General features: G+C 41.3%; 5 protein-coding genes across 5 annotated transcripts; 3 read left to right on the forward strand and 2 right to left on the reverse strand.

Moving 5' to 3' along the window:
- Positions 1-16,837: 16,837 nt before the first annotated feature.
- Positions 16,838-30,864, reverse strand: PERP (p53 apoptosis effector related to PMP22). Its single transcript, XM_054568952.1, has 3 exons — positions 30,562-30,864; positions 22,011-22,151; positions 16,838-18,221 (listed from the first exon to the last, which is right to left on the reverse strand). Exons 1-3 carry the CDS (start codon positions 30,773-30,775, stop codon positions 17,995-17,997), a joined length of 582 nt encoding a protein of 193 aa, XP_054424927.1. The 5' UTR covers positions 30,776-30,864; the 3' UTR covers positions 16,838-17,994.
- Positions 30,865-55,096: 24,232 nt separating this feature from the next.
- ARFGEF3 (ARFGEF family member 3) lies at positions 55,097-215,349 on the forward strand. Its single transcript, XM_054570026.1, has 34 exons — positions 55,097-55,225; positions 61,580-61,631; positions 95,214-95,295; positions 98,701-98,832; positions 116,150-116,218; positions 127,998-128,120; positions 131,360-131,402; positions 133,585-133,663; positions 141,166-141,270; positions 142,112-142,442; positions 146,637-146,749; positions 147,552-148,462; positions 152,991-153,157; positions 154,143-154,308; positions 156,341-156,448; positions 156,777-156,992; positions 157,146-157,256; positions 159,004-159,154; positions 160,873-161,193; positions 163,409-163,542; positions 165,628-165,773; positions 167,363-167,542; positions 175,302-175,446; positions 177,012-177,134; positions 181,430-181,533; positions 183,237-183,381; positions 190,952-191,080; positions 192,606-192,782; positions 194,302-194,416; positions 195,198-195,300; positions 195,546-195,677; positions 197,082-197,203; positions 205,768-206,989; positions 208,443-215,349. Exons 1-34 carry the CDS (start codon positions 55,141-55,143, stop codon positions 208,632-208,634), a joined length of 6,534 nt encoding a protein of 2,177 aa, XP_054426001.1. The 5' UTR covers positions 55,097-55,140; the 3' UTR covers positions 208,635-215,349.
- Positions 106,127-107,577, reverse strand: PBOV1 (prostate and breast cancer overexpressed 1). Its single transcript, XM_054570110.1, is given in 6 exon segments — positions 106,127-106,188; positions 106,191-106,243; positions 106,320-106,465; positions 106,467-106,490; positions 106,492-106,544; positions 107,520-107,577. Coding segments are annotated over 6 exon segments (396 nt in total).
- A 22,905-nt stretch (positions 215,350-238,254) lies between the features above and the next one.
- Positions 238,255-242,095, forward strand: SMIM28 (small integral membrane protein 28). The gene is made up of 2 exons (XM_054568953.1): positions 238,255-238,365; positions 241,712-242,095. Exons 1-2 carry the CDS (start codon positions 238,255-238,257, stop codon positions 242,093-242,095), a joined length of 495 nt encoding a protein of 164 aa, XP_054424928.1.
- A 15,267-nt stretch (positions 242,096-257,362) lies between these two features.
- On the forward strand, positions 257,363-264,675 carry HEBP2 (heme binding protein 2). Its single transcript, XM_054568954.1, has 4 exons — positions 257,363-257,723; positions 258,355-258,490; positions 259,330-259,510; positions 263,784-264,675. The coding sequence occupies exons 1-4, from the start codon at positions 257,622-257,624 to the stop codon at positions 263,980-263,982; spliced, it is 618 nt and encodes a 205-aa protein (XP_054424929.1). The 5' UTR covers positions 257,363-257,621; the 3' UTR covers positions 263,983-264,675.
- The last annotated feature ends 8,542 nt before the right edge of the window (positions 264,676-273,217 follow it).

Here is a 273,217-nt window from a genome sequence, read left to right on the forward strand (position 1 = left end):
TAAAAGACCAGATAATAAGATGGAATCTGCCAAAGGCACACAGACTGGGAGCTGAAAAGGCAGGGTGCAACCCAGAAGCCGTTTTTCCTCCTCATTTTTCCACAAGAAAGGGCATGTTTTCACACCAAAGACAGGTTGATTTTAATAAGCCAGCTTTTCTAGGCCCATAGACCCATCTGTGTCTAATTCCCACATCTGTGTCAGTAAAGCTTTATTGGAATGTGTCCAGCCAAGCTTCAGGGACTGGAGTGCAGACAGATGTGCGGTGGGTCCGGGAGGAAGGACTTCTTCAGAGGAGGGGCTGTGGTAAATTGCAGCTTGAGGGGAGAGTAGCTCTCAGGATACAGAGCAGAAGTGGGAAGGTCCAACTGTGTCTCCTCATCAGAAAATTCTTCATTCAAGGAAACCAACCAATTTGGAGGTTTGACATTTTTTTCCTTATTAGGTGAAGTTGATTATCTTACCAAGATCACCATCTTAGACTAGAAATAACTGAGGCCCAGGAGAGTTAGGTTTCCTTCCCCAAAACAACACAGCTACAAGTGGTGGGACAAGAAGTGAGAAGTGGACCTCTTAGTGTTTCCCATCACTGATTTTCAGACTTTAGGGGATTATAACAGGTTTTTTACTCTTTTTTTTTTTTTAATGTAGTAATAGGGGAATGTTAAGAATAGTATAGGAAATAGAGTAGCCAAAGAACTTATCCACATGATCCATAGACATGAACAAAGGGAGGGGATTGTTGGAGGGAATGGGGGTACCAGGTGGAAGGGGGCAAAACGGGAAAAATTGAGACAACAGTGATAGCATAATCAATAAAATATTTTTTTAAATGTAGTAAAATACATAACATGAAATTGACAGCTTAATCATTTTTTAAAAATCTTCACCTGAGGCTATTTTTTTTAAAATTAATTTTAGAGAGAGAGAGGAAGGGAGAGAGAAGAGAGAGAGAAACATCTATCAGTTGTCTCCTGTTCGCATCCCAGTCTGGGATCAAACCTTCAACCTTTTGGTGTATGGGACAATGCTCCAACCAACTGAGCCACCTGGCCAGAGCAACAAATTTAACTATTTTTAAGCATACATTTCAGTGGTATTAAGTATATCCACATTGTCGTGCAACAGATCTTCAGGACTTTTTTTTATCTTGCAAAACTAAAACTCTATACCCATTAAAAAACTCCCTATTTTCCCCTCCCCTATGGCAACCGCCATTCTAGTTTGTTTTTATGAATTTGACTACATTAGATACATCGTATAAGTAGAAGTATACAGTATTCATCTTTATTTGACTGCCTTATTTCACTTAGCATAATATCCTTAAGTTTTATCCATGTTGTAGCATGTGACAGGATTTTGCTCCTTTTTAAGACTAAAAAGATTTCATTATGTGTCTGTGTGTGTGTATTGGGTTGGCCAAAAAGTCCTTTTGGTTTTTTCTGTAGGATGGCTCTAGTAGCACTTAGTTATCTTTAACTTCATTCAAAACAATTTTTTTAAACGGTATTGTAACAGCTGTCATAGCAGCGTGCATTTTTTAAAAAACATCAAAATTGGTGAGTTTTTTGTAGACATTTTATTATTAAAGATGAAAGAAAATACACAACATTTCCAGCATATTATGCTTTATTATTTAAAGAAAGGTAAAACCACAACTGAAGCACACAAAAAAAAATTTGTTCAGTGTATGGAGAAGGTTCTGTGACTGATCAAACATGTCAAAGAGGGTTTGCAAAATTTCGTGCTGGCAATTTCTGCTGGATGATGCTCCACAGTCAGGTGGGCCAGCTGAAGTTGATAGGGATCAAATAGAGACTCTGAGGGTGATCAACATTGTTCTATGTGGGAGATAGCTGACATACTCAAAACATCCAAATCAATAAAGTTATTGGAGAAAATGAAAAATGTGTCTTTTATTTTACGGAAAAAACCACATGGACTTTTTTGCAAACCCAATATATCACATATTTTTTCATCCAGTCTTTGTTCTGGAACACTAGAATTGCTTCATCCTTTTGAATATTACAAATAATGCTATAAATGTGATAATGCAAATTTCATTTTGAGATCCTGCTTTCAATTATTTGGGGTATATATCCAGTAGTGGAATTGCTAGATCATATGGTAATCCTATTTTCAGTTTTTTGAGAAACTGTCATACTGTTGTCCATAGTAGCTGTATCATTTCATTCCCATCAACAGTATACAAGGGTTCCAATTTCTCCACATCCTTACTAACACTTGTTGTTTTGTTTTGTTTTGTTTTGTTTTGTTTTGTTTTGTTTTTAGCCACCCTAATAGGTATGAGGTGATATTCCACTGTGGTTCTGATTTACATTTCCCTAATGATTAGTGACATTGAGTATCTTTTCGCATGCTTATTGTATATTATCTTAGGAGAAATGTCCATTTTTAATTGGTTTATTTGACTTTTGTTATTGATTTGTAGGACTTCATTATATATGCTGGATATTAACCCTTTATCAGAGATATGATTGGCAAATATTCTCTACCATTCTTTAGATTGTCTTTTTACCCTGTTAATTGTATCCTTGATACACAAAAGTATTTTTTGATACACCATAGTCACATTAATCTATTTTTGTTTTTGTTGATTGCACCAAACCTAATGTCGTGAAGCTTCCTCCCTATGTTTCCTCCTAGGAGCTTTATAATTTCAGCTCTTGCATTTGAGTTTTTAATCCATTTTGAGTTAATTTTTGTATGTAGTATAAGGTAAGGGTCCAATTTCATTCTTTTGCATGTGTATATCCAATTTTCTAAACACCATATGTTGAGGAGACTTGCCTTTCCCCCTTGCATGGTCTTTGTACCCTTATTGAAAGTGCTCACTACCCCAATGATGCTCACTTAAAAACTTAAAGCTCACACATGTTTTAGTAAACATCAGATCTCTCTCTGATGTAAATTACTTTGTTATTCCTTCACCTCATGGGTATGCATTTTAATGCCATTAATTATAGCAAACCAACAACAACTCATGCATTTATCAATATTTGGTTGCAAGCCAGTGGCAGGACTGAGGTACATTGACGTACCTCAGCATGCCAGTTGAGCACCACAATGCCATAGTGTATGTAGTCTCTCAGGGAAGGTGTTTCTTGGAACCCATAGAATAAATTTACATAAATTTTCCCTGACCAGTGTGGCTCTGTTGGTTGAGCATTGTCCCATAAAGTCAAAGTTTCGATTCCCGGTCCGGGCACAGTCCTGGGTTGTACCCCTGGTCCCCACCAGTCAGAGTGCATGAGAGAAGCAATCAATCGATGTTTCTCTCTCGCCCGCACACACACGTGCACATATACACACACACAATATTATATAACATAGCATATGTGTATGCATGTGTAATTATATATGTAAATATGAAAAAACATGATCACAGAAATCAAACTTGCCTCTTTTTAATTTGCGAATTTGTTGAGATCCTCCCATGTCAGAACATGCTATTTTTAAGGACATTTTTAATCTTTAAAATAGCTGCAGGGTGGGGAGAGAGGTAAGCCAACAAGAAGCAAGCTGATTCCTGCTTCAGAGAAGTGCAGGAATTAAAAACAAAGAGTATCTCTGAAGACAAGGATTTGGGGAGGGGTTGAATACAGGAGGATAGATTCCAAGTCTTTACCGGAAGCATAAAAAGCCCAGTTCCCCTTCTCGACTACACAGTTAAATCACTACATCTCCTCAGCCTTGGCAGAAGACTAGAAACATGCCCAGAGAGTATTGAGGACAAATTGCAGCTGAGGGCAAAGTAAGGCACATGCTGAAAACATGTGGGTTCTGGTAGTATGCATATTCAAGGTGGAAGTTCTGGCTCATTCTCCCACTGGTTCTGAGAATAATAGCAACCAGGCTCTACTTTTTAGGCAAGAAATAGAAAAATTCACTTCAGGAAAACTGACCAGCCCAAGAGAAAAGAGAAAAGACTTACATTGGGAATGTGGAGTCCTCCAAGGCAACAACCAGATTTACTTTCTGAACCTGTGGTTATGCCCAGTAGGGGAGCCCAATCAACATATGTGGAGCTTCCAAACTAGAATTTTTTGTATCTCTCTCTGAAATATAACTGAATAACCACGGATCATCAAACATCCAAGAAAATTGTAGACGAGAGTCCAAAACATACACAAACAACCCAAAAATGGAGTTTAAAGAAAAAAGGTACATGGATGGGACAGGAACAAACTTCAAAAATTATTAACATTTTATGGGAAGTGAGAGAAGAATTTGCCCCTACAAAATAAAACAGGTTAATAATTTTCCATAAAAAGAGGAATAATTAGAGAATAAGAAAAAGCTCTTGGAAATTAAATATATGATAGAAGAACAGTTGTTAGTTTTAGCAAAAGAGTGAAAGATTAATACTTAGAAAATCACTGCAAAGGAAGCATAAAAAGACAAAAGAGTGAAAAAATGGAAGAGAAAGTAAAACAAAAAAGAGGTACAATAATAGAGAGAAAAAGACAGAAAATTAGAAGATGTAACTAATGAGGTCTAATATACGACTGATAGGAGTTATAGAAAGAGAGAAAAAAAGAAGTAAAGTACTATACATCCATAAAAACCAGCACTCAGGTGCACCACAAATTTAAAAGTTGGGAATAAATAGAAAGTACTAAAATCTTCCAGGGATGAAGAAGTACATTACAAGCAAAGGATTAGACATCAGAATTGTATCTGGCTTCTCAAGGACACTATGGAATCCGGAAGGAATACCTTCAAAATTCTGTGATAAGTAGTACCTTATCACAGGGGGTTGTGGGAAGAGAGAAGGGAAACATAAATGTGAGAGAGAAACATCGATTGGCTGCATCTGCACGTGTCCCAACCAGGGATTGAGCCGCAACCTGGGTATGTGTCCTGACCAGGGATCAAACCCGCAACGTTTTTCGGTGTATGGGATAATGCTCCAACCAAATGAGCCATCTGACCAGGGCTGACGTTCTTTAAAGGACACAAAAACTTGGAAAAAAATATTTGCACTGTGAAATATATTAGTAGGCATTAAGTTTTCTTTTTTTAAAAAATGGTACTGATATGTTTGCATCTACCATGGTGTCAGAAACTTTCCTAATTTTTTAAAAGTGAGAATGGTTGCAAACTGTAGCAAAGTTTTAGTGTTGTCTATTAACACATTTTTTACTTGGAAGCATTTTAAATATTTAGAGAAGTATAAGAATACAATACATATATTTCCATGTACATCAACCACAAGTTAAAAAAAAGAAACCTAACATGTTGTCATTTTTGTTCCAGCTTTCTTTTTTATACATAAAGAAATAGAATGTTATAGACAAATTTGAAGTCTCTTTTATTATCCGCAGTCTCATTCCCTTTCACCTTTCCTAAAGGCAACCACATCATAAATCTGGTGAGCATATTCGCCATCCATGTTTTATGCTTCATTATATACAATAATATTAAGAATCCAGTATGTGCTTGGGGTGTTAATTTTTTGTAAATACTTTAATCTGTATGAATTAGTCTGCCACTGCATTTTCCACAGGTAATTTCTTACATTTATTTATTGTATGTTGATACACCTAAATCAAGAGAAAGAGATACATGTATGGACATGTATACATATAAAGAGAGTAATAGACAGACAGAGGTTTAATATAAGGAGTTGGCTCAAATGGCTATGGAGGCTGAGAAGGCCCAAGATCTGCACTGGTAAACTGGAGACCAAGGAGAGCCCATGGTATAGATCCAGTCTGATCCAAAGGCCTGAGAATCTGGAGAGCCAGTGGTGTTATTCCAGCCTGAGTCTGAGTCCAGGTCCAGAGGCAGGAGAAGACTAATGTCTCAGCTTGAAGACAGGCAGGGAGAGACAGAATTTCTCTCTTACTCAGCCTTTTTTTGTGCTGGTCAGGCCTTTCATGGACTGTGTAAGGCCCACTACTTTGGGAAAGGCAATCTGCTTAACTGTGTCAACGAATTTAAATGTCATCTTATCCAGAAACACCCTCGCAGACACACCCAGGGCCCAGACAAGTTGACACATAAAATTAAACTTCACAGGCAGAAAACCCCTAGATGGTATCTGTCTCAAAGATAAGATGTAGAAATAGGAAGAGTCCATTCATTTAGGGGAGGTGGTTTCCTCGGAATTGTGCTGCTTTATCTAAATAATAACAGATGGGAATGGGTGGGGAAGCACACTTATTTTTATTTTTTAAATACATTTTATTGTGGTAGAGTATCCATAATATAAATTTACCATTTGAACTATTTTTACGTGTGTAATCTGGGGCGTTAAGTCAGTCACAGTATTGGGCAACCACCACCATCCTGGAATGTCTTTACTAGGCAGAAATAGAGTGTGCAAAGTCAGTTTTGGCAGAGAAAAAGAGTAGCTAGCATAGAGAAATGAAATCCCAGGAAAGTGCAAGAAGCTGGCTATGGCTAGAGCGTAGAAGGCAGCGATGGTTGTGTGCGTGTGTGGCGGGGCGGGGGTCTGGTGGGTAAGACAGTGGCTGAGAGAGGAATGACTTTCAAGATATGAATCTAGAAAAGCACACAGAGCCAGACCATGGAAAATTTTGTAAGCTATGCTACTGAGTTGCAATTTAATCCTATAGACTATGAGAAGCCATGGGAGTAAATAGGGTGGATAATTGAGAGAAGTGTTTTCCAACCAGACTCCTGTTATTGAACATAGGTCTGTGTAGCAGATGCTGTTCATGCCCGCCTTGAATGCCCCTTGGCCCACTTCCGAGCACCCCAGCAACTGTGATGGATGGTTCCAAGCACATCCTAAGCGACTGTGTCTCTCTGCCTCGTTGTCGGAGGGATTTGGCCAACCTGCTCAGCCCATGCACAGGACTCCTCTGAAATGCTAAGGATTTATTGCCACAAGAGAAACTTCAACCATTAAGAGACAGAGGTCAGTTAGATGCTCCAGCTTCTGCATCTCTCACAGGACGGTTCCACATGGTTGCTCAAAGGGCCGGTGGCAGGACAGAGCCCCAGTTGCCCATAGTAGCAGCAGTTGTAGTAACAATAACATACACGTTATTGGCTTTTCTCCCTTCCCTATATTGCTTTCCTCTCTTCTTCATTTGGGATTCCTGGGATCACCTCCCAAATACTACCTACACCCAAATCTTTTGGGGAAACCAATCTAAGACAGGCAGGTCTGGAAGGGGTCTCAGAATGGAGCCTGCAAGCGGCTCACTCCAGTCCTAGGGCAGCCAGAACTGCACTGCTGGGGGGGAGGGCAGCTGTGACAACCGCTGACAGCCTGCAGCATCGTAGTTATGAAAATGCTCCCCTGTGGTGGGTTGGGATGGAAGAGGTATTGCTGGCTTATATGATCTCTATAGCACTTGATAGATACGGGGACACTGGTAAGGACGAGGATTGTGGGATCATGAATTGGAGAAAGTGAATAAAAGGCTCAGGTTAACCAACCACTGACTCACCGTGGCACATTGTGAAAGCCAGGGGTCCCCCATGGATGCAGGCCCCCATTATCCCCTGCAAGCCCCATTATCCAAGGGTTTATGTTGTTCTCAATTAGTTGACATGAGATCCTTTATAACATTTCCTTAAACTAAGGGAGCTAAGGCGAGACAATGGGTGCATGACTTTCTGTGCACTGCATATCCAAGAGGCTACCAGACTGACAAGATATTAAAACAGCTTCTTACAGGCTCAGCTAAGGTATCAGCTCATAGACGACCCCTTTCAAGGCTGAGATCAGCCCTTCGTAACATTCATCCCAGTGTCTTATTTGGGGGAATTTGTGCTCTCTCTAGAAAATCTGGGCTCTGCAGCATTGGAAGTCTAAATTTCCAAGGTGGGTCAAATGGTTCACAGTGGACATAGATGGGTTCCACTGAGCCTAAAGCTACTGTCACCAGTCATTTTGGGTTCCTCATGCAGCTAGACCAACAGGCCAACAATAATGAGCATTAATATACCTGTGGGGTTTATTGACCTTGGTTATCACAAGGGGATACAGTAGCTCTTACAAAATCCATAGTTCCCCCTCTTATCCACAGCTTTGCTTTCCACAGTTTTACTTCCCCAGGGCAACATGATATGAAATATTAATGGAAAAAAACTCAGGAATAAACAAGGAGTCTGAAATTACATGCCATTCTGAGTAGCATGCTGAAATCTTGAGCTGTCTCGCTCTGTCCCATCTGGGATGTGACTCACCCCTTTCAGCAAACCCACACTGTAGATGCTACCCTCCCTTTCGTCACTTAGTGGCCATCTCCATTATCAGATCGACTGTCTCGTACCCGGTGCTGTCGCAAAGCGCACGTCATTCACCCCCCTTCATCTCATCACACAGACCCTGTAATATCTCACATCACAAGAAGCGTACATGCAGCACAATAAGATATTTTGAGAGAAAAGGGGAGCCCGCATGCACGTAACTTTTATTACAGTATGTTGTTATAATTGTTCTATTCTATTATTATTGTTGTTAATCTCTTACTGTGCCTAATTTAGAAAGTAAACTTTATCATACCTACGTGTGTATAGGAAAAAACAGTGCATACAGGGTTGGGGACTAGCCACAGCTTCAGGCATCCACTGAAGGTCTTGAAAGGTATCCCTGGCCGATAAGGTGGGGGTGGGGGGGGGAGGTTGCAACTGTATTAATTATGGCCTCGCCCTGACAGGTGGGGCTCAGTTCGTAGGGTGTTGTCCTGCAAAACCGAAGGTCGCCAGTTGATTCCCAGTCAGGGCACATGCCTGGGCTGCAGGTTCTGTCCCCGGTTGGTTGTGTGTATGAGAGGCAACCAATTGATGTTTCTCTCTTACATTGATGGTTCTGTCCCTCTCTTTCTCCCTCCCTTCTCCCCTTTCTTAAAAATAATAATAATAATGGTCTCAGTGACAGCTACGGGGATTGCAATACATTCACTAATCCTTCCATTTTTAAATTCAACTTTAGAGACTATAGCCCATAATTACCTTAAAGCATCAGCATCAGAGCCTACTTAATGTGGGGCGGGGATGATGTAAGCAAAGACAGGCATCGGGGACTATGGCACACAATGGAGATGTCCCACCCACATGTCCTTGGCCCACCTCTGATTTAGCCTGCAGTTAGTGGGCAGTTGCCTTACACACTGAAAGCTTCCCACCCCAAGCATCTGTCTGTCTGCCTCTTGGAATGAGAGCTTTACCTGGCACCGTGGGAGCCTGCCCAGCCTGCACAAAGGGCAGCCCAGACGTGCTGGGATTTAAACCCCAGGAGCAAATCTCAACAGTGAAGGACAACAGTCAGTGGACCAATAGCCCAGCTTCCCTGCCCTTCAGTAGAACCATTTTGAGATTCATTCTGCACAGCTCCTCAGTGGATCCCCAGAAATACTGAGCTCTAGTTGTGTTGATCTGACTAAAAACACATGCTTTGTTATCTTTTTTCCCTAAGCTGTCCTTCTCCTCATTCTTCACTTGTGCTTCCTGGGGTCACTTGCCCAATAAACTGTCTGCCTTCAAGACATTGTCTCAGGAATCCAAATTAAGTCAGTGTGCCATGAAAAAAAGGGAAGTGTTCTAATGTTAAAACCTCCTCTTGGTGATGGATAATTAATTTAGCACAATAATAGTTCTGAAACTTATGTAGTAATTTTAAAAATGTAAAAAACAAAATCCTTTAAAGCATATTTACTTCTGTGTTTATCAACTATATATGGATACAGTGCTATGAAATATGGTGTTGGAGGAGAATCTACAGATACCCTGGACCACAAAATGGACAAACGAGTGGGTCCTAGAGCTAACTGAGCATGAAACAGCACTGGAAACAGAATGACAAAACTGAAGCTGTCCTGCCGTAGGCCCATCATGAGAAGGCAGGGTTCTTTGCAAAAGAATTATTTGCAAAGAACCCTTCTTTGGAAGGGTTCTTTGGAAAAATAGGCAGCAGAGAAAAAGAAAGACAATCTATGATATGGGTTGACTCCATGAAAGAAACCACAGGCAGGAGTCTACAGAGCTGAGCAGGGCTGCAGGGGGCAGGACACATAGACACCACTCACTCACAGCGTGGCTGGGAGGCAGAGCAGATGCAACACACGCACAGTTAAGGGAAAGAATTTTGGAATTAAACCAATCTGTTTGATGGCTCCATTATTTACTCTGGAAGTCACTAAACTCTCTAAGCTTCAGTAACCCTAACTTTAAAATAGAGGTAATAATGTATTTACCTAATGGGATTGTTGTTAAAGTCAAATGAAATAAAGCCTGGCACATGGTAAGGGAGAAATAAATGGCACATAATATTGTAATTATTTGACCGTAGAATCTTTTTAGTAACATCTATTAATATCTGGAATGTGAATATTTTTGGAACTTTTCACAAGCACTCCTTTAAAGAAAATCTGACCTCTTGTTCATAATTCTATACAATGACTTTTTCTTTTTACAAAAGTCTTAAAGGCATTGTAGAACTCAAAAGAAAAAACTATTCTATCAGTCGATTCTTGCAAATGAGAAACTTATGTTTAACATGTCAGCTTGGCACAGAATAAAAGCCTTCTGAAGCTTCTTTGAGGATCCTCATTTTGTCTGTTTTTCCAAACTTTGTTCAACCTAAAATGTGTTCCAGGAAGAAGTGCTGTGTTTCAGCATGCAGAAGTTGTCTACACTTTGTCTGCCAGTCCTAACTCAGCTGTAATGACTCATTCACCTCCAGGCTGAAGGAAGTATTGGACTGCTGTTACAGAAACAAACCTGAGGACCCAACAGTGCTTTCCTCATTAACCACCTGAGTAAAAGAAAGACCACAGAAACAGGGTGGCTTGTGTCTAATATTCTCCCATTCCTTGTTTATTTCCAAGAACAGCCCTAGGATTTCACAGCTATAAATTCTGAAAACTTTCCTAACCTCTTCTTAGGATAAAAAAAATAAAATAACTGTCATGTAAAAGAAGGTGAACAACTGGGCATGTTTTATATGTAAGCTGAACTGACAAGACTTAGGTGAAGGGCCGGAAGCAGGCACTCTGTTGGAAATGGCTTTCCTAAATTTAACAACTCAGCTTTAACATGGTCTGAGGACAGCGCCCCGCACACAAGCATAAAGGAGACAACTCACCCAGTGACTCACAGAACCCCACTCTGAGTCTCGGAGGCTGAGAATTAGCCAGTTGGAACTGGAAGCTTACTGTTAATGCGCTCAGTCAGGAAGTTCAGAAGTAGCATTGTAAGTGGAGGAACTTCAAGATGGCTTTTTTTTTTTTTTTTAATCCTCACCCGGTGACACCCTTTCATTGCTTTTAGAGAGTGGGAGAAAGAGAAACATCAAGGTGAGAGAAGCATGAATTTGTTGCCTCCCACACGTGCCTGGACCAGGGATCACGTGCACCTGGACCGGGACCGAACCTGCAGCCCAGGCATGTGCCCTGACTGGGAACCCAACCCACGACCTTTTAGTTAGGGGATGACATTCCAACCAACTGAGCCACACTGGCCAGCGTACATTTTAAAAATTATTTTATTTTATTTATTCTGTATTAATGACTTATTTGTTTATGCTATTACAGTTGTTCCAAATTTTTCCCCCTTCCCCCTCCTCCACCCAGCCCGACCCCAGTTTCATAGTCAATCCCCACACTGGTGTCCATGTCCATGGGTCCTTCATGTATGTTCTTTGACTAATGCCCCCACCCTCTTTCAATCAGTCCCCACCTCCCTCCCTTCTTACTGCTGTCAGTCTATTCCAAGACTCTATGCCTCTGATTCTATTTTGCTCATTGGTTTGTTCTGTTCATTAGATTCTTCTTATAAGTGAGATCATGTGGTATTTGGGGCTGGGTGTTAGCAGCATGCAAGAACAGGAAAAGACAAATATGATTTGACTCAGCTTTGACTTTAATTGGCAATGCTTCTGAATATTGACTTTACTCTCTGAACACATAAATTGAAGAATGGGGAGTCTGTTCACTCAAGCCCTAAATTCTTGGTACTGATATAAAAGCTGCCTCTATGTTTCTGAGCCTTATAGAGGAAAACCTGGGGAGACAAGGATAGGAGTGTGTGCAGTGGGGATGGAAGGCCTGAAGTCCTTAAAACAGTCCCAGGGCTCCTCTTGGGGGCCGGGCTGTGCCACATGGAGCCTGTGTGTCCTGATCCCACTGGGCAGCTGTGCCTGCACAAGGGCAGCCACCCAGGTGCTCCTGGCAGAAGGTGCATCCCTACTGGGAAGATCTCTCCAGAATGAGGGCCAGGGGGCATCCTGCATGGCTAGTGTTTCTGAGACAAAGGAATTTGTATTTGGTTGTGGTTGGTCAGGAATTTGTTTTATCATGTTGATGTCAACTTCTGACCACCAAGACATCTTCAGAAGAGATTATTCCAATGGTAAATTCTACCAGCATGAAATTAACCATGGCAAATGCCAGCTTCCTATGCACACTGCAGTTCATGTATCTTCAACATCTGCACTGAAACTAGTTTTCCTTGAAAAAACGTTAGGCATTGAGGTGTTGCTTGACTAGGAGTTGGGTGGGGTAGAATTTGAAAACATGAATTTCCTGTGAAGCATTCCAAATTAAGACTCTCTATTGGGTAACCAGAAGAGAAAGTATAGAACAGAGAAATAGGATTCGAATATGGGACTTCCTCTCAAAGTCTGACCAGGCAATTTTTTAGTGATTAAATTCAGAGTTTCTATTTCAAATCTGTGCGTTCCTCTTAAAAGTAACTTACTCAAAAACAGTTGATAATAGCAAGTTAATTACCTTGAGTCTTCCTACTGGCCAAACTGGCTGGGCAAACCATTTTACAGCCATCTATTATAATTAATTGATGACTCATTATCACTAAGACGATCTTATGCTATTTACATCAACAGGGTTCCAATTTTTCACCAGGTAACTATCTTTAAACACACATACGCACACACTACACACACACTCTCACACACACACACTTCATACTTCTGAGTTTTCCTTTATTTCTACAACTAAGGAGAATAAGCTGTTGCGATGAACAATGAAGCACAGTTAGTACAAGTAGAACATCATGAATGTGGCAGGATCCGAACCTTTTTTAGGTTTCCCTTTTGGACTGTCTCTTCCCACACCTGAGGTATGTTCTCACCTCTGCCACACCCAGATACTTAGCAGAATTGCAAAATCTAAGAACAAAGGATTGTGTGTGACAAAACAAGCCCAGCTTAGGGAAGAATTACCTCAAAAATGAAAGGACTCTGACCATCCACTGGCGGGTCCCAACCCCAGTGTGTCTTCACGAAGTTTAAAACCTGAAACCACTCTGCAGAGACTAAGATAAAGCAATCTACTGACCCCAAAGAACTGTTTTTAAAACTCCACCACTGAAATAACTGTTGCAGAAAGAGCAAGGAAAAGAAAGAGCTCAAAAGAGGTAGCCAGCATTGAAGCTCTTCACCCAACTTTCCTAAGCTCTGCTCTTGCCCAGTAGGGGAATCGGCAGGATTTCCAACTATATCCTTGTTGCACACGTGTACGAAATTTCCCTGTTCAGAGTCATTCTTCTCAATAGGAATTTAGATCCCAAAATTCTTTGAATTCCTGTTATGGTTTTACTGGTAAGCCTTTGAATTCCTTTCTATAGAAGGGAATTAGAAATTAGAGGGCTATTAAAAGTGTTTACCTGTATTTTCCACCTAAATTAAAATCAAGGCGTTGGAGTTCAGACACTATGGAGAAGTCTCCCCAAAGGTGATAAGCTTCATTTATATCTGCTCTATATTATTTGAAGATTTGTTGACATAGAGGTGGAGGGTTAAATAATAAACTTGTGATTTTAAACCTATTTATCTTAAAACAAGCATGGCCATCTTTCAGATTAAACATTTACATATATAAAAATTAAGGTAAAATATAGAGGGTTATGCATTCACTTTCCTCTGTCTAGAGTATTTGGGTGAAGATCTAGACCCATGATGCATAAAAATGAAAAGGAGCCTTTTTCCATGAATTTCTATTTCTGATCAGGAATATTCTATAGTATAACAAACGCCAAAAGGATGGCTTATGATGTATTTCTATCTGAGTACTCTGTTCTATCTATGTGAAGGAATATGTTTACCATGTTTTTGCCCCCCGTAATATCTATTTCAAAATACCCTATAAACAATAATAAACACATTTTATACATTATATGAATGATTGTAATGCCTAAAAAAAACAAAACAAAACTGTACTTCTGTCAGGACCCATCACCTGTACTATCAAAAACTGAAAAACAAGTGCTTCCGAAAGATGCTCCTAGGCTGTTACTTACCAGGCCGTCCCCGTCAGCTCAGCAAACTAAGACCAGGACCTTTGATTTCAACCACACCCCTGGGTGATTGGGAAAACAGCTTATACCTGTGATGCTTATAAGTAATTACTCACATGGTCCAATGACAGAGAAGTGTTCCAAAAGACAGTTTAATCCTGACAACTCAAAACAATGGAAACTGTTTTCAAACAATATGCATGCAATGAGATATATAAATCCTAGGTTTTTTCAGTCACTCCCCGCCTTGTTTCTCTTTCTCACTCCCTTCAGCTGCTTCTCTCATTCCCACTCTCTCTGAAGAACTAGCCCCCACCCAGACCTAATCCTTCCCACTCCCAGCCCTTCACCTTCCCCACTCCAATACAATGCACCCCAGACACACTGGGAAGGCACTACCTTCCCTGCAGCATGGATAGCTGGAAGAGGTTGAGGGACCTCCACCCATGCAAGGGGGAAAGCCTAAGAATGCTCAGATGGGAATAACATCTTCTGTACTATGCTCTCGTCCACCAAATAATACCGCAACACTACCTCATTTCCGTTTTTACTGTTTTTATTTACTGGCATTATGACCTTGAGAAAATGACTTCACATTCCTGCGCATCCATTTCTTCTCTGAATCCTCAAATCCGTATCAGAATGTCTAGGTGAAGTTCACATGAATTTGTAATGGTGAAGCACTTAGAAGAGTGTGGTCTTTATAAACCATGATCATGTGTGGGTTTTAGTCATTGACACTAGATTTTAGTTATTGTTTCTAGTTATGAAAATCAATTTGAAAACACATACACAAAAAGCATCATGTTACTCCTTTTCTTTTTCCCAAGAATACTTGAGTAACTTAAGAAATGCATACAAGCACACTGAATCAGAGAACTTTGAGGGATCACTTGCAATCCCTTTACAGATAAGATTACGAGATGGGGGCGGAGGGATGGGCGGTGCAAACTACATGTCTGCATGGCTAGCCAGAGCCAACATTGGATGAGACCCAAATATGCTCATTTCAGATATGCCTAGAAAAAAATAAGTCAATTCAGGATTCATGTACATTATATGAATAGGATTGACTTTCAGCAGGAGTTTGTACAAAAATCAGTCTAAGTTATTATTCCTATATTCTTCCACTGTTTTCATTTCCTTAAAAAAGGAAAGCCTATCAAACTTTATAGTCAATCCAGCAGTATATAGTTTTGAAGCTAAAAATAATTACACTCCATAGTTACCTTGTGTGACAACTCAAAGACCTTGACATATTAGTTCTTTGTTACATTAAGCAGTAAATGGCACTTAGCATATCTGACTACTTTTAATGTGGGCAAGAGGTAATTGCTTGGGAACCTAGAACTGCTTATTTAGAGGGTGGGGACTCTTAATATAATTACAGAGCCGAAAACCACCTCAGCTTTACCATGGGAAATGTCATACAATGCATTGTTAGTTTTCATATGGCTTCTCAAAGTCTTCATTACTGTCTAGAATTCTCAGGAATTCTCCCGCTGTTTATGACATAAAGATGTCTGTCTTGGTGAATGTGAACCAAGGAATGGAGGATCTCTACACTTGAACAAAGCTGAAAGAAGTGGAACATTTTAGCCAATGGAATGATAGCATGTCTTTGTCCGAAATATTTCAGGTTGAAATGCTTCTGTTACATCAACTCATTGGTCCCAGGAAGTTGTATTTTTCCTAAATGTGCACCATTCAGGCACAGATGATTATTAATTGAAGAGGGGAAAAAAACAGTTGCATGAGAAAAAACTCAAAAACAAGACTACGTGTCTTAGAGAATCTTGTATCTGAGAATCATTTTCATGTACAAGGGGAGACCCAGTTTCTTAATCTCTAGATAGCCATCATCTTCATGAATTAGTTACGCTATTTATTTTTAAAATTGTTTTATTTACTGATTTGAGAGAGAAATGCTGATTTGTTGTTCCACTTATTTCTGCATCCATTGGATGATGGTGTCATGTGCCCGGACTGGTGATCGAACCTGCAACCCTGGTATATTGGGACGACGCTCCAACCAATTGAACTACCCGGACAGGGTCCTGTGTTATTATTTCAGAAGATGACACTTTTAACACTGTTAGTTACCACTTCAAATCCTCCAGCAGTCATGGAATTAGAAAAAAATTTCCTTCGGTATCAATAATCACCCAGACCACATTCTTCTAAATTTATGATGAGAAACATTCACCTCAAATTTTGAGAAGCACAGAAGAAAAATTTTGCTGCCAAAGACCAAATGGCTAACAGCACTAAGAAGAAATATCTCCCTTGTCCCACCACGCCTCTGTAACTTTTCCTCACATTAGATACACCAGAGGAGAACAACCCATGGTAGAAAATAAACAGGAAGGTGGACGGGGGCAGAGAAGAAAAGAGACTTCTTGCTGTCCCACCACTTGCTTGAAGATCCCGTCTCAAGGAAGAAGCAACGTTTCATTTTATCCAATATACTTACCACCCCACCCAAAGCACTTTAATTCCCTTCTTCAGATTTGAAGTAAAAAAAAAAGCCACACACACAAAAATACCAATTAGAAACAAGATTAGAAAACCTGGTTTACTTGGAAAAATTCATAATAAAAACCGCAGTTGCTTACTCTGCAACTTACAAAATAATTTGATATATCAAATGAACTGGCTTTCATTGTGTAAGTACAAATGGTAAAAAAAAAATAATAATAATCCATCTCACATTGCTGAATTCTCCTGTTGCATGTTTTACAATGGATATTTTAAATAGGTGAACCAAGCAAGACCAGGTTTTTAACTATATTTAAGTTTTTGCTTATAGTAGCAATCTATCAGAAGCCGTGTCTATATGATTAGAGCCTGGTCAACTGAGATGAAAAATTCAAGCCGTCTCCTCTCCTAAGGCTGTTTTAGTGTTACTTTTGTGACAGGAATGGCCTTTCTCATGCTTTGCAGCACAACCAAATCATACCAGTCAGGCACAATGAACTGGACCCAGCCCATCTTTCAACTCAATCTACTCTGGACCTGAACATATACACACAAAACAGTATGTCATTTTCCCACACCCCAACCCCACATACCACTTTAAAAGAGAAATTTTCATCTTAGCATTTCCCTACATAAGAAGGCCTTACTATTGCAACAGGTTTGGGCCATGAAGGAATTCTTTCCTAAACGACATATCGAGTTAACGCAAAGCTTAGCAGAGAATCAATTATGCAGGATATTAATGAGAAATTCTCACAAATGATATGCATTTAGGAAATGATTTTGCTTCTTTAAGTAGATAACAGATGAAAACATATTTATTTTTTACATTTCTTTTAGAATATTTAGTGGCTGACAATTTTTACCACTATTTCCCTCTTCTCCTTTTCCCAGTCCATTTAACCTGAGAAAAACAGACACTCGATCAGATGACTTAAATCTTTGAAGCCTTCTCATTTTTACCTTATAAAAATGTAAATTTCATAATCATATTCTTTTACACATGCAGTATAAAATGTATGGGCAGATAATAAGGAAATACTGGTATATTACAGGTACTTAGTTAAAAAAGTTTTGTTTAACTCTATAAAGCATCTGTAAAAGCTGAGTATGAAACTATAACCGCCTTGAAGAAATATTTTCTCCCAAATTGTTTTAACCGTTTGAAAAATGCCCCCCACAATAGGTCCCAAGAATTCTGGAGAAAACAGTCTCTTCCTCTGGAATCCATCCTGGCGGCGGGAATCCCTCCGCACCTTAGGCAGATGTGTAGAAGTACCTGGGCTTGGCATTGCCCAGAAGGTCGTCTTCATAGTTGGGCAGGCAACAGAAGAAGAAGGAACAGCCGATCAGGATAATCGTGGCTGCCCACCCAAAGCCGTAGGCCCAGTTATAGATGTAATTGACAGCAGGGTTGGCATGAAGGGAGAAGGTCTGGGTGTACTTCACGGGGTAAATTACCAGGGAGATGATCTGGAACACAGCTGAAGGAAAGAAAAAAATCCCAAAGTATGAATGCATGCACGTATGAATGAATCAATGCAAGGGAACAATAGATGAACGCCCTCTCCCGGTGTTTTTGTGTTTAAGTAAGTGTTAAGTCCATCTAAATAATGCTAATGAAAGGGGCTAGGGTATCTAGTTAATCAGGAGTCAAAAAAGCTTACTAAATGTTTTGTGTCTGAGGTACCTGGCATTGAGTCGAATACCGAATATTGGAAATAGGGACAAAAGACAAGTAGAGAATCACTCTACAGTCCATCTGCAAGTATTATATGTACAGAAATAAAAAATGCAAAACTGTGGTGTGTAATAGAAAGCAGGATGGCGGTGCAGATTCTATATTTTCATCTTTGAATGTCCTGTTCCAAAGACATGGTTAGTATTTTCAGTGTTAGCAAAAATAATAGAAACATACACATAAGTGCATGCACACACACATCACTCCATTCAAAATACACCACTGGAATATTCGTTCAATGAATGAATGTCTAAATGAAATGACGAACCAATGATACAAATGATCGGTGATGAGAATCATCACAAAAGCCTGCAAAGGATGGGAGAATCTGAAGAATGCACAGAAATGGAAAAGGAGATGGAGGGCAGGGCGGAGGGCGTTCCGGGCTCAGGGAACGGAAGTGAAAGAGGGTTGTGGGGAAGTGGGAGAGAGGGTGCAAGAAAGAAAACAATGTGTCAGGATTTCTAAACTTCTTGGTATCAGAGTCACACTATTACAGTTAGTTTTAAGCAGCGTTTATTTTCACGTTGATTGAAAGAACTTAATCTTCTTTTATTGTCTTTTTCCATGACCATGCATAATTCTATAAAGCTACAATGAGTATATACATGCTGTGCTATGTTCTGTGGGGTTTTTTCCTATTTTACTTAATATTTCCTGTGCATGTTGCCACATCAGAGGATCAGAGCAGACTGTAGTTCTGTAACATTACTTTTTACAGAGAGGGGTCAGCTGGCTGTGCTCCCGGGAATGTGTCCGGGAGCTTATGGTCCTCACTTTTTCTCTCACCTGAATTTTCTTCTACTGGCTCCCACAGATAAAATTCCTAAAGGTGTTTCTTTTTCCTTTTTTTAATTGCTAGAAAGTCCGCAGATGTTTTTACATCTTGGTTTGTTGCTTCTATTTCTCAACTTCTCTCAACTCAAAATGTTCATTTCTATTTTAAGTATTTCTCTGTTCTTGTATACCTTAAGTGGCAAATTCTTACTACTCAAGTTTGTCAGTTACTGCAAAATTCTGTGTAAGTGAAAGTAATCCCCTATAACATTCTCTATGTTATTCTCTAATTTGCCTAGCCATAAATGTTAAATATTGTGATTTACTCATTTTGGTTCATCATACATGAAGTCCTTGTAATGGTATGGGTCAATTTCTGCAAAATCCAAGTATTTTCTAAAATTTTCTAATTTTAACATAATATAAATACAATTATTTTAAAATAATTGTTGTGAAATATATCTTAAACATCAAGTAGGCCTTATTCAGTATTATTTCTAAAAATGTATTGAGATTTCTAGGCTTATTTTCTTTACAATCATTTCCTATTTAAACTCTAACGAAGGTGAGCTTTAAATTGTAAAATGAGAATACAGGAGGATCGTTCAGCGGTTCACCTATGGAAGCTCACTACAACTAGTGTCTTTTACAACTTCTGCTACTCTATGAGCGCACGATGGCCATTGTTAGATCTTTTTAAAAAATTTTTTTAATTTATTGATTTTAGAGGAAGAGAAAGGGGGGTGGGGAGAGATTGGTTGTTCCATGTATCTATGCATTCACTGGTTCTATGTGCCCTGGCCAGAGATCGGATCTGCAACCTTGACGCATGGGGATTGATGCTCTAACCGACTGACCTACCCAGCCAGGGCCTGTTATTAGATCTTAATGTTTTAATGCTCAGATGGACAAAAGAGCTTTCCTAGAATTTTTTTTAATTGTCGCAAAATATACACAACATGATATTTATCATTTTAACCATCTGTTAAGTGTGCAATTCAGTGGCATTAAACACATTCACAATATTGTGTAACCGTCATCCCTATATGTAACTAAAACCTCTTCGACATCCCTAACGTAAACTCTAGCTGCATTACCCCTTCCCCTCAGGCCCCAGTAACCTCTAATCTACTTTTTGTCTCTGGGAATTTGTCTATTTCAGGTACTTTATATAAGTGAAATAATAAAATATTTGTCCTTTTGTGTTGACCTTATTCCTCTTAGCATAATGTTTCCAAGGCCCATCTACATTATATAGCATGTAACAACACTTTATTCCATTTTATGGCCGAATAATATTTTATTTTATGTGGATATACATACCACATTTTGTTTTTTCATGTATCTGTTGAAGGAGACAACTTGGGTTGTTTCCACCTTTTGGCTACTGTGAATAATGCTACTATAAACATGGGTGTACAAATGTCTGTTCAAGTCCCTGCTTTCAGTTCCTATGGATACACTTGAGGTGGAATTGCTGAGTCATGGGGTATTTATTAGGATTTTTCAATGAACGTTCACGTCCTGCTATGTTATTTCCAAAGGTGATGTAAACAGGCATCCATCTAGTCTTCCAACTCATGTCAAAGCAAGATATATCAAATGTATTTCTTTGATAAGGCCTTACAAATTTCAATTACAAAAAGCCAAATAGAAGCAGAGGTAGGAATGAACAAGGTTCCTCATATCTTTTGTGATTTTATGTAATTTCTGACTTTAAGATATTATTCCAAAAGCAAACTTTCAAACATGAGGAACACTGGAGTAAGCTTTATTTTTAATCAAGAGGGATTTTAAATGTACAGGCGAGGGCAGGGCGAGGCCTGCGAACGCCCTTCCTAAGCTCAGGGAACCCAGCGCCAACGGCTCTCCCCCTGGGCTCCCACCTGATCTTATGGACCCCATTCAGTCACAAGCTTCTGACCTGTTTCCAAGACCTTCTGCTCCCTTTGTGTTTGTTCTCCAGGTCTGGAGCTGGATTTCTGCTTTGCTCTGGTGAGCCTAAATTATCTTGAGAAATGACCTGTGGCCTCGCCTGCCCTGTCAGCTCCTCCTCCTTTCCCCTCCTCAGGGAATCCAGTTTTGCCTCTAAATCCAGCTCTGTGGCTGTAGTCCTGCCTCTTTGACAGAGTTCCACAGGGCCAGGCAGGTGACTTTCTAAAATTCCAAATTATGTTTGCTCCTAGAGTCCGAGTTCTTGTATTCATGAATAAATATTTACCCTGGGCCCCATCCACCTGCACAGCTACATTTCCGGTTCCCCTGCACCAATGAGGAGGCAATTCCAGAGCTGGCCTCTGCCGGGTCCCCCACCTGTTGCAGAAAACCCTTCCAGGACGCTCGACATCATAAGACCACGAAACTCCTTCAGTAAGTAAAATGGCTCAGGCACATTCCCACCCCGCAGCATGGGGCTCCCAGGAGGCCAGCCCTGGGCCCACTATAGAGTCTCTGCATTTCCGGGGCTGACTCAGCCCTATCCCTCGGGGTAGGGGTGTCACTGGATAAGGGGATCACCTACAACACACAATATACAGGATGACAGCCTTCCTCACTTGGATGGGGAGCAGAGTACCGCCTGAGACACAGGAGGAAAGAATCTAGATCCCCTGAGACTTCTGCCCTTGGTGACACATTTTCTGAGAGCAGGTCAGGAAGTGTAACTGTGTCAGGGATCTTCCTTCCGGATTGGATCCTCCTACCCTGATGTCTGCTGAAGTTATGCATGAGGAATTGCTGACACAGTCTTTCTTACCAGCCAGGGCCAGGAGGCCTCCAATCACTCTCAGGAAGACAAGCATCTGGGGTCCACAGAGGGCGAAGAAGGAGAGGATGAAGCAGATCACCAGGAGGATAAAGCCGCAGAAGAGCGTGGCGGCGGCGGCCCTTCCCCACGCTGCGAGGAAAAGGAAACAGTGATTAATGAGACAGGCGTGCCAAATTTAAAAACCACTTCTCAAAGAACCGACAGGAGTTTTTTTCTGTCTACTAATTAATTATATTTGGGCGGAAGAACAGTTTTTCTTTTGGTAATACATAAGCATCTCCATATTTCAGGGGGGAAATTAGGCCATTCATGTGCAGGACATTAATATACTGATACACGGTAATGCCTTGTACCCTGGGTTTTGGGACAAATGTTTACTTTATTAAGCTTGTTTTGCATTTAATAAATTGGCCATATAAACTGGTATATTTAAAACTGGCATATTCAAGTTTTAACACAACATGACCATTAAATAAAAAATCTCATTTTGGTACTGAACAATCCAAATTACAATCTCTTTAGGAAATGTTTCAAACGCCTCTACAAGGATCTTTGTTTCGTATCAATATTTGGTTCTGTGCAAAAATAATCTTTGAAAACATAAACCTAGGACTAGGTAGAGATGTGAACTAAAACAATTGAGTTGTAAAGTAGCTTCTTTTTTCATTTTTATAACACAGGCACAGTCTTTCTAGATTTCTGTCTAGATTTTAACTTATGAAGTATTGAGAATTTATTGCACAAGAGTTCTTAATTACCGATGTTGGCCCTAGAACTGAGCTCTAACTTTAGTGACCCACGGGGGCGCCTCAGCCCTGGGTTATGCTGCCCGAAACCCGTGCAAACGAAGGACCGTGAACCCAGGCCAATGATTCCAGCCAATCACTCTGTTGTTCGGTCTGCTCTGGTTTTTAAGGTTTCTTCACACACACCTTCTCTCTAGAGGTGATTACTGTCACTTAAGAAGTACTTGCTCTGCGCCAGGCACTGGGCTAAGAACTTGACACATTTCGCTTCCAGAATTTTCACAATAACTTTTTAAGATTCATACCAATATCATGTCTTTAGAAACGAGGCTATCCAGTAAGGCTTTGAGAGTTCCAATAGCCTGCCATAGCCTCACAGCTACTAAGTGATTTGGGCAGAGTTTGATTTAGAGCCTGCCTGAATCCAAAACATGATCTTTTTTCAGATATAATTTACATACCATAAACCTCACTCTTTTCAAGTATACAATTTAGTGGTTTCGCTATTCACAGTGTTGCGCAGCCTTCACCACTTAACAATCACAACCTTTTTCTCACCCAAAAAAGAAACCCCACGTCCTTCCTTCCTCCCTCCCCCCTCCTCCAGCTTCTGGCAACCACTAATCTACCTTCTGTCTATAAATTTGCCTATTTTGGACATTTCATATAAATAGAATCATACACTGGGCGGCTTTTTTGACTGTCTTCTATCATGTAGTGTAATATATTCAAGGTACATCTCTGTTGCAGCGCGCGGCAGCGCTCCACTCCTGTTTAGAGCCAGAATATATCCTATTGTATGGATACCCCACTTGTTGTTTATGCATTCACTCATTAGTGGATGAACATGCACTCTTAACCTGTTATTCTTTATTTCATTTGAAAAGGTGAGTCCTGTCTCCTCTGCCCTGGTTTGGCTCCAATGCTAACACGGCTTGGCTGACAAGTTCGTCCTCAATTCTAGGTCATAACACTGGTTGAAGTGAAAGACATGGGAGAGCAGAAAGGCAAGGACGTTGGAGGCGGAGCTGGGCCTCATGGATACCCTGCCTCTGCCACCTATAAGCCACTGTCAGTCTGCGCATCTGTTGACCAAGCCAAGAATACCTTATTTCAATATTTTGTAAGGATGAGAGTTTTTGTGTGAAAAGTCACAGAACTCAAAGTTTCTCCTGTATTCCTAGGGTTTTTCTCCAGTAACTCGAGTTTTCATTTTATTCTGCATTCACAAGGTTCTGCACAGTCACATAAAGGCTGTTCCTCAGTTACCCACTGCATTTTCTTATCTTCATCTGTGACAGACAAGCCCAGACTAAGTTCCCCTGTTACCTTTACCAGCTCCCACAGTCCCTCCAGATCTTTGGATTCATTAATGACTGGCGCATAATAGGTCATTACAGAGACAATTACTTCTTAGTGGCAGTGGTCTGGATGGGGCTAAGTGGACGTAGTTTCACATTTATAATTTTTATTACTTCCCTTCGAATCTTCTCCCTCTTCCTGTAAGATCCGTACGTGATTTTAGAGACAAGGTAAAATAAATGTTTCCTTTAAAATAGAAATGAATAAAGTCAAAATAGGAGATTAACTAAGTCTCTTATCTCACTTTTGCCTTGTCCTTCAAGTAAGGTAATTTTCAACAGAAGAGGAACCATGCATTGAAAAGAACATTAATGAATCGGGTCCTCTCAAAGTTCAGTCCATACACCACTGAGTCAAAATCATCCGTGGAGCTGATGAGAAATAGAGATTTCTGTGCCTCCCTCCAGACCCACTGAATCATGGCTGGAGCAATAGTGCCCAGGAATCTGCATGTAGTCTGCGAACATAAATATAAACACAGGCCATCTTGAGAACTTAGGTTAAGTTAAACCCACTCAGTTAACGTCTTGCTTATTTACAATGCTGACTCATCAAAATGGAAAATTAAAGACATTTTGTCTTGACAAAGACTGCCCTGGAAGGAGACTGGTAAAACCTGCTCCTGCAGCGTGGGAACACTCACCCTGACTCATTTAACTATCATTGAAGGCAGAAATCTTGGCATGGTCTTAATGATTCTATTTCGACTGATGAATGACAAGTAAGGCAAAGTGCCTTCCCATGCCAATGACTATTTTGTTGTAAAATGATGAGAGATCCTCATCAGCAGGATCTCCTCAGCCCAATATTCTGTCCAACAAAGTGACGACAGCCATGTAGACTAGGACGTGGCAATCCTCCAAAGACATGCATTTCAAAAAGTTAAGTCTGTACCCTAAGTACCTTTGGTCTCGATTACCCAGAATGAGCCTAATATCTACAAATTTACCCAACTCCTTTGAGAACTATTTATATCTTTATAGTGTATCATGGTCTACACTGTACCATACTTGTCAACCCTAATGGAAAATGTCAACTGTAAAACTTGTCCAAAAGCTACTTCTGTGATTCAACAAATGGTTCTCAGTTCTTCAAATGTAGGCTGTTCGTCTTGAAGATGAGTCTGTACTTTATTATTGTTTTATGCACTTTGAATTTTATTGCCTTATTCCTAATTGTGTCTGTTGTGTGTGCACGGAAGCAAGCAGGATTCTCATTGCCAATTATCCTTTTCTGAATGGGCATCCAGTTCTCCAGGTAAAGAGAGTTTAGGGAAGCTTTTTGTTTGTTTTGTTTCCTGAAGGAAAGATAAACTTGGTGTTTTAATACATTATCTATTAGGTATATAATCTATTATGTATATAAGTTTACTTTCTAAATACCACTTGGAGAAGTTCATGCTATCAAAGGAACCAGCAGCATTATAAATCCACTTTTAAATGAGATTCATTAAAGATCCGTGTAGAAGAATAACTTATCAGGTTTTGCTCTGGCTTGCAAAGATTCAACATTAAATCAATGTGGAAACCATTCAGTGGTCACTAAAGAAATCACAAGCTTTTCCTAAGAAATGCTTTTAAGTTTTCTGCATGAAAATGAATGCTATATCTTTTTTCAGAAGTTGCATTTGAAAACAATGTAACACAGCAAATACAGATAGGGAAAGACCAGTAAGGTTAATTGGTAAGAAAAGAGCAAACAAAAAGTAAAAATAAGTAACTTGAATGTCAAGCTAGAAACCATAAATCAAACTGAAGTTTGTGAAAAGAAAAAAGCTTTTATTTGAAGACAAAGAGAGCACTGTTGATATTTTTAACATTGTTGATATTGTTGGTAATATGTTAGAGACTATCGCTAATTCTTCCCTTAAAGTTAGTATTTCTGTTAATGGTTTTGTTGCATCTTCAGTAGTTCTACACGTGAGCAGCAAATGTTAACCAAAACAGTCTGTGGCCTAGCCCCTTGTTCAGTGCCCTGCAGACAACAGCCAGTTACCCAGCTAGAGTAAGGTCCCTTTCCAGAACAAAGGATTCATCTATTAACCATACCACAGGCCCTACCTAGTGAATCTGAGATTCTGTCAGACCTCTTCATATCATTTCTGTAGGATTCTTTATATGATAATACAGGTACAACTGACAAGTGAAGAGAGTCATAATTGAAAAAATAAAAAAGATCCTGTCTCCAAATAAATATAAGCATGGATGGATGATACACAAAAAGACTGTTGCATGTTCAACAAGGAAGTAATCTGCAGGAATATAGGCCAGCGCTTCTGAAACTTAGAAGTGCTCGCAAATCACTTGGGGATCTTGTTCCAATGCAGATTCCAATCCATCGGGTGGGGCGTGAGACACCGAACGTCCAAACCTCTGACAAAACACTGGCACTGCTGCTCTGTGACAATTTGAATAGCAAATATCAACAGGACAACTCCTAACAGGCCTCCAAAAAAAAAAAAATCTACATACGAAGAAGCAACTTTGCAGAAGTTTTGGAAGGCAGGACACACAGCTTTACAGGAGGAATGGCAAGGTCTCTCAGGGGAATTCCAGAGTTGGTGTGAAATTCCTTCCATGCTCTGCATTTTCTCCTGACCCAGAGCCAGATGGTAAGCCATCCTGCCCAGGAAGATGTGAAAACAGGAAACTGCATCCTGAATTCACACAAAATAAATGGCGAATTTAGGATCTACCCTTAAATATTTACAAGTCTGCCAGAGGGAAGGCGGCTGCAAAGTAGAATTTACAGGGAAGCACATTTCAGCCCCATCAGTAGAAGAGGGTATAAGAGAAGGGCTTTTAAACAAAGAGCATCATCAAGAGAACTGAATTAAGTTGCTGAACAAAGGGAAGAAGCTCAGATCAGTCATGGGTGGTGTTGATGAGGGCACCTGGCAAAGGCTTAAATAGGTTCGCTCTGACTCCCTTCTAATTCTGATTGTCTGGGAGACTGTCTACAGGAAGAAGACAAGTTAGGACACTAACAAGAGATGGAGGCTCTCGGGTGGTCAAGGTGAAGTGCAGCTAATGTGGAGTGCGCTGGGCTAGGTCACTGGTTCCTAGATTTCTGGATTTACATATATATTTTTTTAAACTATGAAAATCAATTGAGAGTGGCCAATTTTTTATCTTGCTATGGAAGGACGTGAACACATGCCCGCAAAGAGTAATCTATTTCTACCAATGCCCAATTTCATAAAATAAGAATATTTTAATACCTCTCCAAAGCCACAAGAGCATCATCTCAAAATGAAATCCCTTAAATTGAATTTAGCCTAATGTAAACCTATTAATTTCATGTTTATTTTTCTCATTTCCTGTACATTTCAGAAACACGGGGCTGAATGATCTAAAGATATTTCCCATAATACTCTGATTATTTCATTTATCCAAGAAAGATGTCATGTAAAAAAATAAAAGAATATTCAACTTATTCTGCAGTATCAAACGGTGTCTTTGGTAAAAAACTCTGCAACTGCAGCTCTGCAACTGTTCAGGTACAAGGCAAACGCCCCTCAACACTGACTCCCCACTTTTTCCTGATGCATATCCATTATTGAGAATCATCTCCATTATTCTCCGCCCTGACAAACCGGGGCTTGCTTGGGATTTGAAATATACATCACTGGTCTTACAATGGCCTCCTGATGTATTTTTTTCTTAAAACTGAAAAAGAAGGCCTAACTAATGTGGCCCAGTTAGTTGGGCATCATCCAGCAAACCGAAAGGTCTCTGGTTCGATTCTTGTCAGGGCGCAGCCCGGGTTGTGGGTTCAGTCCACAGTTAGGGTACCTATGCAAGACGGCCAATCGATGTTTCTCCCTCTCATCAATGTTCCTCTCTCTCTCCCTCCCTTTCTCTCTCTCTCTGAAAGCAATGGAAAAAAAAACAAAAAAAAAACCCTGAAAAAGAAGGTACCAGTAATATAAAAATCGCATGTGTAAACATGCATTCAAATTTAATTTTGGCATTTTATGTATACGTGAAATTGAAACAATCACTTCAATGTTTAAATCTAGATTTTTTTTCCCTGTTGTGGGAAATATAAATCACAATTTTTAAAAAATTCAAACAGGTATCTGTAAAGCTGGGTATTTATTTAGTTGTTACTATCATGAAAAGAACATTCTCAGTATGTAATTTGGTTCATTCATAGAAAAAAAATTAGGTGATATGGTAAACTGTAAATAATGGTGAAGAATATAATATTCTGCTTTTTACCTCATATTAAGGAACTTTATCTTTATTTAAAAAGTCTATATTAGTTAGCATTAATGCCAATACTTGCCAGAATTAACCTGTGGCTTTAATATTGAAATTAATGTATTAATAATGATGAATATCAATTAATAAAAGAGATGGTCAAGCACTTTGTAATTAAAAGGTAAGCTTATTAGTTACAGTGGTAAATCACAATATTTATTTCCTAGCACATATGAAGAAGTTTTAAAAACATGGACATACCCACTCGATTCTCTACCTTGAGATATCATTCTAATTAGCGCCATCAACCTTAGTCCTTGTTGCATTTACACATACGTGGGAGTGTATGTAAACTGCTTATTACATTTCAGATAAAGTCATGTAAACATATTGTTTTCAGCAAGCCTTTATGAGGCTATCTCAAATGCCTAAATCATGGTCCTGCAGTGTCGGAATACACAATTGCTACACTTGTGTGGGAAAGACTAGCTAACAGTCCAGGTCAAGAGGAAGAGGAGGAGTATAATAAACACTCCCACTCATTTTTTACTATAATAGCTTGAGACTGGACCTCTCCTGGTAAATTTTTTAAAAAAAATTAGACTGAGAAACAAAACCTGCTTACTCCCTTCCAAATACAAAGCACTGTATCAGTCTGAGGTTGGTAGAACCACTCCCTAGCAAGGTGAGCTCATCCTACAAGAAAAAGAAAAGTGCATTGTGCAGGTTTCACAAGAGAGTTGTGATCACAGCCAGAGCCTTGCCAGCCAGGTCACGTCGCAGCACCCCAGTCCCTACAGGGCACTAACTTCTTATTTCATATGTGAAGTATTCCTGTGTATTCTCAGGGTCTGTATGAGTCTTTGGAGTAAGGTATGATTATCAGTCTATTTAAAAGCACATCTATTTAAGCAGACCTTTAAGTCCCTTAAAAGATAGTGAGTTCAAATGCATTTTAACTACAAGATACAGATATATGATTTCAAAGAAATATATTCTCTTTTAAAAACCTAAAAGATGCTCAATAATACAAACCCTGGAAGGCGTCCTGTTTGTGTTTTAAGAGAGGAAAAACAGACTTTAAGGAAAGCAGAAATTCCATTCAGTAGTCTTCACCTTAATTTATGACCTTCTAATGAGGACTATGCCTCCTTTCAGAGAAAAGTTCACATGGGAACTTCCAAACAATTCCACAGTCCATAAGAATCAGCACCAAGCCTCTGATAGAGGATCCCAGAAATAAACAGTTTGGTGAGAAGCCCTGGGCCACTTGGGGTGGGGGGTGGGAAAGCCAAGTCAACAGTCCCAGCAGGAAATGAAAAAAGGCAAGGTGACCTTTCTCTTTCTCAGTTAAAATTATTAAACTCGGTTGGTAAGGTCCCAGTGAGTAGTATTTGGCTTTAAGCTTCTGATTATGTTCATAGTTAAACCCAGCTGTTCTTCACCTCTACTAGTTAGCAGGGGGTGGCATCAGACAAAAAAACCACACTGCTCTCTGCTCAGGACTATCAACAAGTTAAGCACTGTGGCTTCCTCCATGCTGGGAGAATAAAATACTCCATCTGCAATACATTATATTTGTCAACTTTCCTTCATTTCGCTGGTGTGGAAAATGTGTTTGTTTTTTCGATTTCAAATCACATTCAGATCAAGATTTCTAAACAGCAAGGCCACACTTAAACCAGAAAGACCTCCCCCACCCCAAGACATAAACTAACAAGAGTTAGCCTGAAGTTTTAAACAGTGCAGGATCGACTAAAATCTTAGCTGCTGAAATTTTGAGAGCTGTTTTAATGGAAGAGGAGCTGCTTTCACTTAGTTCAAGTTAAACGAATAATAAAACATTAGGGAAGGACGAAGCAGAGGCAGAATGGGAAGAAATGTCAGTTGGTCTCCAAAAAATATATACTTTGTTCATTATAGTTACTCATCAAACCTTTTCAAATGGCTGAAATCATTTTTTGCCCGGAACCGACAAACCCTATGGTAATTTTCTTCCAGTGCTGAGCCTGGCTACGGCCACTCAAATGTGCTACTGCTTTGTTTTGTTCGAGTAGGAAGCAGAAAGCTAATAGACAGATTTTTTTTTAATCGCCCATCAACCCTGACTATTCAGCCGCTCCGCAAAGGGCGGCCTCTGAAGGCCGCGCACTCCATTGCGCCAGAGCGTGCACGCCAGTCCGAGGTCCAGGGGACTTCCCGGAGGCGGCGGCGAGCAGTACTCACCGTAGTCCATGAGGCTCTCGCAGCCATCCGAGGTGGACCCGGTGCCGCCCCCCTCGTGGAAGCATCGCCACCACAGCGAGGACGTCTGGATGTGGGTGCTAGACTGCACCCAGCCGCGGCCGGACAGAGCGATGATATCGAAGGCGATGGCGCTGAGCAAGAGCAGGGGCAGGATCCACCTGCAGCGCTCGCAGGCCAGGCCGCAGCGCAGCATCTCTACGGTGGCGGCTCGAAGGAGAAGAGCGCAGGGGCACGGTCACGGGCGGAGAGTGGCCTGCTAGTGCGAGCAGAGCGACAAAATTGAAGAGACGCCCCGACCCCACCTATGTTCCGGTGACTCAGAGCGCGCCGCCTGGACCTGCCCCTGCCGGGCGGGCGGGCCGGGCTCAGGTTACACCCGGTGTGGGTGTGGTTTCCCCGCCCAGGCGGACCTAGAGGCGCCCGGCCGAGGCGGCTGAGGCTGGGGCTCCTCAGTCTGCAACCTGGCGCACCTCCGATCTTCCCCACGACCTTATTTCCCTCTTACACAGGATCCAATCACTTAAATGTTTTTTCCCCCTCAGTGCTTCAACGTGTGCACGTTTTAATCTGCGCAACACCAGCTAAATATTTAACCCCCAATGTCGGATAATGGCCTGATTTTCAACAATACCGTCTTTAAGTTTCAAACAGTTTGAAATGGGTGTTCAAATTGTACCTGTGGGTCATCGCTGCACTCCGTGTAAATGCTTGTGGCAAACTCAGGAGCAGGCCCCCCGATCCTCCCAGGCAGAGGTGGGCCCTTCTTCCTGGGCTCCACCTTTGTACCTTGTACCGTGGCTCTCCTTCGTACTCTTACCTGCTTACATGCTGCCTTTCCCACTGGGTTGCCAGCTCTTAGAGAGCAGAGGTCGTGTTTTATTTGTCTGGGTATCCCTGGTATCCAGCACCGTATCTGGATGCGTAAACACACTGAATCGAACTAATGTTCCCTTCAGTTTCACCAGCGCTTCATCTGCCTTCCCCCGAAACCTTCATGTCCTGTCTGCCGCGGTCCCCTTGCTATCACAAATCTGCACCTATTTAAACCCCACTTTATCTACTCTTTTCATTTACTATTGAAGTTTTTCCAAATAGAAACCATAGGTCAGTGTGCATCCAGAACCTAAAATCCCACCTCCAGTGTCCCGTCCCTGCTTCTGTCACCACCTGGCTCCTCAGGTGTGGCCGGGCGGGTGGGTGGGGTGGCAGCTGGGCGTGGCACTAAGGAGAAACAAGTTCTCAGTCTCGGTGTCAAGTTCTCGGTGGCCTCAGGCAAAACCTGAAAAACATCCAGTGAGGGTCGGAGCTAACCTTGTACCTCCAAAGATTTCTTCTAAATCCCTTACTTTTTTCCCTATTAATTTTATATGAAAGAAGTGGGAAGTAATAGCGAATTTAACATTTAGTCCTCTGTATTGCAGTGTGGAGTTCTCAATAGAAACGGTACTCTTTTGTTTAACTCAGTTCTCTGGTAATTTTGGAGTATGAATGGAAAAAAAAGTACCGAGAAAATATCTAAAATCACATGAAATAATTTCCTGAGCCTTCATTTACACAAACCAAGTTCATATATTTTCATTAGAGGCAAATATTTTCACTTTTAAACAGGGTATTTTGGTGAGAGTTAACTGCGTAGGGTGGAGATTGTGTAAAGAAAATAGGCTCTTAGAGTTTTCAAAAGTAATGAAAATATTTGTTTATTTAGCTGTGTATAATATATGTTTATGAGAAAAATTATATTCTTACAAAATAGAGTACTGTTTTTGAGAAAAGTGGTTTGAGACAAAAAGAGAGTTCTGTTAGTATCTTAATATCTGAATAATTTTGCATAGATATGACTTCTTTTTCTTACTCCAGCGGATTTGAGGGAAAGAACTTGTTAATGCTGAGATGAAAACAAGGAAAGTATTTCTTTAGAATTTCTGGAAGAGACTAAACCAACTGTGGTTAGGTTCCAACAATAATGTACCTAACTAACACATGACTCACAGACTGTAGGACCAGGTAGTTAGCTCTGGTTCCGATCGTTTCTCATACAAGCTGTGAAACACTAGTCCACTTAATTTATTTGTTCCTCAGTTTTCTTACCTTTAAGTGGATAGTGCCCACCCTATAGTGTTGTACTGAGTATTAAAAGAACTAATATACGTAAACTGCTCAGGATAATGCCTACACAAGGTAAGCCACAACATGACGGTTGACAATGATGATGATAATTTTCACATGGGTTCCTCACTTTAATAAGGTCGGAAAGAGGCGTTTTCATGTTTATAAGGAGCAAATTCTATGTATGAATACCACTGTAAATCATCGAATTATATTAGACAATGAAATCATTCGTCCTAACCATATTCATGAAATGATAGATTATGGTAGAAAATAGTTAAATAGCTCCCCCTGCCGGATAATATAGGGATTGCAGAGCACTTGACAACAAATTATAACTGCAAAAAGTTTCTGCTTTTATTGATTTGGGGGGTTTGTGGTTACAAAACCAATGAATAGTACAAAAAAAATACATAAATATGTAATTTTAGAATAAAAAATTTGTAGTTGGCCCTGGCTGGTGTGCCTCAGTGGATTGAGTGCTGGCCTGAGGACCAAGGGTTGCTAGTTCTATTCCCAGTCAGTGGAGAAGAGAAACACAGCACATACCTGGGTTGCAGGCCAGGCCCCCAGTAGAGGGTGCCCAAGAGGCAACTCCTGCTCATGTTTTTCTCCCTCTTCTCCCTCCTTTCCCCCACTTCTCTAAAAATAAATAAATAAAATCTTTAAAAATCTTGTAGCTGTTTTACTCTCCCATCCAGAGAAAGAAATAGTAATAATAGTAACATGTGCTATGAGTTTACTATGTGCCAGTAAGTGTTTCACACCCACCTTATGAGGTGTGCACTACTATCACCTTCATATGGACAAGAAGGGCTGGGGCACAAAGAAATTAAGCAGCTTGCTAAAGACTGCACAGTCCCTGACTAAAGCCACACTCCGCCTTAGGCAGTTTGACACCAGAGACAGCACTATTTACAATAACTCCTCATAAGAGTTTGAGATATATTTCTCCAAGTTCCTTCTTTCTCTCCTTCTTTCCTTCACAAACATTCAACCCACTACAATTTCTCTCCCAAGCTGTAATGAAATGACCACCCCCCCCAACCCCCGCCCCCACCCCGCCACACACACAAGTTGCTGCTGTGCTCTTACTAGTAAACCAAAGTGATAGGCATGCAGTAGAATAAGCCCTGAACAGAGCTGGGGCAATCTGAGTTCTAGTTCTCACTGACACTGTGTTTGTTTCCCCTGCTCATGCAAACTTTTAACTATCTCTACTCTCCCCTTTTTCCTTCCCCAGCCGACTGCAATCTCTCTTGTACCAGTGATGTGATGGTAAAAGCTTAACAACCAACTTGCTGGAAAAAAAATCCTTAATTTTTAGCAATCACCAATTTCCATAATGTAAATACTCCCCCATGGCTGATTTCCAGCCACCGACTTGATGTCACTGAATACAGAATTAGGAAGAAATATACATAGTCATCTGTTGAAGCTAGTAGGAGCACTCCACTGCATCTACCCCCATATCCTACAAAAAGTGCTCTATTTTTCAAAGGTCACCAGTAAGCTCATATTTGCCAAATCCAATGGGTGTTATTAGCCTCTTTGTTGCACCAGATATTTTGATGTCTCTCTTCATGAAACTTTCTATAAAGACGTTAAAGCCCAGTGCCCAAAGACCACCTGAAACAGCTGTAGTCAAAATTAGATTTATTAAGTCTCTGCAGAAATGGACACTGAAAACCAAGTGGCACTCTGGGGATGTGTCAGTGAAAGGGCATTAGGCGAGCCTAGTAATAAGATTTAGGCTTATGTTTGGTGATTTTGGAGAGAGTTCAAGGAAGTGGATGTTTTGTTCTGAGTTATTGGGTCGGCCAAAAAGTCCGTTTAGTTTCTTCCTTAAAATAAAAGACATTTTTCATTTTCACCAATAACTATCAATTTAGATATTTTGAGTATATTGGCTCTTTCCAGCATGTTATACAGTTGATTATTCTCAATTAACACCTCAGTTTGATCGCTATTAAATCAACTTGTCTACCCAACCATGGAGCATCATCTAGAGAGAAGTCCCCAATATGAAACTCTGCAAACATGTTTGATCAGTCACAGCACCTTCTCCATACACTGAACAAATCTTTTTTTGCATTTCATTTATGTTTTTGCCTTTCTTGAAATAATAAAGCATAATAGGCTGAAATGTTCCATCTTCAATATTAAAATGGCTACACAAAAATTCACCAACTTTGATCATTTTTTTAAATGCACACTGATATGACAGCTGTCACAATACAATCTAACAAAATTGTTTCAAATGAAGTTAAAGACAACTAAGTGCTACTAGAGCCATCTTATGGGAAAAACCAAATGAACTTTTTGGCCAACTCAATACAGTATGTTCTGAAAATTGCTGTCTTATTTTATGATTGCATGTGGTTTTTGTTTGTTTTGTTTTCTCTGTTTACACCTGATTGTGGAATGGTCTTGTTTTTGTCTGGTTCTATCACAGTTACAGAGTGACTTTGTCTGGTTTTCATATTCTGTGAAATTATTTATCCTCAGTATTGAATCATTATGGCCTAGCTATTGGTTGCCAAAGCAACTACCAACTGTAAGGGATTTTTTTTTCCTTCCTTCCTTCCCTCCTTCCCTCCTTCTTTCCTTCCTTCCTTCCTTCCTTCCTTCCTTCCTTCCTTCCTTCCTTCCTTCCTTCCCTCCTTCCTTTCTTCCTCCCTCCCTCCCTCCCTCTCTCCCTCCTTTCCTCCTTCCCTCCCTCCCTTCTTTTCTTCCTTCTTACTGGTCCTGTATTGAATTTCTCCATCCATATTTCCCCTTTCTCCTGAATTTGCTTGACTTCCTCTTCACCTCCCCACCCCCAGCCCCAGCTCTCACCCAGTGTTGGGTTTCTATGCTTGTACAACTTTTCTGTTCATTCTATACATGTTCTTTGTGTTACACCATCCACTTTCATGATTTTAACTCCTGCTCATATACCCATGACTTGCCGAAACATGTGTCTTTAACCTATACTTTTTCTCTATGCTTCAAACTTTTATATTCAATATCCAGCAAGATGGCAGTCTTTAGATTCTCCCTCAAACACTTTAACATCAACCAGCACAGAGTTCAAATTGCTCTCTTTTCTGCTAAACCAAAACCATTATGTTCTTTCTGAGCTCTCTATTGCACCTCCAGAATCTTATTCACCAAAAGTGACTCTAAGATCGTCTTTGACTCTTTCTCTTATATCCGGTTTAAACGCAGTAGTGGAGAGTTTTGCCAACTACCCTACGTTTCTGCAGTGCAGACTCTCTGCTCCATCCCTGCTACTCCTGCCCTGCTTCATTTGCTCTAACTGCCCAGCTGCCTTCCGACTGCCCCCCTTTTCTGCGGTTCCGAACACTCTCCCTCCCCCAAGTCCATCCACAAGACGACTAGTGATCCAGCTAAGTGCGCGTCGACCCCAACACTCTCCTCATGCACCTCGCTGATTCTCCCCCACTTCTACCATCAGGAATGAAATTCTAAAAGAGGCACACAAATTCTCCCCGTTACCCTCTCTCGTCTCATCTGTCCCTTTTGCTTACCTTACACTTTCCAGCCTTTCCCCCCACCTCACATACATGCTACTATTTTTGCCTTTATTCCTCAGGTTATTTCTGGAATACCTTTCTTTTCAGTGCCTGCCCTATTTACCTAGTTACTTCTACTGATATTTTAAGATCTGCTTCAGACCCCCATGTCTCCCAAGAAAACTTCCCTGAATGTTGGCATGTTCCCTATAGTCCTACCTCCAATCTAAGGTAATTATGTGTTCTTTTACTATACTCCCAGAACTCCTGAAACATATGCACCAATCACTTTGTTATATGATAATCTTTTTTATGTCCTTGTTAGACTATGAGATCCTTGAAGAAAAGCTTATTCGTCTTTGTATCCTGAGGGCCCTTTCTAATGCAGCGTTAAGTAATTGTTTGCTAAATATATGAATGCATGAATGAAGGCCATGCCAGTAGCTACTCACCTATGAGATTTGGCCTCTCTGAACTTCAGTGTGTGCACTGATCTGTTGAGGTGGTTAAAAATGAACTGTAAGAAAGTTCTAAGAATCAAAATTGAAAAACATAAATTTAATCATAACAGTAGATGGCAGCAGAAGGTTGTTTTTCAGCATATCATGTGCAAGATTCAAAGTTGACCAAATATTCATAGAAAAGCCCATATTCACATAGTATGACTTTTTAAACACCTCTATACTTCAGTTAACAACACTGTGTTCTTATTGGTTCACTAACTGTGGGAAATGTACCACGTTAGTGTAAGATGTTAGCAATATGGGAAACTGGGTGCAGCATGGGACTCCACAGCCACGAGTTTTCTGTAAATCTGAAACTATTCTAAAAAAATGGTTAAACTTTTAAAAAATGATTCTATATTGTTAGGCATGTAATTTTCTCATATGAAAAACTCCAATAGCAATCATTTTCTTTGTATAAAATTAAATATGAAAACCTCAAAATCAATAACATTCAAGTTTTTAAAAGGTTTTAGATTTTTGGAAATAAAGGTTATTTATTTAAGTATATAAACAAATAATGCCATTTAAATATTTTATTCTATTGTTGTTGTAAATGTATTATGTACTCATTTTAGAAAATTGGAAGAAGACAGAGAGTATAAAGAATAAGAGGCACCCATAGAGGATCACTTTTTTTTTCTTCTCAACCAGAGAACATTGCTGCTAACACTTTGACATGCTTTAAAGACCTTTTCCTTCCTGCGTTCTAATAGCTGGGATCCTTCTGGCTCCTAGCAACACCCGTCCTTCCGGCTCCCTCCCACCCTTCTGCAGGCTCCCTCCATCAGCTCTGCACGGAGTGTGTCAGGGCTTGGCCTGGCGCCCCTTTGTCCCGCCCACATTTTCCCTCTCGGTGACCTTAACTATTTCCGTGGCTTAGATCCCATGCTGGAAACTTTTGAGTTTGTTTCCACTCCAGACTTCTCATATTCACCAAACTGAATGTCTCACAGGCATCTGAAACTTAAAACAGCCCAAACTTAGCGCTTTCACCGTAAAAGCTATTCCTCTTTCCTCTTCAGTGTCTTTTCCGTATTCATAAATGGTACCGGCATCTACCAGCTTCTTAGAAACCACCCTCTACCCACGTCTAACCCATCAGAAAATCTTTACCTACCACCTGAAGAAATATATCTCAAATCCATGCAACCTTCCCAAGTTCATTATCACCACTCTTCTCCAAACCACTAACCTTTCTCACTTGGCCTACTGTAGTAGCTTCCTGAATGATGTCAGAACTCTCACTCTTACCCTGTTAGAGCAGCCAGAGAGATGCTGAAAGATATAAATCACTTGCCTCCTTAAGGTTTCACCAAAACAACAGTGGTCATGCCTCCTGGATCGAAGCTCCCACTGCTGGCTGCGGCCGCTGCCTAACCTGTTGATCTGTTAAAAGAATTGGTGTGGCTTTTGTCTCCTGGCAGAACTCAGACTGATGCGATATTTAATTATTGAAGAGCATTGGAAAGAAATAAAAACCCTCATAATCCCATCACCTACTCAAAGATAAGCACAGTTAATATTTTGATATATTCTTTCCTACTTCTGCAGAAGGTATTACATATACTTTTGTTTTTACAAAATCAGGATTAAACTCTAAATATAACTTTGTATCCTGTTTTTCTTTCACTTGATAAGTAATATATGAATCTTTTTAATTCCTTGGTACACACTGCCAAGTAATTTTTCCAGTTACATTTACCACCAACAGAATTTAATACCTGACTTCTCATACCTTTGCCACCTTTGCCACCTTTGCTACCTTTGATTATTTTCCCTGTTTGGATCTTTACATTTTTGTGCCATACCACTGACAAGCTTCAGTTCCCCTCATACGCACAGCACTGCGCCAGCAAATAGTCTGGGAACCCAGAGAGGACCGCATAGCCACCCCTCAGCGCTCAGGGTGCTGGGAAGGTACTGCCACCCCACGATGCTGATGACCATGCAGAGCCGCCGGGGAGGGGCTGTGCCTGGGGCCAGAGAGGAGGGCACGTCACTGGTGGCCGTGGAGCAATCAGCACAGTTGAAGACAAGACGGTTTCAGGCCCCATCTGTTCTCTGCCACCTAACTCTAACTCAATTCAGTTCTTAACCCCTCCCTAGGACGAGCAGAGCAACATTACCAAAGGACAGTCAGTGGGAACAATGATCATTTGTTTAAAATCGCTACGTTCCAGGAACTCCACAAAGTCATACTGCAAGTAATATCTCTTCTAATTCTCCAAACTGTGTGTTGGATGCTGTTAGGCCCATTTTACAGATGAAAAAAAAAAACTGAGCAATTATGTCACCTTAGTGACCCCCAGTCACCTTGTGGCAATGTTCCTGCTATGTTTACTCCATCATATTGATGTCACAATCTCTGAGTAGAGATAAAAGGTTTCTTAGGTAAGCACAACATTTGGAACAAACAAGGAAACAGAGTTCATGAAGAGCTAGTATAGACATATAAATACCAGGTATGGATAATGATTATATCTCAACATCAAATCCAAGCTTTGAAAGTCACGAGGTAAACAGAGAGTGAAATAGTGAGCTTAAATAATGTCTTCTGGAACTCAAAAGTTTAATTAGAGATCATAAACACTAGCATTTATTGAATGCTCTAAGTTATATGTGACACAATTCTTAGTATTCAGTTTTTTTATTCTCAGAACAACCCTCTGAGGTAGGTGCGATTACTATATGTACTTTGCAGGCAGGGATACTGAGACAGAGATCATCTAAGTTACTTGATAAGGTCACTCAGCAAGTTGGTGTTACAGCCACGACCAGAGCCCAGACCAACCTTCTTGGTCCATGGCCTCAGCACCTGACTGCTAGGTAAATAATAATAATAATAGCAGCTACCCCTTATATAGCACTTAGTAAGTGTCAGTCCCTGTTTTAAGCACACATAGTTTTTCTTATCCTCACAGTATCATGAGCATTGTACAACTATTGCTTCTATATTACTGACGAGGAAACTGAGGCACAGAGAAGCAGTCTGCCTTCCTAGATAACACAGCAGTAAGCAGCAGAGCTGGGCCTCAGACCCAGACGCCTTGGCTGCAGAGTTTGTACAATGGCCTCCTAAAACTCAGTTTTAGTGTGCATATTTTTAAATTCCTTGGAGTCCATTCCAAATGCATAGAGCAAACCCATTTGTCAGTGTATATTTTAAGGCTGCTTATCTCTCCTGGCCAGTTCCAGCGTGGGCTTGCTCCCTCACTCCCCACTCTAGAGATGATGACTCTACTTTTTTCTCTGTGCTCCTGGGAGCGTCACTGATGTCCAGGTTGTATATTCTAGGGGTATTTCAGCCTGGAAAATGTTCAATAAATATTCAGCTAAGACCTAAATGTGTAAATGTATATGTATTTTAAGGCCATATATTTACACATTTAGGTCTTAAAAATATATTCCCAAGCTAGGGAAAGGGATAAGAAAGCACAGGTTCAAGATGAACAGAGTTATATTATAAATTATAGAAACTTGTTTTGTTAGTGAATTAAGAGAGACCATCAATGTTAAGGACACTTTTGTATGTAAAATTCACACATTTCAGTCTGTTTCTGATATAGACGTTTTGCTCTATTTGGTGCTTTCTGTGTGTTCTTCCCTGCTTACATCTGAAACGCTGTGGGAGGCCCCCCAGCTTAGCCCATAACGACCTCTCCGAGACCACTTGGTGTCGCCTCCTCCCTCTGTGCTGATCTCCATGATATCTTCCAAGCTGACCATAAACACCTGCAGAGAACGGAGACTCTCGGTGTTCCTCCAGCGTCCACTTAACCTGCCGGTCTCCATGTCCCTCGATTTCAGAAAACGCAACTGCCAAGTATTAGATTGGACTGCCAGCTAGGCAGAGAGGAGGACGGAAAAAATCTTCTTAAATATGTGAATGTTATGTAATATTTCGCATCTCTATTGAGGAAAAAACCGTCAGTCCTAAACTCAGGAACTCTGTACTTGGGTCTGCTCTCGTCGTGCGGAGCGAGACAGCAGGGAGCACCGGTCCAGAAGTTTATTAAATAATGACCGATGAGAGGGCCCTGAAAGAAGTGTGTTGGCTCTTCGTGCTCATATAGAATATTAAATAGAATGCAAGGATATCTCCAAGTCTTTTCAACACATTTTCGGGTTCATTGTTCTTGGAGATGACCTTAGCTGAACGTGCCCTTTCCTGTCCTTTATTGTATCGCTGTCACTGTTCCCATTCCTTGGACTCCAAGGAAGATTTCCCTAATCTAACTGAAACGGAAGCTCTAAGTCATTCTCCTGTCCCAGGGTCCTGCACACACACGTGCACGTATTCATACGTATACAACGAGTGACAAAAAATGCTTTGCTTTAGCAGAGATAAATTTCTGCTTTGAGACATTTAATAAATTTATGAATACATCATTTATTAAATGTAAAGGAATGTTCATTTATCTCATGATTTTGGCATATAGTTAGAGAATACTAGTGGGCTTAAGAAAAATAGAAACCCGTGAAATCTCAAATGGTGAAACAAATGAATCATGGTTATTTTGGAGGGGGGTTTTTTATGCCTTTATTTCTTTTAATGTTTACAAATCACTTTATGAATCACAAAATACTTTATAATTGATGCAGTTTGATTATAGTTATTTTATGAGGATTTTTTTTTTTTTACTTTTTGAAAGATTTAAAGTGATGTTTCTTTTAAAATAACCGTGAGTTAATCGAGCACTTTATTAGTTGGATTTGCAGAAACCAGAAAGGAATAGAGACACCCTCTCCCCATCCCCCCGCGGCCCCACCACCAGTTCCTTTGAGTTTGCAAGTTAATATGGAGAGCAGCTCATGCTGGAATATACATGGAAACAAGTAGCATTAAAAAATATTTATGACTCAGGGCTCAGTGGAAATGAATTAAGTAGATATTCAGAGGGCAGCTGGAGGCGGAATTATGCAGTAGGCAGATGTGTTAGTTTTCCACTGCTATGTAACAAATTACCACAAACTTAGAGACCTAAAAGGGCACCCAGTTTAGGTAAGTAAATGTACTCAAAAGTTTATCCCAGAGCAAGAAACAGTTTATGCATTCAACAGATATTTATATATTGACTTCTGATTATGGGATTAAAATGATGAGCCAAGGAGACATGAATCCTTCCCTGATTAAGCTTCCAGAGTGGCCACAGGCAGAACTGCACGAGCTGTGTTCAGGGACAGTGGGTGGTCCACAGTTTGGGGGACAGAAACAATTCCTCTAAACAGATGATCCGTGGTACAGTGTAGGGTCACGTGGGTGTGTTCATCAGAGAAAAGGTAGATTAGTGACCTCTGAAGGTGTTTAAGAGGAGGCAGGGAATTTTAGGTAAGCAGCCCAGGGGCCTCTGGAAGAAAGAAACAGAGACACTTAACCTTTCTTCTAGAGGCTTAGGGTTGTTAAAATTTGCCCGGGTGAGCTTTAAAGTTAAGCACCACTGCCTCTTGAGATCATGCTTTTAAAAAGGAGGAAACATGCTTTTTCTAATTTCTGATTTTTCAGAATATCTAAAAACCTATGAAACAGCCCTGATGGCGTGGTTGTCCACTCACTGATCAAAGCGTTATATAAATAACATTGGGCAGAAAGGACAATTCCTACTGAATGTCATAGAGATGTCACCAAGGAAATTCTGGGCTTGGACCATATTGTGTCTCGTAAACACTAAGACCGAAGCATTGGGCCACTTACATTATCTGGGATAGAGCCCAGTTGGGTTTCTAGCACACTGGCTGTCGGCTTTCTCGGCCAGAACATTTGGAAAGTTCTGGGACCTGAACAACAGCTACTCCATGGTGTGTGAGGACTAGGGTGGTCTCAGGCCAGAGGTCTTCTGAGAAAGCTGCCCAGCACCCAGCCTGACTCTCTAATCACCACTGACATTCCAGGGCATCTCTCTGGAGAGGAGAGAACTATAAACAAAGGGAAAAGAGACTGGAGAACAGAGATAAGCCTAGAGGAGAAAGCCGTGGGGGGGAGGAGGCTCTCTCAGAGTGCTTGGTCAGTAAGGTAGAATGGATATAAAGTTCTCCTCTAAGATACTAGATGACGCTGTCCCCCTTGAAACGCAGATTGTGCACCACGATTAGTTCCGTCCCGCAGTCTTGGAGCAGAAGCCCAGATCTCAACCTTCTCTGTTTATCTCTGAGCCAGCGTGATGGTGGCAGAGTCGGACCAGGGGAGACCTGGAGTCTCAGGCCTCGTTTTGCAACTGGTCCTATGACTTTGGAGACGACTCTAAGTCTCTCTGAAATTCATTTCTTCAATCCGTAAGATGCCAGAGTTGGACGGGCTGACAAGAGCCATGCAAAAGTAGTGTAAATCAATTATCCTGATAATCTGAACCTGAGAAGCACTTCCCCTGAGATATCAAGAAAACCAGGGTAAACGTGTTAGAGATGATTCCTGAGGCTTTTCATAAATTTCCGTCTTTATCCTGATATGTTTATATACAACCAATATAAAGTTTTTAATTGATGGAAAAATAAACATAATATCCAACAGACCTGTCTCTGAATATTTGGAGGCCTGGGGTAAGAATAGGAATGGAAGCCAAATACCATATGTCTAAATATTTCAAAGTTATAAATCGAGGTAACGAACTTGGAAATGAAATTTGTTCTATCCTCTTGTCTTGACAAATGTACCTTTCTAACAACCTGGAGGAGGGGCAGGTAGGAATTTAGAAATCATGGAAAGTTGACTCCCAGCCCATCCTCAACCTTTTCCCACCTCTAGCTCCTGCCTGTCCTGCTCCAACCTCGTGTACCCCAGTGGGCACACCCCTTCTCAGAGGCCAAGCTCTGGCCCAACCCTCTGCAGACAGCTGCCGGTGGCAACCACACGGGCCTGGAAGGACACACACCAGCAGTGCCTTTGGACCTTGGGAGGATGGATTTAGGCTTCGGTTGATAAACAGGGAAACTGTGGGATGTGGATACCCAGAGCAGGGCACTGAATGGTCATGTCCCCTTGACCTTGTGGATTCTTTGTCCCATGGGGAGGGCACAAAGGCCACCTAGTATGGGACCCTTGAAAGCCAGGGACTGCAAAACTTTGCAGCAGACCTGACAGGTCTCTCCATGAGGACTGATGTCTAAACAGCTATTCTTCCTGTGGACGTGGTGGATACACACCCTGTGGAGCCCCCTGCGCTCAAGGGAAATGTGGTCTAAGAGGCTGATGACGCCGACGCTGCTTGCACCCTCTGTGCCTCTGTCCTTCTTCCCTGCTCAGGCACATGGGGACAGCCTTACTACCTTCCCCTACTCTTGTTTTAGGAAGTCTGTTCTGCCATCATTACTTAATTGTACGTTTTGATTTGGCCTGGGGAAGTTTTCAGAATTTTGTTTAAAATTTAAAGCAATATTTTTATATGTGAGAGAAAGGGTTGAGAGGATATAGAATATATGAGGTCTGTCCAGAAGGTATCTGGCCATGTGATATGAATATTAGAGACATTTATTGAAGAAGATGCAAGATACAAGAAACATTGTACATAGGACAATGATGCCTCAGTCTCCTTCAAAGTAGATACCTTGGGACCTGACACAGTTCTCCCAGTCTCCATCAGTTGCCCCATTGTATTTTCTGAATCTCATCAATGATCTGAAATCTCTTCCCTTTCAAAGGTGATTTTAGTTTTGGGTAAAGCCAGAAGTCACAGGGTGCCAAATCTAGGCCGGGGGCGGGGGTCAGTCACCTGGGTGATTTGACATTTCACCAGAAAACTCTGCATGAGATGTGAGGCATGAGCAGGTGCATTGTTGTGATGAAGCTGCCAATCACCAGTTGCCCATAGCTGCAGCCTTCTGAATCATGTGAATAGTTTCCATCAGAGAATGTTCAAGCTTAATGCAAAATTTGATGCAGATTAGTTGCTCTACTCGCTCAGTCATTTTGAATATGACGGCCACACAGTACACATGCTCACTCAACAGTGTCTACCACCCCCACTGACTAGTACAGCGAAGTCATCATGGTTCACACATGCACATTCTGGTCTACTTTCCTTGGCTGCCAGGTTACATCGATGTCATGTAACCATTCACATTACATTAACTATGGCTGAAGTCTTTCTGGACAGACCTTGTATGTTAACAACGGTTATATGCAGGTAGCAAATTCCAAGTGCTTTTTACTTTTACTTTTAAATTGATCTATATTTTCTACAATGAATATATTAATTAAGAGAAATAATCACAAGTTATGTGGCTTCTCCTAAAGATTATTTAAGCATGTACAAGTATGCAACACAAGAACGATGTGACCTGGTACATAATGTTTTGCTTTTGTGACTTAATCTTTCTTGATTCTTGTAGACACAGTTCTACCTCATGCTCTTGTCATTATGGATCAGAATTCCAAGATATAAGATAGCCATAATTACATCAACCATTCTCCTACCAATGGGTATTTAGGTTGTTACCAGCTTTTTGGCTATTATTGGCCATGTGTCAATAACCATCTTCGTGTATATTTCTGCAAGTATATCCTTGGGTAAATCTCCAGCAATAGAAATAATGGATCAAAGATGATATGTGAACAGACGGATATTAAGAAATTCCCCTCCAAAATGGTGGCACCCATTTTCATTTCCTCTAAAAGGGTATGGCAGTTCTAACAAATGCTTGCCAACATTACATTTTACAAATGCTGTCATTTTTGCCAGTTTGATAATCGGTGGAAAGATACGGCGTCACTCTGATTTGATTTTCAGCCCATTGGGCATTTTTATTTCTTAACAATTTAAAATTAAGTCTCTGTTCAGAGCTGAATTTAGGGTTACAGCTACTCAGAGCAGAAAATATGGAGACGTAACCTCTCCCTTCTCTGAGTTTGTATCCAGTGTTATTTGGTGGTTGTTTCTTGTGAGATTTACATGTCTTTCAACCTGACTATGAGCCCCTTCATAAAACTGATTTCATATGCCTCAAGTTTATGGATGTAGTAAAAAACTCACAAAAATAGAACTGGGTATAACCTTACCCAGGCGAGACTTATTTGTTTATAATGAAATCCAAAATCCTTTCTCAGGTCCAGAAGCCTCTTGTAATCTGGCCTCTGCTAATCTTGCCAATCTTGCCAGCCCCATTTGGAGCTACATGGCCTTCCTCACCAGGCCCCCCTGCCCTTATTGTCCCTCCAGCACACCACGCACTTCACTGTCAAAAAGGCTTTGCAGTTACTGTTCCCTCTGCCTGGAACACACGTCCCGAAGCTCTTCATACACTCAGCACAGCCTTACCCTTCAGGCACCCATTCATTCCCCATTTTAACTAGGCATCTCCCATGCAGTTACTCTACTACATCAGCCTGTTATTTTATGTCTCATGGTCTTTGTGTCAAGGGTCCCCAAGACCACCCACTCAGACTCCATGATTCACTGGGAGGAATCATGGAGCTTAAGTGGTTGTTCTATTTATGGTCATGGTTTACTGCAGTGAACGGACACAGATTAAAATCTGCCAAGGGAAAAGGTGCCTGGGTGAGGTCTAGGAGAAGCCAGGCGCATGCTTCCAGGCGTCCCTCCCAGAGGAGTCACACTGAGATGCCTTTCATTCTCCCAGCAACAACGTGTGACAACACTTTTGAAGTATGGCCAGCCAGGCAAGAGCACCAAGCTTTGGTGTCCAGGGTTTTTATTGTGGGTCAGTCTCATAGGCTTGCAATGTCTATGCGACTGACCTTACTATTTCATTTCGAGAACCCTGTCCTCCCTCTAGAAGTCACACTGACACAGCATGGGTGACGGCCTCAGGGATCTAAAGATGCTCTTATAGGAAGGATATCCTATGGGCTCAGGAGCTGGTCCAGGACGAGCTCTCCCGAAGACAGGCCTTTCTTTGGAATGTGCAGCATTGAACAGCCTGGGCCTGCTAAGCTAGCCCTTTACTGTGCAGTCTGAAATGTCCCTGTTGCTTACTCATTGCTTGTTGACTGAGCATCTCCTCCAGCAGAAGGTGGTTCCAAAGGCAGAAAGACCTTGGCTGCGTCCTCCAGTGCTGCACACGTAGAAAGTAGCCCAATGCCAGGCCCAGGCAAAGACTTGATGGATATTTGCTGAAGAGATAAATGGATGAACAAATGGAACATTTGGATAAATATTAACAGTAACGTCCTCCACCGGTCAAGAGAAGTTCCTCTTAGCTCACTTCTCATAGAAATTTTGTCACACTTATACACCCTGAGAGCTTGGAAGGAAATTATAAAACGTAACATTTTTATAGAGAAAAACAATCCTCTAAAGTTAGGTTTTTATTAGCATAAAATTCCAAGCATTCCTTTAAGCAGTATTTAAATTTTATAATTATTTGACTTGGCATGATAATTCTATCTAAATATGTCAGAGGTATGAAAAGTAATCTTGGCTTTGTAATGAATTTCACTTTATTGCAAAGCCTGACTTTCTCTAATTATAGTAATATTTCTGCTATAATGTTTTCTGAAACATTTATGAATTCCTTTAACTTACATTTCAGCAGCATCTTAATTTCTTGAACTTCCTGATATGGAAATACCTTTTTATCTAATGTCATAATTTTTGGCAATGTATTCCAGTGGAGCAAAAAAAATCTTTCAGTAAATATAATGTTGCCAATATAGAACATTTCTGCTTTTGGGGGGTGAGGTGTTTTATGATCACACTACCTGATACTTAGCTTTTGCCATCTGCTCTAACCACTAATTATAAATGACAGGAGAAGAACTCACAAACATATAAAATAAAAATGATTTAAAAATCCCCATATCTGTTTCTTTCATTAAAAAAAAATGCTGCCAAGGAGACATTATTATTCATAATTATTCATGATTCAGGCACAAACTATAAAGTGAACTAGTTATACATTCAGAACAATTTGTTTCCTGGACTAAAGATTTCCTGAAGCTAATATGATGCTGCGATATGACTACATCGAAAATTTCATAGCATTTTCAGCATTACGGCACAACAAAGAATAAATTATTTAAGGGATGATGTTTATGGTACGGGTGACCGCAGAGAGATAAATAGTTCCAGCTGCATTCACATTGTTTGAGACAAAAGGGATTTTTAGGAAAAACAAGAACAAGGTTAGAGGATATACATATACATATATAAATAGCAGATTTGCATAATCATAATAATAAATCCTGCTGTAGTAGGATAAATCTTACTGTGGACAATGAATTTAAGCTCTAATTAAAGCCATAGTTTCATGATGGTCATACTGTCCCTATTTTAAAAAGCATAGGACCCTTGCTTTTGGAAAAATCATTGCCCTGGTAAGTCAAATACTGATAGTGGACTCTGTAGTAACCATATACTTTGGTATAATAATCAACACCTGGGTGCTTATTAAAATCACAACTTTTTAGGCTCCATGCCTGTAGAATAAGTTTCTATAGTAAGGGAGGAGAGTATACATTTTATCTTCTAAATGGTAGTCTGGTCTAACAGGAAATGCCTAGACAAACCAGACCATATGGTTGTTGTCAATAGGTCAGGGTGCATAGTCCCAAAAATAAGATTTGGAAATTTTGCAGAATTGGGACTGCTTCCTAAATGTTCATAAACAGGGAACTGCTTTGACCCTCAACACTTCAAGGAAGCCTTCTGGGTATTCTTAGTCACCTCTCTTTCCCATTTCCAAACTTTGGGTCCTCTTTCTATTCTTTCCCCTACACTCAGCAAATGCTTTCCTGCTTCACAAGGAAAACGGAAGCCATCAGGTGTAGCTCCCACAAATTCCTCTTCCCACCTCAACAAATTCAACATTATAAGACCCAGCCTTCTATCTTCCCCTCCTTGTCTGCAGATTGGCCTTCATCCCCTAACTAGGCCACTGATTCTACTGGTTCTCTAAATATCATCTTTCTCGTGTCCTAAGGATACTTGTTTCACTCACTAGCCTGGCTGCCTTCTGCCTCTTCAACCTCTGCCTTTATATCTCATTTCTTTCATAAAAACATACTTCCTACCGATAGGCTCTTTAATCTCAAATCTGCCACCGGTCCAGTGTTTTTTCAGTTCTCTGCCCATTAGTGCATTGTGACACCAATGAATCTCTTTTACCAGAGAATACCCATGGTGGAAATGAAGTGGTGTGGAACTTCCAATATCGGAATGCAGTGCGTATATTCTAAGTTCAAGCTGCCTCCATTGCAGCAAAGACTGGGGACAACGAAGTCCAGTGACGGCTGGGGAAGGGATGTAATAATGACTGTGCATTGGCTAGGAGCCAGCCATTCATTCTTCCGTTCAATGGTTTCTCATTCGATTTACTGGATTTGATCATAATTGTATCAGGAGAGCTAATGTTTTACAGTTTAATTGATGCCAATGTAATTAACAGTTAATTATGAAGTGAAGTTTGAACAATTTTATCCACTCTTGGCAAAGGCAGCAAGATTTCAAACATCAAGTTTTGGTTATAAATTAATAACTTTCAGTGTGCTTTTGAATTAGGCATAACTGTTAGGCATTTTTGACTTTGTAATAATTTTAATCAAACTTCTATAAATTATCCTTAAAATAGCTCACTTAATTATTAGCAGAAATAAGAATACTGATGTGAAAAACACAGAAGCATGTTCTGATGGAAATGCTAGATCTGGACCCATAATAATAACAACATTGGGGAAGATGTTCCTTCTAATCAATACGTTTATAAATTTGAGCTATTATCCAAAAAATAAATGCAAGTCTTTTAATAAAGATTAATTATACCTTTTCATATGCTCAAAGCCACTGAAAATGTATTATTTGCAATGATATCCTTGCAAGCGAAAACTTAAATCTTACACAAACACATGCAAAATAAAAAGACCCTTGGGTATATAGCAAGTCAACTTGTTGATAAGGCCCTCAAGTATTTTCAAAGAAAAAAACTATAAATTTGTCGACACTATATCGTGTTGGTTAGTGAGAAAGTATGACTATCATGTTTAGTTGCATATATGTGGCAAATGACAAAATTACTCACATGGTTGCTGGAAAAAATTATTGTCCGCATATATGGGTACAATGAATATGATTCTGGATGATAAATCAGCTGAGAAATTGTAAACTATACCTCTAAGTGATACATTCTTTTAACAAATTTTAGTTCTATAGAAGATACAAAATAGAATTAGGTAGATATGAACAGACACACGTTGTTGATTTTACTTAATGAGAGCCCTAATAACTTGTAGTATTTATTCATAAGTTACTAACTCTTTCAGTTTTTGCCAAATATATGAGATGATAATTTTTATAAGGAGATTTATTGTTGTTTAATTTAACCTAATATATAACTGGTTCCAGTAACCTGGTAGAACTGGGAAAAAACATAAATTGAACTGTAAATTGTAATGGAATTGCAAGTGATTCAGAAGTAGATAAGACCAGGAAACATAGCAGAGTAATTTAAAACATTGTTAGAAACTATCATCTACACTACCACTTGGAATCACTGTTTCATACATTGTAAAGATTTGGAATCCTAAGACTTCTGCCAAAGCTCTAGTACTTGAAAATAAAAGTAGTGATAGTTGTTTAATTTCATGAAAACATTTACTTTTTGGTATGTTTTGTTAAGAAATTGGAACTGCGGCTGAGATGGGTGGTCACCCACCAAATCCTCCTCCCTCTGCACAGGAGCAGAGCTGTGCGGGCCTGGGGCCCAGGTGGCCTCTACCACACAGTTATGTCTCTGTGACTGTCTTCACCAACAGAGTAAGAGAAGGGGTTTGTGTGATTTCTATTGTACAGCTGAGGCCTGGGCTCATCTACGCTCTTCTTCTTATGAACTAGAACTTAGCCTACCTAGGACCCACCTTCAATGACACAATTGGGAACAAATTTCTCAGGGATGATGATCTCCTGGAACTGCTGTACCAACATGGACTACTCACTCGGCACTGCATTTAAAGGAGAAATAAGTCTATGTTCTATATAGTACTATATCTATCGTTGAGTCTTTGTTAAAGCAGCTTAGCCTTTCCATTACCTAACACACATACGTTGTATCATATTGGAGTTATTGGTTGTCAGGAGGAAATGGTAATTAAGCTTTATGAATGCAAGAACGGGAGCTACATTTTTCTGTTTAAAAGAAATCTCACTTAGTTAACATTTCTGAGATGATATTTCAGCAAGAAAATTGACATATATAGCTCACATTTTTTTACATTTTTAATTAACTGAATTTGGATCTACAGGGAAAGAATAACAGTATATTTCAAGATGCTGAATATCTCCAACAGTTACAAAAAACATTTTAAGTAATTGCCTTGGTATTGTATGTCCTCACCATTTTGCAACACAGGAAGAAAACATTCTTGATGAAGACACTTTGAAAGGAATAAAATTAAAGATATTAATGTTGTTGCAAGTTTGTTTTAAACTTGAAATGAGAAATTTGAAATAGCAAGGAAAAGCATTTGTATAAAAGATCCATTTGTTTTTCAAGATCCTAAATCCACCTATGATGCCCAAAGAGGGAAACTAATTATTAATGCTTCTTTATTAAAATACATTGAAGAATGATTGTAAACTTATTACCATTTCAAATTAGGATTAAAGAAGAATTTGCTGAAATTTGCAATTTCAATTGCTCAGTAGAGTATGTTGTTATTAATAGCATCCACAGAAACTTATTTGTGTGAACCAGAATTTTTAACGAACGTAACTAAAAACAGTGGGAAGAAATAGACATCAAAGCACAAAAGCACCTAGGTTGTGCATGTAGCATTGTTCTCACATCTCCAGCCTTGAATGAATTTAATAACAGCCAAGCGTGCCTGCAACGATGAATAAAATCATAGCTCATAGGAACTCTATCATATGTAACAGTAAGTATTGTTTTACAAATTTCTGTTTCCATTTTTAATCTATTTATACATTATCTATGTGTATTAGTAGGGATGATAAAAAGGTTATTTTCTACTGTGAGCTGATGTTTTAAAAAAAGATGTGTTAATGATTCTTTCACTTTTCTTCCTAGCCAGCATCTTGAATAGGGTGTTCATACATATGTTTCTACCTGTTCTCAATCCTCTGCAACAGGCTCTCTGCCCTCCTTGTTATTCTGGGGCAGGCTTTATAACTAAAGTCTCACTTGTATTAGATCCTTTTCTGTGTTTATTTTGGTCTTTTCTGCTGCTATTGACCTTGTTGCCTGATTATTTTTATTTCATTTTTCCACTACCTTAAAAAATCACTTTGCAATTATAAAAGTAAAAATGATTAAGGGAAAAATAAACTCACTGATAACCCCAACAGATATAAGCACTATTAATATTTCATGTTTGTTTTCCAGTCATGTATGTACATATTTTTGACTTATGTATACATCTACATCAAATATTTAAATAATAAAATTGAAATCATTTAGTACATAGCATTTTACAATCTTCTTATTTAAATACATAGAAACCACATTTCATGTCATTCAAAATTCCTCTCCCACATTATTTTTTGTTAATTTTATTTTAAATTTGTTTACATTCAATATTATTTTGTTTTGGTTTCAGGTGATCCACAGTATTCTCCAAGGCTAGATAGTATTCTGCTTTAAGTATACATGCATCATAGATTATTTATCCCTTTCTCTAATATTGGACATTTATTTAAATAGTTTTCAGTTTAAAAAAAATTATTGAACGACACATTGAAATCCTTGTAGAAAAATTTTACCCACTTCCATAATCAGTCACTCAGGACAACTTCTGGAGGTGAGATGGCCGGTCAGAGCCCCGTGGATGCTGTGAACACAGCCAGACCCCTGCAGGGTTGTGGACCAAGTTACTCTCCCCCCAGCACAGTGACAAGAGGGCCTAATTGGCCAGCTTCTTACTAACTAGGCAATAGCACTTAATTTGATTGATTAAAAAAATTTTATTTTATTTAAAAGTTTGTGCTTTTTATTAATTAATAGGTGCTTGAACACTTTTTATAAATTATAAGTCAATTGTATTTCTTCCTCTCGGAACTGACTTCATAGTCATTGCTTTTTTAAGAGTGTTGCATGTCTTTTAATACTTCGTAAAAACAATTTTTACAAAGGTATTAAAACTTTATATCTGTGAAATGGGTATATTTTTTCTAGTTTGTATCTTAAGAAAATTTGTTTTTAATTATAAACATTCTTAAAGAGTAAAAAATATAAGTACACAGAAAATTAAAAGGTAATTTACTCTTTCCTCCTTTGATCTACCCATCAGAGTGTCATTTGCCTTTTAATTTCATATGAAACATTTGAAATTAACAGGTTCTACATATGGAAATAAGCAGATCTATTTACCTTTCTTCTTTTTTGTCAGTTTCTGCCTTAGTTGGTTGTTAGAAATAATCTTAATGCAGTCAAATAAGTATACCCACATTTTCATCTAAACCTTTTATGGTTCAGTTATTAAATTTAACTTTTTAACACATTTGAAATTTATTTTTCTATATTGGATGAAGTTGTGAACTCTATTTTCCCAGCTAACAGTGTAATCTGACATAATTATATTATCTACTACAATGTTTATAATAATAATAGGGTTTTTTGTTGTCGTTTTGGTTTTCTGTAGCACTGGAAAGAAACCTTTTTTTAAAGCCATGGTTTCCTTGTGATGTGCATGGTGAGCAGGACACTTGGGGGCTGGCATTTTGCAAGTTTTGCCTCCTTAGTACCAAGGGGGCTTAAGAAGAACTCTGAAACAACACCCCTCCCCCAGCGCTCTTGGACACCCCGCGGTGACACTCCCTTTCCTGGCTGCCCTCCCACACCCCAGGTTTCTGATGGCTCCTCCTCAACCTCCTCTTCAGGCATTTGCTCCTCTGCCCATCGTTTGAGGTTGAGAGGTCCCCAACCTTCTCCCTGGCTTCCAGCTCTTCCCATTCCATCCTCTGCCTCCCAGGAAACTTTGCCAAACCCTAGGCATCAAAAATTCTTAATACTTGATGGCATCCAAATCCTCACTGCTACCACAGAGCCCTATTCTGAGTTCCTACCGACAGGTAACACGCCCTATGGTTATCTCATTATCATTTCAACGTGAACATATTTAAAACGCACCCCTAAAATCCCGGATTCCGAACTCTTCTCTCCCTCTCTTTAACTCGGAGGACGGGTCACCATCCTCCCATTTTCCCAAACAAGAAATTTGGAAGTCATTCCCTATGCTACCACACCAGGGGTTAATCCTACTGCCCCTACTCCCTAAATACGTCCTGTTGTATTTTCCTGACTGCCTTTCCACCCCTCTCATTGGCTTAACTCATTTCGAGGTAACTGCAGACTCTTCTTCCCGTCCTCCCAGCAGCCAGTCCCTTGCTCTGCAGTTTATTTGCCTCCCTATCGCTACATCTGCATTTTTAAAGCAAAAGCATTACACTTCGAATCGTTTCTTAGTTCCCACTCACAGCTTTCAAAGCAGGGGGAAAAGGAGATTTCCAATGAGATTTCTGCTTTTCTCCCCCTTTCCTTAAACAACCATCCCAGGGCCTCCATGCGTGAACGACTTGAAGTGACTGAAACACGGGGTGCTCTCTAAAGATTTGGGGCCTCAGCTGGCCACCCCGGTCGCTCCCAAGTTCAGCCTAAGGGTTCTTCATTGGGGAAGCTTTCCTGGTCCACCCTTTCCCACCCACTCCCGAGTCAGATGGCCCTTTGCTGCTTGGGCCCCAGTGCGCCCCCTTCCCTTTTCTCAGAGGATAGCAGTTTAGCACAAGAAAGGAAAGGAAAGGGAAGGAAGGGAAGATTTTATAAAAGGGTTTTGGATTCAAGATGTTTTGAGTCCAACTCTCTTTGGTTTGGGAAGTAACTTATCCTCTCTGGGCTAGGTTTCTTCGTGTGTATAATGGGGATCTTAACCCCTGTGCACACACACGAGAGAGAGAATGCTGCATACGTGTTGGGCAGAATCAGTCTAATCACAGGTAGCACTTCGGCCAAGCACCGAGAGTGGTACCGAGAGTGGCCCAGAGGGGCTGATCATTAAATAGGTAAAGGACAGAGCAGGGGGTGGGACGGGGAGGACAGCGGAGAGGCCCCTCCCCGCTGGCTGCCCGCCGTGATCAGACGCTTCTTAGGGCCGAGCCCTGCCAACGCCCGGCAGCAAGCCAACTCAGGACATCCGCCTCCACCTTTCCGCGAAGGCTCCCTGCCCCAGGGGCCGTTCTCTGTGGCTCGGTCTGGCGAGCGCCATTCCTGCCCCTAACCCCGAGCCCACCGTCGCCGCCGCCGCGCGCGCGGAGCGCACCTGACCCGGAGAGCGGACGGGGCGGGGCGACGGGACTGACGTGGCCCGCGGCTTGGAGCGGGCGTGATTCATCAGCCGCCGCACCGGGGCCGGATGCTGGCGAGCGCTGCGGCCGCCTAGGCGCATAGGGCCAGGCAGCAGCGGCGGCGGCTTTCACCGTCCGGCCTCGCGCGCTTCTCTCGCTGTCGGCTGCCGAGCCCCTGCGAAGGTCAAGATGGAAGAGATCTTGAGGAAGCTGCAGAAGGAAGCGTCCGGGAGCAAGTACAAAGCCATCAAAGAGAGCTGCACCTGGGCCCTGGGTAAGCGCACGGAGCGGGGCGCGGGGCGCCAGGCACCTGCTGGCGGGTCGGGCACCCCTGCTGGCCGCCCCCGGAGGGCCGCGCGGGCTGAGGCTGAAACGGCCCTGTGCGTTGGGGGCTTTTGCTGAGCATCTGTTATGCATGCATTTCGCGCAATTGCGAGAGTTGCCTCCGTGAACTCCTGTGTGATACGAGAATCTTGGTTCAGGTGTTGACAGACGCCCACCACCCCTCTGGTCCGCGTATCTTCTCGCAAACCTTAGTGGGGAACCTCTGTCCTCCACGCCGGGCGGGTCCCTTCTCCAGATCCCTAGCACAGTGGACCGTGGTCAGCCGTCTCTGAGGGAGACAGGACCACAAGCCGGTGCGAATCCAGGGGCCCAGTTCTGAATCGCCTGTTGGGGAGACGGAAGTTGGACCATCAACCCTGATCTCGACACACTGTCGAGTGTAACCAGGAAGGGATGGCTGTTTAATTTGATTTTCCTGATAGAGGCCAGCTTGTTAAGTATCAGCTTTCATTTTTATTGTACATGAAAAATAACATACGGGTGGGATTGTGTTGCCTCTGCAATTCTATTGTGGTCTGCCCTTCAGACAGGTGGGATGGAGATTTGTGAGCTGTGCAGGTATTGAAATAAGTTCCAGGTAGCAAATTGGTGTTTCCCATCAGACTCAGGCTGCAGAGCAACCTCGGAGAAAGGGGAAACACATTGCAATCAGGCAGTGATGTGGGCAATCAAGATTGGATGGGAATGCAAAGAGATCAGGAACGTACTTCAGGTGACAGCGATGCTTTTGTAAAAGGAAAGGCCAAGGAGAAACCGGGGCAGCTCTGTGGGCCCTGGGCTTTGCCCAAGTCTGCATGCGATGCCTCATTTGCCACTCAAAACATAAAATTGAAATCCTTTCTCTCTCAACCTAAAAATAATCAGTGCTTGTCACATTATACTGTGATACAGCCTGAAAAGAGAGAGAAGTGTAGAATTCTTACGGTGTTTTAGATGACTCTGTTAATATTTAAGACTGAATTCACATATGTTTAGGGCTGTGTGTACAGACAATCATAGTGACATGTTTTTTGTTTTGTTTTGTTTTTTTTACAGCTGCATATTTTCACTTTATTTTCTAGAATATTATCTAGGAAGTTGATCTTGTAGGCAGAACCAGAACTTGACCATTTGTTTAAAGAAAAACGGACCAAATACATGTGTGAGCAGCAAGGCTCTTAAAGCCACAGTACTGTTTTTGTATTGCCATTGTCGTTCAGAAGAGTGATTCAGAACTAGATCTCCAAACGCCTGTACTGAAAGGTCACAGATGGCTGGGTAACATAATAAAGCAGGGCCCGACTGCACGCTAAACATGTCATTCCTTGTAGTCATTATTATTTTGCTGTAAGTTAAGCAGATTTTGATAAAAGGGAAGAGAAGAGTATTCTAGTATTTTTAATGTTTGAACTTTGATGTTCAGCATCCTGCTAATTTAAACAGCAGTGTTGCTGAGTTTTGGTCCTTGGAGCTACCTGGCAAGACCAGAGCTGAGGCAGGTAGCTTGTGTAAGTCAAGAGCCTAGAGTCCAGCCTGACTAAAAAGTAGAGAGATTTTCTTTCTCTAGTTAGCAAGATGAGATGTGTGTATATGAAAGGGTTAAATAACAGCGCAGGGCATTCATTGTGTAGGCTGGAAGGAGTAAACTGGGAAAACAGATCAAAGAAGTGGGGTAGACTTTGAGGTTAAGGGGGTGGGGGACAGGAAGAGGGGGTGAGCTGGTGGGACTTTTGAAGTAGATTTGATTTGAAGAATGGATAAGCTCTGGGAACCTTCTTTTCCTTAGGTATTTATTTAGTATACATTTATTTATTAAGACCTCCCCTGTCCTGGGCAGTGATATATAAGGATAAATAAAATACTTCCGTGTAGAATGTTTTTAGAAGGCCATATTAGGGGGAGAATGCAGCATAAACAAAAGCATGGAGCTACGGTTTTCTGTTCTTTTTCCTACTCCAGTCCATGTTCCACTGTTCCATCTCTTTTTTAAAATAAATTTTATTTTGATTTACATGTATTTTTAGAGAGAGGGAAAAGGAGGGCCAAAGAGAGGGAGAGAAAAAGAAACATTAATGAGAGAGAGAAACATTGATCGGTTGCCTCTGATATGGACCCCCACCCGGACCAAACCCTCAACCCAGGCGTGTACCCTGAGTGGGAATGAACTTTTGCTTTGCAGGAGGGCGCCCAGCCAACTGAGCCACACCAGTCAGGGCCATCTTTTTTTTTTTTTTTTTTTTAAATTATAAAATACTTTTCACTCTTCAGCCCTATAATTTCTTTACAGATTAAAATATAAGTTCCTTAAGAACTCTCTTCAGAATCTGGCCCCAGCCTCCTTTCTTATTGTTCCCCCGCCAAGGGTTCAACAGTCTACAGGAAGCTGCAACACTTTCTTGAACACACCGTGCACTGCACACTCCTCTGTCATTGCTCATGCTAGTGCTTCTGCCAGGAATTCCCTTTCCCTCCTCCCAAGACCCAGCTCACACAGGGCATTCCCTGAGCTCCTCAGCTGAATCAGTTGGTCGTCTGGGGTCAGAGCCCTGCCCTCACGACTTTTCTGAAGTACCTGCTCCTTTGGATTATAGTCAGTTATGTGCACAGCTACCATTCCAGGGGCAAGATAATTGAGAAATACATTGTGTTCAAGAAACCAAACCAAAACAAAAAAACCTAATTCAAACTGACTTAAGCAACACAGAATTTATTCACTCTGTTAACTAAATATCCCTTGGAAGGCTGAAGGTTCGGTTTGGTTCAGGAATTAGACACCATTTCAAGGACCTTGCTCTGCTCTTTTTGAGGTATCTGATGTGCTCTGTGTGAGTCTCTAAAGCTTCAGGCTCACAGATCATCACATTAGACCATTTCATGAAAAAGGGATATCAGCACACTTGGACCATCTAAGGAAACAAGGATCATCTTCCACTTCCAAGGGGTGTCCAACCTTTTGAGGTCTCTGGGCCACGCTGGAAGAAGAAGCGTTGCCTTGGGCCACGCTGGAAGAAGAAGCGTTGCCTTGGGCCACACATTAAATACATCACAACATATAATCACACAAAAAAATCTCATAATGTTTTAAGTAAATAAACAATTTTGTGTTGGGCCACATTCATAGCTATCCTGAGCCGCATGCAGCGCGCGGGCCACAGGTTGGACACTCCTGTGTCTTAGACCATCTGAAGGGAAAGCGGCCATCTCTCCCTTGGACCATTATAAGGGACAGGGGTCATAACTTTTAGACTGTCACAGGAGAGAGGAGTCACCTCCCACTAAAACCATTGCAGGAGAATGGGGCCGTCTCTCACTCAGCCCATCATGGGACCCCCTCAAGGGAGCAGAGCTCCTCCAGCCCCTCCTGCCTGACCCTTGGTTTCACTTGATCTCTGCTGGTGCCACTGAGTTGTATGTGTGTCCTTGGACCAGCCCTCTAGTGAAGGCCTGTAATGGGCTAACTGGCCTAGACCTGGGCTACAAGGCTCAGTGAAATCCCAGGGTCAGGAAAGCATGGGATCCTCAAAACAAAAGTAGGTGCCACTTCCGAAGGTGGGGAGTGCATGCTGGTCAACCAGAACGACAAATGGCAACAGTGTGGATGTGAGCTTCATGAGAACAGGGACTATTGCTTATGGTTCTTTGTAGTTTCTATACCTACAGTGTGAGAGGCAGGTGTTCAATAAATAAATCAACAGGTTGATGACTTGAGGTTTAAGTGATATTCATCTTTTTCTACTTATAAGACTTATATGTGTTCATTTTAGAATACTGAAAAATATTTGAACAGTGTAAATGAAAAATTAAAATCACCTATAATCTCACAACCCAGCAATAATACCATATTTTGGAGTATTTTCCTTCTGCAAAGTGTGGTATCATATATGCTGGATTGCCATTTGTATTTTAACTATTTTAACTTTAGCACTTTTTTTAATGTTGTTAATACTTCTCTGAGAATTGGTATTTTTAATAGTGGCATAATAACTGGGAAGGCATATATATGTATCCTCTATTTTGAGCTACCTGGTTTGTTAGATTCTGGAGGCTTGTGAGCTGGGAACGGTAGAGTGAAATAGAATGGCACAGTAGAACTAGAAGGTACTATGCCTTCATTTTAGATGTTTTTTACACTTGTATCAGGGACTTATGAAGAATGAACTGGAAAAATGGAGGCGAGGAGAAAGTTAAGAGACTAGAACACCAAGTAGCAGAAGAAGGATAGTCTATCTACCCACCACTCTCCCTTCCATCTTCCCTCCCAGTTTTCCTTCCAGGCACAGTTTCTGTTCCCTTTACAACCAAACTTCTAAGAGTGTCCGCAGCAAATGTGTCCACATCCTTTACTCACTCTTCAGCTCTCTCCAATCTGACTTTCTCCTCCTTCCTTCTACTGACTCTCAGAGAAGAATACACAGACCTCAATCGAGCACACCATCCCCACACCCACCTTACAGGTCTTCTTGGCCATGAGCATACCAGACACCCGCTTTACCTTGGCCTGCATGACCGTGCCCTGCCAGCCTATCGTACCTCTGGAGCTGCTCTCTTCTTTGCCAGTTCCAGCTCCTTTTCCCAGCTGAATGAAGTGTTTGAGTTTCGCAAGAGTTAGCCCTGAGCGCTTTTTTCTTACTCCCAGCCCAGCTGGAGCTGAACATGTCCATAACCTCAGGATCAGTTTGGTTTCTGAGAATGTGATGCTCAGGTTTGTATCACCAGCCCACACCTGCGCTCTCAGCTCCAAACCCCAATGCAGCTACCTACTCAGCATCTCTACCTGAATGGATGGGCTCACTCTGGCTGCTCTGTGACTTCCATTTCTCTCTTCCTCTTCTTCTGACTCTTTTAGCATTTGTAGAGTTGGGCACGGGGCACTGTTGGAATTTTTGAATTGTGTATAAATCCTTCTGATGGGGAAAATCATGACAATTTGTTTGTTGGGTGCCCGAACCTCCCTGTGGGGAAGTGTCAGGTTGTCCTGGATGCTGGCCCCGCCGTGCTGACCACAGGGCTGTGCTGACCCACATGGCCTTGGAGCTCTTCACTGCCCCTGAAGCTCAGGACTTCGTTTTCTTGTTCTCCTGTCTCATCTTAAGGACTGACCTCAGGCCTTGCTCTGCCTCCCTTGGCCTAGCGGCCACAGCAGCGTGGATCTGACTGGTTCCATCTTTCTGTTTTGTGGATTGCTTTGCTTGCACCAGTGTTTTGCCCGGTTGACCACAACAGGCCCAGGCGCTACCATGATATTTTGGCTGTTCTTGCTGCTGAGTCTTAGGGAGACATCTCGTGTCCATTGTTCCCTCTGTCCTCTGAGCAGGGTTGGGAGAGATGGTCCTCCTCCCCCCGTGAAAATGGCTCAGATCAACAGGGCTTGCTACCTCTAAGCAGTGAAGAGAGGAGTCAATGCAGTTTGAGCTGCAAAACTGGTGACAAATTAGAACTATGGAAATAGAAGAGTTTTTTGTTTTTTTCTTGGAAGAGAATAGTGACCTTTTCATTATCTCCACAATTGGAGACATCAATAGTGTGAGGAATCCACAACAATAGTAAAGTACTGAACATCCAAGTTGAATTAATGAGATTTGGGGAGAGCTTCCCATAATCTAATTATGGTGTGATTTAAAAAAGTTTAATCCACCATGTCATAAATGTGTGCAAGAATAATGAGATGTCACATAAAATACTTTGTGAACTTGAAAGTCCCTCACATATAAACTATTTAAGGGTATTGAAACCATAGTTTCAAGGAAAGAATTTTTCTTTCTCTGTTTTTATTGTAAGAATATATTTTAGTCAGTTGTAACTAGATCAAATTGAAATTCTGGTTTAGGTTAGGAATTTAACTATTCATTCTGTGTCTCCATAGGGAAATACGTCCTAATTTTTAACCTTCCCCAGAGAAGTCTCTGAGGCTATCAGGGGAGAAGTATTTTTAAGTATGAATGATTTACAATCAGAGAATTGAGAATTGACTACTTTATAATTATAGAAATTTATGTTTTTTAAAAAGATTTTATTTATTTTTAGAGAGAAGGGAAGGGAGGGAGAGAGGGAAGCATCAATGTGTGAGTGCCTCTAGCATGCCCCCTACTGGGGACCTGGCCCACAACCCAGGCATGTGCCCTGACTGGGAATTGAACTGGCAACACTTTGGTTTGCAGGCCAGCACTCAATCCACTGAGCCACACGAGGCAGGGCATTTATTGAAATTTCTGGGGGAAAAAAGAAACTAACAGTAAAATTATGTACAATGCAGATTCTAACTTTGTACGTATTTGTTTTTGACCTTGTGATTTTCCTTTTCCAGAAACCCTGGGCAGTGTGGATACCATTGTCAAGATCCCGCCACACTTGCTGAGGTAAGGAGACTGGAGGTGTCCAACAGTGGGAGAAAAATTGCCCACTGTCTTTTCCTGAAAGCCCAGATAACCTCGTTGGTTTGTAGCATGATACTTGCTGACGGATGGCTTTTTTGCATACGTGAACTGGGATAGTTTATGAGGTTGGCATGGTAGGAACCTGATTGCACTGATTTCTGCCTGTCTGTGGAGTAAGGGGAGTCTGTGAGCCAAAGGAACCAGCTGTGGAAGTCAGGGATGAAAGGGTAATGGTCAAGGGGAGAAATGACTATCACCTAAGTGAGGATGTGGACAATGGACAGGGTCTTCTACTGTGGATTAAGGCATGGCGCCCCCTTTGGGAGGGGGATGCGGTCCTACGTGTGTGGTATGGACTCAGTCTCTCACCGGCTCCATGGCTGGGCACACCAAACTTTGCAGCCACACGCAGCAGCCCTGAGACAGTGGACGCATTCCCCTGCCTTCCTCACTGCCCTCATTTTTTCATTCCCCCTCGTCGCGAGAAATGCATGCCCTCTGTGGAAAAGAAAGAACAAATAAGAAAACGGTCCATATTTACACCACCTAAGGATAACCACTGGAAATAGTTTAATAACTTTTGTAACAGACTTTTTTTCTACCTACACACATCTTTACAAATTAATGTGAAATTTTATTTATAAGTTTGTTTCCTCTGTGTGTGTGTGTGTTTTTAAGTCAACATTATATGGAGAATACTTTCTAATGTCAAATGTAAATATATGTTCTTCAAATTAAAATATTACATATTCTTCCATTATATGGCTGCTATCCCATAATTGTATAGTAGCTTTCTTATTATTGGACATTTGGATTGTTTCCAGATTTTCTTTGAGATTATTAAAAATATTGATTTTGCAGTCTTTTGTTGAGTATAATTTCAATACTGTCAGGACACTTATTAGTTTTTTCTCCTCTTTTCACGTAGATTGAACAAGAATTATGTTTCTGTCTTTTTAAAAAATTGATCACTTCTTGTGTAGATCTGAGATCTGCTACAGGCTGATATGTTGTAAGGGAATTCATGTGTTAATCACTTTGCACTTTGGTGTGCATAATGCTTCTGAAGGGACAGCCTGTGTGGCAGCAACATCCTTGCCTAGAGCGGGAGAGTGCCGGCTGGATGAGGTCCCTGCACGCAGGAGAATGCGGAGACTCTCCAGGGCTCACAAAGCGTGGGTAGTTTCGGGAAATGATTCCTGGTCCTCAGCTTCTGTAGGGACCAAAAGGACTTGGCCACATCTTCTTTCCCATTCTCACCGCTTACAGCCACCCTTCCCTGCTTGATAAAGAGAGGCACAGCTGCCAACCACCTCTTCCTGAACCCACAGCGTGTTGTCCTGGACTGCAAAACCCTCTTCCCACCAACAAAGGGCTGTGAAAATACCGGTGTCTCTGTTGGTAAAGGGGATGGACATAATGGCCAGGGCACATGTCTTTTTGTAGGTTAGATTTTACTTCTTGACCTTCAGCAAAATTGAAGGAGGACTTAATCTGGTTGTAAGATCATAGGTAAAAAGACTTTTTGATAAGTCTCCATTTAGTCCTTACTTATGCAAACAAGGTGTCTTACTGCTTACATATGTAAAAGTGAAAAAAAAAGTATGGAATTGATGGTAAACCCTGCTTTATGATAGCAATAAGGAATACTCGCCCATAGGTATATGAACTAATTGAGGAGAACAATAAACTAGCTCTACCCGTTTCTTTAGAGATGCATTTCCAATTAAGTTGTACTTTCCATGTTAACTACATTAAGATTCTTATAAGTAATTATTAATGTCGTTTGGATCAGTTGTGAGTGTTAGTAAGATAGCTCAAACCAGAAGAAAAGTGAACACTTTTAGCCCTGTGGCCACAGGAAATTTTTAAAAAATCACTCTATACACATTGTTGTTGTAGAAATATAATGGGAAGATTAATGAAAGCCTCTCAAACATTAAAATATAATATTGAGAGAAAATTCTGTGGGGAAGTGAAATGGAAATATGAGTTTCAAGAAAAAAAGATAACCATGCGGCCTCTTTTTATTGTTAACAGGGGGCTCGTTCATGTATTTTTTTGATGAATGAAGGTAGTTTTAAAATGGGTGTGGTATTTAGATTTCATTACACACATTTAAATGAGTGATATGTTTTAATTAAAATTTTTAATAATTTCAAGATGCCGGAATTATAGCCTCTGCAATAATTAAAATTATAATTAAAAATTTAAATGTTAATTTAAAATGTGTGAAAACCAGAATTCTAAAATTTTCTTAGAGGCTACAAAAGCAAAAATGTTTGATGCTACTGCTTTATAGCTTGGTTCCCAGCTGAGCCTTGGTGAACCTACATGAGTCTCCTGGTCCCCTGGCTGGGGATGGTCATCAAAAGACAACTGGCATTTTCAAAGCCTTGGTGTGTGTGGCCCGATGAGTTGGATAAAATACAGTGTTAACGGGCCTAAGGACATATGTTTTGTCCTGTTTAGATGTTTAGCTTTATTTCTATCCATGGTTTTGAGGTGTACACAGGAGCCAGCTAGCTACCTTTTTTTTTTTTAAATCTCACCTGAGGATATTTTATTACTGATTTTTTGAGAGAGAGAGAGAGAGAGAAAGAAAGGGAGAGAGAGAGAGAAACATTGACGTGAGAGAGAAACATTTATCGGTTGCCTCCCATATGCACCCTGACTGTGGATCAAACCCTCAGCCGAGGTATGTGCCCTGACCAGAATCAAACCCACAGCCTTTTGGTGCACGGGAGGGCACTCCGACTGCGCCATCTGGCCAGGGCACCAGCTAGCTATAGGAGAGGGTCACAGATGGGTGGGAAGGATGCGGATGAGGAACTGTGGATAAATGAATGTAGGTGTCTTTACTTACCTTCACCGTTAGTGGAGATATAATTCAGAGTTTTTATTCTATGATAAAGAGCAGGTGATTCCATTGTTGTATACGGAGGAACATGCATTATTGTATTTCAGCTGTGCAGTGAGGTCCGTCAAGCATTCTTTTTCAGAGAATGGAATCTTATGAACGAAACTACAGATGTGAGCCTTGTACTCAGAGATTTTGTATTCTCAGGGAGGAGAATGAAGACACACACAGCTGGAAAACACTGTTATAAGTTTGCGGGTATAAATTTATTGTAGAATTTTATCCATATATGGAAATTTCAGTTTGACCATGATATAGTTGGGAGCCTTTTAAAAACTCATTTAGGGTATGGGAATAAGCCATAATTAAAAGAAAAAAAGAGTTATTGAATCAGTAATGGTCTGATTTACTATTTTACTTTATTATGAGGGAAGTGGTATAATGAGAAAGTATATAGTAATGGGCTATTTTACCTCTTGCAAATCAGTCCTTTACCTTTGATTCATCTTTCAGGTACTTAAAAAAATTTTTTTTAATTGGTTTTAGAGAGAAAGAGTAGGGGAGAGAAAGAGATTGTTTGTGCCCTGACCTGGGATTGAACCTGCAAATTTGGAATATCGGGACGATGCTCCAACCAACTGAGCTACCCAGCCAAGGCTTCCCAGTACTTTTAAACCCAGAGAGAACTTACTCTGTCCAGTCATGTTTTTTTAAATTAAATTTATTGGACAGACATTATGTTTAATATTCCAACTTATTTGAACATCTGCTCAAAAAAATCTAGTCACGAGAAAGAATTTGGATGTGTTAAATATTTAAAATTTTTTTCTTCAATTATGTTTAGTATATGAGAAATAACCCAGGTTCATAAACTATTTCTTATATTCTCCTGATTTTATATTTAGATTGTTTCCATTTCCATTGTGTAATCATCTAGATGTGATTATTTACAGATTTTGTTGTTGTTGCAGGTTTTGGAAAGGGATATAGGGAATAATTCAAATCACACATACTTTTGTTCTGCTGTTTTTCTTAGTTTTTTTCTCTTGCCATGGATTTGACTACTTTTCATGTTCAATTAACATTCTGCTAAATAATTACTGATACTGTTTTAATCGGTTGTGTCCATTATTAGTGATAGCTCAAGTCAGAAGAAAATTGAAACCTGAGAGACCTATGGTTATAGCATCTTCTCTTTTTCTTTTACCATCAACTGCTCTGAGGACTTTGTACAAACCAAAGTCCAGATGTCACAGGAATAATTTTAGTGACTCTGGCATCAGGTCTCCAGCATGCATGGAGCATTATAGAGGAGAAACTCAGGATCAAACATTTAGAGGGAATTAAAGAGTGGTCAGGCACAGCTGGTTTCTGCCCCAGGCCTTTTCACTGAGTCAGCGGCCACCCTCCTTGCTGGAACAGTGAGCTGCTTTAGCAACAGGTATGTAGTTCAGACCATGCCGGTAAGGTTTGGTGTCTGTGTCAGGGCTGGAGGAAGGCCCAAGGAACCTGTCCTGTGGAAATTGCTAGTCGACAGTTGTATGCACATCTTTCCACGTGCCAGCCCTTAGTCTTGCTTTAGATTTTGGACTGAGTTTTAAGAATCTGTATCTTCCTCCATGAGGAGCCTATACCCTCAATGCTATTACTCCTTTTTTTTTTCCCTTCTCTTTTAACTTTAGGTGTTCAGGGGGTTGAATAAAACCTGCGAATGAGTGGGCCATAGCAATGTTCCTACACTCCAGAGTATACTTGTTATGAGTCCTCTTCTTCCTGCGTGCGAAAGCTTAGACCAAAGCAACAGGTCTGGAGGAGCTGGGTTAGCAAACCAACGCTCCCCTGCATGAGGGGCTTCCAAATGCTCGGGGGACCTTGCCCAAGCTGCTGTCTTCTTCAAGATTGTCTACTGTGTGTCTCATAGCATGCAACCTTTCTCCCTTTCTCGTCCTACTTATCCTTGAAGACTGGGCTGCGATGAATAGAAGTGACCCTTCCCTCCTTTGTGGCCTCGCTAGACTCTTCTCTTTACATAATTCTGTCATGGCATGCATGTCAGGTTGGCAGCTGTTATGGGTTCTGTTCTTTGGCTTTACCTTCAAGGAGCTCAGGCACGTAAGTTATTCATCTTTGCACCCCCTTGTACCAGGCCTTATAAATATCTGTAGGATGAAAGTGCTTCTCTCAGTTCTGCATCCTGCATCCCAGGGAACCAGTGTCCTCATCTAGGTTCTTGGAAAGCATAGTATTGGGAAGGATCCATGCTAGAATGGAATCTCAACTCTCACAAAAGAACCTCTAATATCTCAATGACTAGAAAGGTTAGGTCCCAGGAAGTAGACTCAGAAGCCTAGCACCCAATCCATTGACCTCAGCTAGTATATTCTTAAATCCCATACTCTATACTCAACCAAAGACCCCAAAGGGCAAATGTATATTAGATCAGGGTGGAGAGGTGGTAGCAGTTATGGGGACCCTGATTGATGTTCTGTGCCAAAGGACATTGAGTCCTTGGCTCACCTGGAAGGGGCATGCTGCCTGCCCTCCCCCACTCCTCAACATGAATTTGACTTGGAGTACTGTATTTCTGTTTTTAAAAATGAAAGAAACTTCACCCCCATCCTGCATCAGTCTGGGATTTCCCCTTTCTCCTAGCCTGGGTTCCTTACTTACAATATAACTGGTCCAGATGAGATGAAATTCTCCAGGGAACCCTTGAGCTATCTTGTTAAAAGGCAGCCATTGGCAGAGAATCTCTTTTTGGGATTTCTGAGTGCCCTTTGGGAACAATTCTAGCCGTTACGCGACCATGGCTTGGCTGCCATTTTGCTTACCTTCCACATGATTCTTCAGAGCCAAACTCAGCCTAATTACTTTTCTTCCACCAGTTATAGTTCTGAGAAAGACTCTAACAGCCCTTCTTCCCGTTTGTCTCTGTGTCCCCCAGCCCCTTCCTGTTCCCTCCCTGCTGGGCCCCTGCCCAGCCCTCTGCTTCATTTTGCCTGCCTGGTACAGGTACTTCCTTCAGCCCAGATGCTGACTTGTTCCTCCTCGTCTTGATTTGGGGACCTACGGATCTTTCCTGCAGGGTAGGAGCACATTCATCAGCATTTATCCTGAGAGAGAACCATCCCTAAGAGCTTCCCATTTTTTTGGTATGGTTTTATTTTCATTGCTTTTCTGTTGCTTTTTATGTGTTTCAGTGCTTTAGTTCTGTGCTTTGAACTTGGGAGCAACCTCTATGGGATGTCCAATTTTTTGTTTGGTTTTTAATTGAAAAAAATATATACTACGTCAATTGTGAAGGGTTCTATGTGATATAAAAATGGATAAGGACAGCAAATACCTCAGTACGAGTTTGGGGTAGGCAGCTTTGATTTCATCATTGTTATTTCTGCCTTTCTTGTGTCATGGAGAATTGGGCTCCCCTTGATACCCCCTCACTGTCCAGCGGAGGAAGTGCAGGAGGCCAGGGAGAACGTCTTCAGCTTGAGCTAGCTGAATGGAGGGTGTGAACACGAAGACCGCACCTGCTCCTAGGGAAGCTTCTGCATGATTCCAGGTGAACTGCAAACATCAGTGTTTCTCTCGGATGTGGACTCATCTTGAGGTCCCCTCTCTTGCTGGTTTCTGCCTTTCCTCCCACCACAGCTGACTTCTCTTTGCAGAGGGACACAAATGTAACTTTAGCTCTGTTGCCCTTTTGCTGGTTCTGCACCAGGAAAAAAAAAAAAAAAAGGCAGCCTAGGAGGTTTCAGACACTTGATGAATCTAAGCCTGGCTCATTTTCAGCATTAGAGAATTTTTTATCTCTGCAAACTTGCTGCGGGTCCAGGGGACCATTTACATGAACAAGGGCTTGTTCTGGAGTCACCTGAACTGTTCCAGCTTCTTGAGATCAGGCTCAGCCTAAACAGGCGAGCAGAGTTGTCATTTTTGTGTTTGACACAAAAACCAGTCAGCAAGGACAGTGTGGAGCAGCCTTCAGCAGTAGGGGTGCTGAGGTCCACGTTAGAAACCAGGGTGCTCTGAAGTTCTAGTTTCTCTTCTTTCTTTTTCTACTGCTATGGATGACAAAGAGTATTCCTGTCACCCTTTAACATAGTATAAGTGACAATACTATTTCCTAACTTACAAACAGCTGCTTCTGTGTGTTATCTGCCAGGCTGTAAGCCAGTCTTAATGGTTTTCATGTTCTATTCCCTTCGATAAGAAAGGCCTACAATTAGTTCTCAATTATAAAGCTTCTCCTTGTTAATAGCCCCTGACCTAAAAACAAATCTAAATGACACAGTCAATTAAAGAAGTGTGTGACCCACCCAAACTAGGATGTAGGGGCTTGGACTTCAGTGATATTTGGTGATGTGAGCAAGATACTAATGTTCAAAAGAACAGCCATTGGCCACCTATCCTTCCTTTATGACAAGTAGTAGATGTCTTTATTTTATAGCACTTGGCTCTAAAGGAAAGTGTTAGAAGGAAACTTAACTCCATTTTGAAAAAGCACAACAATCCAGTCATGAATTTCTTTCTTAGGTCTCTTCATTCCTTTCGAATGGAACGAAGGTAGCATTTTTGATGTGCAGGTTATTCTATGCATGGTTTTCATAATTTAACTGTGCTTTAAGGCAGTATCGGTCTGGATTTCCTTCTTTTATTCCAAACGATGCCTCTGAAATACTGTTAATACTGATGAGTTAGACAGTGGATTCCAAGAGATGGATGGGACCTGAGCTCATCGATTCAGCGCTGCAGATGGCAGGCTGAGGTGTTGGCATCTCTCTCTTTCACCCTCTAGGGCTGACTACTGGGGAAGGCATGGTGCAGAGACTAGCATCATATTTAGGTGCTTTGGACACCTTTGTTTTTTAAATATTTCACATTTTATTGTATTTTTATTTTACTGCCTATTTATGTGTACTTGAACTGTTTATAAATCAGTAACATTACGTCACTGAACAATACCTGGTGTATCTTTTTCAAGTCTAGGTCAATAAATTTGACACAAGAGATCTCCCTTTACCCATTCTGTAGTCCAGTACTCTGTTAGTACAATGCTTCTTAGCATGTCTAACAGCCTGAGGATTCATGTTTTCCCAGCTAAATTTGGGACACATTAGAATATAGCCATCCTTTTCTAAACCTTTACTGTGCACCAGGGACTCTTAGGTGCTATACATGCTGGTCTCAATCCTGACAGCACTTCTGTGAGGCTGGGGAAACACCAGGGCTTGCAGAAACCCCTCATGCCAGCCCTGGATAGATGCAGAACTCTTGGACTCCAAAGTTCACCTTCCTAACCCATTTCAGAGTATTAGCTTTCCCAATATGAATTTAACACAGAAGTTTATTTTTTCTTCTTTGCAATTTATGTGAAAACCTGAGCTATATAAAGCTAAATCTCATGCAGTAAATTATTCGATGAAGCACCATTATTAAAAAGAACTCTTGAGAAATCTGCTATATTTAGCCACCACTCATTCGTGAGTGCAACTTACTAACGTAGGAATATGAATAAGATCACCTCGTATTGGAATAACGCTAAATAGAAGTGTCAAGGAGCCAGTGCTTCTAAAATGTATAATGTAGGGGATATGTGCCTTGCGTTCAGATTTAGGGGAGAGCCATGGATTAGTAGAGCTGTCAAGATTAGTGTGTATACATGGCTTTGCCAAGAAATGACCTAAATTGACTTTTCCTCTCTGTAAGGTATAAGGAGACCTTAAGGTAAAAGAGACACAAGTCTATAATTGGTGTGAATTTCCAGTGGGGAAGCCTGAACAATTGTGTAATTAAATAACTAACTCCATCCTCTCCAAGCTTCTGACTGAAGGAAAAAGCCAAGTGGCAGCTACGGCGGTTTCTTTAGGAAGGGCTACAGTGAATGAACTTGCAGATTTTCCAAGAGGAGATTTCATGTAGGACTCATCTTTAGGCCTAAACTAAAGCACTGCTTCTAGAATTGATCATATCCTGAGTAGGAGCAAACCTAGTCTAATTTTTAATTTACTGAAGTCCAGGGAGAACAGTTGAATTTCAAAGATTTTTTTTCTTCCCTCTGAAACTGAGATTTCCCCATATGCTTGCTTTATTTTGTTTCTCTGTATTTACCAGCTGGGAGAAAAGCCCTTCAAAGACAAGAGGGGTTTTGTATGCTCATTTCAGGGACTGCTTGTAGAGAAGAAAGCAGGAAACTGTTTACTGTGCCTGGGTTGCAGGGGAAAGGGAAGAGGGAGGGGCGGGACACAGAGACCCCCAGGGATGGAGCTGTGGGGAGGCTGCCGAATCCCACCACAGGATTCTCACTCCAACTCCGAAAGAAGCCTGGATGTGGCAAACAAAACCAGTAGCATGGCGTTTGTTGAAAAGGCAGAGGGAGGCACTTCTGTGTTTCAGAGATAGTGGAAATATAGATGTAATTTAAACTCAGTTGGATATTTGATTATGAAAGAACACGACTGTTAGTTTAAGGTGTGTGCCAGGCATGCAGTATGGTGGACGCCTTTATAAATATTTGCTCACAATGATCGCCTTGAATGTTGACATCTTGAATGTTCAGTCTTGAATGCTGACATCTCTATTGCAGATATACGTCCAGAGGGGGAGCTGGGCTCTCATGGAGGAGGCAGTGGCAAGTGGGGGGCGAGTACCTTGGGTTTGCAGTCAGAACCAAGCGAGCACATTCTGCATGCTGGGGACACAGTGAGGAACACAAACTCTTCCTCCAAGAGCCTGCCACTTGCTGGGGGGAAGTAAACAGATAATTGAAATATGCCAAGTCTTGGTTCTCCCATATGACCGTTGGGACCCTGAGCTACTCAGTATGCTTGTCAGCCTCTATAAATAGAGATGAACGCTGGCGATGTGCCTGTGTATCTCCAGGAGACAATAGGTGCAGAGGAGATAGATCTAAAGAGGCCACAGAGGCACACTGGGTCTCCTGTGCAGGGCTCAGTGCACCAGCAGGCTGCCTCCTGTCCAGGAGGTTTTACCTCTTCCGTCAACTTTATCGAGATATAATTGACACACGACATTTTGTAAGTTTAAGGTGTACAATGTGGTGATTTAAGTGTATATTGTGAAGTGATCACCACAATAAGGTTAGTAAACACATTCATCAGCTCACATAGTTACCATTTTGTGTGTGGTAAGAAATTTTAAGATTTACTCTCTTAGGTACTTTTAGGTATACAATGCACTGTTACTAACTAGAATCACAATGCTGTACGTGAGATTGCCAGAACTTACTCATGTTATAACCGGAAGTTTATACCTCCTTCACCCATCTCCTGCCCCCCACCCCCCTCATCTGTGACAACCACCCATCTGCTCTCTGTTTCTACCTGCTCGGTTTTTTAAAAATTCCACATATAAGTTGGATCATGCCGTATTGGTTTTTCTCTGACTTCCTTCATTTAGCATAGTACCTTCAAGGCTGATCCATGTTGTTGTAAATGGCAGGATCTCCCTCTTTTTATAGTGGGAGTAATAGTTCATTGTTTGTATGTATTGGTATATATATATATATACACACATATATAGCAATGTGATATTGTGATTTATGATAAGAAACACATATTTGGCCTTTGTCTCTGTTGCTAGCACAGAGCCCCTAAAAGTGTTGGAATTTTCTGAGAGTGATGAAGTTGTGTTTTGTTATGTTAATGAGGTGGCATTTGGAAAGCCCATTGGATAGGGGCTGGGTCAGTGGAGCCAATCATGTGATAGAGGGCTGGGAATTTCGCTCCTGCCGCTCCCACCCCCAGCCCCCCCCTTCCTCGCCCCCCCCCCTTGGGAGTTCCTGGTCAGTGATTTAATCAATCTTACCTGTGTAATGCAGCCTATGTAAAACCCCAAAGGCCAGGGTTTGAAGGGTTTCTGAGTTGGTGAACTAGCGCAGTGCTGGGAGAGTGGTCGCCTTAGAGAGAGCATGGAAGCTTCGTGCCACCTTCCCACCTGTCTCACCTTGTGCATCTCTTCTGCCTGGCTGTTCCTGAGTTTTATCCTTTTATAATAAACCAGTAATCTAGTAAGTAAAATGTTTCTCTGAGTTCTGTGAGCCGCTATAGCAAATTAACCTAAGGGTGAGGAGGTTCATTGGAATCGACAACCTGTAGCCCATAGGTCAGAAACAGGTGATAACCTGGACCTAGAAGTCTAGTCTGAAGTGGTGATAGCGGGACAGTCTTCTGGAACTGAGCCCTTAACCTGTGGACTCTGATGCTACGTCCAGCTGGGTGGTATTTTGAGTTCAATTATATAGGACAACTGAGCTGGTGTTGGGGGATTGCTTGGTGGTGGAGAACCCATCCCCCATGTTGGAAGTGGTTGCTCAACCCCTTTAATCATGCATTTTCTTTGTTCATTGGTCACGTCTATGCTGCAGTTCTCAGACATTTTTGTCTCAAGGCCTTTTATACTTTTAAAAATTACTGAGGACCCCAAAGAGCTTTTTAAAAAAATTTCAGATTATAGTTACCATATTGGACATTAAAATAGACATTTAAAAATATTTGCCCTGGCCCTGTAGCTCCATTGGTCAGAGCGTCATCCAGATATGCCGATGTTGTGAGTTCGAACCCCCATCATGGTACATACAAGAAACAACCAATGAATGCATATATAAGTGAAACAACAAATTGACCTCTCTCTCTACCCCCCTTCTCTTCCTCTCTTCCTTCCTCTCTCTAAAATAAATAAATAAAAAATTAATTCATTAAAAACAAACCTATTATATGTTAATATAAATGCCTTTTTAATGAAATGCAGCTACCTTCAAAAGAAAAAAAAATTAGAAGAAGAATTTTACTTTTTTTTTTTTTTTTTTTTGCAAATCTCCATGATCTGGCTTATAGAAAACAGCCGGATTCTCAGCTCTCCTTCTCCATTCATTCTGTTAAAATCTGCTGCTTTGGTTGAAGTAGGCAGAGAAAATCCACTACAGATTCAGTGGTTTAAAATGGGAGGGGAATTTTTATTGCCTTGTGAAATCATAGTGGATATTCTTTTTTAATAAACTCCACTGTATACTCCTGAGAGATTGAGAAGTTTTGACTTCTTGGACCCTCTGAAAGGGTCTCAGGTGTTTAGGTTGTACTTTGAGGATCATTTTGTTGCCATTTAAATGCCAGAATCTCACATTGTTCTTTCTTGAGAGTCACCAGGTCTTCCTCTCACCTGATAACAGGAGCCACTCTCAGCCCGCCTTCTCCACACCTTGCCTTGGGCTCCCTAACCCCGAGGCCCACGCAGCAGCCCTGCTTTGGAGGCAACAGGCTCTCTGTCCACCCTCTCGCAGTCTTTATGGAACTGGGTCATGTGGAACTTCAACCATTCCCCTCACGATGGAAATAGCACTATAATTGCTCTGCAAATAATGTGCTCCTTACTGGGGTCTTAGGGTATTAAATAAGATGGTACTTTGCAGAATGAGCAACAAATCGTAAGTGAAATCCCAGTGAATTCCCTGTGTTTTGGTAGTTTGCATCCTGGGTAAGGGTAATTTTTCCCCCTTCCGTGCTGCATTTCAAAGTGTGAGTTTAGATAGAACAAGGTTCTGAGAATAAAGTTCTGAGAACAAAGGAGCAGATAAGTATCTGTTAAGTAGTGTTATCTCTGATTCTTAAGAATACAAAGATGCCTAATTGATCCTTGGGAATTAGAAGCAAATCAGCCTGAGCAGGCAAGATGTGGAAAATGTCACCTCGGCAGTTTTAAACGTCCTTTAAAAATAGATTCTGGCATCTGAAGTAACGGAACTGGAATCGAATGCTACTCTATCAGTGAATTCCTCCGTTTTTACTCACAGACTCAAAACTTTTCCTAAGCTGGCCTCTTTCGTGGCAGTTCATAAGAGTGGCATGGGGTTGGGGAGGACACCAGATTTAGGGAGGTACTGCCACAGGTACCCCCCTAAAAGTAACGCTTTTGTTTTGTTGTTAACCAGAAGTGGAGGGGCTTTCTTTAAGTTTAGAAGGTCACTGTTGGTCCATGTAACTTTTGGGGGCCTTTGATCATTTTCCTCTGGAGCAGAAACCTTTGGTGTTCTACTCAACATCCGTCCACCCACTAACCCCGACAGGACCAGCCTGGGTATCAGCACTGCCTCTCTTGGCAGCCCTGCGCCTCAGGGGAGGCTGCCCCGTTGCAGGCGCGGCTGTCTGGCCTGGCAGGGCTTGTCCTGTGCCAGGTGCACTCAGGACGTATCCGAATGGAACGTAAGAGGGATGCTCTCTCTACTGTGTGCAAGTCAAGTTCTTTTTCTGAAACTTAACACATTCAAATGCTGGTTAGGGGGGCTATTACTGGTTTTTGCTGTGAGGGGAGCCAGCCAGGGGGTAACGCTGAGAGGGTGGGTCCGCAGAAAGACAGGAAGAACGTGGGTCCTTGGCTGAGTCAGGGGAACCCTGCATGGCCTAAACCTGGAGCCAGCCTGCCTCCTTGTTTAAGCCACTTCGAGAGTTGGATTTCCTGTCCCTTGCAGCTGAAAGCACCTGCACTGATACACCTTTCCTGAAGGAATCCACGTGACCCTCAGAGATCCTGGGGAAGGAAGGCACCCAGGTGAATGAGGCAGTCACGACAAACCTGAAGATTCGTTAGCGGGATCCTGTTCTTCCTGTCAGTTGTCATTTGGCCATTTCTGTCATCTTTATTTCTTGTGCAGGATAAGTATTTGGTAACTCCGGTGAAACAGTAAGCGAGGAGAGCGGAGACATACGTGACATTTACCAGGCATGGGCTCCCGGCAGTGGGGCTTCGGCATTCTCTCCCACGCCCTAAGCACACAGACGCATGCTGTGGCCTTGTGCCGCTGTCATAAATAATTGATTTGCTTGTGTGCTTGACCCCACCCCCAAACCTACACTCCATCACTCCATGGCTGGGCCCCTGCTATATTGCGCCTGCCCCACCATGCTGAGGGCTACCAATTACAGAGCATCGGTCTGTGCCAGGAATTGTACTAATGACTTCATGCATTGTCTTACTAAATTTTACAGTAAGTACAACAGGGTTCTAATGTAATCTATATTTTGATGATAAGAAAACTGAGACTGGAGTGATAGAATCATTTGCCTGACGTTACACAGCTAATCTATGATACAGTTTGAAACACAGGTCTGACTTGAAAATTGTTTTTGACTAATGTAACTCTATGTCTTCAATGCTTATTTGCGGAATATGCAGTCTTTCAGATGTGTTAGGACAGGACCTATTGTTGTCCCTATTCCTTCATTTTGCTTTTCACTTTTGGGAACTGTATTGGGACAGAAGGTACATGTGTCATTATTTGAATATTGGGTCTTTTCTAGAAATAGGCTTCAGTAGAGTGTATAAGTCGAGAATGTATTCAGCTGTAAGTAATGGAAAGCCTAACAGTGGTTTAAACAAAATGAGGCTTAATTTTCTCGTTAGTAGGCCATCTGGAGGTAGGCTGTCAGCACTGGTGTGTCCAGGATTCCGCTGGCCTTCCACTGCATTTGGCTCTTCGTACCACAAAATGGCTGTTTCCGCTCCAGTCATCCCATCCCCATCCAAGACAAAAGGCAGAAGGGCCATGCCACCTAAACTGGTCTGGTCCTTTATATCAGGAAAGCAAAAGCTTTTCCAGAGCTACACGGTAGGTTGGAAAAGCAGGAAACAGGATCGTTGGCAAAGACTTAGACCAATCTTGATCTACCACTTGGGGCTGAGCATGCTCTCAGCTAAAACGAAGCTGGAATTTAATTGCTGAGAAGAAGGCTGCTAAGACTGCTGGCTCCCGTGTCACAGAAGTAGAAGCTCTTATAATTGGAAGAGGTGATAGATCCCCACCTTGCAGGTAGGACAGCTGAGACTTCTAGAAAACACAAGTGTCTGAGCCAGGACAAAAGAAGAGGGCTCATTTCCTTAGACCAGCAATTTCAACTGGTGCGCCGCAAGGATTTTTAAAACATGCAGTGCCTGACTGTTTAATCACAGGCACTGACCTCTTTTCCTTTACACTGTCAAATAAAAAACAACAGCCAGTACAGCAACAGTCATCTGGTATGAAGGCCCTATCTTGAACCATAAACCTATACTACATATAGGTCATGTAGTAGAGTTGCATCTTGTGGGTGGTGTTGCATAATAAGGTGGCATCTCATTGGTTAATTCTTGGTACCAGAAATCCTTATATATAAGTATAGACACCTGATTTTTTAAAAAACGTCACTTTGGAGCAAAAAGGGTAGGTAGTTACTATTATTTTTTGTAAATCACTCAAATTGTACCTATTTTTGTCAGATTGGCAAAAAATAACATTTTTTGGTATGCGGCAAAACTTTACTGATTAGTTTATGTGTGCTGTGAGATGAACAAGGTTGAAAATTGCTTCCTTATACTCGTCCCGCTGCTCTTTTCACTGCGCCTGCCTCATATTTCTATAAACTGTTTGCTTTCAAAGCTCTTTTATATGCCTACTCCGTTTCTCCTTCTCATCCTTTTGAGGAAGTCTAGGAAGGGCAGAACCTCCCTATTGTAGTGCCATGTGAATAGAAATTACACCCCAGAGAGAGTTAAGTAAGAGGCTCAGGATTGCACCCCCCACTTATTGACCAAAACAAACCCACAGACCTCTAAGTTGGGCCAGGGTTTTCCTAACAGACCCCATTGGCTTTGGTGATACTGATCTTCTTCTGCTGTCACGCTTCAATCAGAGCAGAGGTCTTGGCTCTCAGACACCCTGAGCCTTCTGTTGGTCAGACCCAGCCTCCTTGGCACCCAGCAAGGACGGCTCTGGCTTTCCAGGGATGACTGGGTGGAGCCCACCCTGCTTAGCGATATTGGGTCCCTCTGTGTCTCCAGAGAGAGGACAGCCAGCTAGTGTGTCTGTGAACAGTGGTGATGAGTAGGCCCCCATAAACTTGAGTATGAACGTTCATTCCCCAGGGTGATTGGACACTGTCTTTTAGGCTTTGAGCAGCAGGGTTCCTGGTCATTCTGATCCTGCACAGTGTGTTCCTGCCTCCCCAGGCTGGAACTGAGAGTGCCTCGGTGCTGTCTCACATGCTGGGAAAAACACCAGGGTGTGAATAGTGTGTCGAGTCACCCTGGTAACAAGGCATCCGTTCAGCTGAAAGAGCATTCAGGTGGTGGAGTGAATTACTCCATTTTCTGCAGTTTAGGAATCTCCCCCGTGGATATTAGAATAGAAAAAGGGTGGGGTTCCTTTTTTCGCTTTGGAGAAGGACAGACATTTTCTTAGTCTATGTAGTTGGATTTTACCCATAAAGATAATTATAGCAAAATAATAATTATAGTGTTTCGGCTACTTGAATGCTTTATAAATTTATTAACAAATTTTCCTTTCTTCCATGTGAACATTTTTATCTGCCTTCAGGATCTTAGCTCGTTGTCACTGACTTTAGTGGGCCCCCTACGTGCACTTTTGCCAACTCACCATGTCTCTGGATGTAGGGCACTTACAGCTACGCCTGCTGCAGAGTGGCTGTGTTGCATTTGCTCTTTGTCGTCTCGGATGGATATGAATGCAGAGAATAATACCACTAGGCTGCCTTGTGATAACACCCTCCATGAGAAGGAGGATCTACACAGCCCTCCTGGTCTAGTCGGAGTCCTTTATTGTCCCATTTTCATGCCCTTTACTAGCCTATTGTCAAGCAGCTTTTACTTGTCTTGTGTTTTACCACCTTTTGGTCTTGAATCATTTCACAAAGAGAGCAGTCTACTACTGTTGGGGTTTTTTTTTTCCTCCAGTGCAAAAAAAAAAAAAAAAAAATACTGGGCATATTTGTTTTTCTTCCAGACCATGTTTCATTTAGGAAGGTCATGTGGTTATGTAATAGATTTGCCATTACCTTGAATGAAATAAAGCAGTATGTTGCTGATATATTGTTACAAATACAACTGCCTTCAGCATGACTGGGTTCCAAGGCAGTTGCATGCAGGCTGGAGGGTAACTGTAGTGCTCAGTCACATACCCAACCTTTAAAACTCAACTTACCCTGAGAAACAGTGCCAGACTGAGACTGTTAAGTAGGAGATTAATGTAGCTCTTATTCAGCTGACTCTTCAGGCTGGCAGAGAGAAATAGAGAGTCTATAATATGTAGCAGACAGCAAATAAGGAACCAAACCAACCTTTTTGGCTTTCACCCAAGGTGTATTTTTAAAATGTGCTTGGAGTGCACAATCTATGGGGATATTTAGTCGATGAAACACCTCAGACATGTTTCTGCTGGGAAAAGTTGCTATTTATGGGAAAATAAAATTTTATATCATTGTTCTCTATCTGATGTTTATTGCCAAAATGAATTGCCGAAGGAGAGTGAGCTCTATACGTGGATGGCTGAAAGTGATTTTCAGTGCCTATGGAGAAAGAATTCCAGAGCTCTTAAGTGAGACAGAGACTGACTGTAACTTCAAGATATGAAAAGGTGTCTTCTTTTTCCCAGCTTCATTGAGGTATAATTGACAAATAAAATTGTACATATTTAAGGTGTGCAATGTGATAAGTCATTGCACACCTTAATTTCACTATACGTATATATTGTGAAATGATTACCACCATCAATTTAACACATCCATCACTTCACATAGTTACATTTGTGTGTCTGTGGTGAGAACACTTAAGGTCTACTCCCGTAGCAAGCTTCATGTGTGCCCTACAGTATTAATTAACTATAGTCACCATGTGATACAATATGCCCTCAGAATTTATTCATCATATAATTGAGAGTCTGTTCGCAGAGTACACATGTTTCTTTCTCCCCTGCACACCACCCTCTGGCAACCATTATCCTATTCTCTCTTTCCATGGGTTTGACTTTTATAGATTGCACATGCAAGTGAGGCTATGCAGACTGTCTTTCTGCCTCTGGTTTATTTCATGTAGCATGTCTTCTGGGTTCATCCATGTTGTTGTAAATGACAGTGTTTCCTTTTTATGGCTGAAATTATATTCCATTTTGTGTCTGTCTTATTTATCTGAATGTCTAGGTGATAGGTAGATAGATGTCACATTTTCTTTATCCATTGATCTTTTGATGGATACCTAGGTTGTTTCCATAACTTGGCTATTGTGAATACTGCTGTAATAAACATGGGAATGTAGATATTTCCTTAAGAGACTGATTTCATTTCCTTTGTGTATATACCCAGAAATGAGATTGCTATATTTAATTTTTTGAGGAAACTCCATACTGTTTATCATAATGGCTATACCAGTTTACATTTCCCATCAACAATGCACAGGGGTTTCCTTTTCTCTACATCCTTGCCAAAACTTATCTCTTGTTTTTTGAGAATAGCCACCCAGACAGGTGTGAGTTGATATCTCACTGTAGTTTTTATTTGAATTTTTCTGATTAGTGATGTCGAATACTTTTTTATCGACCTGTTGGCCATTCATATGCCTTCTTTGGAAGAGTATCTACTCAGGTTCTTTGTCCATTTTTAATTAGATTGTTTGTTTGTTTTTTTGGCTATTGAGTTTTATGAGTTCCTTATATATTTTGAATATTAACCTCTATTAGATATGTGGTTTATAAATAATTTCTCCCATTCTGTAGGTTGCTTTTTCATTTTGCTGATTATTTACCTTTTCGAAAAAGGCTGTGCAGAGCCTTTTTAGTTTGATGTAGTCACAACTTGTTTATTTTTGCTTTTGCTGCCTGTGCTGTGTTGTAACATTCAAAAAATCGTTACAAAGGCCGATATCAAGGAGGTTCTTCCCTATGTTTTCTTCTAGGAGTTTTATAGTGTCAGGTCTTTATAGTTTCAGGTCTTATGTTTAAGTCTCTAATCAATTTCAAGCTAATTTTTGTGAGTGGTGTAAGATAGGGATCTAAAAAATATAATTTTGACCTGTGATATAAAGTACAATTTAAAAAAATTATTTAGAAAGGAAGAGAATACACAAATGATACACTCTGAGAAACAAAGTAATGTTTTTACATTGTGACCAGAGTATATCTTCCTATAGAAAATTCAAAAGTCTCAAAAAATATCATTACCGAGACACAATGCCATGTTACTTGAACTATGCAGTAGGTTTCATTACATCCCTACTTTGTAGATGAGGAAATTGAGGCCTAAGAAGGGTAAGGCCTAGTAATAACTGGTAAAATCTGAACTCTCAACTGCTGGCTATAGAAGTCAGATCACCTGGAGATAATAAATCCTAATATTTGGTTTATTTTCTTCTGAGTGCATGTAATGAAAATTAGGTCACAAGGTATACAAGGTCTGTCCAGAAGGTGTCCAGCCATGTAATATGAAAAATAGAGACATTTATCAAAGAAGATACAAGGTACAAGAGACATTGTACATAGAAAAATGATGCCTCAGTCCCCTTCTAAGTAGGCACCTTGGGACCTCACACAACTCTCCCAGGTGCCATCAGCAACCGCATCATATTTTGCTAAATCTCATCAAGGGTCTGAAATCTCTTCCCTTTCAAAGGTGATTTTAGTTTTGGGAAAAGCCAGAAGTTTCAGGGCACCAAATCTGGGCTGTAGGAAGGCTGAGTCACCTGGATGGTTTGATGTTTCACAAAAAGAACTCTGCACAAGACATGATGGATGAATGGGCATGTTGTTGTGATGAAGCAGCCAATCACCAGTTGCCCATAGCCGCAGCCTCCTGCATCATCTGAATAGTTTCCATGAAGGAATGTTCATGCTTAATGCAAAATTTGATGCAGATTTGTTGTTCTACTCACTCAGTCATTTTGAGTGTGATAGCCGCACAGTACACATGCTCACTCAATGGTGTCTGCCACCCCCACTGACTCGTACAGTGAAGTCATCATTGGTTACGCATGTGCATTCCAGTCCACTCTCCTTGGCTGTCAGGTTACATTGGTGTTGAGCAACCATTCTTGTTATATGAACAATGGCTGGACTTTTTCTGGACAGACCTTGTATGATACTTTGTAACTTACTACTTTCACTTACTATGATTTAAATTTTTTTTTCCTATGCCATTAAAAGTTCTTTAAGAGCATTTTAAGGGCCATTAAAATGCCATCACATTGATGTACCACAGTGGGGGAAAAAGCCATGTTAATATTTTCCACATTACAGTTATGATTCTACCGGATTGTCAGAAATTGACATAAAATCCTGGTGATCTCTTTGAAGGTATGGTCTAAGTTTTTAAATTTAGTATGCCATTGTAATACTAGTAAGGTAGTTTGCATACTTAGCAGAGGATTGCACAAGGACATTGATTACCAGTTGATTGTGAGCCAAGGAGGGTTAATAAAAATTCCTCCATGGTTATTTATCGATATTCTTAACCATCTATGTAACCAGCCACTGTCTCCTGTGTAATGGGGATGGGGAAGGCACTACTCTATGAGGAGGTGGTCTAGGAATGCTAGTAGGGTCAAGCATAAGCATGAGGGAGGGTGGTGTTCGTGTAAAATGGGCATGATGGATGTGTAAATAGGACATGAGCATGTGTTTGGATGTGTAAATAGTACGTGGCATGTGTTTGATGAACGATTGTTAGCCTTGAATGACACAGTCTACCTTGGCAGTGAGGATTAAGCTTAAAGGTAGTGTCCTTCGCGTTTCCGTGTATTTTCTAACTAGCCTGATGCTTAGCTTTTCTACCTTGGGCTGAATTTGACAATTTAATGCTTGATGCTTTTTTGCTGTAGATAAAAAGTCTATGAAAGAGTGAAGGATACAGACTCTCTTATTTTCTGGGATCTCTGGGCCTGCACATTTTATATCTGAATTACTATTCGGACAGAAACAGGCCTTGATTATACTTGTCCTGAGAGAAGTGGGGGTTTTGCACTGGTTTTCATGTGCTGGATTGTTTTTGGGGAGAACATAAGACAGATGGAAATTAAAATTTTGTGTTAATTTGCAAGGATGCCTGTGCTTATTTGCATGTTGTAGATGCCTTTCCCTTCCCCTTTTAGCTTTTTGTGATGAAAAGGTAACATTTTGCTATGGAAAAAGTGTGGGCTTTGTATCATATAGTCTTTGCATTTGGATCTGAACCCATCCAGTTACCAGCTCTGTCCATGGGTACATGACTCTGGGAGCCTCTTGTATTTCAAAGTAGAACTGTTAATGTCAACTGCCTCAGTTCTTGTGAGGATTAGGTGAAATAAAATAATGAGAAAGTTCCTGGCTCACAGCCTCCTCTCCTCATGGGCTCATCACTTCTCTTCATATCCTTACCTCCTCCTCTAGAACAGTGAACAAAGCATCCCTAGTTCTTCCTAAGGGTTAACAGTAGGGTTAAGCTTCTAACAGGATCTAAGGCTTTATAGTAATTCGATCACATAGGAAAAGTAGTTGCCACTGGTTAGCTTATTAGCTCATTGATGACATCAAAAAATTACCTGTCACATAGAGTTGTAAGTACTAAATGAAATGATTGTATATGTATGTTCATTCTAGTGATGATCAAGTTCTAGTGCCTGGAACAGAGTAGCCCTCGTGACTGGTGGACATTACTACTGAATACACATGTCTTTGAAGGAGAGCCTTCCTCCTGCCGTCTTCCTGAGTATTGCAGTCCCCTCTGACTTTTCCTTCGCTGGTGTCCTTTCTTCTCTGTACTCACCTGCTGGAGGATTTTTCTAAGCTCTGTCCTTCTGTTTTGAACCTGTACTTTTCCTTGGAAGTTCCATCCATTTCCAAGGTTTTAGCTCTCACTTTTACAAAGATAATGTCTAAATTTTTCCTGAGCTCCAGACCACTCCCTCTAATTTTCTACCTGTTAGCACTTGGATGCCAAAATATATAAAAATATAGTTATTAACCTTCCCATTTCGTTCCTCAAAACCGTTCCCCCGTAGGTCCTCTATTCTACTTCTGTGCTATCTCCAGTTTTGTTTCATTCTTTCTGTTCCTGAATACAGGCCTAACTGCTGTTTTTTCAGCTCTAGGCCCTCACAACAGAATGTAGTCCCTTCTTCCAGGCTTTCCTGCTGCCAGTAAATAATGATGACAACAACAAAACTGTAATAACAAGACAGTGGCAACAGTAAAAAAAAAAAGTACGATGACAACAGTCATTTGTGGAGTGTGTACAACATGGTAGGCACTATCACACTACTCTAAGTCCTGGACAAGGTGGGGTCCTGCCTGGGCACATGTTATAAAGATCCCAACATCCCCACTTAGAGACCATCCAGCACCCTAAGTTTATGCTTTGGCTACTTGAAGCCTCAGAGTTCCCGACATTGATTATGCTGAGCCTCCTTCCAGAAACTGCAGATGGTACCACATGTGTGTGCATCTCTAGGCCCAAGGTCAGGCCACAGGGTAGTTATTTGCGTGGGTTGTGGCCTGAGAGTGGTCTGCACAATGGGGTGTCCACACCTGTGCCCATAAGATTCCCAATGAAGCAGGACAGAACCAGAGTTGGGAAGATAAGGGGGTTGGGCCAAGGGTCTTCTAAAAAAACTATAAATGTTAGAATGGCCATGGGCAATCAATTAGAAATGTTTCTAATGTAGCTTCTTATCTAGTCATTGTACTACTTCTCAAGATAGGTAATATTCCATATTTTTAAGTGAATAAAAGTGAGAGTTGAGGAGCTTAAATACTTAGTGCACAGGTTGTAATTGGCAGAGCCTGAATTTGGCCCAGATTAGTTTCACTCCAAAATTTTTTCCGTATATTCTTTTTTATCCATTCTCTACATTGTAGCCAGAGTTCCATTTTGTAGAAAATTATTCCCCTGATTAGATTCTTCCATTAGCTCCTTATTTTCAGAAACTGAAGGCCAGTTTCTCTGGCATGTATACAAGACCTTTCAAAACCTGGCTTGAATCTACCCGGTCAAACTTATTTCTCACCAGTCTTTCCACTGTGGCTTATCGGGTAACATTGGCATTTTGGTTGTTCCATGAACCCACTCTATACCTTTGCACTCACAACTTCAGCTGTGTGTCCTTTTCCTCTTCTTTACCTGGCTGACCCAGTCCTACACTGTCCTCTCCATTTTAGGAAGCAAATGTTACCTTGTATGAAGATGCTTGCATTTTTCCAGACAGGATCCCTCCCACCCCCGTGACACTTTTGTGGTTGGTTGTGTATAACTTAATCCAAGCGCTTATTATCTTGTATTTATGTTTGCATATTATCCTTTGTCTGTTACCTTCCTTAGACTACAGGGTCCATGTGTCTTGTTCATCATTATATGCCTACCATTTCATGCACAGCCTGGACACATAGTAGGCTAGATCAATCTTTATTTTAAAAAAATTAAAGATCTTTTTATTATTAAAAGTCTTAGTACATCTCACAAATAGATTATTAGCCATTCAGGAATACAAATTTTAGTTCTGAGAGTTATATTGATCTAACTCTCGATAATGGACTGTTTTTACAAAGCATTTTTGACATCATTACTGCAAATTTCTGTTTCACAGAAAAATTTTACTTTATATTCATTCCTATCATTTAGATGTCATGGCATTTAACTGGTGAGAAATTCGTATGATAAATGTGTATGTGTATTATTTTTGAGCTTTAATAAGCCAGTGAGTTCTGAATAGAACATAAAAAAATTATAGTTATTTTCTCAAAGGGTTCAGTTTTGCTTTTTAAGCTACCTGCCTTTGGTTATGTAGACTTTCCTGAAAGATATTTATGTGTTGCTATTTTTTAAGGTGTAGATATATATTTGCATAAAAGGTAACAGCACACAAAAAAGATTATATTATGGTATTGTCTAGCTAATTTTCCCTCCCCTAAGATTTGAGTATTTGAATTAGAAATCTTTTTAGTTTTGGTGGTTTATTTCTACTTGCTTCTCCGTGGCAGAGATTCAGAGCCAAGTCCTACTCCTTGATTGCCAGATGGAGCATTTTCATCATGAAAAAAAATCATTAAGTAGCAAAATGCATGCATTTCTGCGTTACAGGGCAGGGCAGAGCAATTCCCACAGGCACGTTTCTTGCTGTTAGTATATCCACACTCTAAGCAGAAAAGCTCAGTTGTAGGAAAACATATCACAGAAAGAAGCAAATTTAAATTAAGCATGCTGATTTTAGATTATATATATGACTGAGGTAATTATGTTTTAGGGTCAAAAGCAAGCCTGTTTCTGGTCCAAAAGGCTTTCAAGAGAAGAATGAATTCAGGAAGAATTTGAAAGATGGTAAGGAAATGTTTTAGGAAAAAGGAAAGGGGAAACCATTCCAGGAGCATGGCCCTGTTTTCGATAAAGAGGGGGAGGGGCGGTGACTTGTTCATGGAGGTGAGGTGAGCACTGAGGAAGTACAGGAAGGGCTAGATGGAAGCCATTACTGGAAAACAGCCATTCAGGGCTCCAGGGCAAACGCTTTGAAGGACAGGGAGAGCGTGTTTGTGCCTATGTAGTGTAGGGCTAATGTCCCTATTTCTAAAGGTATTATACTTTGTTCTTGAAAAAAAATTTAAATGTAGAAATATAAATAATAAAACCATAATCATCCATATTCCAAAAAGGCAGAGATTACATTTTGGAGGTGTTTTGAGGAATTACCTTCCTGTCTCTCTCCCACCTCCACTCACTCTGTATGTATATGTAATTTTTTTTTTTAATTAAAGAGTGGGATCATGTTATGGTATATATTCTACATTGTTTTCTCATTTTTTTATTTTTTGACATCACATTTTCAAAGCTTTTTCCTGAGTTAATGAAAACTTTTCAGAATACTTTTAATTATTGTATATTATTCCGTTCTATAGGTATACCACAATTTAACTTTGTTTACATTATAAATAAAACGTCAATAAAAATCTTTGCATCTGAAACTTTGGTATATCTGCGATGGTTTCTTTAGAAAAGGGTCATACAATAGAAAATCCTAGGTCAAAGCATATTAATGTTTTTAAGCTCTTGACATTATTATTGGAAAATGGTTTTTTATGAGTCTTAAAGACCAAAAACTTTCCATGGTGCCACAGGAAGTGGTTATTTGAGAAATTAAGTGTGTTGGTGGAGGTGAGGAGTGGTTTACAGTGTTTTGAATTGGAAAAACATAAAAGTCAATGTGTAAATTATCAGCAAAAATCATGTAAGAAAAATGTAAGGCTCGATTGACAATGGTCAGAAAAAAAAAAGATTAGTTTATGAAAGGTCCTTCACAATCTTAAATGCTTAACCCAGTTCTTGGAACATGGTTTGAGAATTAAAAACAGTGACCATGCCCTGGCTGGAATGGCTCAGTGGATTGAGCACTGGCCTGTGAGTCAAAGGGTCGTGGGTTTGATTCCCAGTCAGGGCACATGCCTGGATTGCGAGCCAGGTCCCGGGTAGGGGGCACTCGAGAGGCAGCCACACATTGATGTTTCTCTCCCTCTCTTTCTCTCTCCCTTCTCCTCTCTAAAAATAAATAAATAAAAATCTTTTTTAAAAAAATGGTAATCATTAAAGTCACATGCTGCCAAGGAGCTTGAGTTAAGGGACAAGCTGCTGCTTCACCTCTTGTCCAGAAGTAAATTTTCTTCTCTTCCCCTCACTTCTCTCTCAGAAAATGCCAGTGACATTTGTCCCTTGTCATTGGGATTGGGTGAGAATGAGACGCTATCATGTTTGCAAGTCCTTGGCGTGGCGTATGACTCTTGCTGCCACTCTCCCTTCTATCAGTTAGGAATCCTTTCAGGGTGTCCAAACTTTTGGCATCTCTGTGCCACAATGGAAGAAGAGTTGTCTTGGGTGACACATTAAATACATTGTGACACATAATCACACACACACACACAAAACTCAGTGTTTTAAGTAAATTTATGATTTTGTGTTTGGCCACATTCATAGCCATCCTGGGCTGCATGTGGCCTGTGGTCCACCCCTGCAAGGTGAAAGTACTAGAACATGCCATCCAAAGAAAAAGGCCAATATATGTTGTATCCAACACAAAGCATTGTTTCCAAAGCATTGGAATGAGAAGGCTATTTGCTTCGGTCTCTTTTTTATTGAGCTTGTTCATCTTATAGTTTGAGCCAATCTTCAGGTGGCCTTGATGTTAACACTTCTCATGCATTTTCCAGTTTTTTGATGATCAGAATATAAATTCACACTTGCCCCTATCTTAGAAATAATGTCTGTTTTCCTCTGTTTTGTACCCTGTGCGAAGTGCAGTACCCTGAACATAATAGATGCTCAGTAGTTGCAGAAAAAAAGTGAAATCCAGGACAATCTCCTTTATGATTTTTATGAATTTCATATATTTTTTTCCCTCTAGAAATAAGAAAAATGTATAGTGTTTTCCCCAATTATAGAATTTATAGCTTACATTTGCAGGTAAAATATCAAGTTGCAATCCATCTTTAACTTTTTTCAAAGATAAATAGATTCTGGGGATCTAATGTACTACCTGGTAACTATAGTTAACAATACTATGTTGTATGTTTGAAAGTTACTAAGAGTTGATCTTAAAAGTTCTCATCACAAGAAAAATAATTATAACTCTGTGAGGTGGTAGATATTCACTAAGCTTACTGTAGTACTCATTTTGCAATATATACATATATGGAATCATTATGTCATTATGTTTTACACCTTAAACTTATACAATGTTTATGTCAATTATATCACTAGAAACATTTTTTTTTTTACAAAACAAGTAAAAATTTACTCTCTTTTATAAATTTTCTTGACCAATAGCATTTTGTATTTTTGAAATACTGCAAGAATATTAGGTGAAAACTTTAAATTAAAAAAACCATTCTCCTATGATAATGTTTTTGTTTGTTACTTTCAATTCTTTTGCAGTGTAATTTTTTAATTAGACATATCAAATATAAAAGAAAATCTAGGTAGTATTAAAAAATTTTCAAATGACTGGTAAGCCTACTTAGTTGCCAGCAACTGTCCTCTTGCTACAAAAACAAATTATTAGAATAGTGAGATCCATAAAGTAATTGAAGGTTGGTTTTCTTAATGGACAAATCAGTGGGTATAATAGATATAAAGAATACATGGATTGTCAGTGTAAGTACCAGAAAGAAATGGAAGAAATGAGTTCCATATTTAATATTTTGTCTGGATGCATGAAAATTTATTCACCTTTTTGAGCTGAGCAGGAGAAGGTAACACAACTGATGGCTGTTTTTGTGAAGAGTCAATGGCTTTGTAGCTTTAAAGTGTATTTTCTTTGTATTAGGCTAGTATACTCTAGAGTTATATAAAAATTGATTCAAATAGGAAGGATAAAGCAGGAAAATAAAAGCTCTCTTGTGCCACTGTCTGGAAATATCCATCGTCAACATTCAGCCCAGCTCTTTCTCAGCGCCCTCATTGATTTTCATTGCTGTGTATCCCTGTGCTGTTTGGATTTTTTAATGTATACATAGGCCTTTTATAATAAAATGATAGATAATAAGTTTGTATTTTGAGGGAAAATGTGCGCATAACCAACATTTTATTATTTAGGATTCTTTTTAATAGATTGAATCATATAAAATTGCCAACATGCAACTCTTTCCAATCTACGAAAATGGCAATTTCATTCACTCAACTTAAGATTTCTTAGCAAGCCTATTGCAATTATTAAAGACCTGCGGGAGAGAAGGGATTTTATGCTGTTCACAGCTGTATCTCCAGGGTCTAAAACAGTTCCTGAAGGATGGCTCTAATCTTCATTGTGAACTATAGGAGGATTGATACTGATAAAAATAATTTTATTAAATTAGAAATGGTAATAGAAATGAAATCAAAACATTTTAACTGTACTGCAGAGAAAATCAATTAAGGAACCAATTCAGTTGAATTGCCTCAGTGGAATGGCTTTGACAAAGCTTAGTCAATGAAAATCCATTCATGTGGACACAAAGCAGGGGTGTACAAACTTTTGGCATCTCTGGGGCACACTGCAAAAAGAGTTGTCTTGGGCCACACATTAAATACACACACACTAATGAAAACTGATGAGCAAAAAAAAAAAAAAGAAGGCTTTAAGTAAATTTATGATTTTTGTGTTGGACCACATTCATAGCCATCCCGAGCCGCAGGCAGCCCATGGGCCATGGGTTGGACACCCCTGGAAGTTTAAAGTTTCAGTACTCAGAAACACGCATAATAACATCTGCAGTGTCATAACAAGGGGGTGAAAAACCTGTACTCAAAGTAGGAAAGGTCATGACTACTAGGAAAAGGGACGGCTTTAGCTTGAACCCAGCCCCTGGCTCCAGAGCTGCGTTTTTTTCACCCACCTAACCTGCCTATAGATTCTCCGCTGCATGCCCACCGACAAATGTAGTGCATTGCTTCATGAAGGACCACTCAAAATAAGATAACTTACATGACTTGTTTGATGCCTGTCCCCAGTCTTTTCACCTTGTGGACATTTGGGTTGCTATTATTTACATATTTTTAAAATTTTCAATTACAGCTGACATACAGTATTATATTAGTTTCAGGTGTACAACATAGTCATTAGACATTTATATACCTTGTGAAGTGGTCACTCCGCTAAGGCTAGTACCCATCTGGCATAATTACACAGTTATTAGAGCATTATTGACTATATTCCCTACACTGCACTTTGCATTGCTATTTTTAAAGCAGTGTGCTATAGACCAGAGGGCGGGGTCAAGGGGCAGCTATCTGCTGGTATAGGCATTGTGGCGGAGGCCTAAGAACATGGGTTTTAAAGACAGGTGGTCTAAATTCAGATCACAGCTTTGTCTTTTACAAACATGTGACCTTGGACAGGTAAATCTAATCTCTGTTTATTTTGTTAACAAGCCTCTATTTTAAAAGCTATAATTAAATAAAATCGTAAATACAGCTGTGTGTAGCATGGTACTTTACACATAGAAACCACTGACTTTCAACCGGAGTCATGGTGATTGTGTAAAGGAATCCAGTTATTGAATAAATGGGCTAGGTTACCGAACCCTAGAATCAGAGAGTATGAGCAGACCTCAGAAATCTAAAGGACCTTTGTGCTCCTTCCCATGAGGCACAGCAAAGGGGAATCAGCCTAACATTCAGGAATGCATTTAGTTTCACTTGAAGTTCATGTTTGTGCACATATTGAAAGGTAATTTTTGGAAAATTCTAACTTTTTCCCTTTTCAGCTATTTTAATTTCCCCTTTTCTGTTATCTTCCAGTCCAATAAAGCTGGCCTGTGAACCTGACAATGCAGTTAAGGAAATAGACTCAGCCTCCTGGCCATGACCAGCCTCTGTGTCACAGGATGATGTCTCCCTCATGCACAAGCATCACTGCTCATTGTTCTGCCTTAAGAACTAATGGCATGTCAGGACACGAAACCGGGGGCCACTGCCTTTATTTAATTAGGCAAGAGTGAGTTTGCACGTGCCTGTGCATAAAAAATAATCACTTAATATAATTGAATATTGGTTCTTGGTATTCCCTCATCCCAATGAGGCAACATCTAGAAAGATGATAAATGGTTCATTCTAACACAGCATGTGCGAAAAGGGCACAGAGCGTGTGCTATGTTGCATCCATATTATAAATTTCATTCTGAGACCCAGTTCACAGGCCCTGTTATCCTCTTCTATTAAAATCACCTTTAAAAAACTAGGCAGCAGGATTTTTATGGCATCACAGAGCATGCAGTGAAATCACTTGCGCCCCGTGAGCTTCATTCATTTCCTGCATGTCTTCCTCCCCTATCGAAGTCAGGATCTGAGGTTTATGATGCTGATCTAGGACCTCTGGGTCTGAGGGGATGAGAGGCCTTGAGTACTAAAGAAAGTGTGTCATCTCCCTCACCACACGCGCGCGCACGTGTGCACAGCTACCACCCATCCTAGTGGAACGCTAAGCCCAACCAGGGGACATCATGGCCTTCTTCTCTAAGGCAGCACTGAAATTTCTGCTGTGTTGGGCAGGGTCCTTTCCCCTGAGAGCAGGGGATACTAACATGGGATCCCTGTTGAGCTGGGGTTTGGGAGAGGGGGCTGGGAATCCCCTGAAATTATTTTCTAGGAAGAGGATCTTTTGCCGGATTTTTGTGTTTATGATCCAAAAACAGGTTAAGAAACCCATCTGTTCCAGCTGTGCTCTGGTCTTTTGAAACCAAAGAGTGGTGGAAGGAATTTGGTCCTGGGAGTCAGGTGGAATTGGGTTTGAATTGTCTCCAACAGATTTTTAGCTATGTGGCCTGGACATGACCAGACAGGCTATGAAACGTTTCTGAACCCCCATTTTCTCAAATGTAAAACAAGGTTAAGGATGCCTATTTTAAGGTTGTAGGGTAGATGAAAAAGAGAAATGATAAATGTTAGTTTTCTTTTTTCTCTCTTTCATCTCATGAATAAAATGAAAGCAACTATCTGTTCTATCTTACTCATTGCCAGACCTTCCTGAGCACCCATCATGCATTGCACACTGTAGGCACTCAAATGTTGGTTGAATGGCTGGCTGGATGGGTGGAGTGAGTGCCTTGGTGCAGTGCCCAGATGAAATCTCTCAGCCTGCTTCCTCAAAGCACTTTTTTTTCTAAGAGAGATCTTGGTGCTACAATTGGTTTTACTAAGACCACCCTGTCAGGACAGTTAGCCCCATGTCCCATCCAAAATCTTCCTGGATACTATGGCAGAAGTACACCTGTGTGTCTGGTGCTGAAAATTTTCATCTCTGCTGGGCCTTTGTCTGTAAGAGGTCTGGGCAAACTACAGCCAGTAGGCCAAATCTGGGCAGTTGTCTATTCTTGCAAACAAAGTTTTATTGGAACATAGCGACGCTCAATGATTTACGAATCCTCAATGACTGCTTTTGTTCCATGGCAGACTTGAGTTGTTAGGACAGAAGCCATATGGACTGCAAAGCCTGTAATATTGGGTTGGGCAAAAAGTTTGTTTAGTTTTTTCCATTAAATAAAAGACACATTTTTCATTTTCACCAATACCTTTATTGATTTGGATATTTTGAGTATATCTCCTGCATGGTATAACATTGATTATTCTCAATTAATATCTGGATTTGATCGCTATAAACTTCAATTGGTCTACCCAACTGTGGAGAATTGTCCAGTGAGAAATCTCTAGCATGAAACTTCGCAAACCACTTTTGACATGTTCCATCAGTCACTGCACCCCCTCCATATACTACACAAAAATTTTTTTGTGTGTTTCAGTTGCATTTTTACCTGTCTTGAAATAATAAAGCATAATATGAAAAAAAAGTTGGATATTTTCTTCCACCTTCAATATTAAAATGGCCACACAAAAATTCACCAATTTTGATAAATTTTTTAAAGTGCATGTTGATATGATAGCTGTCACAGTACAATCTAACGGTTGTTTCAAATGAAGTTAAAGACAACTAAGCGCTACTAGAGTCATCTTATGGAAAAAACCAAGCAAACTTTTTGGCCAACCCAGTATTTATTATCTGCCTCTTTGTGGAAAAAGTTTGCCAACCCTGGATATATATTATCCATACTTCTTACTGTAACTGCAGGATTATTTTTAAGATGCCCTTTTTATGGATTGAAAAGCTAAGACCAATAGAGTTAGCCATCATGACTGAGATTGCACAACTTATAAATGGTTACGGTTTGAATCCAGGACTGTGTGATTCTGCAGCTCCTTTTTTCCCCCACTAAATACTGATACTTTTCAACTCAGCCAATACCTGGATGAACCCAATACATCTTCCAGTCCTGCCTGGTGACCATGACTGGCATGGAGAGCAACTCAGTGAGGTACCCTGGATTCGTGGTACAACCTGGCAGTCCTGGCATTTGTCCACAACCTGGCTCAGGTCTGCAGTATAAACCGTGTGAGTGTATAAATAAATAGGTGAGAGAGTGGAGTGAGGATTTCGAGGACTAACAGTGCAGATGGCAGTAACACGAGTGTGCACCTGTTTATGTGCAGACATAACACTGCTTCCCAAGGGTTAGCACACTTGCCATTTCCAGGGCGTTCTTGCTGCTGCTGAACATGGCTTCTGTTCTTGTTGGATGGTCTAATGAGTAATATGTAATACTCCTGCGTTTTCAGCACATGGCCACTCAACAGAGGCTTTCCCTGCTCCTGGCTATGAGACTACAGGAGGTTTGGACCTCCACACTTGCCCGCTGGTACTGGGCCCACATTGACAGGTGCGACTCTGAATTTGAGATGGAAGTTCTCTCACAGTGAATTAGCCCAGGTGGAAATTTGTTTCAAGTGTTTACAGATGAAGTTCTGTGGTTCTTCTGTTAATACTCCATCTGCCCACTATTCCTACTTCTCACTCCATTTTCCCTTCCAGTTAATTTTTCCAAGCTTATAAACTGATTATGATCAAATAAAAGAAACAACGCTGGAAAAATCAGTTATTCCTGCTTTAATTGACTGCAGCATAGCGTTTGCCTTGTAATTGTTACAAGCCGATGATGATAGCTGCCCAACTGGAAGTAACACAGTTGAGTAATTCATCTGTCAAAGGAGGTAGCTAATAAAAAAATGGCGTTAGTGTTAATCAGTTGTCATAGAACAGTGGACGTTGTAACAGCCAGTTAGGGAGGGGAGAGGTGAGAAGGATTAGGAAGGTGAATGCTCTTTGTGATAGAGCCTGTTTTGTCCTCTCTTTGTGACCAGTATTAGGGAGTGTCTGTGACTCTCACTTCATCTCTTGTGAGCTGCTGACAGAGGAGTCCATAGAGAAACGGCAGAGCTGCAGGGTGGACGGGAAGGACGCAGAGCTATAATTAACTTCTGTTTCATTGTGTTCTACAGCGGTGACCCTTATTTCCCCGAAGACGAAATCCTGTAGTCTTACCCTGTGGCTTTCGTGCTCTCTAAAGTCGATGACTCTTTCAGTTTATGGTGAAAATATAAGACAGACAACAATGGGGCTGCTCTGGTTTCAATGGGGATGGAAGAACCCTGCAGAATTAAGTAACATTTCATTTGTTGTGCCAGTGTAACTCCATGGGGAAATAATGGGGTGATTAAAATTCTTGGTCTGTTGTTTAATTATTTAGAGTGAATACTTCCAACAGATATGTTTCTCTTCATAGTCCTTTCAGTTTATTGCTCACGTTTTAGTGTCCAGTTACTTTCTTTAAGCTTTAAAATATCCAAATAGCTCTCTACGTATTTTGTTTGTTTCTTCCATGACTCCAGTTACATCTCCTTGGTCAAAGCTATTGATGATTCATTTGTATTTCTGTCTTGAAAATATGTTTATTAAGAATCCATCCAAAGATTCATATATACTGTTACTGGAGACTGAAGAAAACATTTTAAAAATTATAAATGATTATTGAGCACATTGACTTGGGGAGAAATGGACAAGTAAATAGAATATCAGTTTATACTGATGAGGCAAGGTAGTGGTGGAGATGCCGTCACCTCCTAAGGGAGGGAGAGGAATGAGCAAGACATAGAAATCCATGTAAACGGCGCTCCCTGGAGTTGTATATCCCGGGTGGGTGGGTACAAGCAGTCCTGTTCATCTGGGAAAGAGAAGGGCATGTTCGTGAACCGGTGAGGTTCCCATCCTGTGATCACTGGTGCACTGAAACAGTCGTTTGGGAGCCCTTGTGTTTGCTGATCCTGGAGCCATGCTAAGAAGGCAGGCTGCTGCTACACTGTCATTTCAGCACAACTTTTTTTTGTGTGTGTGCCATGTCTTTTTTTTTTTAAAGCTCATGTGCATTTTTATAATTGGTTATAGTTTGTGTGGGTGTGGGGGGGAGCAGCACTTGGGGGGGAGGGTGTGCATAAGGCTTCTATCACTTGACTGCCAACTTTGCTGAGCTCACATGTTGTCCTTATTTATGTGTTTGCCAGGGAGAAATGCCTGCTGCCTCTCCAGTTGGCCTTGGAATCCAAGAATATGAAGCTGGCCCAACATGCCTTGGCAGGGATACAGGTATGGCTCTCACTGACTGCGTTGGCAGGGGCGGGGAAGTTGCAATAGAAGTTGACAGGCCACTTTGGCATGGGAAGAGCAAATAGTTAATATTTTAAATGCGAGCTGTTTAAAGACACACAATTTCAGTCGAACTAGGTAATAACCACAGAGGATAATAAGATTTTTAAAAATATTTATCAGCATTTCTCTGTGCACAGCATTATCTTGTTGAGCATTTGTCCTCACACGGTGATTCATTGGAACCCAACTAAGCCTACACAGAAATGAAATATTGTATGTGATGTCCAGCTTCCGGGAGAATAAAGAATTTCAAGAGAGATGCCTCAAGCTCCATACCAACTCCAATCTTCTATACACTCAACATCTATGGTTCAGTGTCATGAAAATTGATGGTACACCTGAAAGATTTTTTGTTTTCTACTCTACAGTTAGGTTGGCAAATGGATCAGTGTGTTTTGCTTCCAGAGCAAGATTGGGGAGAAAAAAAGAAATCTGTCCTAATAAGAAAAGTCAGGTTGCTTGAACACATTTCCTTCTCTGAGCATTTGTTCATTTGTGTTTTACACATTACATAATAGATCTGATCCCAGCAGTGCAAAGGAGATGACTATGTAAATGCATTGACTTTTTTAAGTGGTTTGGTTTCTAAGTGACAAGCGCTGTGCAGTTCAAGCCTGCGGCGGTTTTTTCAGCAGGGCCGTGGACTCACAGCAGCGTTGTAGGATGTCTTTTCACATCAGTGTTCACGATTTCATTGTAAGCCTGCTAGGTTCAGAGAGGTCCCTAATACCTTTTGAGTTAACACATTTGAAAAAGTAAGAGAAGTAGGACTCTTTTTTCCCCCCACTGGATTGGAATTTGATAGTGTTTTATATGCAAGAGCATTAGAAATTTTTCAATTATTGTCCATAATGTTATTAAAACCCTTTGCTTGTCTGCAAGATAATTGGGCCAACCATAAAAATGAATGGGAAGTTGTTTTGAGCTGCCACTGATTCTCTTTTTCTCTAGCGTGGTATAGATTTTGCATTTAGTTCCTTTTTTTTAACCCTCCGACACTCTAAGTTAAAGTACTGAGACTTCAAGGGCTTGCTTCATTATGATAACATCCATGACCTGGAGGACAATGAGCTTTCTCTTCCCATTTCTTGTTACCTCCCATTAACTTCAGAAGCTTTTTTTTTTTTTAGGGCTTCCCAGTCTTTATTGCCGTAATTATTAAGAGGTTTGTCTATTAACTTTAACTCTGAGCCGCCCTGCATGCGCTAGATGATAGTGAGAAAGCTCTTTGGAGAGAATATAGGCAAAATGCCAGCAAGTCCTGAGAGGGAGGTTTGCCTTACTTGTCCTGATCTGCAGCGGTGTTCAACTAAAAGAGGGAGTCATTACTCTGGATGAATCAGAATCCAAAAGTTCTTCACAGCTGTGACTGTGCACTGCATTGGCCAAGGTCAGATTGAACAGAGATTCATAGGAAGGCGTTCACTGGGTCTCACAGATCCAGCTGTCCAGGACAGACTGAGGGGAGAAGAGCTTAATTTCAGCCCTCATGAATGGGAATTAGGAGTTACTGGGTAAGGCAATGCATCATGTGCCATGACTTACAACTAAGCTAATTTGATCTGAGAATGTGATTAAAGCTATGAATTACTATTTGTTTGATTTTAGGCAATAAACACATTTAATTACTTTACGTAACCAGAATCCTAGAGGTGGGCAGTTATACGTTTGGTGCTGTAGCTCAGTTGTGCCACCAAAGACCCCATTCCTTTCTTATTATTTCTCTCTGCCATCTTTTAATTTGTTTATCATTTTATTTTGTTTTCTTAAAGATTTTATTTGTTTATTATTTTTAGACAGAGGGGAAGGGAGGGAGAGAAACAATTGTGTGCGGTTGTATCTCTTGCAGCCCCCTGACTGGGGACCTGGCCCACAACCCAGGCATGTGCCCTGACTGGGAATCAAACCAGCAACCCTTTGGTTTGCAGGCCAGCACTCAATCCACAGAGCCACACCAGCCTGGGTATTTTTTTTAATCATTTTAAAAAAGACTTGATTATTTTAGAGCAGTTTTAGGTTTATAATAAAATTGAGAGGAAGGTGCAGAGATTTCCCACATACCTCTGCCCCCGCACATGCACAGCCTCCTCGTCATCAACATCACTCACCAGAATGGTACATGGTGTTTCTCTCCCCTCCCCCTCCCTTCCCTCCTCTCCTCCTCTCCTCTAATCAAGGAGGAGCACATTGACATGTCATACTCACCTACAGCCCAAAGTTTACCTCAGGGCACACTACTCTTTAATGTCAGACCGCCCTTGAAGTATTACATTCACTCTGGAGGCCACATGCTGAGCAGGAGAGCATCTGTGAAACTGTGTCAGTGAAAGTGCCCAAGGAGGTTTAAGATGGAGAAGAAAAGACTTGGGCGGACTTCATAGCTGACTTCAAATATTTTAGAAGCTTAATCCATGTGGCTCGAGGGAAGGATGAGGGAGCAGAAGTTGTAGGCAGGCAGGTTGGGTACAATCTTAAGAATTTTATGAAAAGCAGGAGTGGTCCTGAAAGAGGAAAGGGCTGTCCTGTGAGGTGTAATGACTCATGGGAAACCTGATGAAAGTGAATATCATCATCATCTTCTTTTTTAAAAATTTTATCTACTTATTTTTAGAGAGAAGGCAAGGGAGGGAGAAAGAGAGGGACAGAAACATCGATGTGAGAGAGAAATATTGATTGGTTTCCTCTCATACACAACCTGACCAAGGACCAGGCCGCAACCCAGGCATGCGCCCTGACTGGGAATCGAACCGGCAACCTTTCATTTTGTGAAACAACGCCCAATCAACTAAGCCACACCAGTCAAGGCGTGACTGTCTTCTCGGATAGGTTTTTGTAAGATTCATTTGTTAATGAAAATACATTAAGAATTGTGGATTCATGAAAAATTCCTGGGTAAATGACAGTTCACAGTAGTAAGTAAAAAAGTAAACATCTGAGAAAAGGAACTTGTCTACAAGACTTCTCCTTTCCTGTGACGGAGCTCCATTCAAGAAGAGTGTGCGTGAGCATGACTGTTGTGAGGGGTGGGTTCACCTTGCCACATTCGTCCTCCACGTCCATCACCCAAATAACCTTTATGCCTACCACTTAGAATTTCTCTTGTTAAAATTTATAATGAATTAGCTAATACCAGGAAAAAGACTTTGCCAACAAAAACCATTTACCAAAGGTCTGACGTGTGTTTTTTTTCTCTTTTCAATGGCACATAGCAGGAGTTCTTCCCTAATGGCCTCCAGCTACATGTCTCCTAAGAAAAATTATCCTCAGTACATACTAAGATACAACAGAATCAGGCAGCAGGGAAAGGCCTATCTGTGATCACTGCCTTGTGCCTCTTTACAGAAGCTTCTGTCAGAAGAGAGGTTTGTATCCATGGAAACGGACTCTGACGAGAAGCAGCTGCTCAATCAGATCCTGAATGCTGTGAAAGTGACGCCGTCCCTCAACGAAGACCTGCAGGTGGAAGTGATGAAGGTCAGTTTGACGTGGCTACCAGTTTGCGTCATTAGCATAGGAACAAAGTCTGGCTCCCCGCCCCACAGCTGTCATTGTTTTCTGGAAAATGCCTATGCCTAGTGGTCATGCTAGTTCATCTTTTGTTATTATCCTTGCTTGTGGTCCCCCAGAGTAACGTTGGTTATTGAACAGAAAGGACAGCTAAGTAAAAAGACACTATTTCAGTACATCTGTAAGATTTTTGGCCCAATCATGCATATCAAATATTGGAAAAAGTATTGATTGCTTTTTGAGAGAATGTATGTGGGTAGTCCTAGCTTGGGATAGAGCTGATCATTCTGGGTATTCTGCCTGCGTGTGTGTGTTAAAACAAAGCAAAGAGCTAATGATATTTCAACATACACTAAGGTTTTAGAATAGTCGGTTTAGGGGACTATTCTAAGGGGACTAAGTCTTTAGGGGACTTAGGAAGACTGTAATTGGGGACCATATCAGAATCACATCTTTTTTTTCCCCCTGCTCAAATTATGTGACCCTGACCTCCCACATTCGAGTTGCTGCTCCCCTTTCAGGGATGGCATCTCTCCGTCCCCTTTCCCTTTTCCCTCCCTTGAGAATCACCATGGTTGGGAGCCTCTTACTCTGACTCTGAAGTGTCATATCCTGTGAGTGAAGAATGAACTGGGCAGAAAAGGATGGAAAGCCTACTCAGAACAGCACCTGGGTCAGAGTAACAGCGCTAGGATCAGCAGGCTGGCTTTTACTAATGCCATATGCTCATTTTCTACCTGGAGGAAGGTTAAGAACAGCTGATGTTGCCCTGACCATTGTGGCTCAGTTGGTTGGATCATAGTCCCAGTTGCAGATTCAATTCCCAGTCAGGGCACATATCTAGGTTGCAGGTTCCATTCCCCGCATCGGGGCATGTACAAGAAGGCAGCCAATGGATGCTTCTCTCTCACATCGCTGTTTCTCTCTCCCCATCTCTAAAAAGCAATGAAAAAAAAATGTCCTCACGTGAGGATAAAAAAAAAAGTACAGCTGGTGTCATAAAATGGTGGATTTCTTCCTGGAAGCGCACTGAAGGACTTTTGTCTTGGATAAGAGACTTCCCTTCTCTGGGTTTCAGTGTCTCCATTCAAGAAAGAGAAGATTGATTTCAGTCATGACATTATCTTTATGTCCTGGGACCACGCTGAGCCTGTTGGTGAGCAGTGTAGGGTAGGGATTAATGAAGAGCTCAGACTCTGAAGCCAACCCATCTAGGTTTGAATCCTTATTCATTTCCTAGCAGACTCATTTCCTTGGACAGATTCCTTAACCTTTCTGGCTTGATCTTCTTATCTGTAAAATGGGGGTAGTAGCATCTACCCAATAGGATTGTTGTGAGGATTAAATAAGGTGGTATTTGTAAAGAACTCAGCACCCTATTTGGTACAAAGCAGGTGCTTTCAAAATGTTATATATTACCCAGTACTCTTCCTACTTCTGCAACTGCAACCCCTGTTGCCGAGTCAGAACCTCAGGGGTGGGACTAGGACGATTCCTATACACGGTAAACATCAAGCCTCCCTGAACGGGCAGATCTTGAAGATCTCATTTGCCTTTAACTCTCTTTGATTCTGGAATATACAGGTTTGCTCTGTCCTTTGGCATATGTTTTTAGCAGTAGTATAATTATAGGAACCAAAGAATAACCACCTCTAGACTTGTTCTACTTCCCCACTACCTCCTGGCCACTATTGCGAGAGAGGCAAGCCCAGCTCCCATGTTAATTGTGTTTGCAGCTTCCAGGTCTAGTCTGCTGAGTCCTTCTGCTAGTAAGTCTCCAAATAATGGGGGGGGGGGGTGAGCTCTGGTGTCATACTGAGAGGCACACCTTCCAGATTTCCTATTATTCGGGAAATTCCCCCAGGCATACGACTATTTGTAGGATACAGGAATTTATATTAAAAATTAAAATGAGAAAAGAGAAAGTACCTGTTTTTCTAGGAGCTGTGGAGAAGCAGGATATTTAATGGTCATGTCAACAGTAACACCTGTTTTGAAAACATATACTCGCTTTAAAAAATAACAGCCCAGCAGTCCCTTCTGCTAGCTTTGCTGAAGACAGTAGTTGACACATGTTAACTCTACTGGAAATCTTGAAAAGCCATCTTAATAGGCTTTTTAATGACAGCATACTAGACCATGGTACTTGTGGTTAATGTCTACAAAGAAATCAGACATTGTCAGAAAGAAAAACAACAATCTGGGCTGCCATTCTTTACAATTAGATTTCCAAAATGCTTAAAAATATAAGGGCTTTTTTGGCATGCTATTGTTTTTAACTAGTTCAACGTTGGAATTGGAAAAAATATTTTTTTATTTAAGTATAGTTGGTGTACAATAACAACTATATTAGTTATCTTAGTTTCAGGTGTACAAGATAGTGATTAGACATTTTTATACCTTACAATGTGATCTCCCCACAAATTCTAGTTCTCATCTGTCACCGTGCAAACTTATCACAATATTATTGATTATATTCCCTTTCATGTTTTTCACCCATTCCCCTCTGTTCTGGCAACCATCATTTTGGTCTCTATTTCTATTTCTGTTTTTGTTTTGTTCCTTTTTTTTTAAGATTCCATGTAAGAGTGAAATCATACAGTATTTGTCTTTCTCTGTCTGACTGACTTTATCTAGCATAATATGCTTTTGGTCAATCCATGTTGTCGCAATGGCAAGATTTCGTGTTTTTTGTTGCTGAGTAATATTCCATTGTGTGTGTGTGTGTGTGTGTGTGTGTGTGTGTGTGTGAGAGAAACACATCTTTATCCATTCATCTGTTGATAGGCACCAAGGCTGCTTACATATCTTGGCTACTATAAATAATGCTGCAGTGTACATAGGGGTGAATATATCTTTTCAAATTAGTGTTTTCCTTATCTTTGGATAAATACTCAGAAGTGGAATTGCTGGGTCATATAGTACATCTATTTTTAGATTTTTGAGGAATATTCATGCTGTTTTCCATACTGGCTGCACCAATTTGCAGTCCTGTGAATAGTGCACAAGGTCAATTCACAACAAATCTAGCCTTAAGCTGATTTTTTTTTGTACGATACCTTTATTTTAGGTAAACATTTTTAGCCAAGAGCTAGAAAATTAATGCTGAGATACCTGGACTTTAGAGTGATATGAGTATTAGCATCAAATGAAACTGTGGAGGTGGTGGTCTGGTTGTGATTGCCTGCAAGTGAGTGCTCCATGATCTTTCCAATTTCGGAGATTTAGATTACTTGGTTGGGTAAGAAGATATATCCAGAGTAGAGCATTTTTGGCTTAAAAATGATAAGTTACACCCTCTGTCTCTACAGGAGGCATTTCCATAGTTACTATAGTCCTCTGCAGAAGTGTGCACTCCTTTGCCTTGCAATTCTGTAATACTTTTAATGACCTAGGTAAAAACTCTTTAAGTAGGTACTTGTTCTGCTAATATCGTTACCACATTAAAATGTTTTTGTCACTTGTTCTCCAAAAAATTATATTTAAAAAAGAATTGCATAAGTCCTCTGAGGAAAGACTGGATTCCCATTACATATGAAGGGTATATTAATTTATTCTTGGTGCTTCTACATAACTCATTCTCATGATACATTATTGAGACTAGATATTTCCTGTAAAAATCCTCCACTCATTTTAAATAAATATTTTGGAGGAAAAGTAATTCCCCCTTATCCATGGTTTCACTTTCTGCGGTTTCAGTACCCACAGTCAACCACAGTCCAAAAATATTAAATGGAAAAATTCCAGAAATAAAAAATTCATTAAGTTTCAAATTGGGTGCTACTCTCAGTAGCATGATGACATCTCAGAACATCCCACTGTCTCTTCTGGGATGTGAATCATCCCTTTGTCCAGTAAATTCACTCGGTATACGTGGCCTGCCCATCACTTAAGTAGCCATCTCAGTTAACTGATGGACTGTCGTGGTATCACATGCTTGTGTTCAGTATCCCTTATTTTATTTAATAATGGCCCAAAGCACAAGAGTAGTGATGCTGGCAATTCATATATGCCAAAGAAGCCAGTAAGTGCCTCCTTTAAGTGAAAAGGTATGTATGCACAGGAAAGAAAACAATTATATATAGGGTGTGGTACTACTGGCAGTTTCAGGTCTCCCCTGGGGGTCTTGGAACATAGCCCATGCAGATAAAGGGAGACTACAGTGTAGAAATTCTTTTAAAATGAGACATAATAAGCATTTTCAAATGTTGCTCTGAGTATACTACTCAGGAGAGAGAGCCACACTGTGTATGTCTTGTGTATGTCTGTTTAACCACAGCATTGTACACTTTTATAACAAATCCTAGGTGCTATTTTTTTTTAAAAAAAAAAAAGCTCTATCATGCATTTTACTCATCTATTGTTATCTACTCATGTTTATAAACATGAGAAATTGAACCATGTCCCACTCTCAAGAGTGCATAGCAATTGTATTAAATTCCTGGGGAGAAAATAATATGGTTTCCTCTTTTAGAGGTTTCCATAAGATTAAACAGAAGCTAACTAATAATGAAACCCAAGATTCTGACGGTGGTGTTTTCATTTAGAACGAAGGCCCTGGGCTTTCAATGGTAGGGTTAAAAAAATCAAAGATGCTTGCTTCTGACAAATTTAATGGGAATGAAATTAGATCACTTAGACTAGGCACGGTTCTCCATGGTTTTACTATCCAACATGAGGGGAGAGAGGGCAACCCTGATTTATTAAAATAGCCATGGAATCCCAATAAATATTTTATAGCTTGAGCAAATAAAGTGTCAAAATTGTAGGTTCCTCTGAAGATAGATTACCTTTGAAATGAATTAGTAGACAGCAGGGAGCTACTTAATAGTTAGGTTAAATACTTGTCTGCTTTGGTAATATCTTCCCATGGTGTGTGCCATTTTCAGGAATGCCAGGCAGACTTAACAGACGTCAGGTACATGACGAATGATGTCTCCAACTAGAGCGACTGGGACTTTTCCCCCCTTCTTTCTGATGGGTAACCTTCAGTGAGGTTATTAATTAATACAGCTATCTGAGTCTTCAAAGACTACGGGGAATAAAGGCTGGCCTTCTGCCTCTGTCAGGGTGTCAGAGATGAGAGCACTCTATCCGGGAAGGGCAGGCCAGCTTTGTAGATAAGGCAGGATATGATACTGGATACTGAGAAAGCATTTGATGTGTGTTCTTTATCGGACATCTTATTTTATGCACATCTTTGGGTAATAGAAATGTGTATCAGTGGAGGGCTTTACAGTTTTCAAAGGAGAAATGACAGGAGCTGATTATTTAACATTTATTATGCATCAGACACTCTGGTAAGTAGTTGACTTTCATACTTAGATCGCACACCTACTTAAATGGTGGGGCCAGTATTTGAACTGTAATTCAGCCTGGAGCCAAACCTGTATTATTAAACAGTGGGTTATGTTGCCTTCTAAGTCTGTGAAAGACAATTTAAAGACGACTGAACAGAAAATTTAAGTCACAGTCTAACAAGGAGCAGAGCTGGAAGTGGTTTGAAGTCCTGTGTGTTTTCTATACTCTCCCATGACATTGTATTTCTTTGTTAGTTTATTTACATAGATTCAAATATGAAGAAAGACTCAGAGTCATTTTCCTACCAAATTAGCTGTTAGCTCTGAGTGTGTGTGTGTGTGTGTGTGTGTGTGTGAGAGAGAGAGAGAGAGAGAGAGAGAGAGAGAGAGAGAGCAATATTAAAAGTTGGGGGAAGGGAAAATCATTTACTGTTGAAATATTTTATATTTCATAACAAAAGCCAACCGAATGTCTATAAAAAATACAAAAGTGAATGACTCACAGGAAAAGGGCTTACCGTGTGCAGAGCTGGTAGACCCAAGCAAGCTTCAGGATATTCATTTAGAACTCTGGGCATACAGTGGAGACGAGAGTGTGCTGTTAAATTATGTACCAGTATTGCAGCCCATGCCTTGATCTGGGAGTCAGAAATAGGCCAAATGGAAGGACTGTTTCTAAATCCCTTCTCAACAGTATTTTAATGGCAGAGTCTCATATTTTGGCCACTGATTAATGAATGATCATTAGCAAAGTTTGAGGGTGAAATGGCTAAATTGTCTTGCGTTCTCATAAGATGGAATCCCAGCTTAGTCTAAAGCTACCGAGACATGTTAAAGATTTGCAGCAATCTTTAGTATTAAGGAAAAATCCAGTGTTTGAAAAATGTTTAATTTCATATGTACAGTTGTTGGAGGTTGATCTGCCATGATTACAAACATACTATTTCAGCAGATAATGCAGGAAGTATCTAAAATATGCGATTCCATTAAGAAAATGGTTCTCATAGAGCCCTCCCTCTTGTCGCTGTGAAGACTGAAGATAGTTTTTTTTTCACTTCGTATACACACTGATAAAACTTTTACTGTTTTGTTCCAAGCTGCATTATCCTTTGGTGTGACTCTATTAGATAATAAAAATATATGAAAAAGTGAGAAGAAAACAATAAAAACTTAAAAGTATGATTTTCCTTTAAATTATTTATACATTACTTTGAAATGAAGATATTTTCACATTATCTATTAATACCTTTTTTTAATAGACCACCATTTCCAAGTGCCATACCACTTGAACACATTTGAGAACAACTCTGCTAAATGTTTTAAAACTTTTTCCCGTGGTTTCTGTTAAGCATGTATAGATGTAGAGGCCTTCAACATTTACTGTGAATGTTTTAGAGTTCTTAGTAGAGCAGGGAGAGCCCCCAATTTATTCAACCGTTTAATCCACAAATATCTATTGCGATGGCCTCTTTGGGGGAACCACATTATAATCTCTCCAACGAGTTAGTCCTAAACTCTTGATTCAGGCTTGGCTACAAAATTTCTTTAGGTAGTAAGTGAAAACCAATTACATGCTGTTAGTACTGTTTATGCCTTTGGTGCCTGGCACAGCATCTGGCATATGGCTTAATAATTGCTTGCTAATTCCGTTATTGACTAATGGAGAGGAGAGGAAAACATGCGATAGTTTTCAGTGGCCCAACAGGGTAAATGGCAAACAAAAGAAACTCAAGTTTTGATCATAGGTAAAAATCTGCATGAATTCAAAACTGAGAAAGACCAACATGGTTTGGACTTTAGAACTGAAGCAACCTTATACATCATCAGATCCTTCTTTTTACAGGAAAATGGAAGTTGGAATGGTTCGGTTATTTGGCGGGACTTACACAGTTGTTGGTAGCAGAATTGCTTTTTCAACTATTTAAATGTCTCTGGAAAGGCTTTGTGGCAAAGCTAGGAGTTTATCTGGTCTTTGGAAGTGTAGTCTTGGATAGGTGGAGAAGAAAACAGTCTAGATGTGTATTTGAGTTAACTGCAAGGTCAAAGTGAGTAATATGGTTTGTGAAAAATAATGAAACCTAATGAGAGAGTAGAAATGTCTTATAGGAGATAGGAATTCATTGAGGAAACTTTTAAGTGGCCAAGTGTGCCTACAACAGTGGCCGAGTGATATGGTGGAGCTGTCCTAAGAAACAATCACTGGACTCTATCATTTTAAAGTTTCTTTTTCCTTTTTCTTCTTTTTAAAGTATCTGGTAGCAGAGTGGTAAAAGCACAGCTTCTGGAGCTAGAATGCTTGCTGACTGTAGGGAAGTTACTTAATTTAGCTGTGCCTCAATTGTCTGATCTGTAAAATGTGAATAATAATGATGCATACCTCTTAGCATTGTAGGGATTTTTATATGAGTTAATATAGTAGAAGTGCTTACAACAATGGTCCGTGTTAACTCTTGTTTTTGTTACGGTTATTAGAAAAGAATATATGTAGCATAATAATAAAAGGGATATTTTTGGCTTCAAAATAAGAACCAGAATATTAGAAATACCATTGCTTTATGAGTTTCTTCATCTTATCTTTGTATTCCCCTATTGCCTCCCTCTGTACAGCCCATAACAGGGTTATTTTCTTTTATAGTAATAGAAGAGTATGTATTTCACCATTTTTCTAATTTCTAAAAAAGGACCTCATCGTATTTACTACTGTTGAATTGTAGCTTAAAGGAAGCTTGAGAATTATTATATATCAGTTATCCACCCAGATTTCCTAACCATTAGTCGTGATTCCACAGCCTACAGAAAACCCCCCTTATTTTTCTGTGCCAGGAAGTTTCTGTTCCATCCTACTAAGCTGAATTAATATTCAAATACTCTAGAAGAGCTTTTTAATTATTGAATGTTTAACATATAGAGAATCAGGTTGGCTTTAGCTCTTTCAAAACTTGATCTTGAGGGCTTGATAGGTCATGTCTATAAGCACTGACTATAAAATCATCAAAAGCTTCATGTATATATGAGTAGAGACTGTCTGAGATAAGGTGACCATTCTGGGGAAGGTCTGAGGGAGGGAAAGAGAAAGGAGGAGTAAAAGAGTTACCTGAGACATATTTGTGACATTTTCTTCTTAAAAATTCAGCTATGAGATTAGGTCAATATAAATTTGTTACATATTAAACTAGAAAAGATCATTAATTGAACTTCTAAGTTTGTTTTCTTTTAGACTTTATTTTCATTGGTTTGTTCGGTGAATATATTTTTATTACCAACCATATATAAAACTGTGTAGAATTAAAAGCAAAATGTTCAAAGACAAGGGTTTATAATCTAATAGAAAGAGACAAAGATGTACACATTTACCATAATTCAAGGTAATTGTATAATAATTCCATAGTTCAAAGATGCGCACATGTACCATACTTCAAGGCAGCAGAAGGAGTTTAATGAGAAAATTCTGAAGGAGAAACCATGTTCACTGGGGCAGATCAGCATTTCAAGGAGGGGATACTATTTGAGTTGGACTTTGAAAGGTGTGTGGAATTCAGATAATTATGTTGAGAGGGAAAGCATTCTTGGCAGAGAAGGAAAGTGTTGGAAATGGAGGAGCTTGGGGTGTAAACTGGGATTCGTGATGGACAGCGAGCAGTGTCCTGGAGGGGAGGGGGAAGCCGATGCGAGAGGCCCTTCAGAATAAGCAGGAAAGTGGCATGTCCAGAGCTGGGTGTTAGACAGTGAGGTGGGAAGAAGAGGGGAGGGTTTTGCAGGACGGCATGGACATCATCAGCACCAAGTCACAGGCCCTGGTGAAATGTCTTATTGTAAGGGCCCGAGCGAGAGATCCCGAGGACGTAAATCAGGTTGGTGGTGATGGGAAGGGTCCCTTGCAGCTGAGGGCAGAGAAGTGCAGCTGACTGCGCCAAGCTGCTTTGCAGAGAGAGCAGGAGCCCTGGTGACTGGCAGTGACGTGGGTAGGCTCAGGGAAAGGGAAGAGCCACGATTACAGGACTTGGAGCTAGAGTTTCTGACTGAATCATGGGTTTCAAAAGGCCAGCTTAGGAGAGAGAGTGTGTGAGTTCATAGGGTCAAATATTAAAGAGATGTAATATTTTAAAAGAATAATGCAAAGAAATACAACAGTTTAACATTATGGGCTTTCCAAAGTAGAAAAAATTAATCATAAATCCCATCAACATGACTTTTTTTGTATATTCATTCTAATCATATTTTATATAGTCATTTCTAATCATATCCATTCATGTGTTTACAGTTATATCATTGTGTACATATTATTTTTTGCTTTTCACTTATCTTTAGAGTATAAGCTTTTCTCACATGGCTATATGTATTTCTTTAAGTATAATTTTAATGGTTGCATGATGAAGGATTAGATAAGGAAGAAGCTTTAGTTATTTATGATGTTATAGACATGGCAAAGTTCTTGTGATTTTCATGAAATTGTATATATTTGTGATATTTAGAAACTGAAATTAAGGACTGAAACTTGGGGGAAACTTAGAAATACATTCGTGAGACCTCTAGTCAGAAATAACTTTAGAGGGAAGAATAAGAAAGGTTGATTTGTTCAAGTGAATAGCTCAGTTCATTATAATTTAATATCTATATATTTTTTTCTACAGATACTACTGGTACAGTGTATCCTGGAATTAGGTGCTAAGGGCACATCTGATGAGTCAATGAATGTCAGACTTATTGCTAGTGGCAACTAATAAAGGCCAGAAGACAACCTGAGACATGGCCATAAACCAATGAGTAATTTGAAATGTTTTCCAAACTTGGTACTCAGGAACTCTAGCAAAATCTCCTATTGACTAAGACTATCCCTCAGAAGAGCTGTTTGCCAGAATTTGGGCAATTTGAGCCAGATGAAATGATTTTCCTAACTACTTGTTACCACAGCCTAAGGTAAATCCGTTTAAGTGATGAGTGATGGAAGTTTCAGGCAGTACCATAATTTGGCGTATTGTTTTTGGATCTAAATAAAGATTGGGGCTGTAGCTTAACCACCTGCTGCTACCATTAGCCCAAGATCTCTGGAGCTCAGTGAGGGACGAGTGGTCCCTTGCAGGTCCCCCCGCCCCCTCGGCCACCCGGAGGCCTGGGTTGTAGCTCTGGGGCTTCTGGAAGCAGAGTAATGTTGCAGAGATTCTCAGCTACATCTGCAAGGCTTGGGGGGGATATAAAACGACCTGAAACAGTAGTTCTCAACAGAGGACCACTTTGTCTCCCCAAGGACACTTGGCAATCTTGCAGACATTTTTGGTTGTCCCTGCTGGGGGAAGGGCTGCCACTGCCATCTAGAGGGTGGAGGCTGGAGATGCTGCTAAGCATCCTAGGATGCATGGGATCGTCCCCCACGGAAAGAATTATTTGACCCAAAGTGTCTGTCTGTAATGTTGAGGCAGAGGGAGTTTGATGGAAACCATGCTTATCTTGGGCTTCTGCATTTTAAAAATAGATGATAAGAAAATGTTCTTTGGAACTGTAGGTGTGTGCCTCCCCGCCCCTACTCTAAAAATATACGTTCTGCCATTCTGCAGAAGATGGAGCCTGCTTTGTTGCTTGTTTGTGGACTGGGAGGGAAGGAAACTGTCTCTATTTCATGGCCCAGGTACACTTTGAGCCGCTGTCTCTGTAAGGCTGCACGTGCAAAAGTTGGCCATGCCTGGCACCTAAGAGAAAGGCTTGTCACTGCATTTTTGTCCTGGTTTCTGCTGAATTTGACAAAGTAAAAAAAGAACCAGAATTTTTCTAAAGAGAAGGAATTATGCAATTACTTTTCATTTAATGAAGTTTCCAGCCAATATACATGAGAGACCAGAAGGAAATATGCATTAAGTAACGAAGCTAAACTTCCAACCAGAACTACAGCTGGGGTTTGAAATGTGCCTGGCATTAAGGATGACAAGAGACTCTGCTCTTCTCTTTGCAAGGAAAGACAAGGCCTTCTGTGGGCTGTACTCTAATTTTTAGATACTTTTCTGAGCTCTAGTAGATGATTTTATTTGGTTTGACTTATAAATAACATCTGATATTTAGAAAAATGGAACTACAATCACCTCAGGAGCACTCATCTATAAATTAAGATAATTTTAATCTTTTAAAAAAGAGGAAAAAAATCCCTTATTCCTTCACTGTGCCCCCATATCCTCGATGTGTCTTTGGTAGGTTGACTCTCCCAAATCAACTTGCTTCTTGATGGAACCCTTGTCCTCTTTCCTAAGTTTAATTTACTAATTACATGTGTTACAAAGTATTAAATTTAGACCTCCAGGAAAAGATAAAAAACTGCATGACAACTAGTATACTATGTGCTGGACCCTGACAAGCTTTCCCAGAGCACAGGTTGCTTTATCAATTATAATGCTCATAACAACTTATTATAATCCCATATTTTATGACTATCTTCAAAACCATGTTAGCCCTGCAAGATCAGGGATCGGGGTCTTTTGTGTTCACTATATGCCCAACTCCTAGTGCCAGATCTGACCCCTGGTAACACCTCTAGTAAATATCTGTTGCATAAATAAATGGGAGCCTGAGTAATGCAGCACACAGATAGAGATACAAAGTGGACACGCAGTTGCTGTCCAATAAGTTCAAGAATCACCTCTTTACTCCCTGGGAAAGGTCCTGTTAAGGACTCATTTGGAACTTTGGCATAAATGAAATATTTGAAACATGTTAAGCAAGTTACCATTTACTATGTTAAGTGGCAAAGATAGGTTCTCAGCAGAGCATAGAAGATGTCCAGCAGAGAGAACGTTCCATAAGTCTCATGGGAGATGCCTTGTGGTTAGTGGAGGTGGTTTTCTTGCTGTCCAGACTGAGGTCCCACCAGATGGCTGGACGTCCTGAAAGGAGGCTTACCAAATCCTGATTGCTCTTACCAGGTCATCTGAAAACATCAGTACATGGTTGCAAAAATGGCCTTTAGCCAATCAGATCACCTAGATTTGACATTCAGGTTCCCAGGGCAATTTTCTTCAACCGTGCTGTCTTATCACGTTGTCTACACATTTTACAACAATAACTACGTACATAGGTGCACAGTCCCACTGACGACCGACACTCCCTGAAGCGGATTAGTCGTGTGGACAGTGGGTAGGAGGGATGGAGCCTGGGCCAGGACTCGCCAGGCTTCCCAGGGCCAGCAAGGCGCTGTAAACATGGTGGGCATCAAAAAGTCAGACCTAACTAGAATACTGAGGAGCTTATGAATCTAAAGGGATGGAGAGGGCACACAAATTTAAGTATTATGTCTACACAACTCCAAGTAAATGCTGTAGAAAAAGGCTTTTACATTTTCTGTCCATTCTGTGATTGTCACATCTGTAGCGGTAATATCGGTATTATGCATTTTGAACAAGGGATATCATTGTTCTTCAAAATATGTCACTTTATTAATATGTAATATAAAGCGTTGTGAAGCACATGGGATGGAGGAGGTAGGAGAGATTTTAGCCAGGCTGACCGGAACATCAGAGTGAGTGAGGAGAACAGTGGTAGGAGGAATCCCAGGTGTCAAATGCAGTGGCCATTGCCTTCTGCTCAGGCAATTCCTTGCATCCCTTTGCCAGATGCATCCCAGTCAGTCCATTTACACAGGAATGACTGGAATCTGTATTCAACTTCATCGACACCTTACAAAGTGTCTGCTTTATCACTTCGATTTCCAATTTGCCTCAGTACAATTAGTTTTAGTTGAGATTTGTTGGCCTGACCAGCCCGAAGATAATGCATGCAAAACACTTAACGTAGGGCATTTAAATTGATGTGCAATAAGGTTTCAACCTGCTTTTTAGCTTTACTCATATGTCATCTCATGGCAAAGTCTCTCTTCTCCAGTCATGTGTCTTCTAACCTTCAAAGTTATTACATACAGTAGTCCCCACCACCACTGGTATGTGGGAAATACATCCCAAAATCCCTGGTGGATGCCTGGAACCTTGGATAGTACCAAATCCTGTATATATACTATGGGTTGTTTTTTTTTCCTATACATAAAAACGTTTTCACTGAGATGAAGCAGTGTATGGCTTTTCTCTGGCATGGCTGAATTGCCAGATTTCTTTTCACTTGTACCAACTCTTAAAATAAATCAGCTTCATTTTCTCCTTTCCAGTCTCATTTTTTTTAATCCAGGTTTCTTGTACACATTTTAAATTGTGCGGTTGCTTCTTACACATAGTAGCTCTTCGATTATTGGGGGTTTTTTAGTGATTTTTGTAGGCTTTGTAATGATTTTTCCCTTTAATGGAAGACTTTGGGCCTTCCCCCACCCCCCATCCTCTTAGCTCATTTATAGAGGCAGTGCCACCCAGCTGGACTGCAAGATGCTGCTTATCTCTCCCTCACGTTCCTTTTGTTCAGTGGTAATGTAGTCAGTATGATTTCAGGACCCCATGAGGGGTGTATTTTTAATAGAACTACCCTTGATATTGAGATGTTCTTGTTTGCCTTGAGGCCAACGTGCTCAGAATGTGAATTTAAAATTTTTGCCCTCTCAATATGCAGTGAAAGTCAGACACTGTAAATTAATTTGTTGTCACTCTAAGTTTCCCTTCATCCAGGCTGTGCTTTAATGCAGTGAATTAATGCTTGCTAGGTGTTGGGCACATTAACTGTTTTCCCGTTGAGCCTTTCTGATAAGTCATTTCTGTCTGCTGCATCATCCTTGCTAGACACTGTGTGCCCTTTATATATCTTGTGAGTCACAGGGGACCGTGGGCATTGTCAGCCCTGTAATTAAAACCTGCTGTGCTTCCAACACAACAAACTGTGCGAGCCTCTGGATCTCGCTTTGTTACTGTGCTTCACTTTCCTTCCGTCGTCGTCGTGCTTAGTTTTTGCATAGAGCTCAGTGAGTCTCTAGGTATTGGTGGCCAGGCATCAGGTGTGGAAAGACTTTCTTCAAAGATCTTTTGAACAAAATCAGCCTTGGGTGGGTGCAGGGAGCCTGTCTGCTGCAGATCTTGCTTCAAGGCCTCCTTGTACACTTCCCAGCTTCCCTGTGGCTGAGGGAAGAGAGCTTCCCCTGTTCCCCGAGGATCTTGATTACTAAATGCTGCCCACTCAGAGCCTTTCCTGAAGACTTCACCATAGGCACTGCTCCCACTTCCTCCAGCCACTGCCTCCAAAAAGCAGCTCTTGCTCACAGAAAGCTGGGTTGGGTTTTTTATTGTTTCTTTTCAAACCTACTTTTGTGCACTTGGTATGAATGTACACCGGATGGAAGGCAGAAAGTCAATCCCGTCAGTCCTCTGGGGAACACTATTAACCATCATTATTTTATATTGTACAGAATTGCCAGTTGCCAGTCTTTGTTGTGAATACCTATAAATCCAAGAACCCAAATGGACGCATGCACCTCCCCACACCCACAGACCACCGCCTCCAATGACCCTCCCATTCGCCTGCCATAAACATGGGGGTGGGGGGGAGAAATACCACTCAAGAAAGGGAAAGTGTGGGAAGCAGCAAAAACCTAAAGAAAGCATCATATGATGAAGACTGAGGACCTTTCAGATGCTCGATGGATGTTGTAGTCTATTAGGAAGATTGTAAATAAGTAAACAAATCCTTAGTTTATGAGGCTGGTACATGCTCTGAAGTAAATGAAATGAAGAGATGTGATAGAGGCCATGATAGAGAGCATGGCTGCCTCGGTGGTGGGGACATTTTAGTTGAGACCTGAAAGAAGCCAGCTAAATGAGAGATGTGAGGAACAAGCAGAGGAGGAGTCCAGGACAGGAGGGTTTCCGGCAAAGGTGCAACTAACACAGAGGCATTAGAAGACGCGATCTCTCCCCAGGCCAGTCCTGGCGACTCTGCTCCCCACAGTTTTCTCGCCTACCAAACCCCAACCCCACAAAGACAGTCATTAAGCAGAAGAAGGCCTTTTCCTATGAGGCCATAGAGCAGTTGCCCCCACCGTCCTTGTCTTCCAGCCAGCATGGCATTGGAACGATTTTTATCAGGTGTTGATTCTTGGATATCAGGCACCTTAAACTGAGGAGCAGACCCACAACTAATGTGTGTAACCTTGGCAAACCCTCCCCCCACTTTCCTTTTTTAATTTCATACCTACAAGGTCTGTCTGGAAAAAGTCCAGCTGTTAATATAATGAGAACAGTTCGCCCAACATTGATGTAACCTGGAAGCCAAGGAGAGTGGACTGGAATCCACATGCGTGAACAATTATGCCTTCACTGTACTACTCCGTGGGGGCAGTAGACACTGTTGAGTGAGCAGGTGTACTCCATGGCCATCACATTCAAAATGACTGAGTGAGTAGAGCGATGGAGCTGCATCAGATTTTCCATTGAGCTTGGGCTCCACGGAAACTATTCAGGTGGTTCAGAAGGCTTTTGGGGATGATGCAATGAGTGCAGAGAGGCAAAACGACAAAAAACGGCTGCAGCTATGGGCAACTAGTGATTGGCAGGCTCCATCACGACAGTGCACCTGCTCATGCCTCACATCTCGTGCAGAGTTTTTTGGTAAAACATCATATCGCCCAGGTGACTCAGCCCTGCTATGTCCCAGATTTGGCACCCTGTGACTTCTGACTTTTCCCAAAACTAAAAATCACCTTTGAAAGGGAGTAGATTTCAGACTGTCAATGAGATTCAGCCAGATACGATGGGGCAGCTGATGACAACTGGGAGAACTGTATGAGGTCCCAAGGTGCCTACTTGGAAGGGGACTGAAGTGTCATTGTCCTGTGTACAATGTTTTTTGTATCTCGTATCTTCTTCAATAAATGTCTCTACTTTTCATATTATGTGGCTGGATACCTTCTGGACCGACCTTGTATTTGCTTTTCTAGGATTGGCCTGGTTGGTGACTCAGAAGGAGATATTAGGAGAGATTCCTTGTCCCATCCACAATTGCACTTTTTGGTGTGCCAATGAGGTGTATAACCTGTGTCGAGTAAATTTGCTAGGCTTCAGTGCTCTTGCATGAATTGAGCAGGACCCAATGGGAGACATTCTTGGAAAGCTGCCACCAACAGGCCAAGGGGCAGGCAGGACATGGCTGTTGGGTTTGGGACTAAGGAGCAGCAACTGGCACCTTGATGTCTCAGGCTACCAGCGAGCAAAGTCGCAGCGTCAGAAATCAAATGGACAGGGGAGAGCCTGACGTTTTATCTCTGAAATTAGAAGCAATTCTTAAAATGCCACAGGCTTTCATCGATCTGTTCTCTAATAGCTCTACAAGTAGAAAGTGAGATTTTTAATGGTCATTAAACATCTTGCAAATGTCACCGAATTGCTGTCTATATATCTTGGGGAATAAAGGGAACCTGGGACTAATAAGTAAATCCTGGAGCATTTGGAGGGAAATTACAGGAGGGAAGAGAAAAGTGCCCACTAAACAATTTCTAATCCCCTGTGGGAAGGGGACAGGAACAGGAAAGTACAGTAAGGCTTGATCTAGGAAGAAGAAGCAACAGTACAGCAAAGGGGTTCAAGGCGTGGAGTCGGATGACTTGGGTCAAAGCTTAGCTCCACAACTTGTTGCCTGAGTGATCCTGGGCAGCTGATTTAATTGTTCTGAGCATCAGTTTCCTTATCAGTAAAATAAGGACAATAATCATGACACATACTTAAAAAACAATCTAGGTCATTCGTGTATAGCGCCCAGCACTGAGGCTGGCCACTTAGTTTTCATTATTATTAAACAGACCTCCTGGAGTTGTTGGGGAATGCTGTTGCTGGCCTGTCTTGCAGTGGTCCTTCCCTGGGGGTGAGGGTAGCAGCCTTTACTTTTACAGTATCTCTCTATTTTATTGGACAATGTGTGACCACTAATTAGAGAGCAGTGGGTGGAATAGCAACACAGTCAATAAAGCGAAGAGCAAAGCAATCATAAGCAGGACTGCACAGAGACCATGTGGAATTACCAGTACTTTCTACATTTTTAACCCCTTCTCTCTTCCTTCTTCCCTCACCTCCTTGTTGGTAAAGGTTTTACTCTGCATTACCTACACCCCGACATTTGACCTGAACGGGAGTGCTGTGCTGAAGATTGCGGAGGTGAGTGCCCGCAGCTCCCCAGCTCTACGTGCGCCCGCGTTTGTGCTGCTTGCTTACAGCCGCTTTCCCCAGCTGGCATAAATAGTGGGGTGAAGCAGAGCCCAGCAGTGGGGTGAGCCTTTCCCTGGTCATAACTGTGGGGAATTCCCACTAAGGGCTGGACCTGCGGGAAGTAGGCTGTGTGGCCCGTCATCCTGAGTCATGGCGCTCTGCATGCTTTGTGTTGCTTCACTTCAGGCTTTTACCCTGGAAATAACAGTACTGGTTCTCCCGACTTTGCCACACTTAGGTATTGCATCTCACCTTACGTCTTGGTCTGTTTTCCCTAAGTTTTAATTGAAAAAGATTTGATTTTTTTTTTAAGTTTTTAAGAAAGCAAGTATGGATTTAGAGAGATGTTTATTGATTAAATTCCATTCCTGTCTCCTAAACCCTGAGGAATGTGTTTTGTAGCTGTCGTGGAAAGCCCTCCCTTTTCCACCTGTACTGCAGCCTAGAGCAATGGTACCTTCCAGCACTCCATGGGTGTGTCCAGCAGAAAACTTGGCTTCCTGGCTGCCTGGCATAAGCCTTTGGTTTTTGGAAAGCTCATCATTCCAAAGCTGTACTTTAGTATGCTTAGAGTAATTTTTCTTCCACTTCTTTAAAAGAATATCTTTAGGATTTGTATATTTTGACAAGCATACACATTCAGACCTTAACGAGGCAATGGTATTCTGCATTCTGAAATTACAGAGGAAAAGAAAGCCTATTGGTGCTCACAAGTTTTTGTTTTTATAATAATGATTACTGTTTATTGAGGATGCCAGGTAGATTCTAAGGACTTCGGACAGGTTTTCTTTTTTCATCATTATTGAGGTATAATTGACAAATAAATATATATGTTTAAGCCGTACAACTCAGTGTTCTGATATATGTGTCCATTGTGAAATAGTCACCGCACTCAAGCTAATTAACATACCCATCAGCTCACTTAGGTAATATTGTAGTGAGTAGGATTTATGTTGGCCGATCCATGGGCTTTTACAGTATTATGTACCATTAAATGGTGAAAATTAAGAGAGAATTATTTGAGCACACATAACATTTTTATGTGTACATCAAAAAGAGAAGAAGCAGGTAATTAGCTGACCTCTCACTACAATATAAATCAGCTCTCAAATGTGTATTTATATACATGGAAAGGACACTTTTCTTTAACACATTTATATGTTTTACTCCATATAGGTAAAGAAAGAGAATAGCTAGCAGTGTATTTTAAACTGAACTCTAAGTTCTACCTATGAGCACTCATATTATTTGTAAGTTCCCTTTTTTCTTGTGGTAAAAACACTTAGAATGAGATCTACCTTCTTAACAAAATTTTAAGTGTACAAGATGGTAATGTTAACTATAGGCACAGTGTTGTAGAGCAGATCTAGAACTTATTTGTCTCATATAATTGAAACTTCACACCCATTGAATAGTACCTCTATTTACCCTTCCGGCCCTTGGCAACCATGATTCTACTCTCTGTTTCTCCAAATTTGACTATTTTAGATGCCCCATTGCTTTTAAAAATGACACTGCATTTTTCGATTACAGCAAGAAACAGGGATGGCACATAAGAGGCAGGCCCGTCAGTCCTTTGCCATGTGAAGGACAAGAAGGGAAAAGCAGCGTGTCACTGTCCAGCAGGTCCCCCTGGGGGCGGGGGTGGAAGGCCCAGGTTGTTGCAGAACCTAAGTTGCAGGGAGGGCCACCAGGAAGCCCTCACTGTCCCTCAAGAGGAGGAGTAGGTTGCCTTTATCACCCTCACAGGAATCAGTTTTTGGATTGGAATCTGAAAGATTTGGCATGTAATTCCTGGACAGTGGACACGCAGTACTGTGGACCACCCAAGTCGAGGGTGTTCCCTGAGGGTTTCGGGAAGCGAGAGTAAGGACTTGGTAGGGCTGTCCAGATAGAGTGAAACAACAAAGCACAGTCGCCTCTACCAAAACCTAGAAAGGAAAAAGGAAATTTTTGGGGGGTGGGGGGAAATTGCAGCCTGAGAAAGACGAAACGGTAAAGGCCTGGAGCTTGAAGGTAAAAGCAGGGGCTCTGGAGTGCTGTGTTCAGGTGGGAACCGGGCTCAGCCACACCGCCCCCCGCCCCCCAGCTTGTTGCCTTGGATACCACCCTGGCTCCTGCCGGTTCTCTGTAAAAGCAGTACTGACAGAACGATCCCACCGTGTGGTTGTGCCAATTGGATAAGAAAAATAGAATCCACGTAAACAGTTTTCAGCACAGGTCTGGCCACGCAGCAAATGCCAGTCAGTGCTATTAGGGACCCGCAGATTGACGATCTGCGTTACCAAGTTACCACTAAGTAACGTTATGACCATGACCCTAAAAGGATGGGTCATCAGTAGGCCAGCTTCCGGAGGGAACAGCAACACCCTGCCTGTAGCCCTCTGAGGTTTCCTAGTTGGGAAAGGGTTTGCCCATGAGCAGGTCATGGAGCAGGGGCCAGACCGTCATGGGAAAACCTGTTACTTCCGATGCAAGCTTGGACTCATTGTTCATGATAAAGGCCCTGGGACTCTGTTTTTCTGAAAGAAGAACTTGGTAAATATCTTAAATAGCAGCTTTTCATCCTGTGCTACCGATAGTCGTGGCCTTTCCCTTGCAACACGCAGGCTCCCAGAAGATACTTTTTAAGCTCACAAGAAGATTCTTCCACCTCCCTGTTTGTGGCAGGATGTAGGCTTAAGGCTGCCCCTCTCCCAGGCCTCTCTGAGATCCACTGCTTGGCTCTGGTGGCAGCTCCTTCTGGAAGATTGCCCAGCACAGCGGGGATAGGGAGGCTGCTTTGTAATGACCACAAGAGTCACCACTTCAAAGCACTTTTGACAAATGGCGATGTGCAGCATGGCCCATCTGGCCCTGGCACGGACAGCACCTTCAGAAGAGGAAGAATCCCGCTCTCCTGCCTGGCCAGTCTGTGGATACGGACATTCACATGCCAATCAGCTGAGGGAGGCTGAGTGCTCCTTGAGCGTGATAAGCACTACAGGTGCCCGGGCCAGAGGGTCACTCCATCCAGCACCAGTCAAAAAGCCACCAAGAGAAACACCCTGGAGAGTTCCTCCTGCTGAGAAGAACAGTGGGCCTTTATTCATCACGCGTGGCTACAGCTCCACACAGTTCTACCAGGACTCTCTGGGCTCTCCGCGGCCATTCCCTGTCAGAGTCAGTAATTCTCAGGAGGCTTGAAATCAAACATCATCGCTTGTTCTGGCAAGAGACAAGTATATGCACTTAGAGACTCTTCTATAGCTACACCTGATACGTAATTAGCATTTACTCTCTGCCAGGCACTGTTCTAAGAATGTTACTGATATTAAATCCTATAACCCACATAACCACACTGTGAAGCAGGAACATTGTTATCCACATTTTACAGATAAGGAGGGTGACACGGAGAGAGGTTCACCAACTTTCCAAAAGTCAGGCAGCTAGGAAGTAGTAGCACCACGATGCAAGACCGGTGGGTGACCAAGCTTTCTGTCTGGACACCTGCCACACGTGCTGTCATCAGCTCACTGTGGCCAGCCCACCCCTCATCCCAAACCATGTTCAGGCATGAATACACTGCAGTCACAATGTTGAAATTCAGCTCATCTTGCCTTTTATCTTTAAAATGTATCTTTTGCCCTGGCTGGTGTGGCTCAGTGGATTGAGTACCAGGCTGCAAAGCAAAGGGTCGCCAGTTCAATTCCCAGGCAGGGCACGTGCCTGGGTTGCAGACCATGTCCCTAGTAGGGGGTGTGCAAGAGGCAACCACACATCGATGTTTCTCTCCCTCTCTTTCTCCCTCCCTCCCCCTCTCTCTAAAAATAAATCAATAAAATCTTTTAAAAATAAAATATAAAATAAATCTTTTTATTGAAAGAGTAGTATGCATCAGTTCACAACTGACAGTGATTAAAGATCAGAACAGGAGACAGGCTTAAACAAAGGTTGCTTAGGTTCCTGTACAAGGTTGACTATTTTTAGTAGTAACCTGATTAAACTTTGACTTTTCCTCTGTGCTCTCCTGACATGTACTCTCTGGTGTGTGGGGTACTCCCAGTGGCAAAGCTTTGGAGGCCTTACCCCTAGGTCAGTGGTTCTCACCGAAGTCTGCACATTAGAATCACCTAGGAAGTGTTAGCATGAGTAAGAAGCCTAGGGTTGCCCCACAATTTCTGAGTTTTTGTTCTTGGAGGGATTTAGGCATGCAAATTTTGTAAAAAGTCCCCTGAGCCCCCTACAATTCTACGGCAGTGGTCAAGTTGAGAATCACTCTTCTGGTAGCTATTATTCCCTGCAACCACGCTTTGTTGTAACCATGTCAAAATTAGCTGTTGTGCTCTAAAACCTCAAGTGTGGTCCACCCACCAAATGCGTGGGCAGCCCCTCAGGCCCTGACCCAGATCCATGAATAAGAACCTGCCCTCTTATCAGATTCCCTCTATTCATATTCATATGCATATTCATATGCATATTAAAGTTTGAGAAGCAGTGCCACAAGTAAATATGGTATGATCTCTAAGATGACATGTGGCTAACACCCAGGTGTCCGCTGCCTTGCCTTTGCCATGACTAAGCAGGCCACCCCAGGAAGTATGGAGCCCCACCTGGCAGCAGCATCCTCTCAATGGGGACCCCCCAATAAGTATAAGCTTTTGATTCTTCCAATTCCCCTTGCCTTTCACCTTTTTCTCCTGCCAAGTCATCTCCACACTTTCTCCTTCTCATTTGTCACTACTCGATATGTATCAAATGTATTTCTTAAATGCTTTAACAGTTGATTCTGCTACAGAGTTATCTCACTCTTTCTTCTGAGTGCATGTTTGCACCAATAAGACACATGGTCAGCCTTTAAAAAAGAGGAGGAATACCCCCACTCAATCCATATTTGTGTACTCTGGCATAAGAAAAGTATGGAGTAGGTATATTTGTATGGAAGGCATAACAACAATTTATAAATGTAAGTATATGGGTTAGTAGTTATGAATATTAGATTATTAAAGGAATAATATATAGGTAATTTAAGAAAGGATAATAGTAGAATCATCTGAAATCATTGCTTACTTTGGATACATGAGATAGGAATGAACATCTTTCTTACAGCTCTTCATTTTATATATTTTTTTGAATTTGCAAAATAACTTACAGCCTTTGGGTTTTCACCATAGAAATCACTTAAGAAATGCTCTTTAATCACCAAAAAGTATGAACTACGAAAATACTGCCACACAAAAAAATTAGTGTTCTGTAGACTTACTGAAACAAAATAATTTTTGCAGGTTCTCAATTGCTTTTCACCTGCTAAGTTAGCCTTTGAAAATCTGCATCTCTATGTTTAAAGCAGGACATTTCAGCCTCATACTACCATTAGCTCCAGGAAGCCTTCTTGGTTATATCTGAACTTTTCATAAAGATAAGTCTTGAACTTATTTAAAAAAAATGACCTTTTCTCCTTTTGTCACTTTTAATAGAGCTAGGGAAATAACTTATTAAGAAAAACACCTTAAAATAAACCATCTAAGACTGCTGTGGAAATGTTAGGAAAGAATCCAGGCGCTCTTTTCTTTCATACTCTGGTCTGACCATTACCCAAGAACAGTGCTTAGCCTGAAATCTGTTGATCAGGAAATGGGATGTGTACTTAAGTATGAAAAATGAGGCTATTTCCCCAAGGTACTGCTGAAACTATACAAGGATCATTAAGCATTTACAATGTAAATAAGAGGGCAGCAGGCTTCATTTGTGTATGTCTAACTTAACTTGCTTAATTAAACTGCAATAATGAAAGTTTTTTCAGTACACAGTCTTCCATGATACAACAGGAAGAATTAGAAATGTCACCAAATTTAGAAATGAGGAATTATGAAATATTCAACATGTTTTTGTCCAGTTTTAGGAATTATCATTTCTAAAACTCCATTATGGGTGCGTAATCCTTCTCTTCATTGATTGAAAGCTGAGCCCAAGATTTCTCTTCCTACTAAGTCCAAATAGGCAGATACGTTGAGTTTTCCAAGGTTAGCTATCTTAATAGAGGAAAAGCTGTGGGAATAACAATTGTCCAGGTCTTGGTGTTAAGGAAGAGGTGGCATGATAACCAGAAGCTCTATGAAGCTAATTTGAAGATGGTTAATGATGCTGTCTCATTAGAAAGATTTGGGGCGTATCCTTAGGCCTGCTAAAGATTCCTTTATGGGATTTTCTCAAAGTGAGAAAGTCTAGTACATAAATGTGTATTTTCTGGTTTGATCTTTTTGACTTATGGGAAACTTCTAGTCTTTGACTCGGTGGCATGCTGTCAGCTGTAAGCAAAGTCACTCTCAAAGACCATTGTTTCATTCTTTAAGACTCTTAGTTTCAGGGACCTTCTTCTTTCTCATCATCAGTCCACCCACCCCTCAATTCCACTGGTTAATAATGGTAGCCACTAATAGTTGAGTCCTTAGGGCATGTCAGGAGTAGCATTTTTCATACAACCTCTTTTCATCTTTGTCACAACCAAACTAGATAAAAGAATCCCAAGGAAAGTGAGGTTAATTTGCTTATCAAGGTTCTGTAGATAGACATTCAAGTCCAGACTCTTGATATCTCAAATATGTACTGCTGAACACAGTGCTATACTGCTTCCTGGTAACCTCCATCTCAGAAAATGACAGTAGAATCTTGTAGTAACAATGTTGGCAACTGGCTGAAATTCTTAGGAGTCTTACCCACCTGGACCTTTACCAAGGCATTTAATTTGATAATGACACTATGGTGTTTTTACATGTGAGGCAGGAGTATTGATGAATTTTACCTTTTTTTTGTGATCATTAGGCATATACCACTTTCTGGGGTATCTTTATATATTGATACCCAGTGTACCTTTTCTGAGCATTATGTTACCATCAGGGGATCTCGAGTTTAGTTTTGTTTAGTTCCACTTGTTACCGCAGGGAGCTTCAAAAACATTGAGCCTCAAGACCTTTTGCCAAAGATTTCAATTTAATGATTCTAAGTTTTCATTGAAGTATTTTTAATATTGAGCTGACTTACAATTCTTGAAATGTTCGATGGTACCTTTTTTTCTTAGTCTAATTATTTCTGAGACATACCTCATATAAAGTATTCTACAGTTAAGGAACAGAGGGTCTCCAGATATACTCCAGAAGAAATGTCCACAGACGGCCTGAGCCATTTTTCTTGGAAGCATCTTATTTGTTATGTTCTCTGTAAGACCCGGAGGAGTCACCCTATCTCCTGGCAAGAGAAGTGGCCAGAGGAGCCCAGACCATGGTCCCAAACCAGCCAAGGCCACTGGAGTAAGGAAATCCCATTTTCAGGGACTGCTTTCTCCACTTTTCCTTCTGGAAACCCTTTTCTTCTTTGTGGACCAGTCTCTTGACTGACTCTGGGTTGACCCCTCTGAGGTTTCTTTTCTTTGACTGCTTACTGCCAGATGGGTTTTGAGCAAACGAGCTGTTTTGCAAAAAATTTTCACACTTCCCTTTAATCTCTGATTTATATGGCTCTGAAGAACCTATTTGGAATTAGAAGATGCACAGAGCCATGCAGAGGTTTTCTCTGCTCCCTTTGGGGCTGGTTCGGAGGGCAGAGGCTAGAGTTCAGCAGACCCTGTGTAGACCTTGCAGAAGGTTCTGCCTGAGAAAGTGCAGGAATTGATGGACTGAGGTGTCTTAATCCATTTTAGTATGTCAGCTAAGCCAAGGAGAACATGGATGAGGAAGAGGGAATTGGCAATTGGAGTTTTCCATGTATGCCCGGGTGCTTTATGACTTTCGAATGAGAGCCAAAAAAGAAAACCAGCAAATTTCCCTACCCGAGCATGGTGCTCAGACTTTCAGTTCACCCTGTGTGTGCGCGCTCCTGTGTGTTTGCATCAGCAGGACCCATTTCATGAAGTGCCTCCTGTGACACCCCTACCTGCTATTGCTGTTCACCTGGAAATAGCCTGGTCACTGCATTGTCGTTGTGACTCAACATATTGTTCAGACTTGTAGTGTTAATCAAAATGTTCTTTGGTTCTAATGTGATCAGTAAGCCTTCATAGTTGTCCCTGTAGAAAAGACAGTTCTGCTTTCTTGTAGCTTAATCTCTAATCCTTTTTATTTTTATCACCGTAAGTTATTTTTATCTCCATAAAAATTTTCCAATTGGAAACTTGCTAGCTCTTCTTTTTATGGAACGTATTACTCAGTCTCATGCTCTGTTTTGACAAAGCTGTGCCACTAACCCCATTCAGAGAGGAAAGAAGGTAAACGCACAGTTCAACAAAGTGAAGCGAAGCTCCTGCTCATTTTGCAAAGTTAAGCAAATTGCTCTTGTGGAAGCTATTTTAAAATTTATCCCTTTGACCAGTATTGACTGTCTGCTACATTTCACTTTGCTGCTTCATATGTAATAACAGTGATTCCACTCTGGGTATAACCTAGTACTGTTATTTATCAGTCTACTTACTCGAGGACATAAAGCTTTTATTGCTATGAATGGCTTGCAGATTTGGGTTTTTTTGTTCTTTTCCTTCTGCTGTTGGGATTTGTCTTGCCTCACTAACAGTTTGTTTTTGCTCTCAGTTGTGTTTAGCATGCCGTAAAGCTGGATGTCCACAAATGCATGAAATGATCAAAATGTCCGTTACGAAACTCCTCACTGCCCTGTGTCTTCGTGCGTTCCCTGGTGATCAGGGGCCTGTGGCTTTTCACAAGGTATTTTACTTGGTCCTTTGAGCCTCTGGCAGAGATCCAGGACTGAGGTTTTTTGGTGTCAGTTCTACACTACGAAGGCAAAGGGCATGGGGTGTAGAAGTGACCTTGGAGATTTGTAAAGAAGAAATTGATGAGCCCTTTCCCAGAAACTCAGCCTGCATTTGGAGTTGGTGTTCAATTGGTGTTCTCTTAGCTTCTCTAATTAAATGTGCTCATTTTAGCACTGCCCCATAGTAGGAAAAGAAAAACATTCACAAAGTAAAAAAAGCATTGGCCTTTAGTATAATAGTCAGGTTTATCATTGAAACACTAGTTCTATGAACCTTACCATTTTAAAGACATTTATTATTATTATAGTAAGTGTAAGAAACATTTCTTTAGAAGATGTCGGGACAGCTGAAATCATTTCTTACTGGGTATCTAAAGATGGTAAGATTATTACACACATGCTCATTTTTATATTTAAAAAGATACCCCTTTTTCACATGCAGCATTTATACTCCCAACTTTCACAGGATGAGCTTCTTAGAGTGATCATTTTTTTAAAAGCAGAGTAAACAGATTTACCTTTTCCCTTAATAAAATGTCTCCTGCACGAAGTTGTTTCCACTGTTTACCTCTAAACACTGAAAATGGTGGGGACATTAAAAGTTGAAGAAATCTGTTTGGCATTTGGGAAGTTGTCCGTATACAGCACTGTTTGTGTTACTTAAAATCCAAGTCCCTCATGTGTGCTTTCTTTCATTGGTGTAAAGTGACGGATGTAATTTTTAAAGGAAGGTTTTATAGAAGGTATGGCTCTTAGTATGCAGTAGAATTGTTTATATTAATATCAAGTATGTAGCTCAGTTCTCAAAATAGCTACTCTTTCATCTTTAATGCTTCTCAACTTCAAATTTCTCCTGAAATTTAAGCTTAATGATTTAAAAGATCAACAGTTATAAAGACTTACTGGGAAAATGTAAGAGTTAAAGAAAACTTGAATTCTGATGTATAAATAGTACTAGAGTGCCTAATTAAACTGCAGAGAATTTGGTTTCATCAAAGTGAAACAATGCACTCATCTAGACGTATTTTCAAGGCTTTTAAAACCATTTTATCACATGCAAAAGTAAAGGCCTTTCCAGATTAAAACACTTTTTCTTCTAAGTATGTGTAAATGGTACCTCAAGTACATAACAATCCATGATCATTTGAGAAAATGAATTTGAAATTAACATGCCCTAAATGGTAGTTTGAAAAATAAGTATTTTGGAACTTGCTCTTACTTTTTTCACTTAAAATGAATAAATTCAAACCAACTTCCAAATACACTTTTAAGTTTTAAAAACACATTTGGAATATTAAACATTCAATGGGAGATAAATTAAACTGTAAGAAAATATTTACTTTTACCTAGTTAATTTTACCAAAAAGGTAATTAGAGTGAGTCCTGGTGGAAAACTCTAGCTTAAGCATTAGCAACAACAAAGGTTAACATTTAGTCTCCCATCTCAGCTATCAACTGTCAGATTAACTTTACCGTTTAGGCGAGGACCCAGTATTTTCAATGCAGATATTCCTGGAGATATTCCTAGAAAAATAATTTAGGTACCCTGCATCCCTTCTTTTTCTTTTCGTAGGTCTAAATATGCTTGGTACAATGCAAAAGCAGCACACCTTATGGAAAGAAAAAAGTCGACCAATTTAAAGCATGTATTTGTTGGCATGCCCATCCCTATTTCTTTCAGAGGAACTGGAGGCAATAAAATCTTAAGAGTCATGATATTGAGCATCGTCATCTTCAAGTGAGGGCTTTTTTTTTTTTTTTTCCAGTTGGGATTTCTCCAGGCTGCAGCCAACAGGGAGCCTCCTCAGGTTCCACTGGACACTCAGACTCACGAGACCAGAGAGGCCACAGCTGGCATTGTATTCCCTCAGCAGGACATAGGACAGGGAGCAGACACAGGTCAATGGCAGGCATTTGTCTTCCAGAGGAGGCCTTACACCAGTATGGAGGGTAGTGTCTGGCTCTCAGATGTCAGCTTAGGAGCAAGAAGATGAGAGCGGTCACCTTGGTTTAGGAGCCCTATGTTTCACCAATGGTTGACCCTAGATCAACGCAAAAGTCAGGGGCTCTGCCCCCTCACGCAATAGGAAATCCACACAGAACTTTTGACTACCCCCAAACTTCTAATAGCCTACTAGTGTTCGGAAGCCTTACCAATAGTGTGAACACATATTTTCTGTAATTTGTATTATATACTATATTCTTAAAATAAAGTAAGCTAGAGAAAAGAAAATGTTAATAAAAATCATAAGGAAGAGAAAATACACTTACAGTACTGTACTATATTTATCAATACCATAAGTTTTAAAAAAAGCCACATGTAAGTGTACCCAAGAAATTCAGACCTACGTTCTTCAAGGGTCTCTGATATGGGAACCGGTATCTCTGTAATTCCACAAACAGAGCTTGCAGAGCTCCCTCAGAAGACGTGATCAATGACAAGAGTCACTCGGAACCTCAAACTCCTCACCAGATTTTTAAAGTTCATTCACATCTTTCCCAGTTCAGATACAGCTTAGTAACCAGGGGATGTTTTCCCATAAGCCATGCTGCCTAGTAACGCAGCTGACAGCCACCTTTATCAAGTTTACAGGGGAGACCTGTGTGAGACAGGGTTAATCCAGGGCCAAACTTGTTTACAGAGCAGAAGACAGGGTTTCTCTAACCCTCGCCCCACGCCTCAGAACTCAGCAGTGAATAAATTATTTGCCATATCTAAAAACCACCAAGCTGCATTCTCCTCCAGTGCTCAGAAGAATAAACTTCTAAGAGGGATAATCTTTAGGGAAATAATACTTTCCCTACATGCTCAAAGCATAAATGCCCAGGGATTTTAAATACATGTAGTTACTCATGAATAACTAGTTCTAAATCAGGCTGACTTTCTACTTCAGGGGGATTTCATATCCTCTCTGGTTAATTCCAAAGCATGTCGGTAATAAACTGGTATCTATGGAGTGTGTATGTTGCTGTCTTATCTCTTTACCAGGTGTGCATTGAGACATACACATGTAGCTGTCACCAGCGTAGTATAAACACTGCTGTGCGGGCAACTCTCAGTCAAATGCTGAGTGACTTGACTTTACAGTTGCGACAAAGGCAGGAGAATACGGTGAGCCTTGCGATATCCACATGTTCATCACAGTCTTGCCATCGTCTCTGTGTGTCACTGCATGTTGCGTGTCCCACACCCTACATGTCCCCCCACCCCCACCCCCCGCCAGGGCTGCTCCCTTCTGAAACAATAGGAAGGGCTGGCTTGGTTTGGAAGAACATTTATTTATATAAGTTAAGCTCCTCAAATATATATTTGCCTGTTTCACTCCAAAGCTTTGAGAGTTGTTTTTCCTTGCAGTTTCTGTAATTTTTTTAGTCGTTACTTTAAAATTCTTTGTAAGTCATTTTTTAAAGAAAATTATCAGATTAAAAATTATATTCAAGTATTGTGACATATTACCAAATACCAGAAGTAAATTCAAAATTAATAGCAGTCCACTCCATGCCTTGAGGTTTGGTATATGTGGGGTGTTTTGTTAACTAAAAGATTGTGGCTAAAGCTCTCCTTCCCCTGCTGCTGCTGCCAGGGTAAAGCCGGATTTGTCTTCTTTCCGGCATCAAAGCCTATAGGAGGTTTTGCTCTAAACTTGAACAGATTGTCTAAAATGAGCGTTCCCGGGAAAATGTAAATGTAATTGATTTCTTGTATAAATTATCTTCTGGGAATGTTAATGAGGAGATGATTCCTCTTCAAAATTGGTGTGTTTTTTTTAAATCTCCCTCTGTAAAAATGCAGTTTAAAGTTCTTCTAAACTCAGCAAGAAGTATTCTGAAGTGAGCACTTTATTATTTTTTAGAATAGGAAATCTCAGTGGCAGTCTGAAATATCTTAGAAATTAATTTTACAGAAATCAAGATTCCATGTTTAACTTCAAACATTTCTAATTTTTAACTGTAATAATTATGTAATATTTAGAAAATTAAGGAGATGAGTGGAACTTTTGAGTTTATCTGGTCAAATTCTTTTATTCCTCATAAAAGCAAATCAGGAAGATGAAGCCCAGAGAGATGAAATTGAAACCTGAAACTATGAGCTTGTCCATGAAAGAGCCAGAACTTAAGCCTCTGGTCTCCTGACTGACTTGCAGCCTCGGTTATTACTATGAGCTCTGGCAGCTGGTGTTGAAAAACCTACAACACTGATCAGATAAAAATTAATACTGATTTTTTCTTTTGTGTTTGCTATATCCAAAGCCCACCTTTCTATTTAAAAAATAATTATTTTAATTTTGGGTATTATATTGGCGTAACCCTTCTGCTAGCATTTGAATATGGTGGTGTGGCAATATTAATTTAAAAGAAAGTCTAATCTATAAGTAGAAAACATGTAAGAGGAAAAAAGTATTCTTAATGGAAATGAATGTAAGATGTTGAGAATCTTCATGTTTAATACACAGTCCTATTTAATCTTTGCTAAATGGCAACATGATGAAATACTGTAATGGTAATGATATCTTAATGTTTTGAGATGAAATGTTTAAATAAAACTTTGTAGTTTCAAAGTGATTTCAATTATATTAGTCATTTAATCTTGTTTTTAAATTTTTAAGTGGGAGAGTGTTAGGTTTCAAATGGCACGGCCTTTCAGTTGCTGCTGCCCTTTTGCAAGAGTGGCAACAAACAAGAGTAGTAGAGGGCAGGGTCAAACCCAGGGGTTACCTGCCTCCGTCCTGTGTGCTCTGTAGCTCATCAGCCTTCTGGTCCTGCTCATCACTGACCTTCTGGACTCATCCAGCCGGAGGCAAGATCTCACACTAGGTAGAAAATTAATGTTTCCTGTTATTCCCTTCCTATTACTCATGCGGTCCCTGGAGATGTTTCCATGTCCCAGAAAGACACAGTTCTCAGGATGCTAATATTTGAGTATTTGTGATGTCCACTAGATAGACTAAGTTTTGCCACCTAAGAATGACTATTTTTAAAAAGCTGTTAAAGGGGAATGGTCCATAGGAACGTGAGGTTCCCTCCAAGGAGGCTATGTGTTCTCCCATGGGACACTTACCATTAAGTGGGGAAGATGTGTGGTGTGTAGCACCGGCATGACATTGCAGCCGTCTCAGCATTAGGAACACTTACATACAGTGGAAAGAAAATCAATCTAGAATGCCAAAAGTGTCCGCATGAACAGGAGCTTCAACCTACTATCTATTTGCCTCCCACTCCACTTCCCAGTACAGATTATGCAATTGGATATTGCATCCTCAGAAACCCCAAGGTATTTTCAAGCTTTATCATTGAATTATTTAAATACAAAAGCCGTTGTCAAATTGTAATTCACTCTCTTGGAAAAGAAAAAATGCTACTTGTATATAATTGGGGGTGGGGCAGGTAGGTGGTGTTGGTTCTCCAGTCCTTGAAAATGATTCAGATGTGTTTTTTCCAGAAAATGTTGTATTTAACTGTGTACTGAGCTCTAGACACTGACATAGCATTTCACAAAGAATGTATGGAAGCAGCTAAGCTTGCAAATTAATAACCAGAGAATAGTAGAAATATGTGCCTATAAACAATTTAAAAAAAAAAAAACAGTGCTGTGGGATGATTTATAAACCTGATAGGAGATTAGCATGAAAATGCTCTCTCACTACCTCCCAGTACTAAGAGGTGGGAGGCTGTAGAGTCTCCTTCCTGCTCTCTGCTCAGAAGTCACTGAATTCTCCCTGCTGGGAGGTCAATCTAACTATTGGTAAATATCTTTCCCTCCCTATTCCTCCTTCCTTCAAGGTTTCATCTTTTCCTTGACAGTTCTGGATCTACCAAGCAACAAACAGCCTAGAGTGGTTGGTCTGATCAGACAGTTGAAAGTTAATACGTTGCCCCAGTCAAACAGGAAACTGGTGCTTCTGACCAGCAGTCATCCTTGCACCTGGATGTAAACCTGATCATTCTATGACTAAGAGGCTGTATTCTCTAGGTGCCCATCAGAGCATAGTCCGTGACCCTGGGAAACATCCTTATCTGTGCACAGGTAACTCAGCTATTTAGGTGGGTGTTTGCCCCAGTCACAGCTCAGCACCCTGGAATGATAAAGTGTACCATAGGGCTTAACTCCCAGGAAGCTTATGGACTCTTGAATGAGTCATTTTTGCAACTGATGAGCTCAGTTCCAAACATCTTTTCATAAATACCATGAATAATGAAATACTATCAAGACCTGGAGGGTGAGCTTAGGTGAGTTAGCTAGGCCCAGAGCACGCAAGATGACATTTTGTTTCTGAGAATTTTCCATTGTTTAAGAGTTGGGATTTTTCTTGCCTGAAGCCACTAATTGTCCTGTGTGTGTCTCCTTACTAGATCATTGAAAACCCAGATGTCCCTCAGGAATTCAGGAATCAAGGTATTGACTTTGATTTTTGCTAGCTCAGTTTAAAAAGCAGGTATTGGAATTCCTCCTATGTGCCTGGTATTGGGGATGGAGAGATGAGGATGCTCTCAGGGTAGTTCACCACTTCCTTGGAGCTTCTGCTTGGCTTCGCCTTATGGGGTGTGATTGACCCACGTGTGTTGTCTTCCTTCTGTTCCCATGCTCTCATGCCAACCATAGCTATTCCTGTTCCAACTGTGTGAGGGAAATGAGCTCTTCCTAGACCTTCCTGTTGGAAGCAGAATTTTTTAGTTAATTTTGTTCTTTGTGAAATCAGGTTTATTATTTGTTAAAATGAGAATGGAAAAAGGGTTGTGGAAACCTGATCGGTACAAAGTGCTATTGTACCCGAAGTATGTTTATGAAGTACCTGTGTTTTAATATGAAAAATGAGCTATCTTGCAAGGAATCTTTCAGGAGGTCAGAAACCAAGGTAAGGAACTTTCATTCTGACCCACAGGAAAAGAAAAACTAGAAGTCCATGTATAATTGATAAGCAGTCAGATTTTTAAAAAAATGTTTGGTATTATTGTTTTCTGAAAGAGATATGAAAAATTCAAATCATCTGGTTAAAAATGGAAATGTAAGTTTTGTTTCAGACTTTATTCAGTAATTTTAAAAACTATTGGAAAAACTGGGGTGTTTTGGGGTTTTTTTAAATTTTTTTTTATTTTTGCCAGTTAACAATAGGGTGAAGGGATGGAGTAGAGAGATGAAAAAGAGAAGGAGAGAGAGCTAAACAGCCACAATTAGAAGAAGAGGAGTACATGAAAGATATAAGAAAAATATCTTAAGTCATTTTCCAGAGCATTGCTTGAGTGTGTTGTTTTAGTCATATCTCACTGTATTCTTAGGCCATGGACCAGAAGTGCTACAGAACTTTTTCACCTTTTAATTAATGGTCCCAATGATATGTTCCAACATCTTCTGCCCCTCTCTTCTTCTGTCAATTGCAGTTCCCAGAAAACCTTCATTTTAATGTAGGATGATTTTATAAACCAAAAAGGATGTCAAAGTCCTCTTGGTCACAGATATATCTTTAACATCTGTGTTAGTAGAAAATTGATGGACTCATTTGAAATTTATCTTAAATTGAGGTTAAGGACTATTTATGGCTTTTATTTATTTTAAACTATGTTTTCTCATTGTACCTTACCATATCTCATTTTTTTCCCCTTAATTTAAGATCATACATTCTGAAGGTCAGCGATTTCTCATTCCCCTGCCCTCTTCCAACTTTTATTTTCTCTCTCACACTCTTGCCACTCTTTCTTTCCTTTTCCTTGACATCATGGTCATTCATGCATTCGTTTATACACTCATCAAATAATTAGCCACATTTGTATAGATCTTTACAGGTTTTTATTGATAAAGAGACAAATGCTTCCACTTGTTACTTCACTTGGCCCATTCATCTATGTCACTGGTATATTTACCTCATTTTCCCAAAAGGAAAACTGAAGCCGACCCAAGCTTGTGCCATCCCGCATGCTGTGCACCAGGACTTAAGCAGATTCCAGATTTCAGTCTTTTCCCAGTATACGCCAGTGCTCCTGTGGAAGTTTTGTTGCTAGTTTCTGGACATGAACATGCCTTTGTTTTTCTTTCTTTCTTTCTGACATTGGCCATTGCTCCATTAAGATCCCGTGCTCTGAGGATGCTGGACAGATAGTTAACGTGGGTGAAGATGGTGGCCAAAGTGTTTTGCTGCCTTTGTCTAGCTTCCTGGCTTGAAAAGCCTGCCTTTCTCCCACACTGCCCTATTTTATCTCTTTGGGTTACAATTCTCAGAAAACCCAGGAAATCAAGAATTCAGAATAAGGGATACATGTATAGTCCACTGGGCTAAATATTGAGAAAAATAGTATCAAAACAATTGTGTTGTTTTTTAACCAAATATCCTTTCATTAAGTATGAACGAATTTTATAAGAAACGATCTATTTTCTTTCTGGACTATCTTTTGAGTGTTTTACTTTAGAAAGGAATTATTATTATTTTTAAAATACATTACATTTTGGTGGCCTAAGGAAGGCTCAGCGTCTGATAATCGTCTTTTCAGTCCTGAAAACATCAACAGTGGAGGATGGGAAACACTGTTGGGGGAGTCCCAGTCCCCTGCCAACGTCTAATGCCTATGACCTCCTCTGTTCGAAGGGTCGACGGTTGAGGCCCTCTGTGATGACCTTGTCTCTGTGCTCACTGTTCTGTGTGAGAAGCTACAAGCTGCCATCAAGTAAGTACCTTCTGCATTGGTACTCCTATTCACTGGCGGTCAGTCACCCAAGGAACCTTTGTCTGTGACATCATATAAAATGGCAAGCTAGAGGGACAGCAGTTCCTGCCATTGGTGTTCATTTCTGAGAAAAATATTCAGTGGCCTTGGGCAAGCCTGCATTATCCAATACTATTCCTGATGGATATAATTTTCTAATGAGAAAATGGGAAAACACTATCTTGCAAAGAAGAGTTAAATTCTCTTAAACAGGGATCTGAATCGAAAGAATGTTGGCTAAGAGCTAGTGGATGTGAAGGCTCGTCCTAATCAGGACATGTCTCAGCCGTGACTCTGAGTCTTCTCATCCAAGTGTTGCACCTTTCTACACTGTTTGGACTGTGGAGTCTTTTTCTACTTTTTCTCACATTTTCTGAGCCTCTGAGCTCCCATATATATTTTAAAAGAGGACATATTACTCTGACTTTTATATACTTGTCATTTTTTATGCCATTTTAATCCGTAATGCTGCTGGTCCAACTCTCCGTGCAACAAGTTAGTAAGAGAACTTATGCATCTATAGTGAAGCCAAATATAAAAAGGACAGACTTTTCAAGGTGAGATGAAAAGTCTCTTCTAACTACATATGTAGTTATTTGCAAAATTCTACAACACAGTGAGATTGTGAAGTGCCCCTTGAGTTATGAAAGACATTAAATTACTATTTACTGGCAACTAGAACATTTGATAAATCAGAAAACTTCTACTTACAGGATTTTATATGCAGTAATGGGAAAAGTGCTGTAGTTGCAAATGTAAGTGAGGTCTCTCACTTTGCTAGAAACATTGCAAAAAGTTGCTTTTGTTATTGTTTGGTTTTGGTTTTGGTTTTTTAATAAACTCAGGACTGTTTTTAAGCTTAGCTTAGAATTAGTCTTAAAAGTTGTTGCCGAATGATTTCTTTATCAGTCAATCTACCATTGCTCTAGATCACCTGTATATTTTAACCAAATTAAGCTCTCTTAATGTCAGTCACTTGAAAAATGAAGAGACCTATTTGGTATGTAGCTGGGATAAACCAAAAAGAAATAACACTTAACTTCCTTCACACCCCTGCCCTCAAGTAGCTCCCACCCCTGGATCCTAGGCAGGCCATGGGTCTGGGCATGGTTTTCCCTTGAGAGGAATGAATCTAATGTAGATGGGACATAAATGGACCCTCCTGTACCCTGCTCAGGTTCCTATCTTTTCTGACCATAGAGAGTTGGAGCAATAGATTGAGACTCAGATTATTATCCTAATGTTAAGGCTCAAATACCAACCGTAGTGACCCTATCTATAGGGTCCCCACGTGACCTAATTTTCTTGGAACAGCCCCAAGTTATGCCTATTGACTATGATTATAATCACCTTCCTTCATTCAACAGAGCCCTGGCTGGGATAGGTGTATATTCACTTTATCCATTGGTGACCAGGGCTTGGATCTCTTCTAATGCTACTTCCTTCCCACCCCTGCTCAGTTCCTTTCCATCAAAGCAGAGCCAGCTGCTATACCAGAGCTAGAATGTATTCTCACTGGCTTGTTTTCTCCTAAGATATAATCAGGTGTGGTGTTAATACTGTTGGCTCAATTGTATCATCTTTGTTGGATTAGTTGGGCAAAACCCCTTTTCTGCCCTTTATTCGTTCTTGACCTTGGGGGAAGAGCTCAACTACCCTAAGCTTATGTTTTCTATAAAATAATGTTATTATAATTATTATGCAATGTTTTATGTAATATAATTTAGTCATATAAAACACATTATGGTTTTTGTAAAGATCAGATGAGAAAATTCGCTGGAAAGGCTCCTGATGTCACCAGCAGCCAGCGATCACCAGGAGCACCCAAGGCTAACAGATCTGGGTTCATCACCTTATAGTGACAGAGCCTGTACACCACAGAGAGCCAGGGAGCCTCCCATGAAAGAGAGCTGGGGGGTATTCTAGGACTTGAACCTGAGTTAGGTGACCTGGGGTGGGTTAAAGCCACGAGGGTCCGGCCAAGGATTACTTGCTGTCAGAAAGCGGAGGCCATCCTGGCATTGGGCATCTTAGTTTTTTTTCTAGCCAATGGAGGAAGAGAGGGGAGATAGAGTTGTCCTTGGAGAACAAGCAGGAGTCACTCACAGGGGAGGATGATATTTGGTCATTTTTGTGGCCATACAGAATTTTTTAAAATCTCTGTTCAGATATGATTATTGATCGGCTTTCATCTTGTCCCATCCCCATCGTGGAAAATCCTAACATGACATTAACATCCTCTGAAACGGTGTATGTTCACCAGTGGGGCGCCTCTGTTGGCTGAAGCCCCAGGCAGCTGGCAGCGGTCAAGGATGCTTCTTCCCCGGCCTACCTCACCCCTCCGGTCTTCGCATTAGGAGGGAATAAAACACTAAACAAAGTTTTAGACCACTAAAACTTTGGAAAATATAAAGTCTATGTTCATGACTTTGTAGGCAAAGGGAAACCAATATGCTAAACGTTTTTTTCTTTTTTCCTGAGTAGTTTATTAAGGGAAAACTTTCAAGTTTTTAAGTGCTAGAAATTTGGAGAGCTCATGGTAACTATGCCATTAATAATTCAAAATCATCAGGCTAGGTCAGAATGAGTCTATGGGTCTACAGATGATATATTGAAAATGTATCTTTGTTGGTTGCTTAGGAAAAAGTCTTCAGCTAGATCCAGTAAAGGCTTTAATTTCATGATTCTTTAAAACCTGGATGGCTCTAATATCAGCTACAGGGACCCCCATCTGTACAGTGACCATATGACCTGGTTTACTCGGGACAGTCCAAGTTTATGCCTGTTGTAATTATTATAAATGTTTAGTGTTGATATCTTCTAAAAAGTACTGGTATAAGTGGAATTTTTTTTTAACTGCACAGTACCTAGCATGTAATAATGACTTGGTAAATATTAGCCCTAAAATGGTTTGTTTACTTTCAACATGGCCAGTGCTAATTCTAGTTTACGATGTAGTTGGGAACAGTGAGCTTCTTACGTCAGAACTTTGACTGTAGATTGATAGGAAAATGCATTGCACAAATACTCATTGTAATGAGTATTTATTACACATACACAGATTAGAAACTAAATACACATACACAGATTAGAAACTAAGAGTCATATATTTGTATCAGTTACTAAAAAAAAAAGAAAGGAAATATTTCTGAACCATATGACCCAACAATTGGCTTTCAGTGGGGAAAATAGCTCATGTAACATGCATATGTGTTTCTAGGGTGTCTGATTAGACATTGGACTGAAGAGACTTAAAGCATATTGTTATACACAGCTTAGTAGTTTTTATAGGAGTCTCATCATCTTGCTTGGTTTTTCAATGCACTCCTCCAGTAATCCTGCTTCTGGATACTCTTCACCTTCTTTGAATCTGGTCTTTTCCATCACGATTCCACTACCCTAAGGTGGGTTCTATTGCTGAAGAAGCTGGGGGCGCAGCACACTTAGTGCAGCTTCAACAGGAGACCTCTAAGTTCACCTGGTCAGGTAGTGCCGTGTTCTTGACGGCGGTCACTCCGGTGGTTCTGTTAGTTCTCCTTGCTAAGTTTTCACACCCATTACAATTTCTTTTGATTTTTACTTCCTCAGTTAGCTACTAGCTAAACTTGACGGCTCTCTTACCATTTAAATATCTTCTTCCTCTGAAATCACACTACAATCAGCACTTCCCTTGACCAACCATCTCCAGAATTGAAGCTCAAATACCTCATAGGGCTTTAGCTCTGTAGGGGCGTGTATTCATGATGTGTTCAGTCTCTCAGGAGGGTGCACAAAAATGCATTCAAGTACTTGGAATAACTCACATGCCTTACAGGTATGGTATTAATAGAATTCTATATTAAGCAAGGTGAGTTACATGAGGTTTAAACTCGAGAATTTTAGGGAGGATAATTTGGCTCAGGAAGATATTTATTTATTTTCTCCCTGTTCGCCCCCCTCTCTTCTCCCCTCCCAGTATAGAATGTCAGAGAGGGATCTGTACCCAACCAGTCTTGGATTCAACGAGTCAAGGTTAAGTGTTCATCTCACGTGTTCTCACTCTATCCTTCTGCTTATACAGTTACTTCATTCCCTCTCTCCTTTTTCTACCTAAATTTGAACTGTTTTTAAGGGAAGCAAAGTCAAAATGGTTCAAGATGAAACAAAACTCTTAAGAACTCCAGAGATCCAGGACGTCCTCCCGATTGCCTGGCAGAAGCCTGGCAGGACAGATGGCTGCTCTGCCCTCATGCCCCCTGGTCCACTCATGAGAGTTGTTCTCCATGGTCTGTGTGCCTGGAAGGAAGTTCAGAGATGAGCAGAAAACGAGACCAGCAGATACTCACTCAGCCTGCCAGCCATGAAATGCTCAAGCAAAAGACCAGGCAATGTGACTCACGCCCCTCCTAAGTAGACAGATTTTTCCCTAGTGTGTTTTGAAAGAGTTGGCTGGTTTCTAGTTTCCTTTCTGCCTTGTGCACCCCACATATTTGTCTGTCTACAGGCAGACAAATATGAAACACACATGCACACACTGTGCTCATGCCTGTGTATGTTTAGTGAGGGCAGCGTGGACGGTGCTTACATTTCCAACAGCTCCTCTAATGACATGACTCATATAAGGTCATAAGCACCCATTTTTCCAAACTGCTGCAACCCACAGAAAAGCTGCCACATTCAGTCTCCAAGGAGACTCCCGGGCCAGTTACCCTGGCAATGCATTCTCCCTGTCATCCAGCCTGATGCCTGGGGTTTGCTGCATCACACTTTGTAGATACTCATAAGAACCTTGACTGCTCACGGAGTTTCTATAGGTTTACTTCTAGTGATTCCAGAAATTGAGAATCTTTATTGTCTATAATTATTTTAGTTTCGTGATGCTACTCTGACAGTAAAGAGATAAAGAGACCCTTTTGAGTTGGGACATTTAATAATTATTTTCTTAATACTGAAGGGGGTGGGTAGGGCAGGAAAATGGAGACCACTGGACTTGAACAGCAATTTAAAAAAAGTTGCCTAGGCCTCTTCTAAAAAAAATACTGAGTCAGGTGATGGGCCAGAAAGATTAGCCTGGGCCTATAGCAGAGGCAGTCCTTTCAGAACTGATTTTTCAAAATGTGACTTATCATCAATGATATGGCCCTTCTATGTTTCCACCTTCAATCTGTCCATTTGCACAGCATCCCGAATGATTATTCTGCAACAGGAATCTGATCATATTGCTCTTCTACTTGCAGAATAAAGTCCAAACATCTTAGCACAGCCTACAAAAGCCTTTCTGAGCCGTCCCCCACCCACTTCTCCAGCCTCACATCCCACTGGTAACATCCTCACATACTGTGCTCCAACCACAGCCACCTCTTCCCACCCCACACTTTGCTAAAACCCTCTCCCCAACACCTCCATGAACTGTCGGTCTCTACTGAGATACAGTTCCTTTGGAAGTTCTTTTTGGATCTTTCTAAGGAGGATCTGGTACCACTCTTACAGCCCTCATAGAACCTTATGTTCCTTCAATCATTCATTTATGGCACTTCCTGCACAGTGCCTTATGTACTTTTCTCTCTAGTCCCCCAAGAATGAAGAATGTGCAGTTTTCTGTCGGGAACTGTTTTGTTCAAAAGTGTAAGGAAACTTGTGGTGTAGGTGTATAGATATGCAAAGTCCATACCTGGCCCAAGAGTGGCTAATCATGTCTTGTCTTTCTTCCTCTTCCCTAGCCACCGCCTTTCTCTTGCCAAAGAAGAATAATTTTTATGGAGATTCAGCCTTAACCCCTCTCTTCTTCCAGGTTGTTGTAGAGGACATCCAAATTGAAGTGGAATTCTATTTTACAAAATAATGGCATTGTTTTAATCATTGTGGAGTTCTCTCTGGACAAGGGAGATATGAGAGTTGGCAAACATTTTCTGTAAAGGACCACACGATGTCTGTTTCCTGTTCATGTTTGGTTTGGTTTGGTTTGGTTTTATAATTCTTTAAAAACATAAAAATCTTTAGTCCACAGGCCATGGCAGGATTTTGCCCTGGGGCTATAGCTTGTCAACTGGTTTTGAAGTGTAATGCCAATTTTACAAAGCCATATCACCGAGGTGTTTAAGATATCACTTAACTGAGGGGTCCCCAGCCCCTATTTGATGATCATTTGTCTGACAGCTGCACAGCCTTTCCCAGTTTGGCAGCTGTATGGATGGAATCTTCTGGGCTTTGGAATGGCCTGGTATAAACTTTTCTCCCTTCCTGTCTCCTTAAGTTTCTAGTCCGCCTGTCACTGGTTTTGCCTTTCCCTTCTGCCCCCTTCTCTTGGGACTTACTTGAACTGTTAAGGGCATTAAGCTTCCTTTTGGCATTTATTTACTTTAAATCAGGAGAAAGGAGAAACAATCAAAATTATTTTTAAAAATAAGTTTCTCCTTTTTTTGAACATTTCCATTCTATTTAAGATTTCTGAATGAATTCTCTTAAAAGTGTTTATTATATATTTGTAGTAAATATGTCCTTGAACATTAAATTTTTCCTTAATTCTGGTTGGTTAGGCAGCAAATTTAATTTGGGTGTAAGAATCTGCATCTCATAGAGTTGTCTGTTTTTTTTATGTGGACTTATTAAGTAGACCCATAATAGTAATTCTGAGAATAATTTGTCCATTGAAAAACCATGTTGCCTTCAAAAATAAAGTCAAATGCAAGTTAGTAAAGCATTGACTATTGGAATATTTACATAATTGAACATACTAAGAATTAACATTTCTGAAATAAGCTATGGAACTTAGTTAATAACATACCAATATTTGTTCATTACTGGTAACAAATGTGCAATACAAATGTAAGATGTTAATAACTGGATGAATTGTGTGCAGGGGTGAGCAAAATATGGTAACTTTGTTTCATGCTCAATGTTTCTGTAAATCTAAAACTGTTCTAAAAAGTAAAGGTCATTAATAATAAAAAAAGTCACCCTGACTGTATTAGTTTGCTAGGGCTGCCATAACCAAGTACCAGAAACTGGGTGGCTTAAGAAAACAGATATTTATTGTCTCACAGTTCTGGAGACTAGAAATCTGAGATCAAGATATCAGCAGAGTTGGTTCCATCTGGGGGCGGAAGGAAGGATCTATTCCAAGCCTCTCCTCTTGGCTTGTAGATGGCCGCCTTCTTCCTGTGTCTCTACACATTATATTCCTCTGTCTCTGAATTTCTTCCTTTTATAAGGATTCCAGTCCCATTGGATTTGGATCCACTCTGATAACTTTGTTTTAACTCGATTACCTATGTAAAGACCCTTTCTCCAAATAAGGTCAGATTCTGAAATACCAGGGGTTAGGACTTCCACATACAAATTTGGGAGGGGGGCATAATTCAACCCATAGCATTAACCCACCCCCCTAAAAAAATGAACATTTCCGTAATGCCTGATATTTGCCAAGTGCTTTTCACACATCGCCTCTGTAATCTTGCCTTTGTGTGTCGGTTTCATTTCTGCAGTGACAACCAGCAGCTGCAGCTCCTGTACCTGGAGTGCGTTCTCTCCGTGCTCAGCAGCTCCTCCTCCTCCATGCACCTGCACAGAGGCTTCACCGACCTGATCTGGTGAGCGCCCACCCTGATGCCCCCCATGCCAACCCAGGGGGCTCTCTCCTTCCAGCTGAGTCTGTGGGCCCCTTCCCACAGTGTCCATGACCCTCTGGCCATTTAATCTGTGGGTAAATGTTTTCAAGGGAAAGCAGGGAAGTGGCTTTGTTTACATGAACCAGAGAGAAACTGATGGTTACTGTAACAAAATAGGCCTCCAAGGCCCTCTTGCATTTTGTTTACATCATAGGAGCATAAGACTCAGAAACTAGGAAATGGTTTTTTAGGTCATTTATTTGTTCTGAAAGCATATTGAGGCTCCAGAAAGTTATGTAGTGGGGAGCAGCAAGAGAGATTATTCTTGGCACATTCTCCATTTCAACATGAATACCAGTCACTCAGTCATAGCCAGAGATTCACGCGAGTGACAGGGCCTGCAGGCAGCCAGCTAGTGGCTCCGGCTTCCTGGGCTTATCTACAGGGAGGAATATGAATGACATGTGTCAGAATTTTAAATTAACTTCTCAAAATAATTTTGTTACAGTAAAATGAAACTTTATAAATGAGCCGTTTCACATTTTGAGTCTACTTCTTTATGCAAGATGATTTCTTGATGCTTCTCTCAATATTTTATTTAGTTAACCCTAGCTTGGCTTATGAGAAGAAGTATTTTGTTCATATAGCCAGAGTGATGGAGAGACAAGGAAAACTGGGGCAGGACATAGCCAATAAAAGGATCAGTAAAGAACACAATTTTCATAGCAATTTGTGTGGCATCTGGTATTTGCACTCAGGATAATATTCACATTTGATCCTTTGGCTTGCAGTGAAACTTATTTTTCTCCCCATCTCTTCCAAGGAAAAACCTTTGCCCCGCTCTCATCGTGATCCTGGGGAATCCAATTCATGACAAAACCATCACCTCCGCTCATAGCAGCGTGAGTGCGGGCGTGGACTCAGACTCTGCGTCTCCAGGAGTTTCCGACCATGGCCGGGGCTCGGGATGCTCCTCCACCGCGCCTGCGCTGAGTGGACCCGTGGCTCGGACCATCTATTACATTGCAGCCGAGCTGGTCCGGCTGGTGGGGTCGGTGGATTCCATGAAGCCCGTGCTCCAGTCCCTCTATCACCGCGTGCTGCTCTATCCCCCACCCCAGCACCGGGTGGAAGCCATCAAAGTAATGAAGGAGGTAGGGATGCACTGAAGAATGCCACGGCGCCTGCCCAGGCATCTGAGCACAGTGTTCTGCAAGCAGGAAGCACTCAGAAAATGTTTGCCATTCACCTGCTAGAACTTAATTGCTACCACACTGTCTCCAGTAACAGTCTTTCCGCGGAGTGGGGGATGGGGGGGCAGTGGGCGCACACACGCACATCTGTTGGGAGCCAGCATCAGGAGATGGTAAGTGCTCACTGATGCAAAGCCATTTGATAATATAAGCTGCATGCATCCGACTGAGCCCTGGGTTAGATTTCATCCTGCTCCCTTAAGTGCTGTTTGTGCAGATACATTTATTTATTCACCTTTGCCAAAACTGGATTTCAAAATCTTATACTCAAGTTGTACATTGTCCAAAAGAGCATTACTGATCTCTGATTAGTAAAAGGAAGCCCTTTGCCCCATCCCTCCTTAGGCCTCATATCTCCCAAACATCATGACCCCCACGAGAATGTAAAGGTTGTCCAGCCTATGCTAATCATCCCAGTGTGCTTCCTCATGGCTTTGAAGAGGATATCGGTACTTTAAACAAGGATTTCTCTGCTTTCTCTCAACTAACCAAAAAGAAAAGTCATCAACATTTCTGCATTGGCAAACTTGTTTGTGAAAGTCAAATTGCATTTGCTTTTGGTACCTAACACCAAAAACAGCGTAGTAACAAAATTCTCTTGATGATTCATTTATTTTAAGCAGTATTTGCTACTTACCATTTTTAGAAAGCTTAATAATAGCTAATTTATTTAACTCTGACCTTACAATTTTTTCATCTGTACATAGTAGTAATATTCCAAAGGGTGCAAGTTCAAAATGTAATGAAGTATGTATAAGTACATTGTAAGTATAAAATGCTAAACAAATATTTGATGCACTTATTGCTACCCTAAGGAAGAGAAAAACAAAACATGGAGACTGGAAATAGCTGGTCCTCATTACCACCTGCCCAGGGTAGTGTACCAAATCTAGCTTGTCTGTCTCCTGTTCGTTGTCTTCCTTTTTTCTTTCCGGATTTAGGTTCAGAAATCACTGCTTTCGACATTTTTCCCACTCTCTAATGGCTCCTTCTTGTCTCTAAAGTCTGAATTACTCTACTCAGTTTCTAGACTGTTCTGTCTTCTTCTCATTCCCCGTCTTTTCCCAGGGTCATTCTTATTCCATCCGGCCAACCCTGCTCTACTCAATTCCCACCATCCCACCTCTAGTCAGGCTCCCCTGCCCCTGGTCCTCTTGGCCACTTCCACTTACCAGAGCCAAGTGGTAGGTTACAGTAGGCTAGACATGGCTGGCTCCTCACAGGAGCTAATTTCCAGTCTCCCTTAGGAAAGTAATATGCCCAGTTTCCAGATGGAGAACTAAGGCTCCATGAGAGGTTGTTACTTGAGCTAGATCCTTGTGAGTAGTAGAGTTAAAACAGGAACTCAGGTGTTCTAAATACCACTTCCTCTGCTGTCAAAATCCTCCTCCTTCATCGCTCTGCTGCCCCAGACCACTGATTTTGCTCTGCTTAAAATCCCATCCACCCACTGACAATTGATTATATGTGGCAACACATTGACTATTTCACAGTTCAATGGGGAACAAACATCTTGTCTCCTAAATATATTATTGTATATGTTGCTTTTGTATGTTTCCCCTGGTACCTGAAACGGCAGTACTTGAAACAGAATAAGCCTTTAATATATTTTGACTCTGACAGAGCTGAGGACAGCCTATCTGCAGAGAGGGTATTTTATAAGCAGCAGTGACCCTTCCCCCTTGGAGTGGACGGCACTGGAGTTGTTGCTGCTCATGCCCACGGTAGAGCCACTTGATACCTGAATGCTAAGTAAACACTTTGCCCACAGGGAATGTAGGTGTCTAAGTCCATTTTAAATAGCTTCTTTACTACAGCAAAAGAAATGAGCTGTGTTTTCCCTGCCTTCATGTATGTTCTAGCTCCCCAAGGTTACTTTGCAGAGCAAGGCTAGAATTAGACACCAGCCCCGAGTAGTGTGTCAGGCAGTGCTACCCTGTGAGCACAGCAGGCTTACGCGGGCCAGGTCATTCTGAAACGCAGTGCCTCCACTAACCATGACAGCAGCAGCGATTCAGGAAGGTTGGTAACCTAGAAACCAAAACGGGCTGGGTTTCTGCGCACAAAGAAAACCACTGGGCACCCAGGATGTTTGTTTAATCTTTCAGATGCTTGGTGTGTTACTTCCTGTTCTCTCTGTAATCTGTCCCTCTGTCACATGTACTATGTGCCTGTTAATTGAAGGCATGCAGGGCAGGTTTTTTTCCAAAGGATATATTTTTTTTTCTGTTTTCACTTTCCCAAAACAATGAACAGTAATCCAAAAGCACAGCTTGCTCCCTTTCCTTTCTTCCATGGTTCAGCTTTAGAAGGAGCTTTCTAATCTTTATCAGACCTGTGACACCCAACCACTGATTTCATATCCATCATTCCTACCCGAAGAAGTTGACATTATACATGTCTTCCTTTAAGTATTTGTTGAAGGTTCTTCGGAAGCCCAACAATGCAGTCCCCTTTCCTTCCAGATTTGGAAACAATGGAGTAATAAACACAAGATTAATATGGGAATTAATATATAATCTAAGTTATTACTGGTAAAGCTAGATTAGAGAATGAAATGGATCCCAAGAAAAAACAATCTTTCCCACTTCATTCCCTCTGAAATGCACTTACCCTTCTAGCAAGAGCTGGGGCAGCTAGAGGCCCATAGGCCTGGCCACTTCACTTGGATGGACGCCAGGCAGAGAGAGAGAGAGAGAGAGAGAGAGTGTGTGTGTTTCAATGTCAAAGAGATAGAATGTGGAGAAAAAAGTGGAAGCTTCACTTCTGTGCCTCCAAGAGAACAGAAGTTCCCAATTTCTGGGGTAAAAAGAAATATGGAAAGAGGAGAAGAAGAGTGCCCTTTAACATATAACTTTTTGACTTAATATACTTTTTCCTGCCAATATAATTCACTTTGAAAATAATGGACATAGGGATAAGATGTCTGTTCCCATACACTTAATTAACCAGTCTTTTCTTGAATTAATTTAGCCTTAAATAGAAATCTTCCATAAAGACTTCTATCAGATAGGAATAAAAATTAATACTGAACAATTATGAAAATTGTATACATGAGAACTTGTGGGATACAGCCAAAGCAGTGCATAGAAGGGTATTTATAGCTTCAATTGCTTATATTTTAAAAATAGCCTTAAATTAATGTCCTAATTCTCCAACTCAGGTAGTTGGATAAAAAGAACAGAATAAATTAAAAGAAAGCAGAAAAGAGTAAAAATAAGGATAAACAGCAGAAAGTTATGTGATAAAAAACAAATATAATGTTATAAATCAGTAAAGTAAAAAATATGAGGACTCTGAAAAGAATAAGCAAATTAAAAAAACTCCTGGCAAAAGCAGTCAAATATTCTAGAATCAATAAAAACAAAATAAAAATGAAAAAAATGTATATAACTATGAGTGTTATAAACATTAAAGAAAGTATTGAGTCAACTTTAGGCCAGTAATTTGATAATTTAGATAAAATTGATAAATCCCTAAGAAACAACACAATCTTTAAAAGTTGGCTTATGAAGAAATTGAGGACCTAAACAGTCCCATAATCTTTAAAGAAATTGTAAAGAAATTGTAAAAGAAATCAGTAGTTAAAAATCTTTCCTTTAGAAAACAGTTACTCCATACAGCTTTAGAAACCAGTTATACCAACATTCAAGGAATGGGTATTTCTAATACATGAACTTCTCCAGAGTAGGAAGAGGGAACACTTCTCAACCCAGTTTTTAAAGCTAGCCAACAGGACAGTAAAATAAGACCATGAGAGTATAGGACAGTTAAATTACTGGCCAATCTCAGTAAAGAATGTTGATGCAAGTGCTTTCTTATCCTGTGCTATAAAAAATTTTGAAACCATCCTCAGGGTATTTTCTTGGTCTAAGCTAGTCTTGAAATGAGGAGCTGGGAGCCCTGTGTGTATTCTGCCTCAAGAAGAACACACAGATCAGTTTCACTAAGATTTTACTTTCTACTACTGGGGTTTCTCCTTAGACTGTGTCACTCTAGAGAAAGTACATGTTCATTTGATCGCACACTTTTAAAACCTTGTGCCCGTTTTTGTGATACTTACTTTTCTGTTATTTCCTCTCGTTTTTACTATAGCTGCTCGGGAGTCCACAGCGTCTCTGCGATTTGGCAGGACCCAGCTCCACTGAACCGGAAACCAGAAAGAGATCAATTTCAAAAAGAAAGTCTCATCTGGATCTTCTCAAACTGTATGATGCATTCTCATTTTTTAGGTCTATATTGCTTGGCAAAAACTGCTTGTCTGAATACTCTTAACCTTGTTTTTAAATCCCTGAAATTTTATGAATCTACACTGTATGAAATGTGACTATTTAATAACATACCCACAGGCCATATGGGAAGTCTTATCCCAATTTATTATACTCATATCTTTTCATATTTTTATGTTGGCTTAAAAACCCCAATGTATAAAATGAAATATACAAAAATTATTTATTGGGGTTATTTTAGGGAAAAACTTTCTAAGTTAATTACAGTAGCTATAGGATTCCTTCTTTAGTTATAGGATACCACTTAGCTCTAGGATTTCCTTTTCCCCCTAGAAAATTAAATATTATCTGATTTGTGATAGCTGTATTCCCATGCATCTATTCAGGAATGTGTTTATCGTATGGAAGATGTGCACATTACCATAATCATAGCCATTAACTATTTTCTGTTTGAAAACTGAACATAATACAATGGTGAGGTTATCTATTACCTGTCCTTGTAAAGAAGCTAAATTCCTATCTGGAATTTTTTTTGTACCCTAATAAAGCAACCAGCCTGGAGCGTGTGATCCAGGGTGGGCTACTTTACATGGAGGTTTTCCTCTGCCAACCTGAGTGTGTTTGTTTCAGTTATTTTCTACCCAGACCATTTAACTGCAGGTAAAACAGAGTATATATTTTGAATACTGTGCTGTTCACCAGTCTAACAATTCTTGTTCATTTTGGAGCATCTTTCTATGTCTTGTGCCTCAATGCCATTTTCTTCTGTGAATGCTTTCAGCATCATGGATGGAATGACTGAAGCGTGCATCAAGGGTGGCATCGAAGCTTGTTATGCCTCCGTGTCCTGCGTCTGCACCCTGCTTGGGGCCTTAGACGAGCTCCGCCAGGGCAAGGGCTTGAGTGAAGGTCAGGTGCAGCTGCTGCTTCTGCGCCTGGAAGAGCTGAAGGATGGGGCTGAGTCGAGCAGAGACTCCATGGAGATCAATGAGGCCGACTTCCGCTGGCAGCGGCGGGTCCTGTCCTCGGAGCACACGCCGTGGGAGTCGGGGAACGAGAGGAGCCCTGACATCAGCATTAGTGTGACCACGGATACAGGCCAGACCACTTTGGAGGGAGAGTTGGGTCAGACCACACCTGAGGACCACTGTGAAAGCCACAAGAATGGCCTCAAGTCCCCAGCCATCCAGGAGAGCAAGGAGATGCTGAGCAAAGTGTCAGAACCAGAAGCGGTAGACCAGCCAGATGTGGTTCAGAGAAGCCACACGGTTGCTTACCCTGACATAACTAACTTCCTGTCGGTGGACTGCAGGATGAGGTCCTATGGATCCAGGTACAGCGAGAGCAACTTTAGCGTAGATGACCAGGACCTCTCTAGGACGGAATTTGATTCCTGTGATCAGTACTCGATGGCAGCAGAGAAGGACTCGGGGAGGTCTGACGTGTCGGACATTGGGTCGGACAACTGTTCGCTAGCTGATGAGGAGCAGACGCCTCGGGACTGCCTGGGCCACAGGTCCCTGCGAACTGCGGCTCTGTCTCTCAAACTGTTGAAGAACCAGGAGGCCGACCAGCACAGCGCCAGGCTCTTTGTGCAGTCCCTCGAAAGCCTCCTCCCCCGCCTCCTGGCCCTGCCCAGTGTGGAAGAGGTGGACTCCGCCCTCCAGAACTTTGCCTCTACTTTCTGCTCAGGTTGGTAAACAATTTTTCCTACATAGTCAGCAAGGATAATCAGAGCATTTTGCCTTAATGGGCAATGACTACCATGCTTGTTTGAAGTGCTCCAAGCATCTTAACGAATCTTTAGGTTTCTTATATTTAAAGTGAGTGAAAGAATGTAAGACTTACTGTGGTCCTTAGAATTGTTTGTTTGAATTGTAGGCTGCTGATGGCTGGAATATATACTCTGAGGGTGATAGATATACCCTGTATGAAGTAAAGAATAAGAGGTAACTGCATTTTAGAAAGTTGCTGCTGACTGAAACAAAATGGAAATCTGTGATTCTCAGAACACTGAATTCTTAATATGCTTCTAGGCCTTGGTATCTAAAAATGATGCCAAACACACTTTTGGCATATCCATATGCAAACTATTTTGAATAAGGTCTTGGGTCAGGTGGAGTTTGGACCAGATGCAAGCTGTTCTCCCAGCAGGTTCTGAGTTCCCCAATATGTTCTGAACTTCCAAACTGTGGGATCCTCCAGTGTACTTTGGTAACATCGCCCTCTCCAATCTCAGACCCTTTCTTTCTGTCAAATGTGAACATTACGACCCAGACCATATTTAAACAGGAGAGCTGTAGGGATATTGGCCAGTGTACTGGACCGTTATGCTAGTTTTAGTGAAGGGCAGAGGACAGCCTCCTAGAATTTTGGTGGAGGAAGGAGGACAGTAGTACAGGGAAATAGCCTTTCGTACTGTGAGTGATGAATTTAAAGATAATTTTCTTGCAAGGTACTTATAAAGGGAAAACCCAGCCTTTTCCTTTTAATGTAGGGAAAAACCCAGTTCTTTCCTACTGTGTGTTTCTTCCCTGTAGGTCTCCTTTACTAGTCACACCAAACACTTCACTTTGGACACTTCCGGTCACCACATATGTGGAGGTTTTTTCCTGTAACAACAAGCACATCTCTGGCACCAGCTGGGTGTCCCGTTTAATTGACTTCCGTCCCTCATTTCCTATGAGAATTAGGAAACATAATCCTATCAAAGCTTTTTATAAAATTTGAAGCTAAAATAAATCTTTACATTTGTGTTCTTGCACCTTTCAGATCAATACTTATAGTATTGAGAGAATGTTTTATGTGGCTAGAATGTGGCCCCATAATTGTGGCAACTGCTCATATTTCAGAGGCCTATAAAATGTCCCATTAGACCCAATATATTGTGACATTAATTTTACATGTAGAAATCAATATGTTGAGAAGTGATGTCAGAATCTTTTGGTTGTTTCCAAATACAGTTTTTAGCGATTGTCTGTAACTATGTTAGTATTTTGTCTTTTAATTGTAGTCACCTCCACCATGCTTTTACCAGTTGGGAGTTGGTCTGTTTCCAAATTACAGCCCCATCACTCTGTGGTCCTCTTATAATGGGCTGATTCTCCTCAGTTCCCGCTGTGGTTTAATGGATCACATTGGCTGTCACTGTGGTTCAGCCAAAGCCACCGGATGCCGGCCCAGTCCCCCTCTGCACGGAGGCGGTGCTCTCCCTCCCCCTGCAAGTGTCGCCTCCAAGACGAAAGATTAGTAAATAGATCTGTAGCCATCTGAGACGAGGGAGATGACAGATTTTCTTTGTTCACTCAAGAGAAAGTTACAAAGGTGAAAACAGGAGAAGGGGAGAAGGCAAAGGGTCTCCTTTAGTCATAATCTAGATATTTTACTCATTACTTACTCTGTGTCAAAAGCATTAAACCTCGTTTTGCCAAAAGCTCCCATTGAGCATTTGTCCCTGGCTTGTCACCAGGGTTTGCTCTCGGGGCTGAGATCAGACTCGTTCAGCATTTCCCAGCGACCCCTGTGCTCAGACAGCTAACATACAGCTGAAACGAGCCTCCTTATTTCTGTGCAATTCAGGGGAGCCTTTTCTTTGAAAGCAATTAAAGTTTCTTATGGTGGGGGAGTTTGACAACATTCAGACAAATGTGGGTTTCATAAAGATGATCGTGGATGTGAGCTGTGACAGCTGCTGAAATTCCTCCCTGATTCTGCATAGAACAAATTGGCATCAGTGTATGGTGGCTCCTTGGGGACTAAAAACAAGAGCTAACCTCACACAGCAATCTGTGGAGGGGCACAAGCACTTGGCTTCGAGATTGCAGTCCCTTAGATTAGTGGTGCCTCAAAGGACGAGGGTTTGTATGTTTGCCTTAATAAAGGAAGAGAGTATTTTGTATGTTAGGGAATAAGTAGTCTAACAAAATTTTCCTCCAACACCCTGGCATTTGTGAAATGTGAAGTTTGCAGAATATGATAATAGAAAGACAAAATAAAAACCAAAAGAAATACACACCCAGAAATGTCTCTGAAATATCTTGGTGTTGTGTCTTGGAGTCATTTTTCAGCTTGTATTGGTATCTGCAACAATACTAGTAGCTTACACTGACATAGCACTTTCAGTTTGCCCTGCATTGTTTAAGTTTTACATGTATTGATTCATTTCAATGTTCATAATAGCTCCATAGGGTAGGTAGTAAAATCATCCTCATTTTACAGATGAGACAGCTGAGGCCTAGGGAGGTTAAGTAGTAAGTTACCTGAGGTACACAGCTGCGAAGTGGCGATGCCAGGACAGGAACGGCCTGGCTCCTGGCACCACGCTCTCGGCCGTCACCCTGTACCATTCCAGGGTGCGAGGATGGGTGGCTGCGTAAATCAGAGATGCTGTTGAAGAACACAAAAGCCTCTGAGGTTGATTGGCTCTGATGAAAAACCAGTCACAGACTGAAAAACTGTAGCCCAGGAAATAGGTGACAGTTTTCCAAGTCCTGACAGACATACTCATGGAAAGCCAGCCCATCATTGACCCCTGGAAATCTATACCAAGGAGATAGAAACTCAAGTAGGGATTTGGATATCAAAATGTATTATTTCACAGCAAGAATATTAGCAATAACCTAAAGGCCCCAAATAAGGGAAAAGTTAAATGAGTTATAGTACATCCATTGATGATATTATGTCACCATTGAAAATGATGTTTTCAAATAATATTTAACGATATGGATAATGGTCATAATAATACTTTTAAAAAGATTCAAAATTAACATCAAAATATTAATACTTAGAATAGTATGATTACCAATTATTTTCATTTTCTTCTTCTTTGTGTCTTTTAACAAATGCCTAAAAAATTTTCTTGTAACTTCTGTCATCAGAAAATTAAAAGCATAGACTTAAGGAAATTTGTTATCCAGATAATCATATAATCTGATTACAAAGGTGGAAAAAAAATAATTGATGGTGCACAGTATGCTGAGTGTGTAGAACAGCGTTCTTACACATAGTTGGTAGAAGGAAGGATTGGTATAAAATTATTTGGAAGACATTTTGGTTGTACCTATCAAACTTAATATATGTCTTCATTCTGCTCTTAGGATATCCCACTGATACACTTTCAGAAGTGCTAAAAATTACTTCATCCTTCTGCTTTTTTCAGAAAGAGCATCTTAATAACAGAGGGAGAGAATGAACTTTATAGACCACTGGGAAAAAAGCAAATAGCCAGAATATGTTAAAGGCTGTAGTTCCTATATTTTGTCACCCCAAATTTGAGGAATACTATTACTACTAGAAGAGTATATGATTATGAGTTATTCCAGTAAACATCCTACATGCATAATTGCATCTAGTTCTCATAGCAAACGGGTTCATTCATTCTTATTCTTTCACTCAGGGAATATTTTTGGAGGGTCTACTACATGTCAGGCACTGTTCTAGGTACTGGGGATTCCCTCGTGAACAAGACTAGCATAGTGCTACCCTCTCACAGGTCTTACAAAGCAGTAGATAACAGTAGTGGTGGCAGACAATAAACAAATTATATATTAATATAATTCTGGGTAGAATAGATGCCATTGAGGCAATAAAAAAGTCAGGGTGAGGGGGAAGAATATTGCAGGGGGGAAGTAGGCAAGGGTACTATTTTTGATGGTGTTGAAAGGGAAGGTCTCTAAATAGCTGTCACTTCAGCAGGAAAGAACTGAGGTAGCAAGTCATCTAGAGATCTGGGGAGACCGTCCTGGGAAGTGGGGAAAGCAAGTGCCAAGGCCCTGAGACAGGCCTGGCTTGGTGAGGTGAAGGGACACAGGTCAGTGTGGCTATAAGGAGTAGAAGGAGAGAAGGGGCAAGTGGAGGTTTTATTTTATTGTGATAGGAAGCCGTTGAAGAGTTCGAGCAGGAGATACACCTAGTCAAATATTCTGCTCCTTTCTGCATATGGAAGCTGACTTAGAGGATTTAAGTGATTTTACCAAAGTAGCTGGTAAGTGGCATCCAGATTTGTCCAGGAAGATTGACTCCAGAGTGTATGCCCTGCCCCCTCAGGCTGGGGTGTGTAGCGGTCCCCAAAGGTACGCCTTGCTGGCCGGCATTGCTTTACAGAAATGCCTACACGATGCATGTTCCTCTCACTAGGATTGCTTCATGGCTTTCCGTAAGCCAGTCTTACCAAGTGCCCCCTTGGCAGCCTCTGAGGTCTCTCGGTGCCCCCCTCCCCCAGGCATGATGCACTCCCCCGGGTTTGACGGGAACGGCAGCCTCAGCCTGCAGATGCTCATGAACGCGGACAGCCTGTACGCGGCCGCGCACTGCGCTCTGCTCCTCAACCTGAAGCTCTCCCACGGCGACTACTACCGGAAGCGGCCCACCCTGGCGCCCGGCATGCTGGTGAGTGTGTGCTCTGCGCTTGGACTCTGCGAGGACAGGCGGCGGCCTCTGGGCTGGAGAGCCGGGCGTCAGTGCCCCCTGAGGGATGGCACCATGGAGGGTGGGAAGAGACGGACTGCAACTTGTGCAGCGCACTGAGCCGCAGAGCCACACTGTGCTCAGAGAGGGTAGGACACCAAGTGCCTGGAAACGGCTGCCTGCCAATGGCCCGGTAATTTCATGTGGCGGCAATACTAAACCCACCCATGAGACGCGTTCAAAAACACATGGTCAGCATGCTTAGTAGCAGCAGATGTGCAGGGAATGGTCCCCTTTGCTGAAAATGAAGGCGTCTTTTACAAAAACTTGTCATTGTCTTCTGAAATGTTAAGCTTACTCATTGTCAACAACAAAGCACCACCTGTAAGGAATGGGGTGAGAAGGATGGTGCTTATCCTGTGTTTGGCTGTCCTGCTGGAGCAAGCCACTCTGTGAAGGACCCTAATTATCAGCTCCAGAGCCTAGGCCATGGAGCGGCAATGAAGGGTATCGGCCATCGCACATATGCTTGATGAAGTCTAAGTTCCCCTGGGTCAGGGGTGACTTCAGATTATGAGTATCTCTTGCAACACCCCTGTTTTCTCAGGGAACACATTCCATCTCTGATGCTGTTGGGCAGTGAGAAGGAGACCGCTTCAATATTTCCGTGCAGTTTCTAATCCTCCCACACATCAAAGAGTAAAAAACACAGAATGCAGCATCCCTAATCCTTCAACAGGGTTTCTTAGAAAGATATCATGCATGAAAGGAACTTCATGAAGTTTGGTACTTCTCCATCTCAGTTTTCTCCTTTCCTCAGTGAGGAGGAAAATCAGTGAGGCTTTGTTTTTCCTGTAAGCATTAACTCAGGGGACGTGGGAAGGGAAGAGGCAGCGGGGGCGTGTAGGAGGCCCTTTGCTTGTAGGGGATCAAATTTGGTCACCTTGTCTTGTGGTCTTCTCTATAGAAAGAATTCATGAAGCAGGTCCACAGCAGCGGGGTGGTGATGGTCTTCTCCCAGGCCTGGATCGAGGAACTCTATCACCAGGTGCTCGACAGAAACATGCTGGGAGAAGCCGGCTACTGGGGCAGCCCAGAGGACAACAGCCTCCCGCTCATCACCATGCTGACCGGTCAGTGGCTCCCTGCACAGCTCCCTGCCACTCGGCGGGTCGGAGGGCTCACTCTTCCAATTCCCTTTCAGGGAAGCCGTGGTGTTTGGTTAAAATGGAACCCATGAAACTGCCCTGGAAGCTGGTGACAATTTCAGAAAAGTGCCATGAACTCACCTCACAAGAGTTTTGTCCTTTTTCCGCGTGGGGCTCTGTGGAGCTCACTGCACCCCATTAGATTAGCGGTTACTTAGCACCGGTAGCTGCTGGTGGACACCTATAAGCCTTTTCTGGGATATGAAGTCCTTTCTGGGCACAAAGCCCAGAGTTATTCTTGAAAACTCTCATGTACTAATAGATACTATTATCTATATTATGCTCTATCATTCAGTGCTCCTAGAAATTTGCCAGTAATGTGAAATGAGAAGATTTTAAACTCGGCTTCATTCCCATTTCTTGTCCATAGCAGAGGTCCTCCTTTCCCTTCCCAGCTGTACCAGAATTAAAAAATAATTTCAAGTAGCCATGGCCATGTGGCTCAGTTGGTTGGAGTGTCACCCAGTACACGAAAAAAAGGTTGTGGAAAGGTTGTGGGTTCGATCCTCAGGGCACATACGGGAGGCAATCGATCAGTATTTCTCTCTCACATCAATGTTTCTCTCTCTCTCCATCTCATCCTCTCTCTCCCTCTCTCAAATCAATTTTTTTAAAAACCATATCCTTGGGTGAGGATTAAATAGTAATAACAAAATAATAATAATGTCAAGTAGTTAGTTGCCCAGCATATTAGTCTTCAGTGCCCAGAGTTTTTAAAATCCTACCTAATTATCAGAAATTCCACATGAGACCAACAAGAGCATCATGGAGTGTGGTCATGAGGCAAATTTTTGGCAAAAGCAGCCATTCATGGCTTTGCATGGCTTAACCACGATGTCAGGTAAAGTTCAAGCAGAGCTCAAAAGTTTGGTCTGGTCATCAGTAGCCTACATAAGGGGCTCTCCAGGCTTGCCCTCTATTCGATCTGAGTTCCCAGACTGGTTTCTGATCTGAGCAATATTGTCACTGGCTCCAGCTGACAGAATATGTAGACTATGGCCCTACATCGATGTCTTCCCTGTCCTCTCTGTAGTGCCACATGTCCTCACACAGCTCAGCATGGCTCTGCACCAGGCAGGGCACACTGACAGGAAGGGGCAGGACTGGCCTGGGGCTGCACAGTCCAGCTAGGAGACAGGATCTGTTGTCCAAAGGGTATGTTGTGTTGCCTCTGGTCGCTATTGGAGGCTCTTACAAAGGTGGCAGAGTGGACTACTGGCAGGGGAAACCCAGCAATGAGGAATTTGGGGCTATTCAGGAATCAGGCAGGGAATCAAGACATAGAGTGAGGTGTCTCCATAGCAAGCAGAGTCCTTGATTCCAGAACTAGGATGGAATTTGAGAGAAGTAAGGCTGGGTCTTAAGCCATGGGGGTCAGGATCAATGGACAAGTGGCCATTTTACATTTTATTAATCATGGTAACATTTACATCCATTTGAAAAGTATGAATTCTTCAAAGTGTGAGACATTTATTCATCCTACCTATAAGTAGTTCTTGGTTTCCATCTGTCTTCATAAACTCGCTTCAACAGGGATTAAAGGTACTGCCCAGGGCTTAGAAATGCCTTGGAATTTGGGTGAGGGTCCTAAATATGCCAGGTTTAATTTTAATTTTAAAATACCATAACTCGTGCCAGAATTAATCTCTTACTTTAAACTTAATAAAAGGAATCATTCAGCAGATGTAAAAATGAACAAATAACAAGTTACCCATAGTAGCCATATTCATCAGTCATCACTGTTAATCAGCCATCTTTTTTATACTGGAACAGTAAGTTCAATGCTATGTCCATCAGAAAGTTATTTAGATTAAGTTATTTAGATTTTTCTAAATCCCCTTTTGTTACTTAATATATGCCAGGGATATTCATTGAAAAAAAATGAATATTGTCATGGCTGTTTGTTTTTGACTGGACTGTTCTAATCAAGGAAAGCTTTGATCTTTTTCCTTGACAGATATTGATGGCTTAGAGAGCAGTGCAATTGGGGGCCAGCTGATGGCCTCAGCGTCTACAGAGTCTCCTTTCGCCCAGGGCAGGAGAATCGATGACTCCACAGTGGCAGGTAAGGGTCTCGAGTTTATGAATATACATATATTACACATGGCACTAGCAATTAAATCATTATTGGCAGTTTCCAGGACTGACATCCATGAATTAAGGTTTTGTCTTTGTAGAACAATGCCTGGTGGAAGTTACTTAGCATCATCCAGTTGATAATGGAGCATTCATTATTTATCAGCACAAAGTGAAATCCATTAAACTATATTTCCTGTAGTAGAATTGCACATAACTCTGTATTGCTATTTTCATGGTCAAAGAATCCCACACTATCATTCATTGCCAGGTTGTTTTCGTGTCTAGAAAGTGACCCGTGCCCCTTTCCATTCTAGGTGTGGCGTTTGCTCGCTATATTCTGGTTGGCTGCTGGAAGAACTTGATCGATACTTTATCAACCCCCCTGACTGGGCGCATGGCTGGGAGCTCCAAAGGGCTGGCCTTCATCCTGGGAGCTGAAGGCATCAAAGAGCAGAACCAGAAAGAACGCGATGCCATCTGCATGAGCCTGGATGGGCTGCGGAAAGCGGCGCGGCTGAGCTGCGCTCTAGGTATCGGCAGGAGTCGATTTTCTGACCCGTGGCCTGAGGGGTGACCCGCCGGGAATGGCCCCATTGGGAAACCTGCCTTTTAGGAGAGCTCTGCCAGGTGATTGTTTAGAGAACAGACCCAGTTCAGGGGTAACTTGTTTATTTCCTCTCAAGGAGTTGCAGCGAACTGTGCCTCAGCTCTTGCCCAAATGGCAGCTGCCTCCTGTGTCCAGGAAGAGAAGGAGGACAAGGAAGTCCAAGAACCCAGCGATGCCATAGCTCAAGGTAATAGTTAAAGGGCCGGAATCTACTTGGTGTCTCAAGTGTGGAATGCACACACCTGCACATGCAAGAGCACACATTCGTCTCCAGTTATGTATGATACACGGCATATGTTTACCACTGAGCACGAGATCCCCATGGGTCATAGGCTTGGGTGCATTTCGCACAGATGATCCAACAGACTGCTTACAGAGATCCCTCTGGCCTCCAGAGACGTACTGACCACTGGCGAGTAGGAAACTACGTGGCTGCCAACAGGCATGGCGTAGGACACCAGAGGTCCACCTGGCTGAGCTAGGCACACTTCTGTCATCATCCGGCCCCTGGCTTTGGCACTTCACAGAGTGCACATTTGAGGACATCACAGGTCACAGCGGGGGAGGCAGAATGGCCAGTTTTCTGAGGGGCCACCAAACAGGGGGAGGAAATCCATGAGCGGAGGCTCAGGAAGACTTTATTCTTGTCAGAGAAAAACTTGAGCTTTGGGAACTCAGGAAAGAGTTGATTTTTACTTGTTAAAAAGCAGTTAGTCAATGAAGTGGAGGATTATCTAAGTATAAGGAAAGACAATGGCTTTCCTCCTAAGGAAGATAAATGGCAAGCAGCAAACAGAAGGAAAAATGGGAAGCTTGGTCCAGCTTATCCTAATATTATGTATCAAGTATATAAAAGAGCTAGCAGCAGGAACATTTGGCACATTTTTAAAATCTGAGAAAAACAGGTTAGGCCACCGTTCCTCAGACTCAAGTAATATATAGAGACTCGTATGAAAGCAGAGCAGCGCTCCCAGATCCCAGTGTTAACTGAGAAAAGGGCATCACAATTTTACCTAATACGTACAACCATAAATTACATAAAAATCCTTACATTTAAGGTTTTTAAAACTCCAAAACCAAGACTAATATTCAAATTATATGCAAATAAAAATAAAGTCAGTATCACATGCATGTGACAAATGATGCTTTGCTACAAGTCCATTTGCCCTTTGCAGCAAGAGTACCATTTGGCTCCCTCTGAAGTGAGTGTGCTGTATTTCTGGGCTCTGACCCATCACTCAGTTGTCCTACCAGGCCTACATTCCAAAGACTTGACACCATTATTCACAGAGGATATTGTCATTGGGCCTTGCCTTGGCATTTTGCATGATTGACACCTTAAGTCACCTTCTGCATCCTTTCTCATTAGTATTCCACAATAAAAATGTATTATTTGAAGGTCACAAATATAAATGCAGTCTCAGAGAGTGATGGTATGGCAATTTTTAGTTAGAAAGCAGTCATCGTGGCGTTCAGAGTGCAATACACGTTTTTTAAGGTGATAGCAGCATGACTGTGACATTAAATCTCTGAGAGAACTTGCAGAACATCAGGAATTCTTCCATATTATCAGTTTGGTACACAGGGACAGAGGCCGGGTGTGGGCACAGATGGCTTTAACTGGGGTCAGCACGTGAAGCCCATCCACACCACTCTGCCTGACCCAGAACTCAGGGGTGGGCCTGCAGGAACGGCACCCACCAGCTCAGGCCCATCCAACTTCTGAAGCCACAGAGCTGGAGTCGCCAGTGTCTGTGGGGCCTGAGGGCTGAGGAGTTTGCATGATGTACCGCAGGGACCTGCCACTGAGGAACTTGCCGCCAGCAATGTCTACTGTCTCCCTTTGCCCTTGCATGGCAGCTCCTTCTTTTCTTTCCATCCGTTCTGTCTCCCTCACTCTGAATGTTATTTTAATGAACGTCTTTCTGGCACAGTGAAACTAAAAGTGGAGCAGAAACTGGAGCAGATCGGGAAGCTGCACGGGGTGTCGCTGCACACAGCCCACGTCTTATGCATGGACGCCATTCTCAGCGTAGGCCTGGAGATGGGAAGCCACAACCCGGACTGCTGGCCACACGTGTTCAGGTGCCTGACGGGATGGCCACCTCCGCATGGCACCCACCCTGCCTTGGGAGCCTGGGGGTGATGGAAGGGCTAGACTCCAGGGTCTGTCGGCATTTAAACAGATGGCGATAATTCAGAGTTTGGATAAGTCCCAAATGAGAGATTAAAGAGAGACGAGGGGATAGGAGCCCAACTGAATATATATATTAGAGAACAGAGTGACAAAATTTGCTTTTGGGGATTATGAATAGATTATTAACATTATCTAGGAGAGTCAGTTGTGTTATACAAAGGAAGAAAAACCAATTTCTTAAATAGTGGATGATGAAAGCCGTGTAAGTTAAGTGAACACTATGCAGATCTAAAACCTGACCATGTATCAACCATATAACATTGCTGCCTGTGTATTAATGTCCTCTTCATTTAAAAAGGGATTTGGAGAGCTTGCACGGACACATAAAGTACAAGATGCCTACTTTTAATTTAGCGAGACAAAGGAAAAAATAGAATAGTACATTGCGCTACAGACAGACCAAAAATTGGTTTCCAAGGTTTGCAGCATCAAAGGGAAAAGACCGCCGCCCCAATCAGTTACACAGTTCATAACACCTATAAAATGACAGCAGCGGGAGGGCCCCAGAGTCCTCCTGCAAGTAAGCAGAGCACGCCGCCCCCCTCCCCAGGCGTTGGCCTTCAGGAGACCTGGGACAGAGCAGGGGGCACTGCCCGCCGTGCTGGCTCAGGGCCGGCGCTGGACCGTTTCTTTTCCTTCTCAGCACACGCCCACCTGACCCACTCACTGAGCTCGGTTCCTGCAGGGCAGCGGTGGTGTCACCCAGGGCGCTGGCCAGATCTGGGTTCAGTTTAATATCCCAAAAGCAAATACAGTTATGAGTGATGACTTTCAAAGAGCGAAGCGCACAGATCACTTACAGGTTGAAAACCCCATCTTGAGAGGAGCATGGTGAGAAGGAGCCAGGATGAAGGCCTCACAAGCAAAAAGGGAAAAGGAAAAAGACTTAAATTATACCCAGGCAATTTATATCAAATAAAAAAATTGTCTGATTGTAGAATATCAGAGCGGATTCTCCAGGAAGGTCCATACCAGTACCTGGACTTATTCTGGGATGAAGGGCCTCTCATGAACCACCCTCGTCCCAGGTTCTACTGGGAACAAACTGTAGAAGCTGATAGCTGAGCCACAGGTCGTGACTGTTCTCTGTGTTACCAGGCTAGTTAGGGCGCTGTCAGGAGCAGGCGGGACATGGCTGGCCAGGACCCCTGGGAGAGGCCCAGTGCAGTCATAGGACCTGTCAAGCCATAGGCACACTGTCTAGGACCCCAAAGTGAGAAAACACTTCCCAAGTCCTGATGAGAGCACTAGAGATGGGGGAGGAGGACCTCTTGGGAAAACTCACTCAAACAGCTTAAGTCCAGAAAAGGCAGTCAGCGGGCCAGGCCAGAACGGGTGAGCAGAGCGTTGTTATCTACCTTTCTCCCAGTATGAGTAGGAGGGGTTGAGGAATCCTTCCTCCGCTTCCGGGCTGTCTGGTCCAACTCAAAAATACACACAGGGAGGGAGGGGCGAGGAGGGGAGAGATGGCTGTCACCAGAGGAAGGAGAGAATTTGCGGAGCACTGTAAAACTAGCTGCATCTCCTTGGTCTCACTGTGGGATTTATAGAGTTGGTCCGGTTGAGCCGCAACTTTTAACAGCTGCTCCCTTGTGACTCTCTCTAGGGTGTGTGAGTACGTGGGCACGCTGGAGCACACCCACTTCAGCGATGGCGCCTCCCAGCCTCCTCTGACCATCAGCCAGCCCCAGAAGGCGCCCGGGGGCTCTGGGCTCCTCGGGGACCTGGAGGGTGAGGGCTCACCCCAGGAGCAGAGCCCGGAGCAGGAGAGCTCACTGAGCATGGCCCCCGTCATCCAGCCCCTCTCCATTCAAGAGCTCATCAGGGAAGGCAGCCGGGGCCGGGCGTGCGACTTCCGCGGGGGCAGCCTCATGACCGGGAGCAGCGCCGCCAAGGCCGTGCTCACGCTGTCCACGCAGGCCGACAGGTGTGTGCGCGCGCCCCGCCCCCACCTCCCCTCACCGCACCCCAGCAGGGCAGCTCGCTGCACAACACCCCCTACCTGTGGGCCGCACCATATCCGTCTCTTCTGGTCTCAAAACACTGTCAGGACAACTTGATTGGTTCGCCGTTTAAACCTCTCTTCATTAGTCTCAAACCTAACTGCTGTCTCCTGCCACACCCCACACTTAGCATGAATTGTTGTCTAATGACTAGACTGGAGGCTCTGGGGGCAGGAACCCTTGCCCGTGACCCCAGGCTACCTCACCTCTTTATCATAAAATCAGGTCAGGAAGTAGCTCTCTCACAGGGTGGCCATGAGATTAAATTAAATAGCACAGTTGAAGTTCTGAGGACAGAGCTTGGCCAATAATAAAAATTCACTATTTTTGAAAAAGATTTTACTTATTTTTAGAGAGAAGGGAAGGGAAGGAGAGAGAGGGAGAGAAACATCAATGTGTGGTTGCCTCTACATGCCCTGAGCTAGGGACCTGGCCTGCAACCCAGGCGTGTGCCCTGCCTGGGAATCGAACAGCGACCCTTGGGTTCACAGAACAGCACTCAATCCACTGAGCCACACCAGCCAAGGCAATTCTTATGATAATTAATATTTTAAAATTCCACAGCTCAGAGTGCGATATGTTATTAAATGATGCCCAAAACCATGTTAAGTTTGAGAGGGGGGAAAAATATCAACAATAGCACCAACTGTTTAGGAGCTATTGATGCTGAAAGGGCTTTTGTTCACCAGTTACATGTTATTCCACCTCACTTCACACTCCAGACTTCGTTGTTGTGCCGCAGACTACCCGGCACGGGTGCAGTGAAGGTTATAAGGCGAACACGGACAGCAAGGGGGTGGAGAAGTGGGAAGCGCACTCACTGGCTGGGACTCAGAACACCGGGTTCTTTCCTTGCTGTGATACCAAGCAACTACAAGGTCATGTCTGTATAGGTAGATGCACTGAAACTCAGTTTCTTCTTCATCTGCTAACCCAGTATATGGACTAAGTCAGTACAATAATCTTTTTTCCTGTTTATCCAACAAGATGGTTGTGAAAGTATTGTGGAATCTGGATAGAGGTGTCTGGAAAGGACATTGTCCACTTTTTTTTTTCTAATTAGGAAAGAAGAAGAAATGGTTCATGAGATTCCAGCCCCAAATGGTGTTAAAATTGGAATTACAGAACAGCAAGAAAAACGTGTCAGTTGCAATAACTTATAAACGATTAATTCACCAATGTGTGTCACATACAGAGGCTCTATTAGAGACACTCTCCCTTACCCAGCACGTGGCACCCCAGGGCCCGCTTGCCCTTCTGGTGCCAAAACAGGATTGGAGGGCCGGCATTGGATGACCCAAGGCCAGGGGAAGGCCGGCTCACCTCATTCCTACTGTGCACGGAAACCCACATCGGATCCCAACATCCCACAGGCCAATGAGCCTATGACCCTCCCCTAAGCCCTGCCGCCTGTGCCCACCTCCTCCTCCTCCCTCACTCCTACTGGAATGTCCGTGCCCGGTGGAGTGGAAAACAAAGAGCCTGCCAGGTCCGCTCTGTGAGGGCGTGGTCATTATTCCAGGAGATACTGGAGCTCCCGCCAAGCCCTGGGCTGCAGGTGCCTGAGTGGGAGCGGATGAAAACAGTTGCCCCTGCCCGGGGTGGGAGGGGCACACAGGGTAGGATTTCGTGTCCTCAGAGCCATGCCCAGTGTTACGCTCCTCAATTGTAGTCCAACAAAAGCCTTAATTAATTTATTGGGTTTTTCTTTATTAATTTTTAATTTTTTAATTTTTAATTTTATGGGGTTTTTCTATATTAGCTAATGAGATGAGATTGCTACATGAGATTGTAGCTAAAATTCTAAGGATTCCTTTCCCATTTATTCAGTTCCTAGGAGTGATGCTCTGCCATCTTTCAACTTCTTGCCAAATTTTTTTGAGTGCCTACAATGGCTGAGCTACGCCCTGGGATACAAAGATTTTTTTTTTAAATATAGCCTGTGCCCTGCAGATTAATTACACTCGGAGTTAGAACGTACTCGTACATAGTCATAATAGATATAATGATACCATACATTTCCTTACAGTGTTTACACAACATTTTCATTAATCACATCTAACAAAATTACCGTAAGCATTCTGCCATGAAGACTTTGCTGAATTGTTTCCAAGAAACAAACCTTTGTGTTTCATCCAGGCTCTTTGAAGATGCTACGGATAAGTTGAACCTCATGGCTTTGGGAGGTTTTCTTTACCAGCTGAAGAAAGCGTCGCAGTCCCAGCTTTTCCATTCTGTCACGGACACAGTTGATTACTCGCTGGCCATGCCAGGTAATTCTTTCCGGGAAGGAACTGTGCCGCGAGGTTAGTGGGAAACGGCCCAGACCTGTGATATCAATGGCCTGCCTGAGGCTGGAATCCACACTCTCTGCACATGGTCCCATAGCTAATCTGTCATCTAGTTTTAAGGCATCGTGTGTGTGTATGGGGGAGTGGAGGGATTATTCTTTGTGAATGGAAATGTCACTGTTGCCACTGTTACGGATGTTGCCATTGGAGCAGGGCTAAGTTGTTTGGCTACAGTTCGGGCTTGTGATATAAAAATTATGTGGCTACTCAGGGTGTGGATAGCGCTCATGAGGGTGGGAACTCTCCTCCCTATCACAGACCACAGTCCTCAACTCAGTCCAGTCAATGTGCAGAAGCAGCTACTGATTCCACAATGACAGTGGGAGAGAAAAATGGAAGGATCAACAGAATCCTCATGCCTCTCCTAGAAAAACTGCCCTCATGCATACCCCTTTAATGATGGGTCAGTATCATGGACTTCACGCATGAAGCCAGATGAAATCTCTCTTGAAGACCAACCTGTGGAAGAGGGAATGGAGTTGTACTGAACTGTCCCATAGTCCCAAATGGGTGGCAGGCTGCTCAGAAACGCAGCTGCCCATCAACAGCGGGGATGGTTGTGCTAAAACAGTGAGTCGCTTCATCCTAATGAGTTCAGGCAGAGGCTCAGAGCCGTGTGGCAGGTTGGACTGCACAACCTCTGTGGTCTCTTCCATCTTTAGGAATCCGAAGTTCTAAGTGTCATACATTTGGCCTTTTGATACTGAGTGTAGATTCTAATTTGAGAACCACCATCCTTTCCCTATTAGTTTTTAATAGACTTTAAAACCTTAGCTATATAAGGCCAACCTTCCAGAACAATCAGACTACCAGAGCACCTCTGAGCCCAGGGCAACCTCCGACATCTTTTGTGCTGGATAAATCAGCAGATTCTGAGCTTACAAAAAGCAGTGAGCAGGGCCAAGGAGAGACAGCAGTCCCAGAACAAGGAAGCGCTGGCTTTGAAATCAACCAGACAGGAGTCAAAATGCTGCCTTCATCTTTGACCAGACGCATCATCTTAGACAAGTCGGTTCACCTTTCCAGCATTCAGGTGACCAATCTGTAACGTGGCAGTAAGTACATTTCCTTCTTAAGGTTTGCTTCAAAAATTAAAATGGTTAAAGATGCAAAGAAGCAACACAATGTCTGATGCAGAGTAAACATTCAGTAAATGTCAGTGATTATTACTACTGTCATTTTGAAGTTTAATTGATATGGCAAGGCTAATGAGAAGCACTTTGGTGGGAAGAGCCTGATAATGATCAGCATTTTGTAGGCGGCAGTAAAGGGGGAACAACAGGACACAGTAGAAGGGAGTGGGAAAGACTAAGGTGACATTGGTAGAGAAGTAGTACGAGATCAGAGTGGGCGAAGACTGTGCTGAAGCAAAGCAGAACCAGCTAGGCAGCATGTTATCGAGTAGCAAAGGGGCCTGACTTGCTGGACAAGAACTTCAGAGGTGCCACTAAGGATTGGCAGTGGATGATGACCAAGCAGGACGCAACAGCAATAGTCATGATGACAGCTAAGAGTGAGGGTCAGGTAGTGTGCGCCTGTGTTGAGCACTTTATGAGTATTATTACATTTAATCCTTAAAGTAACTTTAAGAAATACGTCCTATTATCCCCACATTTACAATGAGAAACTGTGGATCAGACATAAATCTCTGGCCCAATGTAACCCAACTACTAAATGATGAAGACAGGATTTGAGCCCAGGCCGCCTGACTCCCTAGCCTGCCTATATGACCACTACATCACCCTCCCTTGTCAACAAGCATCATTCACACTTGTCACAGCAGCCACTGGGAATGTGGTGGTGAACAGGAGGGGTGGGCCGGGCCTCGCTGAGCGAACCACCTAAGTCTCTCTTGAACCCCAGCGCATCTCCTCTCTTGGTTAGCACTCACCAAATAGTCCTGCTGGTCTGAGTACAATTATTTGATTTTCATCCTCTCTCTGTGCTTGAACAGGTCAAACTATATCTGAGGTTGGGCTTGATGGCTTTCATGGTCTTTTCTTGTAGGAGAAGTGAAATCCACCCAGGACCGGAAAAGTGCGCTGCACCTGTTCCGCCTCGGGGACGCCATGCTGAGGATCGTGCGCAGCAGGTCAAGGCCGCTGCTCCACGTGATGCGCTGCTGGAGCCTGGTGGCCCCGCACCTGGTGGAGGCGAGTGCCTGGGAAGTGGGAAGTGCAGGGAACTCTGTCCGCAGAGCCAGCACAGGGCCCCCCAGTCGGTGTGGGGCCGCAGAGCACTGTGGCCATTGCACAATGGGAAGGTCCCCATCTCCCGGTCACAGGCATCATTATACCAATTATACCTCATGGCATCTATAGAATCACCCCAAAGGACAGCACTGCCCTGGTCTCGTTCTGACCCTCTTGCTTTACAAGTTGGTCAGTTTTCATTCTTTATGACCTGGTATCAACCTGAGCCTAAAGCTTTATTTTTATACATGACGCTAATAGTGCCTTTCGTTCCTACCAGTCTCTCTTTTCTAACAGCTAACTCTACTCTAGGCAGTACCTCTGAGTAGGAGACCCATCTGTCCTGGTTTCCCAACAAAGTTAATACTAGGAAAAGCAGTTCCTGTGATAAATTATATGGTAACTCTCCATCTCAGGATTTCAGTACATGGTAACTGGCTACTTCTAAGTTGATGGGAAAATTGTTGTAGTGATAACTATTCTTAATAGCTCTTTAGTGCTTATCAAATAGATATATGTCATAAAGTATTTTGGGAGGAACTTAATTCACTAACTTGAGAACATTCTAGTAAGGAAAATGAGTAGAAAATAATAGCAGTTATGGAGAAACAGTATATCAGTTATCTATTACACTATAACAAACCATCTCAAAAACTTAGGATTTAAAATGACAATTCATTTTAAGTAACACTTCATTTTAAAGTAACAATTCATTTAAAGGAACTCGTTTATTTAACTCATGAATTCCTGGGTAAGAAATTTGAGCTAGGCTCAGCTAGGCAGTACGTCCAGTGTCAGCCAGCCTTGGCTGATCTCAGCTGGCCTTACGTGCCGCCTGTGGTCAGCCAGTACAGAGACTGGGGCCAGCGGGTTCGTGGTGGCCTTGACTGGGGAGGCCGGACAAATGGCCTCTCTCATCCTTCAGCAGACTGGCCCCAGCTCGTTCACATGGCATTTCTAGAATTCCAAAGGAAAGCAAGAGAACAAACCCCAAATCACAACAACTTTTCAATTATCTACTTACATAATATTTGCTATTGTCCAAAGCAAACCACACATCTAAGCCCAGCATCAGGGTGGCCTGGATACAGGGCCCTCAACCAATGAGAGCTTTATTAGTGCCATCGGCTCACCTCCCTGAGGGACAAATGACTCCTCTAATCGATATATGCTTGGGGCACAGCTAGGAATGAGATGGTGGGCAGTTCTGGTGTCTTTACAGTCAGCACGTTCTATACCATCCAAGAAAACTGTCATGTTATATTAAAGAGAAGAAGAAGAAGAAGAAATTACTAGGTACTCTGATTTTTCTAGAAACATTTAAGTAAAATTGGAGTTGTGTCTGATCAGGCTGTTCGGTTATTTAAAATGCAACTCTGTGTGCTGTTCACCTGTACATATCCCTTGAAGGGTTCTTTACTTTAACAGAAGCTGCATCCACCTCCCTGCAGTGAGGTGGGTTAGGAAAACCTTCCTAAGAAGAAAGGTGAAACCAGACTCGTACTTGCCTGAAGTTCCAACGGTGTTCTGTTCTCTCATGAATCTTGCAGGCTGCCTGCCATAAGGAAAGACACGTGTCTCAGAAGGCGGTTTCCTTCATCCATGACATACTGACAGAGGTTCTCACTGACTGGAACGAGCCACCGCACTTTCACTTTAATGAAGCACTCTTCCGGCCTTTTGAGCGTATCATGCAGCTGGAGTTGTGTGATGAGGACGTTCAAGACCAGGTCAGTGTGTCACGGTGACCAGCATTGTAAACCACCATCATGACTAGTGCTTATGGAGTGCCCAGGCAGGCGTTGTCCTGTGACCTTTGCATATTCCACCTTTCCGGTAGTCCTCTATGTGGAATCTGTGACAAAGAAAGGTGATTCCATTTACCTGAGGATGCAGTGCCTGAGGGAACTGGGAATTGAACCTAGGCAAATGGGCTTTACTGGTCTATACTGGTAACCATACCCTCAACTGGGACTAAAGTGGTGAAGAAACTAACTGGAGACATCATAACGAACCTGATGGTCGTCTAGGAACACAGACCCTCTCTCTGAAATCTAAAAATGTCAAATAACGGCTGAAAAATTCTTTTTAAATACATTGACACCCTGGCAAGAAAGTGAGAAATACTAAGATGCCCACAACTAAGTAGCAATGTGAAGCCTCAGAAGTAAACAGAGCTCTAAGGCTGCTTTGGCCATCATGGAATTTGTCACCAGGTAAAACTGAGCTCTGCTATCATTTTCTTTTTGTAAAGATTTTATTTATTTCTTTTTAAAGGGAGGGGAAAGGAGAGGAAAAAAAGAGGGAGAGAAACAGCGATGGGTTGCTTCTCGCAGGCCTCCAACCCAGGGCCTGGCCCACACTCAAGGCATGTGCCCTGACTGGGAACCAAACCAGCGACCTTTTAGTTTGTGGGACGATGCCCAACCCTCTGAGCCACACCAGTCAGGGCTGCTATCACATTCTTGAGACCACAAGAACAGGAGGCAAATTTCAGCACAAATCTTTAAAACCAGTGCTCACTGAGGCCAAGGTTGAATTGGAAATGAACCTAAGTACCACCCTCCCTGAGGATATGATCAGGCTGTTTCTAACATTGGTTCTTACTAGAAATAAAAAAATTAACGTTCCATGATTAAAATTACAAGCCAACCCTTTTGTGGAGTCAGCAAATGAAATTGTACCACCTTGGTGGTCTGGGAACTTTACACAGGCACTATGCAGAGCAACAGAATTCCTCCTAGAATTTCAACTTGGGACACAAAAATAATCCTGCAAATAAAGTTCCAAGATATGTGAGTTCACAGTATTTTAAAAATATTACAAAACACATAGGGAAACAAGGCAATAGTTGGAGCTACTGAAACTACAATATGATACAATCAGACCTAGAAATAAGAGAAATATTGGTATCTTCCATGCAAAATACTAAATCATAATTTTTAATGAAACAAAAAAAGAATGAAGATATGAATTAACACTTAAAGGCTAGGTTGGGGGATTCCAATAATAGTGAACTAAGTCATTCAAATCAGCTTTCTACAGGAACAACTGGAAAAAGTTGGATAAAAAAATCTTTTTAGTCATTGGAAAGCATTGAAATATCACAAACAAAGTGAATAACTTTGAGGCCATGATCTAGGAGAAAAAGAATACCCAGGCTAGTATTTGGGATTGCTTTTCCTAAAATGGAATTAATTAATTTCAGAAGAAGCTGAAAGACTAAGAAGCTAAGACAAATTGGAGTCTGGAGCCTGCCCATCCGGTAACTTCTTGACATCTTGGGTCAGAATCATGAAGAGAATAGGATTCCCTAAGAGGAAGGGGGAAACTTAAATAGACTAGTCCTAACAGAAAACAGTCCCCAACTTCAAATAATCCCAATCCCGAACCTGAGAACATGACATCATTATTTCTTAATGTTTAGGTATAATGTCTGCATTTCAGTCAAAAATAATCAGGCTCATTAGGAAATAACATGTCATTAAAAACAAAAAGACAGTACAGATAGACACATACATACCCTTCCAGGGATCCAGATATCAGAGTTATCAGATACAGACTTTCGAATAACTGTGCTGAAATAGTTTCAGGAAGATAAAGAACAAGAAGGACTTTGGCTATAGTGGTGTAAAGAAGTTAGTGAATTCTCCTCACAAGAATCAAGGATTAGACAGGACAAAATTGTCCAAGGCAACCATTTCAGAGCTCTGGAAACTGACCAAGGGCAGACAACAAATTGAGTAGCATTTGTGCTTAAAAATAGTTCTTGCCAGAATTCTGATAAAGAACAGTCGGAGTCTGTGACGTTCTAGCTGAAGACTGCACCCATCCCCCCTTACTTCTAAAGTTTTGACAAGAATAACAGTTTGACCAGTGCGAGGCTGACAGGGAAAATCAGCAGCTTTTCTGCAAGGAGGAACAGACTTGGTCTGGAGAAGAGGGGAAAAGATCATTGATTTGTCAGCTCAGAGTGGTGGGTTAATTACGAAATGAATGGAAGAATCCTGCAACCTTGCTAACCTGCGGTTGCAATGAGCAGTGAGCCAGTAAGAAATGTATCATGAGGCCCTAGAAACCCGAGATTCACAGAAGGACCAGGTAAGTTCCTCACACAGCTCTGACTCACTGAAACATGGACATAGGCAGGATGGACCGTGCAGATCCCATCAGAAAGTAAAAAGACAAGGAAGACGGAGGCATTGGCTGAACTTTGAGTATTGTCCCCAGCCTACACACACACACAGACTGGTTGGCAAAAGGTGGAAGCCTTAAAGACTCAAGTGTGAGTATGAGCACAGTCTGCCCACATCACCCATGACCAGTAACTAGCCTGTGTCAACATGGGGACAAACACTAGGAAGTCAGGCTAAAAAAGTAATAATTGTAATAAAAAAAATTGAGCAGAGACATTGCTGCCTCACACTGTGGGAAGAGACAGGTTCCATAGTTTATGTCCAAGCAACTTATTTATTTTAAAGAAAACTCAGGAAAAGGAATCAGCATTCAGCATTGCTACGCTATCTTATCTAAAATGTTGAATTTTTGTTGAAAAAAAAATTATGAGACATGCAAAGAAACAAGAAAGAGTGACAAATACTTGAGGGGAAAAAACAATAAATACAAACTGACTTAGAGGGAGCCCAGTGTTGGAATTCAGAGACAGAGACTCAAAATAGCTATCATCAGTATGTTCAAGGAGTTAACGGAAAATATGGTGATAGTGACTCAAGAATGGAAATGTGATAGAGAAATCAGAAATATGAAAAATGGAAATTCTACTGTTAAAAAGGGCAATAACTAAATAAAAAACCTACTCGATGGGCTTACTGGCAAGATTTGAGATGGCAGAAGAAAAAAAATAAGTGAAGTTCCAGGTAGCTCAATATAAATGATCCGTTCTGAGCATCAGAGAGAATTCATTTTGATGAAAAATAAATAAAACCTTAGAGACCTGTGGGACAATGTCAAGTATACATGTAAAAGGAGTCCAGATGAAGAGGAGATAGACAAAGGGGTGGGTAAATGTAGTAAGAGAAATAACGGAACCCAATGAGCAGCAACACAAAGATAATCCATAGTAGATACATTGTAGTCAAAGTGCTCAAAGACAAAGACAAAATCTTCAGAGTAACAAGAGAGAGAGTTCGGGACTACACAGGAACCATGACTGCTGACATCTCTAGAAAGAATGAAGGCCAGGAGATAATGTAAGACCATACTTCATATGATTACATTTATGTAATCGTGCCAAAATAGGCAGATCTGTGGAGACAGTAGCTTAGTGAATGCCTAGGGCAGAGGGTAGAGTGGTAGGGTGGGCAATGCCTGATAACAGGTCCTGAGTTTTGGGGACAGGATTACTGAAAATGTTCTAAAATTAAATTGTGGTGATGCTTGTACAACTCTGAATATACTTTAAAAAAACACTGAACTGTTTGCTATAAATGGGTACGTTTTATCAGGTATGATCTCTCTCTCAGTAAAGATGTTAAACAAACATGAATTGACTAAACTTCTATTAAAAGGCAGAGAGTGGAATACAGGATATAACAACAAGATACGACAATATACAGTCTACAGGACACAAATTTTTAGATTCAAAAGCCCAAATAGATTGAAATTCAGAGGACTGACGATTTTCCATGCAAACACTAACCGTGGCAGAGCTGGGGTCACTACATTAACGCCAGGTAAACTATACTTCAATACAAGAAATATTACTGAAAACAGAGATATTTAGTAAGTAGGAAAGGGTCAGCATATCAGGAAGACACATCTATTATAAATGTCTGTACACCTAACAATAAATCCTTAAAAGTGCATGAAGCAAAAAAGAATTGAAAGGGGAGAGAGAGACAACTTAAGCGTTGCAGTGGGAGAGAATGGAGAGTTACTATGTAATGGTGCGGAGGTTTAGTCTGGAAGGAGGAAAACATCCTGGGGATGGACGGTGGTGATAGTTGCACAACAATGTCGATGTACTTAGTGCTATTAAACTGTACGCTTAAAAATGGTTAAAATTATAATTTTATGGTATGCATAATTTTACCACAATAAAAATAATTATAGGGGATATTGCAACACTCCTCTCTAAGTAGTTGACAGAACAACTAGATGGTAGATTACTAAGGATCTAGAACACTTTATCCAACAAAAGAATACAGATTATTTTTAAAGGCACATGGAATATTCTCCATGATAGATGCGATGCTAGTCTCCATATATGTAATAGAATTAAAATCATATAAAGTATGTTTTCCAGCAACAATGGAATTTAATTCAAAATAAGCAATAGAAAGAAATTTGGAAAGTACCTATTTGGAAATCAAAGAAACTATTTAGAATTCTAAATAGTCTATGGGTCAAAGAAGTCACAAGGAAAATTAGAATATTTTGAATGAGTGAAAATGAAAATGCAACTTATCAAAATTTGTGGAATGCGGAGGAAATTATACCTGCAAATGCTCACATTAGGAAGAAGAAAAAACTGAAATCAGTAATATAAGTTTTCACCCCAAGTCCCTAGAAGAAGAGCTAATCTAAAGAAGCTAAGAGGAAATGATGACCAGAATAGAAAACAATGAAATAGGAAAACAAACAACAGAGGAATATCAATGAAACTGCAAACTACCAAAATGAAGAATAGAAGAGGAAACATTACTGAAAACACTAGAGAAATCAAAAGAATTATGAAAATATTATAAGCAACCTTATGTCAACAAAATAAGACAACTTAAACCAAATGGAAAAATTCCTAGAAAGATACAAGTAACCAAAATTTTTTTCAATAAGAAATGGAAAATACAATTAAATCTCTATCAAGTAAAGAAATTGAATTAGTCATTTAAAGTCTTGCCAAAAAGAATATCTACACTTTGTTGGTCTCTCTAACAAATCTATAAACTATAGGAAAGAAATAACACCAGCCTTACACAAACCCCCATCAGATAATAGAGGAGGAAGGAACACTACCAAACACATTTCATGATTCCAATGTTACTCTGATACTAAAGCCACAAGAAAACTATAGACCAATATTCTTCACAAAATTAAACCTAAAAAATTCTTTAAAAATTATTAGAGCCCTGGCTGGGCGGCTCAGTTGATTGGAGCATCATCTTGTATATCAAAAGGTTGCAGGTTCAATCCCCAGTCAGGGCACATACCTAGGTTGTGGGTTAGATCTCCAGTCAGAGCATGTGTGGAAGGCAACCAATTGATGTCTCTCTGTCTGTCTCTCTCCCCCTTTCCCTCTTCCCCTCTTCTCTCTTTAAAATCAATAAACACATCCTTGGGTAAGGATTAAAAAAATGAAAAGTTATTAGAATTTAAATCCAGCAACATATAAAGATTAAACACTGTTACATATGAAATTTATCCCAGGAGTGTAAGGTTGGTTTAACAGCTCAAAATCGATTAATGTAACATATCATATTAGTAGAATAAAGGATTGAAACCACATGATCATGTAAGTAATTATAGAAATTTGACAAAATTTAACGCTCATTTTTAATTAAAAAAAAAAAAACCTTAAGGAATGAGAAGTAGAAGGAATTTCCTCAGTTGGATAAAGAGCATCTTTGAGATTCTTACATCCAATGTCACACTTCATGGTGAAGGACTGAATGCTCTTTCCCTATGATTAGCAACCAGGCAAGGATTTCCTTCTTGACTATTTGTATTTAATATAATTTTTACACAGTGTACACAAAAATTAAAGGTGTCTAGATTTGAAAAGAAGAGCAAAACTTTTCTTAATTCATAAACAACATGGCCTTGTATGTAGAAATCCTAAGGAATTTACAAAAAATTACTAGAATTATTAGTGAATTTAATAAGGTCACTGGATACAAGATTAAGATACTAAAATCAATTGAATTCTTATGTCTGAGAAATAAATGATCAGAAATTGAAATTAAGAGGATAGTTCCACTCACAAGATCATTAAAATGATAAAAATATTTAGAAGTAAATTTAGCAAAAGAAGTTCAAGACCTAAACACTGAGAACTATAAATATAAAACATTGCTAAGAAAAATTAAAGAAAATTTAAATAAACTGTGACATATACTCCATTCATTGATTGAAAGACTCAATAATTTTAAATGAGAAAATCCCCCTCCATTAATGTATAGATTCAGTGCAATTCCCATCAAAATCCAAACAGATTTTAATGATATTGGCAAGATGATTCTCAAATTTATAGGCAAATGGCCCTGGCTGGTGTGGCTCAGGGGGTTGAGTGCCAGCCTGAGAATCAAAGGGTCACCAGTTTGATTCCCAGTCAGGGCACATGCCTGGGTTGCAGGCCAGGTCCCCGGTAGGGGGCACGCGAGAGGCAACCACACATTGATGTCTCTCTCCTTCTCTCCTTCCCTACCTCTCTCTCTAAAAATAAATAAAGTCTTTTAAAAATTTTATATGCAAATACAAGAGATCAAGAATAGAGAAAACAAATTAGAAAAAGAAAAAATTTGGATAATTTATACTACCTGATTCCAAAACTTAAGTAATCAACATAGTGTGATATTGGTGTAAAGGTACACTTACAGGTCAATGGAACTAAATAGAGTATAGAAACAAATTCTCACATTTCGTTTCAATTAATTTTTGACAAGGCAGCCACTGAATTCAATAAAAGGAAAGGATATTGTTTTCAGAGAATAGTGCTTGAACATATGTAATAGAAATGATTTACACTTTTATCTCTCAATATATCTACAAAAATAACTCAATACGGATCATAGCCTTAACTATAAGAAAAACTATAAATGTTTCCAGGAGAAAGTACAGAAGACAGTCTTTGAGACCTTGAGTTAGGCAGAGATTTCTTAGAAATGACATCAGCATGATCCATAAAAAGAGAATTTGATGGTGCCCACTTTAGCAGCACATACGAAAACTGAAACAATGCAGAGAAGGTTAGCACGGCAGCTGAATGACGTGCAAGTTCGTGGAACAGTCCGTAGTCTGTGCCGTTCCCAAGCACCCTGCCACCCTTGGCTCATTAACACAAATACACATACCAAAAAAAACTGATGAGCTAGACTTCATGAAAATGTAAAGCATTGCTCCTTTAACACCATTAAAAAATAAAGTCAAGCCCAAGGTTATGAAAAACTATTTGCAAATTATAGATCTCAGGAAGGATTTGAATCTAGAACACATAAATAGCTCTAAAAATAATAAAAAGACAACAAAGACAAAAACCCAGTCTAAAAGAACAGCAAGATATTTACAAGTAGCTAATAATAAGCTTGTGAAAAGTTGACCGACAACCTTAGTCCTTAGTAAAATGCCAATTAATACAATATGCGAGTGCTTATTTAGAAGATTTTTGCGTGAGTTTGTCTTGCTTCTATTTTTTTCTCTTTTACTAAAATTAACCCAGAAATGGGGAGCAAAGAAGTATATCACCCACCCCATAAGTGCTCCTGCATCCTTTAAAAAGAGAGTGTTAACTGACACCTCCTTTGCCTCTGCCAGGTGGTCACATCCATTGGCGAGCTGGTTGAAGTGTGTTCCTCCCAAATCCAGTCGGGCTGGAGGCCCTTGTTCAGTGCCCTGGAAACGGTGCACAGCGGGAACAAGTCTGAGGTGAAGGACTACCTAGTCGGTGATTACTCCATGGGTAAGATTGTGCATTGGCGTTTTATCCTGAAACGTGACTAAATTCGTTTATTAGTTCTAACAACTTTTGTTAGAGTCTTGTAACACTTTCTGTATGTAAGATCGCAACATCTGCAGGGAGAGGATTTTACCTCTTCCTTTCCGATTTGGATGCCCTTTATTTCCTTTTCTTGCCTGATTGCTCTGGAGAGGACTTGAATAGGAGTGGTGATAGCGGGAAGGACGTGTGGTTGGTTTTTGCTGTAGGGCCTTAGTTCTTTATGCCAAGTTCTTTGCTGTCAGAGGAAATTAAACAACAGGGAAGACTGACATTCAGCGGTGCTTTATCAGCAGGAAATAAGCTGGTGCAGCAGGGACACGAGACCTGAGTCCTGCCAGCAGGCGAGAACCCTGAGCATTATCAGGCTCTGCTCTTACTGTCAGGCTGGATGAAAGGCTAAGAGATTTCGATTGTTTCACTTACACTTACCTGTATTGAGTTAATTCCTAAAGCCAAAATGAAAAATGTTATCCACTTGCTGGAAAGAAGCAGAAAACTATCATAACCCTGGGGAATCTAAATTCAGAAGATCGGGTCTGTCTGGATATGCATGGGCACCCATTAAGCATGCCCGCGATCAGGGGTGTTGTGTCAGGGGTCCCCACATTCAGAGACCCACAAGAAGGACTCAGAACTCAACCTATTTATTATATGGCCCAGATTTATTACATTGCTCACTGCTAAGAAGTATAATGGCAACACAGTAAGGATAAGCCAAGATTATAAGGGCGAAGGGCAGACAGAATCTGAGGGAACCCCTCTGCAGGCTTCCTTGTGCTCTTACCTTCCCATGAGGGTTCCACAGGGCACGCTTTTCCCCCAGCAGTGAAAAATGCAGCAATATGAGTACAATGTTTCAGCCCAGGAAAGCACATTAGAGACCCAGCTGATGGCTGGGCGCGGGGGGGTGGGGGGGGGGGGGCGGGTCCCAGAGGTACCTTCTATCTAACATATACCAAAATTCCAGACTCCCTGCAGGAAAGCAGGCTGTTCAGAAGAAACCACATTGTTTACACAGTCTAGGCACAGTGAACTAACCTTGTCAATTAACTGCTGCCCAGAAATATTCTGGAAGCCGCATTCTGAGACTCCAGCCAAAGGCCATCCTTATATACAAACCTTTCTAAAGACTGCAGTCTTGAGCCTTCTATGTTAACTGTTTTCTGCACAAGTATAAATAAATTAGTAGATGCCATCAAGGATTTATCTAAACCTTCTCTTCCCTATAATTATGTGTGCAGAATTCAGAGGCCCACGTTTCCCCGCCATATAGACCTGCACATTGCCTCAGCCCTGCATCCCTTCTCTCCCCTGAGCTCTTTGCAGCCTTCCTGCAGCTCGCCCCCTGTAGCGCCCCCTGCAGGCAAAGCTAAGAAACACAGCCTGGGTGCCAGGCCAGTTGTCCATTCAGAAGGCCCTGGCTTTTCTCCAGATTTTTCGAGGCCCCGTGGAAGGTGCTGAGAGTATGGGCAACCTGAAAGATAGAGACTTAACTTCCTCACAATTCTATCATCTTCCTCCCTCAGGAAAAGGCCAAGCTCCAGTGTTTGATGTATTTGAAGCTTTTCTCAATACCGACAACATCCAGGTCTTTGCTAATGCAGCCACTAGTTACATCATGTGCCTTATGAAGTTTGTCAAAGGACTGGGTAAGTGGAGTCTTGCTTTCATGCCTTGTGACAGCTGGGGACTCTTTCCTGGATGGCTTTGTGTGGAAAGCCCTGGAGACAGGCCCACTGAGCATCCTGGGATGGAAGCCAGTGGTGTGTACTCAGAAACAGAGAGCTTACTAGAAAAGCAGCCTCAGGTTCTGTCCAGGGTTGATGTTTTTTATTGTGGTCGTGGAATAATATAGTAATCTAGCATGTTTTCAATCTACATGTTATTTTACTTCTTTTTGAGTCTTAAAACATTTAGCATTATATTCATTAGTTGCCCATATGCAGAAAACTATTCTCCTCAGTGTCACCTAATTAGAGTTTGAGTTCCCAGCTCCGAAACAGGAATTAAGAATGTCTCCCCGCAGGCCTTATTAATCACAAAATCTTTTGGAGTGTAAAAGTCCCCCTCTCTTGAGGCCTCCTGTATTTCAGAAACTACCTGACTGATTTTATGCTGAATTTAGGAATACTTTAGCAGAGTGAAGTCTTGCTGCACAGCATGACCTTCTGTAGCAGATGTTTATGCAGCATGAGTCCATCCATGAAATGGAGGGGGGCGGGGGCAGGTAATTAAACCAAAAATTTAGAAGAAACTTAAGTTTTCAACTTTTGAGAATTTCATCATGGAGACCGAGAGCCATTTATCTATTTATTTATGTATTTATTTAAGATTTTACTTATTAATTTTTAGAGAGGGAGGAGAAGAGAGAGAAAGAAACATCGATTCTCACATGTGCCCTAACTACGGACCAGGCCCGTAACCAAGGCAAGTGCCCGGACTGAGACTCAAACCTGCGACCTTTCACTTTGCAGAATGATACCCAACCAACTGAGCCACCCCGGGCAGGGCCTGAAAGCCTTTTAAATAAGGAAAATAAAAGATTCATAATATTCTTTTATGTTCTTGCTAAATAACCAACAAGTTCCTTTGCGAAAGAAAGCTGGACACAAGGACGCTAGGTGACCTCACTCACATCCCCCCTCCTTGGGGGGCAAGAACAGTGTGCAAGTTTCAGGATAGGAGCTGGAGGCCACAGGTCTGATCAGTGGACCAGCCTTGTTATATTCAATTATTATATATCCTTATCCTATATTATATATACCCTGAAAAATAGAAGACTGAGCTGAGGGCAACCATGGCAGCTACTCACTTGCTGATTTTACCTACTAGGCTTCAAAGATTTCTTTTGAACAACAAAGGAAGACTTTTTAAAAATTTGCTCTATGTTAAATAGAAGCCAAATAATTTAGTGTCTTAAATATAAGATGACCTTAAAGGATGAACCTTTGCGTTAGATAGCATAAAACTCAGTTCTTGTCCAAGAACAAACTCGCTTCTCCTGCACGCCGCCTTTAATCTCGCACTACCGCCGTGCTCACACCACTTCTAACGCCAGATGTATGGGCGTTTCCCCACACCAAGCAGTCCTCCGTCCCACTAGCTGGGTGTCCCCCAGTTCAATTCTGATACTATCCAGAGTTAGCTCAGACCACACAGGTTAAGGGCTCAGTCCCACGGGACTGTCCCCTACTTCAGGCTGGTCTTCAGATTACACACGACTCCCGTTTGACCCGGCCAAGAGTTGCAGGTTCCCATGACTCCCACCCTCATAGATTCTATGTTTGCTAGAACAGCTCACAGAATTCGAGGATACACTTCCATTGACCAGTTTATAATATAAGAAGGGCTATGCTAAAGGACACAGATGGACAACCAAACAGAAGAGGCATAGGCGGCGGCCCGAAAGGACCCCAAGCACAGGAGGCTCTATCTGTGGCATTGGGGTGGACCCCGTCCTGGCACAGAGCCGCGTTCACCAACCAGAAGTCCTCTGAACCCTGTGATTTTGGAACTTTTGTGGAGGCTTCACCATGTGAGTATGACAGATCACTGGGTAATTTCCAGCCCCTTTCTCCTCCCTGGAGGATGAGGGGAGGGACTGCAAGTTCCAAGCTTCTAATCGTGACTTGGTTTTTCTGGTGACCAGTCCCCATCCAGGACCCCCCCCCCCCCCCCCGCCACGGTTGCCTCATTAACACAGAAAAACTCTCCTGTCACTCAGGATATTCCAAGCGATTTAGGTCAGAAACCTGGTTCAAAGACCAGACATCAGCAGGAAGGATGTTCCTAGCACTCTCCTCACTTAGGACATTGCAAGAGTTTTGGGAGCTCTGTACCAGGAACTGGGGACAGAGACCAATGTGTACATATAGCTTCTGTTATTTCACAGACCTGTATTTTGTGTAAGAAGCATTATGATTGGCATTCTGCTCACTGAAAAGTGCAATACCTGCTACATGGGCCCAGTGGCCTGTGTGTACGATGGAATATAAAGATGAATAAAACATGCTGCCTGCCTGTGAGAGGCTCATGGCCTATTCTGGGAAACAGACCCATAAATCAATAATTACAGTTGAATGAGATGAATGCTTTCATAGAGGCTAGTAAAAAAAGGGGGGACGGCATTTCAGCTGAAATGAACAGGCAGCTGAGAGGCGGAACTGAGGATGACTCCCATTCCCCACGTTCCTTACAAGGACTGATGTTACCCAGAACTGGGATGTCCCAAGGCAAGCAGGTTAGCTGTGACGGGCAAGAAGTTCTGCCTCAGGGCACGTGGATGTGTGGAGTTTCAGTGAAACATCCAAGTGCAGATGCTTCTCTGCATGTTAGAAATTTGCAATTTTATCTGAGGGAGTTGAGACCTGAAAATAAAGATGCAGCATTATCAGTGTGCACATGGAGAATATTTAAAACAGGTCCAGTTCTTTTTTTCTGTGAATTCCAAGGAGGAATTATTTGTATGGGGCTGCAGGGAGTGGACTGGCTGAGCCCCCAGGGTAGCCATGCTGGCTGGGTACTGCCCCAGCTCTGGGGAGCCCCATGTGCACAGACTTCTATGCACACCACAGCAGCCTCTGTAAAAAACTTTGAAAGACTCAGTTTGATCAACAAGCCAGGGAATGAATTTATTTTTAATTCCCACTTGGTTATTTCAACCTGAATTTGACCTGGTCTGTGTTTTTATACTGTAAGGTATGTTCATCTAAGCCAGGAGTTGCAAACTGTGGCCCATGGCCAAATCCAGTCACTGATAGTTTTTATAAATAAAGTTTTTTTGAAACAAAGCCATGGTCATCTGTCTGTGGCTGTTTTCATGGTGCAGGGACAGGGTTGCGAAGCTTCAGCAAAGACAGTATGACCTGCAAAGCCTAAAGTATTATACTTACCGCCTGGCCCTGTCCAAAAAAAGTTTGCCAACCTCTGATCTAAAACCTCCTTCCATTTTTAAGGAGAAAATGCCTCTTTGTCTGCTTCTGAATTTTAAATAATGCCTAGTAATTATGTCTGTTTACCCACAGGGGAGGGTGCTGGTTGCTACAATTACAGATAATTAGAAACAATTACAATACTGTGCAATGATTTTATTAAAAGTTGAAAAATAGTTTCATTACATGAAAAGAAGAATAATTCTCAACTACTGTTTACCTAAAGAAAATGTAGAAGCCTTCTACAGATCTGTTAAATATCTAAATACATTTTTTTTAAAAAGGAAGAATTTCAGTTCAATTACATAGTCTCCATCCCCAAACCCCAGATGTTTAGAATCTTCCCAGAGGCTTCATTTATCATCACTATTTAGTACTGAGCACTGGCAGCATATGAGGTCCTTTTCCAGATGGAGAGAGGCCTGGTGCTTCATTCCAGCCCAGCACATGGCTGATCTCCAGGATCATCCCCATCAGAGCTTCAGAAGTCACACCATCGGCCCTGGCTGGGTAGCTCAGTTGGTTAGAGTGTTGTCCTGACACACAAGCCAAGGCTGCGAGTTCGATCCCTGGTCAGGGCACAAATAAGAAGCAACGAATAAGTACATACATAAGTAAGTGGAACAACATATCTATGTCTCTCTCTCTCTCTAAAATCAATAGAACTTTTTTTAAAGTCATACCATCAACAGCAGGGGCCTAGGAAAGTGAATCAGTGTGCCTAGCAATAAAAAAAAACACTTCAGCTACTGAAAAGTACTATGGCAGAATAGAGAAAAAATGCTCATTGTTTACTAAAAAGAAGTCACAAAACAATCTCAACCAAATAAGATGTACAGGAGGATTCCAATTGTGTTTAACGTGTACACATGTAGGAAGACAAAATGACTGAAAGGATTTTTTTCTGTTTTAATAGACATTGGGCAAACGGACACCGTGTGAATACATAGGTCGTCCGTTGTAAGAGCATAAACAAGGATAACACTGTCTCTGTCTCCCTGTGCTATCCCTAGGGGAGGTGGACTGTAAGGAGATTGGAGACTGTGTCCCGGGACCAGGGGCCACGTCCCCAGACCTGTGCCTCCCTGCCCTGGATTACCTCAGGCGCTGCTCTCAGGTACGGGGATGCTCACCCTGGGCCCAGGCCCTCACACCTGCCTCGGGACGTGCCTGCAAAACCCCTGCAGGTGTCTTTTGCGGAGGCCTGAGAGAAACACTGTCTGCTGTCTTTGAGGCGATTGGGACTTAGATTGGGAGTATGAATTTTTGTCCCCAACCCTTCCATGAAGGAGAGAGAGAAACTATTAACAGTGTACTTGGAGCACACAGTTGGCTCCTGAGATCTCTGGGACTTCTCATTTGTTCTCAGACGAACTACCTTGATCTCTGCCTTTGTGCCAGGCTGTAGAGGGAGGAGGCATGAAGTCAGGGGAGCTCTTCCTGAAGTGCCAAAACGTGGACGGTGGGGGCGCAGACAATGAGGGGAAACAAAAAAATGTAAGAGGGATGTATTCAGTCAAGAGCTAGCGGAGAAGTCCGTGTGGACAGCGACCTTAAATATGCTCAGTTCAACGATGCTCTGTCCTTCCCCATGCCGTGCCCGTGGAACAAGGCGATACGCCCTCCTTGGAGCCCTTTCTCCTGCAGGCTCCAATGACACCCTCTCGGAGCTAGTTTTCCTCCTGTCTTCTCAGGTTATACCCCCCAGGCCTCTTCTCGCCCCTCAGCGAGAGCGGTGAGCCCAAAGCTTTGGAAAGGATACACGGCCCTAACTTTCTCCCCCGGCCCCACAGGACAGGACTTCAGCGCCCTTTTCACCTCAGATCCTTTCCTCTCAGTCACTGTGCTCCAACCACACTCGCCTTCGGCCCCTCATAGATGCCCAGCTTATTACACCCAGGGCTGCTGCTGCTCCCTCTGCCTGGAATTTGTCCTCCCCAGGTGTCTGTATGATACTCACCTTCCAGTTCTCACCGGAAACATCAGCTGCCACAGAGAGGAGGGCTTTGGAATCCACCAGCTCCCCACACACCTCATTCGCTCTCTGTAGTACAACCTGTCTAATTTTTTCTATGTCATTGATGTCGGAAATTTTATTTATTATAAAGGATTATTGTCTGTAAGACCCACAGGACAGGAATTTTGTCTCTCTTGCTCACAGCTCTGTCGCTGGTTTCTAGAACAGTATGGGTACAGCAAGCACAGTTGTAATTTGTGAAGATAAGGAATCTTGGGAGTTTGTTTCACTAACAGAGATCCCTGGGGGACTGGCCCCTAGTGGACAAAGGGGAATAAAGAGCTCAGGGCGGTCTGTTAGCGTTGCTCCCCGTACTTTGATCTCTGACCTTGCCCACAGAGTCCTCCTTCCCCCATTGCCTCCCCCACCCACTGCTTCTTTGACATGGGGTCATGGGAAGGGGAAATGAGAGTCTGCCACCTGATTGGCCTACAGACTCTCTTCTCACTGATCCTCATAGACACTTTCTCCCATGGACGGAAATGGTGTCATGGTTCCCTTGGCAGGTTTATAAAAACCTACAACACTCATGGGCAATGGAGATGCTGAGAAAGTATTCATTGTGTTTTTTACCTCTATCTTTTGGTTGTCATTGAATGCTGTTTTATCTGCTTCCCAGGATAAATGCCTCTTGCAAGCTACCTTGTGAAGCCAAATCACAAATAACCAACTTTAAGACATCCATACAATGGGAGCTTTTCGGTTTTCTCTCCCCTTTCTATTACTAGTGTATAATTTTATTGTTTTTTAACACAGTGTAGTTTTTTCCAGTATGTAATTGAAGTTTGGTATTTTTTATTTAGTTATTGGCCAAAATCTACAAAATGCCCATGAAGCCAATATTCCTTAGTGGGCGACTTGCTAGCTTGCCTCGAAGGCTTCAGGAGCAGTCGGCGAGCAGTGAGGATGGAATTGAGTCCATCCTGTCCGATTTTGATGATGACACTGGTAAGTTCGTTGATTAGACTAAACCAGTTATTTGCTGTGTATTATTCTCAGAAGCTTAAATCATGAATTAAACAGCTTCTAGATCGCGAATGATCATCCACTTATGTTGTTACTGTTTATGACTCTAATAGAACAAGTCTACCTAAAGTTTCCATGAACGCTCCAAAAACATTTTACAATTGATGCCTCTGAACCTATTCTTTTTAGATGGATGCCTGCATCTAAAACCAGTACAGATTTGCAGATTCTGCTAAATATAATTTCTAACTCCAAATTCTCTTGAATTTAGCAAATTGGAATATGGTTGCATTGGTGAATTGGTACTTAAATTGGCTGGTAATTGTCTTTAATTCCTTCTAGAAAACACAGTCATTATATAATTACTTCCTGCAGGACTATTTGGTTAGAGACTGGGGAAATTAAACCATTACTGAAGAAAGAATCTGTGACTGGTGAAGCTGAACACTCATTAAAAGAATAATTTTAAAGAATGTGTTTCAAATTAGTTTCTATGTAATTTCCTGTGAATTGGAGTTCACTCTAGTAACCTTGGCTAATTCTTAGATAGGTTAACTCATGCTCCTACTTGCTGTCTTCTCAGATGACCCTGACTGGTTTCTAGATGTAGGAATGGAAATGATATCCTGAAAGGGGTCTAATAACTGGGAACGGGTTGTTTCAAACCCATGAAAAAGACTTTTTAGGGGAGGCTTCTTAAATTTGCTTTTGTGTTTGTTTTACATTTCTCTCCTGTTTTATTGTTCTATTACAAATTCATTTATGGGATTTACAGTTTTCCATAGGGATTATAAACAGTAAAACTTCACTAGTTCAGACTAGTTATAAGGAAGCACTATAGGAAAACCTAATGTAGAGAAAAATTAAAATATTGGAAATTGGCTAGATAATGCCTAATACAGGTTTCATTTTAATGGTAAGAATATTTTTTACTTAGCATTGTAAACCTCCACTCCAGACTATTATAAGCAGAAACTAATGTTGCCTATTTGTAATACCATCTTTAAAACAGTTGTAAATGGTTTGTATATACATAACAGCATTTCCTTCCCATTTATGCAAATCATTAAACCATTCTTTTCTAGGTGGCCCATCTCCTGGTGGATAAAGTTCAGCTGAGCACTAAAAGTTTCCCACAGAGTAAATTCTTTGAGGGCTTTAAAGTTATAATTACTTAGGAAACATAGCTAAATCATAGAAAACAATAAAAGTAAAAGCTTTAAGTTAGTATTAACAATTAATTCTCACCATTGATATATTCGGAGGTATTATTTCTCTGGTTTCCAAGGCAAATTACTTTTCTTTCCTATGGAAATATTAAACATATATAAAACTAGACAGAATGTTACAGTGAACCTTCATGTGCCTATCACCCAGCTTCAAATATTACTAACTTATGGCCAACGTCATGTAATGCGTATCTACATACACATACACGCTTACTCTTCCTGCCTCCCTTACCCCGCCCACTTCCTCCTTTTCGTATTATTTTAAAGCAAATCTCAGACATTAGTATGTGTTCCTGTTTATTTTTTATTTTTTATTATTATTTATGCTGTTACAGTTGTCCCAATCCTTCTCCCTCCTACCCCCCGTCACCCAGCCCGCCCCCCACATCCATAGCCCACCCCCATATCATTGTCCATGTCCACGGGTCTTCATACATGTTCGTTGACTAATCCCTTCACACTCTTTCAAATAGTCTCCACCTCCCTCCTCCACTCTTACTTCTGTCAGTCTGTTCCATGGTTCTATGTATCTGGTTTTATTTTGCTCTTTAGTTTATTTTGTTTTCTTTATTAGATTCCTCTTATAAGCGAGGTCATATGATGTTTGTCTTTCACTGACTGGCTTATTTCACTTAGCATAATAGTCTCCAGTGCCATCCATGCTGTCACAAAAGGGAGGAACCCCATCTTTTTTTTTCTGCTGCATAGTATTCCATTTTGTAAATGGACCAGTTTTTTGATCACTTGTCTACTGTTGGGCACTTAGGCTGTTTCCAACTCTGGTTGTTGTAAATAGCACTGCTATGAATGTAGGGATGCATAAGTCCTCTTGAATTCATGATTTGGGATTCTTAGGGTATATTCCCAGCAGTGGAATTACTGGGTCAAAAGGTAGTTCCATTTTTAATTTTTTGAGGAAATTCCATATTGTTTTCCACAGTGGCTGCACCAGTCTGCATTCCCACCAACAGTGCACTAGGGTTCCCTTTTCTCTGCAGCCTCACCAGCACTTGTTGTTTGTTGACATATTTAATGATAGTCATTTTTGGAAGGTGTGAGGTGATATCTCATTGTGGCTTTAATTTGCATCTCTCTGATGACTATTGATGCTGAGCATTTTTCATATGCCTATGGGCCATCTGTATACTCAATATTAGGATGTGGTCTTTAAAGATGCCAAATAACTATGTTATTATCACACCTTAAAAACTAATAACTCTTTAATAACATCAAATATCTATTATGTTAAATTTTCCAATTATGTCAGGATTCACATTAAGATCCACACTATATGTTTGATATGTCTCTTAAACCCTTTTCAATCTATAGATTTTCCTGTCCAACTCTTTTTACTCCTTTGCAATTTATTGAAGAAGTGAGGTGCTTTGTCCTATAGAGTATTCCATTTGGATTTTATTGGTTGCCCCGCCCTGCCACATTTTGGTGGTATGTAACCAGTTTTTCTGTCCTCTGAATTTCCTATAAATTAGCTTGTCCACACCTTGCTTATACAGGGTGGGGCAAAATTAGGTTTACGGTTGTTCATATAGATGTTCAAATAATACAATAATTAATAAATAATATAAGAATAAACTGTTTCACATACTCACAACTGTAAATCTACTTTTGTCCCACCCTGTATTTTAAGGCTTATAAAAATTTCTTATCACCTAGTTTTATTATATTTACTGTCCATGACTTTGATTTTGCCTATTCAAGGGGATGTTTAAAACTGGGAAAGTCATTTTTATGGCAATATTTTTAAATGCAGTCTTCTGATACAATTTTATTTCTTCAGGAAAATTAGAATTGAAGTATTAAAATTGACATGTAGAGTGGGCTATTTTTTATATTACTGTCATTCTTTCATATGAAGCTAGGGAAATTGAGTCCTTTTTACTGCACAGCTTTCTGAGCTATAGGTTCAGATATTTCCAAAGACAGTGTTGTGAAGAAATATTGGCTCATATAGTGCTTGCATAAATGGCAAAATTGAAACTATATGGAACTAATAAAAAGAATTTCATGCTTTCCCCCTCACCTAGTAATGACCAGCACTAAAAGTTAGTATGTCATTTTTAAAATGAACCTCTTAGAAGAGAGAAAAGAAGAGAGTGTATACGGAGGAGTGTGCTGCTCTGGGCAGATGGACCTGTCCACACTGTGAGCACACACTGTGAGCATCATCTCCCCGCCTGTGAGTAGTATACACACTGATTTGTACGTATACAGGGTTGGGAAGGCTCCAGAAGTGCAAACCGCCGTGGGGGCAGGTAAATTTAAAACAATTTATAGAAACCAGATGAATGACCCTTGGAACAAATGTGGCACTAGAAAGAGCAAAGAAAATAGATGAGCATAAGCAACAACAACAACCAAAAAAAAACAGGTACCTTAAGACTTCAAAATTAAAAACTTTTATGCATCCAAGAACATTATCAAGAAAGTGAACAGGCAAACTAAGGAATAGGAGAACGTATTTATAAATCATATATTTGGCACAGTTCTAATATCCAGAATATATAAAGAAGTCCTAAAACTCAACAACAAAAAGATAAATATCCTGCTGTAAAAATGGGCAAGGAGGCCCCGGCTGGGTGTTTCACTTGGTTAGAGCTTGCCCCAGTGCACCGAAGTTGCAGGTGCAATCCTTGGTCAGGGCATGCACAAGACTCAGAGTGAATGCATAAATAAGCAGAACAACAGACCGATGTTTCTCTCCCTGTTTCTCTAAAATCAATGAAAAGAGATTAACAGCTGAAGGAGACAGCCACGAACAGTAGATTACTGGAAGTCTCGAACAGGGTGCCTAAGATCAGACAGGGATGACCTCTGATATCATCAGAGGCAGATGCAGAAAGTAAAAGAAGCAGTCTCCAACCATAGAAGTTCACACCACAAAGTCTGGAAATCAAGACAGATCAACTTAAGAATCAGAAGCAAAAGAGAAGAGTCTCACAAATAATGGGAAGACAAAGAAATAACCCCCACTCGAAGGGAAAGGAGGATTCCCCAGAAAGAGAACTAAATGAAAGAGAGTCAAGTAAACTATCAGATATTGAGTTCCAAACAACGGTTCTAAGGAAGTTCAATGAGCTCAGTGAGCTCAGAGAGAATTACCAAAAACTACACGGAAACTATGAGGAACTTACTGCAAACTATATCTGCATGAAAAAGGACATAGAAACTATCAATAAGAGACAAGAGGAAATGAAGAAGACAATTTCTGAATTGAAGAACACAGTAGAAGGAATCAAAAGCAGATAGATGAAGCCAAGGACTGAATCAGCCAGCTGGAGGACAAGGTAGAAAAAAAGCTCCCAGAAAGAGCAAGAAAATGAAAAAAGACTCAGAAAGAATGAAGAGGCATTGAGGGAAATGCAGGACAACCTTAAATGTAATAATATCCGAATAATAGGGATACCAGAAGGAGGAGAGGATGAGGAAGGGATAGTGAACCTGTTTGAAAAAGTAATGATGGGAAACTTCCCTAATTGGAAGAAAGAAAAAGTCACACAAGTCCAGGAAGCACAGAGGGTCCCATTCAAGAGTAACCCAATGAGGCCCACTCCAAGACACATCATCATTAAAATGGCAAATATCAAAGACAAACAGAGAATCCTAAAGCAAGCAAGGAAGAAAGAGGTAGTAACATATAAGGGAGCCCCAATACAGGTAGCTGCTGACTTCTCAACAGAAACACTGCAAGCCAGAAGGGAATGGCAAAAAATATTCCAAGTCATGAAAAGCAAAGGCTTGTGACCAAGACTGCTCTACCCAGCAAGGCTGTCAATTAAAATGGAAGGCGAAATAAGGAGTTTCCCAGACAAAAGAAGGCTAAAAGAATACACCTCCACCAAACCAGCACTGCAAAATATGCTAAAGGGACTGCTTTTAAGATGAAAAAGTTTCTATGAATACCCAGTACTCCTTTCAGAGTTGCCAATACTTGAAATTACCAATATTATTAATACTCATTAATCTGATTGTGACAATGATGCTATTTTAATAGTTCCCTTACTATTTGTTGAAACTAAACCTGTTTTTGTTTTTGTATACTTCTTGCCTATTTCCATTATTTTTAAAAAAGCTTTAAATGGCTTTTTGGTATTCTTTATCCATTTATTGATTTAAGGTTTGTAGAACTTTTTTTCCCTAAAAAAAACAAAAGAAAAACCCTATTAACTCTGTTTTAGATGTGTTGCAAATACTTTCCTATTCTATTCCTTGTCCTTTCACTTTTTTATATGTATAATACTATATAGTTAAATGTTTAATATAGTCATATTGTCAATATTTATAGCTTCTGGGTTTGAATATTTTACCTCAGGTCATGAAAAATATTAGTTCTATTTTCTTGTAAAACTCCTTAGATTCTACATATTGATTTTTAACTCATTTGAATATTTCTTGTATAATGTGTGAAATAGGGCTCTATATTTGTTTTATTTCAAGTAATAGTGATCTAGGCACCTTATATGTTGAATAAACCTTATTCTCCCCCATTGATTTGAAATATCAACTTAATCATATATTATATTGTTAGATATATACATTTATCTCCAGAATGCTCATTGTATTTCATTGATCTACCTGATTATTTCTGTGCTGGTGTCATGTTGGTTTAATTGCTGAGACTTTATAATGGTTTTAAATTTTTTAATATTTTATAATTAACTTTGGCATTTAAAAACAATAAATAAAATCAACCTGCATTTAAGAAAGAAGGAGAAGAAGAGAGATGGAACTCCTACCTTTTGCGACCACATGGATGGAACTGGAGAATATTAAGCTAAGTGAAATAAGCCAGTTGATGAAAGACAAATACCATATGAACACACCTATAAGTGGACTCTATTCAACAAAATAAACTAATGAACAAAATAAACCACAGACACAGAAACATGGAGCAGACTGAAAGTGCCCGGAGGGGATGGGGAAAGAGGACAATGGTGGAAAGAAGGGGAAGGGACTAGACAAAGAACATGTATGAATGACCCATGGACATGGACAACAGAGTGGGAATTGACTGTGGGAGCAGGGGGTGGGTGGAGGGGGGTGAAGGGGTAAAAATTGAGACAACTGTAATAGAATAAACATGATTTATAAATTTAAAAAAATAAAAATAAAAAAATTAAAAAATTAAAGTGTGTAAGGGACATGAACAGATATTTCTCAAAAAAAGATACACAGATGGCCTATAAGGGCATGAAAAGATGCTCAATATCATTAATCATTAGGAAAATATATATCAAAAGCATGATGAAGTACTAGTTTGCCACCTGCCAGGATGGCGATAGTTTAAAAAAAAACACAACAGAAAATAAGTGTTGGCAAGGATGTGGACAAATAGGAATCCTCATGGGAATGTAAAATGGTGCCGCTTTTATGGAAAACAACTTGGTGGTCCTCCAGAAAGCTAAACAGAGTTGTCATATAGCCCAGGAATGGCACACTCACGTGTGTACCCGAGAGAATTGAAAGGAGGGACTCAAACGTGCCCTCCCTTTGGGGTCACTGCAGCCGCATTCACGTTGACCGAAAGGCAGAACCAACACACATCCAACAGATGGATGGACGAAATGTGGTGCATACATACAAGGGGATATTATTTATCCATGAAAAGGAATGCAATTCTGAGACATGCTATAATATGGATGTACCTTGAAAATGTTATCCTAAGTGAAATAAGCCAGATATACAAAAAAACAAATACTTTATGATTCCACTCATGACATACCTAGATTGGGCAAAATCACACAGCCAGTAGGTTAGAGGTTACCAGAGGGGCTGGGGTGAGGGGAGAGTGGAGGTTTATTGCTTAATGGTTATAGAGAATTTCTGTTTGAGGTGATGAAAATAGATAGTCGTGATGGTTGTACAACATTGTGCATGTAATTAATACCGCTGAACTGTACACATAAAAATGGTTAGAATGGCATTTTTGTTATGTATATAATAAAATAATATTCTTAAATAATTGACTAAGGTGATAAAGCTAAAGGGACATTACGTTATTTTGCTATCATCAACTCCCAAGAAATCCGACCATCATTTCATGTAGAATTTACAAACCACATCACATTCTTCCTGCAGGGGAATAAGGGAGAAATTTGAGTAGGGTTTTTTTTTCCCTTTGACTTTGTCAGAACATGTAAATCAGAATCTGTCCATTTGTAGGCCCTGAGGGCTGCCTTGCTGGGAGGTACCTCGTATACAGAGAGCATGTGGCAGTTTAAAGACCTCTTTAACATATTTGATCTTGCAATGGGTCTGTATTACGTATAACCAAAACTCACAGATGTCTGGTGTTTGCTCCCCAGGCCTCATAGAAGTCTGGATCATCCTGCTGGAACAGCTAACGGCAGCTGTGTCCAACTGCCCGCGGCAGCACCAGCCGCCAACCTTGGACTTACTCTTCGAGCTGTTGAGAGATGTTACAAAAACACCTGGTGAATATTTCTATGTCTGTCATTTGGGGCAGGTGTTATACATACAACGTTTTTCAGGAAGGTATTTCTGTCAGTGCCTACCTGTTTCACTGCTGAGCCCTAGACAGCATAGTAGATGCTCAAGTAAATGAGAGGCTATGAGACAGTGCTGTTTAAGGTATGTCCTGTGATTATTTACAAGTCCTCCCACCAGTCCATTTACAAATAATAATGGACTGTGTGGTGGCCAGTTAGTTGAATGTGTTGGAGCCCCATGGTAATCAGGCCAAGGCTGTGGTATCAGCGCCTTTGTGAGCCAGGTGGCTTTACTATTCCATAAATACGACCCACTTCTTTGGCTGCATCTCATGTGCTCTTGTCCCTGGTGCCATTAGTAGGGCTCACTATGTCTACTATTGATATAAACAAACCACTCAAATCTATGTGCAGTATTAATTCAGCAACATCGTGATTGTATTAAAGTCATAGGTGATTAGATTTGTAAAAAGGCATTTAGTCAGTACCTAGTACCCGAATAGTACAGGAAAAGAACATCCCTTAGAAGTGTATTCCTTGTTGAATTAAGGTTAGTATACACACTTACTCATCGAAATTTTCCGAAGATTAAGGAAATTTTATAAAATTTTAGTTTTCACTAACAGAATCAGAACCACAAATGAAACCACTAGTTTATAGTAATAAGAAGGGGAGAGGTTTTATATTCAATATAAACTAATGAAGACTTGATAATTGATACTGTTTTAAAATCTATTGCAAATTTTATATTGGAATTATTTTCAGGAAAGTCATCATAGCTACTCTCATGTTAAAAAAGTTAAATCCTTTTGTAAGTAGAATTTTTAAAATTTTTCTTTCTCACAAAGATTTTCATTGTAGCATTGTGTATAAAGGAAAATAGAGAGATGCCTTAAATGTCCATCACTAGGGAATGGATAAGTAAACTGTTGCATAAACATATAATGGAATAGTACGTAGCAATAAAAATTAAGAGGATCTAAAATTGCTGACAGGGAATGACCGCTAGTACACACTGCTAGGAGCAAAATATCAACATGTAGACCAAGGTTTACATATTCCCATTTATATAAAAGTAATAAAAAAACAAAACTATATTTGTTTCATTTAAATATATATACTTACATTTTAAGGGTATTTTCTTACGTGCATATATGTATCAGTATGTTTACATCTGGCAACTAAGTAGTTGATCAAGATACTTAAGCTTTATTATTACTATTTGAATTTTTATGAATGCATGCATGTAGTGCTGGCATAACTAAAATCATGCAGAAACAAAAAAGAAAAATACCGTCGGAGACCTATATCCCTCCATCAGTGGTAAGTTGTTTTCCCTTGCACCTTCTCAGAGAACAGAGAGTGCCCTGTTCTCTGAGAAGGTGCAAGGGAAAACAACTTACCACTGGGCTTCAAAAGAGATTAAGCAATGCCAAGAGATAAAGAGCTTCCCTGGTGTCTCAGGAGAATTGCTGAGATCACAATTCTGATGCTGACTTTTCTTTTTCAGGACCAGGGTTTGGTATCTATGCAGTTGTTCACCTTCTCCTCCCTGTGATGTCCCTCTGGCTCCGTCGTAGCCATAAAGACCATTCTTACTGGGATGTGGCCTCCGCTAACTTCAAGCATGCCATTGGTCTGTCCTGTGAGCTGGTGGTGGAGCACATCCAAAGCTTTATACACTCAGGTATCTGTAGTGCCCAAGCAGTTGGCGTGGAATATTTCTTTAGTAGGAGTGACACTGTCTAAAAGTGTTTAGTAAATCCCTGATGCACACCAGTGCCTGATTTTTGTCCTGGGAATTATTAAAATAGAATTACATGGTCAACACCAGCCTTCTAATAGTAGTGTGTCAAAAAGAAAATTGGTACGGATGTCCTGTACACAATGATCAAACAGAACATTTAAAATACATATGCAGCCAAAAATAAAAAACCTGATATGGTCTAGGATATCTGTGCATTAGGAAAGGGGAAGCAAATTCAATTATATAATAAATGTAAAAAGAATAGCCCCATGGTGTGGGGGTGAGGGAGGGGTGTATCCCATTGTCCTGCTTCATCTGGGGGCGCTAGACCGAAGAGGCAGCATTTTAGAAAAGGCTGGCATTATGAGCAAGAAGTTGATTAACAGGTTAGGGGTGAAGGGAAGTTTCATTTAATATCTGTGGTACTCTGAAAAAAAGATTTGAAAGCATGGAGTGGACAGTATGTTGAAGCCAGACACTGGGGAAATACGACCATTCTGGTGCCAGTGGAGCAACATTTGTGAAATGCAGACTCATGCTCATGATTCTTGCTATGGGAACATCTGGAAATTGGAAAGCAGAAGAAACACTGCAGCTAGCTCGAGGTTGCAAACAAAAGGGAAAGGCACAGAGAACTGTAAAGGAAGGGGGAGGTGAGAGGCTCCCTTGTTGGAGGGGTTAGCGAAGTTAATGAGAACTTGACCCCAAGTGAGAGCCAAAAAGCAGAGATAAGAAATACTGTCTCTACTAAGCTTAGTAAAATGATTTAGGGGCTGAGGGAGGAGAGCGGAGAGGCTCCAGGAAACCTAACTGAGAAAAGAATTGGGTGTTTCCACATGTAAGCAATAACTATGTCCCTAGGGGTAGGTGTTCCTGGCCAGGTCATTGCTTCGTGTGGCCTGGGACCCTTGAGGATTCTACCGAAATTTTCTTCTGTGACATCACAAGGACTTTGAGGAAAAGAAAACTAATGTATTCCTTGAATTGGGCGAACAGAATGTGATTTTTGGAAGTCTCATTTTCTTTAGCCTGGCGGTAGTGTGAAGACTGAAGCCAGGCTGAAAAGGCTTAGGCAGTGGTAGAACAAGAGAGATTTTTGTTTTGTTTTGTTTTCCAACAGCATTTAATCCAATTTAATTCCACTATCAGCAGTATAGGAAGTATGTTGTTTTTCCCCCCTTTTTATAAGAATTTCAACTTTTTACTAGCTGTTTTCAGGCTACATAATATCATGTTCTATTCTACATAGATAAATTATATACTTAACTTTGAAAAATGTACATCAACATGTAAAGTGAACCACATATATCATCTTGATATGTCAAAAGTGGGTATACGTAGTTTATCACTCGGTTATTTTTTTTAATCGCTCAGACTTTCCTCTTTTGCTATAGTTGCCATTTCCAGCCATTCGTGTATAGTAGCGAGGCGTGAAACCTTGCTTTGCTTCTCCCTGTAGACATCCGGTATGAGAGCATGATCAACACCATGCTGAAGGACCTCTTTGAGCTGCTGGTCGCCTGCGTGGCCAAGCCCACGGAAACCATCTCCAGAGTGGGCTGCTCCTGTATTAGGTGAGAAGGTTTCTTGGCTCTCTATGAAATTGGAGTTGTTACTCTAAAATCCAAAGGAGTTAAATTACCTTTTGTGATAACGATTTACTCTTCAGATCTTTTAAAAATGAAAATGACTATGTGCTCATAGTATTTCTTCATTTCGGTGTTCACTTGGCAAATGCTTACTGGGTAGACATTTCACATGGTACTCCGCAGCACAGGGAGGGAGAGACGCCAAGGTCCCCACCATCAAGGAGCAGATAGCCTATTCTAAAGGACATACCAGAGTCTTGTGAAAAATCACAACAGGAAGGAGTAACTGTGAATGCCAGGAAGGGACAGCGGGGGAGTAGGGTGGCCAGCAGGGCTTTTGGTAGTAATGACACTCGATCCGGTCTCCCAAGGTAACCTTTAGACAGGTGGGGACTTTCCAAGCAGGAGAAGAACATGAATACATGGAGATAAGAATTACAAGTGACAGAAGGGGGGTTTATTGTTTTGTTTGTTATCTGTAGAGGAGTTGTGGACAACGGGGGCTAGAATGGAAAAATTAATACAGAGTATATACAGTCTTGCATGCAAGCCTAAATTTAAACATTGACCTGATGACATTTTTACATTAAAATGGTTTAGGACGTAGTGGTATGACAATGAAATACCAGATGGCCCGAGGGCAAGAATGGTGCGAGACAGCAAGACTTGTAAGGAAATTGGAATAAAAGTGTGTACGCATCTGTGAGGGTCTACGTTGTGTGGCAGTAAAATGTATGGCTTTAAGACGTCTCGTTTCTTCTGGCAGGTACGTCCTCGTGACGGCGGGCCCTGTGTTCACAGAAGAGATGTGGAGGCTGGCCTGCTGTGCCCTGCAGGACGCGTTCTCCGCCACACTCAAGCCCGTGAAGGTAAAGTGCTCGGTGCGCGAGCAGGGCCCAGTCTTCCTCAGCTCCCCGGGGCCCGTCAGGTTGGCCACCTGGATTCCGCCTTCCTCCTCGTAGCAGGCGGTCTCACCTGAAATCTTGCAGAGGGTGAGAAAACAGCAGTTGGGTCAGTGTTTCTGTCCCAGACACAGTGACATTGTCAGACTCAAGGTAGAGCCTGGAGCCACAACCCCAGGCGCACCCGGTGGACAACTGCTGTTTCTCCGCAGGATCTGCTGGGCTGCTTCCACAGCGGCACTGAGAGCTTCAGCGGGGAAGGCTGCCAGGTGAGGGTGGCGGCCCCCTCCTCCTCCCCCAGTGCCGAGGCCGAGTACTGGCGCATCCGAGCCATGGCTCAGCAGGTAAGGGCTTTTGATCCCAGGGGCTCTAGAAGCTTGGCGTGCTGCTGGGAGCCCCTGCTGAAGGTCCTCTATCAGCAAGCTGCCTTTCATTCCCCGAGGGGCCTGTACCCCCTGCCTCCGACCTCTTGCCAGAAATGACTTGACCCCAATCGACAGCATTATGGTTCTCCCCACCATCGCTTGTTTGCTGCATCCTCCAGAGCTCAGATCAAATCAAGTCCTTTTTCCACTTGCCCATGCACTTCATACCTAGCTTGGTTTTTGGGCTACGTATGAGTATTTGCTTACATGTTATTGTTACTGCTAGATTATGAATGCCTAAGGATGACAAACTTATTTGATATTTTTCTTTTCTCCCAGAGTACAGAACTTAACATTGACAAGTTTCTTAAAAAATTTGAGTTGAATATAGCTGATCAGTAAAATTAAAATATACTTACCCATGTAGGTTTCACCCTGTGCTTTTTCTTCTGGCACATGTCAAACATTATAATATATCTGGCTAGGAATGATAATAATAGAGAAGCCAAAGGGGCGGTCCTCCAAGGGGGTGGCTTCTCTAAAAAGAAACTATTACACCTGGCTAGATAAAGAATGTTCCCATGAGCATGCAGCAGTCTTTCAACCACATCCCACCACACAGTGAGAGTGAGAAAATGTGAGTGGAATACTGTTCTGCAATAGATCATTAATGGAGAACAGCAGAGACCGTTTAGCGAATCTTCCACATCTTAATATTTCTCTTTCTTCCGCAGTCGCAAACCTTCCTCCTATTTTTGCTCTTCACATAACCCACTATTCAATAATCTGATAATTCTTACAAAATTTGGAAAGACAAAGTTCCTTGCAAATCCTCCTGTTTTCAAAGGGAAGTAGTGAATGTAGGCTAAGCCACGTGCAACAGAGTCATTTGGATCAGAATCCAGGAAGTGGTCACTCTTTTCTTAGTCCCTCCTCCTCTCGGGACTCGTGATGCCCCCCATTTGCTCTCGAGACAGTGGGAGAAGTCCTGATCAACTACTTTTTTTTTGTATGTCACAATCAGAATTTTTGTACAAACCTAGCCCCTCTTTATTTACTTCTAATTAATATTAAATATCAGGGCCTGCTCTTTGGAGTGCAATGCTGTATCACGTGCTCGAAGTAGTGGTATTAGCAGTGTCAGCAGCTGACATTTACTGAATATTTGCTCTTCTGTTCTAATGCTTTGCCTACGCAATACATAAATCATTCGTTTAAGTCTCTTGACAAATATACAAAGAAGGGAACTGTTATAGGAATCTCATCCTATAGATGAGAAAATGAGTAGAGACAGTAAGCAACTTGCCCCAGGCACCCAGCAAACCTTAGGGTCAGGTCGGGGACGGCAGGAGCTCTGAGCTGTACCTCTGTGTGCCCATGCAGGTGTTTATGTTGGACACCCAGTGCTCACCAAAGACCCCGAACAACTTCGATCATGCTCAGTCCTGTCAGCTCATCATTGAACTGCCTCCTGATGAAAAGCCAAACGGACACACCAAGAAGAGGTAAGAGCGAAGCTTCCATCTGCAGGGCGCTTACAAACAGGAGAGTCCGCTTATTCCCAGTTTTTGCTCATCGTAGTCCAAGCTTTCTCTAAGAAAATCAGAATTTTTGCAGAATCATTTAGTAATAGTTTTCATAAGAAATTGTTAGTCTTTTAACCATATTTCCCACATTTCAGATGTATTCGTTTGTAGGGCTGCCACAAAATGTACCAGAGACTGGGTGGCTTAAACAACAGAAATGTCTTTTCTCACAGCTCTAGAGGCCGGAAGTCAGAGAGCGAAGTGTTGCCGGGTTGGTTCTTCCAGGTTTCCAGGTGGGGGGTTCCCGCCTGTGTTTTCTCATGGCCTTTCCTCTGTACTTGTCTGTGTCCTCAACTTCTCTTTTTTATAGGGATACCAGTCATATTGGATTAGGGTCACCCTAATGACCTCTTCTTGATCTAATTATTTCTTTAGAGACCTTTCTCCGAGGATAGTAACATTCTGAGGTACTGTGGGTTAGGGCTACCGCTTAGTGTGTCCATAGCATTATACATGTGGTAAGCTTTTTTTTTTTTAATAATTGTACTTTGAGATGTGATTCGTATTGTATCAGTGAGATATACATAAAGTTCTTATGAACAAAACAGCTGTCAGGAGACAAAAAAGATCTGTGCTCTGCCACAAGAAACCTGTCTTTTGTCAATACAGGCAGACCTCAGGAATACTGTAGGTTCGGCTCCAGATCACCATGTCAGTAAAGCAAGTAGCACAACAAGGCAAGGCATAATTTTTTTTTTTTTTTTTTTTTTTTTTTTTTGCTGGTGGAGGGTCTTGCCTTCAATTGTTAAAAATCACATCTGTGAAGTTCAGTAAAACAAGATGTGTCTATACTGTCATCCTGCCTAAAAACTCCTGTTCTTGAAGATGAAGGCAGTGACTGAAGTTTTTCTTGTTTAAACATCCAACAAATGTGCTGTAATGATGATAAGTATTTGAGCATAATATGTGAAGTACAGTGACTAGATATTTCCATTCCCGTTTATCTGTGAGGAAACGTTCAGAGAGGCTGATCCACTTCCCCAGGGACACACGACTGGGAAGGGGTGGAGCCAGAATCCAAACTATTTCCATTTTAGGGAGAATATGTGATTTTTCCAAAAGTTATAATGGTTTAATGAATATAGCCATTTCAGTGAAATTTCCAGGTACAATTTTTTTAGTCAAGTGTGTGGTACATAAAAAAGAATATATGGAAGGTCAAAAGTTATAAAGAATAAATAAAAACTAAAATAACCATGAACTTGTTGCCTACCTTCAGAAATAGAACTTTTCCAATATCCCACGTGCTCCCCCTAATTCTATGCCTTGTGTCCCTCTACTGCCAGTCACTCATTTTTGTAGGTGTTGATCCGTTTTTATCTATTTTGAGCACCAAATATTGTATACTCCTTCTCATATCTTTGAAGCATTGATCTGTTTCAGACTTTCAATTTTTTCTACCTGTTTTCTTTTTCTTTTTTTTTTTTATTTCTAGCTCCCTTCCAGCCCATTATTCTTGCTGAAAATAGTTTTTGAAGTAAAAATGGGGGACAGGAGTAATAGACGGAATTCACATTATTAAATAAAACAAGAAAATATGCTAAGATTTCTATGCTATTTGCTTAATAGTTTTAAAACATTAAGATTTAAAATTTATCAACATGGTTCATCAGTTTATTTGGTACTTTTAATGGATACTCAGCCCCGCAATGAAATAAAGTAAAGCACATAGACACAAACACTAAATTTTTTAGTAGAAGCTGTTGTGCCTAAAGCATTCCCTAACATAAAGTATTTTGCATTCTTGGATTTGATGCAGCGAAGTCCTCATAGGATGCAGTAAAAGATGAGTTAGACCTAAGAAAAGTTTGTATATGCTGGTCAGCTACATCCTCAAAGGTCCACATTGAAATCACCCATGGACCAAAAAAAAAAAAAAAATGAAATTAAATCCAGATTGCAACTCTTAAAAACAAAACCTAGATTTCTCTTTAAGTCAGTTTGACATTGATAACCCAAGCTTTACACAATTCACATAATCTTAATGGAGCTTTAGGTTGTACCATCAACCCTTGAACAACACGGGTTAAGAGTGCCAACCTCCCACATAGTCAAAAATCCACATTTGACTCCCCTAAAACTAAACTACTTATAGCTTGCTGTTGACCAGAAGCTTTACTGATGATATAAACAGTTGATTAACACATATTTTGTATATGTATTCTTACAACAAAGTAAGCTAAAGGGAATATTATTAAGAAAATCATCATAGAGAAAACATATTTACAATGTTTATTGAAAAGTCAGCCACTTCTTACACAGCTCAATTATCCAGTCTGGAGACTCACTTCCCTTTGCACTTTGCATCAGAAGCAGAAAGGGAAGGTGTAAGCTTCCACACTTCACAGCCCCCTTCTTAAAGGGTGTCCTGAGAACAAGGTTGAAGCCATTCAGGTGCCGCAAATTGAAAAATTATCTGTGGATTTTTGTTCGCTTCAGATCTTAAGAGTTGCATATCTATAAACGGTTATTTCACTTTTTGTCTGTCTTTCTGAAATTTTGACCTTTTCACCACTGCTTCTCTGTCCACTGCTTTCTTATTACTGCATCATTTATCTTGAACCTAAAATAAGAGGATTTTCTGTCCTTTTTCACAGGCACAGTTAGCCATTTTACATCCTAAACCATCAAAGGGAATTTCTTGCTTGATAAAGGTGGTTCCACTTTTCACGGCCTTGCGTCAGCCCTCTTTTTAAATGTTTGCCGGCCCAGGGCTTTCCATCCCTCAGGGACGGTAACGGGACACATCCTGGGGCTGTGGTGGTCACTCCTGCAGAGGACAGGCCGAACTCACCCCTCTGGTCGCGGCTCCTGCGTCAGGAGTGCGGGCTGCCCGGGGAGAGGGGATGGCAATGGTGTGACAGAGCCAGTCCTCAAGGACAGCATCTCCTCCAGGCGGTGGCCTGTTCAGGCGCCTGCACAGAGAACCAATATTTTGTTACTTGGTGTTTGGGGGTTTTTTGAGACTTAGCGCCACTGTCCCCAGACTTTTTCCCAGCCCATGAGAACTTTGAAGTGTGTGGGGAAGACAGACAAGGGAGCAGAAGGATTTGCCTTTGTAGTTAGGCTCCTCGAGTTGTGCACAGGAAGCCCTAGACCGACCTGGTGCCTTTGAGAGCCCTCTGCTTCAGAATAATGCACATTCAGGGTTCCTAATACCTTAGGTAACTCTCCAAAAATGAGTTATGTAGGAGCTGAGGAGGGAGGAGGAGGAGAGTTCATTATTTAGTGGGAATAGAGGTTCTGTTTGGGATGATGAAAAAAGTATTAGAAATAGAGAGTGGCAACAGTTGCCCAGCATGGCTTTTGTACTTTTTAAATTGGTTAAAATAGTAACTTTCTTATGTATATCTTACACACAAAATAATAAAGTTCCTTAAGTGGTGTGTAAGAAAGGCTTATGGTTTGTGAATGACAGTTCTTTGCTACCTCCTCATTCCCTTTTTGTTGAGCATACTCTTTCCCCCCAGAGAACTACTGCCTTTCAATGTAGGGAAGGATTTTTGTTCTTTCCTGCTGGCTGAAAAGAACTTTTTCAGGGACACTGGTGTCATGATAGCGTGACACTACCCCTTCGTGTCTCTTTTCCAATCTACAACTGGTGGGACATCTATAACCCAACAAAGGCACCTCTGCTCAACATACGAGGGTGCCTGAGGGAGCCACACATCAGGACCTCTGAATACGGGCGATTGGAACGATGAGAGGAGGCATAACGGGGGACAGACAGGGATGGCCCCGCAGCCCTGGCCACTGCCGCTGAGCCCCGCTGCCCCAGCAAAAGCAGTGGAGGAGGTAGGGTGCGGCCCCCACAGCTCAGCTCAGGGCAAGAGGGTCAGCATCTGAGAATCCAGCTCCTTTCCCACTGTGGTGCTCGCAGCTCCAGGGAGACCAGGGGCAGCACTGAAGACATATCTACCACCTCCAGGCCATGGCCCAGCAGCACCAGTAGCTGTAGAGAAACAGGTAGTTGTACAACGGGCTTGGGAGCCCGCTGCTCCCCCGACCTGCCTCGTCCCCTCGCCGCAGTGATGCCCAGGGACCCCAGCGACCTGAACACAGTGAGGGTCTCCCTCACCCTGGTGACATGGGTGATGGCTCCCACAACGGCATTTTAACCTGCTCAACTGTTAAAATCGAAAAGTACCTAAATAAGAAAGACGTTCACTACTTCAAATACAGAGGAACAACCAAGGTAGCATGAGTAGCCCCAAGAGAAAAGACCAAGTTTCCAGAAACCAAAGTCATAGAAGAAGGTGACCTCAAGGATAGAGAATTTAAAATGGCAGTCAGTTCAGTGAGCTCAGGAATAAAATTAATGAAGAGGAGTATCTTACCAAAGAAACTAACACTCTGGAAAAGAACCAAACAAATTCTGGAGCTGAAGAACCCAATAAATGAGACGAAGAACGTGCCCATGTGGAAGAGAATTAGCAAGCTCAGAGGCAAAAATCTAGGCATGATTCAGGTAGAAAAGGAAAGAAGAGTAAGGTTTTTTGAAAATGAAAGAACTGTATGAGAACTACCTGTGCTAGAAAGGACAACGTAAGGGTAATGGGCGTCCTAGAATTAGAGGAGAGGACAGAAGCCGACTTGGAGAACATACAAGGGCAAGAAACTAGCAAAAAAAACACACCTAATTATCTAAAGCAACAAGACCTTCTCTAAGACATATCTTACATTAATACTGTCAGAAGTCAGTGATAAAGAGAATTCCCAAGGCGGCCAGCTGGAAAACCACAGTCATCTATAAAGGAAACCCCGTCAGGCTGTCATTAGATATGTCAGCAGAAACTCTACAGGCGAGGAGAGAAGGAGTGATATATTCACAATATTGAAAGGCAGAAACCACCAGCCAAGAATGCTCTATCCAGCAAAGTTATCCTTCAAATATGACAAGAAATAAAGGCTTTCCCAGACCAACAAAAGCTGAGGGGATTGGGCACCACAGGACCTACTGTACCAGAAATGCTGGGGGAGCCCTTCTACCTGAAACAAAAAGACAAAAGTACAGAAAACTTTGAGTGAAGTGGCAGAGAGAAGCAGAAAATTGCCCCTCTACTTCAGAATAGGGTGTTAAGCACTTAATTATAACACAAAAGTTAAAGAGGAAAGAGCATAAAAAATAATCATAGTTCCTACAGTTTGGTGATGAACACCCAACATAAAAAGGCATAGTGTGACAACAAAAACATAGAAGGGGAAGAGTAGGAGGAGGGAAGCTGTATAGGCAAACAAAGATAACATTCTATCGGAAGAAAAAGTACTATTTTACCTATATTTTATACAAACCTCATGGTGATCACAGAACAAAATATGGAACTGTGATATGAAACATTAAGAAGAAACAGAAAATCCATATAGAAACTTACCATTAAACTAAAATAGAAACAAGAGAAAAACAATGGAGATACAGAGCAATCAAAAAAAAACAAAAGATAAAATGCCAGTAGTAAGTCCTAACATAATCACCCTAAATGTAAATGGACTGAATTCACCAATCAGAAGGCACAGAGTAGGGTTATAAAACAAGACCCAACTATTAGGTTGGCCAAAAGTCCATTTCATTTTTTCCATCAAATAAAAGACACATTTTTCATTTTTACCAATAACTTTACCAACTTGGATATCCGAGTACGGCGGCTGTCTTCCACTATTGGCTTCTAGTGGGTGGAGGCCAGGGGTGCTGCCAAACATCTTCGGATGCATGAGACAGCCCTGCAGCAAAAACTTATTTGGCCAAAATGTCAGTAGTACCACGAAACTTCACAAACCACTTTTGACACAGTCAGTCTCAGCTCCTTCTCCATATGCTGCACAAATCTTTATTTTTTTTTTATTTCAGCTGTATTTTTACTTTTCTTGAAATAATAAAGCATAATATGCCAAAAATGTTGCATATCTTCTTCCATCTTCAATATTAAAATGGCTGCATAAAAATTCACCAATTTGGTAAGTTTTTTTTAATGCACACTAATTTAACAGCTGCCACAATACAATCTAACAAAATTATTTCAAGTGACGTTAAAGACAACTAAACACTACTATAGCCATCATACAGAAAAAATGTAATGGACTTTTTGGCCAACCCAATAGTAGGATACTTTAACACACCAGTGGATAGATCATCCAGATAGCAAATTAAAAAAATTAAAATTATGTCAAGCATCATTTCAGACCAGGGTACGAAACTTGAAATCAACTACAATAAGAAAGCTGGAAAAATCACAAATATTTGGATATTAAACAAGATGCTACTGAAAACTATTGGATCACTGAGAAATAAAAGAAGAAAGCAAAAGATACATAGAGACAAATGAAAATGCAACATATCAAAATCTTTGGGATGCAGCAAAAGTGGTACTACGAAGGAGGTTTATAGCAATACAGATCTACCTTAAGAAACGAGAAAATTCTCAAAACAGTCTAGCACTTCACCTTAAATAACTAGAAAAAGAAGAATAAAGCAAGCCCAAAATGTGTAGAAGGAAAGAAAAAATATCAGCAGAAATAAATGAGAGACTAAAGAACAATAGAAAAGATTAATGAAATGCAGAGCTGGGCTTTTGGAAAGATAAAATTGACAAACCTTCAGCTAGACTCACAAGGGAAGTGAGAAGACTCGAATAAAATCAGCAATGAGAATAGTTACAGCGATATCATAAAAATACAAAGAATCATAAAAGAATAATATGAGGCTATATGCCACCGAATTGGACAACCTAGAAGAAATGGATAAATTCTTAGAATCATACAGACTTCCTAAAGTGAATCATGAAAAAATAAAAATCTGAATAAACCAGTCACTAGTAAGGAAACTGAAAGAGTAATCAAAATCTCCCAAAAAACAAAAGTCTAGGACCAGATAGCTTCACTGGTGAACTCTACCAAATATTCAAAAAAGATTTAACATATTCTTCTCAAACTCTTCCAAAAAATTGAAGAGGAGGGAATGCTTCCTAACTCATTTTATGAGGCCAACATTACCCTGATACCAAAACCAGGTAATGACGCATCAAAAAAAAAATTATATGCCAATATCTCTGATGAACATAGACGCAAAAATTCTTAACAAACTACTAGCAAATCAAATACAACAATACATTAAAAGGATCGTACAGCACCATCAAGCAGGATTCGTTTCAGGAATGCACAAGGATGGTTGAACATCCACAGATCATGTGACACACCATGTTAACAGAATGAAGGATAAAAATCATCTGTTCAGTAGATTCAGAAAAAGCATTTCATATGCTACAACATCCTTTTATAAAAACTCTCAATAAAATGGGTGTAGAAAGACAATACCTTAACACAGTAACAAATCCACAGGTACCATCGTACTCAATGGTGCAAAACTAGAAGCTTTTCCTGTGAGATAAGGAAGAAGACACGGATGCCCCCCCTCACCACTCTACTCAGCGTAGTACTGGGAAGTCTAGCCACAGAGCTCAGCAAGTAAGAGAAATAAAAGCCATCTAAATTAGAAAGAAAAAATAAAATTGTCACTATTTGCAGACATGATTTTATATGCAGAAAACTTGAAGGACTCCATCAAAAAAAAACTTTTAAAAATAATAAACATGCAATAAAGTTGCAGGTCACAGAATCAATATACAGAAATCTGTTGTGCCTCTACATACTGATATAGAACTATAAGAAAGAGAAATGAAATAAACAATCCCGCTTACAGTAGCAACAAAAAGAATACAATACATAGGAATAAACTTAGCAAAGGCAGTGAAAAGTCCTGTACACTGAAAACTGCAAGATATTGTTGAAAAAAATTGAAGAAGACACAAAAAAATAGATACTCCATGTTCTTGGATTGGAGGAGTAAACATGTTCATATTATTGAAAGCGATCTACAGATTCAGTGCAATCTCTGTTAGAATCCCAATGGCATTTTTCATAGAAATAGAACAAAAATGTTTGGCTCTCTTTCATGATGCACGCTGGAAGCACTGAACCTTTTACATATATGCATCTAAAGCCTTAACAGTTAATGCTGGTAAATAATTTTGGCCCTTAGAAAGCTATACTTGAGTAAGAATGCTAAAAACTTCGGGTTTAAGAAAAAAATCCTCTTAAAATTAATAAAGCTCAACAGAAATTGTTACTTTTTGATTTGATATGTTAATTTATTACTCATAACAATAGGAAATAAAATGTGTCCTATCCCAAAATTGTGATTATATAAAACAGTTGTTACAAAACTCTCCTGTTACTTGCCTTAGACTTATAGATAATTTCTAATCAGTATCATAACAATTATATAGCTCCTAGACTTTTAAAAAGTGTCAGGAATTCCATTTTTTATTATTTAAATTGTTATTGTGTAATGCCTCTTTTTAAGGAAGGCATTAAAATACAAGTAATTTAGTTTGTAATTTTGCATATGTCATTGTGAATTGAATATAGCACTTAAAATATCTCATACAAGGCAGAAGGCTACTAATCAATCCCTTTCTTTTCATTTGAAGTGTTTCTTTCAGGGAAATTGTGGTGAGCTTGCTGTCTCATCAAGTGTTACTCCAGAACTTATATGATATCTTGTTAGAAGAGTTTGTCAAAGGCCCCTCTCCCGGAGAGGAGAAGGCGATCCAAGTGCCAGAAACCAAGCTGGCCGGCTTCCTCAGATACATCTCCATGCAGAACCTGGCCGTCATATTTGACCTGCTGCTGGACTCCTACAGGACAGCCAGAGAGTTTGACACCAGCCCTGGGCTAAAGTGCCTGCTGAAGAAAGTGTCTGGCATCGGCGGTGCTGCCAACCTCTACCGCCAGTCTGCCATGAGTTTTAACATCTACTTCCACGCGCTGGTCTGTGCTGTTCTCACCAATCAAGAAACCATCACGGCCGAGCAGGTGAAGAAAATCCTTTTTGAGGACGATGAGAGAAGCACAGATTCGTCGCAGCAGTGCTCATCAGAAGATGAAGACATTTTTGAGGAGACTGCCCAGGTGAGCCCCCCGAGAGGCAAGGAGAAGAGGCAGTGGAGGGCTCGGATGCCATCCTTAAGTGTCCAGCCCATCAGCAATGCAGACTGGGTGTGGCTGGTCAAGAGGCTTCACAAGCTGTGCATGGAGCTGTGCAACAACTACATCCAGATGCACTTGGACCTGGAAAACAGTATGGAGGAAGCGCCCATCTTCAAGAGCGACCCATTCTTTATCCTTCCCTCCTTCCAGTCCGAGTCATCCACCCCGTCCACCGGGGGGTTCTCGGGGAAAGATACGCCTTCCGAGGATGACCGAAGCCAGACACGGGACCACGTAGGCGAGCCCCTGAGCCTGCGGGCGGGCAGCGGGGAAACACTGATGCTGCCCCCAAGCCCCAAGGTGGAGAAGAAGGACCCCAGCAGGAAGAAGGAGTGGTGGGAGAACGCAGGTAACAAAATCTACACCATGGCCGCCGACAAAACCATCTCAAAGCTGATGACAGAATACAAGAAGAGGAAACAGCAGCATAACTTGCCCACGTTCTCCAAAGAGGTCAAAGTGGAGAAGAAGGGAGAGCCTCTGGGTACGAGGGGCCAAGGATCCCCACTGCTTCAGCGTCCTCAGCACTTGATAGACCAAGGGCAGATGCGGCACTCCTTCAGTGCAGGCCCCGAGCTGCTGCGGCAGGAGAAGAGGCCCCGCTCGGGCTCCACCGGCAGCTCCCTGAGTGTCTCTGTGAGAGACGCCGAAGCACAGATCCAGGTGGGTTCCCGCGGGCCGCCCCAAGCCAGCGGATTGCCTGCGACGAAGACGTGGGGGGCTGTCTGTATCGGTCTGGCTGTGGGAAACTGACATTTTATTGGTAGACAATGTCAGGAGTTGTTCTTGTGGGTCATAATAGATACTGAGAAATAAGAGGACACTAAACCTTATATAATAGATGTACTTTAACTGGCATGGAGTCCTGAGTTTATCACTTGAAGATGCACTGAAGAAATTCTTTAGTTGTGAAGAATTGTATAAAGGAAAAGGCAAAGTACATAGCGTTAGGTGGTTATGCCAATGAATTGTGTTCATCTCAAGTTTTGCTAACCCATCCAGGGCACATAAAAATTCTCATTCTTCAGAGGGCTGTGGGTATTGCTGTTCCTTCATATATTTAATATTCGTAATTCCATCACATACCAAAAATGAGCTTGAGAAGAAAACAGTGTCGGTACTGTTTTGTTCAGTTTAAGAATAGATAAGAAAAACAAACAGAGGGATTCGGAGTCAGAGCAGGCCCTTTAAAACTAATTTCACCTTATGTTTACCTGAAATTGTGGACTCCTGCCATAGGGGTAATAAGTTAGACAATCTGGAGCCCTAGGATTCCATGAACCTGTACAGAAAGGTGTCCTTTGAATGAACATAAATTTAGAATTAGTAGGAATTTCTTGCAAGATGCGTTATTTTCATCTAAAGTATCTTGAGCATAGAACTCAGCTTTATAATTCGGAATCCATAAATCATGGACTAGATTTGGAAAAGTCCGGTCAAACTGTCATGTTGATTATTCTTTAACAAATGAACTTCTTGACAAGTAGTGTATCTTAGTAATTGTTTTTCAGGTATTGGAGATTTGCTCATGATTTTAACAGTTTTCCTAAATTAGCCCTAGCTGGTGTGGCTCAGTGGATTGAGGGCTAGCCTGTGAACCAAATGGTCACTGGTTCAATTCCCAGTCAGGGCACATGCCTGGGTTGCGGGCCAGGTCCCCAGCAGAGGGTGCATGAGATGCAACCACACATTGATGTTTCTCGCCCTCTCTTCCTCTCTCTAAAAATAAATAAAATCTTCTTTAAAATTCTTTTAAAAAAGTTATCCTAAATTAAAGTACGCTATTTCAAATTTTCTAGACATTACTGTATTGGCTGCTGATTAAAAGTGTTATACACCCTATGGAAATCTCATTATGAAAAAGCAAGAGAGTTTTTAAAACTGAGGAGTAAATAAGATTTTTGTAGTTTATGAAAGCTGAAAATAAGGTATGCATAATGTTAGACAAGTCTCTGTAATATGAAGTTAAAATGACAACTTATTAGTAACGACTAATTTACTGCAGCCTAAAGGCCTGAGTACTCATCTGCAAATTGACACAGGACTTAGCCACACCTGAGAGGTCAGATGAAACCACTGGAGAAACCTCACAGTTCTCTTAACTCCTTTCTCTTAGGCGTGGACCAACATGGTGCTAACCGTCCTCAATCAGATTCAGATCCTCCCAGACCCGACCTTCACGGCCCTCCAGCCCGCAGTGTTCCCGTGCATCAGCCAGCTGACCTGCCACGTGACTGACATCCGAGTGCGCCAGGCTGTGAGAGAGTGGCTCGGCCGAGTGGGCCGTGTCTATGACATCATCGTGTAGAAGGCTCACACCGAAGAAATTCAGTGGTGAGGGTTAGAGTGTGCCTAGCATTTTCCCCACCACCAGCCCCACTAAAACCGGTGTCTCAGAGAACAATCAGCTGCTCCCTCTCTAATTAGCACTGGGGGCCATTCTGGGTACTCAGGTTGTATCTAGATGACACAAAGGATACTCTGATTTTGCACATTATGTCAGAAGAGTCTCCCTCCGTCCCTTGACATATTTCTAAATCTTGATGTTTATTTCCCAGTGCTTCTGCCTGCCATATTATTGCCAAATGGGTCACTTTCAAGGACCAGTCCTCTAAAAACTTTGCTTTGATCCATTGGATCCATGTTTTTTTTTTAATGCAATTGCTAAGGAAATATCTGCTGGTAAGTCAAGCTGATGGATAAACAGTCAGACATCTAGTACCAAACATTATTCATTAGAGAAAGATTTATACCACAATTGTGCATTTGGTAGGGAAGAAAACTGTTAGGAAGACATGTTCTTGGATGTCAAAATCAAGAAAAGGGTGACTTTCTCTGTAAAATATTCCAGAACATTTAAAAATTGTCCTAAATTGTCAAGATTTTTCTGGTTGGTACTCACCAACTTCCTCATTGAAGGTACTGTTGTGCCTTTATTTCCCTATTTCTAATGGAAGAAAATTCTTTCCTGGCAGAATGTTAAGTCTATGGTATGGCAGCCTTTGACACACAGCACTCACTGGTATTTGCTGATACAGATGTTGCCAAGAGACAGAAGACGGACCAGCTACCCTGGCAGTCCCAATAGGCTTTGCTTTTGCTCTCAAGGCAAAAAAAAAGGAAAGGGAAAGAAAAAATGGTGCCTTAGTCCCTTGTCTTACAGACATTTCTATGCCCCACAGTTACCCGAACATAAGGTTTAACATTTGATTTCTAAGAAAATAAAACATTGAAATGCAACTCATTTGACATCCACACCCTTGGAGGAAAGGAAGTGAGTTCTCCATTCAGTGAGCAGACTTCTCAGGGAAGGGGCAGGAAGTGCGGGGTAGGGAGACAGCTGGATGGGGTGGGAAAGGGATTATAATGAGATCATCTTAATCTTTAACCTTCAAACATTACACAACAACCATATGAAATTATGGTGTCCGTTACACAAGCTCTCGTCTCAGAGGAAATCTAAAGGAGAAGGAAACACAGAATGAAGTCCAGGAGATAAAGTTTTCAGTTTAAAACCTCTCTCCTCTCTGGAAAGTCTATTTACCCCTTGTCTGAGGTCCTTTTATTCAGGCTAGTATTTTAAGTGGATATTTCTTTTCTTAAATTTTGCTAGAAAAATGAATCTAGAACCTTTATCTTACTATGTATAGTATATTTATACTATAGTATAGTATATTTCTTAAGTACTAATAATAATTAAAACTCCTCAAATACATTCATATATATTCTACAGAGTTGCTGTGACATAAATTACAATTTCCCAGCCCCTAAAAATACATTCATAATTAAATATGACATCTTTTAAAAATAGACCATCAAACCTTTGATATTGAAGGAAGGATTTTAAATTGACAGCTTAACTTAGTGCTGGTATTTGTAAACTTTGTCTTCCTTGATAAACATGTAAACTTATCTACAAGGTTAACACGAAGACAGAGCTGATTTACTCAGGCACTCTAAAAGAAGGACCTTTATCTTTCAGGCTGCCACCTAAATAAAGGTTACCACGAAATCCAGAAGACATTTTTTCAGTTCCATAAAACACTCTTTGCTTTCGGTGTTTACTTATTAGATAATAATTTGAGTTTAGAAACAGGTGCACTATTTGATAGAAACAAGCAATGAATTGTTGGGATAGCAATGAGCTATGTTTTTGCTTTTGAATTTTTATATCTGGTAAGTCAGATGGATACTTTCTTTTTTTAACAAGAGCAGCACACGATTGGTGTTCGGTTTTGTTTGTTTGTTTTTATGGCTTATCTTCAGTTCTCCTTTGTGAGCCTGTGAGCACTACAGAATTTACTGGGATGGCGGGGGAACTTCCGTACAGTATTAAATCAAAGCGATTACAAAATGTTTATATGTAGCAACTTTTTATAAAGTATAAATATTCGAAGGAAGCCAGTCTCAATTTACAAATGTCACGTCCCAGAGTACGTTAGCTAATTATGTAGAAATCAGAATTCATTTTCCCACAGATTCTCTATTCTGGGATCCCAGGCTAGTTGATAGAAACAGGTCTACCCCTACTCTTTCCAGACACCGCTCTGGCACTAACCTGATTGTGGGTGCCAAGAGTGAAAAGACGAGAGAATACACACAGCTCTTGACCTATAGTTTGGTAAGCGGATTCTGGAGCCTTCTCATCAGCTTCCTCACGAACCGCCCTGAGCCACACTGGTCTTCAGCCACCTGCCTTCCCAGCATACCCTGTGCTCTGCATCTAGTCAGAGTTCAACCAGAAAATTCACTGTCGTAGCAATACTTCCCAGAGGTATTTGCAGTCTTCAAAAAGGACATTGTTTGATACAAATAGTCTCTAACGAACAGGACTTCAGCATCCAGTGAAGTCCGTTGAACCCTCCCAGGGTGGATAAGAAAGGATAGAATTAGGAACCCTTGCTAGAGAGCCGTAGGTGGCCCAGTGAGCCCCTCGCATTCTTCCGGTGTCTCCGTTTCTGCCTTTCCCCAAGGTCCCTGAAAGACCAGGGTCAGAGCAGCCTTTGTAGTTAGTACTGCCAAAAGCGTGTTACCCTAAGGTTGAGATGTACTCTTTTTTTCTAATATTTTGGTAAAGTGCACATCATGAACACCTGGAAAACTCAACGTGTAAAAGAAAAGCCAAGTATATCACACTCTTCTTCAGGTTTTTCCTCACCATGAGGGCACGGATTTGAGGGAGGGCAAATAGATTGCTCTAGGGCGCATCTCCTGAGCAGCTTTTAAAGAAGCTCGGGCTGCCTCTTTATACCATCTTGTTCTCTCTCCCCTTAAGATTATTCCCTAGCCTTCTCCATCAATACAAAACTAGGCACCTAGTTTTAGGCTATTTAATGGCTGGCCAAGGCTGATACTAACATACATAATGGCTCACGTTAAAGTATTCTTAATCAGATGTGACAAAAATGGTAACATAACTCAAAAGTACCTTTAAATAGAAACTTGTTTATAACAATATCTTGAGGCTTTTTGTTGTTGTTTTAAGGAGAAGGCATGTACAGAATCAGTTGCAGGAGTGATGTAACTTTAACTGGAGTTAAAGAATAGATATCTTTGACTTCCCCCAAATACATTGCAATACTGCTTAAGAAAGGAAAATCATTCATGTCAGTCCCTTCAAACTGAACAGGCCTTTCTCTGGAGCTGAAAACAATAGCAAAAAACGTCACAAATAGCGGGGAAGAGGTAACATTTGTTGAGTGCCATTGTGAATGGAGTTCTTCACCTACATTACCATATTTTATTTTCACAGTAACCTTGTGAAACAGTTACTGTTTTCCTCATTTTTTTAGGTCATGACAGAGACCCAGAGAGGTTAAGAAATTTGCCCAAGATAACCAGTAAATGGCAAAGTTGGTTGCAAAAGAGGTATTCCTGAATTCAAAGGCCATGTTATCTCTACTATACCAGGCTGTAAATGCAGAGTAAACACTGGAGTGTCTCAAGGAACTACACAGTTAAAATGAGTTCAAAATATTTCATTGATATCCCAGATCCATAATGTTATGGGGATTTTTCTAATAGGGTTAAAAAAAGGATTGTGTTTATAGAGAGATCATGTATAACAATATTTTGAGTGTTCAAACAGAAACAAAATCTAAACTTTAATCTTAAAGCAAGCCTTCAGCAGTCATTTCGAAAACCTGCCCATTAGGTGGAAATGACGGGATACTATTGTTCATGGCCATCTGTCACGCAGGAAAAGCGTGGCAGTCTGTGTCGGGAATGACATGCGCAAATTGTGAACCTTTTTCAATTACCATTTAATCACTCAGAGTGAAGTGCCCTGTAGCCAACAGTGCCTCTCTACTTGCTTGCCTGGGAAGTATATGGAACTAGATGTGTAGGTCAGCACCTAAGTCGGGGAATGTGCAAACTAGATGATAACCATTTTCAAACGCACGCTCTGAAGAGGAGGTCTTAGTTAGATGAAATTGTTTCAAGAACTGGCTACCGAGGGCATCAGGTCAATATCCGCAGTAACCATGTGCCATAACACCTAATATTCCTGCGTACTTTGCAGACAAGGAAACAGGCAGAAGGGAAATCCAGAACGTAACATATGTTTGGGTACCACTTAGGTGATCCTAGTGCAATCAGTGTGGCCTTTAAAAAGCAAGAGACTACTTTTAAGCACTTTGTATTAGAAATATGAGCTTATTTCGGGCAAGATATATGAAATTGGTAAAGAGCTCATAACTATGCTTCATCAAAACACACACGCACACACACAACTGTATGCCCCTCATTGATTAGTGGACCAATCTAGAAAATTTTGTTTGTGAGTTTCTCTTCCTGTGTGTGTATTGTAACATTTGTATATGATGTGGAAGTAACTAAAAATTAAAATTTTGGACTAAAACACCATATAGATTTCCAAACCACAATTACTTCAGAAAAGACAGACCAAAAAAAATCATCATCATGGCCTGGGATAGCCTAAGAGAAACTCAGTTGAGGACAATGCTCAGTTTTTTTATAAACAGCGGCACCACTTCTCAACGGCAGGAAAGCCACTGTCACGCCACTAGCACCATACAAAGCAGCCCTCTCTCCACGTACTAATGCAAGGGGGCTCCAGGGAAGAGAGACAGGCTGACCATCGATCGTAGTGACAAAACTGCCGCTGACTGCTGGCGAGCCCCTCCCAGCTGTGGTCCCTCCAGCCTGTCAGCCACCAGGAACCGTTTGTACCGTCAGCTCCCTCCTGAAGGTGTAAGTCACGGTTGTCTGGTGTCTTCTGACTTTAGGAGAGCGGTCCTCCGACGTTAGCACACATCAGAGTCACCCGGAGGGCTGGCCAAAGCCCAGGTGCCCGGCCCGGGGTTTCTGCCACAGTGGGTCTGGAAATCTGCATTTCTAACGAGTTCCGAGGGGAGGCCTGTGCTGCTGGGCTGGGGACCACACTTTGAGAACCACCGTGTTGAGAAAATTTCCAGCTCTTACCTTTAAGATCAGCTTGACTCATCAAGCACTTAGAGAAAAACTTAACCTTGGGCAGACAACTTGGGATTGGATTTATCTGCAGCATTCCTGCTCAGTCTCCCCAGTTTCTGTGTTTATCACACCAACAATTGTGTTTTACAAGCTAGAGGACAATGAATGTCTACATTCCATGGAGCAGTGAGATCAGTATGAGCTCCTCGTCTTTGTATTTAGATACATTGATTCTCTGGATAATCATTTGTGTCCCGGTGGCCCTTTGACTTGTACTGAGGTGATTTTAAGTTTAAGTATGTGGTGTTTGCGTTTCTCCTGCTCTTACAGTTTTAATGAGATGTTTCCATGCCGACTCCATCACAACCTTGGCTCCTGGCTTCCAGATGTTTCTGAGTAGTTGCTTGCTTGCTAGTAGTTTTATATCTCTCGTTAGTCACCGAAATGTCAGCACTTGCAGATGACATTACACTATTTGATGTACCTTCATTTTTCAGTTAATTGTCTGGTGTAAATTAATATTTTAATTTCCTGTTGACCTGCAGTCTACCAAATGGCTTCATGGAAATTTGCAAACATAACCACTCCCGTTTGAGCAGTAAATGTGCCTGTTTTAAAGACTTCTCAGTAGATGTGTTGGGTCGGTGCTCTCATCTGCACAATAGAGACCATATTCATTATCTCATCTTCCAAATGATGGGAAAATTGTAAAAGTGCATCCATATGCATTGGGAATACAGTGAAATCATGCTAACTCAAAGATAGCTGGGGCCTTAGTTTAGTTCTTCACTCTTTATCGAATTAATTGGCTTTGGAAATACATGAAAAATATAAGGAACATAGAGGGAATAATTCAAGAGAAAAAAATTACCTTAAAATCATCACCAATGTGTTACCTATTTAATTACACATAATTTTTATTGATTTAATAAAGTTTCTCTGAACACTTCTTAAATACCCTGATATCATTTAAATTTATTTTTTTGTATGAATAGAAAGTAATGACTATATTTACTAGAATTAATGAGATGAGAAAGTATATCAAAGTGTGAATGGTATCAAGGATTCAAATCCTTGCCTCTGTGGCTGGAAATAAAGTTTATCATTTTCCTTTTGTTTTCCATAACCTCTTTTTGGAAATTATGTATGAATTTAACTCTTTTAAGAATAATTTATTTCCAAATTAAATTTTAAAATTAACCTCTAAGAATATTTTCGATTTATTTTACCAACCGGTGCCAAAAAAAGGGGGGAGGGGGAAGATCTAAAAGCCAATCTTTTGAATCACCACATAAAATATTATGTTTTCTCTGAAAGTCGGGGAAGCTCTACTCCCTGACAGCACCAGCCGCCCATGGTCATCCATGGCTACCTCATGATTACGTGCAAGCTACTTCATATCCCTCCCTCTACTATTTGTTCTTCTGATTTTTGTTGGGAAGTAATTCTCGCTGATAAAAATAAGTTTCCCGCTACATAGGCAAAGCTGGACAAAGAGGAATGCTTCTGATATTTTGGTTTCACCTCAGTTGAAACCCTGTGGTAGAATATACGGGTATGGCGTGACGGGGCTGCAGGAGGTGCCTAGAGGGAAAGCTGATTGTGTCTGTTTTTGTTTCTTGATTTGTTTCTTGGTGGGTTGGGGTGGGGAGGGAAGAATAAAAAATGTATTGCCCTAATCATGCCAAATGATTGTTACTCAAGATTATTTTTATGCTTTTCTAAGAGGAATAAACTTAAATAAATTCTAAACAGTTCCCCTACTCCCATATCCCCACTCTAAATAAAGCCAATGGGTGGTAAGGGTCCTTTTATCCTTTCTTGTATTATGCCAAAGAATTGACTTGTATTCATTGAAAATTTAAAAAAAACCACAAAGCTTGGTATAGCCATAATGATTTGAGTCAGTATACCATTTCATCTACAAAATGCAAAATTTATCATTGCAACCCCATTCACCAGGAGCCTTGAAGCATTTCGTTTACTCCAAAGGACTTGTCAAGGAAGTATAGTTTTTGTTTTGCCTTATTATTTAGTCAGTTTGGTCACATTTATTTAAAAAAAGGAAAAGAACTGAAAACCACCCTCCTTTATATGTTGATATAACTGTTTAATTTGATATAATCTATTTGTTGTTTAATGGGTCTCTGTAAGCAAGTTTGCAAGTGTATTTTGTGTACATTTTATCTGAGGTGAAAATGAAAATTCTAAAGAGAAAATATTTTAAAAGATATTGTATTTATGTCGCTTGTGTTGTAGAATAAAGATTCAAATGCACTAAAAAAACTAATATGTATAACAATTTTTTTACCAAAAAATACACTTAACAAGATAATTTATGTAAATATCTTTTCAGAATTCTGCCTAAAGAACTAGGTTCCCTTCCAAGGTATTTCTGAATGAAGAGCCCCCTTTCCAATTCTGTAGCAGAGACAGCCACTGTTGAAAATTTAGTGCATGCCTAGAAAATACAGTTGAAGAAATGTATGTGTGTATACACCATTGTTTCCCTTTTTTTTAAGGGCTTATTTTACAATATTGTTTTGGGTTTTTCTTCATAAGTATAAAATCATATTATCAATAGATACTGATATAATCTATTCATTTAAAAAACTTATCTCTTGTTCATAAATGACTAATTCTTTGAATTAATAGGAGCATGATTATTCAAATGAAACATTCAGGATATAATACAACCACATTTAGCTTCTTGACCTTACTGGATTGCAGTTTTAAAATTAACTGTCTCAAAAGCCTATTAATAGTATAAGCCTAGGAATCCTCATACCCAAATCGTAGAAAACTGCTATCTGGCCAATAGAAGAATAAAAGACGTACAAAACACCATAGAGTAGGACTCTGTATATGACCTTAGATCATGACTACCTCATTCTTTCACACACTCTGGTAGTCTAACAGTTGTATTATTAAGACTTGGTCACTTCCATCTTGTGGACAGAATGAAACTAAAATAGACACTAATATACTTTGCATAAGGACAGCAGAACCACATTCATGGATGGAGACAGCTGTGGCAGAGCAGAGGCAGCCTTGGGCCTTCTCCAGGAAAGCAGAGTGCACATCCCAAACTTCGCCCCTCCCTGGGAGTGGGGAACCAGACAATCCTTGAGAACAAAGCTCAAGGTTCCCTTTAAAATGAGTATAAACTCTTCCCTCAAATGGCTGTTTCGAGACAACATTAGAGTTCCAATGTTACAGTGCTTTGTACATACTAATAGCTAATACATGCTAACTATTTATGGATAACCCATTTCATAAAAAGCCCCACTATTTTGCAAGATGATTTATACTTGAGATCTAATGCACACATAACCTTGACATCACATCCATGAATGCACTACGACATAGCTTAACATTTTGTGCCAGTATTATATGAGGAGATCAGCAGCTCAGATGCAGATCAGTTTAATCAAACATTTTGGAAATAAATTCTAGGTCAATAGCCAATTCTTCCATTATTAATATCCAGAATGAATACAATATGTGCTGAAATGTGTATGTATTTCTTTAAAGGAGAGACTTGATACACTTCAACTGTTTGGCTTATGATCAAAACTTGTATTATAATTCAGCTTTGATAAATATTTCATACCACTTATTAGAAAATTTACTTTCCCATCCGGCTTAAAGCTAGGTTCAATAAGCAAGTGAAAATAAAATTGAAGCATAATGCAATATTGTGGCTTTCACGTATTGACCAGCATTCCTGTTCCCTCAAGCCTTTGAAAGGGCGCTCTAAGCCTGCCTTTTATCTCTTCCTTGTTTGTTTTTATTTTTAGATTCCTAGTTACAACATCCAGTCATTGGTGCCCTGCATCTGCCCTGTTAACTTAATCTGGAGAAACAAACTCTCCGGTGTAATGATCTCATCGGAACTCAGAGGCAACAATATAATTAAATCCCAGAGAAGTTTATAAGCAGTTTCCAACAGAAAAAGGAAAAAAAAAGTGCCATTTCAACAAGAAGGGATCAAATTCACAACAGTTTAGAGCTGAGAACTGAAATACTAAACTTCAGTTCGCTATATAGCTTCCTCGTCTTCCCTACAGCACTACACTTTATTGTGCTTCACTTTACTAAGCTTCACAGATGCTGTGTTTTTACAAATTGAAGGCAAGACCCTCGACCAGCAAAAAGATTACAACCCACTTTATTTTGATAGTATTCACTTTATTGCAGTGGTTTGGAACTTGGACCCACAATGCCTCCCAGGTATGCCTGTGTATTAATTAATTGCTATATTGAACGATTGTAAATGGTACAAATGATGTAAGGAAGTAAAACAATGTTCTCTGCCAGTATCTGTAGCAGAGAATAACCTTCAAGAGAATAAATTAAATGTTAAATGTGCGGCAGAAGCCTCCATTATAACTCATCTTGAAAAAAAAAATGAGTATTGAAGTGCATTTACTAATTACAAAGGAAAAGCTACTTTTGGCCATATTATAGTTAAAAGTTCAGTATGCCAAGTTTGTTTCGGTCTGCTCCTACGACAGCCAGCAGCTCAGCAAATACTTGATAGATTTTCTAATAAAACAATGGGTTATAAAAATAACATTCTTCTGAAGCTGCAAACAGGTTTATTTTTCAAATGGGAGGAACATATGTTATTACAGACCTCTCAGATCAAAACCATTTAGAAAGGGGCTTCTTGGAAAACTGAGCATATTTCTAAGTGAGCATATTTGATATCTGTTTGAAGCCCTACTGACTAGAGACACAGACAGTATTTAGTTCAGATTTAGAGAGTTAAATATTACATTGTTAAATTGGTAAATGTAATTTATGTAGTTTGTATTCCTTGGCAGGGAATGGGGGGGAAGTCAAGAAAATCTTTGGGGAATTAGAGCACAGGGAAAGATAACTATTCAATATTTGGCCAAAATATCAATAGTACCGAGAAACTTTGCAAACTGTTTTTGACACATTTGATCAGTCACAACACCTCTCCATACACTGCACAAATATTTTCTTGTGTTTCAGTTGCATTTATACCTTTCTTGAAATAGAAATCATAATATGCTGAAATGCTGCATCTTTCCTCCCATCTTCAATATTAAAATGGGTGCACAAAAATTCAACCATTTTGATATTTGTTTAAAAGCATGCTGATAATGACAGCTGTCACAATAGAGTCTAACAAAATTGTTTCAAAGGAAGTTAAAGACAACTAAGTGCTACTAGAGCCAGCTTATGGGGGAAACAAACAAACTTTTTGGCCAGCCTCATACTATGCTCACAAACATACTGTGTTGATCTAGGACTGGGAGTTAGGGCTCCTGATTCCAAGGTGATCACAGCAGAATATAAAGTGACATGAGAGACAAATGTATTTGTTTCCAATGTAATTTGATGAGTTGATCACAAGTTTACAGCCATCCTTCCTTATGAGGATACTAGGACAGGGTGTTTTTTAACTGGTTATTGTATCATGGACTCCTTTGTAGTCCGGAGAGGTCTATGAATCCCCTTTCAAAATAGTTTTAAATATTTTAAATCACTTTAAATGCATATGGTAAAATATATTTTATTACAAAGGGCAACAATGTAATTTTCAATACACTCAACTATTGAAACCATAACATTTATGTCTTCTTTCTCATGAACACACTAAATAACAAGATTTAGCCACGCTTCTCATAGCAACTTCCAGGCATGTGAGGATTTTGAGAGCGCTATAAATGTAATAGGGAAAGGTCTACGACGTCCGCAGAATCTAGTCATGGGGCCTGCCATTATCACAGTGTTTGTTGCCTATGTTCAAAATTGAAGGACATGTTAAATTTAAGCTAGAAGTCAGTAAAAATAAGGCTATACATTTTCCCTTCCTTGTTCATGGACCCCTTATTTCTTTCCATACCTCAACTTATAACTTGTGCTCTAAAGCGAAGCTACACGGGAGGTTGAATGCTTGAACAACTGGTACCTATTTCTGGGCCTCCACCTGAACTCTTCCACTTAGGGACCAAATTTACAGCCTTTTAATTTTAGGTCAGATTATACATCAGATTCTTAGAACTAGATTCTTAGAGTAAGAGTGGGACTTAGCTTCTTAGAATCATTTTCACAGACTGATCCATAGGCTCTCTGTATCGCTGTCCTTCTGAAAGCTTGTCATATGCAGATTCCTGAGTCCTACATCATTCTTAGTGGGTCATAATTTTTGAGGCAAGGCCTGGACACCTGCAAGTTCAACAATCAATCAAATGGTTCTTGTGTACATTGCAGTCTGAGCCTGTCTAGGGAGCAGAGCGAGCTCGCATGCATAAGTGAACTTAGGGTAGGAGGGGGAGCTGAGGGGAGGGAGGTATGTTTTTGATATAGGATGAGTCACTTAGGAAGCCATCCAGTTGTATGCTTTTTGAAGATTATGTGTAGAAACTACATGTAGTTATAAGGCTGCTTTTGGCTATAGTCCGCATGGAGTAGGAGGTGTTTTTGGCTGGTTAGCTCATGAAGCGGGGCGATAGCAGCCGTGGCAGAAGGGAAGGTGGTGTGCCTAAGTTCACCCAGGAGGAAGCCGAGGGGAGGCCATGGAATCAGGTGGGGATACATTGGGTTTACCTGCAGCAACTGAGGCTGCAGATATGTTGAAGATGGAAGAAAATACACAACATTTTCAGCATATTATGCTGTATTATTTTAGAAAAGGTAAAAACGCAATGAAATGCAAAAAAAAAATTGTGCAGTGCATGGAAGAGGTGCTGTGAATGATCGAACATGTCAAAAGTGGTTTGGAAAGTTTCATGCCAGAGATTTCTCGCTGGATGATACTCCATGATAGGGTAGACGGTTGAAGTTGCTAGCGATCAAATCAAGACGTTAATTAAGAACAATAAATGTTCTACCACATAGGAGATAACTGACACACTCAAAATATCCAAATCAATAAAGTTATTGGTGAAAATGAAAACTGCGCCTTATATTTTATGGAAAACACTAAACAGACTTTTCGGCCAACCCAGTACGTCCTCTCTCTGTCTCATTCCGTCATCTGTCATGGGACACGGCTGGTCAAGCGATGGCTCACATCCCTTGAAACAGAAACCGCTGAGCTTCCCTGACCAGCGCGCACAGCCAGGCGGCAGTTGTGAATTCTCCGAAAGGCTCCTGCTCCAGAGGCACTGGAAGGAGGGGCAGGGCACGGAGTCTCACCAACTAAGAAGAAATGCCTTCCTGCTATAGAGTCAAGCTTACTAAAAATATATTGCTGTATGTATTCATGAATTTCATATAGTTTTAAGATTCCCATTTGTTTGGGTTTTTTAAAGCACTATAAGGAAAAATAGAATGGCCTAAAATTTCCTCCTCGTGTAAATTTTAAAAATTGCTTTGAATTAGGAATATTTCAAAAATAAAAACACTTAAAGATAAAACAGGTGAAGTACAAATCAAAATTAATTTTTAATTCATATCCAGATTCAGCTCCCTATTTAATGAATATACGAACCCTTTAGATGTATGGAACCAATATGACTGCTAATTACTAAGCTAATATTCTAAAATATTCAATAACGAATACTGGCAATGATTTTACTAAGCAAACCTGATGGATAAACAGCCAAATACATTTATTATCACAACCCTACACTGTTAGCCAACAGACTATGAAATGCATCAAGGGGAATTTCACCAATTACACCAACATTGTGGCAACCGCTATTAACTCTTAACGTCTTCATTCGTTATTTTCATTTTTGAAATGAACTTATAAACCACTGAAGAAAGCATTTTCTCAAAATTGAGACTGAGAGGACAGAGCTTTCTAAAGAAACAGGAGTCTCTGCTCCTCCCTGTTTAAACTGTCATAGAAAGCATATTTCTTGTCTGAATGGAGCATTACAGTGCAGAGAACCTAAACAAGTTCCCGGTCCACGTCTTCACCCTCTCGATGCTCAGAACTGTGTTCGACGGCTTCTTTACAATTTGTCGTCGTCTTCTCACCAAACTTGGCAGGGTAAGTTTCTTAGATCACATTTTACAGATGGAAGAAGTAAAGCCCCCAAGAGATGAAAGGGGAAATAAGTTGCTGAATGTCACATGGCTGTCAATGGGCGGAGCCATAATTCAAACCCAGATCAGTCTCCCTGCCACAAAGCCATACTTTCTCCACTGTAACATGATAACTTGAGCTAAAAATTAAAATGAAATTAACAGCCCGGATGGAACCTTGCCCAGTACAACACCCCCCACCTCAATCGGTTGAAACCACCCACAAACTTAAATTCAAACCTTTTTTTAAAATCTGTGTTTTCAAAATAATTGTGTTACACTACTCCCCACAATAAAACAAAGTCTGGTGGCATAGCCATGGAAAATCCAGAATAAATCCATCTACTATAGAAATAAGCAGCATGAAATTCAATTGATCTAAAATTTGCCAAAGGATAAGTTGGGAGAGCTAATAATCAAGACAAAATTAAAGGTCATTTTAAATATCCACAATTTTTAGAATTTCTAATTTTATTCCTGCATTAGATTGTGCCACTGAGAAGCAATGTATTCAGAGCAAATTATTTCATCTTCCTTTAGAAATGCCCTCACTGAATTAAGATTTAATGTTATGTCCTCAGCTTTTAAAAAAGGTCGATATAAGAAATTGCCAAACCTGTCTTCCATAAATCTATGTTAGTAGTAGGTGCCCATTATATTACTCATTTGTTTTCTTGTATAAAGGACCATAAGGCCCGTTTTTCCAGAAATTCAAAGCTAGGACATTTGATCTTGTATTAGATATTGACTTTTTAAAAAGTGGGTACTTGTTGGTTATTGTTTCTGCCATAGCTTCCAGGAAACAGAGCTAAATTCAGGCTCCCACAGAGAAGAGTGCTGCAGAGTCAGGCACCAGGCTGTACACAGCATTTCTTAACTTGCCTTCTTCACTCATCACAACAATTCAACAAGGTTGTTTCAATTCGTGTCATCTTATGGCAAGGAATTGTGCTGAGGTAACTTTCAGAAGGCTGCCCAGCTAGAAAGCGTCAGCATTCAAGCTCGGGTTGATTCCAAGTTCAGCTCTTCGAAACACATGGGAAGGCTCGTCTCAGCCTCACTCCCGGGGAGCACCCATCGCCTTCCCTTTAATTTTGGATTGTTTCTATTTATAAACAACCTGAAAGCGCTTTTGTGAGAGGGTAATTTAAAAATCATGTGTAAATAAAATATTTCCTCAAGAAATATGCGACCTAGCTAACCCTATAATATATAGGGTTATTATATAGTATAGTATATAGGGTTATATAGTATATAGTATATAGCTAACCCTATAGTATAACTAGCATATGTAGCTACAGATTCTCTTAACAATACAAGGGCCATGCCAGACACCCCGAGTTTCGGAGCCCTGCTAGCCAGATACCATTTGGTAGCATGACCCACGGGGTCTAAAGCAGGTGCTCCTGGCCCCACATGGGTCTGCCAGGGCTCTTGGAAAGGGAGGAGGACTATGGAGTTTCCAGTTTTTTTCCAAGCACATTCTTGTCTAAAAAGTTGAGACCAGAAGCAAGAGGTAGGTTATGACCCAAGAGCTCTTAGAGTTAAATTTCTGTTAAATACGCCATTCCACTTTAATAATGGAAATAGCATTAGCGATCATCACAGCAGCTACTATTGAGCACTAAGTATGAAGTATTTTACATGGATTATTTCACATACCGCATTTTGCCTTGTATAATGTGTGCTTTTTGCCCAAATCTTTGAGGGAAAAATTAGGATATGTGTTATACATTGGTATAATAATTACATACCATGAGTATGATAATCCTGTGTGTAATGTGTATAAAAACATGGGTGCACATTAAACACTGCACAATATGGTCATCCTCAGGACAGTTCTGAGCTAGGCATTATCTCTGTTTTACAGAGGGAACGTGTGAACCTTGAAGAAATTACCTAACTCATCCAAAGTCATTTATGTTTAAATGGTAGAAGTAGGATTCAAACCAATCTGGTCCCAGATCCTATGTTTCTCGCTACTGGTTTATATATTTGTAAACCCATCAGAGCAAAATATCCTGAAAAATTAAAAAGCTTGTCAAACAATCACACCCAAACAGAACTTACGTGTAAATTTTTTAAATTTTTAATATCAAGGTTGATATTAATTTTGAATAGGTAAAATTCAGTGGGGTATAATAATTTAATATTTAATTTTCATAATGTCAATTTTCATAACAGATGATGTAAATGTTTTTCAAATAGCCACAAATTAAACTTTTCTATTAAATAGTCTATTTTATACTTAGACCGAAAATCCATTTAAAAACGCGTTATTGTTGTACACTGAATGTCTGTGTTCCCCTAAAACTCATATGTTGAAACCTAACTCCCAATGTGCCGGTATTTAGAGGTAAGACATATGGGAGGTGGTAAGGTTATGAGGGTGGAGCCCCCATGAATGGGATTATAGCGTCCTGATAAAGGGGGCCCCAGAGAGTTCCCTTGCCCCTTCTACTATTGAGAACACAGCAAGACGACATCCGTCTGTGAACCAAGAAGCAGTTTCTCAATAAAGATTGAGCCTGTCAGATCCTTGATCTTGGACTTTCTAGCTTCCAGAACTGTGAGAAACAAAGCTTCTGTTGTACATATAAGCCACCTAGACCAGTGATTTTTCAACCCGTGTGTTGCAAGGATTTTTAAAACACATAATACCTGGCCATTTAGTCAGGGACACTAACCTCTCTTCCCTTAGATTGTCAAACTAAAAAAAAAAAAAGACAATAGTCAACACAACAATAGCCATCTGGTGTGAATGAATCAAAATTATACTTGGGTTTTTGTTTTTTGTTTTTGTCAGATTGGCAAAAATATAGTGTTTTTTCGATGTGTCACAGAATTTTAGTAATTAGTTTGTGTGTGCCACGAGATAAAAAAGGTTGCAAATCGCCCACCTAGACTATGGTATTCTGTTAGAGCAGCCCAAATTGCTCTAAGACATCCTCTAGAGTTGTACTTGCATTACTTTTGGTTCAGTTACAGCAGTGATCAATAATAGCTCTATTATCAAAGAACTCCCCTTCCTAACCAATTTTTTCTGGACACTTCTCTCCATCCTGTCACCTGATAAGAAAACTGGTTTTTCCTAGATGATTCCACATCTTTGACACTCTCTAGCAGTCAGGCCAGAAGTATAGCGTGCCTCCAGGTTCCCTACCATCTGTTCGTAGACCATTAGTTACCATGACTTATCAACCCTCCCTTTTGAAACAGTTGACTCACTTTGTTCTCCAGGCTATAGACATGTTTCTCTCCCCTTATTTATTATTTATCTGATTTTCTATTGCAGGATGAGGTGAATAGCAACTAGGTTGTGGTCTCATCCTCATGGCCTAGTCCATGGCAATTACAAGAAGCCAGAGAGTATTTCCCAAGGTCTGTTTCAGTTCAGGTCACACTGGCTGGTAAGCAACCTCTGTCTACGTCTACCTGAAAACAATTACTTGGACAAATGTCCTTGCCTGAGCCCAAATAGTGACCGTCCCCCAATCCCACTCAGGCATAAGAAGCTTAAATTTCTAATTGTATACAGAAAATATCTTGAACTATAAAGGGACAGATTATACTACCATCAATTATTATCTTTTTGCTACAGAGAACACAACCTCTTAGCCTAAAATTTCTGCACTTGGGGTAATCCCTTGCAATTCACGACTTTCACTAGAATGAAGGTTCTCTCCTAGCACAAAGGGAGGGTTGAGCCCGGAAAACAGAAACTACTTAAAACCTCCCAAACTGCCATTTTCCAATTTTAAAAATGAGTAAATCAACCTGCATGTTTGCTTAAAATATACACACACACACAATTACACACATAAATGCACACACAAATCAGAAGTATACAAGGTAGGGCAAGAGTCGGTTAACAGTTGTTTGTATGGAAAATAATAAAATAATTAATAAATAATAATGGAAGAATAATCTACTTCACATACTCACAACTGTAAACCAACTTTTGCCCACCCTGTATATAGTAAAATTTCAAAGTTGATAGAATCATGTTCATTTTCTCCTATGTTTAATTTTATAACTCTCCTGCGCTGATCACTCTGATAATCAGAAAAAAATGTTTTTAAAAAAGAAAAGACTGGGCAGAAGTAAGAAGTCCATGAAAAGAAAAGATGACCTATCTTCAAGGCCTTCATTACATTCACTTCCACTACATCTGCGCTCCCTTTGACCCAGAAAGACCTAGGAGCCGCTCAGAGGCTCTCCCTCACTCTACACTGTCCTCTTGGCCTTCCATTCACACCGACACCAGAGCATTTTGTTTGTCTCCTTGAATGCAACATTAGGCCGCTATCTGTTCTTTCGGACAGAACGCAGCTCTGACGGCGCTCCGGTTAGGGTAAAGTCAATACGCTTGAGTGTAGCGCTGAGGACTCCGCACAGTCAGCCCATTCTCCTTCCCTGGTCTCGCCCTGCCAGCCTCTGGGAATTTGCACTGCCCCTTTCTTGGGTCCTAAGTCTTATCCTATGATACTTGGAAAGACTATCACTCTTTATGCAATCAGTAAGTTTCCACTGAGCATGTTCATGTGCTGGGCACCATGGTACAGCCTGGATTTGTAGTGGTGCACAAGACAGGCGCTGTCCTTTCCTCATGGGGTGACCAGGCAACTGCTTTTCAAAATTCAAATATTCCTTCAAGCCTTCAAGCCTTCCAGCCTTCCAACCTACCGACACTATTCCAGCTACATCTCCTACACCGTGCATTCTCATAGCATTTTTTTCAAAAACCAGTTTTATAGAGGTCTAAATTACATATAGTAAAATATATCACTTTTTAGTGTAAAATTTGATGTGTGACAAATATAAAGCTGTGTAGCCAACACCTCAATCAAGAGGAAGAACTCTCATTACCCCGCCACTTCCTTGAGCCGCTTAGCAGCCAGTCATCACCCTCTTTTCCAGTCCTTGGCAACCACCGTTTCGTTTTCTGTCTCTAGAGTTTTCTTTTTTCTAGAATTTTACATGAATAGCATCATACAGTATACAATCTTTTGTATCTGGCTTCTCATACTAAGCACAATGCCTTGAAGATTCATCTTTGTTGTATATTATTTCTTTCTTTAAATTACATAGTATTTCATTCTACGGATCCTCTACAATGTGTCTGTCATTCATCAGCTGATGTACAATTTGTTTCCAATTAGGAACTTTTATTAATAAAACTGCTATGACTAATCACTTATGACTTCATGTGACATAGGGATGCTCATGAATAAAACTGCCATGAACAATCATATGTCTTTGTGTGAACATATGCTTTATCTCTTGTGTAAATACCTAGTAGTGGCATTGCTACCTGAGGGTAAATGTAGGTTTTACATTTTTAAAAACACTGTGAAACTTTTTTCCAGGGGGTCAGTAGTATTTTGTGCGCTCATCAGGTAGCAGGAGAGTTCTTAGTTGCTCCATACCCCTGCCAACATCTGTACTTTCAGGGAGATTACAATCTTTTTAATCTCATCCATTCTAAGGAGTTATGTGGTGACATTCATTTTAATTTTAATTTGCATTTTCCTGCTTACTAATAATGTTGTGAATTTTTTCATCTGCTCATTTTCCATTTTTACTTTTTTTTGCTAAAATCTCTCTTCAAATCTTATACTCATTTTTTAAATTGGGTTATTTGTCTTTCTATTATTGTGTTGTAAGAGCTCTTTTTATATTATGGATATACTCCTTTATCCTCTCATTTTCTGAAAAGTAAATTTAGGGGAAAAAAGTTTTAAATTTGATGAAATCAAAACTATCACTTAATTTTTTTATAGTTCATGATTTTTATCTTATCTAACAAATCTTTGCCTGTGTTTTTCTTTAGCAGTTTTTTTAAATATTGCACTTCAATTCAATAATACACTTTTAGTTTGTCTGTACAGTATGAACTTTTGAGTTTTATTTCATTGTATTTGGATGACAAAATGTCCTAGTACCATTTGTTGGAAAGCTTATCATTTCCCTATGGATTCACCTTGGTATTTTTTTTAAAAAAATAAGTTGACTGTGATTGTGAATTTATTTCTGGATTCCATTCTCTTCAAGTGATCTATATGCTTATACTGTACCACACCAACCTGTTTACTGTACCTTTAGAGTAAGCCTTGAAATCACATTGTATAAATCATCCAACCCATTGTTCTTCCAAAATTTCTTTGACTGTTTCAAGTGTTTTTTATATCTATATCAATTTTAGAAAATCTTAGCAATTTCCTCAAAAAAAAAAACCCTGCTAGAATTTAGTTTGGGATGGCATTGGATTTACACATCAATTTTGGGGATAATTTATATTTTAACACTTCTGACCCATAACTATAGGATATCTCTTCAGTTTTAAGTCTTCTTTATAGTTGTTTCAGACAGAAACCTGAGCCTGAGACAAAAGAAGGGGGACTGGCAAAGAAGTAGAGGGAGTGGTGACCATTTGGCGGGCGTGAAAAAGAGCTGAGCACATTGTCATTCTGGAAGACCATTCTTCACGTCTCTCAGGGCTTAGATGCTCTCTTTAAGGCTTTCACTTGTTCCCTGTGCATACAGCAAGCGAGCGCTTCATGGTGGCCTTTACCTGTTCATTTGCTGGTCTGTCCAACCCCCAATGACAAGCTTCCTTGGGCAGGGGCTGTTTTATACGCACCCGTTACAATGCCTGGAAAGTAATAAATACCCAGTAGCGATGCTTGCTCAATAAATGATGAAAATATTGCCAAGTAATAAGGGATCTATACCACTTGCTTGGTGGTTATTTTAGAATTTGAGACCCTGAACTTAGGCTCTGCAAGCTCAGAATCCTCCAAACTCCATATTCTATAATTCAGTGAATGAAGCATAAAGAGTTTCAAATTTCAATTCAATACTAACTGCTTATTATATTATAACAGTGACAAGAAATATCTACTTGCAGGTAGGTCTTAGGTATTTCAGCAAAAGTTTTAAAAATATGTGTAGAGTATAAGCAAAAATATATGAAAGGCAAGAAATTGAAATATAAGATTCCGCAAAAATTTTAGTTATAAATGCTGTTTTTTAAGACTTGAAACGGGAATGCAGATTCAAGAGGGCATTTCAACTACAATGTCCTCAAGTTAAACTGCCAGTATCCCAACTGCGTGTCAAAGAATAGGACCGTTAAATAATGCACATTTCAATTCAAAGGCTTTCATCTGGATAAATTGGACCAAGAACTTACTATTAATGCCTTGCCCCTCTGTATTTCAACAGCAATACCCAGGAGCATACAAATATCTTTCTAAGACACCTAGCCTAACCACTGGGAAACTACACAGTGTACACCCCTAACCAAGAACACTGTCTATACCTTTTATTGTCAATATCATCAATCTCACTTCTCCCTCATCCACACACACACAAATATCTAAGGTTTTACTTGTATATTTTAACAAATATCTTAGAAAAGACTCTAATGCTGAGACAGGACACATACAGGAACATTCCTCCAGGGGAGGAATGGATGTTCCACCTGTGAGACCTTCCAAGGTTCTAAAGAACATCGGTTTTATGACTCGCGAGATGTTTCTCTGGCTCTACCATGGGCCTCCCGTGAAACACCGCACCAGTCACAGCGCTTCAGTTATCTCACCTCTAAAATGAGCGGCTGAAGTAGAATAGTATGGCTCAACGAATGTTTGCTGGAAAACTAGATCTTAAAGTCACTCATCAAAAAAAATAAGAAACTATAATCAAATCAGATAAAAATGCTCCATTTGATAACAGTGCCTAGCATGATACTTAAGAACTTGACAAGCCGGGTGAAGCGAAGCTGAAACCAGAGCAGAGGGCAGGAAGGTAGAGCTGCCTCTGTCACCAGGGAACGAGAAGGCTGAGCCCGAGGTGTCCAATGAGGCGGACAGGATGAATCTGCCACTCTCGCATTGAATGCTGGATTCCCACGTGTGACTAACATGATGCTCGGTGAAAAATTACAGAAAGCAATAGGAAATAGACTTTAACACTAAAGGACTCATATTTAAATGATCAGATAAATAAATGAAATTATATAAAATATAACCCTCATATGAGAGTGGAAATTAATCAAATATAAAACAAAGAAACCAAGAAACCCAAAATGCTCTTCAGATAATATGAATAGAATTGAAAAATCTATAGTCTTGTTCAAAGAAGAAAAAAGTTAGAAAGCACAGAAAATTGAATTGGGAATGGAAAAAAAAGAACATACCCATAGATACAGGTGAGATTTAAAGAAAAGTACCACCCATACTGCCAATAAACTTGAAAATATAAAATTGACCCATTTATAAAATAATTAAAAAATTGGACATGTGAAACATTACCATCCATTTCAGAGTCAGAGCAACACAAAAAGCTGTGATCAGAGAAGGGGAGCTCCCGCCACCCCTATGGCCACATTCGGGTCCCTCCTCCCCTAGGGATGCTCCTCATTCCTCTCACACCCCTGTTTCTCTCTCTCCCTCTTTCTCCCTTCTCTCTAAAAATCACTGACCATATCCTCGGGTGAGGATTTAAATAAGTAAGTAAATAAATAAATTTCTCTTTCAGATTAAAATTCTCCCAGAAGCATTTGGGATCTTTTAAGTGACATTCCTTAAAGGCGTTTTATTGAGAACATCTTTGCGGGGTTCTGATGAGCTCCAGTTAATGGTAGCCCCGTGTACAAGCCACTGCTCAATTTCCAGCAACAGCTGAGTCTGCATGAGCAGAGACCTCCGCAGAGCAGAGGAGGAGCCCAGGGCGTGGGTGTAGTGCCGGCAGCTGGCAGGAAGACTCGCAGGCCGCCTGGCACGCTCCATGCTCCAGGTACATGCGATCCAAGGAGAGCCCCTGCTGAGGTGTCTTCCTGCCGGTCAGGGCCGAGCGGCGGGGCGCATTCCCCGGGGAATCCGGTACCTCCCCCAGCCTGCCCGAAGATCTGGAGTGCCTGCTAGCTGTCAGAGGATGTCATTTAAAAGCCAACTCTTTCTCTTCTATTAGTGGGGTAAAGAAAGACTTTCAGATGATACTGACACAAAATATAACACGTGAACTAACGAAAGCATGAGCCTGGCGCAGACGCAGACCAGAGGTCGTAGTGCACGGGGTCTGGGCCGAGAGCAAAATCAGGAGAGACGTCGCAAAATAAATGACGCTGGAGGGAGAACAGGAGTTCTGAGGCAGCTAATTCTTCCTATGAGGCTTTGTGTGTACAGTCATATGACGTTCACCTCCTCTAGATTTCTGCACCGAGCGTAAGGCTCCTGCTCTTATAAATAGAGCAACAGCCTTCTTTGTCATCGAAACTTCTTTTGTTTCACAGTGAGGTATGGTTACATCCAGATTCGGCTCCTGGAATTGTATAATCTTGGAAAACTTTGGAAATGTTTCCCCTGAGAGTGTTGACTGCATGTCTTAACTTCCTAATCTGCAAATTGGAAATAACCATTACAACTCAGAATTATTTTAAAAATAGATTTAAAAATAATACATACCATTTTAGGTCTTAAATAAATAATGATGTTCTGTCACCCACCTGATCCACTTCCTGTCACACATGAATAAAAAAATACATCAACAAATTACATGAGAATTTTTAACTTAAATATATTTACCTACTAGTTCCTGTTTTAAATTCAAGACTACCAATTTGATTTACAAACATTTGTGATCATTATCCTATTTTAAATATGCCTAGATTTTTCTTTGATTTCAGATTTAGAAAACTAAAGACCAAATGTTTGAAAATATGGAAGTTCACAATCAGAAAACATCATAAACTTATAAATTTCATATCCCACTCCTTGACTTTTTGGAAGAATTAAGATTTTAAAAAATCCTCCTCCATTGTAATTAGAAATTTTAAAAAAAAATAGTTGACTAAAACAGAAAGGAAATTTCTGGGGCAATAGATATGTCTTATTCTTCATACTATTTTTTTTAATTTTCTGTTCAAACCTCCAGTTCCACAAGTGTTCACATTTTTCCAATGTAAACTTCATATCAATAATTTTTGTTTTTTTAGTGTCATTTTTGGTTGGTTTTAAAATATCACTATGGTGTATCTCCCTTTTCCAGGACATATTGCTAATGAATTTATTCATACTGTTTGTTTCTTTGCTTTCAGATTATTGGGGTCCAAGTTGAACAAAAGCCAAGGCCAGGTCTGCTGACCCTTCCATGAACCTCCAGGTCTCCAGGGAACTCTGATTTAGGCAGAGACATTTGTCACAGTGCTGCCTGCAGGCCCTGATTAGTTTTTCAGTCATCCTAATCAAATATAAGCTTATTTAATTCTTGTAATAGCATCTTGAGAAAGTACGCTGACCAGTTTCCTAAAATTCAAATGTATCTACTAGTTAAGAAACTAAATGTGAAAAACAACTATATTTTATCAGCATCTTTAGTTTATTTTAGTCTTCTCTAACCATTAGTTTTCAGGGGTTTTCTCCATTATCCACTCAGAAGCAATGTTGAACATAGCAGAAATAAAACTCCCCTGTGTCCAAGTGATCCTCAAACCAGTAAAACCAGAAAACCTAGAAGTCTTGGTGATTCTTGAAATTGTAGTAGCATATTAACAGTGTTGAGTTCAAGGGAAGTAAGAAAATAACAGAGCAATCAAATAGGTGAAGACAAATTGACATTTTTTTTTTAAAGAAGAATTAAGTAGGACATGGAAAAACTCTTCTCTCAGTTCTGAAATACTTAGAGAAAGAAGTCTTAGCAGTAGCTAAGCAAACTTTCAGACTAATTGTAGTTAGTGTTTTTTAAAATCAAAGTAATTAAAATCAAGCTATAAAAGTCCTAAACAGGAAACCCTTAGACAGCTAAAAACCCATGGAAATAATGGAAGTGTGGGGAAAAAGTATTGAAATGATGAGGATACACCATGGAGGCCTTTAAAAAAAAAAACCTTTGATTATTAAAATCTACACAGGTATAAATTTCTAGAGTTGAAATTCTACAGCATTTCTGTAAGTACTTAAGGCACATTCAGGCTTAGTTCTAAAGGGCTAAGCACATCCTTATGTGTTGAAAGTCATGCCAGAGATAATTATTTCATGCAACTCTTTAGTCGGAAGTCCTTTTCTAAGTCAACTAATCATCACCTAACTTATGTTTTAAATAATACAAAGCTGACTCAAATAAGTGCTATAATATTGGAATATCTAACATGCTGTCCCACAAAGGAAACTGTGATTCATTCCTAACTTTAGTGGAGGGCTGGGAATTGCAGAATTATTATAACAACATGGCCTTTATGTGGGCCTCCAAGAATGGACAAATCTTAGAAATTATTATGTCTTGTTTATATGAAACATATTCATAGAAAAATGATAAAATTCTGATAAGCCCTCACCGGTGTGGCTCAGTTGGTTGGAGCATCCTCCTGTAAACCAAAGGTCGTGGGTTTGATTCCCAGTCAAGGCATATGCCTGGGTTGCAGGTTGGGCCCTGGTCGGGGAGTGCGGAAAAGGCAACTGATCGGTGTTTCTCTCACATTTGATGTTTCTCTTCCCCTCTCTCTCCAGCCCTTCCCCTCTCTCTAAGATCACTAACAATGTCCCCAGGTGAAGTTTTTTGTTTTTTTTTTATTGTTGATCAGTAAAAAGAACTACAGTCCCATAAAAAACAACTCATAATCTCATTACTTAGGGAAAATACCATTGTTAACATCAGCTTGTTTCTTTATGCAGACACATAAATTTATCATATTTATAGTAAACACACAGTTTTCTAACAAGTTCCTCTTAGTGTGGTATGTACACATCTTTCTGGTATTTCTTTTCAGATGATAATGTCTCTATATGTGTATATCTTAACTTACTAAGCAATTATTTTGTGGATTTTTTTTATTCCTAGCTATTGTTATGATAGACATTTAAAGTGTGTTAAACCATGTTTCAACAATGTGTACCTTTGAGCACTCATCAGATTACTTCCTCAGAAGGAATCCCTAGAAGTGAAATTGCTGAGGGTTGATATATACTGATGTTCTCTTCCCTCTATAATCTATTAATATGCTGTTTTAGTATAGAACTCTCGACTCCATTTCTCTGTCCAGCTATTCAGCATCATTTCTTTCTTTTTTAAGATTTTTATTTATTTATTTATTTATTGTTTAAACAGAGGAGAAGAGAGGGAGAAAGAGGGAGAGAAACATCAATGTGTGGTTGCCTCTTGCACAGCCCACCGAGGACCTGGCCTGCAACCCAGGCATGTGACCTGACTGGGAATCAAACCAGTGACCCTTTGGTTCACAGGCCAGTGGCCAATCCACTGAGCCACACCAGTCAGGGCTCAGAATCATTTCTTTTCTCCCCTTTAAGCAACATAACTTGAGTTGTTTATATTCACTGACTCCAATTCTTCTCCCTTTCTCTTATAACCGTCTCAGGAAGGCTTTTTCCCAACCGCTCCACCAAAATTGCCCTTGTACAAATAATAAATGACACATCTTCCCCACATTTTGTTAAGTGCAGTGGTAAATTTCATTATTATCTTACTTGATCATACAGTAGCTTTTGAGACAGTGATCATTTCCTCAATCTAGAAACATTTTTTTCCCCCTTCAATTCCTGGCCAGCACACACTCTTGGTTTCTTGACTGGCCACTTACTCTGTCTCCCCATTTGCAGTGGGAATGGAGCATTGTCACAGGAAAGCATGGGGCACGCGTGCTCCTGGATCTGAGGGTTACTATCCTGAGCCAGGTGAGGAGGGAGCAGGGCTCTGAATCCTGCAGAGCCTGTCCCAGAGTTGTCACGGATGGGGGAAATAAACATGAGTCATTGCAAACACTTCTCTGTTTGCTGGGAGAGGGCACATGGCTCTTCCCTCTAGTGGAAAAGGCCCCAAGCCCCTTTTTCCAAAAGCTTTTATTGAAAAGGTTCTAAGTGGGGATAGGCAATAAGAATGTACAGGTGATCTCATTACATCAGTATGTTAATGTTTACAGAGAATAGATGATGTTTTGAAGAAAACAAATGGCAGGAACACACCGATTTACATGGGTCCGAGAGGAGACTCATAAACATGAGAACATAAACATGAGAGCGCCAAAGGGTATAGGGTCAGGGTCTCTGAATAATGTAAGTTTTCTTCCCAGCATGAGCTGACTACCATAGCTCTTGAGGGAGAAACAAAGCATGCTTTAAAGAATTTACCTTCAGGCCTGACTTCCCCTGAGAACCGCCTGATCCAGTTTAGGACTGTCTCCAGTATTGTTTTGAGCCTGAGCGAGGTGTGGGGAGGGAGCCACCAAGAGACAAGGAGGCTTCTTTCAGATAGAATGAGGACTTTGGCCACGTTCAAGCCAAGCCAAGGGGTGCGGGCCTTTTTTCCCTTTCTCCATGTCCCCCAGGTCCTTATCTGCTGCCCATACTGGCCCATGGCTGTCTTAGGTTGTCTCTCCTTGTGAGATAACTTACCTGTCATTGACTACCGACCATCACAGGGCCAAGCAGGGCGATGTGAGGGGGACAGGTTTCATCTCCTCAGTGGCCTGCTTTCCCAAAGCCTCCTTGATTATTTCCAGGCGTGGAGCCCTCTTGCCCGTCGGCGGGGTTACCGTTCCTGAAACCAGACAGGACGTTTCCCAACACCCATTCTGTTGACACTCATTCTCTTGGTGATCTCATTGTCTCCTAGTTTTTTAAATTTTTATTTCTATTTTTCCATTACAATTGACGTTCAGTATAATTTTATATTAGTTTTAGGTGTACAGCATTGTGGTTAGCCATTTATATCATTTACAAAGTGATTTCCCCGATAAATCTATAGTACCCACCCAGAACCATAGTTACTGCAAAATTATTGACCATTCTCCCTTAGCTATACTTTATACCTACCCCTGTGACTATTTCGTAATTGCCACTTTGTATTTCTTAATCCCTTCTCCTTTTTCACCCAGCCCCCTCACCTCTCTCCCACCTGACAAGCATCATTTTGTTCTCTGAATCTGTGGGTCTATTTCTGTTTGTTCATTTGTTTTGTTCTCTAGATTCCACATAAGTGAAATCATATGGTATTTGTCTTTCTCTGACTTATTTCACTTAGAATAACACCTTTTATAGATTCATTCATGTTATTGCAAATTAAGTCTCATAGTTTTATATACCATGTTGCTGCCAATGAGTCCCAACTATTCTCTATGGTTTTGTCCGAACTCCTAAATGCTAAATTCAAATATCCGAATTCATTGTAAAATTAACAGGTCCAAAACTCAACTCCCAATCTTAAAAAAAAATAAGACCTGCCCCATCGGGTCTTTCCTCACCTTCGTAAATGACAATAGTCACGCTTTCAGTTGATGAAGCCTAAAACAGAATCCTTCTTGGTCTTTTTTCATCCTACACCGTGTTCAGTTCAAGAAATCTTGGTTCTGTCCCTAAAATATATCTAGAATCTAGAATCTCACCACCTCTATGCTACTACTCTGGGTCTATTATTTCTCCCCTGAATTATTAAAAGTCCCTAACTGGTCTCCCTGCATTTGCCCTTAATCCCTGTTTCTATTTCACACAGAGGCATGAGTCATCCTTTTAAAATGGAAGTCAGATCTCATCACTCCTCAGCATTCCACCAGCCTTGCCCTCTCTGCTGCCAGACCACCTCCATGTACACTTTCTGACCATATCTCCTACTTTCTTCCTGGCTTGCTGGTCCAGCCACTCTGACCTGCTAGCCATTCTGAGAACTTACCAGGCATGGGAGTGCCTCAGGGACTTTGCACTGGCTGTTCCCTTAGTCTGCACTGCTCTTCCCTCCTACCTTCTTTGCTCAATTCCCTGCAGCAATAGCGTTTTGCAATCACCTTCCCTATGAGATCCTAAATGACTTTCCCCATTAAAAGTGCTCCCCTCCCTTCAGCATTTACTTTGTGCTTCTGCTCTTTTTTCTCCATAGCATTAATCACCTTCTGATATATTTTTTTATTTGTATAATTTGTTTCTCTTGGCCCCCAAAAACAGATCCATGAAAGCAAGAATTTTTGTCTTATTATTCAGTGCTGGAGGAGAGTCAACATTACAGATGTATATTTAATGCTTTTGATCTGGACTTCCAAGTTGAAGATATTTAAACAAGTAGATAAGGTGGAGAACGACGGTCCATGTTGAGGACATGGTATTGGCAAAGGCTCTGACACACAGAAAAGAGCGCACTGGTCACCAGGTGCTTCTAGTGTGTCAGCATGAGGATATAGGATTGACTTAAAACAGACCCATCAATAGTACAAGGTAACATGTTAACTGAAAGCACAAAATCAACTTCCTCCACAATAAGAAATAAGATGGTGAAATGACAAAGGAGTTCTCCATAGGATGCTGATCAAAGCACTGAGAAACTCAGTGGAAACTTTTATCATAAATAAGAAGTTTGGCAAACTGCCAAATTGTATTGGGCGAGCAGCTATTTTTGAAGAGGTGATGAAAACTATGGATCCCTCCAAGAAAATTGGATGTATCTGCAGATTTGAGTTCACCACCCCCTGAAACCTATGCATAGACCACCATGGGCCAGGGGTTGATAATCCTAATTAAGAAATAAAAAAGTCCCAATTAAGAAATATTATTTTAGCATCATGACAGTCACTTGAATGAAATGATGCTTAAGTAAGTATATGGGTAGTTGCAATATTGAGTTGTAACAATTTGGGTAAATATTTGAAGCTTAACTTTACTTTCCTAAAATAAAAAGAATTCAACCACCATGCCTTAAATGTTTTCCCAAATTTCCTCAAATAGACTTAAACATCCCAAAGTTACCTCAGTGACCCTTCAAACTGAAAGTTTCTTATTTTAAGCTTGATACAAATAATTTTATAAAGTTCACAAGATAATCAGAAGAAAAACTATTTAGGTATCAGTAATTTGATTTTTTTTTTTTTAAACTGAAACCAGCAAACATTCCAGCCAAATAGTCTGAGCTATTGTCTGTCTGGCTTCTGTACAACTTTATCATTAGCATCTTTCATCTAAATAATTTACTGAAATGTTATTAATGAGCCTTGCTTCTCTACCAAATACCCCTTCTCTCTGTACCAGAGAATCCAGAAATAATGAAAGGAAATGCAGCTTAGATAGTTTTTCTTGCTCAGCTATATCTCTGGAGAGGGATGTGGGAAGAGAAGGGAGAGGGTCTTGTTTACATCTAAATATAAACAGTTCCTATTCGCTGTGACCATTCGTTGCACTGTAGTAATGCTAATGCAGAGAACTCCTCTGTCTGAAATCTATTCTGTAGCTGATATTTGATACCAACCCTGACGGTGATAAAGGCCACAGAAGCAAATACAGAGGCACTGAATTTAAATGCAGTCAGTCCTGAGAGGTCTGTCTGGTTGGTCTCTTTTTCCCTGTTGTCACTCATTACAAAACGAGTTTACCAGCAGCATCAGCCCAGCACATCCAAGCTGGATGCAGGCCAAGAACAGGCAGCACTGTTGAAATCTGGGCAGCGAGGTGGAAGGGTGCGTGGTGCACCAGTTGGATGAAAACATGCAAGGACTGTGGGGCAGCAGCTGGAGGAAGTTTGGACCCGCCGGCAGGGGCACATACGAGTGGTTAACTAGCGAACCAAGCCTCCCTCTCCAGGAAACCCAGCTGCAGGTCTGTACCTATGACTTCTGCCTTTTCTTCCCCAAAGTAGGTCCGTTTTTAAACCAACAGTGCCTGTCTATTTCAGGTCTTAAAACTTAGTGGCAACATTTGGCATCCTGAGTAAAACAAAAATGTGATTTCACTGATTGGTGTGGTCTAAGGAAGTAACTTGAAAGTTGTATTCTTGTGACAATGTTAAATTCAAATAAAACTTGCCTCAAATATATTCTCAGAATACCTAATCTGTCAAGTATGTCAAAGAACACCTGAGTTAGGAGACAACAAAATTTTATGCCTTGGCTTTACAACTTTGTTCTTTGCTCAGTAAGCCATGTCTAGGTAAACGACATAAGAAACTCCATGTGGCTCTCCAGCTATGTAACTGCTGTTTCTAAGAGGTGCTGGAAACCAAGCATCTTACTTCTGAAAGGGTAGCAGGGGGATAAGGAGGTTCTGTCTCTACTACGGAATGCAGCGGCTGCTTTGCCCTGCCTCGGAAATCACCAAAGAAGCCTTGATCTGAGCTCACATTGAGGGAAAACATTGGTAGAAACCTAACAACTCAATTCACTTTGTCATCAGCAGGGAAATGAGTGATACTGCCATCCCATAAAAAAGGGAAATGAAACTATTTTCTGGTTTTCTGGAAAAATCAACTCATCATATTGTTATATTTAAGTTCTGCAAATCACCTTTTACAGAAGAACACTTACACATGTATACATAATAATATATTTTTCAGCAGTTACACTTTTAACTGGATATTTCCTTAAAACATTCCCTGAACAACAAAGCCCATGTGTCAATATACACATCAAAAATATAGTAAATGTTACGAAACTACTTTGAAAGAACTAAACAAATTAGGACATTTGACTGAAAAAAACATCCATTCTGCATTTTAAAAAATTAGAACAATTTGAACCCACATATCATGAATCAGTAAATAAGCAAATTAAGGTTACCATAAACTTGTCCTATAGTTCTATGCATCTCTTAACTAGAAAACAAGAATTCTTTATCTCAAGATATTGTCATAATGTGCTGTATTAGATAAGCAGTGTTACTCAGTATTTGGACAAATTTAACTCAACCAAAGGAAGTACTGATTACTAGAGAGGACTGTGGTGTTTCTCCTTCTACAGATTTTTACTAGTATTGATAATACAAAAAGGGGTATAATTGTGAATAATAGGGTTTATTACATCAAACCTTTTAAATAGAACATTAAAGATCTTTACATTTCATGCATATTGAACTTGCAGAGTATAATATAATACTTAAATGTTGATGCCACAACTGTTCAGGAACCATTATCATTCATATACTTGATGGAGAATAAAGAAAAGTTGTGCAAAATGGTCCATGTTTATCAAGATTGAAGAATGACTGTTTTAAGTACTAAGAGATAATAGCTTTAAAATTTTTAATGATTCATTTAGAGGGAGAAAATAAACACAGTTAAGTGGCTTTTTGAGTCCAATTTCATTTCTTAATAATTGTAATACATTATTTATTAGTCCATGTACTCTTACGGGTTTTATAGTCAAAGTCCCTTATTAAATCACAACAGGTTTTAAGTGAATAGTTCTGATAATAAACTAGATTATGTGTGAGAAAACAAAGAATCTATAATTCAGAAATCACATAGGTAAAAATATTTTCACATGCAAATATTAATGTTGCTAAAATATTTTCTCTGAAAAGATATATCTATTAAAATATAAACTTAGGAATGCCAAATTTTTCCTGCACCATATTTTTTCAGCCTTATCAATAAATTTCTAGGTGACTTCTGGTTGTTTTCAGTATTTAATTTTCTAGTTTATTGGACTATTTGAGACACCAAGATATAAATATATAAATAACTATTAGTCACCAACTGCTTTATACATACTGCTTCATTAAATTCTCATGCCAACCCGTTCAAAAAAATGTTATTTTCATTTCATAGAGAAGAAAACCCAGGCCCAGAGGGTACAAGTGAATGGTGACGGTCACAAGGTATTAATTAGAAGGTACACTGGAATCCAAAGCCAGAGCTGTCAACCCCAAAGATGACACTCTGCTTCCCAACAAAACCTTTACTTTTTATGCACTTTAAGCTAAAATATGTATACTCATACTTAGCTTTGACTGAGTCAAAGATACTCATATCTTACCAAAGACAAAATATCTGGCAGTACAAATATTAAATATACTACCTCATTTCCAGTTAAAATAACACACATAATTGAAAATTCTTTTTAAAATTGTATTATTGTTGTTCAATTAGTTGTCCCCCTTTTCCCCCCATTACTCTCCCCGTGCCCTATCCACCCCCACCTCCCACAATCTTCCCCCTATAGGTTAATTGAAAATTCTTTAAGAAGTATAAATGATTATATAGTCAATGCTAGATAAGCCAGTCTTTAAACAGGTTATAACCAGAAAAACAATTGTCCGTTCCAAAAGCAAGAGAACCCCAGCTCTGTTTTATTTTAAATAAATAGATAAAAACCTTAGTATTTTGTTTGTCTTAAACACAACAATAAGGCTTTCATTTTTTTCTCTTCCTCTTATTGGTGGATACAAACATTTACATTTGTTGCTTATACCTTATATAATAACATTTTAAATATTTTAGTATTTCTAGTGTTTTTAGTAGCTTTATTTAAAGCAACATCCTGCAATTTGGAACAGTATTTATTTATTTTTTGTATTACTTTTCCATCTTGCTGTTGAAGTATCGTTTCATGTTTATGATAGTATTTACCCCACCAAGACTCACCGCTATCTCCTGAGCTAGTGCGATGAAATCAACACCTTGTCGGCTGCTTAAGAATTTACGTGCAATTGTTCTCCTTAAAAGAGTTTAAATTTTTTCATATGTATCCTACAAATAATGCAAAAACAAATTGAAATTTTAAAATCTCAGTCATCATAAGAATCAGCTATCAAATCAGATTCAAATTGTTATTTACATGTGATATGAACAAAATGTCTGACTTTGTTCCATAACTAAACAAATTAAGTGCCATACGATTCTTTTGTGGCAATAAAATATTATGGGTCTAATTCTAAATAAAAGACATAAATAGTACAAGATATTTAAAGAATGCATGGTGGACCTACCATCTAAAATTCATTCTAATAATTATACTTTAGTGACAATATCGTAGATACCATCCATGTGTATGCTGAACATTCTAAATTCAGACTTTATCTTGTCAATTCAGTCTATTTCACGTAGGTCCGAGCTTACTGGCATAAATGAATATGTGATTTTTCTGAGTGAGTGACAAGAAGAATAAGAGATGAGAGAAATGCAGGGACTTCTCTTGCCGTCTAACTCAGTCTGGTCCCCCAACTCCAGGGCACGCAGAAGATAAGTTCCGCCAAAGACGACGTGGAGCCCTTCCTGTGCATCCTCCTTCCAGCCACCATCGTGCTCTTCCTGGCCTTTCTGCTGCTCTTCCTGTACCGCCTCTGCAAGGCCCGGCGGCCCCAGGGCCAGGTGTTCAGCATCGACCTCTCCGAGCACCCGCCGGGGGGAGAGGAGGCCGACTTCCTGCCAGGCTTACCCTGGGGTGGTGAGCAGGACTTCCCCTACTCTCCTCTGCCCAGGGAGGTGGCCCCCCACTCCGAGTGTTTGCCACCCTCCTACGAAGAGGCCACCCGGAATCCCCCTGCAGCAGAGGCCCCGGGTGTCGGTCTCCGGTATGAGGAGGGCTCACCTGGACTGAATGTGCCAGTATAAACTGCTCTGGGAAGCCATTGAAAACACAGCTGTCAACTCTTAATGGGGCCCAGGGGAGAGGCAGACAGGGAAGGGCAGCTGGCCCAAGAGCAGACCGGGGGACGAGTGGGGAAAGGCTGGACAACGTCAGGCCAGGGAACCCATCAAGTTCCTTAAGGAAGATGTCCCCAGGTGGTTCTAAAGACGATTGGGCTCTTCTGAAATGTACAACACCCCTGATGAGAAAAAAGGACAGCTCTACGTGAGATGAGAAAAAAATATTAGAATTACTAGTGAGCCTAAGAACAAGCTCTGAAAGATGACAGAAAAATGCTGATAGGCCAAAGGCAACTGCTCGTGCTACCAAATAAAACTTTTCTTCCTACACAGGTGTTTCAGGGCCTCATGGTTTGACTTTTGTGTGAGGGCGCCAAGATGGCTAGAGGGTCCTAGAAGGAGCTATTGTGGTCAACCGTGTTGTAAATAATAGCAAAATAGGTTTTCATAGTAATAATGAAAATACAGACATTTGCATACATTTTAGTTCAAAAATATAATAAAGCTCTCCAAAACAATCTCCTTTTTAGTGTTGCTCTTGCTTCCTAGGATGGGTGAGAATTTGGCTGAGTGACGTGGGGACATCTCGCACCAGAATATCAGGGTTGATGGGCAGCACAGCTGTGGCAGGACATTGTTTCTCTAACACGTTACCTTAGGGGCCACTGTGACTGAGCGTGAGGTCTTCACCACGCAGCAGTGACAGTAGAAATCAGCTTAACATTGGAAAGGAAAGGTCCAAATTTTGGATCACATGAAAATCACCGATTAGCTCGAAACTTATAAATCACATAGTTCAAATTCTTGCTTCACGGGTGTGAAAACTAGAGTTCAGAGGCTAAGTGACTCATCCGATGTTCCGTACCTCAGAAGAGGCAGAGCTGGGACCAGAAGCCGGGCCCCTCTGCCCTGGGCCGCAGCGCCTTCCACGGTGCCGGACGTTCTCCCAAGAAAACTGCGAATGTGCAATTTCAGTCCATGCTCCCAACTGGGGGTCAGGCCTCTCAATGGGATGAACAAAACGAAGTGTGGACTGGATACAAATCTCCCTTTGTGATTTTCACCTGGGGAGGTGGAGGTGTGTCACGCACCACATGGGAGACCAATCAAAATATCCATGAAGTTGGGAAGGCGGCAGGAAGGTGATACGTATAGTCCTTAAACTCTTATTCCATGATACAACTTATTGGGAAAATATTTTTCCTTTTATCACAGTACAAAAGGCAAAATGAGACAACCCTTCAAATAATACACAGTGTTATTTGAAAAAAGATACACAGTGTGGTACAGTTTTAGGAAAATAATCTAAAAGAGGATACACTTCTTTTTAAATGTAATCTGATAGAAATAATAGTAGATTTGAGGACTGAAGCAATATATAACCTATTTGAAAAATTAAAAGTTCTTTCAGGAAAATTTTACTGAACAATTCCCTAGTGGTCGTTAAGGGGCATGAATAAATAAATGGAAATGAGAGGCTCAGTGACAGCTTTCTTCAGGTTGGTTTGTTTTTTTAATCCTAAGACTCCAGTTCTGCGTGAGACTATTTTGATTCTCTTCCAACGGCCATTTCTTCCATTTCCTTGTTCACAAAACCCTGATTTTGGTTCTGGGATCCAAGGCCACTAACGTCAGGCAGAGCAGATCCCCCCAACTCCAGGGGATATATCGACACGTCATGACAATTAATCATGGTGATCTTGCCTTCACCAGGGACTGATTTGGTTTTGGGGACTATGAGGAGGCCTACACAGGAGGAGGAGGAGAGGCTTGTTTTAAAAGAGGTTGCCTAATATTAAAAATACACACATGAAAGGAAATACTTTGGCTCTTTGCCAGATATTATGTGTCTGCAGGTGATGTCTGGGGCTGCTGCAGCCTTCTTGCAACCATGAGCAAGGCAGCAGCCAGGGCTAATATTGAACATAGATAAGTAGAAAGGTGGAAAACACCTGGGTTGATGGTCCTGTAGGGAAACCAAACTAACCCTGCAACTATCTATATATTAATAAGAGAATACCCTTCCTACTGCTTTAAGCCATTTAACCCAAGCATGTTACTTACAAAAGAAAAAGCATATCCACCACTACAATTTCTAAGGCTATTAAGGAAATACATTGCCATATTTAAAAATGTTCTGGTAAGACTTCTTTGAAATAAGTAGTCAATGCTAGGACTCATTTATAATGTTATCTGTGATCTAGGGAAGGAAACTATTGTTCTCTTATGGAATCACACTGAAGCAGTGGAGAAAGAAACTATTAACCAGGGCTGCCCAACCACAGCCCGCAGGCCTGATCCCACTTGCAACCTGTTGTTGTATATCATGCGAGACAAGAATGGTTTCCACATTTTTAAATAATTGAAAAAAAATCAAAAGAAGAAGAATATTTCATGGCACATGAAAATTAAATGAATTAAAACTTTGGCATCTACAAATAAAGTTACTGGAACACAGCCATGCCCACTTGTCTATGTCTGTTCCATCACAGATGAGTAGTTGCAACACAGACTGCCAAAGCCCGAAATATTTACTCTCTGGTTCTTTTTAGAAATTACTTGCTGCCCCTTGGTATAGACCAGTGGATCTCAACCCTAGATTCATGGTAGAATAACTCAAGAAACTTAAAAACACTGACACCAGGACCCACTTAAATCAATTAAACAGAAATACATCCAGTGATTCTAATATGAAGGCAAGGCTGAAAGTCATTGTTCTAGGTAATGTGCATGGACCCCAAAATACAGGTGGGCTTCAATGTAGACAGACGTACAGTGGCAGGCTTAGAGAAAACTAGATTTATAAATCTAGCTTTGAGCCCTCGTTTTATAACCCAACATTCTCTGTAAACTCCTCCCTGATGCTATCACTCTAACATGCACCTGCAGTCAATTGAGTTCACCAAGCAGGGTTTGCAAGCACAATAGTAGGAACAACAGTGGAGACAATCCATCCTTGTGTGAATGTTGACAGCGGGCAAACACAGGGAGCACTGGCTGTTAACGACCCAAGAACGAATGAGTAGCATTGAAGAATATCCACAAACAAAAGAACAAAATCGTTAACAGCTAAGAAGTATTTTGGGTGAAATACTCATAGCCAGAAAAGATTAAAAATTGGAGGAAGTATAATAAAAACAGTGACTAGAATGTGCACATTTTTACTAAACTCTACCCAGAAAACAAAGTGGCATCAATGCATTTTTTATAGAAAGAAAAAGGAGTCCAGTTCCTGGTCTGGCATATAAGAAGCTTGGAAGTCACCGCTCCAACCTAATGACAAGGAAAAGCTGAACCAGTTGAAAATCCAACAACTCCCCTTAGTTCCATCAGAGAACTGAGGTCACTAACCACTGCCCCCCAAACCTGAGAAACAGATGGGCAGATAACAGAGGGTCACGACTCACCGGAGCAGAAATCCACCAGCAGAAGCCTCCTGGGATCCAGTGTCAGGCAGGGAAATTGAACTGTGATTGAAGGCTGCCGGAGGCGCAGAGAGGACAAACCTCAGGATTAAATACCCCGGAAGACCCCACGCTGTGTACATTCTGCCTCCAGGACCCTTACCAGGTTCTCACAGTGAAGGCCTGAAAAAAATCCCCTGGTGCTTCTAGCAAGAGGAGGGGAAAAGGACCCACCTCGAAATGCACCAGAGCCTTCTGTTCTTAACAAGGCCTGCCCTCAGGAGAAGCTGTTTAAGTGGAGTCTAGCCTGCCTGGTCCAATCGGAGCCTAAGTGACCTGGGGGAAGGGAAATACCCACCCCCCTGGGCTCTAGCCATCCACTGAGGAAGGAAGAGACCCAACTCCAGCCCCTCTAGCCATCTGGTTCCATTTACAGGGATGCGAAACAAAAACCAGAGCAGCACTTGTGAAGTTCACATCCCAGAGGCACAGGCTGACTAGACACCCAGTCAGAGGACTATGAACACTCTCCCCAACACACACCTACCCTCTGCATTAATTAAAGGCCTACTTACTGCAATTTCTTTTACCCAGTACATCAAGTCCACCTTCCAGGACAAAATTGCAAGGCATATAAAAAAGCAAAAAACACAGTTTGAAGAGCCAGAGCATCAGAATCAGATTCAGATATGGGCAGGATGTTGTTGGAAGTGTCAGACCAGAAATGTAAAATAACTATGATTAATATGCAAAGAGCTCTAATGGGAAATGTAAACAACATGCTAGAACAACATGCAGTGTCAGCAGAGAGATGGAAATTCTAAGAAAGAACAAAAAAATGCTTGAGATAAAAAACACTGTAATAGAAATGAAGGCCATTGATGGGCGGATTAAAAAGCTGCACGCAGCTGAGAAAGAATCTCTGAGCTTCGGTGCACGTTAATAGAAATTTCCAAAATGGAAAAGTAATTTTTAAAAAAACCCACAAAACAGAATATCCAAGAACCGCAAGACAAGAAATATTCAAGTCATGAAAAGCAGGGACCTACAGCCAAGATTGTTCTACCCAGCAAAGCTATCATCTAGAATCGAAGAGCAGATAAAGAGCTTCCCAGACAAGAAAAAAATAAAGGAGTCCATCATCACCAGACCATTATTATGTGAAATGTTAAAGGGACTTATTTAAGAAAAAGAAGATGAAAACTATGAACAATAAAATGGCAACAAATGCATATCTATCAACAATTGAATATTTTAAAAAAGCAAACAAGAAGAACAGAGACAGAATCATGGATACAGAGACCGTTTTTGATGGTTGGCAGATGGGAGGGGGTACAAGGGAAGGGGTGAATAGGTGGTGGGATTAAGAAGTATAAACAGGTAGCTACAGAACAGCCATGGGGATGTAAAGTACAGCATAGGAAATGGAGCAGCCAAAGAACTTACATGCACGACCCATGGGCATGAACAATGGTGTGGGGATTTACCCGAAGGAGTGGGTGGGGCTGGGTGGAGGGGGGCAAAAGGGGGAAAATCAGGACAACTACAATAGCATAATCAATAAAATACAATTAAAAATAAAAAGAAATATCTGAAGCAATAAGGACAGCAAATTTTGCCAAATTATGTCAAACCACACATCCTGAAAGCTCAGAGAAGACTCAAGCAGGAATAATACAAAACAAAACAAAAAAAAACCTTATACCTAGGCATATATTCAAACTGCAGAAAATCAAAGATAAAAAAAAAATTGTAAAAGAAGCCATGGTGCTTCGGGATGAGAGGGAAATGGGGGGGAGGGAGGGATGGGAGAGGGGGAACTTACCTAGTGAAGAGCAAAAATAAGAATTACACTTGATTTCTCCTCAGAAACTATGTAAGCAAGTGGAGTGAAATATTTGAAGTGTTGAGAGTGAAAAACCACCAACCTGAATTCTGTACCTTAAAAAATTATCCTTCAAAAGTGAAGGAGAAGTTAAAGACTTTCTCAAACAAAAGCCAAGGGAATTTGTTGCTGATAGACCTACTGCCTTGCAAGAAATGTTGTTTTTCAAAGAGAAAGACAATTATATAGGTCACAGACTCTAATAACGAAAGGAAAAGGATTACAGAAAGAATAAGTGAAGGTAAAATAAACATTTATATTTTTCTTATTCTTAATTGATCTATCAGATGAAAATTTGTTCAAAATAATAACCAAAATGTGTTTGATGATTATACCATATGTATCAGTGGAATGAATGACAGCAATAATACAAGTGGCGGGCAGAAATAATTTAAAATATTTTGTTATTATAAAATGAAGGAGTATAATGTTAATTGAAAATGGACTTGGATTAGTTATAAATGTATATTATAACTTTAGGGCAACCACTTCTAAAAAAAGAAGTATAACTGATATGTAAGAAATGAGAGAAAATGTAATCCTATAAAATGCTCTCTTAACACTGACCAGTGTGGCTCAGTTGGTTGGATGTCGTCCTGTAAACCAAAAGGTCATCGGTTCAATTCCTAGTCAGGGCACATGCCTAGATTGCTGCTTCAGTCCCTGGTCTGGGTGCATATGAGAGGCAACTGATCTATGTTTCTCTCACACATTGATGTTTTTCTCCCGCCTTTCCCCTCTCTCGAAAAATAAAATCTTTTAAAAATCAATAAAATGTTGTCTTAAAGCCACAAAAGGCAGAAAAAGAGTGGAAGACAAAAATAGAAATAAAGAACAATGGCCATGAGTAGAAAACAGTAACAAATATGGTAGATATTAACCCAACTATATCATTAATCACTTTATACTTCAATGGTCTAAATACACTAATTACAAGACAGCTTTTGTCAGAGTGAATTAAATAACAAGGCTTAAGTGTATTTTGTCTACCAAAAATCCACTGTAAGTATAAAGATACATATAAATTAAAAGCATGGAGAAAGATATATTATGCTAGCACTAATCAAAAAACTAATAGCTATACTAATTTCAGACACGGCAGACTTCAGAGCAAGGAAAGTCTTTAACTGGGGAAAAAGAGGAGCTTACGTAAGGATCAAGGGTTCAGTTCTCCAAGAGGACATGATAACCTTTAATGTATATATATCCAATAACAGTGTCAAAATACTTGAGGCAAAAACTGATAGAATCCCAAGGAAAATTAATGAATGCACTATTAGTTGGAGACTTCAATACCCCTCTTTCAGAAACAAACATCTAACAGGCAGAAAATCAGCAAGAACACAGCTGGATTCAATAACACCATCAATCAACTGGATATGATGGGCTTCTATAGACCACTTCATCCAACAACAGCAGAAAATACACTCTCCTCAAACTCATATGAAACATTCACAAGATGGAGCACACTGTTGGCCATAAAACACACTGAAATATATTTAAAAGAGCAGAAAGCATACAATGTATGCTGTTAGACCACAGTGGAATTAAAGCAAAAATCAGTAACAAACATAGGTAGAAAACCCCCCAAATACTTGGAGCTTGAATAGCACATTTCTAAATAACTCATGGGTCAGAGAAGAACTCTCAAGAGAAATTTTCACATATTTTGAACTAAATTAAAGAAAAAACAAGTTCTCAAACGTTATAGGATACAGCAAAAGCATTTTAGGTATAAACCCACACACATACACACACACACAGATTGTTTTAAAAAGCAATATTAAGTTTGTATCAAGAACTGAATCTCTTCTCAAATTACTCCAGATAACCCACAGGTGGTATTTATTGTTCACCCTTCTGAATAGAAGTGGGTAGTATGAGCATCAACACTCTCTTGGGCCCCACGGCGTGCCTCTGCACAGTGCAGTGCCCTGCCACGCAGAGCTAAAGCATATCCTCTCTTCCAATTCCCCGAAGTCCTCAGACAATACATGCAGCTGAGCGTTTTGAAGGACCAATGTTAGCATTCATCTTCTCCATCCGGATGACTTTGAGCACTGCATCTCCTTGGTTCTAAATTATTCATTATTTACAGCTTTATCGCATTAATAAGGCCTGCCTCAGAGGGTTGTTGGAAGGATCTAATGTTAAAACACATGTCTATCCTCAGGGCACAGTAAGTGCTAGGCCCTTTCTGTATTTATCATCCCATAGGACACATCGTGTGCTCCCCCTCTCTTGTAGCGAAACTAAAACATCTAAATTGCTCAGAGTGGGGTTAGAGCCCAGCGTCCATCAGCTACACCAGGCACCATGCCCAGAGCTAACATTGCTTATAGGGGCTCATGAAAATGTCTTAATTTCTTTTAAAATCAGAATTTTAAAAATTAACATTTGGGGTCAAAGATTATAATCATCTTTACACGAACACCATCATTAAATATAATTTTTGTTTTAGGGGTTTTTTTGTTGTTATTTTTTGTTTTGTCTTGTTTTGTTTACAGGGGAAAGGACCCACGAGGGCAAAATGCCTTGGGCCCACCGCTGTCCTCCGTCCCTGGGAGGGAGCCCATCCTGGCCCAGCGCAAGCCAGCTTCAGGCAAAGAAACAAGAGAAATCTGAATTTTTTTTCCAGGGGAAGTAAGAACTGATTTCTCTCTCCCTTTCCCTACACATGCCCCATGGTTCTAGCCACACTTTCCCTCCTCCCTTCCTGTCATTTTGCTAATGCCACCATAACCATAAGTTCTCAAGTGATCTCAATAAGCTTTCTCCTGTAGGTGGAAAGCGCAAGACTATAACACGTGTGTTCAATGGCCGGGGACCAGGTGTGCTCAGAGAACAGATTTCAGATCTTAATGAAGTAGTCCAGAGTTTTGATTCACAAAAGACCGTATTAATAACTACCATTTTTCAGGATATAACATGTAAGGCGCTGGGCTGAAAGATAACTTGGTATTACCTCTCAAAAACCTCAAAATAATTTGAGGTGAATACCATCCATTAGTACAAATGAAGAAACAGATTCAGTGAGGCTGAATCACGTACCCACGGTCACAAAACCAGAAAGGAGCAGAGTTGCAATGGAGAGCCAGACTCAAACATGGGTTTCTACTTCGAAGGAGGCACCTTCTTCTGATCTGGGGGAGGGGCGTCTTTGTACATTGAAGGGCACAGGCTCCAAAATTTGTGTCTCTGGCAGGAACGAAACAATGGTAGGCCCAGAACTAATGCCCAATTCCAGGTCATTGGTATTAAAAAATATTGTAACTCTTACACTCTCACAAGGAGAACGCATTATGTACTGTCACATAGACATGGCTTGGATTGTCCTGTGAAGGTTTACAAGAACTCCAGCCATGAAGGCAATGTGAATGGGTTCTCATAAAGCAAACTGTCTGTACCTTATCCATTGAGTTCTCATGCTTATCTCATGATGAGAAACTAATGTTAACTCATCGTGAAATATTCAATGTGTCCAATAAATATGAACCTGGAAAAATTCTCCATATTCCTAAACATTAAATAATAAAACCAAACTAAAACACAAATTTATATAACTTTTAAGTATGGATTTATAATAATGTAAAATCTGTATTTGTATGAATTTATGAATATAGAATAAAATAATATGCAAATAACCTTCCTTAAGCGTAAACATAAACCAGCTCTCCAGAGTCACCCCAGACGTGTTGCAAGGCAGAACGGGTATGAGACCGTGGCCCGAGTTCCATAGGACAGAGCACTGGGAAGGGCAGCTCAGTCAGTGCTCTTCAGAGCATTGCACATGAAATGGTGCGGGCCCACAGACTATTTGTTACCAACCCGAGACCAGGCACTTAGGGAAACTGACAGTGAGTATGTAAGGACTGCATAGACATTTGACATTTTTACAAAATCATGCACATCATCAGTGGACTCATCTCACTGAGCGTGATACAGAGCAATTAAACTATTGTTGACTTAGTGAGTTAAGACACACATACTGAGCTGCAGATAGCCTTGAACAGGAGACTCATAAGCTGGTTTATGTTGAACTAGAACTTTTTGTAGAGTGAGGAGGTCCTCCCTTACCGATAGCTTGAGAAGCACTGATCTAGAAGATGAGATGTCACAGGCGTTACTGCTAACCTTGCTCCATCTCGGCATCAGTTCTTAATCTGCCACTGACCTCTCCCATTCCTGGGACATGAACATGAGACTCAAACAAACTCAGGTGTAGCATGGCTTGAGAAGAACATTGAGCAGGACCCATAAGTAGGCTGAGAACTGACTGGTTCACAGATTGGGGCCACGTGGCTCCTCTTATTAGAAGGCAGAGCACCGAAACATTGTTCCACCCCTATTCCAAAAAGGTCATTAGGCAGTTGAGTCTGCTTCCTACCACTTCTTTAATTTATCCTAATCAAGAAATAATGCAACAATTTATGGTAACAGCAAAAGCCCCATACGCAAGAGCTTAAGGGAACATCTTAGCTGCCCTAAGTTTTTAGGAAATGGTCCTTAATCAAGTGGCATATTAGAAACATTTCCTCTTAGCTGCATCAAGGATTTAGTTTCTTTTTAGAGCATTTTGAGAATTTGAGCTGTTTAATTGTGGGGTATTGGGTTGTCTGTCTCCTTTTATTTCAAAAGCATGAACCTTTTAAAATCATATGGATAGCCTCTCCTTTTTTATAAATACTCTCCACAGTCTCAGAAGTTATATCAAGTCTTATATTGATTAGAACTGATTTTTTAATTTTTAAAGACATTCCCACCATCAGACCTTAGTTTTCTTATCCTCAACCCCACATTCAATAAATGTGTCTTCATTTTTTGTGGCCCATGTGGTTCACAGGTGCTCCAAAAAATACTCAATCACATCTGTGTGTCTGATAAATTCTGACTGGCACTCATTCAACATTTATCAAGCAATTATGTGTCAGGCACTGAGCAAAATGCAGCTTAGTATAAAGGGGGCTTCCTGAGTTGTTTTGTGTCTCAATAATGAATGAGTGTTACAATTTTCACGTAAAAAAGAAAACAACACTAAAGAAGAAGCCAGGCCAAGAAAAGATTATATTTCCTGTTAGAATACCAAGTTGTTACCAACTCTACAGGTACCATATTTGAGATAGTGGTAGCAATAAGACCAAATAGTTAATTACATTGTGGGTACAAGAATGACCCCAGAGTAAACAATGATATGGTAGAAAAGTATGTGAAGACCAGGACCAAATGTTATCCACCAGCACCTACTACAGCACTATATATATAAGACACTCTTTCAGTTATTATTCCTGAAAAACTCATCACCCCAAAGTTAATGGTGTTAAAAATAATAACCATTTTGCTATGACCACAGATTCTGTGGCTTCTGTGAGGATAGCTTGTGTCTGCTCCATGACCCCTGGGGCCTCGGCCTGGAAAGATTGAGGATGTCCAAAGGTGACTCGATGGCGGGGTGCTGAAGCCATCTGAATCCTGGGTCACTCACGTGGGTGGTGGCTGATGCCGCTGTCAGCCAGGACCTCAGCTAGGAACCTGCACAGGGCTCTCCATGAAGTTGCTTGAGCTTTCCCTCAGCATGGTTGTTAGGTTTCTAAGGGTCAGCGTTTCAGGCTTGGCGCAGTGGCTTAGTTAGTTAGAGCATCGTCCCATGCACCAGAATGGTTGCAGGTTCCATTCCTGGCCAGGGCACATACACCTAGGCTGTGGTTGGATCCTTGAGCAATGTCTCTCTCTTTCTCCCTCTCTCTCTAAAATCAACAGACATAGCCTTGATTAAAGACTAAAAATATCAGTGTTCAACTTGAGTTCTTCCCTCAGTTGGGTTCTTTAAGAACACAGCATGGTGGCTTCCCTTTGCCACCCTCAACACCCTATGACTTGCTTTGGTCACTGAAATATGGATTGAAGTGACTTATGTAACTTACTGTAGGCAATGCTGACAGCCAATCCTCACTGTCCATAGATTCTGTATTTGCAAATTCACCAACTTGCATGTATGTAATTGTCATTCCAAAAGCAATCCTCACAGAGCCTTCTCGATCGCTAGTGGACAAGCGCAGGTGAAAAGCACTGAAAAATTTGAGCCACTGGGTGCACATATTCCCAGCTGTGGTTAAGCAAAGTGAAGCTCTGCCTTCTATTGGGTTGGCCAAAAAGTCCATATGGCTTTTTCCATAAAATAAGACACATTTTTTACTTTCACCAATAACTTCATTGATTTGAATATTTTCAGTATGTCAGCTATATCCTGCATGGTATAACATTGATTGTTCTCAATTGATGTCTTGATTTGATCACTATTGACTTCAACTGGTCTGCCCGACTGGGGAGCATCATCCAGCGAGAAATCTCCAGCATGAAATTTCACAAACCACCTTTGACATGTTTGATTAGTCACAGAAACTTCTATATATACTGCACAAATCTTGTGTGTATGTGTTTCAGTTGCATTTCTACCTTTCTTGAAGTAATAAAGCATAATATGCCAAAAATGTTGAGTATTTTCTTCCATCTTCAATATTAAAATGGCTACACAGGTATTCACCAAGTTTGATCAGTTTGGATCAGTTTGTTTTTTAAATGCATGCTGATATGGCAGCTGTCACAATACAATCTAACAAAATTGTTTTGAATGGACGTAAAGACGACTAAGTGCTACTGAAGCCATCTTATGGAAAAAACTAAATGAATTTTTTGGACAGCTCTCATACAATAAAAAAAAAGTGTCCTTTTCTCAGTCTACTTAGTGTCATGTTTTTGGCATTGTTGGGCTTTTTGTTGGTGATTTTATTATTTAAAATGTCCCCAGGCATAGTGCTGATGTGCTGTCTAGTGTGCCTAAGTGCAGGAAGGCTGTGATGTGCCTTTTGGAGAAGTGATGTGTGTTAGAGAAGCTTTATTAAGACATGAGTTATAGTGTTGTTGGTTGTGCATTCAGTGTTAATGATTTAACAATGTATATTAAATAAGGGATCTTTATACAATAACACACATAACACAAGCTCATGTATGAATCAGTAGATCAAAATGCTGACAGGCTCGCTAGAACCTAATTCTGTAATTCTTCTAGAAGCAAGGGTTCAGTAGTCACTAATTTAATGCTCGTGGTGGTGTAACAGAACACAGCCGCTACAAATAAGGAACATCAGCGGCAGCTACCACTGCTGGACTGACTCTCCAGGGCTCTTCTCCCCGGCTGGCCGGCCATTAAAGCGCCGCACCGCACCACCAGCTGTGCCACAGAGCTTAAACAAACTGTCTTCTTCACAGCGTCATGTAAACACTGATTAAATAGGAGCCAAAAGAAAGGACAATTTTACCACAATCAACAAGAAAACTAGCCAGATTGTCTTGGCATATGGGTATAAATCTTGAGCCTTCTAAATTTCATTAAATTTGTTCTAATGCAAATCCTATTATTTTGAAATAAATCCTTTTCTTTCCTTCTTTCTGTTCATATATATGACTAATTATCACCTTGTATTGTAGATAGTTCAGCTGAGTCACCTGTTACTGTCTTCATTTATTATATATTCCACACCTTGTAAAATGAATGCCATCAAATTTAGCCTCAGGTTTTCTATAACTAAAATGCCCCCAAAAGCCATTGATAACTGTACAATGCAATCTGCAAATGAAAAGAAAAATAGATTTCTTAAACAGAAATGTGGATTATTTCCTTTTCCTCTTAAAAAACACTGTGAAGTAACATTATATTTTTAATTTTGCAGTCAACTAAACAATGGATCATATCTGTTACTTAAGCTAAAATAACAAGTGACTTTTTTAAAATATCAAAATTCATTATTTATCCTTCACTAAATAATTCAAAGTTAGCTCTGCATAATAATAGATTTGATACAAACACTAGAACGTGTCATGTGTCTGCAGGCCACTGCACACTTGTTTGGGCAAGGAAGGGGAAGGAAAAGAGAGAACGTCAAATGCTTAAAAAGTACTAGGACCATACAATGGAATATTATTCAGCAATAGAAAGGAATGAAGCGCATGCTGATCCGTGCCGCCACATGGATGCCTCTTGAATTATGCTAAGTGCAAAAAACCAGCCACAAAAGATCCCACGTTATGTGATGCCACTTATATGAAACGCCCAGAATAGGCAAATCGACAGAAATAGAAAGTAGATTAGCAATTACGAGGGTCTCAGATGGGTCACAGATGGGGAGTTGTGCAACCTATAGGGACTATACTGAAAACTACTGAACTGAACTCTTGAGAAAGGGGACTTTTATGTTACGTGAATTACAGCTTAAAAAAAAAAGCACTGGGCACAATGCTCACATGCTGCTCCTGAAAATGTAAAATGGTACCGTCACTTTAAAAAACAGTCTGGCAGTTCTTCAAACAGGTAAAGACTGAGTTACCATTTGACCTAGCAATTCCACTCCTGGGTATTTATCCAGGAGAAATGAAAACACGTGTCCATTCAGAAACCTGTACTTGAATGTTTACAGCAGCATTATTCAGTGTAGCCAAAAGTCTGAAACAACTCAAATGTCCAACCACTGACGAATGGATAAATAAAATATTTATCCGACAGGATATTTTTTAGCCATAAAAAGGAATGAAATACTAATATATGCTACAACATGGGTGAAACGTGAAATGTTTTGCTGAGCAAAAGATGCGAGTAATAAAGGACCACATGCTGCATGCTATGGGCTGCCCCCCAAACTATATGTTGGAAACCTAATGTCCACTCTGATGGTATTAAGAGGTGGGGCCTTTCGGGGATGAGTCGGTCATGAGTGAAGCCTCCTCATGAATGGGATCTGTGCCCTTATAAAAGAGACCAGAGAAAGCTCCCTTGCTCTTCCTTCCATGTAAGGAGGGAGGGCTCTCACCTGACTTTGCTGGCACCCTGCTCTGGGACTCCCAGCCTTCAGAACTGTGAGAGATACATCTTGCTTGTTCATAAGCTACTAGTTTGTGGTGCTTTGTTACAGCAGTGCTGATGATTAAGACACTGATTTCATTTATGCGAAATGTCCAGAGATACAGGGCAGATCAGTTGCTCAGGGCTGAGGGCTGGGGAGTTGGGGGGTGATGCCAATGTTCTAAAAGTTGATTGTGGTGATTGTTGCGCAGCCATGAGTATACTAAACCCCATTGAGTGGTGCACATTAAATGGGTGAACTATATGGTAAGTGAATTATATCTCAACAAATCTTTCACAAAAAATAAAAAATAAATCTAGCCAAGAAATTTAAAAAGCCCTACGGTCTAGCCCATGTCCCCTCTCTCTCCGTCCTCTCAACCCTCTCCCTTCCCCTTCTACTACTCCCCTCCCCTCGGCCTGTTAGACCTGGTGGAATGACTCACAGGTTGGGGGGTTATTGGGGGAGGGGAGGTCAAGAAAGAGGACAGTTTAAGATGCTCTCCAAGCGTGACTGTGGTCCATCCAACTCCTCCCGGGAGAGGCACTAGGCCACCTTCTAGGTGTAAAGCTACTCAGTCCTGACTGGGCCCTGCATCCAACCCTTGCTCGGAGCCCTGGGACCACAGGGGTGGCAGCAAGGAGAGCCTACCAAGTTCAGGGTCGCCATTGCGTGCCCACCCTCCCAGTGGGAGAGGAGCCTCCTTTCTGCCCTTCATTGGGTGCACCCACGAGGCGCAGGCCCAAGCTCACCCCCTCCCGGGAGTAGACCCGTCAGCAGAAAGGGCTCCAAGCGCGGGCTGGGCCGCCGGAGAGGTTCCCGAACCGGTTGCACCAGAAACCGCGCCAGCCAGCTGCTCCACCCTGCTGCCCCGCCCACCCTGGCTCCCACAGCCGACACCTCTGCCCCAAAAACAAGGGCACAAGGGCGGGGGTGGGAGGGACCGCCGAAGACATCCGAACTCAAGCGGTCTCTGCAACCCAGTCTCCCTCCCTCCGCCCTACGGAGGGGACCCGGCAGGGGGCGCGGCCCCGGCTCCAGCTGCCCGGGGTTGGAATCGGGGTCCCTCAGGGGTCACAGGCCCTCACCCGCCCAGGCCTGGGCAGTGTCCAGCGTACTTCCGCACTGCGGGGAAGCGGGACGCGCGTCCGCGGGGCCGCTGGTCGGCACTGGGCAGCACCGGGGCGGGGACTCGGGACCTTAGCGGCCCGCACGGCGCACACGCAGGCAGGGCGGCCTCCAGTGGCCCCGGTGCGACTTTCCTGGGGTCGCTCGCTACGGTCTTGCCTGGATCGCTGGTGCTGCCCATGGCCGAGGTGCTAGAGCCCGAGCCTGGGCCAGCCGAGGACGCGGAGGCCCAGGTGGTGGAGACCCCGGACTGGAAGGCCCTGGGGGATGCAGACGCCCAGGTAGGAGCCTCCGCGGGCGGGCGCGAAGGGTGTGGGCCAGCCTCGGGGGAGGCCTTCTTCGGGCAGATTTGTAGTGAGGCCGGGGGTTCCCGCAGATTTAAGGGAGAAATACAATTTTAAAATGGCCTGAGCCCCTAGCTCCATTCCTGCGGAAACGGGGAAATTCTGTTGGTTAGAAGTGACCCCAAGGTACTGGCCACATCTCAGTTACTTTTCTTTGGTGGATCGGGGTGGGGGCGGGGGTGATCCATCTTGTCCCAGAACACGAGGTGGGACTCTCAGGGCCGAGGGCCGTAACAGATGCTTTTTCTTAACAAGATTGGGCTGATTCCTCACCCACCGCCCCACCCTCAACGTCCCCCGCCCCGACTCCGCAGCGCCGCAGCCCCGCAGCCCCGCAGCCCGGCACTTGTGGCCAGGGCTCAAGAAGCCCACAAGCCGCAGGGGCGCGGGGGTTGGGGGTGGAGGGTCATGCCCGGCCCTAAGGAGCCAGAACCTGGGGCCGTACCCCAGTGGGGCGCAGCCTCTAGGCAGCACGTCCCATGTGGACCCAAAATCAAGGCACCGTGCTGTTGCATGTCGCGTCCTGCCTTGTTAGAAGGGCTCCCCCAAGTTTTCTGTTCCACTTTAGCCCGGAAGTTATGAGATCCGACACTACGGACCGGCCAAGTGGGTCAGCACCTCCATTGAGTCCATGGACTGGGACTCCGCCATCCAGACTGGTTTTACCAGGCTGAACAGCTACATTCAAGGCAAAAACGAGAAAGGTAAAGGCAATTTACTGTGTAATTATATATCTCATGGTTGAGCCCCTGGCTTATTCTTGAATTTTAGCTTATTGAAGAAATATCCCTTAGTTCAGAAAAATAACCAGATCCACAAAGATTTAATGTTTGAAGACAAGGATTCCTCCCAAGATCCTTGGCAGTGTCTAGAGGAGGGGAGTATTGCGGGGTGCTCTTCAGCCTCTGCTCCCCTTGACTGTGTTGCCGCTGGATTGGGGGGTGGGGAGGGGTTCATCTGTAACTAGTGTTTACACCTCTTTATGGTGGTGGTTCCAGAATATTTGGTAACTTGTAGGGGGAGAGAGGGTGGGAGGCAGATAGATACAAAGAACACAGGATCTGGAGTCTCAAGATGTAACTTCTGTTTCTGGCTTCCTTTTCTGGGTTGTAAAAAGAGTGAATGGACTGGACTATGTGATCTCAAATCTTCCCTGCTGTCCCTGGAACTTTAGAATTTAGTAGCCAAAAATACTAAGTGTTTAATGTTAGCAGTGGATAATTGAGTCATCTGGGCCTTATTTTTTAAAGATGAAAACTATCTTAAAGGTAAATACAGGGTGGGGCAAAGGTTGGTTCACAGGTGTTCGTATGGAAAATAACACAATACTTAATAAATGGTCATACAGAAATAAACTCTGCGTTCTGTGTACTCAAAACTGTAAACCTTCCGTTGCCCCTCCCCGTGTTTATGCCAATAGCATAAAGTGAATCATGCAATACAGATCACAAAATAGTCGGTGAAGTTTGAAAAGCAGTGATGAATACCCTACGTGTGCTTCCGCGGTCTCCTTTGTACTTAAATGTATGTTTTTATGGCACAGAGATGAAAATAAAGATGACGGCTCCAGTGATGAGCTACGTGGAGCCGGGTTCAGGTCCTTTTAGCGAGTCTACCGTTACCATTTCCCTGTATGTCCCCTCTGAGCAGCAATCTGATCCGCCCAGGCCTTCAGAGTCAGATGTCTTCATTGAAGACAGAGCCGAAATGACTGTGTTTGTACGGTAAGTGGTAGATAATTTATAGCCCTGCTCACTGCTGGTTTCACTGGCCTGCACTCGCTGTTTAGCTCCTATGCAATTCCAGTAGACTTTTCGTTCTTCCATAAAAACAGGTCTAATGCATTTTTGTGTCGTTTTCCTACAGGCTTAGTTGCATATGTTACCCAGGGTCTGTTGCAAGATAGAATCAATGTATTTAATGCAGAATCTGTTGCATGTCTTCCACAAATCAGACACAATGCAAACTATTCTCCACCAAAGCATAAGACTGCCCTTACCTGCCATCTAGTTAAGCCTGAACAAAAATACCTTGACTTCCAGCTTCTAGGTTCTGATAACCCCAACTCTTCCCTTTTGTCACCGGCCTAAGGGAGGGCTGCTGCTTCCTGAGGTTATTGCTGTTTTCTTTTCACCTTTTCAGACTTCTAATACCTGTCCCCCTGATTCCTGATACTAAATTCTCTGTTGAAATTGAAAACACACACAGTACCTGATAATAACAGTCTCATATTGGATTCCCTTGATTACCCCTCTCTCCCCCGCCCATCACCACCAGCCTGTCAAAGGGATCCGTCTGTCTGCTCGCTCGCCTCCTCCATGCTCCTCACACCACCACAGCCTGGGACAGCCCCACCACCTCCGCAGAATTGCTCTCGCCACCATCCACAGCGCACTTGCTTTTGTTATGTAACAGTTCCTTCCCGGGGACCCCTGCGGTCTTTGTGTGTTGACCAGTCTGTTCCCAATCTGATATTGTCCAGCCTGTAACTCTAAGCATCTCCCTCTTGTCATTCCTTTCCTCCTTCCCGACTCCTCACCCCGAGAATCACTGCCGATGCCTGTTATTTTTTATAATTTTTAAAAGAATATTTTTTAAAGATTTTATCTATTTTTAGAGAGGGGAAGGGAGGGAGAAAGAGAGGGAGAGAAAGATCGATGTGTGGCTGCTTCTTGAGCTCCTCCTACTGGGGTCCAGGCCCACAACCCAGGCATGTGTCCTGACTGGGAATTGGACCGGTGACCCTTTGATTCACGAGTCAGCACTCAATCCACTGAGCCACACCAGCCAGGGAAGATGCCTGTTATTGACCCTCATGTCACAGCAGGCTTGCTCTGGGTGATCTGTTCACAAAGCTTCACATATCTGTGTCTAATGACTCTCAAATTTAGTGTCTCCTGACCGATTTCCCCACTTCTTGGGCATTTCCATGCGGGGTAGGGGTGGGGATCAAACACAACAGCTCTAAAAACAAGTCTCTCCCCCATGCCCAATTTACATGGGCAGTGATGTTAGAGCGCCTGTCTCAGTAAAGGGCTTCATCGGCTTATCAGACACCCTGCTGAGGACCTCCAAGGCCATTGTCAGCACACTCTTCCCTGACAGCAGGTCTCCAGATCTAGCCCATGGCCTGGAAATGGTCATGATTCTGTTCCCTTCCCTCCACATTACCTCCTCAGCTCTTCCTCATATGGGGACCGTACGTACCTAAGTCATCTTTGTCTACCCCAGGGCTGGGCTCAGTGCCTGACATGGCAGATACTCACGTGTCTATTGATCTCATATCTTGACTATGCCCCTTCAGTAGCCTCCCAGCTCCTCTCTGCCCACCAGTCTCCTCCTCTCTTGCTCTGTACTGGAACTGTGCTTTTTGTACAACAGCAACAAAACCCCCGACTTGCCAGTTTCTTCTTGCTTCAGTGTGAAGTTCGGGGTGTTCATTCACATCATATACAACGCCTTTTATAACGTGGCCCGACCTGACCCTGTCTCCCCCACTAGCCGTGCTGCACTGACTCTCACACTCTTCACGTTCACTGAGCAGGCCACGTTCTTGAACGTCTCTTTACCTCTGGCGTCAGGCGAGCTACTAGGCTTTCCTTGCCGAAGTCTCCACGTTTGGAAAATGTGTATAATCACAGTGCCTACCTATTTCATAGGGTTGCCATGATTAAATGAGTTAATATACATAAAATAATTAGAACATGAACATGATAATACTACTAGTGCTAGCTTTCTCTTCTTTCTGGAGCGTCCACTTTCATCCTCTAGGACTTAGAAGGGCACCTCGTCTGTGATAACTTCCAAGCCTTCTCCAGTCAGCTAGCCACTCTGTCCTTCTGTTATTCTAAATTATAATGACCTCTAATAGCCACTCTGTCCTTCTGTTATTCTAAATTATAATGACCTATTTATAGCCAGTAACTTCCTCAAGAATGCAGCAGCATATTACTCTGTCCATACCCTTCAGCTCCAAGCAAGGCAGGTGTGTGTGGGGAGGCTCAGTATGTTTGTGTACTGGAGCAAGTACGGATAGATCATTGTAGAACAATATGTATTCACAGAACAGAAGGTGATTTCTAATTAGGGGCTTCAAGATATGATTTCAAGGAAGGAGTAGGATCTGAAGACAAATTCCCTTTTGGCAGAACATACCAAGAGTTGGCTATTATTAAGGAAATAAATAATAAATTTAGGAGGCAAAGTATTTCTTAACATCTACTTCAGAATTATTCTCAGTCAACATGCTGAAAATTGCAGAACTGGTCCTACACTTATTCAACAAGGATTTTAATGAGACTACATGTGAGGAACGATGTTCGGTGCTTGACAGACATTGTTGAGTAAAATAGACATGGTTTGGTCTGTGCCCTTGAGAGCTTATATCTTTATCTGAAGAAGGGTAGGACTGATCCTTTCTTGATAAAGAAACTTATGCTAAAGAAGGCATATTAGGAACATATTTGGTTCTCTGTGTTTCCTATTCTTAACCTTCAAAATCAAATTCCTCATATTTACATGTCAGCAACTCAGCTAAGCCTATGTCCTGTCATGATTTACTCTAAGGATATTTTTGTTTCTATACTTTAAAATTTATGCTTAAAAATTTTATTCTTGCCCTGGCTGGTGTGGCTCAGTGGATTCATTGAGTGTTGGCCTGCAAAGCAAAGGGTTGCCAGTTCACTTTCCACTCAGGGCACAAGCCTGAGTTGCGGCCCAGGTTCCCCAGTAGGGGGCGCTCAAGAGGCAACCACACATTAATGTTTCCTCTTTCACCCTCCCTTCCCCTCTCTAATAATAAATAAATAAAATCTTTAAAAAATGTTATTCTTTTTCCACACTTTCAAATCTTTTTTAAAAGGTTTTATTTATTTATTTTTAGAGATAGAGGAAGAGAAGGAAAAATAGAGGCAGAGGAACATTAATTGGCTGCCTCTCGCATGCCCCCAACCAGGGACCTGGCCCAAAACCCAGTCATGAGCCCTGACTGGGAATTGAAGGGGCGACCTTTTGATTTGTGGGATGACGCCCAACCCACTGAGCCACACCAATCATGGTTAATTTAAATCTTTTGACTCTCTTTTCTTCCCATGTCCAAACCTCCCATGTATCTCACTGAGATCTGACCAACTTACTTTTCTTTTCAACATCTCTTTGAAATATTTAGAGAATAATCCCCCAAAGGTCTTAGGATGGTGCTATACAAGGTTCTCCTTCTGCCTCTGACTCCCTTCCTGAGCTCACTTAGTACCTGACTATGAAAATGCTTTGCCGTTTTGGACTTCTGCTCCTTTTCTTATTCCTCCCCTTCCTCTACCCAGCAAAAACATCCTCCATTCCACACCTGACTCAGATCACACCCCTGATCCTGAGTTAATCTTACCCTCAGCCTTCCTATTCACGTTGGTCCTGTCTCTGATAAATCTCTTCTCCGGTTATAGAGAGCGAGCTGCCAAGATGCTTGTCTCTTGCCTTAGACTGTAAATTCATAGGGTCACAGCTGTATTATTTTCATCCATAAATCAGTGCCTATCCTTTGCCCAAGGAGAGGAAGAAAGGGAAAGTGTTCGATAGAAAATCAAAAGTCTGGAAGGGAGGTTGCTAAGTATGTTTCGGTGTGGTTCTCTGACCAGTAGCCCCGGCATTACTGAGAGCTTGTTAGACATACAGCCTTTCAGGCCCTGCCCTGAGTTCCTGAACCTCATGTTAGCAAGATTCGTAGGCACATTAAAGCCTGAGAAGCACAGAATTAGAGGATGAGATGGTGTAAATTCTAAATCTACCTGCCAACAGATGGTGCATTGCGGTCCCACTGAGACTGGGAACCAGAGGAAAGCAGCTCTCGGCTCAGGGGCAGGGCAGGCTCGGGGCAGGGCAGGCGGAGCTCTGAAACTGCGCTTCACGCAGGTTCGCTGTATCCGCTCCAGCTTTTCTTTTCAGACTGACATTGGCATCCGTACTAAAATCATTCATGGTTATTTACGTTCTCCTTTGTAGGTCTTTCGATGGATTCTCTAGTGCCCAAAAGAATCAAGAACAACTTTTGACGTTAGCAAGCATTTTGAGGGAAGAAGGAAAAGTTTTCGATGAAAAGGTTTACTACACTGCAGGCTACAACAGCCCTTTCAACTTGCTTGATAGAAATAATGAAGTGTGGTTGATTCAGAAAAGTGAACCCCCCAAAGAAAATGAATGAGAAAATCAAGCAAAGTGGCATCGCCAGGGGATACACTTTGTTTAATCAGACATCAACACACCTATAAGTAGAATGTATGCCCAGGATCTTCTCCCTGAGAGTACTGATAGGAATGCAGCTTCCTTCCAACGTGCCTTTTTAATGCTTGAAGCTTTATCGAGATACACAGATAACAGGGGACGGTCTTTCATAAACATATAAATTGGTCATAACCCTGGTGGTCTTTAGTTCCATGAGGCTCCAGGGAAATGTCATGTTACTTCCCCTTCTTCACTCTATCACAGTCATGTTGCCTTTTTCTACTTGGATTTGTGTCAGTTGGATGTTATCCCCTCCAGATGTTATCAATAAAAATGTTAGAGGTCTACCCTGTGTGGAACCCGGGGCTCCAGGCCTGGAGAGGGGGCGTTAGGGTTGCACGCAAAAACCAAACGTCTTTCGCAGCCACTGCTGCCGTCTGTTGAGGCTTCCCCACCTGCCCACTGCCCCCACCCCACCATAGCTCTCACAGTACCCAAAGTACTGATAATATTTTTGACAAAGAATAAAGGTATATAATTAGGAACTTCCTATTCTATTTTGATATTCAGTAAAGGGGTGTTTTTCCTGAAAATGTGTAAAACATAAAAATTCAAGTGCATTTTTAAATGATTTCATGTCGTATTTCTAGAGGTCGTATAAAAATGACTAATAAAAGAGTGGGTTCCCACCAAATCAAGGAGGTTGAAATTTTCTCCTGTGTTGGAAAACGCTTGAGCTGGAGAAGACAGTCACTCCCAGGCACCTGGATGCCTGCCGGGGGGAAGGGCACCGGCGTTACTGTGGGCCCTGAGAGAGCGACGGCTGCGGGAGTCGGGGCGGAAGGCAGGCTGGGGCTCCGTCGCTTTCCAACAACGAGCGCTGCCTATGAACGACACTTCTCCAGTTCCCAGCATGGTGTGGTGGAAGCAGGGACCGTGTGATCATTTAGGGGATCTGAGAATCCAGTGGATGAGGGGATGGGGCCAGAGGATGCTTACGATCCCTTCGACCCCAACATCATATAATAGCTCTTAAAATTAACCTGCCTGCCCTGGCTGGTGTGGCTCAGTGGATTGAGTGCCAGACTGCAAAGCAAAGGGTCGCCAGTTCAATTCCCAGTCAGGGCACATTTCCTGGACTGCGGGCCAGGTCCCCAGTGGGGGACGTACGAGAGGCAACCACACATTGAAAAAAAAAATTCACCTCCCTAAACCAGATACAATGGACTAACATACCTATGGTTAATGGTTTCCATGGCTCATAGTTATGGGTCACCGTCTAGGTGTAGCATCCAAGTGCTTTGCCTGAGTTGCGACATTCAGGCCTCAGAACAACTCTGTGTGCCACACTGAACCATCTCCACTTTACTGATGAGGACACTGGGCACAGGGATGTCAGGCCACTTGTCCCTGACGAAATGAAGGACAGAGGCTAATCCGAGCCCAGGCAGTCGGACTCCAGCCCACGCTGCTAACCGCGACGCCCCACTGGCAGACCGCAGTCGGGAGTGGGCCCGGGTTGTCTGCAGGTGTTCTTGCGTATCACAGAGGCAGAGCCAGCGTGATTATAACCCCAGCGGCGCCTTTTGGACTGCGATTTTTGATAGAAAACAAGCTAAATTTCTGGTTCTGAAATTATCATGGACACATTTTAAAATCCCAGACAATTATTTTCTAAAATATCTGCTTGCATTGACTGTTTATTGATTCTTCACATTTTGGTGCCTGCCAAAAAGACCCTACATTTCTCTTTGTAGCTCATTTACCACCACAGCTGGAGAATACCTCTAGCCCTCCTGATAATATTCACAGCACTGGCTTCTACTGGGATGAGGTAAATATTTCCAATGCTTCCTCTACAGTCCTATATAAAATAGGCATCTCTTATGCAATAAATCCCACTTTAAGTAAGAAAAGCATATTTCTGATTACAAAGATTTAGTTGGAACTTGAAACACGTTCAATAACAAAAAAATTAATTTTGTACTATTCAAGTCTAGGGTATCCCATTTTCCCCTCCTCTTCCATAATTCATGAACTAAAACATTTTTCACCTCTGAATTGATCAATCCAGAGAGTATTTCTCATTGTAGTGAATCAGTTATTTTAATTATGTGGCTGGCACCAACTACAAAATATCCCTTATGTCAACATTTCTCTTGAGATTTTTCTCCTCTTATCTCCAGGAAATTCATGCCTAGATTTTCTCTTAGGCTACACCTTCCACCTTCACTGTTGGTCCAATTCTTGCTCCATTGATCAGCCCCTTCCCTGTCCCCTTTAGGCCCTCCTGCTCCACAGGCTCCAATCGACTCTGCCTGACCGCAACCCACCCCCAGAATAAAACCCCAGTGCCCCCTAGATCCGTATACAAGGCAGTCATTCCCATCTCTCCCTTGCTCTGACTTTCGAGCTTCCCTGGAAGGAGTTGTCCAAGGGCTTCCCTGCAGCTCTGCGTGTGAGCAGGCACCTCAGGGACCATGACAGAGGATTAGGTGGCCCGCAACGCCCCCCGCCCCACTTCTGTGCTTCCCCACAGGGCCATCTATATTTGTCTATGTGTGTCAACTTTTTATCAGATTATATGTTTTTAAGAGTCCGAAAACAATTCATTTAAACTCAGTGCATTCATGTATTTCTAGTCGTTACTTAACTTCCTAAAAATCTCATATTCCCCGCTTCACGTTTCATTGAAATGCCATTTATTTTTAAATTCACTCTTAAATAAGTCATCAGGGAGTCCTCACTGTGTTCCAGGAGCACAGAAATGCTCCCTCATCAGTGACTTTGAAGTCATCAAAGCCAACGTCTTTCACTCTTGTTTAGTCCACCTTCCACTGGGAACACAGCAGTGAGCAGGACAGACGAGGCCCCTGTTTTCATGGTGTTTCCACTCCAGAGAGAGTTCAAATACTGATACATATGAAATGGGGCCAGGGGGTGGGGTAGAGTGTGGTGGACGTCACATGCAAGGGTCAGGCAAGGCCTCACGGAGGAAGAGGTTTTGAAACTTGAATGCTGAGAAGGAGCCAGCCAGACGATGGCCTGAGGGGTGGGGGAGCGTCTTGGACAGAGGTGACAATGTCAGGGGACAAGGCCATGTTCAGCACCCAGAACAAAAACCTGCCTGAGCTGCTTGCTGAGCGAGAGAGAACTGTGCTGGCAGAACACAATCTTCCTGGACAAAGAAAACTGCGGGCCTGCTGCAGGGTTTAGGAAGCACCGAGGGTTAGCGGCCTTTCAAAACCACTTAGGGGCGGGTTTTAAGCTGTGGTTGTGGGGGTGCAGCCACCAGAGTGCGGCCGCTGCGTGAGTGCGGTGTAGGAGCCTCATCGCTGATTGTTTCTGGTATTTATTTGTTTTGTGGCCCAAGAATGCTCATTTCTCCTCTGGGATTCGGAGTTGTGACAGACACACACACAGAAGTGTGCCATTCAGACCCGCCCTCTAAAAAGGACCCACTGACCTGCTGCGAGGGTTGTGGTTGGCTGACGTCTGCTGCTGCTACTTTTTTCAGGGTCCACTGCAGACTTCAGGATCAGCACACACTGCTCTCAGGGGGCACCCAGCCTGTGACTGAGCAAGGCGGTGAGCGCCGCCAGCAGTGCTCACCCCCATCCCCCTGGCCTCTTCCAGCCAAAGACTGAGCAAGGTGGTGGCACAAGGGCCCAGCTATTTCAGCCCAGCTCAGAACCTCCCAATCCAGGCTTCTCTGGAGCTCCTTGGTGGGCTGGCAGAGACAATGTCAGACCTGCATTGCAGGTCTATTGGGAAAAGCCCAAACCTCCTTTTCCCTTTTCTTTTTAGAGGTATGCCTTTGCCACACATCCGTTGTGCTCCTGAGTCTACCTCAGCATCAAACTGGAATAACTGGGACCAGAGTGGCCCTAGATCACAGGCAGTAAGACATCATCGTGAGACTGGGCACTTGCTGGCTGGCTAGGTATGAAGCCCCCTTCCCTGGTGGACAGATGGTGCGTACACAGCTCCCAGCACAAGGAGGTTGTCTAGTCATTAAAACTTTAGTTGGAACGGCGTACGGGTGGAGAATAGTGCACTTCCCGCTGTGATGGTAAAACAGGAATGAGATATTGAAGAGAAAAAAAAGAGAGTTCAACCATTGTTCAAGTGTATGACTTGGAGCCAGCTTCCAGGCAGCAAAGCATGGATGGGGGAAGCCAAACTGGGACCCGTGGTCTTACGGAATGGAGGGGAGAGATCAATGTTCAGGAGGTCCAGGTGGATAGAATTTGTTGGAAGGAGTAAAGGAGAGGAGGAAGAAACATCAGGGAGAGCTTTCTGTAGATCTTCAGTGGGACCCTTGAATCCTTGGCTGAGCACTGATCTCTGAAAGTGTAAAGAGAAACTACCCAAGCGAAGAAATGAAGAACTGAAAAGCAGTCAAATGATTCAGTTATATTTGGGACTTGGAATAGCTTTTGTTCCCACTGGCAAGAGTGGAAATAACTCGTACTGTGTGGGGAATCAGGTAGATTCCTCTAACGGGTATTGCCTTAGTAGTGACGCTGTGTCTCTAACCCCAAGGCTTCTCTGGACCTCCCCTAAGAAAGCTTAAAAGTAAGGCTTGACCAAATGAATTCCAAGAAATCTGGCTGTGCACCAGAATAGAGCACAATACTATTTAAAGGACTACAACAAAATCCATCAACAAACAACCTAATGTTCACAATTCCCAACATCCAATAAAAAGTTTCTAGAAAAATATGTAAAGAAACATAAAAATATGATCCATAAATAGGAGGAAAAACCGATCACTAGAAACAGATCCAGAAGTGACAGGTAGGAAGGTATTAGCAAGTTGGACCATGAGATCTGGTAGACCCTGTGGTACTGGAGGTGTCAGTGTGGAAAGTAATGCAGTGTGAATTTCTGACAAGACCCAATGGCAGAATCACAATGCTGGTCCCTGGGATCTTGATGTAAGGCTATATTAACTGCAGGAGAGAATTTACACGCGTTTTTGAAAAAATAGTTTTAGGTATGCTACCGAGTCATTGTAGAAATGGAACCATGAGACACCAAGTGATAATATATCTAGAACTGTCCATCCTAGTCAGGACCATCAAGTCATGAAGGTGGTGGGACTAACAGCCGTCCATCCTAAGATGGAAATGATACCTCTAGTAGCGATCACAAGCAGGACCAGAGCACATAAGCAAGCAGGGAGCGTGAGCAGGTAGCCCATACCGCATGGCATCATGGTTGCCCCCACACCCCATGCTCCCTCCCTACGATAGTGTGGGGGACCTATATGATCCGCTGAAGGAAGATGGAAAAGCTTGAACTTGATTTATCAATGAGTTAGCTTACTCTGTGGGTGCAGGCTGAAAATGGATAGCATCTTCATTACATCTTCACTCAGGGATGACACTGAAAGACAGCTGCAAGAAAAAAAAACTTCAATCTTTCTACAAAAGAGGGGCACAATTTCTGGCCATGGACCTGATCATCCAGTATGTAAGGGTAGGAAGGTAAAATACACAGGGTCTAGCAGATGTAAGGCCTGCCTGAGTGTGGTTGGTAGAGTAATGACACGGGTGTAATATAGTTTTAATTTTAACATTTCACCTAAACTGTCATATGGTATGCTTATTGTTATGTTATGTTACAGAATTACATGCTTATGATTTTGTAATAAAAGAGTTTGTAATAAAAAATGGGCATTATTTGTGTCCAACCCTGTATAGGGAATTATGACACCACCAAATGGCCTGGCCAACTGGCCAGGAGTTTGGAACAAATTGAGAAAAGAAAAAGAGTGAATGATTGAGGCAAGAAGGCCTTGGGTTAGAGGCATGTGAATGGATTTATGGGAGCAGACATAGAGCCTGAAAAACACTGTATCACATGTTAATGTGCCCCAGAAACATCTACCAGAAGAAACACTAAATAAGTGGGCAGAATGACTTAGCCTGTTGGTGTTTGCTCTCGTGGTCCCCACCCAGGGCTGGTACAGTGTGCACACAAGTGTAATGGCAGTGGTGGCCAAGAGGGAGGTTATGCACGGTCCCCCAACAACATGGACTCCCACTTACCAAGGCCAACCTAGACACTGCTAGCTTTGAAAGTCCAACCTGCCAGCAATAGACACCAACGCTGAAACCCTGGTGAGGCTGTAAGAAGACCAACTAGTCATTCAATGCCAAATTGACTCCATTAGGTCCATTCTTTCCTGTAAGAGTCAGGAGTTTATTTGCACAAGGGTAGACACCTATTCTAGGTATGCAGTTTTCTCTCCTGCTTACGGGGCCTTGACCAGCACCACAATCTAGAGACTTGCAAAATCTCTGATCTGCTGGCGTGGATTCACTGAATGTATGATCTACACATCATAATGTCCAATCAGGAAGAGTGGGCTCATGGCCATGGGGTCCACTGGTCCTCTCACTTACTGTACCACCTGGAACCTGCTGGCCTGATAGAACATTGAAATGGTCTGCTTTAATGCCTGGTTGGAGACAATACCCTCTCAAGATGGAGCGCCCTCTTCTGGACACAGTAATCAGAGACCCTGTATCATGCTATGTCCTCAATAGGAAGGACATCTGGGAAACAAGGGGTAGGAGGAGGAGTGACTCCATTTACCATCATTCCCAATGAACCACTAAAGGATGTAGGATCTTCCACCCCACAGCTCTGGGCTCTGTAGAGCCAGAGGCCCTCGGTTTAAAGTTGTAAACCTTCCCTAGGCAACATAGCAAAGTTCCATTGAAATTGAGCCTACTGCTCTCCCTTGAGCACTTTGGTCTCCTTGTATCCAGGGATTAGCCGGTAAGAAGAGTCGCCATAACACCAGCGATAACCAACCCTGAACTGCAAGAGGGCCAAGCCTGCCGTCACATGATGTGAGGGGCTCAGGGCGCCCCCCGTCGGGGCACCCCTGGCTGAATTTTAACTGTGAATGGCCATGGGCTGCAACCTCGGTCTGAGAAAGGTGGGACCGCCAGGATTTCTGGACGCCTGGGAATAAGCTCGGTTCACACCATCAGGAAAGCCACCAAGACCAGCAGAGGTGACAGCGGAGGGTGAAAGGTTGGAGTGAGGGAGGGGGACAGTGAGCACCACTGGTGGCCTGGAGCCCACCAACGGATGGCAGGAAGGTGCCGTACATGGCCCCCCGCAAACTGTTTATAAATTTATAAACAGCTTTATAAATTTAATCTCAGGGACAGCGGTCCACCAGAGCCCTGGCAGGATTTGCAGGGGAAGTGGGTCTACATGGTACTAGGGGTGGCCTGGGACAGGCTTTGAGATGTGCCACTTAGATCCCCCTTCAAAAAAGGACTTGCCAGCTAACTGCCCAGCTGCAAGAAGGGCGGTTAGCTCACAGCATCCACCTGGTGGCTTCATCAGGGCCCGCCTGAGCATTCCGGCCGAGCTCACGCTATTCTCAAAGTGGCCAGTGGTCTCACTAAGCTGTGCAAATTTGAGGGCACATTCTTCTCAGGTCAACCTCTTGACAAAGACCAAACAAGGCAGTGGTAAAGGGCCCGGCTGCTCCTGTCCAACACAGGCCTCCTCCAATAAGGGGTCTTTCCCCAGGGTTCCCTGTCACAGCGGCAGACAGGTAGGCTCAGGACCGCAATCTGATAGCGCTCCCTGGCTCCTTCCTCCCTTTTCCTTTCAAGGGTGTCACACTCCAGCAAAACCTTTGACGATCCTGCCTGGGCCTACTTCCTGAGGAGATGAATCAGGCATAAAAATACAGGAATTTTTCTGCATTAAAATAAAGGCTCTGAGGCAGGAAGTAGCTTCTAATAAGGGACAGAAAAGAGAACGAGGCCCAGTCTTTAGAGTGAGGGGACCAGAGGCAGGTCTTAAAGGCCTTATGGGCCACAGTAAGGAGTTAGAACCCTGTTCCAAAGGATTCAAGCAGGGGAGTGCTATGAATTGCTTTGAAAAGCTTATTTTGGAGGGTGAATTGAGAGTAGTTGAAGACACACAGTAGAAAGGAGGTCAACTGGGAGGCTTTGCAATACTCTGGTCAGGAGATGACAGTTTGGACCTGATGAGAAGTGAAACTGGTGAGAAGTGATTGGACCTGGGAAATATTTTAGCTATATGTTGGCACGACTTGCTTATGGTGTAGATACGGGGTGAAAAAGAGGCTGCAGATGGAGTGTAGATTTTGGGCCTGAGCCACTTGTGAATGGTAATGCCATTCATTGATAACGTGAAGACTTGGGGAGAAGGAGGGCTTAAATATATTGTTAAAACACCTCTAGATGCAGGCTCTGAGCAGGCAGTTGATATACTAACCTGGAGTTCATGGCAGAAGTAAGGAGAGGAGATACTCAGGAGTTACTAGTACATACCATATTTATTTAATGCTGTAGGATTAGATGTAGTCACCAAGGGAGAGTGTAGCTTGTAAAGAAGGCAAGGACCCCGCCAAGTCACATCATTCGCCTTCTTAAAAACCCTCGCGATTTCCCAGTAATATAAAACAAAACCCCAGCTTTCCAGAATGACACCCCAGGCCCTCCACGTTCTTGCTCCCGGAGACCATTCCAGTCTCCTGCCTCACTATGTTTTTACTAGAAACTTCAGCTATTTGGCTTCCTCTAATCACTTTGCCCCTCTACCCTAGCTCATGCTCTTCCTCCATCTGGGATGACTTTCTTCCGCCAGCTGTCCTGTGCTTGGTGAAACCAAGCAAAGTCTTAGCTCAGGTTCCCCACAGCCACGGCCGCCCCTGTGGACCGAGTCAGAGGCAGTGCCAGCCCCCCTGAGAACCGTACCACGTGACTGCAAAGTCCGTGAAAAGCGACGTACCGGCCAGTCTGGAGGCGGACAGCCCGCAGCCGGTGCAGCGCCTCTAGCTGTTCTCCGTGGACAGGGCTCCTTTGTCCCCTGCCTTCCACACCGTGAGGCTTCCACCCTTCTTGATCCTTCGAAGGCTACAAGAGCACAGTTCCTCCTCTGGCCTCCCATCATTCTGGGGAGAAAGTGGGGCAGGAAGCCACAGAGAAGGAAAGGCACCTACAGGAAGAAAGCAACTTTCCCAGCGGGAGTGGGGAGAAAGGTCTAGAGTTTGGTTTGGGTGCATCGCCGGCCTGAACCTGTTCCAGGTGTTCTGCTGGTAAAGAAAGCACATGTCGGGTGGGTCCCAGCCCCCCAGGGTTTGCCCAGAATGTTCTTCCTTTTCCTCTTCTCTGACACTGATATGTTTTACCAGATAAGTCATTGTTTGT

This window comes from Pteronotus mesoamericanus, unplaced genomic scaffold, assembly GCF_021234165.1.
Source record: "Pteronotus mesoamericanus isolate MK-2021 breed Mesoamerican mustached bat unplaced genomic scaffold, CSHL_Meso_final contig_20, whole genome shotgun sequence".
In the NCBI taxonomy this organism is placed as follows: Eukaryota; Metazoa; Chordata; class Mammalia; order Chiroptera; family Mormoopidae; genus Pteronotus; species Pteronotus mesoamericanus.

What these genes read in the sequence shown, in the direction of transcription:
- PERP (XM_054568952.1), bottom strand. Translation starts at nt 30,775, where the DNA reads ATGCTGCGCTGCGGCCTGGCCTGCGAGCGCTGCAGGTGGATCCTGCCC. An exon ending in CGAGAGCCTCATGGACTACG is followed by an intron (nt 22,152 to 30,561) that starts GTGAGTACTGCT and finishes TTTTCCTCGCAG; the next exon opens with CGTGGGGAAGGGCCGCCGCC. An exon ending in AGGCCTCCTGGCCCTGGCTG is followed by an intron (nt 18,222 to 22,010) that starts GTAAGAAAGACT and finishes TCTTTCCTTCAG; the next exon opens with CTGTGTTCCAGATCATCTCC.
- ARFGEF3 (XM_054570026.1), top strand. Translation starts at nt 55,141, where the DNA reads ATGGAAGAGATCTTGAGGAAGCTGCAGAAGGAAGCGTCCGGGAGCAAG. An exon ending in CAGCGATGCCATAGCTCAAG is followed by an intron (nt 157,257 to 159,003) that starts GTAATAGTTAAA and finishes TTTCTGGCACAG; the next exon opens with TGAAACTAAAAGTGGAGCAG. An exon ending in GAAGTTTGTCAAAGGACTGG is followed by an intron (nt 177,135 to 181,429) that starts GTAAGTGGAGTC and finishes TGCTATCCCTAG; the next exon opens with GGGAGGTGGACTGTAAGGAG.
- SMIM28 (XM_054568953.1), top strand. Translation starts at nt 238,255, where the DNA reads ATGCAAGGACTGTGGGGCAGCAGCTGGAGGAAGTTTGGACCCGCCGGC. An exon ending in TCCAGGAAACCCAGCTGCAG is followed by an intron (nt 238,366 to 241,711) that starts GTCTGTACCTAT and finishes CCCCAACTCCAG; the next exon opens with GGCACGCAGAAGATAAGTTC.
- HEBP2 (XM_054568954.1), top strand. Translation starts at nt 257,622, where the DNA reads ATGGCCGAGGTGCTAGAGCCCGAGCCTGGGCCAGCCGAGGACGCGGAG. An exon ending in TGGGGGATGCAGACGCCCAG is followed by an intron (nt 257,724 to 258,354) that starts GTAGGAGCCTCC and finishes GTTCCACTTTAG; the next exon opens with CCCGGAAGTTATGAGATCCG. An exon ending in TCAAGGCAAAAACGAGAAAG is followed by an intron (nt 258,491 to 259,329) that starts GTAAAGGCAATT and finishes TTTATGGCACAG; the next exon opens with AGATGAAAATAAAGATGACG.